The 288358-nt window shown below is 41.7% G+C and overlaps 13 protein-coding genes across 21 annotated transcripts in view; 9 read left to right on the plus strand and 4 right to left on the minus strand.

Annotated features, from left to right (window-relative positions):
* The first annotated feature begins 1936 nt into the window (after positions 1-1936).
* On the plus strand, positions 1937-19826 carry LOC115102160 (guanine nucleotide-binding protein G(s) subunit alpha-like). The gene is made up of 12 exons (XM_029621791.2): positions 1937-3280; positions 5330-5402; positions 8614-8668; positions 8852-8971; positions 14040-14137; positions 16887-16941; positions 17139-17212; positions 17396-17454; positions 17737-17857; positions 18074-18204; positions 18451-18518; positions 18733-19826. Exons 1-12 carry the CDS (start codon positions 3142-3144, stop codon positions 18877-18879), a joined length of 1140 nt encoding a protein of 379 aa, XP_029477651.2. The 5' UTR covers positions 1937-3141; the 3' UTR covers positions 18880-19826.
* A 15171-nt stretch (positions 19827-34997) lies between these two features.
* LOC115102161 (vesicle-associated membrane protein-associated protein B-like) lies at positions 34998-41659 on the minus strand. Of its 2 annotated transcripts, none has more exons than XM_029621793.2 (6): positions 41396-41659; positions 37040-37192; positions 36799-36902; positions 36427-36507; positions 35979-36110; positions 34998-35709 (listed from the first exon to the last, which is right to left on the minus strand). In XM_029621793.2, exons 1-6 carry the CDS (start codon positions 41451-41453, stop codon positions 35545-35547), a joined length of 693 nt encoding a protein of 230 aa, XP_029477653.1. In that variant the 5' UTR covers positions 41454-41659; the 3' UTR covers positions 34998-35544. The 2 variants fall into 2 exon arrangements, with proteins under 2 accessions (XP_029477653.1, XP_029477652.1); XM_029621792.2 differs by having other exon boundaries at positions 35979-36155; positions 41396-41658.
* A 6702-nt stretch (positions 41660-48361) lies between these two features.
* LOC115102162 (charged multivesicular body protein 4b-like) lies at positions 48362-51592 on the plus strand. The gene is made up of 5 exons (XM_029621794.2): positions 48362-48672; positions 49583-49760; positions 49862-49976; positions 50094-50220; positions 50414-51592. Exons 1-5 carry the CDS (start codon positions 48489-48491, stop codon positions 50479-50481), a joined length of 672 nt encoding a protein of 223 aa, XP_029477654.1. The 5' UTR covers positions 48362-48488; the 3' UTR covers positions 50482-51592.
* Positions 51593-66592: 15000 nt separating this feature from the next.
* Positions 66593-71252, plus strand: LOC115101639 (mRNA export factor). Of its 2 annotated transcripts, XM_029621098.2 has the most exons (13): positions 66593-66694; positions 67025-67143; positions 67280-67384; positions 67500-67592; positions 67678-67764; positions 67914-68000; positions 68338-68409; positions 69626-69754; positions 69979-70085; positions 70183-70258; positions 70378-70572; positions 70693-70778; positions 70957-71252. In XM_029621098.2, coding segments are annotated over exons 2-13 (1119 nt in total). In that variant the 5' UTR covers positions 66593-66694; positions 67025-67062; the 3' UTR covers positions 70958-71252. The 2 variants fall into 2 exon arrangements, with proteins under 2 accessions (XP_029476958.1, XP_029476959.1); XM_029621099.2 differs by lacking the exon at positions 70957-71252 and having other exon boundaries at positions 69626-69733; positions 70693-70782.
* A 1033-nt stretch (positions 71253-72285) lies between these two features.
* On the plus strand, positions 72286-78243 carry LOC115102163 (serine/arginine-rich splicing factor 6-like). The gene is made up of 6 exons (XM_029621795.2): positions 72286-72469; positions 74901-75061; positions 76272-76396; positions 76825-77027; positions 77136-77213; positions 77306-78243. Exons 1-6 carry the CDS (start codon positions 72363-72365, stop codon positions 77637-77639), a joined length of 1008 nt encoding a protein of 335 aa, XP_029477655.1. The 5' UTR covers positions 72286-72362; the 3' UTR covers positions 77640-78243.
* A 1176-nt stretch (positions 78244-79419) lies between these two features.
* Positions 79420-98039, plus strand: LOC115102164 (lethal(3)malignant brain tumor-like protein 1). The gene is made up of 21 exons (XM_029621797.2): positions 79420-79568; positions 79782-79963; positions 80826-80949; positions 85718-85883; positions 86147-86282; positions 86483-86519; positions 86629-86720; positions 86866-86970; positions 87202-87358; positions 87544-87635; positions 87744-87895; positions 88008-88084; positions 88202-88287; positions 88458-88568; positions 93316-93457; positions 93567-93666; positions 93798-93998; positions 94103-94152; positions 94355-94512; positions 96917-96979; positions 97156-98039. The coding sequence occupies exons 1-21, from the start codon at positions 79439-79441 to the stop codon at positions 97288-97290; spliced, it is 2496 nt and encodes an 831-aa protein (XP_029477657.1). The 5' UTR covers positions 79420-79438; the 3' UTR covers positions 97291-98039.
* Positions 98040-99866: 1827 nt separating this feature from the next.
* On the plus strand, positions 99867-111301 carry LOC115102166 (serine/threonine-protein kinase Sgk2-like). Its single transcript, XM_029621801.2, has 13 exons — positions 99867-100016; positions 100905-100975; positions 101093-101151; positions 101932-101989; positions 102358-102441; positions 103197-103328; positions 103735-103847; positions 103951-103987; positions 104425-104511; positions 107751-107846; positions 108006-108161; positions 109900-109989; positions 110162-111301. The coding sequence occupies exons 2-13, from the start codon at positions 100958-100960 to the stop codon at positions 110315-110317; spliced, it is 1086 nt and encodes a 361-aa protein (XP_029477661.1). The 5' UTR covers positions 99867-100016; positions 100905-100957; the 3' UTR covers positions 110318-111301.
* Positions 110994-127539, minus strand: LOC115102165 (cation channel sperm-associated auxiliary subunit delta-like). The gene is made up of 22 exons (XM_029621798.2): positions 127357-127539; positions 127077-127152; positions 126901-126977; positions 126723-126792; positions 126426-126540; positions 126208-126275; positions 125964-126083; positions 125716-125790; positions 125476-125632; positions 125239-125325; positions 124989-125071; positions 122731-122907; positions 121067-121180; positions 114824-114913; positions 114469-114527; positions 114230-114314; positions 114011-114063; positions 113817-113891; positions 113130-113264; positions 112668-112857; positions 112176-112330; positions 110994-111931 (listed from the first exon to the last, which is right to left on the minus strand). Exons 1-22 carry the CDS (start codon positions 127428-127430, stop codon positions 111775-111777), a joined length of 2292 nt encoding a protein of 763 aa, XP_029477658.1. The 5' UTR covers positions 127431-127539; the 3' UTR covers positions 110994-111774.
* Positions 127540-138100: 10561 nt separating this feature from the next.
* On the plus strand, positions 138101-141107 carry LOC115101874 (uncharacterized). Its single transcript, XM_065005342.1, has one exon. The coding sequence runs from the start codon at positions 138501-138503 to the stop codon at positions 139704-139706; it is 1206 nt and encodes a 401-aa protein (XP_064861414.1). The 5' UTR covers positions 138101-138500; the 3' UTR covers positions 139707-141107.
* Positions 141108-143344: 2237 nt separating this feature from the next.
* On the plus strand, positions 143345-148108 carry LOC115101640 (uncharacterized oxidoreductase YccK-like). The gene is made up of 8 exons (XM_029621100.2): positions 143345-143480; positions 143747-143859; positions 144542-144642; positions 145368-145454; positions 145868-146015; positions 146164-146243; positions 146431-146524; positions 147319-148108. Exons 2-8 carry the CDS (start codon positions 143748-143750, stop codon positions 147723-147725), a joined length of 1029 nt encoding a protein of 342 aa, XP_029476960.1. The 5' UTR covers positions 143345-143480; position 143747; the 3' UTR covers positions 147726-148108.
* An 8200-nt stretch (positions 148109-156308) lies between these two features.
* On the minus strand, positions 156309-182199 carry LOC115102167 (transketolase-like). The gene is made up of 14 exons (XM_029621802.2): positions 181858-182199; positions 180039-180156; positions 178631-178744; positions 176633-176730; positions 164333-164524; positions 164091-164209; positions 163116-163312; positions 162769-162933; positions 161516-161672; positions 160768-160898; positions 158785-158868; positions 158539-158632; positions 157995-158117; positions 156309-156933 (listed from the first exon to the last, which is right to left on the minus strand). The coding sequence occupies exons 1-14, from the start codon at positions 181962-181964 to the stop codon at positions 156746-156748; spliced, it is 1887 nt and encodes a 628-aa protein (XP_029477662.1). The 5' UTR covers positions 181965-182199; the 3' UTR covers positions 156309-156745.
* A 1657-nt stretch (positions 182200-183856) lies between these two features.
* LOC115102168 (mRNA-decapping enzyme 1A-like) lies at positions 183857-204635 on the minus strand. 5 transcript variants are annotated; one of them, XM_065005343.1, is made up of 10 exons: positions 204473-204635; positions 197782-197822; positions 197376-197503; positions 189451-189497; positions 189199-189305; positions 188881-189010; positions 188466-188582; positions 187741-188313; positions 187261-187497; positions 183857-186966 (listed from the first exon to the last, which is right to left on the minus strand). In XM_065005343.1, the coding sequence occupies exons 1-10, from the start codon at positions 204593-204595 to the stop codon at positions 186886-186888; spliced, it is 1584 nt and encodes a 527-aa protein (XP_064861415.1). In that variant the 5' UTR covers positions 204596-204635; the 3' UTR covers positions 183857-186885. The 5 variants fall into 5 exon arrangements, with proteins under 5 accessions (XP_064861415.1, XP_064861416.1, XP_029477663.1 ...); XM_065005344.1 differs by lacking the exon at positions 204473-204635 and adding an exon at positions 203218-203478; XM_029621803.2 differs by lacking the exon at positions 189451-189497 and having other exon boundaries at positions 189199-189265; positions 204473-204634.
* Positions 204636-209495: 4860 nt separating this feature from the next.
* LOC115124333 (voltage-dependent L-type calcium channel subunit alpha-1D-like) overlaps positions 209496-288358 on the plus strand; it is a 231158-nt gene continuing 152295 nt past the window's right edge. For 2 of the 3 annotated variants that reach the window (XM_065005347.1, XM_065005346.1), the window contains exons 1-3: positions 209496-209799; positions 212807-213161; positions 215219-215324. In XM_065005347.1, coding sequence (XP_064861419.1) covers positions 209766-209799; positions 212807-213161; positions 215219-215324 — 495 coding nt within the window. In that variant the 5' untranslated portion in view covers positions 209496-209765. The remainder of the gene's footprint in view (positions 209800-212806; positions 213162-215218; positions 215325-288358) is intronic. The other variant, XM_065005348.1, reaches the window with a different exon arrangement.

The raw sequence follows: 288358 nt of genomic DNA on the forward strand, positions 1-288358 counted from the left end.
CAAGGTCGTTTTTCCCCTGAACAGGCAGTTAACCTACTGTTCCTAGGCCGTCATTGAAAATAAGAATGTGTTCTTAACTGACTTGCCTAGTTAAATAAAGGTAAAATAAATCAATACAATTCTAAATGTAACGATCACTTTTGGGTGTTAGGGAAAATATATGGAGTAAAAAGTACGTTATTTTCATTAATAATGTAGTGAAGTAAAAGTTGTCAAAAATATAAATAGTAAAGTAAAGGTAACCCTGTAACGAGTGCGCTGGGAGTCGGGAAGCAAGTTTAGGGAGTGAATAATTTAATAAGTGAAAACATAACAGACATGAAACTGAAACAGAAACAACGACGCCTGGGGAACCAAAGGGAGTGACATATAGGGCAGGTAATCAAGGAGGTGATGGAGTCCAGGTGAGTGTCATTATGTGCTGATGCGCGTAACGATGGTGACAGGTGTGCGCCATAACGAGCAGCCTGGTGACCTAGAGGCCAGAGAGAGAGAGAGCACACGTGACAACCCCAAAAAACGACTTAAGTTGTACTTTAAAGTATTTTTACAGACAAACTGTTGACAACACAACACAATAACCACATAAGTAGGCCAAAATCTCTCTTACAAGTCATACGCTTTTGAGGGATAAAATTCCTTTACAAATACAGGTAAATGTGGTGAATTTACAATTTGAAGTCTACAATGTTCAGACATAAATTGAGTGTATAATGAGGTGTTTTACCATATGCTGAAACTGTATTTGTACAATAAAGCGTGAAAACTAGTAGTGTATGGTATTATACCTTGTTAATAGCCAAGTTATTACTGCCCTCTAGTGCCCAGAAGATGTGACAGCAACAAAGGCTAAAACCATCACAGATCTCTAGGCTACACATTATTACAATGTATGGTGACAATGACATGGAAGTCATGAGATGTTGATAAATGTGAACACCAATACATCTCTAGAGCATAGAACATACTAGATGATCTCATTTAAATACCTTTCAAACCACTGGGGATGATGAAAAACTATATATTGAGATTTTGAGTCAAAACTGAGAATATGAACAGGGACATTTTTGATGACATTCTATATACAGAGAACTGTCCAAATGGAATTCCAGTAAGATATTAAATAAAACAATCCGAACAATGACAGTGACACACACAAGAGTCCCATTGGATATCCAAATACAGCCCATGAAATGGATTCATAATAGAAATCATGATTCACATTCAGATTTGGAGATCTGACATGACAAAGTCTTACATTGTGGCAGAGGGTGTCAGTGAAAGGCTTTGTCGTGTGGGTAAGAATGTCACCCAAATTGGACAAATGTTCTATCCCAAATGTAGCCTACGCTGTATTCCATCAAAGCATACAGTTGGGATTAGAATAAAATTGGGATTATAATTCAGAATTATAATTCTATAGTTCCATTCTGAAGTGGCAGAACTCAGCCTATGTAACCCCTGGATATACAGATGTAGACTGTACGGGATTGATCAGTGCTCAGAGCATTCTATTTCATTTCCAGTCCAGTAATAAAGAATAAATTATAATTCACAATTGAAAAAACACCCCTGTCTACTCAGTACCAAAAATGACTACCAACCTCAACTAGGCTAGGCTAAAGTCCTATGTCTCTGGAGCATAAATTAACCTGTTTGCCCATGAGATGATTTAAAAAATATTAATAATAATAATAAACACTGGGAACATATATTCTAAAATCAATTGGGTAATATAGTGCCACTGCGCGTCAAAACATCGGGAAATGGAAAGGGCCCCAGTTATTCGAGTGGCCCGTGCTGAGGGTCCCAATCTACCCTTTCATTGAAGAGGGCGCCGTTTTCTCTGCAGAATTTCACCATGCTGACGTTCTGTACAATCATGTGATGAAGCTCTGGTCCTTCCCAGAGTTCAATGTTCGCTGTTTGCCCCTCCCCATCTATTCTGCTCTGTCTATCTCAATGTGCTATTCCCGGAGAAAAAGGGGAAAATAATACCTTCAATAATTGGTTATTCCCGTGTTTAATCTCCCACGACCAGCCCAGGAGGGAACTGCCGTCATAGTGGAATGTGTTATTACAATCCGCGTTATATTTATGAATGTATATGCACATGTAAACTCTACCAACCATTCGAATTCAAAAGAAATATGCAAGAAACTGGAAACATTCGAAGGATTTTTGTATTTTCTTCATGTTTAGAAGAATCAGAACCCATTTAAGAATGTGTTGGGGACTATCAAAGCGCTATTAGGAACCTTGCTGATGTGAGTAGGGGTACACATTTCAGCAACAAAAGAAAAGACAGAGAAGGCCCTTTGGATTGAGAAAAAAACAGCAAAGAACAGCCATCACAGAAACGGGGGAAAATCAGGAAAATTATATTATTTCGGGGATCTAAACTGAAAATCGGACTCACAGTTTAGATCGAGGATCATCTTATGGATATAAAAGGAGTTGAATGAAGACGGAAGCAATGGAAATATTACACATGTAGTTCGTTAAGTGTAGCCTTAATATAGTTGTATTTATCTAGTTTATCTATAGGCTATGCGTAGAGAAATGCCGTTTTAAGGAAATACACAGAAAATACGCCTTTCCCCAAAATATGTTTATTATAACTTTTGCCAAAAAGATCCATGTCATTGTACAGCCGAGTTTCTGTGTCATGCCGAGTTTGGGTCCCTGTCACAGGCAACAGTGAGACGTGAGACCCGGGCTGTTCGTGAGATGAAAATAAGCTATTTATCCCCTCCTCAATTGAATGTGAAAGAGGTAAAAGCCTCAATCAACCTTAACATCTGTGGATGGTCATCAATATCGGTATATAAAAACTATATGTGAAGAAGGAAAACCCTAACAGAATTGACCAAGTGAGAGGGCGGCCTGGGTGTCGTCATCAACAGTCTCCTACCCTCTGACAGCAAGATCTACTGAAAATACGCATTATGTACACATAATTACAAGCGCGGTAGGACAACGTTTTAAAACGGATTAGTTCGACGTAACACTAAACAACAAGACTGTATACATGTCGTTAATATTATTCTCAATTCCGTGGGCCAACAGAGGGATCTAGAATAGTTTGTTTATTTATTTTTTCACATTCCCCCTCCCCTGGACCCTATTTCTTGCGGGAAGATGGGTTGTTTGGGCAACAGCAAGACTGAAGATCAGCGAAATGAGGAGAAGTCACAAAGAGAAGCAAACAAAAAGATAGAGAAACAACTTCAGAAGGACAAACAGGTATATAGAGCAACTCACAGGCTACTACTTTTGGGTAAGTTTGTTGAAGGAAATCTGATGTGTTGTAGGCAAGGCCTCATTGGCAACATTGTTTCTATTCCTATATGGCACACTATTTGATGTTGTGATATAGGATATTGTTGTCTCTGTAGGCCTTCCTCGTACACTCCTAGTCTCATTTAACTTTTTCATATGTGACATGGTTGCTGGTATGCTGTTTAAGTTGGGTATCAGTTAGCCTTGATTCTCTAACATAATTGAAGTCTACTTATTGCTACATTGTTATTGTTTCTTCACATTTGATACATTTAGTCTTGAGCCTGTGTGATTGTAACAGCTCGTGCCTAATCTATATCAAACATGGGTGTTGAGGCTCTGCATGTGTGTTGTGGCTTTGTTTTCAGAACTACTAGCTGCTTGACAACTTTCAAATTCATAGGCCTGTATATTTAAAGGTGGGCCTATGTGTGAATTAATGAATGGTGAACATTTCTACCACTGACACTTCTGTACTCATGGTACTGTTATCATGTAAAAGCAGTCAAAATGTCCTCTCTTAATGATAATATTTTATTAGAATTTGCCTGATACCTAGTGTATTGAATGACATAGCGGTATTTCTGTTGGAGAGGAAGTTGTGGTAACTAAAGAAAGCGGAACAGAACTCCCATTTAACCATAACAAAAGCTTTACTACAATGCTGCTTTAGATATAGCACTGTGCTCTTTGCACTTTTCTATGATATGACACGTTTTGTTGTGTGTGCCATTGGCAAGTTGTCAGATGTTGGCCTATTTGTGAGTAAGAATTTTGTTGGACAGTGTTGATGGAGAAACATCCGACCATGAACCAACCATGATAAGCTCGTAACATTTGAGATCACTGCTATGGGAAAGAAGATTTTCACTTTCATCATTACAGTCATCTATTTGATTTGACAGTGACATGTGTGTATTGTTGACACCTTTATGCTTGATTCACACTAGGTTCAAACCAAGCTGTACTGAGCTAGCCTACTTATGCATCCACCACGAGAACTGTGCTGGAAAGAACAGTGTGAAAAGACAATACCAGAGCCAACACAGTCCAGTTTGGGTTGTCCCTATAGTGTGAATCAGGCATTCGAATGGATCTGTGATGAAGAACTTCCTTAGTTATTTTCACATGGGGATGTCCACACACCTAAACTAGCCAATTGAAAATAAATCAGACTTGATAGGTTTTACATGTTACTTTGTGTTACCATTACATCCCTGGTTATAAGTGAAGCTGGTAATACTATTGCATTAGTAGATTTCAACAGGTTAATATTGCACCCATTCATTTACATTTTACTGTATGTGTGGATTCACCAAACCTCCCACTATTGTAAGTTGTTTGACTCGGACAGAGGTGATCTTAAGCTCAAGGTAGAAGTTGCCCCTTACCACAACAGTTTATCAAACTTAAATCCTGACCTTAACCAACTGGAAGATAAAACTATATCTGACCCATAGAGAGAGAGGCCTCATCGTTGTATCCGTGCCATTATGGCGTCGTTGACGGCATGGGCAGTGCCATTGAAGCTATATCCATTTAGAAGTTGTCAATTTCTTCTCCCCTATTAACTGATGCCTCTTGATGACCTGGTTACACATAACAGGGACACCAGGAGGAATCAGCCAATGAAGTTGGAAGTTCCACCCAGCTGACCATATTAAAATGGTGGAAGCCCTCAATGGCGCTGCCCATGCTAAAATGGCCTTTTGGCCACTAGAGGCCTCTTAACATTCTCTATGATCTGACCCCAGATCAGAGGTTAAGGGCAACTTCCTCCAAATCCTGGCCTCTACTGGTGCTGAGTGAGACCTCGGTCAAGTGGCATAATAACCCATTTCAATTAGAATAATTCCTAATGTTTATTTCACAGGTTTGAAGTGCTGAACTATAACTTTGAACGTGTCTCTCTTTACAATTATTTTTTTTGTAGATGACTTCTGAGCATCACATTCCAAAAGGCCGTCTCTGTTGGCTGTCAGGGTAGGGCATTTCTCTATACTCTATGAAATAATTCTAACCATCTCTTCCCCCCCCCCACCCACAGGGGCTGGTGAGTCAGGGAAGAGCACCATAGTGAAACAGATGCGAATCCTCCATGTGAATGGCTTCAATGCAGAGTAAGTATGGTTTCCTTCTCCAGACTATGCTCTACAACTGTGAATATAGATCAGGGTTTGAGACTTTACAAGCAGAGTGATGGGGGGGTAATCTCAAAGGAACCAAAATGTATTGGTCTTGCCATACCTGAATTGTAGAAAACACATTAGATTCACCTGTGCACAGCACATGATGAGAGGCTAGTAACAATTGATGGTCTCCCTCAGTTCAATAGCCACTATAATATACTGTCTAGGTGTCTCGCCTAGTTTTTACTGTGAAGTCTTAGATTTCGATTTAAGAATTATTAGTCTGATTGTATGGACAGATGTAAAGATGAGGATTTAAACTTCCTTCAGAAACAAATACTGTGGGGTTCAAGGGGTTGGTTGGTGACGGGTGCTTCAAGGCCCTGGTGCGTTGGTTGGTGACGGGTGCTTCAAGGCCCTGGTGCATTGGTTGGTGACGGGTGCTTCAAGGCCCTGGTGCATTGGTTGGTGACGGGTGCTTCAAGGCCCTGGTGCGTTGGTTGGTGACGGGTGCTTCAAGGCCCTGGTGCGTTGGTTGGTGACGGGTGCTTCAAGGCCCTGGTGCGTTGGTTGGTGACGGGTGCTTCAAGGCCCTGGTGCGTTGGTTGGTGACGGGTGCTTCAAGGCCCTGGTGCGTTGGTTGGTGACGGGTGCTTCAAGGCCCTGGTGCGTTGGTTGGTGACGGGTGCTTCAAGGCCCTGGTGCGTTGGTTGGTGACGGGTGCTTCAAGGCCCTGGTGCGTTGGTTGGTGACTGGTGCTTCAAGGCCCTGGTGCATTGTTAGGAGATCGGAGCTTCAAGGCCCTGGTGCGTTGGTTGGTGACGGGTGCTTCAAGGCCCTGGTGCGTTGGTTGGTGACGGGCCCTGGTGCTTGGTTGGTGAAGGCCCTGGTGCATTGGTTGGTGACTGGTGCTTCAAGGCCCTGGTGCGTTGGTTGGTGACGGGTGCTTCAAGGCCCTGGTGCGTTGGTTGGTGACGGGTGCTTCAAGGCTCTGGTGCGTTGGTTGGTGACGGGTGCTTCAAGGCCCTGGTGCGTTGGTTGGTGACGGGTGCTTCAAGGCCCTGGTGCGTTGTTAGGAGATCGGAGCTTCAAGGCCCTGGTGCGTTGGTTGGTGACGGGTGCTTCAAGGCCCTGGTGCGTTGGTTGGAGACTGGTGCTTCAAGGCCCTGGTGCATTGTTTAGTGACTGGTGCTTCAAGGCCCTGGTGCGTTAGGAGATCGGAGCTTCAAGGCCCTGGTGCGTTGTTAGGAGATCGGAGCTTCAAGGCCCTGGTGCGTTGGTTGGTGACGGGTGCTTCAAGGCCCTGGTGTGTTGGTTGGAGACTGGTGCTTCAAGGCCCTGGTGCGTTGGTTGGTGACGGGTGCTTCAAGGCCCTGTGGCGTTGTTAGGAGATCGGTGCTTCAAGGCCCTTGTGCGTTGGTTGGTGACGGGTGCTTCAAGGCCCTGGTGTGTTGGTTGTTGGAGGTTTAGGCTCAGGCGACTAGGTTGGTTGGGGGGTTAGGCCTGAATCTGGTGTTGGTCCAGGAATCTGTGCATTGGTGGGTTATGGTTTAATCTCCAGTTTGTGAGGTTAGGTTTGGAGGTTCAGGCACTGGTTGGGTGTGAGTGGCTTGTGTTAGACGAGCACATCAGCATCTAAGGCCCCCAGCTCCGTGTGACCCATCTTGTGACTCCACAACACTTACAACTGCAGCGCTCTATCTTGTGTGTGTGAATATGCTCAGTTCATCACTTGGTCACATCCTAGACATTTCAGACATTCATTTATTAGTTGGTTGTGTCTGTGTGATAACTTAACTGTACTGTGTATCACTTAAACTTAAGGATTGCATTAGCAAATGGATACAGTGCAGGGCAGTGTGTCTGACTTCTCAATGTTTTTTAGTCAGTCCTGGAGGAACATATACTGTACAAGCAAAAGGAAGATAAGGAATTGCTGGAGGTTTTTGGTAGATTCCCTAAATCCTGAAGGATGTTGTTTTTGCATTCAGTAACTTCCATTGATAAGGTTCCAGGCCTTTCTGAAACACTGGACCAAGTATATTGTATCTTCTTAGATTAGGAAAGGATGTATATCACACATGCTTTCTCCATATACAGTGGGGCAAAAAAGTATTTAGTCAGCCACCAATTGTGCAAGTTCTCCCACTTAAAAAAGATGAGAGGCCTGTAATTTTCATCATATGTACACTTCAACTATGACAGACAAAATGAGAAGAAAAAAATCCAGAAAATCACATTGTAGGATTTTTAAAAAAATCCTACAATGTGATTTTCTGGATTTTTTTTCTCATTCTCATATATAGTTTTTGCGTATTCTCTCTCCACACACACACACATCATATATACACACACACAGTCACATACAAGTGTGCACACACACTACTTTGTAAGAATCATGTGATAAAAAAAGTGACTATCTTGTTGAAAATGTAAACAGGGCCTTCTCAATCTACCTCAAGCCAATAAACTAGAGGCTGTGTCTGTGTGGGATACAAGCCCTCCTGCTGGCTGTTTCCTATTCTGTCTTTATTTTTCATTCCATTTCTCTCTCTTTCTATTGATGTACCTCATTCTCTGACACACTCTTACTCTACTTAAATGCAGTTTGTGTTCTTGGGATAAACTAAACATCAGTGGCAGTGTTCAACTTAGTGAAATGTTTCCCGCTACAAAATACATCTCGCTTTGCATCATCTGAATCAGAAAAAAAGATTTGGAGACAGTTGGAGGACACTCACTGTTGCTTCCCGTAGCCTACAGTTTGGCGCACTCCACCTTTGCTTGTTAAACTCCATTGCATTTGACTTGATAGCTGATACTGTCGTCTACTGATGGGTTGTTGCAGCTCAGTTACCACTCTTTAAGGTGGGATGATGTTTGACGTCTGATTATTTGTAGTTATGGCAGGTAGAGCATTTTCATTAAAGTCCAATGTAGGCACTGGGAGACTGGGACCTGTTGAAGATATGAGTTTCACATAGTTGAAGATGTATGTGTCACAGTCATAAACATTGTCAGGTTCAGAAGGAATGATATTAGGAAATTGTGCATGTATGCCAGCTGTTGGACAATTATCTACATACATGTTTGTTTTTTGTTTGCTGTATCATCAGCATATATGTTGTGTATGACAATGATATTTTAAAAAACATATTTAAATAATTACAACATGGATGATTGGGTGTTTGTTTTTTTGCAGAGAGAAGAAGCAGAAAATTCATGATATCAAGAATAATATTAAAGAAGCTATTGAGGTGAGTATTCGGTTTGAATCTTTGTACTTCATGTCTCTGTAGGTAGGTACTATGTAGAATAAAACATTCTAAACAGCTAAGCATGAATCATGAATATTTTATCATAGAATATAATATATCCCAAGACAATCCTGTGTTGTCACTTGATTTGTATTGAATGTGTATGTTTGTGTCGCTCTTTAGACCGTAGTAGCAGCTATGAGTACACTGACGCCTCCCGTTCAGCTCGCCAATCAACACAACCAATACCGAATCCAATATGTCCTCAACCTAGTCAATCAGAAGGACTTTGAATTCACATCTGTGAGTATGACAATGTTTCTACCACACACACAAATCATTATAGATAGACATTGTCTTTGCATTAACGTATGTTAGAGCCAGATCAATATGATTTGAGGGGACAAAACTTACCGATAACTAGATATCTGCCAATATACTGTTTTACGCCGGGGAAATTAAAAAGTAAAATTTTTACACACAGAATTCTCAGAAATCTAAAACGGCAATTGGTCAAGAAAATATGCTTCAAATGTTCATTTCCTACATTGTAAAATTAATGATACATACTGAGAATGGCCGCAAGTGCTCAGGTAAGCATGAGAGTCCCTTTTTTCATCATATTTATTTAATATCGGTTGAATTATCGGCCGATACTCATATACCGTTAAAGGGCCAATATCGGCCGATTAATATTAGTGAACCAATATATCGGTTGAACTCTAATGTATGTACACACCTGTGTGAGTGAGCATTTGTACAGTACCAGGAAAAAGTTTGGACACACCTACTCATTCAAGAGTTTTTTTCTTTATTTTAACTATTTTCTACATTGTAGAATAATATTGAAGACATCAAAACATATGGAATCATGTAGTAACCAAAAAAGTGTTAAACAAATGAAAATACATTTTAGATTTTAGATTGTTCAAAGTATCCACCCTTTGCCTTGATGACAGCTTTGCAACTCTTGGCATTCTCTCCACCAGCTTCATGAGGAATGCATTTCAAACAGTCTTGAAGGAGTTCCCACATATGCTGAGCACTTGTTGGCTGCTTTTCCTTCACTCTGCGGTCTGACTCATCCCAAACCATCTCAATTTGGTTGAGGTCGGGTGATTGTGGAGGCCAGGTCATCTGATTGTAACGTAGATGCTGGGAGTCAAGAAGCAGGTGCAGGTGGTAAATTTAATTTAACAAGAAACATGGAACGATACAGCGTAGGAGTAGCGTCTAGACATGAACCACAGAAAACAATACTGCCTGGGGAAAGAACCTAAGGGAGTGCCAGATAAAGGGAAGGTAATGAGTGAAGTAATGGAGTCCAGGTGTGCCTAATGATGAAGTGCAGGTGTGCGTAATGATGGATACCAGGTGCGCGTGATGATGGTTCCCAGCACTGGTGGTTCGTAAACCAGCAACGTCGAACGCCGGAGGGGAGGAGCAGGAATAGACGTGACACTGATACAGCACTCCATCATTCTCCTTGGTCAAATAGCCATTACACAGCCTGGAGGTGTGTTGGGTCATTGTCCTGTTGAAAAACAAATGATAGTCCCACTAAGCGCAAACCAGATGGGAATGGTGTATCGCTGCAGAATGCTGTGCTAACCATGCTGGTTAAGTGTGCCTTGAATTCTAAATAAATCTCTGACCGTGTCACTAGCAAAGCACCATCACACCTCCTCCTCCATAATTCACGGTGGGAACCACACATGTGGAGATCATCCGTTCAACTACTTTCACAAAGACACAGTGGTTGGAACCACAAATCTCAAATTTGGACTCGGACCAAAGGACAGATTTCCACAGGTCTAATCGTCCATTTATCGTGTTTCTTGTCCCAAGCAAGTCTCTTCTTATTATTGGTGTCCTTTTAGTTGTGGTTTCTTTGCAGCAATTTGACCATGAAGGCCTGATTCACGCCGATAATTCAACCGATATCTCCTCTGAACAGTTGATGTTGAGATTTGTCTGTTACTTGAACTCAATATGACGCATTTATTTGAGCTGCAATCTGAGGTGCAGTTAACTCTAATGAACTTATCCTCTGCAGCAAGAGGTAACTCTGGGTCTTCCTTTCCTGTGGCAGTCCTCATGAGAGCCAGTTTCATCAAAGCACTTGATGGTTTTTGCAACTGCACTTTACTTTCAAAGCTCTTTAAATGTTCCAGATTGACTGACTACATGTCTTTAAGTAATGATGGACTGTTGTTTCTCTTTGCTTATTTGAGCTGTTCTTGCCAAATAGGGCTATCTTCTGTATACCACCCACCCCTACCTTGTCATAACACAACTGATTGGCTCAAACTCATTAAGAAGGAAAGAAATTCCACAAATTAACTTTTAATAAGGCACACCTGTTAACTGAAATGCATTCCAGGTGACTACCTCATGAAGCTGGTTGAGAGAATGCCAAGAGTGTGCAAAGCTGTCAAGGCGAAGGGTGGCTACGTTGAAGAATCTCTAATATAAAATATATTTTGATTGGTTTAGCACTTTTTTGGTTACTACATGATTCCATATGTGTTATTTCGTAGTATTGATGTCTTCACTATTGTTCTACAATGTAGAAAATAGTAAAAATAAAGGAAAACCCTGGAATAATTTAGGTGTGTCCAAACTTTTGACTGGTACTGTACATGTTCCCTTTGGAATGACCATCCAGTAGTCTCTGTTGCAGGTGCAAGCCTCATGGTGCAGGTATCTCTGTGGGTTGTGGTACAGTATAGTAATTGATGTGGCGGCAAATAGCCTAGTGGTTAGAGCGTTGGACTAGTAACCGGAAGGTTGCAGATCGAATCCCCGAGCTGACAAGGTACAAGGCCGTCAACCCACTGTTCCTAGGCCGTCATTGAAAATAGTTCTTAACTGACTTGCCTAGTTAAATAAAGGTAAAATAAAATACAAAATTAGGGGGTAGTGCCTCGATGCGATGCCTGTTAGCTAATTGACTGCCCTGAGGGAAGGCCTGGAGGTCTCTTAGTACCACTGGTTTATACTGATTGTGCCTGTAACACCACTAAATACCTTTCTCTGGTACCCACATGTTTCTGTGTCACACTGGGATGCTCATCTGAACAACAGGGTGATTGCTGGTAGTTGTCAGGCTGTTAGGACTTGGCTGGGAGGGACATAGGACTCTATTCAAGCTAAGCAGGTACCAGGTTTCTGGATAAACATAATCCATTGAATCTATAATGGATTTATAAGTGCATCCAATAACTTTGTTTTATATTGATCACAAAAACCTTGTTAACGTTTTTTTTATTGAATAGGGCCCATAGTGTCCTAGAGATAATTTTACTTATCTCTAGAACAGATGACGTGTTGTCACTCAACAAAATGAAAACATATTTTTAGCTGTTATTATGCTTTAATTTAGATACCCTTATGAGTCTTTGGCTGAAAGAATATGAACTATTACAGTTGAATAGTTGCTTCTCTACCATTGCGCCATAGACTGTCATTGAAGATTGCCTTGTCCTTTTTCTGGGCCTAGCACATCTCTCTCTCTGAGTTTGGGTGTGTAGGCCTACATGTGAAAGGGATGTGATTGACTGCTGTCTTGCTCTGTGGTGTTTGAATGGCTGCGATTTCGTTCCTAATGGAGGAGAGTTGAATGACTCGAAGGTCAGACAGTGTAATACTGTTGGCAAAGCCTCCCTCCCTCTCTCTCCCTGCTTCCTCTCTGGCACCCCCCAGGGCTGAGGGGGAACCGGTTCTACTGGTCACCTAATCTCAGAGTACAGATAGAAAAAACAGACGGTGAGGAAAAGGTGGGGGACGTTTGTATGGATATCTATGGTCTGGGCTGTTCATTTCATGTTTAAATGCGTTGTTGTGGTATGGGATTTGTTTTCAGACTGCTGATTAATCGACTGATTAGAATGGTTTCGGCCCGTTGCCGACCTCTGCTTTATAGGTTGTTATTCTTAACGCCACTAAAATGTAAATTTTCTCAAATTCAAAGCTACCAGGCTCTTCACTTCCTTATCCTGTCTCTGGCTACATGATGCTTTTGTAGTGGAGTTGACCATAGTTAGAATGCCAGAGGGGACATTCCCATTCAGATGCATTTTACATAGCACATGATCATGTGCAGAAAGTAATAGATGGTTGTTTATTAACCAGGAAAAGGCAACCAGTTGCTTTAAAAATAAACTTAAAGCGAGATCAAACTCCCTGTGATATGCTTAGCAAAACAACACAAGCCTTTGTGTATTTGAAAAAAGGCCATACCAAAGGATGAAATGGAAATGATTATGGAAAAAAACTAAGATCAGACAAGCCAGTGAGCAGAGAGAAACAATCTAGCATTGAGTTGTAGCCCCAAAGGATTCTGGGTCGGCTGCTGTAATGCAATGAGCAGTTCCTAGAGAGGAGTTTTTATTTTTCTTAAGCGCATGACTGATGATAAAGGAGGACTCTGTTACTAAGACACATGATGAGTGCTCTTTTATGGAGTGGATGAAGGGAACTCTTCAAGTAACCCAAGCCAGCCGAACGGTGGGACAAATATATCGGACAGCAAACCTAAATGTAATGCAAGTGTGTGCAGATGCATTGTTCCACAAAGGTCCAGTTGTCCAGAAGATGTTGTTTTATACATGACAGGGTTTCTTGTTCCATGGTCCAAATGGAAGACGATGGAGGGAGATGATGAGTATATCTGCCTTTCTATGTGCTTTTTAGCCCTTTGAATGTTGTCCATGGGGTGGTCACTCTGGTCCTTTAATAAGCTATGTGGATATTCCCACTTTATGCAACAGATCTCAAACAAGGAAGTAACTGATTGGCCTTTGGATATACCAGTTGACTGGAATCATTACACCCGCACAGCTTTTGTTTGCTAAATGAATGTAATGAAATATGATTCATTCAATGTTATGAGATTTTTACGTGATTATGAGTCAACTGACCCTCCCTAGCCTGTCGACCATATGTCATCTTTATTTCTCCTCATTAAAGGAAATGTTGAAAAGGCTGTAAAAACATGCCTTGTTTTTTTTTTTTTTTTTTCATATTTAAAGGCACATTCTTTAATTTCATCAGCCTGACCATGCCACTTTGTTTTTCTTATATTGAAACTCCCCTTGGTAGTTACCCTCACTGGCCACATAACCTGTTGTCCTGTCAATAAATGCTAGATCCCTAATATGTGTGCTGCCCCATTGGAATGTAAAAAAAGATGTGGCACATCAGTGCCCTCAATCATGACATGGATGATGGACAGTGTCCTCCTTTTCTACTTGCTTTAATTTAGTCGATGTATTGTTATTGTACCATGTGAATTAATTGTGTCCTCTTTCTCTCTTCCACTGCTCCTCTTCTTTCATTCACTCTCTCCTTATATCACTCTCTCTCTCAGGAGTTTTATGAAAATGCAAAGACTCTCTGGCAGGATGAGGGCGTGAGGGCGTGTTTTGAGAGATCCAATGAGTACCAGCTGATCGACTGTGCGCAGTAGTAAGTATGCACTGCACTGCACTGCACTGCACTGCACTGCACCGCCGAGAGGGGACCAACTGTCTTGAATAGCTACAGTGCCCTTGTACAGGCCTGTGTTGCTGAAAACAAACACTCTAAGCCAAAGATTAGGGGCACACATGGGACTGTAGTTCAAGGCTGGCATGCTCAGATTTAGCAGGCGGCTAAAATACCAGCTAAAGTTTGTAAACCCCAAATCTAAAATATATTTAATCTCATCAAAACTTTATTGTAAAAAGCAATTTCCTAGAGAGACCCGTTCTGATTTTCAATGGCAAGATAACAGGCTAGTATTCTGCCTCAAAATGCTGATTGGTAGCGGAGCTCTGTGTCATGGAAGTCATCTTGAGCTCATGCTCTTCCTCCGCAGCTCCTCATCGTGTCTGTGCACACACACAACAGTATGACATCACCAGAGCTTTCTGCATCAACACTGCCACCTCTGGCTATGTGTCTCTCTCTTTCACTCTCTCGCTCTCTCTCCTCACTTTCTTTCTCTTGCTCTCTTTCTATCTCTCTGGCACGCTGTCCCTCGTACTCTCTCGCACACGTTCTCTTCCTCTCCTTCTCTTCCTCTGCTTTCTTTTCCAACTGTTGTGTGGCTCCGCATCTGTGATGTAGGATATTTGCAGCAACGGGGACCAAAAATGGTAGGTCCTGAGTCATAAAAAGGGAGAGACCGAGATTTCACCAGTGGTTGGATGGGTGGAGGGGAACAGGGGAGGAGGGGGAAGTAAACCACAGTGACTGGAGCCTCAGAGTTAAGTCTGTTATAGTGGTATTTGATTGAGCTGATTGTATAAAAAATTCATATTGTGCTAATGTTTGAAGAGGGCTGTTTATTTGATTGTGTTACTTAACAGTCTAGGACAACCCCTTCAGGTGGTTCAGATGGTCCAGTCTTTTGTTCCCTCCCTCTCTCTCACTCTTTCCCACTCCCTCTCTCAATACCTCTCTCTTGCTCTCTCCCTCCCACTTCCTCTCTCCCAGTCCATCTTTCTCAATCTCTTGCTCCCTCATTTTTTCTCTGGTTCTCTCCCTCTTTTTCTTTCTCCCCTCTCAGGCCCTACTCCAGTCACACAAGATTTTGAGCTGATAGTCTATTTATAGAGCCTGTGGTTCTGTCTCCATGGTAACCATGCTGGAGGCCAGGGCACTAGGGAGCTATTTTTGAATCTGCTCTGTAATGTCAGACTACTCTTTCTCTCTCCCCCTCTCTCTCTCTCTCTCTCTTTCATGCACACACTTTCTGTCTTTCTCACCATTTCCTTCCTACCTATCACCCTCCCTCTCTTTCTTCCATCTCTCTCTACGCCTTTCCTACCTTAATCTCTATCACCCTCCCACTCTCTCTCTATCCTTCCCACTCACTCTAATACACTCATTCAATCTCCCAGTGCCAGAGACTAATTTAGAGATGTGTATATGTCTGTTTGGGTTCAGGCTGATGGGCTAGGTCAGGTTTGTGAGTGTGAACCCTTGTGAAAGGAGAGTTTACAGTTCTAACTTTTACAACATTCTTCAGTAACGTGTAGGAAAGGAAAGAGTAAGAGTTCATCTCCCCACCTGTGTTCTTCTGAAGTCTGCATAGTTATCTCTGGCCATCTTTGTTGCCATAACAAAGAATGGTAAATGCACATGAGCGCATACACTCACATAATCTCTGTGTGTTTCTCCTAGTCCCTTTGTCTCTCCCAGTGAGTGCCAACTCATTCCTGCCATGTCTTACCTGTACTTAGACCTGTCACATTTCACCCCTCTGTGTCACATTCCTGGTTATCCAGAGGCTCGGCATTCCTCTGTGTTCAGTATGCTTGGGAGACCGGCATTCAGCTGTCACACACTGTTGGTACAGTTTGTGGCGTTCAGTTGTATTAGACACTCTGTAGGTACTGTTTAAACCCAAGTAAAACAGCTGTAAACTACACTAAGATGGGAACACCTGCTCTTTCCATGACAGACTGACCAGGTGAATCCACATGAAAGCTATGATCCATTATTGATGTGACTTGTTAAATCCACTTCAATCAGTGTAGATGACGGGGAGGAGACCGGTTAAATAAGGATTTTTTTAAACCTTGAGACAATTGAGACTTGGATTCTGTATGTGTGTTGAGTTTTTCCACACTCAACAGTTTTCTGTGTGTATCAAGAATGGTCCACAACACAAAGGATATCCAGCCAAATGCTTCCCACTACTTTGGGAAATATTGGAGTCAGCATGGGTGCAACTCAATATTAGGAAAGGTGTTCCTAATGTTTGGTATACTCAGTGTATGTCATGGAATTGGACATTAGTCTCAAAGTCAGTATGACTCCAGAACGATTGCTATTCCTCTCCGCTCTAAGTGTCTCTACCAATGATGTCTATGTTGGTGTTTCTCTCAACCGCCTTGTTCCTGGACGGACACTGGTCCCTGGGATGTTACTTACTGGCTGCTCATTTAGTTAGCTGACACTGACTGAGTCACTTCTCAAGTCTTAGAAAGAAACTAAGTCGTCCTCCAAAGAGGAAGGAGCGATGGCTTACCACAGGTCAGTCCCTCCCTGCTACAAAACAGTTGGCGAAACACAGGGGTATATAATTCCATTGAGCTCAGTGGCCTCTACCTGTCCACAAACTAAGACAAGCTCACCATCATGCATTTTCACTGCCCCTGCTGACTGAATTCAGCCATTTTGTCCTGTCCTAGCCATCCTTCTAAATCTTTTTTTTCTCTCTCCTCAGCTTTCTAGACAAGATTGACATTGTGAAACGGAGTGACTACACTCCCACTGATCAGGTGACTTTCCATGGTCTCAATGCCACCATCATCAGAGGCCCAGGGATACATCTCAAATGGCACCCTATCCCCTCTATAGTGCACTACTTTTGGCCAACGTCCTCCATTTGATACACATCCCTACTGTCCTCCATCAACTTCCTTTCATAATATTGATGAAATATAACACAGATGAATGACTCCCGTCTTTCTCTCAGGACCTACTGAGATGCAGAGTGCTCACCTCTGGGATCTTTGAGACCAGATTTCAGGTGGACAAAGTCAATTTTCAGTGAGTATAACCCAGGATTATCTTCCGATTTGGTTATTAGTACTATACCTGAAGATCAACCTCCAACTCAGTCCTTTAGACGTGTATGAGTCCATACAGTGCAACTTCCATGTGATTCATTACTACGCCACAAGGTTGTATGTAGCGTGTGGTATATTTATCGCACTGACATCTCTTCCACAGCATGTTTGACGTTGGTGGTCAAAGGGATGAACGTCGGAAATGGATCCAGTGCTTTAACGGTAACATTTGTGTTGCCATTTTATCTGGCCAACCCAATAGAGAATCACTCACAAACACAATTCATTCTCATTGATACTTTTTGGGGGGTTCTAGACGGGTCCTCCATAGTCTGTAGCCCTGTTCCACTACAGGTTTCCTGTACTTTATCACCTTTTGCTTTTTCTGCCATTACTGTGTGTTTCGGCCTCAGCCTTAAAGCTAATTGCCTTTTGACTGTGCCATTGATTTCGCTTAACAAAACCAGGTTGTCTGAGTCCCTCCTCCCTCTGTCTTCCTCACAGATGTAACAGCCATTATTTTCGTGGTGGCCAGTAGCAGCTACAACATGGTGATCCGGGAGGACAATCAGACCAACCGTTTGCAGGAGGCTCTAAATCTATTCAAGAACATCTGGAACAACAGGTGATACAAGCACAACCCATGACACCCCCTCCCCACAAATATTTATGGAATCAATGGAGTTCTATTCTATTCCTCTGTTTTATTGAAATACTCTCATCATAATAATGTACAATTTGCTAGCCGTAAATGACCACTGACTGCTTGTTACCAGTGTATTTAGCCTGTTGTTACCAGTGTATTTAGCCAGCCTCTCTGTGTGTGGGTTTCTATTTTTAGGTGGCTGCGGACCATTTCTGTCATCCTATTCCTCAACAAACAGGACCTGCTAGCAGAGAAGGTGTTGGCTGGGAAATCAAAAATTGAAGAGTACTTCCCAGAGTTTGCACGCTACACCACACCGGATGATGGTGAGAAGTTGTCACACTTGACTGGATGTTTACTGTACACACACACACACGGTGCGCACACATACACATACACATGGCGACACACGCGCACACACAGTGCTTCTGCTTTTTACCACGGTAGATGGCTCTTGAATGTTCTTTGCTGTGGCTGATAAGTAATCATCATAGCGATTAGTGACACTGAAAATGTGTGATGGTGTACTAGAATCAAATCATAACACTCATCAATCACTTACTATTCTATAGCAACACCAGAACCAGGGGAGGATCCACGCGTCACGAGGGCAAAGTACTTCATACGAGATGAGTTCCTGGTAAGTGCAGAAATATAATGTTTCCCCTGCTGATGTTATATAGAATCTTATGGTATTGATTACAAAATAGGATCCAATCAAAACCAAAGATGCCAAATGAGATGACTTGCTTGTATTGGATATGTTAGCATTGTCTTCATGTTAGATTTGTTATTGAGTCAAGTGGATGATGTCCTGATGGTTGTAGTATTTGTGTTTCACTGTGTGATTTCAGAGGATCAGCACAGCCAGCGGAGACGGCAGGCACTATTGTTACCCCCATTTTACCTGTGCCGTCGACACGGAAAACATCCGCCGGGTCTTCAACGACTGTCGGGACATCATTCAGAGGATGCACCTTCGGCAGTACGAGCTCTTGTGATGGGAGGGGGCTACAACACAGACTCTGAACCTCCACCTCCGGTCTCTCCCTGACCCCCCTGAAACCCACCCCTGTCGACCTGCTCCTAACTCGGTGTACTCTTGGGGACTCCTGAAGTCAAACTAGATATGAGCTACGGAGTAACCTGGAAAGACTATTGAAATACTGCAAAACACAGAATACATCCAAGCCAGATCAGCTGAACTCCACTGCACTTTAGCACTGTGCTCAGGACTCGAACCCATTTCACCACACACACAAGCGTATACACGCTGACATAACACCGAACTCTCTCTTTTTCACACCATTAGTTTATATTTTGAGACACACACACTTAGACACACTTGCTCTCAAATTTACCCTCCGATAATTGCTTGCTGTTCTGAAAAAGAACACGCTTTTACTTGACCACATGGTCCTGGACTGGGTGAGCTCAGACTCTTAGCTGCTCACTGTCTGCAGCCACAGATTGACTGGCTCAGTGCTTTCAATGACTTCACAGCCAAGATACCTACTAGAAGCAACGTTGATGACTGACAATAAACCAGAGAAGCATCGTGGTGGGCAGGGCATGGGGGAAGGGGAATATCTATGTCAATTTGGTGGAGCTTGGACACCATGACGCTCACAGGATTGTCACATGACTTTGCCTTGTTTGTACAGCAGCGGGAGGGAAAAGGCCAACGTTCACAGAACTCAACGGAGTGCAAAAAACATATACAGTACCATATAAGTGAAGTCCGATCAGCCCTGTTTCTGTCTCCAGTTGTTTTGTCTGTGTAAACTTTTGTGCCATTGTGCCCCCCTCTCTCTTTCATCACCCATCCTCCCTGTCCACTCTCTTAACCTCACCTCATACCCTGCACTGTTACTTTACTGGCAATGCTCTTTGTTTTATTTTTAAAGAAAAAAGTAATCCTGAAATTAAAAAAAAAAAAAAAAAAAAAGAGGAAGAAGATAATGATATGGGATTCTATTCTTTACTCATGTGGTCAACCCCCCCTCCACCCCCTCCTTCCAATGCTATTTGTATGTCTGTCTTTACTCATGTGGTCAACCCCCTCCAACCCCCCCTCCACCCCTCCTTCCAAGGCTATTTGTATGTCTGTCTTTACTCATGTGGTCAACCCCCCCTCCACCCCCTCCTTCCAAGGCTATTTGTATGTCTGTCTTTACTCATGTGGTCAACCCCCCCTCCACCACCCCCTCCTTCCAAGGCTATTTGTATGTCTGTCTTTACTCATGTGGTCAACCCCCCTCCACCCCTCCTTCCAAGGCTATTTGTATGTCTGTCTTTACTCATGTGGTCAACCCCCTCCACCCCCTCCTTCCAAGGCTATTTGTATGTCTGTCTTTACTCATGTGGTCAACCCCCTCCACCCCCTCCTTCCAAGGCTATTTGTATGTCTGTCTTTACTCATGTGGTCAACCCCCTCCACCCCCTCCTTCCAAGGCTATTTGTATGTCTGTCTTTACTCATGTGGTCAACCCCCTCCACCCCCTCCTTCCAAGGCTATTTGTATGTCTGTCTTTACTCATGTGGTCAACCCCCTCCACCCCCTCCTTCCAAGGCTATTTGTATGTCTGTCTTTACTCATGTGGTCAACCCCCCCTCCACCCCCTCCTTCCAAGGCTATTTGTATGTCTGTCTTTACTCATGTGGTCAACCCCCCCTCCACCCCCTCCTTCCAAGGCTATTTGTATGTCTGTCTTTACTTTACTGCTGAACTATTATTCTTGTACAGACTGTAAAATGTATTATTTTGTACAACTTTATTGAAAAAATAGAAGATCCCTGTGCCTTGATCACGACTGTACGTGTATAATGAGCTAAAGTCGGTGTTATACTGCGCTGTATAGCTGGGCCAGTTTCCCCCATCTCTCCAAGGAAGGAGGACAACCATTCATAGATTTTTATTTTTATTTCTCTCCCCCAACTATCCTTTATGATTTAAATGCTTATTTTTGGATCCATATACCAAAAGAAAGATAAATATATGAAATGTTTATGGATTTTTAAAAGTATTTTATTAGAATCAAAGACACAAATTGTACACTTGATATAGTGTGCGTATTGCTAGAACTGAAATCCTTTTCAATTAGGTTTTGTTCAGGTTTTGTTTCATTAGTGACTTCTGCAAACAACATTTTGAAGGGTGAGTGTTTATTTACCATTGTTAGCTTTAAGGTAAAGGGTGATGGAAAAATATCCAAATGCAAAACATTATTTGTTTCGACATGAATATTTTATTTTGCTAAAGAAAACAACAATCAAAAAATGGTATTGTTTTGGGGTCCTTCCTAGTGTTCCACAACAGAGGCAGACTGTACAGTATTACATTTTCACTTCAGTGCCCTAGTTTTCATGTATTATGTACATCAAACATGGGTTTCTACTTTCAGAAGAGGAGCTCTGCAAAATAAAGTTGTTTTGGTGCAGACAGCAAGAGGCCTGTCCTTACACACAATCACAACGGCAAGGACAAACATACACCAGATAAAACCACATCTCATTCACCTGCCTTTAGCCCTGTCTTGAGTCATGTCCACTGTCCTTAGACAGTTCTTCATCTCCTCATACAGTGCCCTATACTGTTACTTCACTACTTTTAACCTTTTATCATCAGTTCTATTCTACTTTTGATTGAATCTATAACATGCATCATGACTGTATTCAATTCAGTCTGTTGTTTTCCAACCAAGGTGATGTATTTTCTCATTTAACCCAGACACAGGCATTCTACTTCACCACATAGCTTTTTTTGTACACGTACAAACAGTTGAGGTTTCTGTTATTAGAGCGTGGATCTTTAGGGTATTTGTCTTTGCATTTTGGTCTTGACCTACACCATGACAATTGTTGCTGAATGTCTTTCTCTTGTCAGGAGTGTAGCTCAGGGAAGTACAAGAGAATAAGAACTGCAGTATTTGAATGTGGATGGGAATGCAAAAGACTCAAGTATGAGTCAACGGGTCAAAGGAAGTAAGAGGAAAGGAGGCAGGATTGTGATGAAAAGGGCGGAGTGCTGTTGGAAACAGGGTTTCTTCAGCCCAACATGAATGTCCCTTGATATGATTACACTGTTCAGTGCCATGCTCCCTGAACGCGAGGAGAGAACTGCCAATGACACAACTGAGCAGAACATATGTGTCTTATTTAACTTGATGGAAAAGAGTCTTCTCATTGATATTGAGCCAGATCTACAGGTTGGTTGCCCTAGGAACTGTAATTGTGTTATCTATGGCCTGAATGATTGTCATTGCTTGCTATTCCTGGTGACTGTGATGCTCTGTGACATCAGAATAGCTTATGTGTCACTGTTGTGTGGGTATTGAACATGGAGGCTTCCATAATTTAAGGTTTGATTGATATGACGTAATTTTCCCCCCATGTTCTTGTTCCTCATATACAGCTGAATGCTCTACCACTTTTCACCACTAGGTGCTGATAACCCTATTTATGTCAGAATAATACAGTCCTGTCTCCATAAGAATGATCATTTAAAGTTGTTCTAGCAAACATTCATATTTGAACCAGATTACATCTGTTAAGTAATAAGGATTATTATCAGCATAATATTTTCTGTCTGAGTTATTCTGACTGGAAATCAACAGGTCATATGTTGAGGGAGGGTCCAACGTTTAGTCATGCAGGGATTTGGTAAAACTTTGGTCCTGTAGAACTCAGCTGTGTTAGCAGGCTTATGAGGTATTGCTCAAGGATTACACATTCAATCTTCATAAATAAACCCATAAAACTTTAGATAAACTAACTAAGACTAAATCTTGCATCCACAAAATACTGTTTGTGTGGCTACAGGCCCACAAACACATACTCATATACAAATTCCATCCCAGAAATAATGCAAAACACTGACTGGGGCCATTCTAAACACCCAAAGGCTGTACTTTGCTTAGTTCTCCTTACACAATAAATATAAGAGTAGGCAAATGCATTTAATTCATTATTATGATTATGATTATGCTATATGTGCTTTTTCCATCTATAATAATTGTGCTTTCTGCTATTTGAATGATTTACTTGTTTAAAACTGTATACAATGATTGTGGTTAGCCTTCATGTTGTAATGGTCTGAAGCGCCATTGCAGTTTTTATGTAGTGTTCACAGCTCAATTCTCCATCCAGCCGCCCACAATCCAAGCCCCTCAGGCTACACAAAGACATGGATTTTAAATACAGACAGTAGAAACCAAGTGGAGAGAAAACACTCCATCAACTAGTCCCGAGATGGTCCCTTTTGAAAAGACTCATATTTGCTGCTGCGTTTAAAACACAGGAGGGAAGGAGAAAACGATTCCGGGTTTTCCATGTAGAGTAGAGACACTACAGTGCATACGGAAATTATTCAGACCCCTTGACTTTTTACACATTTTGTTAGGTTACAGCCTTATTTTAAAATGGATTAAATGAACTTTTTACTCATCAATCCACACACAATAACCTATAAAGAAAAAAGTGAAAACACTTTTTTAGACATTTTTGCGAGAAAAACAAAAAAAAACTTATTTGCCTGAGGAATTATCCGTAGCGCTTTGAGACAGGATTGTGTTGAGGCACAGTTCTGGGGAAGGGTACCAAAACATTTCTGCTGCATTGAAGTTTCCCAAGAACAGGGTGCCCTCCATCATTCTTAAATGGAAGAAGTTTGGAACACCAAGACTCTTCATAGAGCTGGCCGCCCGGCCAAACTGAGAAATCGGGATTTTTTTTGTTTTTTTGTTCAAGGAGGTGACCAAGAACCAGATGGTCACTCTGACAGAGCTCCAGAGTTCCTCTGTGGAGATGGGAAACCCTTACAGAAGGACAACCATCTCTGCAGTACTCCACCAATCAGACCTTTATGGTAGAGTGGCCAGAGGGAAGCTACACATCATTAAAAGGCTGCCTGCTTGGAGTTTGCCAAAAGGCACCTAAAGACTCTCAGACCATGAGAAACAAGATTCGCTGTTCTGATGACTCAAAGATTGAACTCTTTGGCCTGAATGCCAAGCGTCATGTCTGGAGGAAACCTGGCACAATCCCTACGGTGAAGCATGGTGGTGGCAGCATCATGCTGTGGAGATGTTTTTCAGCAGCAGGGACTGGGAGACTAGTCAGGATCGAGGGAAAGATGAACGGAGATCAGCGAGATCCTTGATGAAAACCTGCTCCAGAGTACTTAGGACCTTAGACTGGGGCGAAGGTTCACCTTCCAACAGGACAACCCCCCTAAGCACACAGCCAGAGCAGGACTTCACCCCGATCGAACATCCCTGGCGAAACTTGAAAATAGATGTCCAGCGACACTCCACATCCAACCTGACTGAGCTTGAGAGGATCCGCAGAGAAGAATGGGAGAAACTCCCCAAATACAGGTGTGCCAAGCTTGTAGCATCATATCCAAGAAGAATCGAGACTGTAATCGCTGCCAAAGGTGCTTCAAGATAGTACTGAGTAAAGGGTCTAACACTACCTGTCAATTTTTATTTTATTTTTAATTTAAATTTACATTTTCTAGTAAATTGTAAAATAATAGTGAAGACATCAACACTATGACATAACATATATGGAATCATGTAGTAACCAAAAAAGTGTTAAACAAATAAAAATATATTTTATAATTGAGATTCTTCAAATATCCAGCCCTCCACACTCTTGGCATTCTCTCAACCAGCTTCACCTGGCATGCTTTTCCCAAATATGAGTTCCCAAATATGCTGAGCACTTGTTGGCTGCTTTTCCTTCACTCTGCGGTCCGACTCATCCCAAACCATCTCAATTTGGTTGAGGTCAGGGGATTGTGGAAGCCTTTGTCATGCAGCATTCCATCACTCTCCTTCTTGATAAAATAGCCCTTACACAGCCTGGAGGTGTGTTGGGTCATTGTCCTGTTGAAAAACAAATGATAGTCCCACTAACCCCAAACCAGAGGGGATGGCGTATCGCTGCAAAATGCTGTGGTAGCCATGCTTGTTAAGTGTGTCTTGAATTCTAAATAAATCACAGACAGTGTCACCAGCAAAGCACCCCTACACCATCACACCTCCTCCTCCATGCTTTACGGTGTGAAATACACATACGGAGATCATCTGTTCACCCACACCGCATTTCACCAAGACACAGCGGTTGGAACCAAAAATCTCCAATTTGGACATCAGACCAAAAGACAGATTTCCACCGGTCTAATAATTTTCATTGCTCGTGTTTCTTGGTCCAAGCAAGTCTCTTCTTATTATTGGTGTCCTTTAATAGTGGTTTCTTTGCAGCAATTTGACCATTAAGGCCTGTCTCCTCTGAACAGTTGATGTTGGAATGTCTGTTACTTGAACTCTGTGAAGCATTTATTTGGGCTGCAATTTCTGAGGCTGGTAAGTCTAATGAACTTATCCTCTGCAGCCGAGGTAACTCTGGGTCTTCCATTCCTGTGGTGGGCCTCATGAGAGCCAGTTTCATCAAGGCGCTTGATGGTTTTTGCGACTGCACTTGAAGACTTTCAAAGTTCTTGAAATATTCCAGATTGTCTGACCTTCATGTCTTAAAGTAATGATGGACGGTTGTTTCTCTTTGCTTATTTGAGCTGTTCTCGCCATAATATGGACTTTTATCAAATAGGGCTATCTTCTGTATACCACCCCTACCTTGTCACAACACAACTGATTGTCTCAAGTGCTTTACGAAGGAAATTCCACAAATGAACTTTTAACAAGGCACACCTGTTAATTGAAATGCATTCCAGGTGGTTGAGGCTGGTTGCTGGTTGAGAGAATGCCAAGAGTGTGCATCAAGGCAAAGGGTGGCTATTTGAAGAATCTCAAATATAAAATATATTTGGATTTGTGTAAAAAAAAATTGGTTACTACATGTGTGTTATTTCATAGTTTTGATGTCTTCACTATTATACGACAGTGTAAAAATAGTAAAAATAAAGAAAAGCCTTGAATGAGTAGATGTTCTAAAACTTTTGACCGGTAGTGTATGAAAATGTAATATTTCCTTTTTTTTCCTTTTTTTTTTCTAAAAATCTGTTTTTGCTTTGTCGTGATGGGGTATTGTGTCTAGATTAATGAGGGGAAATAAACAATTAATCAATTTTAGAATAAGGCTGTAACGTAACAACATGTGGAAAAAGTCAAGGGGTCTGAATACTTTCCGAATACACTGTATATGGGAGAATTTGATTTGAATACATCTTATCAAAACTTCAACAAGTATGCCCAGATGATACTCAAAACTAAAGCAAAGCACTAGGACACAAAGTAGCCAACTATCAATGCAACGTAATGAGTCCAAACCTATCCTTATATTGTCGTGTACTGTACATGAAAAATGTATGTTGCATATTTGTAAGGACCCCTTAAAATGAGGTGTTATCGCATATTTCTCTTAACTCCCCTGCAATCAGCCGATATGACTTAAATCACTTCCAGGATTCACTTGAGCTAACATAATTTGCTGTCATCCTGATAGAGAACCACAGTATGAGTCATAATACCCATAAAACCTAGCGGTCAAATGGAATGGTTCCAACCGTTTTTCCAGCATTCATTTTTCCTATAGGGGATTTTAGAAACACTTCAAATGAGGGTTTGTAGACTTTTTTGATAACCATGTAAATCTCTCTCGGACCAGTTGACTTGTATCAATATATTCGCATATATTTAACGCCAACAAATGAAACGTTAGTTAGCTGCTAATGTGGCTATCAAGAACTACAAATGCCATGATGATCTGGACGAGACTGCCGAATCGAGGCAAAGGTAAGAATCTCTGGATTAATTATCTAATGTTAGCTAAATGTAGTAATTCATCAATTGGATACATTTCTTTAAATGTACCTGCTAGCAAAGGTGTCAGTTAGAGATGACGAGCTAGAGATGACAAGCTTGGAGGGATATGTAGTCTACTAGGATGCCAATTAGCATTTTTGAATCTGTGAATCTGTGTAAATAAGCCTAATATATTGATGTCACCTTGTCCGAGAGACATTTACACGGTTATCAAAACATCACACCAGGGTAAGCCTACACAAAACACAGCCCTTATTTAAAGTTTCTAAAAACCCCTATGGGAAAAATGAATGATTCGAAACTACTGGAATTATTTCCCTGTTTGACCGCTAGGTTTTATGGGTATTATGACACCTCTAATGTGGGGCTCTATAGGCCAATGTTGTATCACTGTTTCTCTCTCCCATTTAATAAGTCGTTCCTTTCAGTCATTAGTCGTTCAACCAAATCGGTGCCTTTTGAGATGTGTATTTTTTTTAAACATTCTGTCATAATGAGCCAATGTTAAACTTAAATAAAAGTTAATTAAAAAAGTACTACTTACTATTACTATAGTAAGTGGCTATTAATTTCCAAATGTATGCCACATTTACGTACTAGTAGGAACTAGGAAACTTGGAAATGTCTGACTGAGCAAAATATGGGGTTGACAAAAAAGGCTCTGCATGGTCAAACCAACATCTGCAATGTCCTTACAGCATTTACTGCAATGGGGACTCCGCAGAAGTCAGGTGCATTCATAGGTCTTGCACTTTGTGGAGCAGAGCAGAGATGTTGTGAAGGAAGTTAACCCTCGCAAGGCTGCCGGCCCAGACGGCATCCCTAGCTGCGTCCTCAAAGCATGCGCAGACCAGCTGGCTTGAGTGTTTACGGACATATTCAATCTCTCACTATCCCAGTTTGCTGTCGCCACTTGTTTCAAGATGTCCACCATTGTTCCTGTACCCAAGAAAGCAAAGGTAACTGAACTAAATTACTATCGCTCCGTAGCACTCAATTCTGTCATCATGAAGTGCTTTGATAGGCTAGTTAAGGATCATATCACCTCCACCTTACCTGACATCCTAGACCCACTTCAATTTGCATACCGCCCCAATAGATCCGCAGACGATGCAAAAGCCATCGCACTGCACACTGCAGTGCACACCTCCACTACGCTAATCCTCAACACAGGGGCCCCACAAGGGTGCGTGCTCAGCCCCCTCCTGTACTCCCTGTTCACCCATGACTGCATGGCCACGCACGCCTCCAACACAACAGCAGTAGGCCTGATTACCAACAACGACGAGACAGCCTACAGGGAGGAGGTGAGGGCCCTGAAAATAACCTCTTCCTCAACATCAACAAAACGAAGGAGCTGATCGTGGACTTCAGGAGACAGCAGAGGGAGTACCACCCTATCCACATCGACAGGACCGCAGTGGAGAAGGTGAACAGCTTCAAGTTCCTCGGTGTACACATCACTAACAATCTGAAATGGTCCACCCACACAGACAGTGTGCTGAAGAGGGTGCAACAGCGCCTCTTCAACCTCTGGAGTCTGAAGAATTTAGTCTTGGTCCCTAAGACCCTCACAAACTTTTACAGATGTGCAATTGAAGGCATCTTGTCGGTTGTATCACTGCCTGTTACAGTAACTGCACAGCCCGCAACCCCTGGGCTCTCCAGAGGGTGGTGCGGTCTGCCCAATTCATCACCGTGGGGCACACTGCCTGCCCTACAGGACACCTACAGGCCCTGATGTCAAAAACAAACAAAAAAATCAAGGACATCCACCACTCGACCCACAGCCTGTTTACCCCGCTCTTATCCAGAAGGCGAGGTCAGTGCAGGTGCATCAAAGCTGGGACGGAGAGACTAAAAAACAGCATCTATCACAAGGCCATGCTACAGTAATATAAAGACTGAATGCATGTCTAATTTACCCATCTCCATCTGGCTTTCGGGGGTCACCTTATATTTTATTTGTAAATAGTTTTTTATTTGTATTGCAGCTGCACTCAAATATCATCAGGACATTCATACTTTTTGTGCTTTGCCAAGCAGCTTAGAGCTGTTGTGCAGGAAGTTGTCAAGGAAGTGATTTTGTGATTATACAGGACCTCCCGCCCTCACCTACTGTCAACCAATCATGTCAATGTGGAGCTATACAGAGCCCTCCACAATGTTACAAAATTTGAGATGCGCACGCAATGCCGTACAGAGCTCAATTTGGCTTCTGCATGCCTCCAGAGGGCACAGAATTGCATCACACCATCCATACAGTGCCTCTGACCACATTTTCAGATCAAGCATAAATTGGCTTTAAGCACACCCAACCTATTATTTTTTCTTGCCCAAAAGGAAACCTTTCTGGTTGGTCTCAGGGAATGTAAAACAGTTAGGAAGAGTGACTTTTAAAACGGGATTGAATGAAGTAGCAGCAAATAATAATATACATGAGCCACTAATGTGCATGGAGAGCTTCATACGTTTGGCGAAATCACCTAATATCTTTCAGTCTAATACTTCTATTTACTTACTTTTGTAGTCAGACCGAACTGTCCTCTCCGAGTTTATTTGGAATTTAGCCTGAAAGGGATTGGAAAAATATGATTGGTTGATGATAGGCATATGACGTTGGCCAACGTCTGGTCTTGCACTGCGCATAATATTAGATCTAAACAATGATTGGAGAAGTGTTTAACATCACCAGTACCACATCCTTTTAATAGGCTATATACATTACATTACCAAAAGTATGTGGACACCTGCTTGTCAAACATTGCATTCCAAAATCATAGCCATTGGAGTTGGTCCCCCCCTCTCTATGTGCTATAACAGCCTCCACTCTTCTGGGAAGGCTCTCCACTAGATGTTGGAACATTTGCTGCGGAGACTTGCTTCCATTCAGCCACAAGAGAATTAGTGAGGTTGGGCACTGATGTTGGACGAATAGACCTGACTCATCCCAAAATTGTTCGATGGGGCTGAGGTCAGGACTCTGTGCAGGCCAGTCAGGTTCTTCCACACTGATCTCGACAAACCATTTCTTTATGGACCTTGCTTTGTGCACGGGGGCATTGTCATGCTGAAACAGGAAAGGGCCTTCCCCAAACTGTTGCCACAAAGTTGGAAGCATCGAATCGTCTAGAATATCATTTTATGCTGTAGCTTTAAGATTTCCCTTCACTGGAACTACAGTGCCTTGCAAAAGTATTCGGCCCCCTTGAACTTTGCGACCTTTTGCCACATTTCAGGCTTCAAACATAAAGATATAAAACTGTATTTTTCTGTGAAGAATCAACAACAAGTGGGACACAATCATGAAGTGGAACGACATTTATTGGATATTTCAAACTTTTTTAACAAATCAAAAACTGAAAAATTGGGCGTGCAAAATTATTCAGCCCCTTTACTTTCAGTGCAGCAAACTCTCTCCAGAAGTTCAGTGAGGATCTCTGAATGATCCAATGTTGACCTAAATGACTAATGATGATAAATACAATCCATCTGTGTGTAATCAAGTCTCCGTATAAATGCACCTGCACTGTGATAGTCTCAGAGGTCCGTTAAAAGCGCAGAGAGCATCATGAAGAACAAGGAACACACCAGGCAGGTCCGAGATACTGTTGTGAAGAAGTTTTAAGCCGGATTTGGATACAAAAAGATTTCCCAAGCTTTAAACATCCCAAGGAGCACTGTGCAAGCGATAATATTGAAATGGAAGGAGTATCAGACCACTGCAAATCTACCAAGACCTGGCCGTCCCTCTAAACTTTCAGCTCATACAAGGAGAAGACTGATCAGAGATGCAGCCAAGAGGCCCATGATCACTCTGGATGAACTGCAGAGATCTACAGCTGAGGTGGGAGACTCTGTCCATAGGACAACAATCAGTCGTATATTGCACAAATCTGGCCTTTATGGAAGAGTGGCAAGAAGAAAGCCATTTCTTAAAGATATCCATAAAAAGTGTTGTTTAAAGTTTGCCACAAGCCACCTGGGAGACACACCAAACATGTGGAAGAAGGTGCTCTGGTCAGATGAATCCAAAATTGAACTTTTTGGCAACAATGCAAAACGTTATGTTTGGCGTAAAGCAACACAGCCCATCACCCTGAACACACCATCCCCACTGTCAAACATGGTGGTGGCAGCATCATGGTTTGGGCCTGCTTTTCTTCAGCAGGGACAGGGAAGATGGTTAAAATTGATGGGAAGATGGATGGAGCCAAATACAGGACCATTCTGGAAGAAAACCTGATGGAGTCTGCAAAAGACCTGAGACTGGGACGGAGATTTGTCTTCCAACAAGACAATGATCCAAAACATAAAGCAAAATCTACAATGGAATGGTTCAAAAATAAACATATCCAGGTGTTAGAATGGCCAAGTCAAAGTCCAGACCTGAATCCAATCGAGAATCTGTGGAAAGAACTGAAAACTGCTGTTCACAAATGCTCTCCATCCAACCTCACTGAGCTCGAGCTGTTTTGCAAGGAGGAATGGGAAAAAAATTCAGTCTCTCGATGTGCAAAACTGATAGAGACATACCCCAAGCGACTTACAGCTGTAATCGCAGCAAAAGGTGGCGCTACAAAGTATTAACTTAAGGGGGCTGAATAATTTTGCACGCCCAATTTTTCAGTTTTTGATTTGTTAAAAAAGTTTGAAATATCCAATAAATGTCGTTCCACTTCATGATTGTGTCCCACTTGTTGTTGATTCTTCACAAAAAAATACAGTTTTATATCTTTATGTTTGAAGCTTGAAATGTGGCAAAAGGTCGCAAAGTTCAAGGGGGCCGAATACTTTCGCAAGGCACTGTAAGTGGTCTAGCCCGAACCATGAAAAAAAGATTGCATGGCTGTGTGATCGATTTTATGCACATCAGCAAGGGGAATGGCTGAAATAGTCTAATCGACTAATTTGAAGGGGTGTCCACATTATTTGTATATATATTGTATATTTGAATTAGCGCAGCGTGACTGCAAGAGACAGGTTAGAATGTCTGACTGAAATACAGGACAAATCAACATTTTTTCAAGATTAGTGGTGTTTAGATTAGGGTGACCACATGTCCCAGATTGTGTGTGACATGATTGTTTCCTTGTTGGAGAAAGGGATAAAATGTGGGACTGTCCCGCACAATCCGGGACATGTGGTCACCCTAATCTATGTATGGATTAAAGCCAATTTATGCTTGATCTGAAAATGTGGTATGATGATTTGTATGGAGGTTAAGACGCAAGCCTCCGGAGGCATGCAGAGGCCAAATCAAGCTCCTTACCGCATCACCATGTGCCTCTCAAATGTTGTAACAATGCGGAGGGCTGCCCATTATTATTGGTTGATGGTAGGTTGGGGTGGGAGGTCCCATATAAACACAAACTTCCTTGACAACTTCCTTCACAATAGCTCTGCTACGAAAAAAAAAGAAATTTTAATTAAAAAAAATAAAAAAAATGAACAAAATGAAAAAAAGAAGTTGACTAACCAAAAAAAAATTGCTCTGCTACGCGAAGGACAAAAAGTATATTTGCTCTGTTTTCTGCAGAGGCTGTATCACAGTAAATGCTGTACAGCCACTGCAGAGCCAGAATGACCATACAAAGCCTTTAACAGGGTGAACATGTTATGCTCCACCCGCTCAGTTGTCCATAGTGCTGAGCAAGTGTTTTTTGAGGTCGGTTCAGTTACGGTTCGATCTAGTAAGAAAAAATATATAATTTTTTTCTATTTCAGTTTCTATAAAAAACATTTTTTACATTAAATGCATTATAAACAATTTACCACAAAACACCAGAAAATGACCAAAAAGAATAGAACCAGCTCACCTGATTTTACTCTAGGATTTGACTATTAGATGTTTAATGTTCCTTTAAAAAAATATATTTAAAAAAAAGTAATGGCTTCACCATATTAAAACAAGAGTTTAGTTCACATAACAGGGTTGACCTTGAATGAGGGACAGTCGTAAATAAACCACTAATCACATGAAATACATCATCTTCAGAAATGACTGTCAAAGCAACAAAATAACTAGCCTTTGCAATTATGGTGAAACTTGGAGACATTTTGGGATTAAGGGCTCAATTCAATCAGATCCGCTTTAGCCGATATCCGCATAGTGGTTGTTTTGGCATGTCGGAGGTGGAGCTGGATATTCCCTAAAACATGGCACTTCAATACATCTATGACCGGAAGTTACTTTTTCATAGCAGGTTAGAATTTACGCAACAAGTTAGGAGAATTAGCATAGCAGGTTAGGATAATTAGGTTAAGGTTAGGAAAAGGGTTAAGGTTGGCGAAATGCTCTCCTAACCTGCAACGAAAAGTTATTTCCTGTTGTAGATGTATCAAAATGGTGTGTTTTTAGGAAGTCTCATTAGAGCTGTCAAATCAACAAGCAGCTCCCGGCATTATCTAAAGTGGACATTGCCATTGGCTGCATAGAGTAGCATTAAGAGAAATCCTATCTAAAGTGGACATTGCCATTGGCTGCATAGAGTAGCATTAAGAGAAATCCATTGCAGCCTTGTTTACATGCTCAAACACTGGAATGTGAGATGTAATCTCACCTCCATTAGGCTGATCAAAATCCTCATTATTTAATTTTATAATTTTCAATTTGAGTGTCATTATTTCTATAGGGTGAATTCAAAAAGAGTAGGACGTTATATAAACTGGGACACCATAATCCTGACATTTATTTATTGGTTTGACAAGAGCAAATCAAAACTGTTACTAAGCCCTTGCAGAGAAACCACATGATCAAAATCACATCACTTCATTGATGTGATATCATAGAGGCGGGAAGAGCAAGCTTACCCTGCAAAGCACATGGTAAAATCAGCTACATGATGTCATCTGAGCCTCTCTTTCCCTATCTCTCTGTGGGAGAAACTCTCTCGGCCCACTTCCTCTGTTTTGATGTTAAGGCTTTAAAATTACCAGAAATAACGCAGTGCCAAATTCTGATGTAAATGTGCATACTATGTACTGATGCATCAAAATACATTTAAAAAATTGCCAATATTATGTTTCAATTTTGTAATTCAGTCATGTTTTTAGTTGTCCTGCTTTACCAACTATAGCTAACTAAAGTAGGACAGCATGGAGTAGCTAAAGTGGGACAGTCTTATAAGCTATTCCAATGGAAGAAAGTGATCCAGTTTACATTAGGGAACCCCTATACTTAGGTTAGGCAAGGTGCTGGTTCTGTAATATGTATTGTACTGTTATTTGAGTAATTTCAGAAAAAGTGGGACACTTTTTGCATTTACATCTTCTGTAACTGCTTCAGACATCTGTTCAACATATTAGCCCAACAGATGATGAATTTCTGAATTCCTCAGATGTTTCCTAATCACACAAAATGTACTTGAATTGTCATTGGGGTACAATTAGGACTATAATAATGGTGTCCCAGCTTATTTAACCTGCTGTCTCAGTCTACCAAATGCAAACTGAAAATATGGTTTTGACTCAAAGTGTACACAAATGTCATGCCTCCTGTGAATATTAATTATTATTTTTTATTTTTTGGGGTGATTAGGGAACATCTTGAGGATTTCAGGAATGTATCACGTGTTGAGATATGTTGGCTATTCACCCTATAGTCTACACTTTCTCGTTCTGAACTTCTAACACAAGTGTGTAATTGGCATGCTGACTGCAGGAATGTCCACCAGAGCTGTTGCCATATAATTGGTTAATTTCTCTACCATAAGCCGCCTCCAACGTCATTTTAGAGAATTTGGCAGTTGTGGCTTCTGAACGATCAGAAGAGCAGCTCCAACAGTTACACCTCAGTTACCGCCACAACATCAGATATGCGGGTGTCGGCTATTGCCTGTTAATGCTTGATCGAATTGAATCTAGGCCTAAGTGCAGTAAAATCTTCCTAGAAGTGTCATCGCTGACGGAGGGATGTCAAAATTCAGAATTTGGGCAATTTAGCAATCCTTAATTCATGCAAAAAACAACAGATTTATTGAATTAATGTGGTCTATGTTAAAGGGCACTTAATTTAATATAACAGACTTAAAATTCAATATTGGTGCAAAATTTCTACTTAAAATATCAGAGATGCAAAAGGCACCACCCACATACTGATCCTGAAGACATCCTTCACAGGCTGGGGCTTTGACCAAATTACAAGTCACCAATTCTGTGCCTTCACCTCAGAGACTGTCACTAAATTACACACTAAAATGTGTAGACCTAACTCACTGCAGCACTATGAGACAGTACATATTCTGTGATAGAAATGTGTTTTTAATCTAATTGATTATAAAAATAAAAAGCAACCTACTGCATTGGACAGGGGTCTGTCTTGGACAAAATGATGGTTAACATTTTATTTTTCAGTTACCCCCCCCAAAATCCATTTTATGTTTCATACAGGAATCAGTTGGATGACAGGATTTACATAATTACCCCCCTTCATGCTAAAATTCACCGGCAGCCTCTCGACTCACACACAATGCACGGTCTCCTTGCCTTAAAAAAGCAGTGATTAAAACATTCACACAATGTCATAGAACTCAGTCACATTAGTTCTGCTGTAGGAAAAGCATTGACCTTGCTGGAACACATTGCTATCATTGATGCTTATAGAACACAACGTTGCAATTTCCCCAATCCCCACACAATGATTTGTATTGTATCTGTGCAAGTAGGGATGGAAAATACAGTGATTAAAAGGCAAGACGACTCGTGACCGACCGGTTCTTTTCATTATTTCACTAGATTACCTTTGCTTTTTTATGGTAAATAATTTCACAACTCAAATAAACCCATGTGATATTGCATTATGCAAAAAAACAAGTACACATCCCATTGTTGTTGGGGGTTTTTTCGGTCCTCCGAGCATGCTGCCGCTGGCTACATCTACAGGGCCAATTTCCCGATGATGACACCGATGACGAAGAACAGCACGCAGAGCGCCAGCACGCGGGTACTCAGGCCCTCCTCCCTTATCATGGCCTGTGAGGAAGATGAGTGGGGAGAGGACGCCATGGACGTAACCTTCCTCTTCCGCAGACCATCCTCCTCCTGGTTAGAAGGAAGGAGTCACAGGCCAAATGTCAGTTATTTGCTCCATCTGAAACAATGCAGACTTACTTAATAGGCCTCATATTTGAGATGGGTAATTGACTGATTTGAGATCAGTAACTGCTTTTCACTGTTATTGCTCAAAAACAGCTGTTATATATCAAACAAGGCCTATTAAGTAAGTCTGCATTGTTACAGATGAGGAAAATAAAATGCATTGTGCCGAACAGATCTGATTGTTGTGGGTTCTAGGGACATTTGAGTCTCACCCTGATCTGTTTGTTCTCTTCCCGTAGCCTCTGGACCTCCATCTGCAGCCTCTTGCACTCCTCCATGATCTTCTTCACCTCGCCGTCATCCAGGGAGGAGCTGGCAGACTTAGGGAGTGAGGAGAGCTCTGACTTTATGGGGGTAGAGGACACATTTTTGTTGCTTTCACTGTCATGCTGTGGAAATGAGTGGAGACAGAAACATGCAGATGAATAACAGAATGGGGATGAGAAGCACAAAATAAAAAACAAAACATGGCAACGGCTGTTTCAGAGATGCAATGGAGTGGAGATGATCGAATCATTCAGAATCTATTTGTGAATGGAATGAAGGTGCTCTGAATTAATCTTACACTGTACGGTGTAATCTATGAGGGAAGGAATGTCAACAACAACAAAAAACATGCAATTGTATGTAGTAATATGATGAGATGTAGGAGATACTTACAGTTTTGTCATTCTCTAGTGGCAGCTCAAATGCACATCTCAACTTGGAGTCCATCAGCTCCTCTGGCTTTGCCTCTTTCCACTGTCGGCCAGAAGGAGGATAGAAAGAGAGAAAGAGAGAAAAAGAAGAAGAGGGCCGAAAGAAAACTGAATAATAAGGCAACACCAAGATGACCACACCCAAATGGGAACTCCATGACACTCATAAGAGAAGCATATCCTGACAGCACATTTGTCCCACTTGCAACGCATAAACAAGTTGATGCTTGAGACAGTAAGACAGAACTAGAAATGCAGATTGAATAAACTTACTGTGATCATCAGATCATAATTAGTGACATTCAGATTTATCACATTCCATTTGGACACTTACCACCCCTTCCATATCAGTCATGTCATATGGAGCAAGCATGGACTGCACCATGAATTTGTGTTTGCTCTTTTCATTGGGATCATAGTCGAAAGGCTGTAGCATAACTGCAAAACAAAGCAGACAAATGGCATCAAGCAAACTCTTAGCAACAAGTTACCTTCCGTTGACCAGCTCAACATACTATTCGTTCCTGAGATTATTCTGCTACGATCATCTATAAATCAAACTAAAAGATACCAACCAGATACATTGATGGAAGTGCCTGCGTCAATGATGCCACTGTTTGGACGGACACAGTATCGACGAGGCGCTGTCGTCTTCACTTTAAAACACACATTTCTGTCTGTTGGGTTGCCTAGCTTCAGGGTGGCCGTGACGACATCTGTAAATGGACCTGGAAAAGATGGAGAGAATAGACAACAGATACACTACATGACCAAAAGTATGTGAACACCTGCTCATTGAACATCAAAATCATGGGCATTAATATGGAGTTAGTCCCCCCTTTGCTGCTATAACAGTCTCCACTCTTCAGGGAATGCTTTCCACGAGATGTTGGGACATTACTGCGAGGACTTGCTTCCATTCAGCCACAAGAGCATTGGTGATGTCAAAACTGATGTTGAGCCTCCCGGGTGGCGCAGTGGTTAAGGGCGCTGTACTGCAGCGCCAGCTGTGCCATCAGAGTCCCTGGGTTCGCGCCCAGGCTCTGTCGTAACCGGCCGCGACCGGGAGGTCCGTGGGGCGACGCACAATTGACCTAGTGTCGTCCGGGTTAGGGAGGGCTTGGTCGGTAGGGATGTCCTTGTCTCACCAGCGACTCCTGTGTAGGCCAGTCAAGTTCTTCCACACTGATCTTGACAAACCATTTCTGTATAGACCTCGCTTTGTGCACGGGGGCATTGTCATGTAGAAACAGGAAAGGGCCTCTAGAAGGTCATTGTATGCTGTAGCGTTAAGATTTCCCTTCACTGGGGGAAAAAAAGTATCTGGACACCTCTTCAAATTAGTGGATTTGGCCATTTCAGCCACACTCATTGCTGACAGGTGTATAAGATTGAGCACACAGCCATGCAATGGCGACATAGACAAACATTGACAGAATGGCCTTACTGAAGAGCTCTAAGCTGCTGTAAGCTGCTCTGACAGCTGATGCTTAAAGTTAGTGAGGGAGATATGGGTCTCCGGCTTCAATGATTTTTGCAATTCGTTCCAGTCATTGGCAGCATAGAACTGGAAGGAAAGGCGGTCAACGGGGGAGTTGGCTTTGGGGGTGACCAACCGATCGCTGACCAGCGAGCATGCATTTAGTTTTACTTGCATTTAAGAGCAGTTGGAGGCCACGGAAGGAGAGTTGTATGGCATTGAAGCTCGTCTAGAGGTTTGTTAGCACAGCGTCCAAAGAAGGGCCAGAAGTATACAGAATGGTGTTGTCTGCGTAGAGGTACAACACTCACTACCAAGTTCCAAACTGCCTCTGGAAGCAACGTCAGCACAAGAACTGTTCATCGGGAGCTTCATGAAATGGGTTTGCATGGCCGAGCAGCCGCACACCAGCATAAGATCACCATGCTCAATGCCAAGCGTTGGCTGGACTGGTGTAAAGCCATTGGACTCTGGAGCAGTGGAAACGCATTCTCTAGAGTGATGAATCACACTTCACTTCTGGTAGTCCGACGGACAAATCTGGGTTTGGTGAATGCCAGGAGAACGCTACCTGCCCCAATGCATGGTGCCAACTGTAAAGTTTGGTGAAGGAGGAATAATGGTCTGGGGTTGTTTTTCATGGTTTTGGCTAGGCGACTTAGTTCTAGTGAAGGGAAATCTTAACGCTACAGCATACAATGATATTCTAGAAGATTCTGTGCTTCCAACTTTGTGGCAACAGTTTGGGGAAGGCCCTTTCATGTTTCAGTATGACAATGCCCCCGTGCACAAAGTGAGGTCCATATAGAAATGGTTTGTCGAGATCGGTGTGGAAGAACTTGACTGGCCTGCACAGAGCCCTGACCTCAACCCCATTGAACGCCTACTGCGAGTCAGGCCTAATCGCCCAACATCAGTGCCCAACCTCACTAACTCTCGTGGCTGAATGGAAGCAAGTCCTCGCAGCAATGTTCCAACATCTAGTGGAAAGCCTTCCCAGAAGAGTGGAGACTGTTATAGCAGCAAAGGGAGGACATATTAATGCCCATGATTTTGGAATGAGATGTTCAACGAGCAGGTGTCCACATACACTACATGACCAAAAGTATCTACAGAAATAAGATTGATCTCGCTTGTGTTCAGATCCTGCTTGTGTTGCATGTTTCTGTGTTTGTTTAATAGCCAACTGATTCCGTGAGCACCAAGCCTCACGCAACACATGTCAGATAAACAATTTCACAAATTCGTCTGTTTTTAATCTTCGTTTTGCTGTACTAAAGTTGTACACTTGTTTTCGTTAGAACATCCTCTCTGGTATTACTTGTAATGTATTTAGTGTTGTTTACACTGTTCCAAATTGTCAGAAAATGTATATTTAGAATAACTCAACTTTTTCTTGATCTCCTTATTGTTATTATCATCATCATTATAATAAGTAATGTCATTATCATTAGTAGGCTTAGTTGCCTTGTATAACAACCATCGAACTGTAGGCCTAAGAGCGCATCCTGTTTAGTCTTAACACCTTAACTTGCTTAGGCCTATATTTCAATACTTATATTGGCTACTATATCAATCAATTAATCGTTCATGTCATCACACAGCATACGAGTCATTCATATGCAATCAAGCATTTTAGGTTTAAAATAAAATCGACCTTGAATAATTAGCATAACAATAAACAAACCGTTTGGCAATTGCATTCATGAATGCATGCAACTGTTTTGAGTCTTTGCTGTAATAAAGGCTTTATTTTTTTTTAAAAGGTTACAGATTCTCTGGTACCCTTTACATTTATTTAGTGTTGTTTATATTGTTACAAATGGTCAGAAAATGTATATAGTAATATAAAAGCACCTGTTTGGTACATAATGTGAACGCAGAACTGGCTCCTTACCTTATTTTTCTTGATCTCCAGTATTTTCCACAACTAGTCAAATGTATTCCACACATCTGAATTCCCCTTTACCTCCTGTGCAACCAGTGAACATTCCGCAGTTTAGTTGATTTGTCATGTCCTCAGCATCCATTTTGCTGTCACGTGTTACGGTGTTCAGAGTTTGTTATAACCAATTTATTGATGTAATTATGATATGCTATAGGTCAGATTGGTCACATTTATGCGATGCATACGTGTCACGTAAAGAGAGCAAGGCCAAGGGTTGAGGGAATAGGGAATGTTTTTCCTAAACAAATTAGGGATTTCGGTAACAAAACTTTTCAGTGAGAAATGTCTGTAATCATGTTGCAGCTTCAACAACACGGACAGTGTGATAAATACTGTTGATGTTCTGTAGTCTTTGCTGCAGCAAGGAGGAGGGAGAGACAACCGGTGCTAGTCACACAGTCACTCGCTGTAAAAACAAAAATTATACAGTGCAGCAAGTCTGAGCCCGGCCAGGCACAATCAAATCAATTGCAGTCGGACTCCCTGGTTGGACTCCCTCTAATTATTTGTGTGTCTTAATATTTCAACAAACATAGCGCTTAAAGCATCAGACAAGCTCAGTGCATATAGTTGATTTGATTAAAACACATCAGATGTGTCTATATATGGAAAAAATACACATTTAAAAATGTCAACCAATCGATTGGTCGAAAGAACCTGATGACTCGGTCAACCAATTTTATTTTTAGTTGGGGACAGCTCTAATATAATTCTCAAATCTATTCATCAATTATAGCCTGTTCAATAACTCAATTACAAGCGGTAAGATGGTCCTACTCAGAACCTTACAATTCTGCTAAAACTCACTGATCCTGCGCCTGACAATTGTCAACAGTCACTTTTCTACTGCAGTATTTCTCAATCAATTCCTGGGGCTCCCCTAGGAGGTGCAGTTTCAGGCCAAGAATAACACCAATCAAGGGCTGATTCAACTAATCAAGGGCTTGTTCATGTGTGGTCAGGGCTAAATCAAATATGTGCCCCACGAATGGATTGAGAAACTTATATGTATCCATAAAGGTAATTGTGAAATGGGATTTTCATTAGTATCGCTCTGACCTCAGAAAGTACTATAAATGAATTACTTATACTTCATTTAGCTAGCTAGTAACGTTAGTAGCTATAGCAGAAATATCTTAATTTATGGTGGCAAAAACTGACTCGTAAGTAAGGGAGATCGTGATTATGATAGTAACTGAATAACATGCAACTAACATTGATTGAGGAAATTACCAGGGCCTGGCTTTTCATTGCAGGCTAAGATAGCTAGCTAGCCACTGAAGAAAATGACAGCTAGCCATTAGCCGGTTAGCATCGGTAGGTAGAAGACGTTGCTATGCAATGTCCCTTTGCTTGTCACCGCTCTAGAAACCAAATATGATACACCGTGTGCAGACCCATTGTTTAGTTATCAACAACACTACTGATAATGCGTTGACGTTAGCTAGCTTGGAACAATGGTCAAATACTTGCAGACCAAACTGCCCGGCCCTGCCCTCTTACCTCTAAATTTCAGTTCGTGTGGTGGCTCAAGCTGGAGGACTTGCTCTTGTCTGGCCATGTCCCAGAGGTTCGAAAGCCTTTCTGATATAAGTACCTGGTCTATATGTCGCAGCTTTTGTTACTATAACTATTGTAAAATCTCCTAAATACGACCCGATTTCGTTAAGGGATAGCTGGAGGATCACAAATGCACCACTTGGACAGCCAAGTGCCAACAGCTGAAGCTAAGCTAGCAAGCAAGCAGGAAGGAAAGGATCCGTGTGACGTCGTGGGAGGGGACAGGTCTGTGGAATGTCAGCAAAGAGATCTTTGTAAAGTTGTTATATTTTTTTCTGGCAACCCGAAAAAAACCTCTGATCTGGCAGCTATTTGAGAATGTAATTTTCATTTAGAGGCTGTTTCAAGCAGATATCCTTATTAATTGACAAACTATGTGATGCCCAGAAAGGCATTTAACGATGCTAAGGAATCAAATCAAACTTTATTTGTCACATGTGAAATGCTTACTTACTACAAGCCCTTTAACCAACAATGCAGTTCAAGAAAGAGTTTAGAAAATATTTAACAAATAAACTAAAGTAAAAAATTATAAAAAGCAACACAATAACATAACAATAACGAGGCTATATACAAGGAAGCGGTACCGAGGCAATGTGCGGGGGTACAGGTTAGTCGAGGTAATTTGTACATGTAGGTAGGGGTAAAGTCACTATGCATAGATAATAAACAGCGAGTAGCAGCAGTGTAAAAACAAATGGGGTTAAATAGTCTGGGTGGCCATTTGATTAATTGTTCAGCAGTCTTATGGCTTTGGGGTAGAAGCTGTTAAGGAGCCTTTTGGTCCTAGACTTCGCACTCTGGTACAGCTTGCCGTGCGGTAGCAGAGAGAACACTTACCTGTACCCCGACACATTGCCTCGGTACCGCTCCCTGGAGTCTTTGAAAAATTTGAAAATCTCGACCCGCTCCACTACGGCCCTGTCAATGTTAATGGGGGCCTGTTCGGCCTGCCTTTTCCTGTAGTCCACGATCAGCTCCTTTGTCTTGCTCACATCGAGGGAGAGGTTATTGTCCTTGCACCACACTGCCAGGTGTCTGACCTCCCCCCTATAAGCTGTCTCATCGTTGTCAGTAATCAGGCCTACCACTGTTGTGTCGTCAGCAAACTTAATGATGGTGTTGGAGTCGTGTTTGGCTACGCAGTCGTGGGTGAACAGTTAGTACAGGAGGGGACTAAGCACGCACCCCTGAGGGGCACCAGTGTTGAGGATCGGCTTTGCAGACATGTTGTTGCCTTCCCTTAGCACCTGGGGGCGGCCCGTCAGGAAGTCCAGGATCAAGCTGCAGAGGGAGGTGTTTAGTCCCAGGGTCCTTAGCTTAGTGATGAGCTTTCTGGGCACTATGGTGTTGAACGCTAAGCTGTAGTCAATGAACAGCATTCTCACATAGGTGTTCCTTTTGTCCAGGTGGGAAAGGGCAGTGTGGAGTGCAATTGAGATTGCGTCATCCGTGGATCTGTTGGGGCAGTATGCAAATTGGAGTGGGTCTAGAGTATCAGGGATGATTACATTTACATTTAAGTCATTTAGCAGACGCTCTTATCCAGAGCGACTTACAAATTGGTGCTTTCACCTTATGACATCCAGTGGAACAGCCACTTTACAATAGTGCATCTAGGTCTTTTAAGGGGGGGGGGGGGGGGAGGGGGAGAAGGATTACTTTATCCTATCCTAGGTATTCCTTAAAGAGGAATGATGCTGTTGATGTGAGCCATGACCAGCCTTTCAAAGCACTTCATGGCTACCGATGGTAATAATTTAGGCAGGTTACCTTCGCTTCCTTGGGCACAGGGACTATGGTGGTCTACTTGAAACATGTAGGTATTACAGACTCAGTCAGGGAGAGGTTGAAAATGTCAGTGAAGACACTTGCCAGTTGGTCCGCACATGCTTTGAGTACACATCCTGGTAATCCGTCTGGCCCACGGCTTTGTGAATGTTGACCTGTTTAAAGGTCTTGCTCACATCGGCTACCGAGAGCATTATCACACAGTCGTCCGGAACAGCTGGTGCTCTCATGCATGCTTCAGTGTTGCGTGCCTCGAAGTGAGCATAGAAGTTATTTAGCTCATCTGGTAGGCTCGCGTCACTGGGCAGCTCGCATCTGGGTTTCCTATTGAAGTCCGTAATCATTTCAAGCCCTGCCACATCTGACAAGTGTCAGAGCCAGTGTAGTAGGGTTAAATCTTAATCCTGTATTGACACTTTGCCTGTTTGATGGTTCATCTGAGGGCGTTGCAGAATTTCTTAGCGTCCGGATTAGTGTCCCGCTCTTTGAAAGCGGCAGCTCTAGCCTTTAGCTCGATGCGGATATTGCCTGTAATCCATAGCTTCTGGTTGGGATATGTATGTACGGTCACTGTGTCTTAATATTATAATATGATATATTGTAATATCTAAATACTACAATGATATGTATGTATTTTTTTTTTTTTTTAAGTGGGTGCTTATTGTTTATGGAGTATTTTCCCTGTTTTTGAATGTCAGTAAAAAGGTCTGCAGACCATGCTTTGGTGTTTTGCTGCCTCGTGCATCCTGAGGGTGGCAGTAAGATGGCACCAAGATGGCATAGCAGTCAGACGTCCTTTGTCCTCGTCTTGTTGTGTCCTGTGTCTATACATATTTACAGCTTTCTTCACATATCTTTTATATTTTCTTTTCCAAAAACTCAACTTAAAAACTCTCTCCTGCAAACCGCCTCACCAATTTAAAAAAAGTATTATGTACCTCAAATCTGAAATCCACAATAGAAGCTAGCCAGAAGCTAACCAGAAGCTAGCCAGTTTACTGACTAACGTTAGTATTCAGCTAACCACGGTTTGTGGACATCAGCTATCCTTTAGCTCAAAAAGCTATCACCAGTTTTGTACAACGCGACTCAGACCAGAACATACCGGACCTATTTTTCTTTCCATATCCCCAGATCTCAACCGCAAGCTCTGGACATTTAGACCTGGATCGCGCAGCTGGTTAGCTGCTATCCGTGTGACTATTGGCTTACGTCGATCCCGGAGCAAACATAAATTATTCCGGAGCTAGCCAGCTGAAGAGTTCCATCAGCCACTCCTGGACTACAATCCCCTATCCGAACCCGTTTTACTGCCGATGCTGAGCCCCACCGGGCCTTCACGACTGGACTGCCGACGTTATCTGCCCGAGGGAGTTATCCAACTGGCCCCTCCGTCGCGACGTTACCTGAATGCCCATCTGCGGCCCGCTAATCGTTAGCTGTTTTATCGGCTGCTATCTGAATAGGTCTATCGGACAATTTTTCTTGGGTCACTTTAACTATATCTATTTTGCCAATTGGATTGATCCCCTCCACCACACGGAACCCCACTAATCTACCAACAGAAACGCACGAGGTGGCTAAAAACAGACCTCCATCCTATGCTAGCTTGCTACCGATGGCCCAGCTAGCTGTCTGAATCGCCGTTACCCCAACCAATCTCACTTCTCACTGGACCCTTATGATCACTCGACTAAGCATGCTTCTCCTTAATGTCAATATGCCTTGTCCATTGCTGTTCTGGTTAGTGTTTATTGGCTTATTTCACTGTAGAGCCTCTAGCCCTGCTCATTATACCTTACCCAACCTTTCAGTTCCACCACCCACACATGCACCCACACCCTGCAGTGCCTAGCTCCACTCCTATTCCCCAGGCGCTCTCTTTTGATGACTTCTGTAACCGTAATAGCCTTGGTTTCATCCATGTTAACATTAGAAGCCTCCTCCCTAAGTCTGTTTTATTCACTGCTTTAGCACACTCTGCCAACCCGGATGTTCTAGCCGTGCCTGAATCCTGGCTTAGGAAGACCACCAAAAATTCGGAAATCTTCATCCCTAACTACAACATTTTCAGACAAGATAGAATGACCAAAGGGGGCGGTGTTGCAATCTACTGCAAAGAAAGCCTGCAGAGTTCTGTCCTACTATCCAGGTCTGTACCCAAACAATTTGAACTTCTACTTTTAAAAATCCACCTCTCTAAAAACAAGTCTCTCACCGTTGCCGCCCTGCTATAGACCACCCTCTGCCCCCAGCTGTGCTCTGGACAGCATATGTGAACTGATTGCCCGCCATCTACCGTCAGAGCTCGTGCTGCTAGGCGACCTAAACTGGGACATGCTTAACACCCCAGCCATCCTACAATCTAAGCTTGATACCCTCAATCTCACACAAAATATCAATGAACTTACTAGGTACCACCCCAAAGCCGTAAACACGGGCACCCTCATAGATATCATCCTAACCAACTTGCCCTCTAAATACACCTCTGCTGTTTTCAACCAAGATCTCAGCGATCACTGCCTCATTGCCTGCATCAGTAATGGGTCAGCGGTCAAACGACCTCCACTCATCACTGTCAAACGCTCCCTGAAACACTTCAGCGAGCAGGCCTTTCTTAAACGACCTGGCCGGGGTATCCTGGAAGGATATTGATCTCATCCCGTCAGTAGAGGATGCCTGGTTATTTTTTTTAAATGCCTTCCTCACCATCTTAAATAAGCATGCTCCATTCAAGAAATTTGGAACCAGAAACAGATATAGCCCTTGGTTCTCTCCAGACCTGACTGCCCTTAACCAACACAAAAACATCCTATGGCGTTCTGCATTAGCTTTGAACAGCCCCCGTGATATGCAACTTTTCAGTGAAGCTAGAAACCAATATACAATTGCAGTTAGAAAAGCCAAGGCTAAGCAGAAATTTGCTTCCTGCAACACAAACTCAAAAAAGTTCTGGGACACTGTAAAGTCCATGGAGAATAAGAACACCTCCTCCCAGCTGCCCACTGCACTGAGGATAGCAAACACTGTCACCACCGATAAATCCACTATAATTTAGATTTTCAATAAGCATTTTTCTACGGCTGGCCATGCTTTCCACCTAACTACCCCTACCCCGGTCAACAGCACTGCACCCCCCACAGCAACTCGCCCAAGCCTTCCCCATTTCTCCTTCTCCCAAATCCAGTCAGCTGATGTTCTGAAAGAGCTGCAAAATCTGGACCCCTTTCTTTCTAAAATGTCTGCCGAAATTGTTGCAACCCCTATTAATAGCCTGTTCAACCTCTCTTTCGTGTCGTCTGAGATTCACAAAGATTGGAAAGCAGCTGTGGTCATCCCCCTCTTCAAAGTGGGGGACACTCTTGACCCAAACTGCTCCAGCCCTATATCTATCCTACCCTGCCTTTCTAAGGTCTTCGAAAGCCAAGTAAACAAACAGATTACCGACCATTTTCGAATCCCACCATACCTTCTCCGTTATGCAATCTGGTTTCAGAGCTGGTCATAGGTGCACCTCAGCCACGCTCAAGGTCCTAAACGATATCTTAACCGCCATCGATAAGAAACAATACTGTGCAGCCGAATTCATGGACCTGGCCAAGGCTTTCGACTGTCAATCACCACATCCTCATCGGCAGACTCGATAGCCTTGGTTTCTCAAATGATTGCTTCGCCTGGTTCACCAACTACTTCTCTGATAGAGTTCAGTGTGTCAAATCGGAGGGCCTGTTGTCCGGGCCTCTGGCAGTCTCTATGGGGGTGCCACAGGGTTCAATTCTTGGACCGACTCTCTTCTCTGTATACATCAATTGTGTCGCTCTTGCTGCTGGTGAGTCTCTGATCCACCTCTACGCAGACGACACCATTCTGTATACTTCTGGCCCTTCTTTGGACACTGTGTTAACAACCCTCCAGGCAAGCTTCAATGCCATACAACTCTCCTTCCGTGGCCTCCAATTGCTCTTAAATACAAGTAAAACTAAATGCATGCTCTTCAACCGATCGCTGCCTGCGCCTGCCCGCCCGTCCAACATCACTACTCTGGACGGTTCTGATTTAGAATATGTGGACAACTACAAATACCTAGGTGTCTGGTTAGACTGTAAACTCTCCTTCCACACTCACATCAAACATCTCCAATCCAAAGTTAAATCTAGAATTGGCTTCCTATTTCACAACAAAGCTTCCTTCACTGATGTAAAACTGACTATCCTACCGATCCTCGGCTTCGGCGATGTCATTTTCAAAATAGCCTCCAATACCCTACTCAATTAATTGGATGCAGTCTATCACAGTGCCATCCGTTTTGTCACCAAAGCCCCATATACTACCCACCACTGCAACCTGTACGCTCTCGTTGGCTGGCCCTCGCCTCATACTCATCACCAAACCCACTGGCTCCAGGTCATCTACAAGACCCTGCTAGGTAAAGTCCCCCCTTATCTCAGCTCACTGGTCACCATAGCAGCACCCACCTGTAGCACGCGCTCCAGCAGGTATATCTCTCTGGTCACCCCCAAAACCAATTCTTCCTTTGGCCGCCTCTCCTTCCAGTTCTCTGCTGCCAATCACTGGAACGAACTACAAAAATCTCTGAAACTGGAAACACTTATATCCCTCACTAGCTTTAAGCACCAGCTGCCAGAGCAGCTCACAGATTACTGCACCTGTACATAGCCCATCTATAATTTAGCCCAAACAACTACCTCTCCCCCTACTGTATTTATTTATTTTGCTCCTTTGCACCCCATTATTTCTATCTCTACCTTGCACATTCTTCCACTGCAAATATACAATTCTAGTGTTTTACTTGCTATATTGTATTTACTTCGCCACCATGGCCTTTTCTTTCTTTTTTTTGCCTTTACCCCCCTTATCTCATTTGCTCATATTGTATATAGACTTATTTTTCTACTGTATTATTGCCTGAATGTTTGTTTTACTCCATGTGTAACTCTGTGTTGTTGTATGTGTCGAACTGCTTTGCTTTATCTTGGCCAGGTCGCAATTGTAAATGAGAACTTGTTCTCAACTTGCCTACCTGGTTAAATAAATGTGATATAATTTTTTTTTTTTTAAGTAGAGCACCATGGAACACCACCCACAATAATATTACGTCATACGGCCTAAACCAGGAAGTAAGAAATATCAACAATCAGGCCAGAGCGAAAAGAGTGACTCGATCGCCTGTTGGCGTTTAACATTTTAAAAGGACCTTTATTGCTATATAGTTTAGAATCGCAGAATGTCCGTGTTTGGGAAGCTGTTCGGCGGTGGGGGCAAAGGAGGTAAAGGGCCAAGTGCACAAGAGGCGATTCAGAAGCTCCGAGAGACCGAGGAAATGTTAACGAAGAAACAGGAATTTCTAGAGAAAAAGATTGACCAGGAACTCATTACTGCGAAGAAAAACGGAACTAAAAACAAACGGGGTGAGTCGCCAACTAACATCACATATGAATTTTCACGATTGTTGTCTAACTTGGCTAGCTAATTAAGCTAGCTAACTAACGTTAAAGTTCGCCTGATTTGTTAGCTAGCTGCCAGCTAGCCAAATTTCCGAAAAACCACACCTGTCACTGCATAGTCAGGTTGCCAATCTCGCCCTACCTCGTTGCACCAACTGTGCTAGAACAGCTAATATGCATTATACCCGTTTTTTTAAAGGACTGTTTTGTGTGACTGGTATCAAAAGTCAAAGGTCTGGCTACACCTACAGCTAGTGAATCAACATTTGTCAAATGGCATCGTGTGACTGGGGGATTTTGTGAGTCATGAATTTGCACTCAATGCCTGCTTGTCAAAAGAAGGGAAGGGGGCATCCATTCAGTCAGTATCAAGTTAGCAGTTTTAATTTCCTGACATTTAAATCATTGGGATTCCAACACACCCTGTTATAGGGCCTGTAGTGATGATTAGTTACCTAATAGCTGATAGAGGCTCCAAGTGACTTCTAGAATTCTTCACTGACAGTGGTGTTCATAACAGGCTTTTGATGTAATAGTGAGTGGTTACGCATTTACTCACAATAAAGTCCTGGGCATTCAGAAACTTCACATACTAACCAAGCCCCCCATGAATGTCGACTTTGCTCATGATCATGGTGTTCTCATGTAGTGTTTTGATGCTCTAAACCTATTTTACCTACACAGTGACTCAATTCTTGCTAGTGTTTATTTCCCATGTTCTTTACAACAAATGCTATGTTTCCATCACAAACATTAAATGACATTTAGCCAATGCTTTTATCCAAATGACTTAATCATGTGTGCATACATTTTATGTACCGGTAGTCCCAGGAATCAAACCCACTAACCTCTTTTTCATTTTCACTACGCAAAGCGGCCCTGCAGGCCTTGAAAAGGAAGAAGCGGTATGAGAAGCAGCTTACCCAGATTGATGGCACATTGTCCACCATCGAGTTCCAGAGAGAGGCACTGGAAAATGCTAACACCAACACTGAAGTGCTCAAGAACATGGGCTTTGCTGCCAAGGCAATGAAGGCTGCCCATGAAAACATGTAAGCGGTGGCACACTACTTGTTTATTAGCTTTGGTCAGGCACTCATACAGCTCTTGTATTAATTCAAATCTCTATGTTCCATCTATTGTTGTGTTTTAGGGACATAGACAAAGTAGATGACTTGATGCAAGACATCACTGAGCAGCAGGAGCTAGCGCAAGAGATCTCAGATGCCATCTCGAAACCTGTAGGCTTTGGAGAGGAGTTTGATGAGGTATGTGTCATGAACATGTCTGAACATTGTTCTTGATTTGGCTTTCATCGGTGCTGTTAGTTTAATAGTTGACCAGATATCACAGAGCCTGGATGTTCTGATTGTCTTGCATCATAGGATGAACTCCTAGCAGAGTTGGATGAGCTGGAACAAGAGGAATTGGACAAAAACTTGCTGGAGATTGGCGGGACAGAAAATGTCCCTCTACCCAATGTGCCTTCTACTTCATTACCCTCAAGACTTGGTGAGTCCTTTGTAATATGCAATAAAACATGTGATTTCTCCAATGGAACATTTTATTCCATGGTTACTATCCCAACAGTACATGAAATAACTACTTGATCTTTTGTCCTTAATTGCTATAAAACATCTATATTTGCAACTTTTACACAAGTAATTCACAATTTTTGCATGCCTATTTATTTTTTTATTTTTAGCCAAGAAGGAGGATGAAGATGAGCATGACATGGAGGACTTACAGCGCTGGGCGATGGAGGCTAACTAGTTGCATTACTGACACCACCTGTTGTAGAGGGGAAGAAAGGACTAATTGAATATGGTTGTTTTGTGTCCGAGAGCCAACCATCTTCTAAAAATAACACTAGAAAGGCCAATGCTGTAGGTTCTGTTTCCAGCCCAAAACCAGAGAAAGGTTACCATGGCCTTCCATTAAAAGAGGAAGTTCAGAAGCTGTATAAAAGCTATAAACAGGATGTTTGAATCAGAAAATGTCTTTGGAAATTTCTACCAAAAAGTTTGAGCATAATTGTTTGGCAGTGATTGTACTATCACTGAACTGTTCTATTGTCTTTGATGCTATGAACTTCACTGAAAGGCAAACATTTGTTTTTAATACATGGGCGTTGCAATGTCTCTCTTTCCGACTTAAACATATTTACCGTGTGGTGGGTGTGGGCTGGATATATTTATTCACCTTAACTATTTGTTTGTAGTTTCTCCCAAAATAAGATGGAAATATGAGCATGCTCTCATGGTAATGTTTAGAAGGGTCTATTTTCTGGATTGATTTTCTGAATTTGGTTTTACATATTTTTTTGGGTGATTCCCATCTACTAAGCATCTTCACCATGTGGCCCTTGCTATTTGATGTAAATATCTAAATCATTTATATTTTTGCTGTCACAGAAGGTTTTCTTCATGTTGTGCTAAGCATGCAATGAGGGAAAACTTAATACACTGCACAGCTTCAGAGAAATGATGAACCCCAACCAGTTATGTTCTCTGTGTCATTTCTGAAAGGGTTCATTTTGAATTATATACGTTTGGGGAAAAATCACCATCTTAACTGCAGGGGGGGAAAAATAGACTTCATGGTTTGTCATAATTAGACTAGTAGATACAGTATCAACATTTGGGGTTTGAGGATTACTTTTATTTTATTTTTTACACAATGTACATTTTTTTACATAGGAAAATAATATTCACAAGGATAAGCATGTTTGCATTTCAATGGGTTAATTGTCCAGATGAGAATATTATTTGGAAAATAATTAAAGTTGATTATTTTGTGGTGCAGGTTGTTTTTCTTGGTTAGGCATCAGTGTACAAAACAATGATAATCTGTGAATTCAAAACTCAATAAAGTAGGAAATCTTTATTTTGTTAGTTTGAAATATTGTTCAGGTGTTTGTTAAATGTTGGTTAATGTGTCTGATTTGCAATCATTGGCAGTTGGTGTCATTTTAAGATAAAACATTTTCATGAGCATGGTGTTATTTATACTACAGCATAATGGATGACTCATTCATATTCCATTCACCCAGCTCATTGAAACATTGATAGGTTTAGGCTACTACGTGATACATTTTTGGGTAGCTACAGCCTAGCCTATGAATGAAAGTTTACAACGTAGTTGCACAGGTCAAGATACATTTTAGTAATCAAGGTGAAAGATAATGACACATTCAATACCGCCTTGCACAATATTGCCAGCATCTAGCTGATCTATTGTGTGATCATTAGTCTAAAAGTTGCAAACGAGAGTTTTAACAGAATCTGCAGAATGAATACACCCCTGATCACATGCAAACACAGTTCACAAGTAAGTGAAGTGAAAAAAATGTGAAATATAGCACTTGCTTCGCCTTCATTTTTTAATAATTTTTGTCTCTGCTCTTTGAGTCAGCTACTCACCACATTGTATGCACTGCAGTGCTAGCTAGCTGTAGCTTATGCTTTCAGTACTAGATACATACTTTGATTGGGTGGATACCATTTCAGTTCATGCTGCAAGAGCTCTGATAGGTTGGAGGATGTCCTCCGGAAGTTGTCAAAATCACTTTGAAAGTATATGGAAGTGGGTGAGAACCACAAGCCTCCTAGGTTTTGAAATTAAGTCAATGTACCCAGAGGAGGACGGAAACTAGCTGTCCTCCGGTCGACACCATGGTGCAGAGTGCTGTTAGGACTACTGTAAAACTTCATTGCAAATCAGTGTTTTAATCAATGATTTGGTGATGTTAATATATTTAGTGTAGTTTTATCTAAAAAGGATAACTTTAATGTTCCACTATTTTTATATAGGAGATGTAAGACAGCTCAGGAATTATTTGTCCTTTTTTTTACACATTTAACCCAATTTTTGGGGACGAAATCTACATGCATACAGGTTACCTATAGATGAGTCCTGTGACACTTGTAGGGAGGGACTGTACCGGTAAAACATGAGCCTATCACAATTAATACCACATGCCTAAAAAAACTATAGGCCATTACACCTTTATTTAACATTACTGCATGTCAGCCGCATGAAAAATGTGCAAATTGACTGGAAACCGGTTGGTTTTCAGCTCCATCTTTCATTGAATCAGATGGCTCATTCATCATAAAACCATTTGATGTTGCCAATTATTTTTATGATTACTTCATTGGCAAAGTGGGAAAATTTAGGCAGGAAATGCCAACATCGAACAGTGAGTCATCGTTTTTATGCATAAAAAAACGAATAATGAAAGAAATGTATTGCAAGTTAGAATTTTGTTAAGTTAGTGTGGGAGAGGGTGAAACATTCTTAGAAATCAATATTGACAAACCTGGCATTGACAGCTTAAATAGAAAGCTACTGGGGATGGTAGCTGACTCTATAGCCACTCCTTTCTGTCATATCTTTAATCTGAGCCTAGAGGAAAGTCTGTCCTCAGGCCTGGAGGGAAGCCAAAGTAATTATGCTACCCAAGAGTGGTAAAGCAGCCTTTGCTGGTTCCAACAGCAGATCAATAAGCTTGCTGCCAGCTCTTAGCAAACTGTTGGGAAAAAATTGTGTTTGACCAAATACTATGCTATTTCTGTGTAAACAAATTAACACCAGACTTTCAGCATGCTTATAGAGAAGAGCACTCAACATGTACTGCACTGACACAAATTACTGATTGGTTGAAAGAAATTGATAATAAGAAGATTGTGGGAACTGTACTGTTAGATTTCAGTGCAGCCTTTGATATTGACCATATCTTGTTGAGAAAACGTATGTGTTATGGCTTTTCAACCTCTGCCATATCGTGGATTCAGAGCTATCTATCTAATAGAACTCAGAGGGTTGTTTTCTTTAATGGAAACTTCTCTAATGTCAACCATGTAACGTGTGGTGTACCGCAGGGCAGCTCTCTAGGCCCTCTGCTCTTTTATATTTTTACCAGTTACCTGCCACTGACATTAAACAAAGCATGTGTGTCCAAGTACAGTATGCTGAGGATTCAACCATATACGCAACAGCAACCACAGATAATGAAGTCACTGAAACCCTTAACAAAGGGTTGTAGTCTGTTTTGGAATGGGTGGCCAGTAATAAATTGTTCCTGAACATCTCTAAAACTAAGAGCATTGTATTTGGTACAAATCATTCCCTAAGTTCTAGACCTCAGCTGAATCTGGTAATGAATGGTGTGGCTGTTGAACTAGTTGAGAGGACTAAATTAATTGGCGTTACCTTAGATTGTAAACTGTCATGGTCAAAACATATAGATTCAATGGTTGTAAGGATGGGGAGAGATCTGTCCATAATAAAGAGATGGTCTGATTTTTTGACACCACACTCCAAAAAGTAATTTCTGCATGCTCTAGTTTTGCCTAATGTTGATGATTGTCCATTCGTGCAGTCCAGTGCTGCAAGGAAAGACCTAGTTAAGCTGCAGCAGGCCCAGAACAGAGCATCACGTGTTGCTCTTCATTGTAATCAGAGGGCGGATATAAACCTCTGCATTCCAGTCACCCTTGGCTAAGAGTTGAGGGAAGACTGACTGCATCATTTATTTTTATAAGAAACATTAATGTGTTGAAAATTCCAAATTGTTTGCATAGTCAACTTACACACAGCTCTGACACACACACCTACCCCACCAGACATGCGACCAGGGGTCTTTTCAAAGTCCCAAATCCAGAACAAATTCAAGAAAGTGTACAGTATTATATAGAGCCATTATTGCATGGAACTCTGTTCCATCTCATATTGTTCAAATAAACAGTGAACCTGGTTTAAAAAAACAGATAAAGCAACACTTCACGGCACAATGCCTCTTCCCTATTTGACCTAGATAGGTTGTGTGTATGCATTGATATGTAGGCTACATGTGCCTTTTTTTAATGTATGTAGTTCTGTCCTTGAGCTGTTCTTGTATATTAATGTTCTGTATTATATCATGTTTCATGTTTTGTGTGGACCCCAGGAAGAGTAGCTGCTGTTTTTGCAACAGCTAATGGAGACACTCCCGGACAAGGCGGAGATGAGTGGCCGAGACTAAGGCACACGTGGACAACCGTGGATTATAAAATCATTTTACCCGGAACAAAAAATGACATTTGAAAAAAACAAGTGAAAATTATCATGACAATCATTCAATCATCTGTAAACCAAATTGGACAGGTAAAAAAACATGTTAAAAAAAAATCACATTTGACACTTCAAAAAAGCAAGTTATAAATTATAATTACAAGTGTTAAGACGTGTTTGAACCTTTTGGCTTCCATAATGGATGAATAATTTCGGGCTACACGTGTAATCCTAATGACAATCCCAGAATGTCATTGCAATTCATGTAGGTGTTTTGTAAAAGTCTCTTTCCTTTCATCAAATTGCAGGTGCACGGTGCACTATTGGGCCTGAAATGATTTAGTCAGTGGAAGAATGTGCGAGGGTAGCCTACTGGAGCTCCTTTTTTAAGTGATTGTTTGACAATCAGATGAAAACATCATGGCTGGTTGTGTTTATGCCACATTAAAAGTCATAGACAGCGTGTCCATAAGGCTAGGGGAAGCTAAGCTTTCCCCAAAGTAAATGTAATTAAAATGACAAATTAATACGCCTATAACCTAATTAGCTTACTCTTGTCTATACAGAAATAAATAAAATCATTCAAAATAGGCTGCTACACCAGAATGCAGGATTTGGCCACTGAGGATCATTAGCTATAAACAATTTAAAACTCTTTTTTTTTTTAAAGCTGCTGATTGTTTTACATCGCACAGCCTGCAGTCAAAAGGGCCCACACTTTGGGGACCGAGCACTGCAAATACCAAATTGCTGACTGTTGAATTCAGACTGTCAGTGATAAGCAGAGAGACCCAGCCAGGCATATCGCAATACTTAAGAATACAATCGCACAAATACTGTTTGGAAAGCAAATGACTATTGCTGTAATGATATGACAATGAAAAGACTCAATCTGTCTCTTAGTTATCAAAATTCTTAACTTCATTGAGCAAACAGCAGCCTATCTTATTGGGCCTTATCCCCGCTGAGTGTGCATATTCACTATTTTTGTCATTGGGTCAGTGCCACTTCTGTCTGTTCTTGGACGATAATCTCCTCCTCCAGGTTAGATGGACGACACTGTGGCCAGGTGGCGCAGCGGTCTAAAGCACTGCATCGCAGTGCTAGAGGCGTCACTACAGACCTGGATTCGATCCAGGCCTGTATCACAACCGGCCGTGATCGGGAGTCTCATAGGGCTGTGCACAATTTGCCCAGCCGTCGTCTGGGTTAGCGGAGGGTTTGGCTGGGGGCTTTACAAGTAGGCCGGACTTTACAAGTAGGCCGTCATTGTGAAAATGATTTGTTCTTAACTGACTTGCCTAGTTAAATAAAGGTTAAATAAAAAATGAAAATCTTGTATTTGTGTCAGACATCGTTTGTCTGTGTCAGCAGAGTAGGCTACCGTGTCATTTTTGTAGTATAAAAAAAATGCATGCACGCACTTGGGTATCCCGTACCAGTAAGAAATTAACTACCTTAACCCCTGCTAGTGAGTCATTAGTTTGTAGGCCAACCCGTTCGGAAGCTACAGACGTGTTCGTGAGAAGACCAATTTTCTGGATGTCTCCTGGTCTGACAAACATCCCTGTAGCTCTGCCACTTTCCACCACAAATGAGTAAGGCCGACATCGGCGGATGCGGTAGATTGAAACAGAGCCCACGCAAAAAAACAGATGTCTCTAGTTAAACAGACAGATTTTTATCAACTCAATGCTTTCGCACAAATTCGGGATTTTAGCAATGTTGCTAATCTTTACGTCATTACATTAGTCCACACTTGAGCATTGTTAATCTGCCCCTAATCTGATAGGAGACATTTCTGCTTAGTGAGACCCTCAGTAAAGACCGATGGGGGATAAAAAATGTTCTAGATCGTTCTTGTTCTTTCCACAAACATGTCAGAAGACAAGGTAAATGTCACTTCTTATCGTTGTGTATATACTCTTCTCTATTGGAAGAATCTAAACCAGGGGTGAATTCATTCTGCAGATTCTGTTGCAAACTTTTTTTTAAACGGAAGCAAACTAAACAGGGACTTACCTGAATATGTCCAATAGAAACTCTTGTTTAAGTTGCAAACCTGAACTATTTGGACTAATGAATGTATTCAGGGGTGTATTCATTGTGCCGATTCTGTTGGAAAACTTTCACTCAAAACGGAAACGTTTTGCAACGAAAAACAGAGATTTTATTGGACAAATTCATTTAGGTCCCTCACTGTTTCATTCTGTTTTCTCTGTTTGGTTCTTAAACGGTAAACGATTTTCGTTGCAATACTTAATAAATACACCCCGGTGGTGATCTTTATTGTGGAAGGACTTTCGGCCTCAGCCGACAAGGCTTTCCCTACCATTTATATTTTAGTCATTTAGGTCTTATCCAGAGCGACTTTCAGGAGCAATTCAGGTTAAGTGCCTTGCTAAAGAGCACAAAGACAGATTTTCACCTAACCGGCTCGAGGATTTGAATCAGCTACCTTTCGGTTACTGGCCCAACACTCTTAAATCACTAGGCTACCTGCTGCCCAGTATCGAGAATATGGCTAGTGGGCTAGCTAATGAAAATATTAATAATGTTTTCAATACAGTGACCAAATGTCAGCTAAGCATTATGTAGAATTGTGAAACATATTTTAGCAGTGTGTATGTCAATGTTTTCTCTATGTAAACATTGTACCAGCAGTAACTAGTCTTAGAGGACTGGAAATATGTTTATCAATGAACATAGCTATTTGTCTTAAATCACACTGGGTATAAGTTAATCATCTTGATTTAATTCTCCCATCAGATGATATTCGACCCCAACATGACCAAGAAGAATAAGAAGCCTTTCATGCTGGAAGAAGACAGTAGAGACAGAGTGGGAGAGGACACACCGCAGGTGGAGGCCAAGGAAGTGGAACCTGATGGTGGGGAGGACAGATGCCGCGTTCAAAACAAATGGGAACTCTGAAAATGCGAGGTCAAATCATGACATCAGTGATCTTCAGGTCGGAAAGTCGGAGTTCTAGAAAGAGGCCAGAGTTCTCGAGTTGGATTTCCAAGTTGGATGAACGTTCAAATCGTTTGTTTTATTCCGAGTTCCTAGTTGATTTGAACGCACTGAAGTCAGAGGTCTGAGTTTTTCGAGTTCCCAGTTCCCAGTTGTTTTGAAGAAAGTTCAATCTGGACAATCTCGAAGGAAGGAAGAAAGGTAGGACGGCTCACACCTGACAAAGAACTATGGCTGAATCTCAATGGTCATTCCTCAAATTATTTTGTCCTCTCCTTCCATCCTTCACACACTTCCTACTCAAAATGTAACAGGGATGTGAGGAGAGGAAACGTGAAAACACGAGCCTTTTCTCATTTGGGCAAAAGTCTGTCCTCTGTCCTCTTTTCACTCTCCTCCGTGAACCCGAAACCGGTAAGTTTTGAAATCTGCAACACCCCCTTTGAATCAGCAATAGTTTTCTCGAAATAGAAAAAGCATGTAAATATTTAAAAACGATACATTACTTATCCTTTTACCTGTAAAATGTCTTGCACAACTAGCTACATTTAGTTTTTATCACTTTATATATTTATTTTGGGATTCCACCCTATAAACGTAATTTGCCTAATGACGTGTGATTGGGGAAGGAGTCTCATTTCATACAAGTGCATTTTCGGTCACTTTCTCTCTCCTTGTAGATTCTCCTAGATTACCTTTGACCTTTTTCAAAGGAAAGCCAGAGTGGATGGAGGAGAGAGGATGCAGGAGTTGAAAAGGCCAAGGAACAGAGTAAACAGGAAATGTTCCATTAGTGACTTCCCGCTCTTTTAGACCACTGATCTGTCATGATTGGAAAGGAGGGAATAACACAATAAGACCAATATCAGTAGTGTTCTGATAGGTGATACAGCAGACCATCTTGAATTGACAATATTGTAATTTTGTTCAAATCCTTAGAGCAAATATGACGATCTTGATGGCTTGAACTTTTACAACCAGAAGAAAAAGAAGCCCAATAAAGTGTTTGATAATGACATTGAGGAGTGGATAAAGGTATGTTATAGGACTTGATTTACATGAAAAAATAAGAGTATATACCTTGTATGTAAACCTGGATTGGAGCCATGTCTATGAGAACCATATCAACTCTATTAAAGTGAACAGCCTTGTGTTTCTTTCCAAGGCTTTGGGGCACCACGTTTCTTGGTGAATCTTTCCTTGAGTCTTGTCACATCTAATTTACCATTGTAACACGTTTTTCTGACAGGTTCTCTCAATCCGTTAAAAACAGGAGCTGAAAATGCAAGGAGAGCAGAGCAAGGCAGTAGAAGACGACAACCTGGAATCTTCAGTTGCCAGCAAAGAAAAATGAGTCCTAGAAGGTTGATTTCCAGGAGGAAGGAGAGATACCGGAGAAGGATGGCATTTGACCTCGTAGTAATTATTCACTTTAGTGATGGGCAGTGTCTTGAATGCTAGTGTCTGTCTTGTACATTCCTTTCAATGAGTACAATTGTGTTAAAATATGACCATGTGGTGTTTTTGCTTTAGCTATTGAGGATGAGAGGAAAAACAATGATGGCCTCTCATTCAGCTCCCAGTCTGGGTGTGGGTAAGTACAGACAGACACTACGAACATGACGAGGTAGGCGTACTTACTTCAATTCAGTTATGATTATTTTAAATAATATTGCAAAGGGCATTTGGTTAAATTGATTCAAGGCACGGCCTCGGGCTGTTGGTTCCTGCAATTCTAATTGCACTAGTTTGAGAGAGAGTCTGATGTTCATAATGTGATGTCAGCTGCTGTGTCTTCAACATTATGCGGGACAGCTTTGTATTCTGGACATAAAGTACATTTCTTTGCCAAATGTTTTGCAGTTTTACTTTACTTGTCACGCCCTGATCTGTTTCACCTGTCTTTGTGGTTGACTCCACCCACCTCCAGGTGTCTCCTGTTTTTCCCATTAGTCCCCGATGTATTTATCCCTGTGTTTCATGTCTCTCTGTGCCAGTTTGTCTTGTTTTGCCAAGTCAACCAGCATTTCTCCTAGCTCCTATTTTTCCCAGTCTCTGTTTTTTCCTAGCCCTCCTGGTTTTGACCCTTGCCTGTCCTGACGCCGAATCCGTCTGCCTAACCACTCTGCCTGTTCTGACCTCGAGCCTGCCTATCCCCTGGTACTGTTTGGACTCTGTGAACACTCTCTCTGGCGAGAGACCAGTAGCAGAACAGGGAAGTAGCAGAACAGGGAAGGGTATCGCGGGCATATTCCACCAACAGAAGTTGCTGGCTCCAGGTGGTGGGATTGGTGGAGACAAGGCAACGAAGAGTCATCTCCAGGCCCTGATTGCCTGACTGGCCTTTAGACTGGGGATGAAAACCAGAGGACAGGCTGGCCGACGACCCAATGAGGGTGCAGAACACCTTCCAGAACAGGGATGGGAACTGAGGACCACGATCAGAGACCCTGTCGACCAGAAGTCCATGGATCCGGAGGTCGTGCTGCACCATGAGCTGGGCCATCTCCTTAGCTGAGGGCAACTTAGGAAGGGGGATAAAATGGAAGGCTTTGGAAAACCGATCCACCACCGTAAGGATGGTGGTGTTACCATTTGACGGAGGGAGACCCGTGACGAAGTCCAAGGGTATATGGGAACGGGGCTTTGAGGAACAGGGAGTGGTTAAAGGAGGATAGCCAGAGCTTGTTGTTCTGCACACACAAAATACAGGCGGAGATGTCAGGAAACATGGTGGGCCACCAAAAACATTGTCTGATGAAAGCCAAGGTCCGACGGGAGCCAGGATGACAGGTGAGTCTCGAGGAATGCTGGGAACACTGCGCCTTGCGGACCAGACTCTCTATTCCCCAGATGATAGCAGCCACTAGACAGGAAGTAGGGAGGATGGTCTCGGGGTCCAATGGAGTAGTAGCGGGGCTGTACACACGTGAGAAGTGCTTCAGACTTCACATTCTTGGACCCCGTGCGGTAGGAAATAGTGAAATGGAAACGAGTGAATAACAGAGCCCATCTCGACTGCCTGGAGTTGAGGCGCTTGGCGGTGTGGAACTATTCCAGGTTCTTATGGTCCGTCCACACCAAGAATGGATGTTCCGACCCTTCTAACCAGTGCCTCCACTCCTCCGACAGCATCTTACCTGCGAGCAATTCTCAATTTCTCACGTCATAGTTCCTCTCAGTGGTGTTTAGTCGATGGGAAAGGAAAGTGCAGGGATGCAGCTTCTGGTCCTGGGCAGAATGCTGGGACAGGACTGCCCCCACTTCGACGTCCGAGGCATCAACCTCCACCATGAACTGACGGGACGGGACCGGATAGATTAAGATGGGAGCTGTAGTGAATCGCTGCTTGAGGTCTGAGAATGCCTGGCCAGCTGCTGGAGACCATATTAATGGAACCTTGGGAGAGGTGAGTGCAGAGAGGGGTGAAGCAAGGGTGCTGTAACGCCAGATGAAACAACGGTAGAAATTAGCAAACCCCAGGAAACGTTGCAGCTGCACTCTGGATGTGGGTTGAGGCCAATCTACCACCGCTCTATTCCCTGCAGCGATGACGTATCCTAGGAAGGAGATGGTGGATCGATGGAACTCGCATTTCTCCGCCATCACGAAAGCTGGTTCTCCAGGAGACGCTGGAGGACCTGTCGGAAATGGAGGACGTGCTCTTGAACTGACCAGGAATAAATGAGGATGTTGTCGAGGTAGACAAACATAAATCGGTTCAACATGTCACGGAGCACATCATTGACCAGGACCTAGAACACTGCGGGAGCGTTGGTCAGTCCGAACGGCATACCAGGTGCTCATAGTGCCCGGTATGATCATTGTTATGTTTGGAGGGAAAAGGGGGAGGTTTGCAAGCCGAAGAACACCATCCCAACCATGAAGCACGGGGTGGCAGTATCATGTTGTGGGGGTGCTTTGCTGCAGGAGGGACTGGTGCACTTCACAAAATAGATGGCACATGAGGAGAAAAAAGCAACATCTCAAGACATCAGTCAGGAAGTTAAAGCTTGGTCGCAAATGGGTCTTCCAAATGGACAATGACCCCAAGCATACTTCCAAAGTTGTGGCAAAATGGTTAAGGACAACAAAGTCAAGGTATTGGAGTGGCCAGCCCTGACCTCAATACCATCGAAAAACTGAGTTAGAATGTATTTGGCTGAGGTGTATGTACATTTCCGACTTCAACTGAATGTTATGTAGAAAAAAATCTAATCAAATGTATTTATAAAGCCCTTCTTACATCAGCTGATATATCAAAGTGCTGTACAGAAACCCAGCCTAAAACCCCAAACAGCAAGCAATGCAGGTGTAGAAGCACGGTGGCGAGGAAAAACTCCCTAGAAAGGTATAAACCTAGGAAGAAACCTAGAGAGGAACCAGGCTATGAGGGGTGGCCAGTCCTCTTCTGGCTGTGCCGGGTGGAGATTATAACAGAACATGGCCAAGATGTTCAAATGTTCATAGATGATCAGCAGGGTCAGATAATAATAAGCACAGTGGTTGTCGAGGGTGCAACAGGTCAGCACCTCAGGAGTAAATGGCAGTTGGATTTTCATAGCCGATCATTCAGAGTATCTCTACCGCTCCTGCTGTCTATAGGGAGTTGAAAACAGCAGGTCTGGGACAGGTAGCACGTCCGGTGAACAGGACAGGGCTAAATAGCCGCAGGCAGAACAGTTGAAACTGGAGCAGCAGCACGGCCAGGTGGACTGGGGACAGCAAGGAGTCATCAAGGCCAGGTAACATATTTAAAATCATCCACCCCTAAAGAAAAAAAGAAAAAGAAACAGTTGTGGGACACACACACACTCATACACACTCAACCCCTTTCCCTCACAACCATAGACTCAGATTCTCAACAGTTGCACCATCCCAGATGTTAACTCAAGAAAGGTCTTGATTAACGAATGCATATACAGTTGCAGCTTTTACAGGCTTATCTGAGATCTTTATACTTCATCATAGCAGACTGTCAGTAGGTGAAAATAGCCAGATGTCCTTTAATAAGAGCACATTATTCAAATTGAGACGACAGAAAATGTGGGAGAAATTAGGATGACATCTTTGTGGTGTGTGTGAGTGTGTGTGTAATATATAATAACATACACTGAGTATACAAACATTAACAACACCTTCTCTTTCCATGACATAGACTGATCCGTTGAATCCATGTGAAAGCTATGATCCCTTGTTGATGTCACCTGTTACATCCACTTCAAATAAGTGTAGATGAATGTGAAGAGACAGGTTAAATATGGATTTTTAAGCCTTGAGACAATAGAAACATGGATTGTGTTTGTGTGCCATTCAGAGGGTGAATAGGCAAGATATAATATTTAAATGCCTTTAAATGGGGTATGGTAGTAGGTGCCAGGTGCACCGGTTTGTGACAATAACTGCAAAGCTGCTGTGATTTTCAGGGTGAAAAGTTTCCTGTGTGTATCAAGAATGGTCCACCACCCAAAGGACACCCAGCCAACTTGACAACAGTGGGAAGCATTGGAGTCAACATGGGCCAGCATCCCTGTGGAATGCTTTCGACACCTTGTAGAGTCCATGCCCCAACAAATTGAGGCTGTTCTGAGGGCATGGGGTGCAACTCAATTTAAGAAAAACACACTGAACAGGCACCTTGGATATAAGAGGTTGTTGATTTCAAATAGTAAACAAGAATGTACAAGCTATCCACATGGTATCAAAGAAACTCCTGATTTGTTCAAAAAAGCAAATACAAAGTCTAGTTCAAATTATTTTAAACCTGATTTTTACAATAACAACACAAATATTCAACTTTATTGCATGACTTCCTTTTTTAAGAGAATATGTTGTTTGGTTTGCCTTGTTGATTATATTGAATAGAATAGGTAACTTCCGGCGCCGACAGAGATGGCCGCCTCGCTTCGCGTTCCTAGGAAACTATGCAGTTTTTTGTTTTTTTACGTGTTATTTCTTACATTAGTACCCCAGGTCATCTTAGGTTTCATTACATACAGTCGAGAAGAACTACTGAATATAAGATCAGCGTCAACTCACCATCAGTACGACCAAGAATATGTTTTTCGCGACGCGGATCCTGTGTTCTGCCTTTCAAACAGGACAACGGAATGGATCTCATGCAGCGACCCAAAAAAACAACTCCGAAAAAGAGGGAAACGAGGCGGTCTTCTGGTCAGACTCCGGAGACTGGCACACCGTGCACCACTCCCTAGCATTCTTCTCGCCAATGTCCAGTCCAGAGGGACATCAGAGACTGTAACGTTCTTTGCTTCACGGAAACATGGCTCACTGGAGAGACGCTATCCGAGGCGGTGCAGCCAGCGGGTTTCTCCACGCATCCAGCGGGTTTCCCCAAACATTCCCAAACCAGAAACCATGGATTGATGGCAGCATTCGCGTGAAACTGAAAGCGCGAACCACTGCTTTTAATCAGGGCAAGGTGACTGGTAACATGACCGAATACAAACAGTGCAGCTATTCCCTCCGCAAGGCTATCAAACAAGCTAAGCGTCAGTACAGAGACAAAGTAGAATCTCAATTCAACGCCTCAGACACAAGAGGCATGTGGCAGGGTCTACAGTCAATCACGGACTACAAGAAGAAATCCAGCCCAGTCACGGACCAGGATGTCTTGCTCCCAGGCAGACTAAATAACTTTTTTGCCCGCTTTGAGGACAATACAGTGCCACTGACACGGCCTGCAACGAAAACATGCGGTCTCTCCTTCACTGCAGCCGAGGTGAGTAAGACATTTAAACGTGTTAACCCTCGCAAGGTTGCAGGCCCAGACGGCATCCCCAGCCGCGCCCTCAGAGCATGCGCAGACCAGCTGGCCGGTGTGTTTACGGACATATTTAATCAATCCCTATACCAGTCTGCTGTTCCCACATGCTTCAAGAGGGCCACCATTGTTCCTGTTCCCAAGAAAGCTAAGGTAACTGAGCTAAACGACTACCGCCCCGTAGCACTCACTTCCGTCATCATGAAGTGCTTTGAGAGACTAGTTAAGGACCATATCACCTCCACCCTACCTGACACCCTAGACCCACTCCAATTTGCTTACCGCCCAAATAGGTCCACAGACGATGCAATCTCAACCACACTGCACACTGCCCTAACCCATCTGGACAAGAAGAATACCTATGTGAGAATGCTGTTCATCGACTACAGCTCGGCATTCAACACCATAGTACCCTCCAAGCTCGTCATCAAGCTCGAGACCCTGGGTCTCGACCCCGCCCTGTGCAACTGGGTACTGGACTTCCTGACGGGCCGCCCCCAGGTGGTGAGGGTAGGCAACAACATCTCCTCCCCGCTGATCCTCAACACTGGGGCCCCACAAGGGTGCGTTCTGAGCCCTCTCCTGTACTCCCTGTTCACCCACGACTGCGGGGCCACGCACGCCTCCAACTGAATCATCAAGTTTGCGGACGACACAACAGTGGTAGGCTTGATTACCAACAACGACGAGACGGCCTACAGGGAGGAGGTGAGGGCCCTCGGAGTGTGGTGTCAGGAAAATAACCTCACACTCAACGTCAACAAAACTAAGGAGATGATTGTGGACTTCAGGAAACAGCAGAGGGAACACCCCCCCTATCCACATCGATGGAACAGTAGTGGAGAGGGTAGCAAGTTTTAAGTTCCTCGGCATACACATCACAGACAAACTGAATTGGTCCACTCACACAGACAGCATCGTGAAGAAGGCGCAGCAGCGCCTCTTCAACCTCAGGAGGCTGAAGCAATTCGGCTTGTCACCAAAAGCACTCACAAACTTCTACAGATGCACAATCGAGAGCATCCTGGCGGGCTGTATCACCGCCTGGTACGGCAACTGCTCCGCCCTCAACCGTAAGGCTCTCCAGAGGGTAGTGAGGTCTGCACAACGCATCACCGGGGGCAAACTACCTGCCCTCCAGGACACCTACACCACCCGATGTTACAGGAAGGCCATAAAGATCATCAAGGACATCAACCACCCGAGCCACTGCCTGTTCACCCCGCTATCATCCAGAAGGCGAGGTCAGTACAGGTGCATCAAAGCTGGGACCGAGAGACTGAAAAAGAGCTTCTATCTCAAGGCCATCAGACTGTTAAACAGCCACCACTAACATTGAGTGGCTGCTGCCAACACACTGACACTGACACTGACTCAACTCCAGCCACTTTAATAATGGGAATTGATGGGAAATGATGTAAATATAAATATATCACTAGCCACTTTAAACAATGCTACCTTATATAATGTTACTTACCCTACATTATTCATCTCATATGCATACGTATATAGTGTACTCTATATCATCGACTGCATCCTTATGTAATACATGTATCACTAGCCACTTTAACTATGCCACTTTGTTTACATACTCATCTCATATGTATATACTGTACTCGATACCATCTACTGTATCTTGCCTATGCTGCTCTGTACCATCACTCATTCATATATCCTTATGTACATATTCTTTATCCCCTTACACTGTGTATAAGACAGTAGTTTTGGAATTGTTAGTTAGATTACTTGTTGGTTATTACTGCATTGTCGGAACTAGAAGCACAAGCATTTCGCTACACTCGCTTTAACATCTGCTAACCATGTGTATGTGACAAATAAAATTTGATTTGATTTGATTTAACACCCAAATAAATGTGTATCATGCAAAACTAATCCTTGAAAGTGTGTAAACCTCGTTTTATATCATGGGAGGAATTAGAACAACGTCAAGATATCCAGATAACCAGATATCACGAGCGATTCCGATTTAACTACTTTTTACATGTAAAACCCGTATTTCATTGTGAGACGAGATTATCTGTGCAGCGCGTCTGCAATGAATACTACCTGGATCCGGCCCAAAATTGCCGACGCATGTGCAATGAAAGCACTTCCTTTTCCGCTCATTGCGCTGCGTTTTCTTCTTCAACCAAGCTTCTCCTCAGCGTAAAAAAGGTAAACACAATTGATATGTACACATTTGAAACTACTGCATTTCACTGGGACAAAAGTAAGCTATTTAGTATCAATGCGTCGGTTGATATGATAATTTGGTGCAAATGTATTGCTTGCTAAGTGAACAACATGATAATGGTTTATGAGTAACCTCCATTCATTTAGCTAACGTTCTATCACTGAAGCCCAAAAATAACTAAATCTGTTGCCACAATTTGACAACCACTCGCTAGCGGTCCTCTTGCGTTATTGTACTTTATGTATACTATCATGGTAAGGTTAATTGAATAACCACGTTATTGTAATGCTGTCTATTCTGTACCATTTAAGATCACTAACCGCGTGTTGGCTCAAGTGAATCCGACGTCATGAGTTTGTTTGGGACCAGCACTGGCTTTGGCGCTGGGGGATTTGGAGCGGCAACCACGGACACCCACAACCCAATGAAGGTAAGTAGCTAGCACATAACATTCCCTATCTGTAACCTGCTTAATAATCAATATTTTTTACTAGTAGAACTTGTTCTGAGAGGTGTAATTCAAATGTATTTGATTTTGATTTTGAATTATATGTTATCTCCTACAGGATGTGGAAGTAACCTCACCCCCAGATGACAGCATCAGTTGCTTGGCGTTCAGTCCTCCTGCCATGCCAGGGAACTTCTTAATAGGGGGATCCTGGGCCAATGATGTGAGTCGTCATGTTCCACTTAAAGTGCCCACTTCATACTTATGTTTGTTGCTATGAGTCTAAAACCCATTCACTTTGTAACAACATATGAGACTGTTTTCTTACATTTTTCCAGGTGAGGTGTTGGGAAGTACAGGACAATGGGCAGACAGTTCCCAAAGCCCAGCAGATGCACACGGGTCCCGTCCTTGATGTCTGCTGGAGCGAAGTAGGCCCTCTCATATCACATATCTTTACCAACCATATGAGGTGTTTGAATGAAACTTGACTTATTCGTTCCCTTGCTCTTTTAGGACGGTAGCAAGGTTTTCACTGCGTCTTGTGACAAGACTGCCAAAATGTGGGACCTCAACAGCAACCAGGCAATACAGATCGCACAGGTAAATATTTCAGGCTATGAATACTGTTTTCAGTGTTATTTTTCAATTTGTAGTTTTATCACCTCTCTGTGCTTCCCTTGAATACATTGACAAGTTCTGTTGACACTAGATCATATTAGAAATGGTCTTTGATTTGTGTTTCCATTTAGCATGATGCTCCTATCAGAACAGTCCACTGGATCAAAGCCCCCAACTACAACTGCATCATGACAGGCAGCTGGGACAAAACTCTGAAGGTAAGAAACATGATTGGGATTGGGAACTATTTTATATAATAGTTATTATAGGTTATTAAAGGAATAGAGCCAAACAGTCCTTTATCCCAGTGGCAGTAAGGCTCCTGAATGACAGTCACTAGAATGTTCAGCGGGCTGGCTTACAGTTGACATTGTACTGATGTGAAGTGTATATTGTGTACAGTTAAATCATTATGAGTCACCCATGAATTTGTATGCTTTGATGATATTTTTTAATTTACAGTGTCAGAAACAACATTTCCCCATTGTGATCATAAAGTCATTCTTAGTTATACTTTTAATCATTAATTTATTTGTTTGATTTGCTCTGCTGTAGTTCTGGGACACCCGCTCGCCCAACCCAATGATGTCTCTGCAGTTGCCAGAGAGGTGCTACTGTGCAGATGTGGTGAGGACCTAGTGCTAAAGCTCCAGTGATTCATATTCTTTAAGTGGTTTTCTATAATAGCTCTAAATAGCGTTCAGCAGAGTTTGGCTTCAGCAGAGTTAAATGTTCCCCAAATAATTGCTTAAAGTGTGCTGTCCTGGGGCCTCATTTATAAACGGTGCATATGTACAAAATATACCCCAAAAATATGCATGTGCCAGTTTTACCACAAAAGTTGTCACAGTACTTGACGTGAGAATGTCCTTTCCTCCACACAAATGAAGACCATGTGTACGCACATCTTCTGGCGGTTTAAGTATTGCAATCAGGAACGTTGGCCTGTGCAAATGGGGTATATGGTGACACGCTTATTCATAAACGCATAATAACGAGATGCAGCCATTTGCTGTTAGTGAGAATAGCCAATATCAAGTGTGTTTTGTTTTTAGATTCTAAAATAATTACAGAATTGTTATTTTTGTAATTATTTCAGAATACATTTCTCAATTTTTATGGCTGTGATGGGTTCATATTCCTGAAATAGCCATTCAACAAATTACCATGCGCATCTCTCATTTAATTGGGTCAATGTAAATAGATAGGCAATGTATTTCAAGTTTTGCTATACGTGATCACATATGCAGCTTGGTTTCTAGCCGACAGACGAATGTAACAGGTGAACATCAACACAGTTGATCTTGTACTTTGAAGTATGTATGCTACTACTGTGTGCCAATTGTTTTCTCTTTCAGAAATGGCCAATACAGCATAAATTACTGCATTTTTTAAAAACCTTTCTGCCAACACAGTAAATAGACAAGTTACTGCAAAATAGCATAACTTTCTGCCCACACCTCTACAGAAATGTGATCAAATATACCATTGATCTTTTTTATAGAAACTGCCGTGGCCTAATTCCAATAGTGACAAATATACAGAAAATAAAGGGAGCGTTATTGTCACTGTAAAAAGTGAACGGAGGGCGTTTTCCGGGTGGAGATTTAATAGTTGTTCACGCATGCTCAGTTTTATGACCGGTCTGATTTATAACGGGAAACATGCGTATGTATGGTGTGCACCAAGTTTATAAATCTCTATTTTTAGACGTACGCATTCTTTTCAGAAATGGCGTACGCAGGTATTTGGTGTGAAATGTATGCAACGGTTATAAATGAGGCCGCTGGTTTTATAAGTCATGTGTTGTCAACTCGGCTGATTGGTTCCCTGTTGTTTTCAGGTGTACCCCATGGCAGTGGTAGCGTCTGCAGACCGAGGTTTGATTGTATATCAGCTTGAAAACCAGCCGTCTGAGTTTAGGAGGATAGACTCACCGCTCAAACACCAGGTGACTGGTCTCACATACCAGGTGACTTACAGGTCTCCCTAAAAGAGTTCTTTTGACCTCATTGGGACTTCCTGGATAAATAAAGGTTACATTAAAAAAAAGAACAATACATTTACAGGACTGTCTACTACTGTACATACACACACCTTTTCAGAGTGCAGTTTCCATTGATTATCAATTATTCATGAATAGTTCATGCCTGTGGTGTACACCCTAACACTACCTCTTCCATCTCCCTGTATCAGCACCGCTGCATAGCCATTTTTAAGGACAAACAGAACAAGCCTGCTGGATTTGCTCTCGGAAGCATTGAAGGGCGGGTTGCAATTCACTACATCAACCCTCCTAACCCGTGAGTGCCACAAACCAGGCTGTTCCTTAAACTGTGAGAAAGACCTTGGCTACCACCCACGGCACCCTACTCACCACACTGTGTTTTTGTGTTGTAGAGCCAAGGATAACTTCACCTTTAAGTGCCACAGGTCGAATGGAACCAACACAGCCACACCACAAGATATCTATGCTGTGAGTCCAGATTTTGCTCTCTACACCCTGCTTTCATATACATTTGGCTACAGTCAGTAGGTAGCATAATATATTGGGGTGTTTTTCATGCAAACACCTTGTTGTTTCTGATTAAACAGGTAAATGCCATCTCCTTCCACCCTGTCCACGGGACACTGGCGACTGTTGGGTCAGATGGTCGCTTCAGCTTCTGGGATAAAGACGCCCGCACCAAGCTGAAGACCTCGGAGCAGCTGGATCAGCCAATCACAGCATGCTCCTTCAACAACAACGGCAACATCTTTGCTTACGCCTCCAGCTATGATTGGTCAAAGGTAACATTTTCTCGTACCTCATGTTATGATAGGTTGATTTAAGACTCATTCTTTTCCTTCAAAATGGCCAGGCAATGTTTTAAATAAGCAAAATTGATACATCTTTGTGTTAAAACTCAGGGACATGAGTACTACAACCCTCAGAAAAAGAACTACATCTTCCTGCGTAATGCTACTGAGGAGCTGAAGCCACGGAACAAGAAATGGTGAGTCAGAATGCCATTGTCATTTCATCAGTCACGTTTGGTCACCTCTATGGTGACCGTCAAGACATGATTTTCTATGCTCTCATTAAGAAATGTAGAACCACATGTATATTGGTGGACAAGAAAAGACTTGAAAGCAACAGACTTAATGGCTTGTACATTTCTCTCATGTCTCTAGATTTGTCCAGTATCTCGCCTGTTGTTTGCAAAATGGAGGGTTGTCAAATGCACACGTCATGCCTGCACGACCCTGTTCCTTTCCTGTGCCAACACCAATGGTGGAGCTGGTGCTTGCAAAATAGGGGTTGGAGAGTGATAAGATATTGTTTTGAAATATCTGATATTTTATTTTATTTTGTCACGATACCATGGTTGCATTTAAAGTAATGTTTTTTTTCTGTTACGTTGTTGTACAATTTAACGATATTGGAGAATTACATAAATGAGTAGATAAAGACAAGTTACACAATCCAACTGTTTTTTGCAACACCTTTTTTCATTCTCTTGTACATATTTTTTTAATTTAACTCGGTGTGTCAGTTAAGAACCATTCTTATTTACAATGACGGCCTACCCCGGACCAGTTGTGCGCCGCCCTATCGGACTTCCAATCACGGCCGGATGTGATGCAGTGATGCCTTTTGGTCTGAGATGCAGTACTTTAGACTGCTGCTCCACTCGGGAGCCAACCCCTGCACATATTCACATATGTTTAGAACACTAAACAAACAATGCATAGAACATACATGGTATACTGGGCTTCTGTCACTGAACATTACCCTATTTCCCCCATTTAGATTTCTATAAGAGGGACACTGAATTTGGGAAAGGGGATACTTAGGGGGCTGCCTTAAGTGACATTAGCACCCGGAAAACAGTGGGTTAACTGCCTTGCTCAGAACAGATTTTTACCTTGTCGGCTCTGGGATTCAATCCAGCAACCTTTCGGTGACTGGCCCATCGCTCCTACCCGCCAGGCTACCTGCTGGCATCAATAGCTGCAGGTCCCAGTATCTCTAAATTCCCTTGTCTATAGTAGGCTACTATAATGTATAGCTAAACTACTCTGCACGATAAACTGAAAAATGCTGCAGGAAAACATGTTTAGTTCTATACGATAGTAGACTACAAGCAGAATTCAGACAGACAGGTTTAGATCAGTGTTTCCCAACGCTGGTCGATTACCCCACATTTTTATTGTAACCCTGGACAAGCACACGTTTTTTTGTGTTTTTTTTTACCTTTATTTAACCAGCCAAGTCAGTTAAGAACAAATTCTTATTTTCAATGACGGCCTAGGAACAGTGGGTTAACTGCCTGTTCAGGGGCAGAACGACAGATTTGTACCTTGTCAGGCCCACAATGATTTGAATTATGTACGTTTGTCAAGGGCTACAACGAAACTCTACTGTTGGAGGTACTCGAGGACCAGGGGTTGGGAAACACTGGTTCAGATGACCAGACACCGGAGCGGGAATTCGTGTATTCTCGCGATGGACTTTTACGTCACAGTCTACATAAAACATTCGAACTCCTCGGCTACTTCTCTTTTGATTACGATATTTTGTGCGAGGATCAATAATCATGCCTCGCATCTATGTTGGAAAACTTAATTATAATGCTCGAGAAAAAGACCTTCAAAGATTTTTCAATGGCTACGGAAAGCTTATGGAAATTGATCTGAAAAATGGGTAAGTTGATCATATAAGAGAATCAGTTGGAACAAAAAATAGCTGGCAAGCTAATGGTAACTTCATATCCAGTTGACGTTAGCTAGCTTACGTTACCTACTTGCTTTCGTCTAGCTTCCCCAAAACATACGCGAAATACATTCACATTTGCCTTTCATTTGTGTTATCTGTGCGTGTAATAGAAATTAGCTCAAGTCAGTGGTTATTAGATGCACACATTTTGATTTACTAAAGCATTTAACATGTTTGGTAAAGAAGGCCCCTAGCTAACGTATTTAGATGCTAGCTACTACACAGCGTGTTCAAAATGGCTGCTTGTTTGGCTGCAGGCAGTTTTCTTGGTCGTTACTAGTTATTACAGCCAAAGTCACGAACCCCAGAATTTCTCTTTATTAAAATGTGATTTTTAAACCTAACCTTAACCAATCACTCTTAACCTTAAACGAGGACCAAAAAAATAATTGTTTTCATGCATTTTTACAATATAGCCAATTTCGACTTTGTTGCTGTGCTATCTAGTGGGAACCTATTATTTTTTGTGCGGCCATGTGGCTACCAATGATGTATATAAACCCTGGATTTTGGATGCTAAGTATTGGCATATGAAGCTCTGAAGTCACCGGTCGGCCATATTGGCACTCCACGGAAGAAACAGTCCTCCATATTAATAAATGTCATTCCTACAGTATTTCAATATTACGTGTTTTTTCTTTTTGTGGGGGAGACTGACAATAGCACTTTCTAAATGTATACTTTTATAGGGTGTCCTCCCACAGGGTGTAACACAAATTTGCATGAGCTGAATTAAATGTAAACGGCTTTGAGAATAAAAAGCCTGGTATATGTTCAGTGCTCCGTTGACATTTCAGAGTTACACTTGTGAATTATTTGAAAAATAACAAGAATTGAGTGGGTATGGAAAGTGTGTACTAACATGTGATATACTACATGACTGCTCAAAATCAATATCCATCTTACCTCTTATGTTGGGGTAAGTAGCATATCACAATATTTTTTTCCCCAATTTATGACAGTATGTTATGTTTTGAAATAATAGTAGGGTGGCAACACATACATTCTAAGTTAATTAATTGTTTTTTTTCTCCATTCTGTTCCATTCAACCAAAAATAATTTTCATACATTTCTACATTTCTTGCCCTCAAATTATAGATAATTTCCACACTGCCACATGGGGCTGCACAATATGGGTTAAATAATCTAGGCCTTGTTTTTAACCAAATGTTGTGATTTAGATCCAAACACTTGGGTGAACTGTTGGAACCATTTACATTTAAGTCATTTAGCAGACGCATGGAATTAGGATGTTAATTATATTGTTATAATAGTGGGCACTTGATTACAGTGTTGGACATGACAATGAATGAAAATGCCATGTTGGACAGTGTTTCCCAGGGGACCCTACAATCTTTGGCTACATGTTTCTTCGTGTAGCCAACATATTCATCATTTGCCCATTCCTCTTTGATTTAGAAGATACTGTTGCGCAAACAACGTGCATATTGAGGCCTGCTAAAACTTGCTTAGAATAGACAAACGTACCTTTTTGTAGATGTAAGAAACAAACTAATTGTGTAATTATAGAACGCTTTTGAATTTAATATTAAGAAGCAAAGTGGAAACAAAATTGTTGTCATCAACATTGTTGCGTGTGCTACATTGACCATGCAGACTGAACAAGTTTCTTGTGGTCAAGCAACAACAAGTGCTCTCCTAGGGGGGCAGGGCTAGGTCTGTGTGGAAAGCGGCGAGGAGAGGGATGCCTTGAGTAGCGGTGTAAACTATAAAAATGGATGTTATACATGGCATATCACAATTATTATTTTTAACTTTCTAATACTCTTATAGAAGATAGCGTAAAAAACAAAACCAGTCCGTGCCTCAATACCGGTGTATATAGTAAAATACAGCCCTACTATTTTATGTCCCGCGGACTCAAAAAAGAAAGATGTGAGTTCAACAGTAAAGTGAGCCTGTCAGGTAGCCAGTAGCCTTAATTCTTGCAGAGTCCAGCCTAGCTGTTGCAATGCAATTATTATTATTTTGAACATGGCCTTTGAACAAATTGAGGTTTGGACAATTGTTTTTTTTACAAGGAAAATCTATACAATTAACTTATTTTACCCCTTGGTCAAAAAGCATTTTTTTATAGGACACCCTATACTGCAGCGGATGTGTTAGTTGAGAGATCTGTGTTTTCAAAACGCAGACCCTCAAACAAATGTGCTTTTTGAACCATTTCACCTGTTTTATGTTGCATCAAGACTGTTCAGGGGCGTACAACTATAGTTATCCTTCACAGAAAATGTGACTGGCTAGTTGGCTAATTAGCAGCTTGTAGTTTAAGTGCCTTAATTCATTGGTTTGGCATTTGTTTTTATTGCTAGCTGATTTAACTTTTTTATCTTTTAGATATGGCTTTGTAGAATTTGAGGATAATCGCGATGCGGACGACGCTGTGTATGAACTGAATGGCAAGGAGTTGTGCGGGGAGCGTGTGACCGTGGAACATGCCAGAGGACCGCGCCGTGACCGAGATGGATATGGTGGTGGCGGGGGTGGTGGTGGTCGCAGTAAGTGCAATGTATTTCAATGTTCCTGTCACCCTTTTCCCAATGGGTCAAGGAGATGTGAATGTGGGACCGTACACACACAGGCCTGTGATCCTGAAGTGGAGTTTGACATAACTCGCCAATACTCAATGATGTCACCGTTTCCATAGTGTCACCATTGAGTATGGTACAAGTTTGACCCAACTCAGAGCAGACCTCAGATTACTGCTACTGATTATTTAGGTGTAGTGAAACCATGTTTCTAGTGGTTTCTTCCTGGTGGAATTGTGAACACCAATAAACAACTGTATTTAGTTAAGAAGTCACAACTTTGTCACCATGTAGCCCAGCTGTACCGTGAAATACCATTACATGTGAATTGTCTTTGCGTTTTGATTTCAACATTAACAAAGTCCTTGATGTTTCAATTTGAAAGAGTCCAGCTGAGGGCTGAGGCTGAGTCCATTGAGGCTAAGATGACTGCCTGTCCCGTTTGGCCTTGGCTTTCACCTTTACAATGTGTGTGTGACCTATGCCTCTTGACCCTTGGCTGACCTAACCAGAAGCCTTGATGACATCATCCTTTTTCCAATAGACCAGGGGTGATGGTGAGGATTCCCATTGGTTTCTATGTTGAAAGAATAAGTGGGACGGCTTTAAGTCAACATGTTACCTTTCCCTGTAAAGCAGGCAAAGCAACTGCATTGTCCCCAGTTTGAAAACCGGTTAGGCTATGTCGTGGGGTAAAACCTTTGTAGAGATATGTCAGTTGGCACTCTTGCAAAATGTGCTACAAGTTTTTGACATTGATTTTGTGGAAGCCTCTGTTTGTCTTTCAGGATTCAAGAGTTTGTAAGAAGAACATCACTGTCCATTTGTTTATACTGCTAAAGATTTGCGGTTTTTAAACATTTGTCAGACTGGCTGTATGTTGCTGATAACAGATGCAGTGGTGTTCTTTGCACAGCAATGAACTACAGAGGCTGTACAGTGAGGAGAATAAAAATGTACAGCCACTAAGCCAACAAATGCCACAGCTTTAATACCTCAGTCACTTAATTAGGTTTGTCTTGAGACTGGGTCCAGATGGACATCTCACAGGACCTATATTAAACATTACCACACCTTTTATTCTGGTAGTTGCATTCTCTGTTCATGGTCTGATCCATTAAGTGAAATGCCTATATGCCACTCTGTTTTTCTGACAATTTGTCTGTCCTGTCATTTAAAGGTAGTAGTGGTTACAGCAGCAGCAGAAGCCGCACTGGCAGGGATAAGTACGGGCCACCCGTCCGTACTGAGTACCGACTGATCGTTGAGAATCTGTCCAGCCGCTGCAGCTGGCAGGATCTGAAGGTGAGTTGAGGGGACACTTATATTTAAGCAATAAGGCCTGAGGCAGTGTGGTATATTGCAAATATACCATACCTAAGAGCTGGTCTTAGGCACGATGCAAAGCATATTGCCTGGATACAGCCCTTAGCAGTGGTATATTATGTACCACAAACCCACAAGGTGCCCTATTGCTATTATAAACCGGTTACCAACATAAATATAACTGTAAACAAGTAGTTTGGCGCCATACCGTGGTATATTGTCTGATATACACAGAGCTGGAATGCTGTTTTAGCCAATCGGTGTCCACGACCCAAACTACCTGGTTTATAATTATAGGTGAGGGACAGGTACTGAAGATGAACTGTCAGTTGCTATCCATGGTAGGCCGTTTTGTTTCTGAAAAATTGGGGTAATGTTCGGCAGTGACTTTGCCTGGTCTCCTACAGGATTTCATGCGTCAGGCTGGAGAGGTCACGTATGCCGACGCCCACAAGGAGCGTACCAACGAGGGTGTCATCGAGTTTGGCTCACGCTCGGACATGAGGAGGGCCCTAGACAAGCTGGACGGCACGGACATCAACGGGAGGAAGATCCGCCTGGTGGAGGAAAAGTCTCGCCGCCGACGCTCCTACTCTGGCAGTCGCTCTAGGTGAGGGTCTACATACTACCCTGCTCTTTATGAGTAGTTGAATCCCATGTGTGGTCACACTTATGCAGCCATTTAATGTGACATTTGTATTCTTGTTCCCCCCTTCAGGTCTCGCAGCAGACGTCGCTCTCGTAGCAGGAGCCGCAGGAGCAGTCGCTCCAGGAGTAACTCCAGATCCCACTCCCGGTAAACTGGCCCTAATGTCTAGAGAAGTATGGTTTAGATTGTTGTACCCATATTGACCAAAGATTGTTAACCATTCTGTCAACACCCTGCAGATCCCATTCTCGAAGCAAGAGACGCCACTCCAAGTCTGGAAGGAAGTCTCGTTCCCGCTCTCGCACCCGCAAATCCAGATCCCGTTCCAACAAAAGCAAGTCCCGTTCCAAGAGCTGCTCCAAGGTGAAATCCGAGCGGGATTCCCGCAGCCGCTCCAAGGAGAAGTCGGCCAACAAGAAGTCCCGTAGCCGATCAGCATCTCCCGTGAAAAATGGGAAGGAGGAGCGTTCCTCTCGCTCCCCTTCCCCAGCAGCTGACCGTCGCTCCAAGTCTCCGGACAAGCGCTCAGTCTCCCGCTCCAAATCCAGGTCTAGATCAGCTTCCCGAGATTAAAGGCTTCATCCACGTGTTCCCCATTTGAGCAACTGGTGATATAGGACCAGCTCCTATTTGATTTGACAGATCAATCGCAGCACCAGGTGCATCAAGGCATGCTCAGTCTTAATCAGTGCTATCCTTGACACTTAAAAATCCGAACTACTATTTTGACGTATTATACATGGCATGAGAATGATTTAGTCATGTTTATTGTGGGGAAGTGCGCATCGTAGATTACAGCTATTGATCAGTTTTGTATTAATTGTACATAGAGGAGCTTGTCTGAAGGGCTTTGTATTTAAAACAAGCCAGGCCTTTTCTTTAATATCCTTTTTAGTTCTTGTTCGTATTCCTCTGTCTGCTTTTGCTTACCTCAGGGTGGTGTTTTGAGTTCATTTTTCATTTTCATGATAGGAGTCATTTCACCTATTGAGCCCCCCTCAAGATGTACTGTATGTGCGCATACAATTTGTAGATGAGCAGATTTTTGGCCTTGTATGAACAGGTTTACCAGGGATGGTGGTACAGATTACACCCTCTCCACATAAGAAGCCGTTCTGATTACATGTGACATGCCCATTTTTTTTATTGTACATTTAATAAAAAGTTCATATGAAAATTGCTGGTTTGTGATGTTATTCTCCCATGATAACACATGCTTTGCTGTGTTTTGACGTTTGGTCCAAAAACAGTCATTGAATATTATGATTGACAGTGAAATTGTTGAGTGTAAAATAATTGTTTCCTTGACGCGCGGCGGGGAGAGGTTGAAATTATAAATCATTTGGGAGGTTATTTAACTCGTGGAATTGGAGCGATGCAAGTCCGCTGTAGGGTGAGTTGCGCATGCGTGATTTTTAAGATTCTGACCCGCAAGAAGAAACCGCTGGTAAGCTAAATTTAGTCCCAAATTGATCAGCTAATATGCATGTATATTGCATTGACGTGCCTGCAATAAGCGCTACAGAATCCTGAAACTATAACGCTTGCAGATGGTAAGAGAATTTGTAATTTTCTTGCGGTTGACATCCAGCATGCATGAACATATTTAGTCATGAAGCTATTTGGTATCGCAAATCATTTAAGAATTCAATATATTCTGTCATTCGATAGCCTATTACATCAGGTTTCCAGAGAACTAACGGTCCGCAACATACTAGGGATTTTATTTTATTTTTCTCGCCTGAATGTCATGAAACGATATCATTCATTCGAAATCTTGCCAGGATTTTTTTATTAAAAAAAAAAACATTTTCACAAATTGTTTTTTTTTCTTCTCAAATAGCTTCAAGGGTTTCTGATCCTCCGCCATTTTACTGCTGAATTGCTGTGTTTTTGTTAAATTAATAATATAATTATTTTGCTTTGTGGCGCTACTTTCCCTTGTTATTCGAAGAGGAGCGTTGTCAAATAAAGCAGTTGACATTACAGAAAGGTCATAATAGCTCAATGAAATTGTTTATTTTAAAATAAATCATTCCTTGAATGTACTTTATCACCGATGCTGTCAAGTGAGTCTAAAATTCAATTTTTAAGGTTCCCTCACAACAATGCAGAGAAAAACAGCATTATTATTGATAAAAGGAGAAGAATGGTCCTATGTATTTAGCTGTTTAGTGGTAATAGAGAACAAGACTGGATGCAGGGGATGCATAATATGGGGAATACATCTGAATCCTGTAACCTTTCTGGCATTCAGGACCCATATTCCAATGTCACTTCAGCTGTCATTCTAATCCTAATAAATATGTGAAATTGTGATGGTTAAACTGACATTATGATCTTTTTTTCAGAGGCAGTAAGTGAAGTCTGCCATGAGTGCCAAAGAGGAGCTGGATGTTTCAGCCAAAGAAGCAGATCCCAATCCTTCCAGTGATGCCCTCTCCTCCAATGACAGCCTGTCAAAGAAGACACACCCACAGACCACAGCACTCATCCTGCCAGGTGAGATAAGGCCACCATGACTCCTGGATCTATTACACTCAATAGTGTTCCGTAATGTATTGCACCCTGAACTTTCTCCAACTCAGAGATATGCTGAACAATGTCCTAAGTTTTGACAAAACAGAGGGGGGTACATACTACCCTCCTACTAGTTTCACACAGCTACATATCACATTCGCTCAGAACTTAGAAGACTGGCCCCTCTCTCCCCAGCCCCTGTTCCCAGTACACAGAAGGTGGAGGTCTCTCCGGGTGCTGCTGAGGCAGGTAATGGAGCCACTGCTGGAGAGGTGGAAACCCCCACTCTAGCCCCCCAGGTTGGGGGAGCCTGTAGCATCGTCCATGTACTGGAGTGGAAAGAAGGGATGGCCATCTTACCCAGCAGCAACCTTAAGGTGAATGACATCTGATGGCCGTTGTATGTTATTATAAGCATAGGGTTCTCTAGTATTAAGCATTGTTGGAGTAAAGAGGCCAGCCAGCCTGGTCTCATAGAATAGATGTAACATAGTTTAAGTAAATCCGGAACACTCAAATTAGAATGATATGTTCAGTTCGGTATGGTTACATAAGACAAGACAGAAGGTTACTGAGGGAAAAAAACGTAAGTAGGGTGGGTTGGTTGGTTGGTTTGGCGCATAAAGCGAATGTTAAGCAACCCAAGGATTGCTTGTTCAAAACTCATCACGGACTACTTACTACTTTTTGCTACTTTGCAACTTCTTAGCATGTTAGCTAACCTTTTATCCTTAATCCCTAGCCAAACTAATGTTAGCCACCTAGCTAACGTTAGCCACAACAAATTGGAATTCATAACATCATACGTTTTGCAAATGTGTAACATATTGTATGAATTGCAATTTGTAACATATTCTACAAATTCAAATTCGTAACATTTCATTCAAATTGTAATTCGTAATATATCATACGGCAGGTAGCCTTGTGGTTAGAGCGTTGAGCTAGTAACCGAAAGGTTGCTAGATCGAATCCCCAAGTTGACAAGGTAAAAATCTGTCGTTCTGCCCCTGAACAAGGCAGTTAACACACTGTTCCTAGGCCGTCATTGTAAACAAGAATTTGTTCTTACCTGACTTGCCTAGTTAAATAAAGGTAAAATAAAAATAAATATGAAATGGACATCCACAAATGAATGCATACAAAACGTAACATGTCATAAGAATTTGGAGTGTCCTGGATTTACCCCTGAGTCCAGGTTGTGTATGCACATGGTTGAAATACAGTATGTGTATTTTTCAGTTCTGTGTGAGTGACTGTGGAACACTGGAGATGATCAGCCAAGAAAAAATCAGCAGTGCTGAACCAGCAGTAATGGTGTCTGGGAAAATACCTGACTCCAAAAACTGGCCAACTAACAAAACAGGTAGGATACTGGAAATTAGGAATTTTTGTGTGTTTTCTGCAGCTGAATAGTCCCTTAACTAAATCCTAATGGAAATTATCTAGCTAGTGAACTAGCAAGTTCACAACTCATATTTAATTCCAGAAATATCCTCAAAAACAATTTGCTATACTGTATGCAATCCTTTCCTAATCCCAACCTGATATAATGCCTCCGACTATGTGATCACTCTCTCCGTAGCCGATGTGAACAGGTTGACATTCACAAGGCCGCAGGCCCAGATGGATTACCGGACAGCTACTCAGAGCATGCGCTGACCAACTGTCAAGTGTCTTCACTGACATTTTCAACCTATCCCTGACCGAGTCTGTAAATACCTACATGTTTCAAGCAGACCACCATAGTCCATGTGCCCAAGAACGCCATGGTAACCTGCTGTTGTGTCTTTACTATCATTAACGTAAGACTTTTGTTTTTTTATCAAAGATTCTCTGTAATTAGCATTTCGTGATTAACTAATTAGGCAAATGTAATTAACTAGGAAGTCGGTGCACCAAGGAAAATATTAAGATTACAAAGTTATAATTTTCCTACTAGAACTTTTCAGATATTTTAATATCTGATCAATTAGTCTTCTTAATTAATTAAATATTTAGTTTACCTCACGTTAGTCTCATTCCAAACTTCGTAAATAGTTGGAAATCTGCACAAACCCAGTCTTCACTATGAGTCATCCATACATCAATTGTCTTAAATCATTTATTTACTAACTAAGTAATTCACAGAAATGCATAAACAAACAGTACCTAGTTGCAAGGAAATGATAACGGAGTTTCCCTAGTGGGATAAACCGGCATCGCGGCTTGGTGTACAACAGGGAAGTGGGGGTCGACTGAGATAAGACAACACACAGTTGATAATTATAACAATTGAAATGCTAATCCTTTGCACATGAACGCTCACTCATTCGGGAACAATTGCAATCAATCAATATATTTACACTCAGTGTGTCGTCGGGATCTCTGTTGAAAAGTTTGTTTCTGTTGGAGAGTTTGTCCGCCCTCTCTGTCGTGGTTAGAATGGATAGTTCAGAGTGACATTCATTCATGTCGTTATAGAATAGATGTTTCGGCGGTTGTCTTCGCCTTCAATGATACCGAATTCCTAGCTGCAGACTAGTAATTCATATCAAAGACATGTTCTTATTCTGTCGGTATCGATAGTCTTAGAGTTTAACCACGTGGGATGGTTAAAAGATTCAGCAGTCTTGTCTCATACCCTGGCCCTCTCGTTATCGAGGTAAGCTGGTCTGCAACCTTTGTCCTCTCGTAAATTGAGAGCAACATGGTCTGTTAAAAAAATTCTCAAGGTGGGTTTTTTATTTGGGACAGAAGAAAAAGTCTTTCTCATGACGCCAGGTCCTAACTGTGCTCATGGGCGGTCCTCTGATTTAGTTCAACTCAAAAGGGAATTGGAGTTTCCTTCATTAAACAGTCCAAAATCACATTACACAATTTTACAAACAGTATCATACTCACTCATTCATCTTACACTACAATTAGATGTAAACCTCATGTCTGAGGCTATTATATAAACAGCGTTATGGTAATATGGCCATATTGTCTCCCATGAGTTTCCAAAATTGTACCAAAAGGACCAGTTCGTAGCTAGCAGTATACCTTCTCCGAAACATAAATGTTGTTCGGACCTCAAGTTCTGTGAGGTGAAAGAAATTCCTTTGTTCTCTTCTATGAAAACTCGACTCTCTCTCTATACTGTGGCCATGAGGAGATAATGTCCTCCAGGAATTTACGACCTCTCTCTGACCACAGCAGCCTGGGTGTAGGAGACAGGGAGAGTGGGATGGGGCTTGCTGTACCCAAAAAGGGCAATGTCATGACACTGCCTAAATGACTACCAACCCATAGCACTCACGTCTGTAGCCATTAAGTACTTTGAAAGGCTGGTCATGGCCCCCATTAACACAATCATCCCAGAAACCCTATATCCACCCCAATTCGCATACCGCCTCAACAGATCCACGGATGACGCAATCTCCAATGTACTCCACACTGCCCTTTCCCACCTGGACAAAAGGAACACCTACGTGAGGATGCTATTCATTGACTACAGCTCAGTGTTCAACACCACAGTGCCCTCAAAACTATTACTAAGCTAAGGACCCTGGGACTAAACACCTCCCTCTGCAACTGGATCCTGGACTTCCTGACGGGCCTCCCCCAGGTGATAAGAGTAGGCAACAATGCATCTGCCACCCTGACCCTCGACACGGGGCCCCTCGGGTGCGTGCTTAGTCCCCTCCTGTACTCCCTGTTCACCCACGACTCCATTCACATCGACAGGGCTGTAGTGGAGTGGGTCGAGAGCTTCAAGTTCCTTGTCGTCCACATCACTAACAAACTATCATGGTCCAAACACATCAAGTCAGTCTTGAAGATGGCACGACAACACCTATTCCCCCTCAGGAAACTAAAGAGAGTTTGCATGGGTCCTCAGATCCTCAAAAAGTTATACAGCTGCACCATCGAGAGATTTCTGACTGGTTGCATCACCACTTGATATGGCAACTGCTCGGCAACCGACCGCAAGGCACTACAGAGGGTAGTGGTTACGGCCCAGTACATCACTGGGGCCAAGCTTCCTGCCATCCAGGACCTCTATACCAAGCAGTGTCAGAGGAAGGCCCTACAAATTGTCAGACTCCAGCCACTCTAGTCATAGACTGTTCTCTCTGCTACCGCACAGGAAGCGGTTCCGGAGCAGCAAGTCTAGGTCCAAAAGGCTCCTTAACAGATTCTACCCCCAAGCCATTAGACTGCTAAAGAGTCAATTGGGACTATTTGTATTGACCCCCTTTTTTCTGCTGCTATTCGCTGTTTATTATCTACGCATAGTCGCTTTACCTCTAACTACATATACATATTACCTCAAATAACCTGTGCCACCGCACATTCACTCTGTACCGATACCTGTATATAGTGCATTCGGAAAGTATTCAGACACCTTGACTTTTACCACATTTTGTTATGTAACAGCCTTATTCTAAAATCATTTTTTTTCTTCCCCTCCTCAATCTACACACAATACCCCATAATGACAAAACAAACAGGTTTTTAGATTTTTTTGCAAATGCATAAAAAAACAAAAACAGAAATCACTTATTTATACATAAGTATTCAGACACTTTGCTATGAGACTCGAAGTTGAGCTCAGGTGCATCTTGTTTCCATTGATCATCCTTGAGATGTTTCTACAACTTGATTGGAGTCCACCTGTGGTAAATTCAATTGATTGGACTTGATATGGAAAGGTGCACACCTTTCTATATAAGATACCACAGCTGACAGTGGATGTCAGAGCAAAAACCAAGCCATGAGGTCGTAGGAATTGTCCGTAGAGCTCTAAGACAGGATTGTGTTGAGGCACAGATCTGGGAAAGGGTACCAACAATGTCTGCAGCATTGAAGGTCCCCAAGACACAGTGGCCTCCATCATTCTAAAATGGAAGAAGTTTGGAACCACCAAGATTCTTCCTAGAGCTGGCCGCCTGGCTAAACTGAGCAATCGGTGGAGGTGAGAGGTGACCAAGAACCCAATGGTCAAACTGACAGAGCTCCAAAGTTCCTCTGTGGAGATGGGAAAACCGTCCAGAAGGACAACCACCTCTGCAGCACTCCACCAATCAGGCCTTTATGGTAGAGTGGCCTGACGGAAGCCACACCTCAGTAAAAGGCACATGACAGCCTGCTTGGAGTTTGCCAAAAGGCACCTAAAGGACTCTCAGACCATGAGAAACAAGATTCTCTGGTCTGATGAAACCAAGCTTGAAATCTATGGCCTGAATGCCAAGCGTCACATCTGGAGGAAACCTGCCACCATCCCTACGGTGAAGCATGGTGGTGGCAGCATCATGCTGTGGGGATGTTTTTCAGCGGCAGGGACTAAGAGACTAGTCAGGATCTAGGCAAAGATAAATGGAGCAAAGTACAGACAGATCCTTGATGAAAACCTGCTCCAGAATGCTCAGGACCTCAGACTGGGATGAAGGTTCACCTTCCAACAGGACAACCACCCTAAGCACACAGCCAAGATAACGCAGGAGTTGCTTTGGGACAAGTCTCTGAATGTGCTTGAGTGGCCGAGCCAGAGCCCAGACTTGAACACGATCAAACGTCTCTGGAGAGACCTGAAAATAGCTGTGCAGCGACACTCCCCATCCAACCTGACAGAGCTTGAGAGGACCTGCAGAGAATAATGGGAGAAACTTCCCAAATACAGGTGTGCCAAGCTTGTAGTGTCATACCCAAGAAGACTTGAGGCTGTAGTCACTGCCAAAGTACTGAGTAAAGGATCTGAATTCTTATAGAATTGTGATATTTCAGTTTATTTTTAATACATTTGCAAAAATGTCTAAAAACCTGATTTTGCTTTGTCATTATGAGGTATTGTGTGTAGATTGAGGGGGGGGGGGGGACTTTTTCATCCATTTTAGAAAAAGTTTGTAACAGAATGTGGAAAAGGTCCAGGTCTGAATTCTTCCCCAATGTACAGTATATCCTCGTTATTACTTTTTTTTTTTTCTTCTTTCTTTAGTTTAGTTTATTTTGTATATTTTTTTAGCAAATATTGTTTTACTTTAAAGCAAATTCAGCATTGTTGGTTAAGGGCTTGTAAGTAAGCATTTCAAGTTATGCTTACTTACAAGCGCCCGAATACCTGTTGTATTCGGAGCATGTGACAAATAAAATTTGATTTGATTCCATTGTAGATATGGTGTCTCCTCTCAGCTCTGTGGGTGGTGTGGCTGTGGAACAAGAGAGGCCCATCAAGATTGAGCCTAAGACCCAGGGCGGGCCAGGACAACAGGAGAGCTGTGATCCTATGGCACAGAGAACCTACCCAGAGCAGCTACGCAGGGAGCCTATGACTGACAAGTAAGTACTGAAGACTGAAGCCTTTCCACACTTTAAAAAGTGAATTTTTATGAAAACCTCCTTTTACCATAGAAAGTGCAATTCATGCTAAATTAAAATCAAGGAACCTTAAGAAACCATAAGCATACTGTGGATGCTCAGACACAAAACAAACTACAGGAAGATATTAACCACCATGCAGAAGATGTAACGTAACGTAGGTCATAGGTAGCCTAAGGCAAAGCTTTGTAGTGGACTCAACTATTCTCTTAAATGTTCTTTAGGAGGGGGGGAGGCACAGATAAGATTCCCGGGGGCAGGGTAGCATCTCTGGACCCTGAGCTGCTGAAACCCATGAAGAAGAGGAAGAGGAAGGACTACCTGAGTCCGTCAGAGGAAGAATCTGAGCTGGATGGAATGGTGGGAAAGGCTCGAGTGTCACTTCATCCCACATAAAGCGTGCACAATTTAGTAGTATATTTTGTTGTTGTAATAAGTAAATGATCTAACATGTGCGTGATGTTATGCATCAATACATTTTTTTGTTCAGTACGACCATTCATAGTGTAGGCACTATGTCTTTGTTGTCGTAAATCTGCGTGTTGTATTTGTGGTTCTAGGATTACTTGAAGACAGAAAGCAGACACAACAAAGCAGGTAAGAATCAGCTAAATTGTATATAAAAAATATATATATTCAAGTCATATTTCTGTTGTGTCAGAACTCCAATAAGCTTTAAGTTGTGTTTTCTGTCTGTGTACAACAGGTGCTGTTGAAGTCCATATGGATCTGTGGACATGGGGACAGTATCTGGAGGAGACCAAAGCAGTGGCAGCTCCGGCCAAACTCTTTCAAGAGGTGGGTTTTATTGTCTTTGGGTACATACTAAATGAGAGAACAAAAGTTGATATTCTTTGCAAATTAAAGTGGGTGTAAGTGGGCTTGTGGGCGTGCATTCATGTGTGTATAACTGCTTTTCTCACTATGCCCCCTGTATTTTCAGTCTCAGAGAGTCCCTCAGTGCAAAAGCAGCTTCCGCCAGGGCATGAAGTTAGAGGGCATCGACCCCCAGCACCCCTCCATGTACTTTGTTCTGACTGTGGCTGAGGTACCGTGTGCATTGCTGCTCAACCTACAGTCGCATGCTCTTTGAGGTTTGCTTCTACCTCTCTCCCTGTCCTGACTGCTTTGCTGCATACACACTACATACCCTGAAACACTTTGATGAATCACAGAGAGAGATATAAGGGAAGAGAGGAATCCACATAACTGGGGAAGGACACGGAGAGAGACTTGGGGAGACATGGTTTGACTCCTGTCTGTCTTCTCCTGTCTGTAGGTTTGTGGCTACAGGCTGCGTCTCCATTTTGACGGCTACTCAGACTGTCATGACTTCTGGGTAAATGCCAACTGCCCCGACATCCACCCGGCGGGATGGTGTGAGAGCACTGGACACAAACTCTACACCCCCAAAGATAAGAGTACACTGGGCTTTGGTTTGGGGTTGGGCTGCACTTTGGACACTGAATTAGTTTTATGTTCACATTTTGAATGTGGCGCAGATCATTCGCCCAAGCATCTAAAGTATGTCATTCATAAGGTAACTAATGAGAATGTCCTCATTGGAGTAGTGGTCCAGGAAAATCTCCACATTATATGTTTGTGTCTGTTTGTGCCACAGGCTGCAAAGAGGAGGAGTTCTCCTGGGCCAGCTACCTGAAAATGAGTAAAGCACAAGTTGCCCCTAAAGAGGTGTTTGCCAGCCCTGGAAGAGTAAGTATAAGCATGACTCTTATCCTCAATCAGTGGTATGCATCTGCCTGAAGTAAGTAACTGTAAGTGACTAATGTGGTGTGTTTGTGTTGGTGGTCCCCTGGTCAGACGGATACGGAGTGTGGTTTTGAGGTGGGCATGAAGCTGGAGGCGGTCGACCGCATGAACCCCTCTCTCATTTGCGTGGCGACCGTGACCGACGTGGTGGACGACCGCTTCCTGGTTCACTTTGATAACTGGGACGACACGTATGACTACTGGTGAGGACATTTTTCATGGATTCTCTAAATTATGAACTGTGCTGTTTTACTAGCCATGATGCCATGATTTAAATTCCAATCTAATTGGTTGATGTTGCATTACGCCATCCAGGTGTGATGCCAGCAGTCCATACATCCATCCTATTGGCTGGTGCCAAGAGAGGAGCCTCCCCCTCACGCCACCTCAAGGTGACTGACAAAGTTCTAAGATATTACTATAGGTCTAATAAGTGAACTATAGGGAATGCAGTGGAATTTCACACACACCTATGAGCTAGATCCCATGTGCCCCATCTGTCCTGTCAGATTACCCAGACCCAGGCAGGTTCTCCTGGCCAAGGTACCTCGACGAGACTGGCTCTACCGCCGTGTCTGCTGAGGCTTTTAAAGTGGTGAGTACTAACATGGGTGAATACATTTTATTTGACCTGAATCCTTTTTGGTGGGGTAAAGTGTAGTTGTGAACATAATTACTGTTATGAGTTGAAATTAGATTAACTATAGGGACTGATTTGAGGTTAAGTGGCGCTGTGTGATGATGATGTGACCCTCCCCTCTGCAGCGTCCTGCCCATTGCTTCCAGGCTCAGATGAAGCTGGAGGTGGTGGACAAAAGGAGCCCCGGCCTGATACGGGTGGCCACAGTGGAGGAGGTCGACATCCACCGCATTAAGGTCAACCAGTAGTGTGTGTGTGTTAGGGATGCACGGGTCAGCTGTTTGATCACCCACCCGCAATTGCAAATTACCCTTCCGCAACCGTCCGACTATACACTGAGTGTACAAAACATTAAGCTGCTATTTCCATGACATAAACTGACCAGGTGAATCCAGGTGAAGTATACAGTGCATTCGGAAAGTATTCAGACCCCTTGACTTTTTACATACTTTATTACGTTACAGCCTGATACAATTTCATTTAGAAAAATGTTTTTCCTTCATCGATCTACACACAATACGCCATAATGACAATGCAAAAACTTTTTTGCAAATGTCTAAAAAATATCACATTTTCATAGGTATTCAGACCCTTTACTCAGTACTTTGTTGAAGCACCTTTGGCAGCGTTTAGAGCCTTGAGTCTTCTTAGGTATGACGCTAGAAGCTTGGCACACCTGTATTTGGGAAGTTTATCCCATTCTTCTCTGTAGATCCTCTCAAGCTCTGTCAGGTTGGATGGAGAGGGTCACTGCACAGTTATTGTCAGGTCTCTCCAGAGATGTTTGATCGGATTCAAGTCCGGATTCTGGCTGGGCAACTCAAGGACATTGAGACTTGTCCCGAAGCCATTCCTGCGTTGTCTTGGCTGTGTGCTTAGGATCGTTGTCCTGTTGGAAAGTGAACCTTTGCCCCAGTCTGAGGTCCTGAGTGCTTTGGAGCAGGTTTTCATCAATGATCTCTCTGTACTTTGCTTCGTTCATCTTTACCTCGGTCCTGACTAGTCTCCCAGTCCCTAGCTCCGAACAAAATCCCCACAGCATGATGCTGACACTACTATGCTTCACCGTAGGGATGGTGCCAGGTTTCTTCCAGACGTGACGCTTGGCATTCAGGTCATAGAGTTCAAGCGTGGTTTCATCAGACCAGAGAATCTTGTTTCTCATGGTCAGAGTCCTTTAAGTGCCTTTTAGCAAACTCCAAGCAGGCTGTCACGTGCCTTTTACTGAGGAGTGGCTTCCGTCTGGCCACTCTACCATAAAGGCCTGATTGGTGAAGTGCTCCAAAGATGGTTGTCCTTCTGGAAGGTTCTCCCATCGCCACAGAGGAATTCTGTAGCTCTGTCAAGGCGACCATCGGGTTCTTGGTCACATCCCTGACCAAGGCCCTTCTACCCCGATTGCTCAGCTTTGGCCGTGTGGCCAGCTCTAGGAAATTACTTGGTGGTTCCAAACTTCTTCTATTCAAGAATAATGGCGGCACTGTGTTCTTGAGGACCTTCAATGCTGCAGACATTTTTTGGTACCCTTACCCAGATATGTGCCTTGACACAATCCTGTCTCTGAGTTCTACCGACAATTCCTTGGCTTGGTTTTCGCTCTGATATGCACTGTAAACTGTGGGACCTTCTATAGAAAGGTGTGTGCCTTTCCATATCAAGTCAAATCAATTGAATTTACCACAGGTAGACTCCAATCAAGTTGTAGAAACATCTCAAGGATGATCAATGGAAACAGGATGCACCTGAGTGCAATTTGGAGTCTCATAGCAAAGGGTCTGAATACTTATGTAAATAATCAATAAGATTCAATCAAATCTATTTTCAAAGCCCTTTTTACATCAGCCGATGTCACAAAGTGCTGTACAGAAAGCTAGCCTAAAACACCAAACAGCAAGCAAAGCAGATATAGAAGCACAGTGCCTAGGAAAAACTCCCTAGAAAGGCCAGAACCTAGGAAGACACCTAGAGAGGAAGCAGGCTCTGAGGGTTGGACAGTCCTCTTCTGGCTGTGCCGGGTGGCAGGTAGCCTAGTGGTTAGAGTGTTGGACTAGTAAAGGAAAGGTTGCAAGATTGAATACCCGAGCTGACAAGGTAAAAATCTGTCGTTCTGTCCCTGAACAAGGCAGTCAACCCACTGTTCCTAGGCCGTCATTGAAAATAAGAATTTGTTCTTAACTGACTTGCCTAGTTAAATAAAGATAAAATATATCTATTTTTTGAATTCAGTTTTTTTATAGACATTTGCAAAACTTTCTAAAAACCTGTTTTAGTTTTGTCATAATGGGGTATTTTGTGCAGATTGATGAGAACACTTTTTAATTAAATACATTTTAGAATAAGGCTGTAACGTATCAGAATCTGGAAAAAGTCAAGGGGTCTGAATACTTTCCGAATGCACTGTATGATCCCATATTGATGTCACTTGTTAAATCCACTTCAATCAGTGTAGATGAAGGGGAGGAGACCGGTTAAAGAAGGATTTTTAAGCCTTGAGACAATTGAGACATGGATTGTGTATGTTCAGAGGGTGAATGGGCAAGACAAAACGATTTAAGTGCCTTTGAATGGTGTATGGTAGTAGGTCCCTGGTGCACCGGTTTGTGTGAAGAACTGCAATTCTGCTGGGTTTTTCACGCTCAACAGTTTCCCGTGTGTATCAAGAATGCTCTACCATCCAAAGGACATCCAGCCAACTTGACACAACTGTGGGAAGTATTGGAGTAAACATGGGCCAGCATCCCTGTGGAATGCTTTCGGCACCTTGTTGGGTCCATGTACCGACGAATTGAGGCAGTTCTGAGGGGAGGAACTCAATATTAGGAAGGTGTTCCTCATTTTTGGTATACTCAGTGTATGTGATAAAGTGAAAATCTGAGGCCCGCACTCGACCCTAACCCATACAGTTTAAGTCAGAGGTTTATATACACTTTTTCAACCACTCCACACATTTCTTGTTAACAAACTATAGTTTTGGAATGTCGGTTAGGACATCTACTTTGTGCATGAAGTAATTTTTTGTTTACAGACAGATTATTTAACTTATAATTCACTGTATCATAATTCCAGTGGGTCAGAAGTTTACATAAACAGCTTGGAAAATTCCAGAATATGATGTCATGGCTTTAGAAGCTTCTGATAGGCTAATTGACATCATTTGAGTCAATTGGAGGTGTACCTGTGGATGTATTTCAAGGCCTACCTTCAAACTCAGTTCCTCTTTGCTTGACATCATGGGGAAATCAAAAGAAATCATCCAAGACCTCAGAAAATAAATTGTAGACCTCCACAAGTCTAGTTCATCCTTGGCAGCAATTTCCAAACGCCTGAAGGTACCACATTCATCTGTACAAACAAGTATAAACATCATGGGACCACGCAGTAGTCATACCGCTCAGGAAGGAGATGCGTTCTATTTCCTAGAGATTAACATGCTTTGGTGCGAAAAGTGCAAATCAATCCCAGAACAACAGCAAAGGACCCTGTGAAGATGCTGGAGGAAACAACTACAAAAGTATCTATATCCACAGTAAAACGAGTCCTATATCGACATAACCTGAAAGGCCACTGAGCAAGGAAGAAGCCACTGCTCCAAAACCGCGATTAAAAAAGCCAGACTATGGTTTGCAACTGCACATGGGGACAAAGATCGTACTTTTTGGAGAAATGTCCTCTGGTCTGGTGAAACATTTTTTTTACTGTTTGGCCATAATGATCATCGTTATGTTTGGAGGAAAAGGGGGAGGCTTGCAAGCCGAAGAACACCATCCTCGCCGTGAAGCACGGGGGTGGCAGCATCATGTTGTGGGGGTGCTTTGCTGCAGGAGGGACTGGTGCACTTCACAAAATAGATGGCATCATGAGGAGGGGAAATTATGAGGATATATTGAAGCAACATCTCAAGACATCAGTCAGGAAGTTAAAGCTTGGTCGCAAATGGGTCTTCCAAATGGACAATGACCCCTAGCATACTTCCAGAGTTGTGGCAAAATGGCTTAAGGACAACAACGTCAAGGTATTGGAGTGGCCATCACAAAGCCCTGACCTCAACCCTATAGAAAATGTGTGGGCAGAACTGAAAAAGCTTGTGTGAGCAAGGAGGCCTACAAACCTGACTCGGTTACACCAGCTCTGTCAGGAGGAATGGGCTGAAATTCACCCAACTTATTGTGAGAAGCCTGTGGAAGGCTACCTGAAACGTTTGACCCAAGTTAAACAATTTAACGGCAATGCTACCAAATACTAATTGAGTGGATGTAAACTTCTGATCCACTGGGAATGTGATGAAAGAAATAAAAGCTGAAATAAATCATTCTCTCTACTATTATTCTGACATTTCACATTATTCAAATAAAGTGGTGATCCTAACTGACCTAAAACAGGGAATTATTACTAGGATTAAATGTATTTGGCTAAGGTGTATGTAAACTTCCGACTTTAACAGTATATAGAAAATGTGCAGTACAGTTCCCTTTTTTTCTATTGAACATTTATTGAACAATGACGTTTCTCTTTAACATTTCTTAATTTATTTATTGAATATTTAGGTCTATGGAACAGTATCCTAATATTTTTCTTAAACAAAAAATGTCAAACAATTTCCTAAATTGACGCCTTGCTCGTGGTTTTTATGGCCAAGTTCCCAAAAGCATTTGGGGATGTATTTGGAGCTCGTTAGTCCCTAAAGCATAGACTTATGCACTAATGCCAGATTTTAAAAAAGAATGAAAGAAAAACCTCAAAGTAGCCTATAGATATGAATGATACATTTCTGGATTTGTTTTTATACAGTCTTTGTTTTGTTCCCAGCCCTTCATCCACACAATGTTTCATGACCCTAAACCCGTCCGCCTGTGGTTACAACGCGGGGACTACAGGTTATGAATCAATCCGCGCATCCCTGCTGTGCGTGCGTGTGTGTCTTGCGGTTGTATGTGCCAGTGCCACTACTGCACTCCCGTAACTATGTCGTATTATACCATACAGATCCATTTTGATGGCTGGAGTCATATGTATGATGAGTGGATGGACTCTGACCACCCTGACACCCACCCGGTCGGCTGGTGTGAGAGTACGGGTCACCCGCTAAAAATCCCACCCCCTGAGTCCAACAAAACCCAACAGCTTGGTAACAGATACCATACTTCTCTGACTCTACTTCACCTTGATATGAGTGCTTACATGTTCGGTTTGATGACGTTGAGCTCTGTGTTCGTTTGTGTGTGTGTTTTAATAAGACCCCAGGGAACCTGCAACCACAGGCCAGTCCAGTTTCTCCTCCATGCCTTGCAAAGTAATCAACCACTCCAGATCCACAAAGTACAGCTTCCATCACAGGTCAGTAGGCGCCAGAAACAGGTCTTTGAAATGCCTATGAAGCAGTCAATGTGAGTAGATGTGTTCCATACCAACCTTATGATTATGTTATCATGATGTTATAATGAAGTCAAACCTACTTTTTGAAACAGGAAGTGTCCAACGCCTGGATGTGATGGCTCGGGTCATGTGACTGGGCGGTTCACAGCGCATCACTGTCTGTCAGGCTGCCCATTGGCTGAGCGAAACCAAGGCAGACTCAAAACCGACCTATCAGATACAGAGGGGAGCGGAGCCAAGCGGAACATCTTAATCTTTGGCCAAAGGACCAAAAAGTCCCGGTACCATGGCAGGTAAGCCTCATGTTAACAGTGGCTAAGGCTGTAGTGGTATTTTGCTGTAACCTCTGCGACTGTAGCCTCCCTTCTCACCAGTTTCTCTCTTTCTCTCTTGTCAGGATTGGTCGTCCCCCCAAGTATAGAAAAAGCCAGCACAGAGGTTACCAGAGTGAGTATCACAGTTTTATGCTCTGCACACAGTACACATGCGTACTGTATCCATTTATGTCTATGGCCACACTCTGATTATATATAGCCTCAGTATGAGTTTACTGCATCCTATATACAGGATTCTGTGTGTATGTGTTACATGCGTTAATATGTGTGATTTTGTGTGTGCTGACGTATGTGTGTGCTTTCCTGTGTTGCAGCGATAGCCACAGAGGGTATGTGCCCGTCTCTGTTCATGTCTGCCCTGTCGGCCCACCCGGACCGAACCCTGTCTCTGTGCTGGGAGCAACACTGCAAACTGCTGCCAGGCGTCCAGGGCATCCATGCTACACAGGTGGCAGCATGGACCGTGGAGGAGGTGAGAGCTGTAAAACTCACCCAGAGGTTAAAGTTCTCCGTCACTGCAACGGATTCCCAGTTTGAGGGGGGGATTATGATTTTGGGTTAAGAATAAATAAAAACACTCCAGGCCACACCTGAACATCTAAAACTAGACAAAGCATATGTAGACAGGATAATGAACCTATAATGAACCTTTTCAAATAAAATGGATGCACTCACTAGTTACTGTAAGTCAGTCTGGATAACAGCGTCTGCTAAATGACTCAAATATAAATGTAAATAACTGACCCTTTTCTGGCCCGCAAATGGATTTTGACAAACACATCGGTTGTAAAAAAATCTGTGCTGCCCTCCGTGGAATTTTGAAATCCTGATGCAGCCCTCAAGCTGAGATCGTCTTGCTTTAACCCCTGTACTTGGCCCTCAAGCTGAGATCGTCTTGCTTTAACCCCTGTACTTGGCCCTCAAGCTGAGATCGTCTTGCTTTAACCCCTGTACTTGGCCCTCAAGCTGAGATCGTCTTGCTTTAACCCCTGTACTTGGCCCTCAAGCTGAGATCGTCTTCCTTTAACCCCTGTACTTGGCCCTCAAGCTGAGATCGTCTTGCTTTAACCCCTGTACTTGGCCCTCAAGCTGAGATCGTCTTGCTTTAACCCCTGTACTTGGCCCTCAAGCTGAGATCGTCTTGCTTTAACCCCTGTACTTGGCCCTCAAGCTGAGATCGTCTTGCTTTAACCCCTGTACTTGGCCCTCAAGCTGAGATCGTCTTGCTTTAACCCCTGTACTTGGCCCTCAAGCTGAGATCGTCATGCTTTAACCCCTGTACTTGGCCCTCAAGCTGAGATCGTCATGCTTTAACCCCTGTACTTGGCCCTCAAGCTGAGATCGTCATGCTTTAACCCCTGTACTTGGCCCTCAAGCTGAGATCGTCTTCCTTTAACCCCTGTACTTGGCCCTCAAGCTGAGATCGTCATGCTTTAACCCCTGTACTTGGCCCTCAAGCTGAGATCGTCTTGCTTTAACCCCTGTACTTGGCCCTCAAGCTGAGATCGTCATGCTTTAACCCCTGTACTTGGCCCTCAAGCTGAGATCGTCATGCTTTAACCCCTGTACTTGGCCCTCAAGCTGAGATCGTCATGCTTTAACCCCTGTACTTGGCCCTCAAGCTGAGATCGTCTTGCTTTAACCCCTGTACTTGGCCCTCAAGCTGAGATCGTCATGCTTTAACCCCTGTACTTGGCCCTCAAGCTGAGATCGTCATGCTTTAACCCCTGTACTTGGCCCTCAAGCTGAGATCGTCTTGCTTTAACCCCTGTACTTGGCCCTCAAGCTGAGATCGTCTTCCTTTAACCCCTGTACTTGGCCCTCAAGCTGAGATCATCTTGCTTTAACCCCTGTACTTGGCCCTCAAACTGAGATCGTCTTCCTTTAACCCCTGTACTTGGCCCTCAAACTGAGATCGTCTTGCTTTAACCCCTGTACTTGGCCCTCAAGCTGAGATCGTCTTGCTTTAACCCCTGTACTTGGCCCTCAAGCTGAGATCGTCTTGCTTTAACCCCTGTACTTGGCCCTCAAGCTGAGATCGTCATGCTTTAACCCCTGTACTTGGCCCTCAAGCTGAGATCGTCATGCTTTAACCCCTGTACTTGGCCCTCAAGCTGAGATCGTCATGCTTTAACCCCTGTACTTGGCCCTCAAGCTGAGATCGTCATGCTTTAACCCCTGTACTTGGCCCTCAAGCTGAGATCGTCATGCTTTAACCCCTGTACTTGGCCCTCAAGCTGAGATCGTCATGCTTTAACCCCTGTACTTGGCCCTCAAGCTGAGATCGTCATGCTTTAACCCCTGTACTTGGCCCTCAAGCTGAGATCGTCTTGCTTTAACCCCTGTACTTGGCCCTCAAGCTGAGATCGTCATGCTTTAACCCCTGTACTTGGCCCTCAAGCTGAGATCGTCATGCTTTAACCCCTGTACTTGGCCCTCAAGCTGAGATCGTCTTGCTTTAACCCCTGTACTTGGCCCTCAAGCTGAGATCGTCATGCTTTAACCCCTGTACTTGGCCCTCAAGCTGAGATCGTCTTCCTTTAACCCCTGTACTTGGCCCTCAAGCTGAGATCGTCTTGCTTTAACCCCTGTACTTGGCCCTCAAGCTGAGATTGTCTTGCTTTAACCCCTGTACTTGGCCCTCAAGCTGAGATCGTCTTCCTTTAACCCCTGTACTTGGCCCTCAAGCTGAGATCGTCTTGCTTTAACCCCTGTACTTGGCCCTCAAGCTGAGATCGTCATGCTTTAACCCCTGTACTTGGTCCTCAAGCTGAGATCGTCTTCCTTTAACCCCTGTACTTACCCCTATTTATATTTGGCTTCAACAAATGGGTGAATCAGAGTACATTGATAACTCTTTGTGTTCTGTGTAACAGGTCTTTGGATTTGTCCAGAAACTGACTGGTTGTGAAGAACAAGCCTGTGTCTTCAAAGAGGAAGTGAGTAGAATGTTAATTGATAATTAAGTATGAAGTAATGAAACAAACAAGAGCCCATTTAGAACAGCTAAGTTAAGTCATTTAAGTTACGTTTTGTTGTCCTTTATTGTTGTTTTGTTTGCATGATAAACTTTTTTATATTCCTGTGATTGAGTTTCTTGTATATTTCTTCTCAGATGATTGACGGGGAGGCCTTCCTATTACTGACACAACCAGACATCGTAAAAATCATGAACATCAAACTTGGTCCCGCCCTCAAGATCTCCAACGCCATTTTAATGTTCAAGAGTATTGACGAAGGCCTCAAGTGATCCTGTCCCCACTCGGCCAGAGACTCCGTGACTAATCATCATGTGCCAAAATCATCCAGAACCCTACCCCTGTTATGTGTTTGGTGTTCAGTACCCATCAGAGAGAGAACAGGAGAGGGGGCTGAGAGATGAAAGTGGGGTGAGAGTGGAAAAGAGATGGGGACAGAACTGAGAAAGAGAAAGAAAAAAACTGGGAAAAAGTGTAAGCAAATGTTTTTATAAGGTTGCTTCACTGCTCGTGCAATAAAATTTGTCAAATCTTAACTGAAAGTGTAAGGAGCGTTGAAAGATAAACTTTTGTAATTTATGCAAAATATATGGAATTATTTATGTGGGATGATGTTTTACTGCAATTTTTTTGTCACAGATTTGAAATCCGGCGGGATTTTATGCTGCTGTTTCTTTACTTGGTCACTAGATACAGCATATGGACAGTTTCTAAGACCAGAAAAGGTTTAACGTTTCTCAAGTATTGATCTTACGTGAGATAAATTCAAAATCATTGTTTGTTTCGAACATTTGAAAAGGTTTACATTTTCACTCAGAAATATCAAGATATCTGGGGGATTTATTGTTTTGAATCATTTTTATATTTTATGTAGGTTTATGCACTGTATTTAAATATAATCTTACAAGGGCTCCAGGATTCCTATAGCTATATTTCTCTCTGGTGGGCAAAACTGTATCACCATATTCTTGGATCAAAATCGTTCATTCCATATGTACAAATAAATGTCCAATTCAATCTCTTACTTGTCTTGACTTCAGTTGATTGGTGATGATGAAGTAAATTAAATTCAAAATACTTGATCTTTATTAAATTGTGTATGTCTGCGCAGAGGGTAGTGCATACGGCAAGCGCTACTTTTTTGACTCATCACATAAGCTGCTGCTACTGTTAATTATCAATCCTGTTTCATAGTCATATTATTCCTAGTTATATGTACGTACAGTGCCTTCAGAAAGTATCCATACCCCTTGACTTGTTCTACATTTCGTTGTGTTACATCCTGAATTCAAAATGGATTAAATAGATTTTAAACATGAAATACAGAAATATGTAATTGACATAAGTATTCACACCCCTGAGTCAATACTCTGTCAAATTGGTTGTTGATCATTGCTAAACAACCATTTTAAGTCTTGCCATAGATTTTCAAGCAGATTTAAGACAAAACTGTATCTCGGCCACTCAGGAACATTCACTGCTTTCTTGGTAAGCAACTCCAGTGTATATTTAGCCTTGTGTTTATTGTCCTGCTGAAAAGTGACTTCATCTCCCAGTGTCTGGTGGAAAACAGACTGAACAAGCTTTTGCTCTAGGATTTTGCCTGTGCTTAGCTTCATTATGTTTTTTTTAATCCTGAAATATTCCCCAGTCCTTAATGATTACAAGCATACCCATAACATGATGCAGCCACCGCCATGCTTGAAAATATGGAGAGTGGTACTCAGTAATGTGTTGTGTTGGATTTGCCCCAAACACAACACTTTGTACTCAGAACAAAAAGTTAAATGCTTTGCCACATGTTTTGCAGTATGACTTTAATCCCTTTGTCGCAAACAGGAGACATGTTTGGGAATATTATTTATTCTGTACAGGCTCCCTTCTTTTCAATCTGTCAATTAGGTTAGTATTGTGGCGTAACCATAATGTTGTTGATCCATCCTCAGTTACCTCCTATCACAGCCATTAAACTCTGTTTTAACCGTTTTAAAGTCACCATTGGGCTCATGGTGAAATCCCTGAGCGGTTTCCTTCCTCTCCGGCAACTGAGTTAGGAAGGATGCCTGTATCTTTGTAGTGATTCTGTGTATTGATACACCATCCAAAGTGTAATTAATAACTTCCCCATGCTCAAAGGGTTATTCAATGTCTGCTTTTTTTGTTTTGTTTTTACCAATAGGTGCCCTTCTTCGCGAGGCATTGGAAAACCTCCCTGGTCTTTGTAATTGAATCTGTGTTTGAAATTCACTGCTCAACTGAAGGACCTTGCAAATAATTGTATGTGTGAGGTACAGAGATGGGGTAAGTCATTCAAAAATTATTTTAAGCACTATTATTGCACACGGAGTGAGTCCCTGCAACTTATTATGCGACTTGCTAAGCACATTTTTACTCCTGAACTTGCCATAACAAAGGGGTTGCTTATTGACTCAAGACATTTCATATTTTTATTAGTAATTAATTTGTACAAATTCTGAAAAACACAATTCCACTTTTACATTATGGGGTAGGCCTATTGTGTGTTGGCCAGTGCCCCCCCCCCCCCCCCCCAAAAAAATTAAATGAATGCTGTAACACAACAAAATGTGAAAAGAGTAAAGGGGTTTGGATACTTTCTGAAGGTACTGTATCTACTAATGACATTAGTGACAATGTTATGCTTCTCTCGCTTTCTCACAATTCAATTCAAAGGGCTTTATTGGCATGGTAAACATGTTTACATTGCCAAAGCGCGCACACACACACACACACAGACAGACAGAAGTGTTCCCTGCCCCTCAATTTCTTTAATGATTCACTGGCACAGTGGAACCACCCATTCATGACGTGATCCCAACCAGTCACTGAAATCTGTAGTCTAATGCAGGACAACAGTGCTGTGCTCTGCGCTGGGACACTTGACTCGATCTGCGGGGCTTTCAGTCAGTCGACAAGACATCGCTCCGGCTGCACGCACCTGCAACAGGTGGCCTAAGCTTCGTTTTAACATTCACAAAAGGTAGGTTGAGAATGTACAGAATGGACTATATAATGTTACAGTAGCCTATAAATGCTTTTATGTCTTTACATTTACGGGGAATTGTTTGAAATACAGTTTTATCATGTTCTATAACACTTTGGAAAATGTCCTCGAATCCTTTTGAAATACTCGAAATAGCCTTTGTAAACACTCGAGGAATACAACGGTAAACATTAATAGGCAGGTAGTCGATATTAGACCCTCTTTGATATATGTATGCATGTTTTATGCTGTCATAAAAGGTCTGCTGAATTTTGAGTAGTTTGTTTGCACCCCATTTGCATGTATTTCACAACAATGGTGTAGTTTGAGAATATAATGCCTATAATAATTCCATACCTCTGATTAGATGGGTTATACACTTGACTGTAAATATTTATCAACCTTCAAATGAGTTTCTAACTAACTTTTCACACCTCTACTGTAGCAAAATACAATCTACTCTTGAGGACATATGACTGATCCACAAAATTGTATTTAGTTAAAGTAGAGGTTACTGTATTTATTCAGTAGACCTAAAGGTTAAACATTTCCCAAGATCAAGGAAAGAACATTTCAAAACATTCTCCATTCTTGGCAAGTGACTGTGTGGGGGAGGTTTGAATTGGTTTGAATCGTGACCTAAGCCATCCTCTGCACATTTGTGGACGTGGGAATGGCAAAATAATATTTACCATGTAAACGTGTCCACTGATATGAACTCTTCAAAACACCAAATGTCCTTCGTTGTGCCTGTGTTGGGTTTCAAACCAGAACGACCAGTTTCTCAGGGTCAGACTGGCATAGGGGAACCAGCAGTAGCGTCACACACAGATGGGGGTGCTATCATATCACGATGTTCCTACTGTGTCCTTTTGTCAATGACAGGTCTATGAAACACTGATGTAGGTTCCCCGGTGAGCACGGAATGGACCAAGACCATGGCAAATTCTAATCCAGTGAGTGTTTCTGTGGTGTGGTGTCCAACCACAGACAACCAGGCCGTTGTGCAAATGGTTACTGGTTGTTTACACCGCTTTGCTCCATCATTCATCTTTTTTCTGTGTGTCATCTAGCTTAGATCACCATCCTCCACCCTCAGTGAGGTCAACCTGGGACCTTCAGCAAACCCACAGTATGTACAGTATTAAGAGTCATGGGTTTCAATTATCCATAATGCCATGTAGAACTGACATCTGGCAACCCTTTACCAATGGAATTGTGGTCCTGATGTCATATTCATTCATTGCAACCACAACATACACTGAGTGTACAAAACATCCTCTCTCCATGATATAGACTGACCAGGTGAATCAAGGTGAAAGCAATGATCCCATATTGATGGCACTTGTTAAATCCACTTCAATCAGTGTAGATGAAGGGGAGGAGACAGGTTAAAGAAACGTTTTTAAGCCTTGAGATAATTACGACATGGATGGTATATGTGCCATTCAGAGGGTGAATGGGCAAGACAAAAGATTTAAGTGCCTTTGAACCGGGTATGGTAGTAGGTGCCGGGCGCACTAGGTTTGTGTCAAGAACTGAAACGCTGCTGGGTTTTTCACGCTCAACAGTTTCCCGTATAGATCATGAATGGTCCACCACCCAAAGGACATCCAGCCAACTTGACAACTGTGGGAAGCATTGGAGTCAACTTGGGCAAGCATCCCTGTGGAATGTTTTCAACACCTTGTAGAGAGGGGGGTGCTAAATATTAGGAAAGTGTTCTTAATGTTTTGTACACTCAGTGTACATTGCTGTACATGTGTTTTTGAGGCTTGATTAAACATGTTATTTCATGGATCATACCAGTCCATGTTGCGAGACGGTTGTCTCTGCCATAACCTGTTACGATAGGTGTTATGTCCATCCATATGACACAAATATCTGTATCATCATTCATGTCTTGTTTCAGTGCCAAGCCCACTGACTTTGACTTTTTGGCTGTTATTGGAAAAGGGACCTTTGGGAAGGTAAGTCTGCTGTTTGCCTGATAAAAGGCTGCATTCCTTCATCAATGATTAACTTAGTCTATGCAGGACTGTTAAGGTTACCTTGATGAAAAGGCCAAAACCAAACAATGAAACAATCAATGAGGATAGTTTTTCACGAATTGTACTCAGGATGAGCAGCCATTTTTAATTATTCCAGTTCAGTCACAGTCCTTTTTCATTGTCAATTACTTTTTTCTATATTTTGTGTGACAGATAATATAATATATTATGTGTGTACTCATTGCCCTTCTATTTTCAAGATAGGGTTATGATAAGAGAGTGTCATATTAGGAGTTGACGTTTTGAGGAAACAATCAGAAATGTACTGACAACCACCCTGCATCCAGGTCCTGCTCGCCAAGCTCAAAGCTGACAATAAATTCTATGCTGTGAAAGTTCTACAGAAGAAAGTAATCCTGAAGAAAAAGGAGGTTGGTCTATAAACTTTTAATTTGGTTATTCATTATCACAACAAACTCGCATATAGTTTATTTGTGTTCTGTTTTAAAGGTCAACTCAATTCCACTAGCAAAACCCTTCATGTCAGTATATATTTAATGTGTGTATGATTTTCACTGTGTAGCAGAACTGGTTTAGCCTAAATCTGTGTTGTGTTTCTAAGATAACATCTAATCTAATCTGAAGTGTGTTCTGTCCTTTGTACTCCGACAGACAGATTTTACAGCCCCCAGTCTCCGTTTTGTGTTTCATACTGTACATTACCATAATCAGTAATGTTATATTCCCTGGGTTTTGTATCACTTGATAGTTATAACAATCAGCAAATGAATCTTGGACTTTCTGAGCTACTTACAGGCACACGTTATAGCTGACTGACAGACTACTCAGTCCTGTAAAAAGAATGACTCCCTCAAGTGAAGTGTTACCTCAATGAAGCCAATTTACTTTATATACTGAGAGCCTGTTGCCTGCCTTGCAAACCAGGGCCATAGCTAAAGTGGAGAACACTAGTCAGAAGTGTGTAGGTGGCTGCACTTTCAGCAGCATAAATAACACTGAGGACCTTGTAGGAAAGAGGTGTTCTATGCCCCTCTCTCTCTCTCTCTGTATATCGTCTATTGTCATGTGCTTGGGGCCAAAGCAGTGGTGGTGACAGAGGCCTGTACTGCTGTGTCCTGCCCTCTGCCTCGTGTCCGCTGGTTCAATGCTGCCTTGTGTCCTCCAGCAAAAGAACATAATGGCAGAGAGGAACGTGCTGCTGAAGAGCCTGAAGCATCCTTTCCTGGTGGGCCTCCACTACTCCTTCCAGACCCCAGAGAAGCTCTACTTTGTCCTGGACTATGTCAACGGCGGAGAGGTAGCTAGTTAATGGCCCTGGGTCTTGTTTCTCAGGTTTCATATGACTGTTTGGATATGGCAAATGATAAAATGAGTGGACTGTAGCAATGTTCCCAATAAGTAATCCTTTATTTATATTAAAGCGATCAAGCTATTGACAGCACAGAAGCAGCAATGCAGTGTGGCATAGCCTCAAGCCCTTGGCTCAATCAGTGTAGTGACAACAAACACATTACTCCCCTTTAATCATTGGCTCAGTCCAAAGTCTCTGTGTCACGGCGTTATTATGAGTTAATAATGTAACAGTAGTAATATTACATGCTTTGTCAGAGTCAAGCGTACTGACAGTTAAAACAACATGTCATAACTGTTTTCTCTCTCTCCTTTCTCCCTCTATCTCTAACATGTCTTTCTCTCTCTCATAGCTCTTCTTCCACCTGCAGAGGGAGCGGTGCTTCTTGGAGCCGAGGGCTCGGTTCTATGCTGCTGAGGTAGCCAGTGCCATCGGCTACCTTCACTCCCTCAACATCGTTTACAGGTCAGACACAGTTTACAAGGACATATTCAGGTAGAAACAACACATTATTATGTACAGTATTGAGGTTAAGTGAAACCAAATATATATTTTTGTTCTTATTTAGAGATCTGAAGCCAGAGAATATTCTCTTAGACTCTCAGGTAAGTGTTGACTCATAAGTGGATATAATGTTCTTAGACTCTCAGGTAAGTGTTGACTCATATGTGGATATAATGTTCTTAGACTCTCAGGTAAGTGTTGACTCATAAGTGGATATAATGTTCTTAGACTCTCAGGTAAGTGTTGACTCATAAGTGGATATAATGTTCTTAGACTCTCAGGTAAGTGTTGACTCATAAGTGGATATAATGTTCTTAGACTCTCAGGTAAGTGTTGACTCATAAGTGGATATAATGTTCTTAGACTCTCAGGTAAGTGTTGACTCATAAGTGGATATAATGTTCTTCGATTGTTTTCAATATCTCAACTCACTTCCTTCTCATCTTAGAGAAGATAGTTCAAGAGTTCACAATACAGGATCATATGCAGTCTGTAAGTTCCTGTAATATTGGGATGGTGCTTAAAACGTGTGTTCCAGGGCCATGTGGTACTTACAGACTTTGGGCTGTGTAAAGAGGGAGTGGAGCCAGAGACCACCACGTCCACTTTCTGTGGAACCCCTGAGGTGAGTGATAGCCCTGAGATTGTGTCTGTGCTCAATGATATGTTAAAGATAACCCATGTCTAATAGTCACATGTAGTTCTATACAGTTGAAGTCGGAAGTTTACATACAGTTAGGCTGGAGTCATGAAAAATCGTTTTTCAACACCTCCACAAATTTCTTGTTAACAAACTATAGTTTTGGCAAGTCGGTTAGGACATCTACTTTGTGCATGACACAAGTAATTTTTCCAACAATTGTTTACAGACAGATTATTTCACTTATAATTCACTGTATCACAATTCCAGTGGGTCAGAAGTTTACATACACTAAGCTGACTGTGCCTTTAAACAGCTTGGAAAATTCCAGAATATGATGTCATGGCTTAAGAAGCTTCTGATAGGCTAATTTACATAATTGAGTCAATTGGAGGTGTACCTGTGGATGTATTTCAAGGCCTACCTTCAAACTCCGTGCCATCATGGGAAAATCAAAAGAAATCAGCCCAAAAATTGTAGACCTCCACAAGTCTGGTTCATCCTTGGGAGCAATTTCCAAATGCCTGAAGGTACCATGTTCATCTGTACAAACAATAGTACGCAAGTATAAACACCAGGGGACCACGCAGCCGTCATATCGCTCAGGAAGGAGACGCGTTCTGTCTCCTAGAGATGAATGTACTTTGGTGCGAAAAAAGTGCAAATCAATCCCAGAACAAAAGCAAAGGACCTTGTGAAGATGCTGGAGGAAACAAGTACTAAAGTATCTATATCCACAGTAAAACGAGTCCTATATCGACATAACCTGAAAGGCCGCTCAGCAAGGAAGAAGCCACTGCTCCAAAATCGCCATAAGAAATCCAGACTACGGCTTGCAACTGCACATGGGGACAAAGATCGTACTTTTTTTGAGAAATGTCCTCTGGTCTGATGAAACAAAAATATAACTGTTTTTCCATAATGACCATTGTTATGTTTGGAGGAAAAGGGGGAAGCTTTCAAGCCGAAGAACACCATCCTAACCGTGAAGCATGGGGGTGGCAGCATCATGTTGTGGGGGTGCTTTGCTGCAAGAGGGACTGGTGCACTTCACAAAATAGATGGCATCATGAGGGAGGAATACTATGTGGATACATTGAAGCAACATCTCAAGACATCAGTCAGGAAGTTAAAGCTTGGTCGCAAATGGGTCTTCCAAATGGACAATGACCCCAAGCATACTTCCAAAGTTGGAGTGGCCATCACAAAGCCCTGACCTCAATCCCATTTGTGGGCAGAACTGAATAAGCATGTGCGAGCAAGGAGGCCTACAAACCTGACTCGGTTACACCAGATCTGTCAGAAGGAATGGGCCACAATTCACCCAATTTATTTGTGGGAAGCTTGTGGAAGGCTACCCAAAATGTTTGACCCAAGTTAAACAATTTAAAGGCAATGCTACCACATACTAATTGAGTGTATGTAAACTTATGACCCCCTGGGAATGTGATGAAAGAAATTAAAGCTGAAATAACTCATTCTCTCCACTATTATTATGACATTTCACATTTAAAAAAAAAGTGGTGATCCTAACTGACCTAAGACAGGGAATTTTTACTAGGATTAAATGTCAGGAATTGTGAAAAACTGAGTTTAAATGTATTTGCCTAAGGTGTATGTAAACTTCCCACTTCGACTGTATACAGTGCCTTCAGAAAGTATTCACACCGCTTGACGTTTTCCACATTTTGTTGTGTTACAAAGTGAGATAAAAAAATGTATTTTTTTAAATCTACGCTCTAGAAAAGATACTCTGTAATGTCGAAGTGGAAAAAAAAATCTAACATTTGTTTTGAATTCATGGAAAATAAAATACTAATATATCTTGACTAGATAAGTATTCAACCCCTGAGTTTGCAAATGTTAGAATCACCTTTGGCAGCGATTACAGCTGTGAGTCTTTCTGGCTAAGTCTCTAAGAGCCTGGATTGTACAATATAAGCTCTGTCAAGTTTGTTATTGATCATTGCTAGACAGACATTTTCAAGACTTGCCATCGATTTTCAAGCCAATTTGTCAAAGCTGTAACAAGGCCACTCACAAACATCCGTATTGTTAAGCATCTCCAGTGTATATTTGGCCTTGTGTTTTAGGTAGATGTTCTGCTGAAAGGTGCATATGTAATCCAGTGACTGTTGGAAAGGACCAAGAACCAAGTTTTCCTCTAGGATTTCCCTGTGCTTAGATCTATTCCATTTATTTTTATCCTAAAAAAACTCCCTAGTCCTTGCCTATAGCAAGCATACCCATAACATGATGCAGCCACCACCGTGCTAAAATATGAAGAGTGGTACTCAGTGATATGTTGTGTTGGATTTGTACCAAACATAACAGTTTGAATTCAGGACAGAACGTATATTTCTTTGCCACGTTTTTGTCAGTATTACTTTAGAGGCTTATTGGGAATATTATTTATTCTGTACATGCTTCCTTCTTTTCACTCTGTTCTTTATGTTAGTATTGTGGAGTAACTACAATGTTGTTGATCCATCCTCAGTTACCTCCTATCACAGCCATTAAACTCTGTTTTAACTGTTTTAAAGTCACCATTGGCCTCACTGTGAAATTCCTGAGCGGTTTCCTTTCTCTCCGGCAACTGAGATAGGAAGGGCGCTTGTATCTTTGCAGTGACTGGGAGTGTTGATACACCATTCAAAGTGTAATTAATAACTGCACCATGCTCGAAGGGATATTCAATGTGTATATATATATTGTTTTTTACCCATCTACCAATAGGTGCCCTTCTTTGCGAATCATTGGAAAACCTCCCTGGTCTTTGTGGTTGAATCTGTTCTTGAAATTCATTGCTCGACTGAGGGACCTTACAGATAATTGTATGTGTGGGGTACAGAGATGAAGTAGTCATTCAAAAATCATGTTAAACACAATTATTGCACTGAGAGTGAGTCCATGCAACTTATTATGTGACTTGTTAAGCACATGTTTACTCCTGAACTTATTTAGGCCATAACAAAAGGGTTGAATACTTATTGACTGAACACATTTCAGCTTGTCATTTTTATTTCATTTGTAAACATTTCTAAAAACATTATTCCACTTTGACATTATGGAGTATTGTGTGTAGATCAATAAAACAAAATCTACATTTCATCAATTTTATATTCAGGCTGTCACACAACAACATGTGGAAAAAGTCAAGTGGTGTGAATACTTTCTGAAGGCCCAGTATATATCTGTTTATTTAACTCTCTCTGTCTCTGTAGTATTTGGCCCCTGAGGTTCTGCGTAAGGAGCCCTATGACCGCACAGTGGACTGGTGGTGTCTGGGAGCTGTGCTCTATGAGATGATCTATAGTCTTGTACGTTTTTCAATCTTATATGGCTACTGTACTTAGCGCAATCTACATAAATGTCCAAGACAATTATGTTACCAACTTCAGGAAATGCTTCTTGAGTAGCTGGCTGCTACAGTACTGTGTCTGTTCTCTGCTCTACTCACCCTGTTTCTGGTTTTCTAGCCCCCGTTCTACAGCCGGGACGTGTCAGAGATGTACGATGGCATCCTACACAAGCCTCTGCCGCTGCCCCCAGGGAAGTCAGGCGCTCTCTGTAGTCTGCTCCAGGGCCTCCTGCAGAAAGACCAACACCGCAGGTTGGGAGCCATTGCTGACTTTGTGAGTCACTGACTGGACCGTGTCCATGGACCATGGCACCTTATTCCCTTTCAAATAAAATATTTATTTATTTATTATTTGTCACATACACATGGTTAGCAGATGTTAATGCCGAGTGTAGTGAAATGCTTGTGCTTCTAGTTCCGACAATGCAGTAATAACCAACGAGTAATCTAACCTAAGAATTCCACAACTACTACCTTATACACACAAGTGTAAAGGGATAAAGAATATGTACATAAAAATATATGAATGAGTGATGGTACAGAACGGCATAGGCAAGATGCAGTAGATGGCATCGAGTACAGTATATACATATGAGATGAGTAATGTAGGGTATGTAAACATAAAAGTGGCATAGTTTAAAGTGGCTAACGATACATGTATTACATAAAGATGGCAAGATGCAGTAGATGATAAAGTACAGTATATACATATGAGATGAGTAATGTAGGGTATGTAAACATTATATTAAGTGGCATTGTTTAAAGTGGCTAGTGATACATTTTTTTACATCAATTTCCATTATTAAAGTGGCTGGAGTTGAGTCAGTATGTTGGCAGCAGCCACTCAATGTTAGTGGTGGCTGTTTAACAGTCTGATGACCTTGAGATAGAAGCTGTCCTTGATGATCTTTATGGCCTTCCTGTGACATCGGGTGGTGTAGGTGTCCTGGAGGGCAGGTAGGTTGCCCACGGTGATGCGTTGTGCAGACCTCACTACCCTCTGGAGAGCCTTACGGTTGTGGGCGGAGCAGTTGCCGTACCAGGCGGTGATACAGCCGGACAGGATGCTCTAGATTGTGCATCTGTAGAAGTTTGTGAGTGCTTTCGGTGACAAGCTGAATTTCTTCAGCCTCCTGAGGTTGAAGAGGCGCTGCTGCGCCTTCTTCACAACGCTGTCTGTGTGGGTGGACCAATTCAGTTTGTCCGTGATGTTTCCACCAAGGAACTTAAAACGTACTACCCTCTCCACTACTGTCCCGTCGATGTGGATAGGGGGGTGCTCCCCCTGTTTCTAGCCCTACGTGGGCTCTGATTATAAGTAGTCCACTGTACGCCATTTCTGCAGTGGTGTAAAGTACTTAAGGAAAACTACTTTAAGGCACTACATAAGTCATTTCTTGGGGTATCTGTACTTAACTATTTATATTTCTGACAACTTTTACTTCACTACATTCCCCCCCAAAATAATGAACTTTTTACTCCATACATTTTCGCTGACACCCAAAAAGTACTTGTTACATTTTGAATGCTTAGCAGGACAGGGAAACGGTCCAATTCACACACTTATTATCAAGAGAACACCCCTGGTCATCTTTACTGCCTCTGATCTGGTGGACTCACTAAACACACATGCGTCATTTGTAAATGTTTGAGTGTTGGTGTGTTCTCCTGGCTAGCCATAAATTTAAAATATAAGAAAACGGTGCCATCTGGTTTACTTAATATAATGAATGTGAAATGATTTATACTTTTGATATTGATACTTAAGTATATTTAAAACCAAATACTTATAGACTTTTACTCAAGTAGTATTTTACAAGGTGACTTTCACTTTTATTTGTCATTTTATTAAGGTATCTTTACTTTTACTCAAGTTTGACAATTGGGTACTTTCTCCACCACTGCATTTCTGAAGCACACTATGCCATCGTCGTTTACTGTTTCACACATTTTGAGTGAGTTATACACTGGTCATGTCTTATATCATCCTGAAATGTTTTTGTTTTTTACAGCTACAAATAAAGAACCATGTGTTCTTCTCCCCGATTAACTGGGATGATCTGTACCACAAGAGAATCACTCCTCCATACAACCCCAATGTGGTGAGTTGTTTGTGCTGCCAGCTGTTTCTTACCATCTTCTATAACTTCAAAATTCACTGCTTTTTTTCTAAAACTTTCTTTCACTACCTCATCTTTGTAACTTTCAATCTTACCTCTTTTCTCTAGCACTCCCCTCTATTTCCTAACAAGTCCCCTCTCTCTTCTCCTTTAGAAAGGGCCAGCGGACACACAGCACATAGACCCAGAGTTCACCAGAGAGATGGTGCCTAACTCAGTGGGCTGCACCCCTGAGCTCAACGCCGGCACCAGCAGCTCTAACGCTTTCAATGGCTTCTCCTACGTTTCTGGTGAAGACAGCTTCCTTTGAGACAGGAAGGTTCCTCACAGCACCACCACTGTCGAGGTCGAAGTTACCCGTAACCACATATCTACAATTCGATTCCTTAACTGCAAATCCTAACCTTTAAGTCAGGAGGATAAACATATATTTTTACCCTGGATTCAACTTCATTGGCCACGGTCATAGAAATGGAGCACATTGAATATCATGCATTTTTGCGTAGGTGAAGCAAGAAAGAGATGTAAGAAAACATTTAAATGCACCACCCAACTGTTGCTTTTTCTGTAGGTGACTGCCCTATGAATTATATTTATATGCCCTCGTCTCTGCTTGAATTCTCATTTCAGGACAAAGTCTTTTGGCACATCCAATCATGCTGGACTTTTTATTTGCTAGCAGACAGATGTTGATTTAATTATCCTTTCACTACAACGTAAAGTCAACCGCGTGACTACATAAAGGACATGTAAATACAGTACACACTCCTAGATGCTATGTGTAGAAGGTAAAGCTAGGTTCTGTGGTGTATGGATTAAGATGGTCTGATTATCACTAGAACAGGCAGACACAAATGTGTGTGAAACTCTAGTTGAACCCATTCCTCTGCTCTTTAAGTGCTGCTTTTAATACAAGCACTGTGGACTTTCCAAACATTTCTTATTCTTAAACTCGTTTGTTGAAAATATAAATTTTTGCACATTGATTTGTGAACATGCTGTTTCTATTATATCGCTGACTTTTAGTAGATTAGAGTACATAAAGGCTTGACTCAAATGTTGCGTCCAGGAATGCTTAACAGCAACATAAACCTATGCCAGATTATTCTCACAGCTGTAAAGGTGCATGCCATGGTGCTATTAACCTTGTTAAACAAAACATGTGATTGTGTCAGCACAATGGGTGACATTAAAGACTGTTGACATACCAACACCATCTTAAAGATGACTGACATTCAATGAAGCCCAGTTACAAGTATGTGTACATAACTTCACAATAAATTACTTCCCTACCCATATGTTTACCGTGTCTTGCATTGATAGATTTTCCATCGATTAAACGTCTAAATCAAAAACCTACACTATGATGAAATAATGACTAAAAACATTTTTCTTTATTTCTCAAAACGTTTCGTTTTCATCAAACAAAACAAGGAATACATAAAAATAAAGAAAATCAATTAAAAACATGACAAAAGGCAAGACAGGGATCAGTGACTGGCAGAGAACATCCTGAACAGCTCATCACATTCATTTCACGCTGCACAGAGGACATGCGTGTGTTTTCCCTAAGTGTCAACACACAGAGGTGTTCATCCATGAACAATGACAACAAGACTTTTGAGTGGGACCCTGGTGCCTGACAACAAACATCTAAACAGAGACAGGTGTTCAACCTTGTGATTTCATAGAACCAGGATCGCACTGTCAACCCATGCATTTCCTGTTTTGGGATGTATTGTGAGTGTATGTGTTTGTGTGTCCATCCTATTTTTTGTAATTCCGCTTGCTTAAGAAAAAGCCGATGAGCAGCAGGACCACAAAGATGGCCAGGAAGATGCCCAGGGCCACACAAGAGGGCAGAGGGTGAGGAGGGAACGCCCCATACACATACACACTGAACGTAGTGGTCAGCATGCAGTAGCTGCAGAAACACAGACAGTCAATATCATCAGAAATATTACAAGATCAATGACAATCCAGTTTTAATGTGTACTATAGAATATGTATGGCATACAAATAGTATACTGGCTATGTATTATGGGTCTTTCCCAAAATGATATGAAAGTATTCAACTACCGTGTTCAACCTTCAGTTGATGTGCTATACAGCCTGGTAACTAAACGCCCTCCTGAAAGAGGCTGTTTACCCTCCTAGTCCACACTGACCTGTAGCTAGGATCCACCACTATGACTCTGAACACGTACATCCCGTTGTAGTTGGGAAACAAGACTCTGTTTCTTGTGCCCATGTTGAGGACCTGATACTGGGCTTCTGGGTCAGTGAGGGGCGGACCATCAGAATCCTTGCAGCTCTTATAATTCTTAACCAGCAAGAGGAGAAAGATAAACCCCACTGAGAAATTATGCTCGGTAGCCAGGTACAAATCAAGCAGAGGGATGAATGTATGCAATCTTAATGAGAGGACAAGGATAATGTATCGACATTTGATACGTTTATGAATATGTTGGAGGAATATTCAATTACATTGTGGTAAATAGAGCTAGATAAGTTCCTCCCTCAGGATACATGCTATATGATTATGGTTACAGTGCAAGGAGCCTCTAGTCTACAGTGCTGTGTTAACAAATTCCTATCAACCATTATTGAGTGGTGATAAAGTATGAATTCAATTGAATTGTTATAGAATGTGTACATACATTCCTGGTCCAGGCAGTGTTTGGGTTAGGTTGATATTTCTGCTGGCTCAGCAGAGAGGTCCAGTTCTGGGGCTGGGAGACGCACTTGGCATCCTCGACCGACTGGAGGTACTGGTAGTTATACATGCCGTTCACTTCGAACATCACAAAGTCAGCGCTCACCTGCTCCACAAACTCATTACCGTTCCAGCTGCAAAGGGTCAGGGCGAGTTTGGAGGTACTGGTAGTTATGCTTTCCATGTTCACCTGCTCTAGAAAAGGCTGTGTGGTGGGTTGGCACTGGCATTGTTGCTCTGTGATGGAGTGCCATGATGTTCTATGGTCTTTGTGTGTGTGTCATGTAGTTATATCAAGGGTCTGTCTGAACTCCACTTCACAGAGACGACAGGTTTCTTACACTGAAGGTTCTACAGTAACAGCTGTTAAGGGGTTGCCCGTGTGTGTATTTTGTGGGTCACTCACAGCTCCAGGGAGGGTATCCAGGGGGTGTCGTGATAGACCAGTAAGGGGCAGAAGTAGTCTGTGATGCTGTAGGAGATGTGCAGGTCACTGGAGGCAGAGCCAGGCCGGAACAGGTGCTGAGGGTCATACACAGCTCTCAGAGAAGGAGATGAAGGAGGAAGAGGATAATGAGAGGAATACTAGTCGTTTTAACTGACATGACACAAATATATATCATATATAATAATATCCTTCTTAGAACTCTGTGATACCTTACTTGGGGCAAGGCTTAAAGGTAGACTCAGCGATATGACGTAGGTGCACCCAAGTAAACAGCATAGGGGGTCAATTTCCGCAACAACTAAGCGCAATGCTAAACTCCCCCACTGTTTTGGTCCCATACCTCCAACGCTCTAACAGCGTGACGCGAACGCATGCACATGCGCAGATACTGTGTGTGAACATGTGGGAGCAAAGTCTTGCATCGTGCTCATCGCAATATCTGCGCTGCTGCTCGTGGCAACGTTATTTAGCTGAATCTACCTTTTATGTTCCACGAATGATAAAGTACAATACTCTACTTTGGCATTACAAGCATATTTTTATAGAACAGATCATATGTTGATTAAACATTTCTATGAATCATGATAGTCTAAAATCTAGATCCATCAGTGCTCTGTGTGTCACAGCCCCGTCCGCAGAACCTACTTGGGGATGACGTAAGAGAAGTTGTCCTGAAGCTGCTCTTGAGTGAACGTGCCTTTAGTGCAAGTGGTTATGTCCCTGTGGCAAAAACAATAATAACATAAAGAACCAATGAGTTTGGACACTCAGATCTTACAGTAGAATATTTCAGAAATTTTTTGAAAATAGGGAATACGGCATGAGAATTTATCCCTCACTTAAGAACTCGGGTATGCTTTCCAGGAGGACATCCAATGAGAATGTGAGCTTTCTAAAACGGGGAAAAGAACAACAAACAATGTTAATATAATAGTAGGTACGTAATGCCACACTGGAGGGCCATAGCCTTTTCTGTAAACCGTGAGGACAAACTAACATGTCCCTTTGATGTTAACTCATACACATTGTTGTGACTGTTAGAGGGCTGTGTTTCTGACCAGGGGGTTGAAGTCTTTGCAGGACACGTTTCTTCCCATCAGGTCTACTGCCACTGTGGAGAGGCTGCCTTTACGTAGACTGGAACTGACCCAGAGAAAACACTACACGTCAGCAACAGGAACAAACAGCACCCTCTGCTGGAGAGACCACTGTCCTCTGCTGGAGAGACCACTGTCCTCACCAGCTAAAACTCCTTGCCAATTTGCCATCTACTGAACATTTGAGAATGCATTCTTACCTTGGCTTCAGGGTTCCATCTGCTGCCTCCATAAAGAACAACTGCTTCAATTCAATGTCCTGCCATTCAAAATACAGTATGTTAGAAATGGAAACACTCCCCCCCACCGCCCGTGCCACATTTTATACTGTGTCCAGCACCGTATAAAACTGTGTCCAGCACCGAATTGAAAGCTAGACAGTCAGGGAGCATAGGAAATTCCAAAAACGATTGATAGAGGACAATTTTTTGCCAATTTTGATAGCGAGGAAATATAACACATTTTCAGTGCAGCCCTCCAGACCTCTTTGAAGACAGAATGTGGCCCCCAGGGCAAAATGAGTGTGACACCCCTGGTCTAGTGATTCAGTAGTACCAGGCGGTATTTCTTGGTGCCCTCCGTAGTAATGCCGTCCTCTACACACTTCTCTTCTAAGGACAGAAGCTTAGACTCTGTAACTGTCACCTGGTCACACACAAGAGGAGAACAAGGACCAGTTCAGATTCATTCATTGTATCTGCATGACAACAGTAGCACAGATCTGGGACCAGAATACTGGGAAATCCACGGTGAAGTTAGATTTTTTAATTTAAAAAAATTAAATATCCAAAACATAACAATATAACAAAACAATATACTTGCAGTGAAGCCGCTCAACATCTACATCACACCAGTCATCCAACATCTACATCATACCAGTCATCCAACATCTACATCATACCAGTTATCCAACAACTACATCACACCAGTCATCCAACAACTCCATCACACCAGTCATCCAACATCTACATCATACCAGTTATCCAACAACTACATCACACCAGTCATCCAACAACTACATCACACCAGTCATCCAACATCTACATCACACCAGTCATCCAACATCTACATCATACCAGTCATCCAACATCTACATCATACCAGTCATCCAACATCTACATCATACCAGTCATCCAACATCTACATCATACCAGTCATCCAACAACTACATCACACCAGTCATCCAACATCTACATCATACCAGTTATCCAACAACTACATCATACCAGTCATCCAACATCTACATCACACCAGTCATCCAACATCTACATCATACCAGTTATCCAACAACTACATCATACCAGTTATCCAACAACTACATCATACCAGTCATCCAACAACTACATCACACCAGTTATCCAACAACTACATCACACCAGTCATCCAACAACTACATCACACCAGTTATCCAACAACTACATCACACCAGTTATCCAACATCTACATCATACCAGTCATCCAACAACTACATCACACCAGTTATCCAACAACTACATCACACCAGTTATCCAACAACTACATCACACCAGTCATCCAACATCTACATCACACCAGTTATCCAACAACTACATCACACCAGTCATCCAACAACTACATCACACCAGTCATCCAACAACTACATCACACCAATTATCCAACATCTACATCACACCAGTTATCCAACAACTACATCACACCAGTCATCCAACAACTACATCACACCAGTCATCCAACAACTACATCACACCAGTTATCCAACAACTACATCATACCAGTTATCCAACAACTACATCACACCAGTCATCCAACAACTACATCACACCAGTTATCCAACATCTACATCACACCAGTTATCCAACATCTACATCACACCAGTTATCCAACATCTACATCACACCAGTTATCCAACATCTACATCATACCAGTTATCCAACATCTACATCATACCAGTTATCCAACATCTACATCATACCAGTTATCCAACATCTACATCATACCAGTTATCCAACATCTACATCATACCAGTCATCCAACACTCCCATTCAGAGCGACACACAGAAGCATCCAGAGTGAATGCCCTGCTCAAGAGCACCTTGACAGAACTCCCACCAGGCCAAAAAACGTCAACCCGAACCCTGCAAGATCCCCCCACAGTTCCCCAATAGCAGTCTCTCAACCATTCAAGACCCATCCCACAGACCCCCCCCCCCCCTCAAGATTTTTATTTTTCTTCCCACCAGGCCAATTTTTTATTTATTCCATTCCCCATCCCCAAGAACCCCCAATGCACCAACAACCAAGAGAATGAACTAAATAGAAAAAAGAAAAAGACCGAAGAAAACAGCAAACAACAATGCAAAAAAATAAATAATAATAATTTAAAACAAATTTAAAACAAGGACAACTAAAATCAGAACAGCAATGCCAACTGTATATGTTTGTGTGCATGTCTGGCACTTTTAGAATGCAAATTAATTATTTAAAAATCATACAATGTGATTTTCCGGATTTTTGTTTTAGATTCCGTCTCTCACAGTTGAAGTGTACCTATGATAAAAATTACAGATCTCTACATGCTTTGTAAGTAGGAAAACCTGCAAAATTGGCAGTGTATCAAATACTTGTTCTCCCCACTGTATGTGTGTGTTCTTGTATGCGTTTATTTGAATGAGAGTGTGTGTATATGCACGTGTACAAACACCTGCACAGCATCAGCCTCAGGCAAATCCGGCATTAGCTGTAAAAACACTGCCCCTCAGTGTCATTCAGACTTTATTTGATATACTTTTATCTTTGATCATCATTCTATCTCCCGCACAGCAACTCCACTCCCACTTGTCTCCAATTCCACATCCCAACCCTCAGTTTCCCTCAGCCCATCCCATCTATCTCTGCTACGACCACATCGGGTTTCTACGCAACACATATCTTTCAACTATGCTGTGATGTTTAACGTACAATTTCAATCTATCCAATTGAATAGAATCCAGAGATTGCGAGTTGAAGATAAATACTTCTACTAAGAGTATCAGTATATTAGTAAATGACTGACCCGGGCTCTCCAGATCTCCTAACAGTACTATTTTTAGGGTCAATTTTTAGATCAATGCTATGCATTTTCAGCCATTCCTGAACCTGAGACCAGAAACAGGCTACCTGAGGGCAATACCAAAATTAATGGTCTATTGATTCTGTATCCTCACAACAAACTCTGCAGACCTTCGATGATTTTATGCCCCAAATATTCAACATTTTGTTGGTGGCAAGAATTCCGTATACTAATTTTAGCTGAAAAGCACAATGTCTTGAATCTTGCATTGTTTTATATATCAACTCACACACCCTGTACCATGGAATCGGTACATCAAAAATCTCTTCCCAACTATTATAAATGAAACGGGTATACTTTCCTATTTATGCTATTTTTATTCCTCCGCCCGTTTTGATCCTTTATATTGGGCAGACAGACCAGTTCCGTACCTCCTCCCGCTGCCACCTGCCTCCTTCATTTTGGGGGGAATGCTGTAAAAAATTGGTTGTAACTCTTGGATTGAGTAGACCTTTGCGTACAATTCTGATAACTCCATGAAGGACATAAATCTACCATTCCAATTTACAATATCATTTAAGAACAAAATACCCTTTCCAAACATCTCTCATAAATACAGGTATTCTATCAACCAGCACATTTGAATTCAGCCATAATATCTGTTGTAATATTTGTTTTATCTTTTCAGGGGGATGAAATTTAAACTGTAGCCAGCTTTGCAATGCTTGTTTGAAAAAGTGAGATACTTTGAAAAAAATATCATTTTCAATTAATCAAAAATGAGACATGGCAATCTGAACAAACACAAAAAAGCTATTTTTAAACAATGGATGAACTTTTCAAAGTAATCTACTTGAGAACCATTTAGGGTTCAAGTAAAACTTTTGAATAAGTGTAGCTTTTAGAGAGGTTTAGGGCTTTTATATTTAAAATCTCAACCCACTCAATTCATATTCATTATATAGATAGGCACGTTTTATTTGATCCGGTTTAGCGTCCCAGATAAAGCTAAATATTTTTGATCAAATTATTTGAAAAACGAATCATCAGGAGTAGGCAGCGCCATAAGTGAGTAAACTGAGATATGACTAAGGAGTCAATCAGGGCAATTTTTCCATAAATAGACAGGTATTTACCTCTCATGGTTGCAGGATCTTGTCAATGTTTACAAGATTTCTATTGAAATTCATTGTGGAGAGCTTATTTATATATTTTGTGATATGAATACCAAGTATGTCTACTTCACCATCAGCCCATTTTATAGGTAAACTGCAGGGTAATGTAAAAGTTGTATTTTTTAAAGATCCAATACGTAACATTGGACACAGAAAGGTTATCTAGATCTTCAATGAGATATTGCAGGGATCTAGCTTGCGGACATAATATAAAACTCGGCCCTTTTTCTCCCCAATTTCGTGGTATCCAATTGTTAGTAGCTACTATCTTGTCTCATCGCAACAACTCCCGTACGGGCTCAAGAGAGACGAAGGTTGATGAGACAAGGATATCCCTACCGGCCAAACCCTTCCTAACCCGGACGACGCTAGGCCAATTGTGCATCGCCCCGACATTTTTTATTTTTTTATTTCACCTTTATTTAAACCAGGTAGGCAAGTTGAGAACAAGTTCTCATTTACAATTGCGACCTGGCCAAGATAAAGCAAAGCAGTTCGACACATACAACGACACAGAGTTACACATGGAGTAAAACAAACATTCAGTCAATAATACAGTATAAACAAGTCTATATACGATGTGAGCAAATGAGGTGAGATAAGGGAGGTAAAGGCAAAAAAAGGCCATGGTGGCAAAGTAAATACAATATAGCAAGTAAAACACTGGAACGGTAGATTTGCAGTGGAAGAATGTGCAAAATAGAAATAAAAATAATGGGGTGCAAAGGAGCAAAAAGAAATAAATAAATTAAATACAGTAGGGAAAGAGGTAGTTGTTTGGGCTAAATTATAGGTGGGCTATGTACAGGTGCAGTAATCTGCTCTGACAGTTGGTGCTTAAAGCTAGTGAGGGAGATAAGTGTTTCCAGCTTCAGAGATTTTTGTAATTCATTCCATAGCCTGGGCACGAACCCAGAGTCTCTGGTGGCACAGCTGGCGCTGCAGTAGTGCCCTTAACCACTGCGCCACCCGGGAGGCCTCTATTAAAACTTTTTTAACCTTTGATGCAAGAGAGAAAGAGACAAGAAAGTAGTCAAGACGACTAGCTTGATCAAGTCTCCTCCATGTATATCTCACTAGGTAAGGGTTTTGTAGTCTCCCAATACCCACTATTTTTAATGTGTCCATAATATTTGTGATTTCCTTAAGGGCACGGTGATGATAGTTTGTAGAGTGATTACCTTTACAGTCCATTGAAGTATTTAACAGTGTGATATAGTCTCCTACCATAATGATTTGATCATTTGTTGCCTATAAGTTCAATAAATTGTTATAAATATTTTCAAAGAAGTGTGGATCATCCTGATTTGGACCATATAGATTAAAGAGCCAAATCTCTTTTCGTCCACTTTCATATTCAAAAGGATCCACCTTCCTTGCGCATCATTATTGACTATTTTCACATTCAGATTGAAATTTTTGTTAATTAATATCATCACACCTTTTGAGTTCCTTTGTCCATGACTGAAAAAAATTCACCACCCCATTCCTTTTTCCACGCAACTTCATCTAAGGATGTAGAGTGAGTTTCCTGTAAACAGTATATGTTATATTCCTTTTCTTTTAGCCATGTAAAGACTGATCTTTTTTTACAATCTGCTAAACCGTTATAATTATAACTGGCTATACTTATTTCACCCCTTACCATAACTAGATACTATTCTTAGTCTAAATTGACCATAATTAGTGCTTCTACTACCATCAGAGGTATTATGGCAGTCAAAACTAGAGCTTTCAAATGTCTGATATTTAGAATTCAAGAAATAGGTTCTAGCAATATTTGTTTTATTCCCTTGCTTGTTTGCCTGTGAGCCAATGCCACACATGTTAGAAAATTGAGACAAGATATTATGTGTGTAGAAAATCTGAGTAGGTTGATGTGTATGATATTGCATGTGATTTATTGAGTGTGTACAATGTCTGTATAAGAGTAAGACTATAATGTGTGATGTCCAAATAAATAATAACTCCGCCAATTTTCATGGTTGAGTGTCTATGTGTGTAACATGTAGTGCGTATAGCCTTAATATTCATGATGATAATTGTAATCCATATCATATCACCCTCATAGTGGCATCATAATTACCTTTAACATAATTGAGAGACACATCCCAGCATTTCCATAGCAATTGACGTTTCACATGATCATGAAAGAGACCTTGCATTACTCTAGAGACGGCTTCACTACAGTATAAATGTATTCCATACAATACGTTATTATTCCCCAATGCACCTATTCTGATATCTTCCCCTTGCTTGTTGTAAACATATATAAACTTTTAGACAAATACATAAAAAAGACAAGACAAACAATAAACACATTAAATTATAAAACAGTTCTTGACAATAGAGAGGGAGAGAAGAGAAAATAGAGAGATTGAGAGAAGAGAGCGAGATCAGGTGTGTGTGTGTGTGTATAAGTCTGTATGTGTAAGCGAGCATGTAAATGAGTACGTGTGTGTTCATATCCACTTCATAATGTTCAGATATTTTTACAGTTCCCATACTTTCTTTTTTTCCGTAACCTGAAGTCCCTGTAGAATTTAGTACAGCCTGGTGCGATGGAGCTGTCTCGGAAGTTTATGAACCTCTTACCAGGGGGAAGAATTTGCAAAGAGGTGATGGGATGTAGACAGCAGACAGGTGGACGGTGCTGCCCATGTCGATGTAGAAGAGCTCCCCTGCAAACGTGCTGTGGAACTGCTCCACCTGGAGTGAGAAGAGAATCATGCCTACGTCTCAGATGACACATTATTCTCTATGTACTCATGTTTTTTTTGGGATTAAAAAGGGGTTTAGGTGGTGGGCGTGGCTATGGGTGCGGTCGGCCCATCAATTTCCTGCAATTCTACCCGTTTATCCATGGAGCTGAGAAATGTTCTATATATTTTTTGGTACCCCTTTTTTCGTGATATCCAATTGGTAGTTACAGTCTTGTCCCATTGCTGCAACTCCTGTACGGACTCGGGAGAGGCAAAGATCGAGAGCCATGCGTCCTCAGAAACAAGAGCCTATGTGTGTAACATGTAGTGCGTATAGCCTTAATATTCATTGCTTCCTGACACACTGCTCGCTTAACCCGGAAACCAGCCGCACCAATGTGTCAGAGGAAACACCGTACAGCTGGCGACCGAAGTCAGCGTGCATGCACCAGGCCACCATAACCATAACGAGTCGCTAGAGCACAATGGGACAAGAATATCCCAGCCAGCCAAACCATCCCCCGGACGACGCTGGGCCAATTGTGTGCCGCCTCATGGGTCTCCCGGTCGCGCCGGCTGCGACACAGCCCGGGATCGAACCCGGCTCTATAGTGACACCTTGCAATTTTAAAACAAATTTCCTATGATGCTACATACTATGCCATGGAGCTGAGTGAAATATATATATTTTTTAACCTAATTTCCTGTAATTCTATGCACTTTGCTATGGCTAAGGCTGTCATAATTTATATATATCTCAAACATCCTTTCTTAATTGAAAAGTCATCTAAGAAGTAATCTAGTTTTTGTAAAGTATATTTAATCTGATTAAAATAGTTTGCTGGTAATGTAACCAGGTTTTTTTTCTGGATCGGAGGGGTGGCAGAGGGCGTGGCAATGGGCACGGTAGCTGCTGCCGAATTTTGGATAACATTTTTGAGATCCCCATTTTGGTGGGGTGGGGGGGTTTATAACAATTTTAGCTTTTCTACATGGATCTGAGATATAAAAAAATCTGTTTTAAAGTTAATTTCCTGCAATTGTACACATTTTGCCATGGAGCAAAGACAACATTTTGCAGTTTTAAAGCTAATATCCAGGTATTCTATGCATTTTGACATGGCTAATGCTGTGTTCTGTTATTCAAACTTAATAACAAAATCTTTACTGTTAAATTAATTGTTTTTGGAATTCTCAATTCCCCTGACTGTTTAGCTTTTATCGTGGTGATTATTAGTTCTCAAAGATCATATTATTAAAAAAATATATAGATCCATTATCTTTTCTACATACTTTATATTTGGTTTAAGTCGTTTAAGTTTACACTGAAGGTGTTTTTCCATCCCAAAAATGTATTTCAATTCATTTTTCCCAGTTTGGACTTAGGACTCCCCCCCAAAAAAGGCTTAGGAAGCCTGCCCAGGGGTATCTACGGCAGAAAGATCTCTGGTACTGTATGTTGGGGAATAGGGTGTAATTTGCAGATTTGACATTTGTTTTGTCTCTCTACATAGAGAATGTGATGCGTCATTTGTCATGTAGTTTGTCTTCACTCACTGGGCAGGACTGAACGGGTGGTGTGGTACGTGTTAGCTCCTGCTGGACAATGATAACCTTATGGTCAAAGTCCACCCCTATAAGCAGCAGGTCCTCACGGGCTTGGATCATCATCAGGTCCCCATAGTCACTGAACAGCATCAGGTTGTCCTTGGACAGGTCAATGACAGACGCAAACTGAAACAGGCAGGCAGACACAGGATAGTACAATAGATTATAATACAGGACAGCTCTCTGTTACTGACAGTGGACTTATCTATCCAGTCAGGACCATAGATATCATTTTGTACAATAATACATAAGGAGTTCACCCACGCTGCCCAGTGTGGGTGAAAATGCGCTTTGGTCATGAAATGTCACTTCCTTATGTTCTAAAATACATTTTTACAAAGACAAATATGATTATTCATGTTCTGACTCGTTAAGCGGGGTCTTTCTCTAACATATCATTAACATTATATCCAAAAAATCAGATTTCGTAACCTAATACACGTCTGCAAAGTTGTTTCCGTGGGTCGCAAAAAGAAAAATTAGCATAAAACAAGCTGAATTAAATGTAAAAGGCTTTAAAAATAAAGATCTTGCGGTACACTCAGTGCTCTGTTGACATTTCACAAAGATACGCTTGTTTTTTTACAGATTTATTTAAAAAAATAACAGACATTTTGCATTAATATGAAAAGCGTGTATTGCTTGTATTTATGACAATACTACACGTCATGTCTCAAAATCTATATATATCTTACCTCTATACTGTTTTATGTCCCCCGGATTTGAGAAGAAAGACGACGAGTTCAACTGTGAGCCTGTCAGTTAGCTGTAATTCTAGCACAGTATCCAGTCTAGCTGACACAATGGTATCTCCCTGATTTTTAGCCACTTTTTTTCTCTGGCCTCCATTGATTTAATCACTATACTTCTGGCCATCCTACAAGGCTAAAAACTGCAATAACTTTTGAACTTATAATGATAGAGACATAGGTTTGGAGCATTGGTTTTCTTAGAGGAGTATCTACACAATTAGCATATTTAGCATTATTTTACCCATTGATCAAAAGATGTGTTTTGGATTGGACACCCTATAATACATGTGTAATATACAGGCCTACAGTGTATACAGTATGTATGACAACACTGGTCAGGACTCAGAAGATCTCACTACCACTAAAGGGATTTCAGAACTTGAAGCAGTTGCAATTGAGTTGCACTAAATGAAAGCAGTTGCACAACATTGTGAGGGTGGCAGGTAGCCTGTGGGGGTGGTAGGTAGCCTAGCGGCCCAGCAACCGGGGAAATGCCCGTTTGAATCCCAGCTCTGTAAAATCTGGTGCGGAGTGAGCAAGCAACCGGAGGGTTGCCATTCTCTACTAATCTTAAAAAAGCTACATGTAGAATTTTAGAATTGTAATTTCAGAAAATGTCCATAACATATCAATTTATTTTATCTTTTTTTTTTTTTACCCCGTTGTCTCCCCAATTTCGTGGTATCCAAGTGGTAGTTACAGTCTTGTCTCATCGCTGCAACTCCCGTACAGACTCAGGAGAGGCGAAGGTCGAGAGCCATGCATCCTCCGAAACACAACCCAAACACGCTGCACTGCTTCTTGACACAATGCCCACTTAACCCGGAAGCCAGCCGCACCAATGTGTCGGAGGAAACACTGTGCACCTGGTGACCGTGCACTGCGCCCGGCCCACCACAGGAGTCGCTAGTGTGCAATGGGACAAGGACATCCCTGATGGCCAAACCCTGCCCTAACCCGGACGACGCTGGGCCAATTGTGCACCACCCCATGGGTCTCCCGGTCGCGGCCAGCTGCAACTGAGCCTGGACTCAAACCCAGAATCTCTAGTGGCACAGCTAGCACTGCGATACAGTGCCTTAGACCACTGTGCCACTCGGGGAGGAGTCCATAACATATCTGCAGTAATAGTGGAATTATAGTGTTTCAATTTTTTTTTTCACACAATAAAATTATTTTGGGCCAATACAAAATCGCATTCTAAAAGGCAGACTTTATATTTGACAACCGAATAGGGTAAGGAAACAATGTGCCATCAAAATTGCTGTGAAATATATTTTCAATGTGGATGAAAATTAAAGTAAAATAGCCCTGTTACAGGGAAATGGGATGCGGGGGAGTTGTTTGGAATGCAGTCTAGTTGTTGCAATTCATCTAGCTTCCACATGGGTGAGACATTCTATATGTTAATCACATACTGTATGTACGGTAAGTATATACATCCTGAATACTTACCCTTACTGTAGTTGCCTCCAGTCCAGCCCTGCCATAATACAGTACCCCGTCGCTGGTGAGAACAGCCATCGCACCGTTGTCGTCTAACCATACACAAGAGGGAGGATTCAGTGGTACCATATTGGTTTAGTATAATTTACAACACACACACATCTGAGTGATTTAGTGGTGACATTGTTTTAGTCTAATTTATGACACATGAAGAAGTGAGCACACACACTCACACACATAGATGTCAAGTAGATATTACCTGTTGCCACCTGTAAAATGGTGACTTTAGGAGGCGGGAGGGTGGCATTCTCTTCTCCCATAATGTACACTGGCACAATCACAATGCCTGAAAACCAAAATAGACATTAAGACATGTCAGAACAGTGAAACTAAATAATATTCTTTGGTCACCCACTGGTTTTCTTTAAATGGACTAATATCATAAGAAGAATCCAGCATCATGCAAGGGGACCCTTAGATGGTGATTTTGAAATACCATGGTTGGGTGAGTAGAGCAGCATGTGTGGAGACCAGATGATGAGGTGGCCTCTCATGCCTGCTGGCTGGATCACATGGATGCTGGACAGTGGGTCTCGCATGGGGTGATTGTCTGTCTGTACCGAACGATTTCCGGAAATGTGCCGGAAAGAAAACTACCACACATTTTACAGCTGGTACACTGATCATGTCTGTGATTATTTGGTGACTTCAGAAAGGGCTGTGGTCAATATCTCACCTTTCTTTGGTTGTCTGCTAACATAGCCACGATGCTTGACACAGTGGGCATGTTGAATACCCCTATGATAAATTCCTGTGAAATGAGAGTGATGAGAGTTGGCTTTTGGGGTGCTGCTGACTTTTTATGCTTAGACCTAAGGACTATGAACCTCAATGATTTTGCATAAGTTTGATTTCTACGGTTAACTTCAAATAAATGTAAAATAACTTTGAGATGACACTGACTGACAAGGTATCCAAGCTCACCGTTGCCTTGGGGGCCATAGGGAGGTTAAAAAAGGAATTGCCTCCATTCGAGGACATGTAGACCTGTTGGTCGTCAAGAGCACTCCCCAGATTGTACAGCAGAACACAAGAGCTCACATCCTGTTGACAAAAAAACCCAAGACACAACACATCACACAGCCATTCACAGCAGTCTAAAACAACTGTTGAACATACTACAGTGACACACGTTTGATGAGAGAAAATATTTAGCTGTGGAGTTTACCATGCAGGCCTTGTCTTTGCTGAAGCAGCACTGTAGTGCAGATACAGTAGACACCATGGATTTCACTCCTGAAACAAGAGATCTGTGATGATCACTGCAGAACAATGGTTTTAATGAGCAGAAAGTAAATTATAAGATGACATTAGGAAACCATTGCACATTATTTTCAATTCAAACTTGATATTTGAGGTGCATGGACATGGTTATATGCTCCAAACCTTGAGCAGGAGTCCATGTCCCTTTAGTTAGAGAGTATAAGTACAACTTTCCGTCGATCACAATTGCAAGGTTGTCCAACACAAAAGCTGCTGAACTCACCGACCCCTGAAGCTTCTACAAATATGAGAAGTTGTTATGAATTTCAATAAACATTAATGAGGCAAGACATCAGTAATAGCTAAATATAGTGTATCGAAAAGTAGGAGCACAATCTTGTTATATATTCATGACAATAACAAATTATAGAGATAAGTTACACATCGGTGGGTTTGAGGGGAATTTGTGCAGAGACTCACACCAGCCCCTTTATATTCGAGTGGAGTGGCTGATTCCTCAAATAATGCCCTGGTAATGAGGATCCACTTCCTGTTTTTAGAAATGATAAATGAGGCGGGAACATTTTCAAGAAAACCACTGTGCTAAACAAGGTTGGAAAAAGTTGCAAGCTATCCTAGTAATAGCAAAATGTTTCACCCCATGTACAAGGCCAGGCGATTGTCGCAGTGACTTCGAACCAGAACTGGTCGTTTCTTCGCAGAATATAAGAATGTCTGATGAGAAACATTGATGTGGTTAACTTTATGTTGGCTAGCTAGCTAGGGGTTAAACAACGGAAGACATTCCCTGTGCATAGAAACATCAAAATTCACCGCAGATGGCGCTTGAATCGATTGATCCTGCCTTTCGACATCTTGTTTGGGTGTGGAAGACCATGGAAAACCTGGACTTTGAATTACAAAATTATAAGGTACAACAAGAGCCTATGTAGTGCAAAACGAGAGAAATCAATTTTCATTTTGGCTATCAATAATAAAGACAGGTCATATTTAGCTAAAATACATTTACAAATAAACATTAGCCTAGCCTAGAGACGAGGCTTGAACTTGGCTGGCTAGCTAGCTATGTTAACTGTTGGGGGGTTAACGTTACCTGGCTTCTTCATTGGTACAAAATGGCAAAAAGGACATTATTATAAAAATGGTTTGGGCATGCGTCCGCCACATTGTTGAATAGTAGATGTTATGTATGTTATATTGCCAAGTATTGCTGTTTTGAGTGACTGAGAATGCTCTATACGGGTAACGATCAATCGTTAACTGCCTCGTGGGAGAGATAGAGGAGATGCTGCAACCTGGTCTCAGAGAATTTCGTATTATTATGTACGTAAATCAGTCACAATTTTGTACATTTTCCGAATTAAAATGAGAATGATATGTCCCGAATTGTAATTAGTACAATATGTTTTAAATGGCATTCACACAATATTTTACAAATTTGGTTAGGGGAAGGGTTAGCTGACATGCTAAGTAGTTGTAAAGTATACTTAACAAAAATATTAACGCAACATGAAACAATTTCATGTTCATATAAGGAAATCAGTCAATTGAAATACATTAATTGGGCCCTAATCTATGGATTTCACATGAATAGGCAGGGGCGCAGCCATGGGTGGGCCTGGGAGGGCATACGCCCACCCACTTAGGAGCCAGGGCCACCCAGTGTAGAGCCAGGCCCTGCCAACCAGAATATTTTTTTTCCCCCACAAAAGGGCTTTATTACAGATAAAAATACTCCTCAGTTTCATCAGCTGTCCGGGTGGCTGGTCTCAGACAATCGCGCAGGTGAAGAAGACGGATGTGGAGGTCCTGGGCTGGCGTGGTTACATGTGGTCTGCGGTTGTGAGACCGGTTGGACGTACTGCCAAATTCTCTAAAACGACGTTGGAGGCGGCTTATGGTAGAGAAATTAACATTAGATTACATTATCTGGCAACAGCTCCTACAGTCAGCATGCCAACTGTATGCTCCCTCAAAACATGAGACATCTGGGACGTTGTGTGAAAAAAACGGAACATTGTGACCTACCAGCGGCTCATATCGATCTTATGTAGCAAAATTATTTAAACATTTTTTTTCCCCGTGATATCCATTTGGTAGTTACTAATCGCTGCAACTCCCATACGGACTCAGGTGAGAGGTTGAGAGTCGTTGAGAGTCGTGCGTCCTCCGAAACATGACCCCGCCAAGCCGTCAGCGTGCATGCGCCTGGCCCGCCACAGGAGTTGCTAGAGCACGATGGAACGAGGACATCCCGGCTGGCCAAACCCTCCCCTAACCCCGACAACGCTGGGCCAATTGTGCGCCGCCTTATGGGTCTCCCGGTCACGGCCGGCTGCAGCACAGCCTGGAATCGAACCAGGATCTGTAGTGACACAGCTAGCACTGTGATGCAGTGCCTTAGACTGCTGTGCCACTCGGAGGTGAAATTGTGTTTTTTACATTGGATAAAAGTAGAGACTCAGAGCTACAAAATCGTATATCATACACTACAGTTGAGGAACAATGGGAAAGTAGATGCAGATGGACCCACCTTTGATCTGAGAGGCAGCGAGCCGAGTGGATACCACATCTCAAACTTAGTTTAAAAAACATTTTTAATAAAGAGGTGAGCGACACACAAAGTCAAGTTTTTAGTCGAGTGTGTATTCCTGTGTGTGGAGGCGTAAACAGGGCGGAGTCAGTGGAGGAAGATCTGCGAGTTCGTCGACTCAAAGACACCTATCATTGGTTGGTTGCGGGCGACCTCCTGACACTGAATTGATGACAGTAGGGATTGGTGCGGTCTGTAGGGGTGTGGGGCCAAGGTGACTGGGTTCTGTGTGATGCACGGTACCTGGTGAAACCCTATTGGAAGATGGACCTCATTCTAAAAAGTGTCTGTGAGACCGTCTAAGTGATCCTCAGAAGTGGTGAATTCCAAATATTTGAAATGTGCTAGCCAGGTATGCCCTGGGTTTGGTAATTTAGCGTTAAATATCTAGCATCTGTGTAAACTGGTTTTGGCCATTTAATGTTAAAACATCCAGAATCTGTGTGAAATAGTTAAGACCATTTATACAAGTATAAGATAGTAAGGTGCACCTGACTTGTTTTAAACCTGTAATTGTTTTAAACCTGTTCCCCATTTTAGAAGTATTGAAAGATGCAAATGTGTGAGTTGTATTATCCTAAGAACTAAACTTGAGATAGAAATGAGAAAATATTCCTGCAGGTTAAAATATTGTTGAAAAACAACTAATTGATTAGGTATGTTTGCCAATATAGCATTGTGTGACTGTGATATGAGAGTTGTGTGAATATGGAAATGAGTCTTAATCAGAAGTTTGGATAGTAACATATAGAAATATGCTTAATCAGATTATTGAAATTTGGATAATAAGCTTTGAAATAACGTTATCTTGGGGTTCCGTTCCTTCACCGCCCATCATAGAATATGACTGGGTGGTATTGCGAGCAGGATGATATTTTAGAAAGCAGCTGAAGGTCTATAGTTCCTGAGAGGTTTGATTTTGCCGTGGTTTCTGGGAGGTTAGAGAACCGTTGAGGATCCCATGGTCATTGTCCGGGAAACAAAAGTTATTTTTTTGGGGTATGCTGGGAGTATGTTTGGAGAGCTGCTTCGTAGCTATGGAGTCCTTGAAGAGGCAAATGGAATGGTTCTCGTGAGTACCTAAGAATTTCTTACGTTTTATATGGATTCTGTAAATATATTAAAATAAGATAAATTGTATGTGTGTATAATCAATTAGAGATTTGATAAAGTAATACAATTTAAACCACCCATACGTAGATGTATGTAGGTTTTGAGATGGTATCATTAATGGATAATTTGATAAAGATTAGGTTTAAGCATTATTAAACTGTCTACAAAGTCTGGGCAATTTTCTTAGAAACCGATTGGAGTGTGTCCTTACCTTAACGATGTAACTAAATAACACGTATTGGATTTTCTCCGTCTGGGTACTACTACATTTGAAATAAAATTTCCCTTAAGGCCTGAAAATGTGTTTTATTTTTTTTCTTCCCAGTATGAGAGGAGTTGCTGGATTTATTGAATAAACCTTTTTCCATAAAGTTGCAGCGAATTAAGATGGAATCTCGACGTAATTTATAATCTCGTACAAAGCCTAGGGTATCCATCAAACTAATTATCATTGTGTGATTAATGTGATGTAGTAAAGTAATTGGAATACGTTACATGAGAAAACATTATCTACTTTTATTAAAAAGCGAACGATATGTATAGTAGTCAATGAATGTCGATTTAACTCTTTGGCTGCTACTCTATTCCTTTGGCATGTGAGAATCTCGCCGGAGAAACGCTTGGACCTTTAAGGCTATTTCCTGGGAATTGTGTCGTTATTATGTTATTACAGCTGGCCATGCCTTCCACCTGGCTACCCCGACCAGCAGCAGCAACCTGCCCAAGCCCCGCCCCTTCTCCTTCACCCAAATCCAGATAGCTGATGTTCTGAAAGAGCTGCAAAATCTGGACCCCTATAAATCAGCTGAGCTAGACAATCTGGACCCTCTCTTTCTAAAATGATCCACCACAATTGTTGCATCCCCAATTACTAGCCTGTTCAACCTCTCTTTCGTATCGTCTGAGATCCCTGAAGATTGGAAAGCTGCCACGGTCATCCCCCTATTCAAGGGGGAGACACTCTAAACCCAAACTGTTACAGACCTATATCCATCCTGCCCTGCCTTTCTAAATTCTTCGAAAGCCAAGTTAACAAACAGATCACCGAACATTTCGAATCCCACCGTACCTTCTCCACTATGCAATCTGGTTTCAGAGCTGGTCATGGGTGCACCTCATCCACGCTCAAGGTCCTAAACTATATCATAACCTCCATCGATTAAAGACAGTACTGTGCAACTGTCTTCATCGACCTGGCCAAGGCTTTCGACTTTGTCAATCACCTCATTCTTATCGGCAGATTCAGTAGCCTTGGTTTCTCAAATGACTGCCTCGCCTTGTTCACCAACTACTTCTCTGATAGAGTTCTGTGTGTCAAATCGGAGGGCCTGTTGTCCGGACCGCTGTTGGTCTCTATGGAGATACCACAGGGTTCAATTCTCGGGCCTGACTCTTTTCTCTGTATTTATCAACAATGTCGCTCTTGCTGCGGTTGATTCTCTGATCCACGCAGATGACACCATTCTGTATACATCTGGCCCTTCTCTGGACACTGTGTTAAAACCTCCAAATGAGCTTCAATGCCATACAACACTCCTTCCGTGGCCTCCAACTGCTCTTAAATGCTAGTAAAACTAAATGCATGCTCTTCAACCGATCGCTGCCCGCACCCACCCGCCCGACTAGCATCACTACTCTGGACGGTTCTGATTTACAAATACCTAGCTGTCTGGTTAGACTGTAAACTCTCCTTCTAGACTCATATTAAGCATCTCCAATCCAAAATGAAATCTAGAATTGGCCTATTTCGCAACAAAGCCTCCTTCACTCATGCTGCCAAACATACCCTCGTAAAGCTGACTATCCTACCGATCCTTGACTTCGGCATTGTCATTTACAAAATAGCCTCCAACACTCTACTCAGCAAATTGGATGTAGTCTATCACAGTGCCATCCGATTTGTCACCAAAGCCCTGTATACTACCCACCACTGCGATCTCTATGCTCTCGTTGGCTGGCCCACACTACATATTCGTTGTCAAACCCACTGGCTCCAGGTCATATATAAGTCTTTGCTAGGTAAAGCCCTGCCTTATCTCAGCTCACTTAACACCCACCCATAGCACGTGCTCCAGCAGGTATATTTCACTGGTCATCACCAAAGCCAATACCCCCTTTGGCCGCCTTTCCTTCCAGTTCTCTGCTGCCAATGACTGGAACTAATTGCAAAACTCACTAAAGCTGGAGACTTATATCTCCCTCACTAATTATAAGCATTAGCTGTCTGAGCAGCTTACCCATCACAGCACCAGTGCACAGCCCATCTGTAAATACCCCACCCATCTAACTCATTCCCATATTGTTATTTTTGTTGTTGTTGCACTTTTGCACCCCAGTATCTCTACTTGCACATCATCATCTGCACATTTATCACTCCAGTGTTAATGCTAAATAGTAATTATTTCGCCACTATGGCCTATTTATTGCCTACCTCTCTAATCTTACTACATTTGCACACACTGTATATATATCTTTCTATTGTGTTATTGACTGTATGTTTGTCTATCCCATGTGTAACTCTGTGTTGTTGTTTTTGTCACACTGCTTTGTTTTATCTTGGCCAGGCCGCAGTTGTAAATGAGAACTTGTTCTCAATTGGCCTACCTGGTTAGATAAAGTTTAAATAAAATGAAATAAACAGTAGGTGGCCGCATGCACTTTAAACGTTTGTTTGTGGACCGCCGTGATATCATAGAAGAAGAATGCGAAAGGTTGATGGTCTGGAACGTACCCTTCTGCAAACCCCCTCTTGCCCGGGAAAATCTGCACACAAAAAAATGCGCTGGGCTCGAGACAGATATTGAAACGCATGAGTTGTGGAGTCGTTTTCTATAGTCTAGCTACATTACTTGCACATTCTTGTAACTTAAAATAGTTTGTTGCGGTTAGAGTTCAGTGTCGATTGAACAGACAGTTATGTGAGGCAAGGCCGCAACAGTTGGGTTTTGGAGGATTGCTGGACCCACGGAGAAGCGAGGGGAAATGTCCTGGTGGTCGTGCGGATAAGCCAATCGGCCATATTATTGCATACAGTTGTGAAATGGAGCCACGCACTTCAACTTATTCAAGGAACCTGGCACTGCATTCCAGAAAACATTAAGGCTTTTGTACACTCGTGTTATTTTCAGGGGACTTCGTGTGCATTATGGTTGTGAGCTGGGAGCTAGCTCGGTAACGTTAGCTAGCTAACTGTTCAGTAACAGTGAATTGCTCGTTTAGAAGCCGTTGTTATTGTGGCCAGCAAATCAAATTGTGTTTATCACATGCACCGAATACAACTGGTGTAGGCAATGAAATGCTTGCTTACGAACCTTTTCCAACGACGTAGAGTTAAACTAAACTAACACGAGCAATACAATACAAAATAATGGAGCTATACTATATACAGTGATTACCAGATCAATGTGCAGCTGAACTTGAGGTAGATATGTAACGTAAACTCGCCCCATTCCGTACAAATGTGCGTAACCGCGACATTCAAACGAGGCTACAAAGAAAACTAATGGGACTGTGTTGACGTCAAAATCGGGGGTGTGAACTAGGTTTCTATTCAAGCGTTGATCGACATAGTAATGGCTCTATAGTATTGGAGACAAGTTGAAAAAACGGACCCTCCATCTTGACGTGTCATGTCGTAACGTACAGCATGCATAAAGCTACTGTTTATGTCTCTTAATCTCTCTCCACCAGGTGTAGCACTTCTCTCATCGTTTAAAAACAAGAAATAGACAGTGACGGGGGTAAGGGGGATACCTAGTCATTTTTTTATCTTCATTGCATGCGATCATCATTCTCAAAGCTGCAGTTTACTTCTAAGATCACTTTAGCACCACCCTAAAAACCCGTTTCAAATTCGACACAAACCTTCAAATAGATATGTAATGACACGTCATATAAACACTTTATAGTGTTTTATTTACATTTTAGTGGCGATAAGTTGGACAGATCGAGTGGAAATAAAGCAATTTTCCCACACGACAGCTGTCCTCACTATCACGCATTAGTTTAGCTTCCCCACCCGCCATTTTTAAAAAGACCCAATGGGGCTCATTGCCTGCTTGAATTATGCAGAAACGGGCAGCGTGGGGGTCATGTAATTGATTTTGTTGGAAAGGGGAGAAATTGTGCTTTACAATGGTATTGACATTACAGTTGATCTGGAAGTTTTACATTTTTGGGGCGCTAAAATAAGGTCAATTGTATGGACCAAGGCGATATACGAGTTTACGTTAAGTGAAGGTAGGGTAAAGTGACTAGGCGTCCGCATTGCTAGATAAGAATAAGATTCAAATAAAGAGTAGAGTAGCAGCCGCCTAGTAGTTGTTTGCTAGATGGCCAAATCAGCAAACGTTACCGGCTTCTTCTTCACCACCAGTTGCAGTCAATTGGACATTTTCTGTCATGTTTGCAACAATGTACTAACAACAGTTTCACTTAGTTAGCATTGTGCATGTGTCATTGATTGGTGAAGACATTACTTTTAACTGATACGCCTAAATTGAAGATTGGCTTTATCGTTAATGGCAATAGTTAACTACATTGTTTGCAAGACTGATACAGTAGGTGGGCTTCAAATCAAAGCAAATTTGATTTAGTCACATGCGCCGAATACAACAGGTGTAGTAGACCTTACCGTTAAATGCTTACTTTACAAGCCCTTAACCAAAAATGCGTTTCAAGAAATGGACATTTGTCTGTGAAAACTAACGAAACTTATTACACAGTTTGAAGGACATGTGTGTTACAAAATTACAATACGAAGCTAGATGCACAAGGTAGCGCAGCTGCAGTATTTTATTCTTATTTAGTCCAAATAGCTTTTTAAAAGGTTAATAACATGCCTAGCCATTCTATTGTTAAAGGGTGCACTTTTTAAGGCGATGGTTACTTTTGGCCGATGGACCTGGAACTTTGTCAGAAGTGAGATAACTTTGTCAGAATCAGGTTAAGCGTTACAACAACCATGTGTAGTGATCGCTTTGTCCAGAACGACTGAGGGATACAGCAAGTGGCTGTCGTGATCAACTGGTCCAGACGTTTTTACTGGCATGTGGGTCATGGTTAATCATCATCATATCAAACCCTGCCACATGCAATGAAATGGGTCACATTCAAGATCCTATGTTGACCTAGCAGAATTTGTACATTTCTACCTTTGACAGGACTGACGATGCCATGAAAAACCACTGGAACTCAACCATTAAACGTAATGTAGAGATGGGAGCATATGTTATGGACAATGACGGGAGCCCACTACTACCCACTACTCTGGAGCAGGGCGAGGTCAGCCCTGTGAATTCTTCACATACTAACAAGCACCATGGTTCAACTAACCCATCACCCATTACTTTGGAGCAGGGAGAGGTTAGCCGTTTGTGTTTCTCACATTAAACAAAACAAAAAAACAGGTGCCTGTATATGCTTTTAGTGTACACAAGGTAAAGTGTTGCGTTTTGAATATAGTGGATGTTTGATAAACTAGGTTATTGTTGCTTGCAGGTGGATTTCCGTTGTGATGTTGTTTTAGACTCGGAGCCTGAACCTCCAGAGGTGGTAAGAATGCGATGTCCTGGACTGTTACTTTGTTTGCAAAACCTCACCAACACCCCCTATTTGCCCTCTGAACCGCCTCAATTCATCAGTGCAAGGACTCTATAAGGTGTCAAAATCGTTCCACAGGGAGGTTGGTCCATGTTGACTCCAATGCTTCCCACAGTTGTGTGAAGTTGGCTGGATGTCGTTTGGTTGGTGGACCATTTGTAGATGCATATGGGGAAACCCAGCAGCGTTGCAGTTCTTGAAACAAACCAGTGTGCCTAGCACCTATTGCCATACCTGGTTCAAAGGCACTTAAATATTTTTTTCTTGCCCATTCACCCTCTGAATGGCACACATACACAATCTGTGTCCCCTCCATCTACACTGATTTTGAAGTAAATTTAACAAGTGACATCAGTATGGGATCACAGCTTTCACATCAGTCTGTCATGGGAAGAGCAGGTGTCCTTCATGTTTTGTACACTCAGTGTATGTCTGTGGGAGACGAACAGAAGTGATATGTCCCGTGTTCTGTTATCCTCCTATCAGGTTTAATTTACAGTGCGTTCGGAAAGTATTCAGACCCCTTCCCTTTTTCCACATTTTGTTACGTTACAGCCTTGTTCTAAAATTGATTCAATTATTTTTTCCCCTCGTCATTCTACACACAATACCCCTCAATGTCAAAGCAAAAACAGGTTGTTAGAAATTTTGGCAAATGTATTAAAAATAAAAACATACCTCATTTACATAAATATTCAGACCCTTTGCTATGAGACTTGAAATTAAGCTCAGGTCCATCCTGTTTCCATTAATCACCCTTGATGTTTATATGACTTGATTGGAATCCACCTGTGGTAAATTCAATTGATTGGACATGATTTTGGAAAGGCACACACCTGTCTAAATAAGGTCCCACAGTTGACAGTGCATGTCAGAGCAAAAACCAAGCCATGAGGTCGAAGGAATTGTCCGTAGAGCTATGAGACCGGATTGTGTCAAGGCACAGATCTGGGGAAGGGTACAAAACATGTTTGCAGCATTGAAGGTCCCCAAGAACACAGTGGCCTCCATCATTCTTAAATGGAAAAAGTTTGGAACCACCAAGACTCTTCCTAGAGCTGGCCACCCAGCCAAACTGAGCAATCGAGAAAGAATGGCCTTGGTCAGGGAGGTGACCAAGAACCCAATGGTCACTGACAGAGCTCCAGAGTTCTTCTGTGGAGATGGGAGAACCTTCCAGAAGGACAACCATCTCTGCAGCCCTCCGCCAATTAGACCTTTATAGTAAAGTGGCCAGACGGAAGCCGCTACTCAGTAAAATACACATGACAGCCCGTATGAAGTTTGCCAAAATGCACCTAAAGGACTCTGACCATGAGAAACGAGATTCTCTGGTCTGATGAAACCAAGATTGAACTCTTTGGCCTGAATGCCAAGTGTTACGTCTGGAGGAAACCTGGCACCATCCCTACGGTGAAGCATGGTGGTGGCAGCATCATGCTGTGGGGATGTTTTTCAGTGGCAGGGACTGGGAGACTAGTCAGGATCGAGGGAAATATGAATGGAGAAAAGTACAGAGATCCTTGATGACAACTTGCTCCAGAGAGCTCAGGATTTCAGACGGGGGCAAAGATTCTCCTTCCAACAGGACAACGACATCTAAGCACACAGCCAAGACAACGCAGGAGTGGCTTCGGGACAAGTCTCAATGTCCTTGAGTGGCCCAGCGATAGCCCGGATTTGAACCCGATCAAACATCTCTGGAGAGACCTGAAGATTGCTGTGCAGCAACACTCTCCATCAAACCTGACAGAGCGTGAAAGGATATGCAGTGAAGAATGGGAGAAACTCCACAAATACAGGTGTGCCGAGCTTGTAGCGTCATACCCAAGAAGTCTTCTGAGGCTGTAATTGTTGCCAAAGGTGCCTCAACAAAGTACTGAGTAAAGGGTCTGAAGTAAATATGATATCTGTTTGTTTTTTTTACACATTTTTAAAACCCTGTTTTTGCTTTGTTATTATGTGTAGATGAGGTAAGCAACTATTTCATCCATTTTAGAATGAGACTAATGTAAAGAAATGGGTCTGAATTCCTTCCCAACACTCTGTATTATAACCTAGTGGAGACACTTTTTTTTCTTTGCAATTTTACCAGGTAAGTTGACTGAGAACAAGTTCTCATTTACAGCAATGACCTGGGGAATAGTTACAGGGGAGAGGGATGAATGAGCCAATTGTAATTATTAGGTGGGGATTATCAGGTGACCGTGATGGTTTGAGGGCCAGATTGGGAATTTAGCCAGTACACCGGGGTTAACACCCCTACTCTTATGATAAGTGCCATGGGATCTTTAATGACCTCAGAGAGTCAGGACACCTGTTTAACGTCCCATCCGAAAGACCGCACTCTACACAGGATAGTGTCCCCAATCACTGCCCTGTGGCATTGAGATATTTTTTTAGACCAGAGTGTCCCCACAACCCACAAGTCGAGTCAGAAAAGCATCACAGAAGCCGTACTGAGGATGATATTGGAGGACATGCTTCCCCTCAGCTTCGTCGAGGGCTCAGGCTTCAGGAGGTTCATGTCTGTGATCGGCCCCCAGTATCAGAGGCTGTCCCAGCGTTCCGTGGGCCTCAGGCTGTACGATGATGTGGAGAAGGCCATCAAGCCCCATCTGATCCGCAACCTGAAGTTCTGCCTGGCGGCCAGCTCAGGCAATGCTGTGATCCACCCCACAATGGACCACTGGGCCAACCCCTATGCCGACCCCATTGTCGCCGTGCAGCTGTACTTCTTGGATGACGACTGGCACATCCACTGGCCCACCGTGGCCTTCGGCCACAAGAGCTTGAACGTGGCCGTGGCTCGGGAGCTGGAGGCCGTACTGCTGAGTTAGGGCCTGTTCCCCAACAACCTGGGTTACATCATCACCAACGAGGCCAAGCACACCATCGCTGCCTATGACCTCTTCTGCGACTATAGGATCATGTGCTCGTCTCAGCGAGGTGACCCAAACGAAGAGGAGATGCTGGCCTTCCTGGACGACCAGATGCCCACAGAGGACTTCTCAGAGATTCAGTTTGGCACCCGTGTGGGCTGCATTGCCAACATGCTGCAGCTGGTGATCAAGGAGGCTCTGAAGAACTCTCGTGTTGTGGAGAACCTGCTGTCACAGGTACACAACGTGGTGGCCTTCTTCCACCGCAGCGCCTACTGGAACGAGGTGTTGCTGAAGGAGTGTGGCATGTCATTGACCCCCTCACCCGACAGTGGTCACTGGAATTCCACCTTTGTATCGATGCGGCGGATGGTGCTGGAGGCGGTGTGGGGCTTGGTCATGACCCTGCTTTCTCAGGCCCGCATTGAAGCCAAGGACTCGTCCAGCTCCCCGCCCATGGTGAGGGCCAAGCGAGAGCAGGTGGTGGACATCATCGGCCTGCTGGAGCCCTTCGAGGAGGCCATCCAGGTGCTGCAGAGCGACGCTGTCACCTTCTCCCTCATCATCCCCTCTCTGATCGGCCTGGACAGGACCTTGGAGACCCTCCCCACCAACTACAGCCACTTCTCCAAGGGGCTCCGATCTGGCCTGCACACACACTTCCAGCCCCTCATCCCGCAGAGGGACCTGATCCTTGTCACGGTGCTGGACCCCCACATTAAGCTCCAGCCCTTCGACAACGCCAGGCAGGAGGGGGACACCTCCACACTGGCCGCCCCCTCCAAGTTCCAGGTCCGAACGCTGGTTGAGGCGTCGGTGACCGACATGGATTCCTGGAACCCATTGGTGAAGCAGAAAGAGAGTGAAGACAGCCATGAGGCCTCCAGCTCTAACAGTTGCAGCGTCAAACTCAAGCGCAAGTCCATCTTTGGTTTCCTCCAGCCTGCGGCCAAGACCATGAAGCTGTCTGAGCTGGACCAGTACTTATCAGAGCCTGTGCTGAATGGGGACTGCTCCACCCAGGTTTTCTGGAGAGATGCCTCACGGTTTCCCCAGCTCCAGAGTACAGCCAGGAGGCTGCTGGCTGTGCCAGCCACATCAGGGGGCTTTGACCGGCTTTTCCCCATGGCGTCCTGCATTGTCAGGGCCAAGAGGAGCCGGCTGCCCCCTCACACCACCGAGAGGCTGCTGCTCTACAGGGAGTCACTGAAGGGTAAAGACGGGAAGACATCCAATTCCAATGGCTTTACTTAACAGTCATAGACATGCTGAACAAATCAAAGTTTATTTGTCACGTGCGCTGAATACAACAGGTGTCGACCTTACAGTGAAATGCTTACTTACAGGCTCTAACCAAAAGTGCAAAAAAGGTATTAGGTGAACAACAATGCCTTTTACTTCTCATTATCAGTCCTGTTTGTGCAGGGTCTCTTACCGTAATGTTTTTTATATGTAACTTTACTTAACTCTGCAGTCAGGTACATTTATTTATTTTACAAACATGGCCTACTTGTTTTTTTAACCTTTTTATTTAACTTGGCAAGTCAGTTAAGAACACATTCTTATTTACAATGACAGCCTAGGAACAGTGGGTTAACTGCCTTGTTCAGGGGCAGAACGACAGATTTATTTTACCTTGTCAGCTCGGGGATTCAATCTAGCAACCTTTTGGTTACAGGGCCAATGCTCTAACCACTAGGCTACCTGCTGCCCCGTTAGGCGATTGTCATCCAAGTTGACATGATTGAACAATGAGCCGGAACAGAAACCTGCACACCAAGGGTTGAGCTTTGAGGGCAGAGTCATGTCATGAAATGTAATACAACAGAAATAATACCTCTAATTCTTGAATAATATGTTATTTTTGTAATTAAGAAGTTAATTAATATTGGTTATCATGGAACATTTTGGAAAGAACATGTTTGGTACACCTTGTAATGGACAATATGGCAAGATGGACAAATATCTTTGAGTGTATTATGGCAACTATTCTTAAATGTTTTCTGTTTGGGGTTTGAAGCATTTTTTTTGCCATTATCTACGGTACTGTAGTTACTACTGTGTATTTGCAATTTTTCTTCAAGGATCAACTAGCGAGCAGGGAACCTGTGTTATAAAGTGATAAATAAGTTCATATTGAATGGTGTTTTAAAAATAATTTTCTGGTTTGTTTGGTCAAACAACTTTTAATTAAAATGGACATTGTTTGCATATTACTGTAAGTAGGTCTTATGCAGGTTGACATTTCACCGATGGAAATATGCACTTTTCTATACCTCTTTTATATCTCCAATACTGTAAGGTTTCAGTTGCTTGTCGCTGTGAACTCTTACTTGGGGACCAATCTCATAGCAAGTAGTGTTGGAGGAGTAGATAAACTGCTTTTCTATGGAAGTTGCACAAATAGGTTAATTTGGATCACCTTGGAATGAGAGAATTTCTGTCAGTTGTAAGTGTACTGAAATAAATAGCCTAGGAATTGAATTTGATGTACAGATAACCTATGGGGAGAGTTCATGTTAACTAGTGATGAACAATGAAACGGTAAGATACCTATACTGTATTCAACTGGGTCGAGCAGTTAGTGTTTTTGTTGCCCTAGCCTATATCTGGTATGTTCTTTTCCTGACATTATACCTGTTTTTCAACAGGACAATGACCCAAAACACACCTCCAGGCTGTGTAAGGGCTATTTCACCAAGAAGGAGAGTAATGGAGTGCTGCATCAGATGACCTGGCCTCCACAACCACCCGACCTTAACCCAATTGAGATGGTTTGGGATGAGTTGGACCACAGAGTGAAGGAAAAGCAGCAAACAAGTGCTCAGACGATGTGGGAACTCCTTCAAGACTGAAAAGCATTCCTCATGAAGCTGGTTGAGAGAATGCCAGGAGTGTGCAAGGCTGTCATCAAGGCAAAGGGTGGCTACTTTGAAGAATCTCAAATATAAAATATATTTTTGTTTAACACTATTTTGGTTACTACATGATTCCATATGTGTTATTTCATAGATTTGATGTCTTCACTATTATTCTACAATGTAGAAAATTGTTATAATAAAGAAAAGCCCTTCAATGATTAGGTGTCCAAACTTTTGACTGGTACTGTATGTTTCAGTAAGATTGAATTTTTGGCATTTATAGCAATGGTTATCAACTATACTGCAGGGATGGAACGTAAAGTCACAGAAAATAGAGGTTGTGGTGGCAGCTGCAGAGTGATTTTTAGGTGTGTGAAACTTGACATCGGAAGAGTTACAGGGTGTGTTAAGTGGCGGTGTCCCATCCATTCTGGTTGTTGGCCTGAAGTAGGACTAAATAGATTTAAATAGTGGAGAATGGTAATTATTATAATTTTTTATGAGTCTAGTGTTAAATGGAAGGGTATTTGTAGTATATACACTGCTCAAAAAAATAAAGGGAACACTAAAATAACATCCTAGATCTGAATGAATGAAATAATCTCATTAAATACTTTTTTCTTTACATAGTTGAATGTGCTGACGACAAAATCACACAGAAATGATCAAAGGAAATCAAATTTATCAACCCATGGAGGTCTGGATTTGGAGTCACACTCAAAATTAAAGTGGAAAACCACACTACAGGCTGATCCAACTTTGATGTAATGTCCTTTAAAACAAGTCAAAATGAGGCTCAGTAGTGTGTGTGGCCTCCACGTGCCTGTATGACCTCCCTACAACACCTGGGCATGCTCCTGATGAGGTGGCGGATGGTCTCCTGAAGGATCTCTTCCCAGACCTGGACTAAAGCATCTGCCAACTCCTGGACAGTCTGTGGTGCATGGAGCGAGACATGATGTCCCAGATGTGCTCAATTGGATTCAGATCTGGGGAACGGGCGGGCCAGTCCATAGCATCAATGCCTTCCTCTTGCAGGAACTGCTGACACACTCCAGCCACATGAGGTCTAGCATTGTCTTGCATTAGGAGGAACCCAGGGCCAACCGCACCAGCATATGGTCTCACAAGGGGTCTGAGGATCTCATCTCGGTACCTAATGGCAGTCAGGCTACCTCTGGCGAGACCATGGAGGACTGTGCGGCCCCCCCAAAGAAATGCCACCCCACACCATGACTGACCCACCGCCAAACTTGTCATGCTGGAGGATGTTGCAGGCAGCAGAACGTTCTCCGCAGCGTCTCCAGACTCTGTCACGTCTGTCACATGTGCTCAGTGTGAACCTGCTTTCATCTGTGAAGAGCACAGGGCACCAGTGGCGAATTTGCCAATCTTGGTGTTCTCTGGCAAATGCCAAACGTCCTGCACGGTGTTGGGCTATAAGCACAACCCCCACCTGTGGACGTCGGGCCCTCATACCACCCTCATGGAGTCTGTTTCTGACCGTTTGAGCAGATACATGCACATTTGTGGCCTGCTGGAGGTCATTTTGCAGGGCTCTGGCAGTGCTCCTCCTGCTCCTCCTTGCACAAAGGCGGAGGTAGCGGTCCTGCTGCTGGGTTGTTGCCCTCCTACGGCCTCCACGTCTCCAGGAAGCATAGGAACTGAGAAGTGGTCTGTGGTCACCACCTGCAGAACCACTCCTTTATTGGGGGTGTCTTGCTAATTGCCTATAATTTCCACCTGTTGTCTATTCCATTTGCAAAACAGCATGTGAAATTTATTGTCAATCAGTGTTGCTTCCTAAGTGGACAGTTTGATTTCACAGAAGTGTGATTGACTTGGAGTTACATTGTGTTGTTTAAGTGTTCCCTTTATTTTTTTGAGCAGTGTATATATATATATATATATATATATATTTTTTTTTAAGCAAAGGTTAATAAGGGAGTTATACTCCAGTCTAGTAGGTGGCGGTAATGCAACATTTATTGGATGCCAACCGCGGTTAAACCTCATCGAAGAACAAGCAGAAGAAGAACGACATGCATAAACTGCATAACATGTTTTGTAATGTTTTTTATTTATTACAGTTAGCCGTAGTTAGCTCAACACACCCCGAGGCTGTCTTGTGTAAACTATCTACACAGTAACTACATCGCAAAGAAAGGTAAATAATATTTTAGTAAATCATTTTGCATACCCCAGTTATGTATTTCGTCGAAGGAGTTAACTTTGATAACAGCTAAGCTGCTGGAAGTATCAACAACCGTACGATGAATGTCGAGTTTAAATGAACCAGCTACTTTCTGTATTAGTTATGATGTCAGTTCAACAGATAAGTACACAACCCGAAATGTTGAAAGCATTTGATCTAGATGGTGGTTTAATTTAGAATGGAATGCAGTCTGTTTTACTATCCTGCATTTTTTTTAGGATGGCTCAAGTGCCCAAAGTTAGGCTGGCAGGGGGCTTGGAGATCTGCCGCATCCTGAACGGCATGTGGCAGGTATCAGGTGCTCATGGTCCGGTGGATCATCCCAAAGCAGGTAAACTGAAAGTAGGGTAAATGTTTCTTCAAAATCAAATTTATTCACATGTTTTTAGACCTTAAGTGTCTAGCTAATGTCTTTTATGAGTGAGTGCCCCACACAATATTTTGTCCAGTTTATTTAACTGAGAACTAATTCTAATTTACAGCAACAACCTTGGGAACAGTCACAGAATGAATGAGCCAATTGTAAACTGGGGATGATTAGGTGACTGTATGAGGGCCAGATTGGGAATTTAGCCAGGACACTAGGGTTAACAATAAGTGCCATGGGATCTTTAATGACCACAGAGAGTCAGGACACCTGTTTAACGTCCCATCCAAAAGACAGCACCCTACTCAGGGCAGGGTCCCCAATCACTGCCCTGAGGCATTGGGATGTTTGTTTTTTTAGACAAGAGGAAAGGGTGCCTCCTACTGGCCCTCCACTTCCAGCAGCATCTGGTCTCCCATCCAGGGTTTGACCAGGACCAACCCTGCTTAGCTTCTGAAGTAAGCCAGCAGTGAGATGCAGGGTAGTATGCTGCTGGCTATAGCTTATCAGTTCCATACAGTTTCAATGGAAAAATGGGTACTATGTAATTACATTTTTTTTAGATGATGCTGCCTATTATAGCATTTTTTACCCACAATTTTTATTTCCCTAACAGTTATTTTCAAACCCCCTTTTCCTATTCCAGTGCAGGCAATGCAAGCCTATATTGATGCTGGCCTAACAACTTTTGACATGGCAGATATCTATGGACCAGCGGAGGAGATTTTTGGACGCTTCAACAGCCAGGTATGAATTGTTGTTGTAGCCTACACCACACAAACTCCAGATTATGAACCTGTTGGATTGAAAGTGTATGTACATATTGTAGATTGTATGAACATTGATCTCAGATCTGTGTGTGCAAGTGGAGCAGTACCCCTGAATTGGCACAGGAGGGAGCTAATGTAGCACAGTTGCTATTCGGCGGTTGGGCTGCTCAGTCTCGCTCTCAAGAATCAGGGGAGAGATTGCGTATGGAAGATCAGTAAATTAGTAAATCAGTAAGCTCTCACTTATATACACACATTGTCAGATGCACTCTTACACCCACACTCTTTTTTTTCACCATTAACAATGGTTTTAATATGCAGATTTGATTTGCATCTTCATTTATTGATTCCTATGGGTTTCAGACCTTGTCGGTGCCCAGGCACGCTGCATCTCACACGATTATGACTTGTATGTGTTTTGACACCTGGAATAATGTCCTCTGAGATGCTTCCCAACACCAACCTCTCTGAGGGTTGAATCACCTGTCTGTAACTAGATACATCTGCTCTCACGTGTGAAACGGAGAGATTTATATGGTCTCTCACATCTGACTGAAAAGTGTCTGAGATCTTTGAGGAGATTATGTGGACTGAGTGTGTTATTATATGAAGTGTGGTACACAACTGAGTACATTTTATGAATACATTTCAGTGTCTTTTCACCGATGGCACGGAATGTAATTGTAGCATTCTGTTTTCTAGCTGAAATGGAAACCCAGCTGTGATGCTGCAGCACCCCTGCAAGGTTTGACCAAATGGGTGCCACGACCTGGACCAATGGACCGCAAGGTGAGTCTTTAATACAGACTAGTGTGTGAAAAATCATCCTGCAAGTTGTCCACCATCCATTAAAATCTGAAATCTAAATACTGTGTATCACATCCACCAATTAACAATTAGAACTGCTTGAGGGCAGTGTCTCAGGACAACTTTCAGCTATGTAAGAGACTCCCTTATTTGATTCTATTCTGAGGGTTCTGTTCTGGTTCAGCTCTGTGAGAGACTCCCCTTATCTGATTCTATTTTGAGGTGTCTGTTCTGGTTCAGCTCTGAGAGACTCCCTTATCTGATTCTATTTTGAGGTGTCTGTTCTGGTTCACCTATGTCACTTGGCTGCAACAAAAGCCTGCACCCTCACCAGCCATAACAGGGTAAGATAACTCACGCCTGGTGTAGACATCTTTAATATGTCTCGTCACTAGGTTGTGGAGAAGGCGTTGCAGCGTTCCATGGCCCGTATGCAGGTGGATTCTCTGGACTGTGTGCAGTTCCACTGGTGGGACTACAGCGATAATAGATACCTGCATGCCCTGGGGCACCTGTCTGACCTGCAGCAGGATGGACTTATACGTAGGTCATCTTATATAACCATTTACTAATCCCATGCACACAAGCTCTTTGTTAAGATTCACAGTTCAGCCATGTACCTTGTGTACTTGTTGATGAGCTGTGCCTGTTTGTCAAGTTTAGATGTACTCCTTATTTTCTTACTCTTCAGGAGAGCTGGCCCTTACCAACTTTGACACACAGAGGCTTGAGGAGATCACAAACAAAGGGATCAGAATCTCCAGTAACCAGGTACAGTGCCTGCTCCCTCATTCCCTCATCTGTTTGCTCCGTCTTTCTCTCGCTTTCTCACAAGCTTAATGGGAGGCAATTTCCTTGTGCCTTATAGAGTATTGTGAAATCTGTGCATGTTCAGTACATTAGTCTGCGTCAGCGTTCAGTATGTCCAGTATTAATGTCCAGGGATGTTTCCTCCCAGGTGCAGTACTCTCTGATTGACCAGCGGCCTGCTGCTAAGATGGAGGCAGTCTGCCTGTCTCACGGCATCCAGCTCCTCACCTATGGAACTCTGGGTGAGGACCGGTCTGAGGTCATATGGGATTAAGTCATCACGGCCACGGCTCTACTCCTACTGCTGCTTTTTGGCTGCTCTAGATCATCAGGCGTTTGCCATTTAAGAGGATGAAGAAGCACAAGCATTCATGTCACTGCACTGAGTCAGTGGTGAAGGGTTGGATTAGGTCCCAGTTAGCCTGGCCCAGGTCTGTATGGGGTTTAGCCTACCCATCTGACCCATAGATCTAGACCAGGCTAGCTCACAGTTACTGTTGCAACCTTAGTGACCGGCTATGGTCTGTTTTTTTTTTTCAAGTTATGTGATTTACGATATTATATCGTAAATCACATCGTAAATTACAACTTTAGACAGACCCATAAGCGCTCCTTCTAGTCATGGTATTCTTGATATTCTGATCTGATAATGACTGACTCTCACATAAGTCCGTAATGAAAAACACAACGTACTCTCGCCAGATATATTGGGGAAGAAATCTGAGATACTGCATGCTTTGCTTTGATGCATTATGGTTATTAGTATCACTGAAATTAGCAAGTTGTTTAATATCGTTAGAGATTGTAGAAATCCTTTCCGTATTGACTCTTGCAATGTGGGGTGTAGTGATATAAAATGGTGGCAATCTAAGATGGAGTCCAAACTGACGATGCGTCTGTGCTGTTTCTCTGCTTCCCTCTTCACCCTATCTCCTCTCTTCCTCATCTTTACCCTGTCTCTGTCTCTCTTTCTCTATCCAACCCCTCCCTCCATCTTTTTAAACCTCCATCGCTCGGTCCCCCCTCTATTTCTCAGCCGGTGGTCTACTCTCAGAGCGCTATCTGGGGAAGGCGGAGCCTACAAGCAGGGTGGAGCTCAACACTGCCTCCCTCAGTAAATACAAGAAGGTGATTGATGGCTGGGGAGGATGGGGGCTGTTCCAGGAGCTGCTGGTTGTCTTGGACAGTGTTGCCCAGGGCCACAGCTGCTCCATTGCCAACGTGGCTACCCGCTACATTCTGGACCGGCCAGCAGTGGCTGGAGTCATCGTGGGCTGTCGTCTCGGTGTTGCTGGGGCGGAACACATCAAGGACAGCCTGCACAGCTGCAGCCCAGAGTTGGAGCTCACGGCGCAAGACCTGCGCACCATCGACGGCGTGCTGCAGCGCTCGTGTGACCTCATGAGCCTCATCGGAGATTGTGGAGACGAGTACAGGAACTAGAGGAAAATAGAGAAGATGGACCAGAGCATATGGGTTGGAGGGAAGTAGAGATGGGGTACTGGAGGAAGAACATGTAAATGTGTGAATAAATGTGTGTATAGATGATGGTGGGAAGTTAGAGGATGGCAGGAGTAGAAGGAAATGTGGTGGGAAGAGAAGGCATGGGGGGCTGAAACTGAAAATGACAGATGGGAGGGGGAATGACAGCATGAACTATGACAGGGCACACAGATATACAGCATTTTACTTTTATTTTTTAAAATAGTGTCAACGTGTAATAAATGTTACCCTGTACCCATATAATTAAGAATGTAATGTATATAGCATCATTATGTCTCTGTGTATGGAAAGGGCTATTAAGTAAAATAAGATCTTGACCTAAAGCAGCTTGTTTAATTTACAATACGCACAATAGTTATTGATATTTTTGTAAAAATCCTCTTCCTGTACTCTTTCATGACATCTCTTCAGACAAGGAGAAAATAGTTATTTCTGTTGCATTACTCAAAAGATGGAAATGTCTCTGTGTTTGAGGTAGTCTGTGGTGGTCTCTGTGTTTGAGGTGGTCTGTGGTGGACATTTGTTTGCAGTATGCTGGTGTCGTGTTTGTTTGAGGATTACTAGGGTGGAAGATGTGGACAGGCCTGTCTGGGGAACAGTTTCACTAGGGAAGTAGATCATGGTGGAGTCCTCTGATGTTCCTTAACAGAGCTAGCTGACCGGCTGTTCACTCAAGGGTGGATATACGCAAACAGGAGGGGTCAGAGGCAGATTTGGGGAGGGGGTAGCACTTAGGGGCAATCAGATGACAGTCTAGAAGATTGGGGGTGGGTGCCAGCTGGGGGGCAGGGGTATTTCCGGGGGGGGGGGGGGTCTCCATCTCTTGTAACTGTGGTAACGAGGTAGTGATACTGTACAAGAGACAGATGCTCTAATGACCATGAGGATTCCCCCAGACTGCCACTATTGCAGCTGCTGCAACTCACAGGGAGGGTACCCACAGCCTAGGGTTAAAGGTCAGATACAAGATCACATGTACTCTCCTGTGGGGAAACCCACATTAGCGTAGAGTACAGTGAGTACCATGGACTATAACATCCAGTAAAACTACAGTCTCTCACCAAGGGACTGAGTTTCGCCTGCTTCAGTGTGCCTCAGACTCTCACCAAGGGACTGAGTTTCGCCTGCTTCAGTGTGCCTCAGACTCTCACCAAGGGACTGAGTTTCGCCTGCTTCAGTGTGCCTCAGACTCTCACCAAGGGACTGAGTTTCGCCTGCTTCAGTGTGCCTCAGACTAAGGGCTCAATTCAATCAGATCCGCTTTAACCAATATCCGCATAGTAGTTGTTTTGGCATGTCGGAGGTGGAACTGCATTAGAGCTGTCAAATCCACAAGTGGCCCCTGGAATTACACCTACAGTAAAGCAGACATTGCCTGCATAAAGTCACATTAACAGAAATCCCATGCAGCCTTGTTTACAAGTTCAAACAGTGGAATGTGAGATGTAATCTACACGTCCATTAGGCTGATAGAAATCCTCATTATTTAGTTGAATGATCTTTCAATTTGAGTGTAATTATCTCGTTCTGAACTTCTAATGTGAGTGGGGCGGGTGGGTGTGGCTTAGTGACAATGATTTGACGTCTTCAACGCAGTTCCACCTCCTAAACCGCCAAAACATCCGCATCGCTATTGTCAGTTAACACTTGATCTGATTGAATCTAGGCCCTAAACACCTTGTTTACCCCAACACAGTGGTCTTCAGGTTAGTGCGACAGCAGCCATGTGTTTCTACTTCCGGGTTGGAGCGAGCGGTCGCATCCGAGCGCTTCGGTCTGCAGGTAGTATAACTTTTCATTACATTTCATTATAGTACAACGGTTTGATTTGTCTAATCTTAGCAATTTCTTCTTAGCTAGCTACATAGCCGTCTTTTTATCAAAGATAATTGCGTAATTATCGTATTTCGTCGTCCTAACGTAGTCTACACTGCTATCTGCCCAGCAGCTAGCCAGCTAGCCAGCTAGCAAACGTCCACCGTCTTCCGAATACCAGCACTGTAAAAAACTATTACACTCAACTGAACGACTTGATTAGTGTAGTGTTAGCTAGCTACATAGTTGTCTTTCCTGTCTTCGTATCCAAGATAATTGTGTAGTTTAGAGTGTGTAGTCTTAGAGTGATTATCTTAATTTACCGAGGTTAGCTAGCCAGCTATTTGTCGTCCTTAACGTAGGAGACACTGCTAGCTAGCCAACAGCTAGCCAACGTCTACCGAATAGAACTTCCTCACTCAACAACCCGGTCGCATTCGCTCCACAGGTAGTATCACATTTTCATTTCATTTCATTGCAGTACAACGGTTTGATTTGTTTGATCGTAGCTAGCTACATAGCTAGCTACATAGCCGTCTTTGTATCAAAGATAATTGTGTAGTCTAGAGCGATTTTCTAGGTTAGCTAGCCAGCTATTGTCGTTCTTTTAACGCAACGTAACGTAATCAACACTGCTAGCTAGCCAGCTAGCCCCCGAATAGCAGCACTGTTGAAACTATCACACTCAACGGAACGACTTGATTAGTGTAGTGCCAACAACGCAGCCACTGCCAGCTAGCCTACTTCAGCAGTACTGTATCATTTTAATCACTTTAGTCAATAAGATTCTTGCTACGTAAGCTTAACTTTCTGAACATTCGAGACGTGTAGTCCACTTGTCATTCCAATCTCCTTTGCATTAGCGTAGCCTCTTCTGTAGCCTGTCAACTATGTGTCTGTCTATCCCTGTTCTCTCCTCTCTGCACAGACCATACAAACGCTCCACACCGCGTGGCCGCGGCCACCCTAATCTGGTGGTCCCAGCGCGCACGACCCACGTGGAGTTCCAGGTCTCCGGTAGCCTCTGGAACTGCCGATCTGCGGCCAACAAGGCAGAGTTCATCTGACGGAAACATGGATCACCACAGATAACACTGCTACTCCTACTGCTCTCTCTTCGTCCGCCCACGTGTTCTCGCACACCCCGAGAGCTTCTGGTCAGCGGGGTGGTGGCACCGGGATCCTCATCTCTCCCAAGTGGTCATTCTCTCTTTCTCCCCTTACCCATCTGTCTATCGCCTCCTTTGAATTCCATGCTGTCACAGTTACCAGCCCTTTCAAGCTTAACATCCTTATCATTTATCGCCCTCCAGGTTCCCTCGGAGAGTTCATCAATGAGCTTGATGCCTTGATAAGCTCCTTTCCTGAGGACGGCTCACCTCTCACAGTTCTGGGCGACTTTAACCTCCCCACGTCTACCTTTGACTCATTCCTCTCTGCCTCCTTCTTTCCTCTCCTCTTTTGACCTCACCCTCTCACCTTCCCCCCCTACTCACAAGGCAGGCAATACACTCAACCTCATCTTTACTAGATGCTGTTCTTCCACTAACCTCACTGCAACTCCCCTCCAAGTCTCCGACCACTACCTTGTATCCTTTTCCCTCTCGCTCTCATCCAACACTTCCCACACTGCCCCTACTCGGATGGTATCGCGCCATCCCAACCTTCGCTCTCTCTCCCCCGCTACTCTCTCCTCCTCCATCCTATCATCTCTTCCCTCTGCTCAAACCTTCTCCAACCTATCTCCTGATTCTGCCTCCTCAACCCTCCTCTCCTCCCTTTCTGCATCCTTTGACTCTCTATGTCCCCTATCCTCCAGGCCGGCTCGGTCCTCCCCTCCCGCTCCGTGGCTCGACGACTCATTGCGAGCTCACAGAACAGGGCTCCGGGCAGCCGAGCGGAAATGGAGGAAAACTCGCCTCCTGCGGACCTGGCATCCTTTCACTCCCTCCTCTCTACATTTTCCTCTTCTGTCTCTGCTGCTAAAGCCACTTTCTACCACTCTAAATTCCAAGCATCTGCCTCTAACCCTAGGAAGCTCTTTGCCACCTTCTCCTCCCTCCTGAATCCTCCTCCCCCCCCCCCCCCTCCTCCCTCTCTGCAGATGACTTCGTCAACCATTTTGAAAAGAAGGTCGACGACATCCGATCCTCGTTTGCTAAGTCAAACGACACCGCTGGTTCTGCTCACACTGCCCTACCCTGTGCTCTGACCTCTTTCTCCCCTCTCTCTCCAGATGAAATCTCGCGTCTTGTGACGGCCGGCCGCCCAACAACCTGCCCGCTTGACCCTATCCCCTCCTCTCTTCTCCAGACCATTTCCGGAGACCTTCTCCCTTACCTCACCTCGCTCATCAACTCATCCCTGACCGCTGGCTACGTCCCTTCCGTCTTCAAGAGAGCGAGAGTTGCACCCCTTCTGAAAAAACCTACACTCGATCCCTCCGATGTCAACAACTACAGACCAGTATCCCTTCTTTCTTTTCTCTCCAAAACTCTTGAACGTGCCGTCCTTGGCCAGCTCTCCCGCTATCTCTCTCAGAATGACCTTCTTGATCCAAATCAGTCAGGTTTCAAGACTAGTCATTCAACTGAGACTGCTCTTCTCTGTATCACGGAGGCGCTCCGCACTGCTAAAGCTAACTCTCTCTCCTCTGCTCTCATCCTTCTAGACCTATCGGCTGCCTTCGATACTGTGAACCATCAGATCCTCCTCTCCACCCTCTCCGAGTTGGGCATCTCCGGCGCGGCCCACGCTTGGATTGCGTCCTACCTGACAGGTCGCTCCTACCAGGTGGCGTGGCGAGAATCTGTCTCCTCACCACTGGCGTCCCCCAGGGCTCTGTTCTAGGCCCTCTCCTATTCTCGCTATACACCAAGTCACTTGGCTCTGTCATAACCTCACATGGTCTCTCCTATCATTGCTATGCAGACGACACACAATTAATCTTCTCCTTTCCCCCTTCTGATGACCAGGTGGCGAATCGCATCTCTGCATGTCTGGCAGACATATCAGTGTGGATGACGGATCACCACCTCAAGCTGAACCTCGGCAAGACGGAGCTGCTCTTTCTCCCGGGGGAAGGACTGCCCGTTCCATGATCTCGCCATCACGGTTGACAACTCCATTGTGTCCTCCTCCCAGAGCGCTAAGAACCTTGGCGTGATCCTGGACAACACCCTGTCGTTCTCAACTAACATCAAGGCGGTGGCCCGTTCCTGTAGGTTCATGCTCTACAACATCCGCAGAGTACGACCCTGCCTCACACAGGAAGTGGCGCAGGTCCTAATCCAGGCACTTGTCATCTCCCGTCTGGATTACTGCAACTTGCTGTTGGCTGGGCTCCCTGCCTGTGCCATTAAACCCCTACAACTCATCCAGAACGCCGCAGCCCGTCTGGTGTTCAACCTTCCCAAGTTCTCTCACGTCACCCCGCTCCTCCGCTCTCTCCACTGGCTTCCAGTTGAAGCTCGCATCCGCTACAAGACCATGGTGCTTGCCTACGGAGCTGTGAGGGGAACGGCACCTCAGTACCTCCAGGCTCTGATCAGGCCCTACACCCAAACAAGGGCACTGCGTTCATCCACCTCTGGCCTGCTTGCCTCCCTACCACTGAGGAAGTACAGTTCCCGCGCAGCCCAGTCAAAACTGTTCGCTGCTCTGGCCCCCCAATGGTGGAACAAACTCCCTCACGACGCCAGGACAGCGGAGTCAATCACCACCTTCCGGAGACACCTGAAACCCCACCTCTTTCAGGAATACCTAGGATAGGATAAAGTAATCCTTCTCACCCCCCCCCCTAAAAGATTTAGATGCACTATTGTAAAGTGGCTGTTCCACTGGATGTCTTAAGGTGAACGCACCAATTTGTAAGTCGCTCTGGATAAGAGCATCTGCTAAATGACTTAAATGTAATGTAAATAGTTGGTATTATATTTCTGTGGTGGGCTACTGTGTTTCTAATCAGCTGTCCTCTCTCATCTTGTTGGATGACCCTATGTTTAAAGAGTATCTCTATCTGCAGTTTCATGCACACATACATGCTGATGTGCCCTTGAATCTTTCAATAGGCTTTTTAATTATTAAAACAAATTAAATATGCACAGCATGAGGTGGGTGGTGGTTATGTCCTTATATGTTCAGCTCTCTATGCAGCATGCATACAGGGCCCGTAGTCCAGACTATCAGCAGACACACTGCACCAGATTTGATCAGGTATGGCTCAAGTCAATGTGTGTCTCGTGTTTTATTTGGTATTTTTATTGAATATTAAAACGTTCAATATACCTGCAGTGAAGCCAATCAACATTTACATTCAGTCATCAAGCAGACTCCCATGCAGAGCGATCCACAGGGGCAACCAGAGTCAAGTGTCCTGCCCAAGGGCACGTCGACAGATCTCCCACCAAGTCAAATCGGGGTCCCGAATCAGCGACCTATCGGCCACCGGCCCATCTCCCAACCGCCAGGCCACCAACCATCCAAGATCCCCCCACAGTTCCCCGAGAGATTCCCCTTGACCGTCCAAGACCCCTCCCAAAAAACACCCCTCCACTCCCCACCCCCAAAGAATTCTGTACAATCATTTTTGCTGAAAAGCAGTCTTGAATCTTAAATCTTGCATCATTTTATATATCAACTCATACACCATGTGCCATGGAATCGGTACATCAAACACCTATTCTCAGCTATTTTGCAGTCTGTATGGCACAGCTGTCAACATCCTGGTCCTCAAATTAAACTGGTATACTTTCCTATTTATGCTACTTTCCTATTTATGCTATTTTTATTTCTCTATCAGTTTTAATCCTTTATATTGGGCAGGCAGACCAGTTCCCTACCTACTCCCGCTGCCACCTGCCTCCTCCATTTTCAGGGTAATATTGTAATCAATTGGTTGTAATCTTGGATTGAGTAGGCCTTCCCATACAAATCCGATAACTTCATGAAAGACATACCAGTCAAAAGTTTGGATGTCTTCACTATTATTCTACAATGTAGAAAATATTAAAAATAAAGAAAAACCCTTGAATGAGTATGTGTCCAAACTTTAGACTGCTACTGTAACTCTACCACTCCAATTTACAATATCATTTAAAAACAAAATACCCTTTTCAAACATATTTTCCATAAATACAGGTCTTTTATCAACCACCACATTTGAGTTAAACCATAATATTTGTTGTAATATTTGTTCTAATTAATAGAAAATGAGACATGGCAAGCTACACAGAGGCAAAAAGGCCATGTTTAAACAATGGATGAGCTTTTCTTAGTAATCTACTTGAGAACCATTTTGGGTTCAAGTAAAACTTTTATATAAGTGAAGCTTTTAAAGAGAGGTTTAGTGCTTTTATATTTAATATCAAACCATCCAGTTCATATTCACTATATAGATAGGCACGCTTGATGTTTTCTGGCTTAGCATTCCAGATAAAGCTAAATATTTTTTGCTCATATGATTTGAAAAACGAATCATCAGGAGTAGGCAGAGCCATAAGTGAGTAAACTGAGATATGACTAAGTAGTTAATCAGTGTCATTTTTCCATAAATAGACAGGTATTTACCTCTCATGGTTGCAGGATCTTGTCTATGTTTACAAGTTTTCTATTGAAATTCATTGTGAAGAGCTCATTTATATATTTTGCTATATGAATACTAATTATGTCTACTTCACCATCAGCCCATTTTATAGGTAAACTGCAGGGTAATGTAAAAGTTGTATTTTCTAAAGATCCAATACATAATGTGGCACACATAATTAGGTTAAAATTGAGAGAGGCCAGAAAAGTAAACTAGATCTTCAATGAGATTGCAGGGATCTCGCTTGCGGACTAAATACATGGATTCCTTTGTTTTTATGCCTTGGATTTCTAATCACCCAATGTTGTTATTTGATCTGATTTTAATACCACTTTAGGATCCGACCCTTTTTTAAAATTTTCACCTAAAATTACATACTCAAATTTAACTGCCCATAGCTCAGTACCTGAAGCAAGAATATGCATATTCTTGATAACATTTTAATGGAAACACTTAAGTTTATGGAAATGCGAAATTAGTATAGGAGAATATAACACATTAGATCTGATAAAAGATAATACAAAGAAAAAACGTTTTTTGTACCATCATTTTGAAACACAAGAGAAAGGCCATAATGCATTATTTCAGCCCAGGTGCAATTTACATTTTGGCCACTAGATGGCAGCAGTGTATGTGCACAGTTTTAGACTGATCCAATGAACCATATCTGTTCAAAATGTTGTGTCAAGACTGCCCAAATGTTCCTAATTGGTTTATCAATACATTTTCAAGTTCATAATTGTGCATAAATCTGCATGGTATTATTTCACTGTAACAGATACTTATTTTCCACCATAATTTGCAAATAAATTCATAAAAAATCCTACAATGTGATTTTCTGGATTTTTTTTCTCATTTTGTCTGTCATAGTTGAAGTGTACCTATGATGAAAATTACAGGCCTCTCTCATCTTTTTAAGTGGGAGAACTTGCACAATTGGTGGCTGACTAAGTACTTTTTTGCCCTACTGTAGATGATGGTCCGATCGCATTCTGTCTCCTTTCTGTGTCTGTGTGTTGCCATGTAGGCTATGCTGTGTAGGTGTGTTTATGATGTTATTTCATTATGGACATGAAATCATGAAATAACAAGTCAATACGTATGAAACAACTATCAGACTGGAGGGGTGTGAAGAAACCATTCCTTTATTGGTGTGAAGTCCCAGTCAGGATGAGGGGCTAAAAACAGTGCTCTACACCAGACCCATGTCCACTCACACACTCGCTCACGTGGGGTACAGGGTGTGTCGCATCAAAATGTGAGAGAATCAGACCAATTTTTATTTTATTTTAACGTTCACCTCACTCAGACTACAGCAGTACTCATGACTTTCTCTAGGATGGGGTCGATTGTGGGGGAGTGGAGTACTGAACTTACAAGGGGCCAACTCAATGGATCAAGGGTCAAAACCACATCAATGACAGTTATCAGAAGTAGCATATTTGCTTTTTTCGAATCCTTTGATTCATACTTCGTATTCTCGGAGAGCGGGGGTTGCCAGAAGTGTTTTCGGGTTGACGTTTCCATGACAATGGCATGTTGCAGTGGCGCTGGTAGTGGTCTACTTGGCGTTGGCGGAACTGCTGAGCATCTTGCGGACAGCCTGCGCAATGGTGTCACGGTCGATGCCGAAGATCTTGAGGAGCTCAGTGGGTTTGCCGCTGCGGGGGACGTGGGCCACGGCCATACGGTGCACGTTGAAGCCGGTCTCATTCACCACAGCAGAACACACCGCCTCCCCCAGGCCACCTAAATAATTACAACCACATGTCAAGTCAATCACATTTATATAGCCTTTTTACAACTAAATAAAACCTAAAAATGCAAGAGTGCAGAGTTCTATTTTCTGGGTCTTAGTATTTGTGCAGAGGTTTGTCTTAAGACTCCATATGTCACATCCGCTCTCCTCCTCTAACTCCTTTGAGCCTGTCTTGCTGAGCTGTCTTTGTTTGTGCAGTTTAGTCAGTCTGATCTATACATCAGCTTTGTCTTCCACCTCACTGACACTGTAACACTGTCACCTCCACAGCCCCCTGAGTCTTTCTTGATCCTCCCTGACAGGCCTCCCACCACCTTCTCATTGACTGACCATCAGGCCGGCGGTGGCGAAGGGGGGCCGGGTGCGAGAGAGGGTGTTCCTCCACTCTACTTTAGTAGCCATCTGCACAATGGGGGTCCTTGAAGCCTGGGCCTCTCCATATAGCCCCCTCTAAGCCCCCTATCACAGCCTCCCCCCTTCCTCTCCCTCACACACCATCTTCCCACTCCCTATGGCTTTGAGTGGACGCCCAGCCCCCCCACGTCGCCCGTGCATGCACACCTGTCATAATGCACTATTCATGCTCATGTGTAGACAGGGAATGGGGGTGGGGGTTGGAGGTTGTCAGGGCATGGCTTCTGCTGGTTGGGGGTTAGTTAATGTTAAGATGCGGACTGTGGCACGGCTGTGCTTATTCTTTTCTTTGTTTAGTTCCTTCAACAGACAGTATAAATACCAAGGGACAAATAAGGCAACTGTGCCAAAATAAACACCCACACATTTTTGGACTTTTATCTAGGTCAGTGAAAGCCCAATGGCCAGAGCAGAAATGTAATGAAATGTAAAAAACATTGAGGGTTGATAGTCTCTTCTCCTCCTCCTGCACATGCTCAGGCTTAGAGATTTAAGAACTGATACAAATCACATGAATGTCTCGCAACTGCATAACTATCTAAAACTGCACACCTCAGTGCCCAGTGCTATATATTGTATTCCACTGGAATAAGATAACCTGAGTCCAGAAAGCAGCCTGTGTGTGCAGAGTACCCACCCTCGTAGTAGTGGTCCTCTACTGTGACTATGCGGCCCCTGGTGGCCTTGGCGTGCTCGATGATGGTCTTGGAGTCCAGAGGCTTGATGGTGAAAGGATCAATCACTCGAATGTTGATCCTCTCTGAGAGAGAAACAGAGCATGTTACACAATACTCGCAGCACAAATTTCAAACTATGGTGTTTCATCTATTCACGCAACACCAGATAAACACTAGAGATGAATCGACAGACTTCTACAGTGCTAGAGACAGATGCTAGAAGTACTCTGACTCTGTTGTTGGGGTGCACATGCTTATTAATAGAGTACCACCATCAGCCACTACTGTTGGCATTTAACCCCAGATCACAATGAATGGTCCAATGCCTTAGTGGGACAAGTCTCACAACAAAGTCTCAGTATGCGTGTGTGTGTGTGTGCATTACTCGGATGACGTTGATGTCCATCAGTCCCTGGGTGACGACCACATTTCCTGACAGCCAATGTAGAATATTGAGTTCCAGTGAAGGATCTATGTAACTTTCCCGAAAGGACTGTTCTGTACCTTTCTTCAGCATTTCAGCAGCTGCCAGTGCCTCGTGTAGGGTCACGCCAGCTCCGATCACTGTCACGTGATCATCGTTGGTCTTGTACACAACCTGACGGACACGGGATGGAGGTTTCTATTATCTAGGCATATTTCTATTTAAAATCATTTAGCAAGCATGTTAGTACTATAAGAAAGTGATCTACTGTAAGACTTTCATTAGTCATTGTGTATAGTACATCTCATATATCATTGTCTCCATACCTTTGCCTGTCCCACTTGGAAGTCTTCGTTGCTGTTGTAAAGAACACTGTTCTCTGGGCGACTGGTTCTGATGAAACACACACCCTAAAATAGAGATGAAACATGTCAATCAGCCTCTGGACTTTCATTACCTTGTCATTTATCAGACAGGTTACTCAGCAGCTGTGTGAACCAAAGATATTGTAAAGTGAGCACATAGCATGAGGCAGATGTGATAGAGAGGGTTCTAGGTGCAGGTTAGTATTTTTTGTCATAAATATTGTTCTGGAGGCAGCTCTGCAGAGTGGTTACTAGCTGGCACAGCCACAAAGTCACAGCTACAGGACTGTTTTGCTAGTACAGACTGGAATATATTCCGGGATTCATGCGATAGTGTTGAGGAGTATACAACATTAGTCACCGGCTTCATTAATAAGTGCATCGACGACGTCGTCCCCACAGTGACCTACGTACAGTACAAATCCCAACCAGAAGCCATGGATTACAGGAAAGATTGCACTGAGCTAAAAGCTAGAGCTGCCGCTTTCAAGGAGCGGGACACTAATCCGGACGCTTATAAGAAATTCTGATAAACCCTCCGACAAATCATCAAATAGGCAAAGCATCAATACAGGACTAAGATTGAATCCTACTACACCAGCTCTGATGCTCGTAGGATGGGGAAGGGCTTGCAAACTTCACAAATTATAAATGGAAACCCAGGCAAGCTAAATGTCTTCTCTGCTAGCTTCCGTGCAAGCAACACAAAACCATGCATGAGAGCACCAGCTGTTCTGGAAGACTGTGTGATCATAACTGCATGTAGCGGATGTGAGTAAGACCATTAAGCAGGTTCGGAGGGCCAGACAGATTACTAGGATGTGTACTCAGCGCATGCGCTGACCAGCTGTGTTCTTAGTCCCCTTCTGCACTCCCTGTTCACCCATGACTGAGTGGCCACGCACGTCTCCGACACCATCATTAAGTTTGACAACGACAAAACGGTGGTAGGCCTGATCACCGACGACGATGAGACAGCCTATAGGGATGAGGTCAGAGACTTGGCAGTGTGGTGCCAAGACAACAACAACCTCTCTTTCAACATGAGCAAGACAAATGAGCTGATCGTGAACTATAGGAAAAGGAGGGCTGAGCACACCCACAGTCACAGGGCTGTAGTGGAGCGGGTAGAGAGCTTCAAGTTCCTTGGTGTCCACATCATTAAATAACTATCATGGTCCAAACACACCAACACAGTTATGAAGAGGGCACGACAACACCTATTCCCCCTCAAAAAGCTATATAGCTGCACCATCGAGAGCATCCTGACTGGTTGCGTCACCGCTTGGTATGGCAACTGCTTGGCATCCGACTGCAAGATGCTATAGAGGGTAGTGTGTACGGCCCAGTACATCACTAGGGCCAAGCTTCCTGCCATCCAGGACCCCTATACCAGGCCCTAACAATTTTCACACACACACACTCTCGCTGCTGCTAATCTCTGCTTATTATCTATGCATAGTCACTTTACCCCTATCTACATGTACATATTACCTCAATGACCTCGACTAATCCGTACCCCTGCACATTGACTCGGTACCGGTACTCCTGGTATATAGCCTCATTATTGTTATTTTAATGTGTTACTATATTTCCTTGAGGTTTTTTTGCAAATTTTTCTTACTTTTTCAAAAACTCTGCATTGTTGGTTTAGGGCTCATAATTAAGTATTTGTATTCAACACGTGACAAATAAAATTGTAATTGATCAAATCAGATTTTAAATCAAACCATAACCACACTGCTAACTCTAATGTCTAACCCTAACCTTAAATTAAGACCAAAAAGCACATATTTGTTTTCATAAATTTTTACAATATAGTAATTTACAATATAACTCCAATATGGTTTAGGTTTTGCTGCCTGCCTATCTAAGGGGAAATCACTCAGTTCTGCCTCCAGGTCAAAACTCATGACAATAAATGTAAACCTGTGTGCTGGGTACCTTTGTGTTAGCAGCCAGCTCCACAGCTTTCTCAGTGGAGACACCGTCGCTAGGGTAGAAAACAGTTGCCGTGGGAATGGCTCTGAACATGGCAATGTCTTCAAGGCCCATCTGAGAAGGTCCATCCTCTCCTAGAACACACACACATGCACACATACACACACAAACACGCATGCAAGTCACACACAATAGCATTTGGGGTGTATGGGGCGGCTTAAAGTGAAAGCTACAGGGCAGGCATGCGTTCAGTGGGGCGAGTCGGCGTGGGCATGCAATGTACCTGAGGAACCAAAAGGAAACCTGGCCGCCCCGCCACCACCACTTCCATGACACAGAGAGAGAGAGGGGGAGGGAGGAAACGAGTGCTGGCCGGAGCCACACTGATACAGTAGTAGATGGACGGAAGAGACGGAAAATCAAAATTCAGGATTCAGGAAATAATACAGGATCACAAGGCGTGAGGCCAACTACAAGGAAACGATTCAACCCACTGCAAGAGTGTTACAAACATTTTCAATGGAAACCAACTGAAGACAAAGACCTTCCTGGACTAAACAGTGTCAGGGGAAGCACTGTGTTAACACTGTGTGACAGTGAGATAGGTCTTCTGCAGTGGACTGAATCGGTCCAAGAGGAACCAGCGCTGAGAGCTACGTCAGGTTAGGATCACAGTGAGGAAGTCACGGGTCATTACACAGACAGGTCACCGGGGGTGGGGGGGTGGTCAAAGGTCAGTGGGCGGACTGACCGATGGACACGCCGCAGTGGGAGCCACACAGATTGATGTTGCTCTCAGAGATGGCAGCCATGCGGAGCTGGTCGTAGGCACGTGTGAAGAAGGTGGCGAAGGTGCTGGCGAACACCACGTTACGATCCCGCGTGGCGCAGCCCACTGCAATGCTCACCTGACAGAAGAGGAGAGAGAGGATAGGTAAAGGAGAGTAAAAGCCTGAGTAACTTGTGTTCTCAAATTCTGGCCAAAGTGTCTCACATTCTTAAAAAATCATATGGGAGAAATGTGATGTTTGAGCGATTTCATTTCCTGTTAGCCCTGAGAAAGCCCTTTCCCCTGTTCCCCATGAGGCCCTGCTAAGGGGATGGGGCCTGTGTGAGCAGTTAAAAACGATCATTGTCAGTGAGAGTTTTTACTCAATACAATACACATGTTTAAACAATACCATCTACATTAAGTATAGCAAAGCACAGTGTGTCGTTTGCGAGCATAGAGCATCATTGTTGTCACTGACCAACAAGATACCTGAAAGCCAACAGAGCATTAAATGCCCCAATCCCTTAACAATATTCATATATGTGACAGCATGACTTGGGTAATTAATTAATCTAAATAACATCAGAACTATATTTGACTCCTCTATTGTCTGTGTGGGAGTCACAATGAGACACAGGCCACAATACGGCTTCATTAAACCTGCTAATGATGCCTCAAAGAACATCTACTGGAATCCTGCAGAGACATTACTAATGATGAGGAGGTCAGGGCCCATATCCACAAAGCCTCTCAGAGTAGATGCTGATCTAGGATCTGTCCAATCTTATTCATTATGATCTAAAAGGCCAAAATGATCCTAAATCAGCACTCCTACTCTGAGACACTTCGTGGATACGGGACCTGGTCTCTTAGGCAACCAGGCAGGAGGAGTAGAAGGATTCATGCCCTAGAAGTGAGGGGGTAACACTGTGTGTGTCAGAGGGGAATCATTTAGATATGAGGGTGGAAAGAAGCAGAAGAAGCCGCTTTAGACTATAGTAATGGATAAAGTGGAATTGCGTGCTTGTCATTCTACAGTCGTTCAAATACAAAAACGTAGGCCTACAGTATGAATGGTTTGGATGGAACTTTTATGGTCATTTTGGGTTGACGTCACATAGTGCTATCAACAACAGCTTATCATTGTTATTTTGTGATCAGTACACTTTAGTTCACCCTACTAGACCTAGACTCAGGTCAGATATGTGGCACTGGGTGTCAGCTGAGCTTACCATGTTCTGCTCAGCGATGTAGCACTCAACGTAGCGTTCGGGGTGCTCATTCTTAAAGAGCTCAGAGAAGGTTGAGTTCTTGGTGTCTCCATCCAGAGCCACAACATGCTCGTTGTAGCGGCCCAACTTAGCAAGAGCCATGCCATAGGCCTTCCGCGTGGCAATCTGCAGCCAAACACAACCAATGTGTTAGTTCATTTAAAACACAGTTCAATATAACAGCCCACCACCATTCATACCATCTCTCTGGGTCATGAGCAAGTCAATATACATTTTCCATGTCTTGTTCCAGGACTTAAAGCATCTCTCTCAAACGCTCTTGTTCTTTCTGTAAAGTACACACACACCTTCTCTCCGAGTTTGTAGTTGGGTGCATTGGGCATGCGGACGTTGCGCAGGCTGACTGGCAGTGAGTCCTCGGTGGGCGTAGCGGGGTACAGGCGCTTGGTGGTGTTCATGATGCGCGCCTGGATGTCCTTCATTACCCCCTCAGCCATCTCCTTGGGCAGGGGCTTCCCATGCCAGCCCATCTTGTCCTCTGCAGCTACAACACACACAAAGAACATGATGAAATACATACACAGACAGAGACACACACAGATAGACATTTATCAGAGATGGCACACTAGCTCACGCATAGCAAATACACCTTTAGTATATCAGCAATGACAAAATTGGAGAAATCTGCTTTTGTTTTATATCTAGATGACATGATATCAGTATCGAAATGTCATAAGTTACATATTGCTCAACACTCCTCTCTCTCATCACAAAGCCTTACACGTGTGGCCATCAAAGACCATTCTATAGGTCAAGGTTCCACTTCAAAAGCCATATGCTTATGACAATAGGCAGACAAAGGCCAGTGATCTGAGTATATACTACACATCCTGAGGGATTACTAGGCTGCTGCAGCAGAAGCTCTAAAGCACTGCCTAGATTACCACAGGTTTAGGTGCCCTTCATAGAAAAGACAAGAGGGCTGAGTTGGGTCTATTCGACTTGACCCATTTTAAGGGACAGGCACAGACTAAACCTTTGTGATTTCAGGATTAGTGTGGTCTGGTAGTAGGTATTCATGACAAAGCAGCTCCCGAGCACCACAGATATGTTTGAACATGAAGGGTAGAGGGGAGTCTGTCAGTATCACAATGAAGCTGTGCTGGTACATTTGTGTATGCATGAAAGGCGCTGCTGCTGGCATAGTATTAGGGCTTGGTTAGTCTCTGGGTGTACCTGTCTGTACTAGTGTATCAGTACATGTACCTATAGAGGAGCATGGGATTGGGTACCTGTAGAAATGTGTGTGTTTCTGTAGGTACCTGAGATTCCCTTGCCCTTGATGGTTTTGGCAATGATGGCGGTGGGCTGGTGCCGGGGTTGGCTCAGAACCTTGGTCAGCTCCTCCACACTGTGCCCGTCCACAATGATGGCATTCCACCTACACACACACACACACACACACACACAGACAGACTTAATTTACTGGTGTCAATACCTGGTGGGAGTCATTTACATGCTCAGGCCCATAATCATGGTCTCTAGGCTTTCTCCCAGTACCCACCCAAAGGCCTCGCAGCGTTTCTGGTACTTCTCCACATGGTGCTGCAGGGGAGCCGGGTCACTCTGTCCCAGACGGTTGATGTCCAGGATGGCCACTAGGTTGTCCAGCTGGTAGTAAGAGGCGAAGGACATGGCCTCCCACACAGAGCCCTCAGACATCTCCCCATCACCCAGCAGGCAGTACACACTGTAGCTACAGAGGGAAAAACAGACAGACAGACACAGACAGATAGACAGACAGATAGGGGCAATTAGAGGCTTGCAACATCACAGCAGCCAAGCTTTCATAAAAAGTAATAAACAAGTAAAGTTATGACTAATATAAATGACTAATCCACAACTTTCAATTCATTGCCACTTGATTGCCACCTAATGGCTAATGGGATGAAACGCAACACAACAGAGCAGAACAGTAATAATAATAATAATCTCTTCCTCACAATTGCCTCCCCTCGCAGAATAACATTTTACACACAACCCCCTCCCTTCATCTTCAAAATGAGCCTCCCTCCCCGCACAGAGTGAACAGGAACAGTTGACCCCACCCTTGGCTCGGAGCTCCTATCATCCTGCATGGTAACAGGGTCTGACAGCTTTCCACTCAAATAGACATTGTCATTAAAGCGAGAAGATAGACTGAGACATGGCACGCATTCCGAGCCAGACCGCCTGGGGAAAAAACATTCCAGAGCCCAGAGAGGGATCCACAAAACACCTGGTCCAGATCCCGCTTAACATCCCCTCTCCCGGTTATCTCGCCACAGCACCTCTCACTACACAAAGACAGACTTCCCTGCACCAACACACTGTTTAAACCTCTGAGCTGCAATTCAATTTGAATCAAATTAACACAATCTAATAGGCTCCATGATGTTATATGATACAATATCAGTGTGTTGACTGACTGCTTGCTATAACATGAGTTGATGATAATGGTGATTATACAACTCATTAATTAGATGGTAATGAAGGGCAAAAGTAGAAATCTAAATATGAATGAATAAATGACTGTTCTATTGCTGTGGAGGAATGACACTGTTTAAAGAGCTATTAAGTCAAAAGCTGTGATGGAGTAGGGGATCTGAGGTAACCCTTCAAATGTGCATACTGGTGAGTGTGTGTGGTTTAAAACAACACACACTGGGGAACGTATCCTACACATTCTGAGGGATTACTGGGCTGCTGCAGGTCTAAAGCACTGGCCGGATGAGGCCGGGGTTTGGGTGCCTCTCGTGACATATGCCAGGATAACCATGCAGTTTAACCTATAATTTAAGCTTCTATTTAAAACAGGTACACAATTGAGATGAACCAATATTTATTCATTCACTCTCTCCTCTCACCAGGTGATAATATTATAGAGGTGAGAAGAGAACACATCATACTGACACCTCACATGGAGCCCTCAGGCTCATCTGGCTTACATAGAACCAATGAACGGGAAATGTCTTAAAACCACCCTCCTGAACCTGCGCCAAATTGTTTTTCGTTCTGCTTCGATTTGGTTTAGCTAAAGCATGAATAATCATATTCAAACTCACCATTTACTAAATCAAATAAACACAGTGAATTAAACAGGGTACTGTAAGCGTGAGGCTTTATTAAAGCTGTAATGTGGCATTTTCACTTGCTAATCCTCCTGCTAAGTGTATCTGACACATTCACTCATTTGATTCATAGAACACTATTTATCTGGGACCCTGGCCTATGCATGTAGGGCTGTGGATGTTGGGGTCACTGACTAATAGGAAGATAGCTTTAATTAAAACAGTCATACATACAGACAAGTCACGGTTGGGGCTGGATGCTACAGTAGCTCACTTAGACAAGCTGTTCTGAGCACTGGAGCACACTCACTCACTAATTACTCATTCCCAGAGAGACACACTCAATTCAATTCAAGGAGCTTTATTGGCATGGGAAACATATGTTAACATTGCCAAAGCAAGTGAAGTAGATAACATACAAAAGTGAAATAAACAATAACAATGACCAGTAACACATTACACTCACAGAAGTTCCAAAAGAATAAAGACATTACAAATGTCATATTATGTATATATACAGTGTTGTAACGATGTGCAAATGGTTAAAGTACAAAAGTGAAAATAAAAAAACAAATATGAGTTGTATTTACAATGGTGTTTGTTATTCACTGGTTGCCTTTTTCTTGTGGCAACAGTCACAAAATCGGGTTTGTTTTCAAATTCGTTGTGGATCTGTGTAATCTCTAATATGGTCATACATTTGGCAGGAGGTTAGGAAGTGCAGCTCAGTTTTCACCTCATTTTGTGGGCAGTATGCACATAGCCTGTCTTCTCTTGAGAGCCAGGTCTGTCCACGGTGGCCTTTCTCAATAGCAAGGCTATGCACACTGAGTCTGTACATAGTCAAAGCTTTCCTTAAGTGTGGGTCAGTGACAGTTGTCAGGTATTCTGCCTCTATGTACTCTCTGTTTAGGGCCAAATAGCATTCTAGTTTGCTCTGTTTTTTTGTTAATTCTTTCCAATGTGTCAAGTAATTATATTTTTGTTTTCTCATGGTTTGGTATAATTGTGTTGCTGTCCTGGGGCTCTGTGGGGTCTGTTTGTGAACAGAGCCCCAGGACCAGCTTGCTTAGGAGACTCTTCTCCAGGTTTATCTCTCTGTAGGTGATGGCTTTGTTATGGAATGTTTGGGAATCACTTCCTTTTAGCAGGTTGTAAAATGGTAATGTCTCTTTTCTGGATTTTGAGACCTGCAAGACCCCCCTCCTGAAGGACCAGTGCTGAGAGAACCCACGCCAAGAGGACCTACACCCAGACCACAGCATCACCAGCCAGACACCAACCAGCTAAGACCACCCCAAGCAAACCCTGGCCACACCTTATATAGGCGCCTTCATATCAGACCTATGCCCCTTCTGCACACCCCATGCCCCCCGCACCTGCGGCAAGGAACTCAACAAAACAGGAGGACATACACCCTGGCAGTGAGTAGAGCAACAGGCCCAACCCCCAGTATTACACCCGCCCAAGTCCCATCCTGCAACCTAAGAGGTATGTATCAGATGCTCAACATGCTACTACCTACTGTGATGGCCAGGGCCTAAACCACACAAAAACAACACTAGACACTATGGAACACAAAGATTTTACTATTTCATCCTGGAATATACAATGTCTGAGGTCATCTGCCTTTCGCCTAAATAGCAGGAACCTAGACTTCATCAAAGAAAATGGAAATACAGACATTGTTATCGTACAAGAAACATGGTATAAAGGAGATGGACCCACTGGTTGCCCTCTAGGTTACAGAGAGGTGGTAGTCCCATCCACCAAACTACCAGGTGTGAAACAGGGGGTATGCTAATTTGGTATAGAAAAGTCCTAACCCATTCTATTAAATTAGTCAAAACAGGAACATTTTACATCTGGTTAGAAATTAATAAGGAAATGAACAACAGAAAATTGTGTGCTACCTATATCCCCCCAATAGAATCCCCATACTTTAACTAGGACAGCTTCTCCATCCTAGAGGGGGAGATCAACCATTTCCAGGCCCAGGGACATGTACTTGTCTGTGGTGACCTAAATGCCATAACTGGACAAGAACCTGACACCCTCAGCACACAGAGGGATAAACACCTACAGTGCCTTGCAAAAGTATTCACCCTCCTTGGCGTTTTTATTTGGATTTCATGTAATGGACATACACAAAATAGTCCAAATTGGTGAAGTTAAATGAGATTTTAAAAAAAAACTTGTTTTAAAAAAAGTAATAAATTATAAACGGAAATGTATTCACCCACTTTGCTATGAAGCCCCTAAATCAGATATGGTGCAACCAATTACCTTCAGAAGTCACATAATTAATTAAATAAAGTCCACCTGTGTGCATGATCTGTCACATGATCTCAGTATACAGTTGAAGTAGGAAGTTTACATACACCTTAACCAAATGCATTTAAACTGTTTTTCCCAATTATTGACATTTAATCCTAGTAAAAATTCCCTGTCTTAGGTCAGTTAGGATCACCACCATCTTTAAAAATGCGAAATGTCAGAATCATAGTACAGAGAATGATTTATTTCAGCTTTTATTTCTTTCATCCCATTCCCAGTGGGTAGGAAGTTTACATACTAATTGAGTGTATTTGGTAGCATTGCCTTTAAATTGTTTAACTTGGGTCAAACATTTTGGGTAGCCTTCCACAAGCTTCCCACATGTGGGTGAATTTTGGCCCATTCCTCCTGACAGAGCGGATGTAACGGAGTCAGGTTTGTGCTCGCACACATTTTTTCAGTTCTGCCCACAACATTTCTATAGGCTTGAGGTCAGGGCTTTGTGAGGGCCACTCCAATACCTTCACTTTGTTGTCCTTGAGCCATTTTTCCACAACTTTGGAAGAATGCTTGGGGTCATTGAAGACCAATTGCAACCAAGCTTTAACTTTGTGACTGATGTCTTGAGATGTTGCTTCAATATCTCCACATAATTTTCCATCCTCATGATGCCATCTATTTTGTGAAGTGCACCAGTCCCTCCTGCAGCAAAGCACCCCCACAACATGATGCTGCCACCCTGTGCTTCACGGTTGCGATGGTGTTCTTTGGCTTGCAAGCCTCCCCCTTTTTCCTCCAAACATAACAATGGTCATTATGGCCAAACAGTTCTATTTTGTTTCATCAGACCAGAGTACATTTGTCCAAAAAGTACGATCTTTGTCCCCATGTGCATTTGCAAACTGTTGTCTGGATTTTTTATGGCGGTTTTGGAACAGTGGCTTCTTCCTTGCTGAGCGCCCTTTCAGGTTATGTCGATATAGGACTTGTTTTACTCTGGATATTATAGATACTTTTGTACCGGTTTCCTCTGGCATCTTCACAAGATCCTTTGCTTTTGTTCTGGGATTGATTTGCACTTCTCGCACCAAAGTACATTAATCTCTAGGACACAGAACGTGTCTTCTTCCTGAGCAGTATGACGGCTGCGTGGTCCCATGGTGTTTATACTTGCGTACTATTGTTTGTACAGATGAACGTGGTACCTACCTTCAGGCGTTTGGAAATTGCTCCCAAGGATGAATCAGACTTGTGGAGGTCCACACATTTTTTGCTGAGGTCTTGGTTGATTTCTTTTGATTTTCCCATGATGTCAAGCAAAGAGGCACAAGGTAGGCCTGGAAATACATCCACAGGTACACCCCCAATTGACTCAAATTATGTCAATTAGCCTATCAGAAGCTTCTAAAGCCATGACATAATTTTCTTGAATTTTCCAAGCTGTTTAAAGGCACAGTCGACTTAGTGTATAAACTTCTGACTCACTGGAATTGTGATACAGTGAATGATAAGTGAAATAATCTGTCTGTAAACAATTGTTGGAAAAATGACTTGTGTCATGCACAAAGTAGATGTCCTAACCAACTTGCCAAAACTATAGTTTGTCAACAAGAAATTTGTGGAGTGGTTGAAAAAACTAGTTTTAATGACTCCAACCTAAGTGTATGTAAACTTCCGACTTCAAATGTATGTTTGAACCTGTTCTGAAAGGCCCCAGAGTCTGCAACACCACTAAGCAACGGGAACCACCAAGCAAATGGCACCATGAAGACCAATGAGCTCCAGGTCGATCATCCTATTTTTCTAACTTAATTAAGGAAAATAAGAACAATCCGAAATTCCTTTTTGATACTGTCGCAAAGCTAACTAAAAAGCAGCATTCCCCAAGAGAGGATGACTTTCACTTTAGCAGTGATAAATTCATGAACTTCTTTGAGGAAAAGATTATGATTATTAGAAAGCAAATTACAGACTCCTCTTTAAATCTGCATATTCCTTCAAAGCTCAGTTGTCCTGAGTCTGCACAACTCTGCCAGGACCTAGGATCAAGAGAGACGCTCAAGTGTTTTAGTACTATATCTCTTGACACAATGATGAAAATAATCATGGCCTCTAAACCTTCAAGCTGCATACTGGACCCTATTCCAACTAAACTACTGAAAGAGCTGCTTCCTGTGCTTGGCCCTCCTATGTTGAACATAATAAACAGCTCTCTATCCACCGGATGTGTACCAAACTCACTAAAAGTGGCAGTAATAAAGCCTCTCTTGAAAAAGCCAAACCTTGATCCAGAAAATATAAAAAAACTATTGGCCTATATCGAATCTTCCATTCCTTTTTTAGAAAAGGCTGTTGCGCAGCAACTCACTGCCTTCCTGAAGACAAACAATGTATACGAAATGCTTCAGTCTGGTTTTAGACCCCATCATAGCACTGAGACTGCACTTGTGAAGATGGTAAATTACATTTTAATGGCATCGAACCGAGGCTCTGCATCTCGTCCTCCTAGACCTTAGTGCTGCTTTTGATACCATCGATCACCACATTCTTTTGGAGAGATTGGAAACCCAAATTGGTCTACACAGACAAGTTCTGGCCTGGTTTAGATCTTATCTGTCAGAAAGATATCAGTTTGTCTCTGTGAATGGTTTGTCCTCTGACAAATCAACTGTAAATTTCGGTGTTCCTCAAGGTTCCGTTTTAGGACCACTATTGTTTTCACTATATATTTTACCTCTTGGGGATGTTATTCGAAAACATAATGTTAACTTTCACTGCTATGCGGATGACACACAGTTGTACATTTCAATGACACATGGTGAAGCCCCAAAATTGCCCTTGCTAGAAGCATGTGTTTCAGACATAAGGAAGTGGATGGCTGCAAACTTTCTACTTTTAAATTCGGACAAAACAGAGATGCTTGTTCTAGGTCCCAAGAAACAAAGAGATCTTCTGTTGAATCTGACAATTAATCTTAATGGTTGTACAGTCCTCGGCGTTACTCTGGACCCTGATCTCTCTTTTGAAGAACATATCAAGACCATTTCAAGGACAGCTTTTTTCCATCTACGTAACATTGCAAAAATCAGAAAATTTCTGTCCAAAAATGATGCAGAAAAATTAATCCATGCTTTTGTCACTTCTAGGTTAGACTACTGCAATGCTCTACTTTCCGGCTACCCGGATAAAGCACTAAATAAACTTCAGTTAGTGCTAAATACGGCTGCTAGAATCCTGACTAGAACCAAAAAATGTGATCATATTACTCCAGTGCTAGCCTCCCTACACTGGCTTCCTGTCAAAGCAAGGGCTGATTTCAAGGTTTTACTGCTAACCTACAAAGCATTACATGGGCTTGCTCCTACCTATCTCTCTGATTTGGTCCTGCCGTACATACCTACACGTACGCTACGGTCACAAGACGCAGGCCTCCTAATTGTCCCTAGAATTTCTAAGCAAACAGCTGGAGGCAGGGCTTTCTCCTATAGAGCTCCATTTTTATGGAACGGTGTGCCTACCCATGTCAGAGACGCAAACTCGGTCTCAACCTTTAAGTCTTTACTGAAGACTCATCTCTTCAGTGGGTCATATGATTGAGTGTAGCCTGGCCCAGGAGTGGGAGGGTGAACGGAAAGGCTCTGGAGCAACGAACCGCCCTTGCTGTCTCTGCCTGGCCGGTTCCCCTCTTTCCACTGGGATTCTCTGCCTCTAACCCTATTACAGGGGCTGAGTCACTGGCTTACTGGGGCTCTCTCATACCGTCCCTGGAAGGGGTGCGTCACCTGAGTGGGTTGATTCACTGATGTGGTCATCCTGTCTGGGTTGGCGCCCCCCCTTGGGTTGTGCCATGGCGGAGATCTTTGTGGGCTATACTCAGCCTTGTCGGTGGTTGAAGATATCCCTTTAGTGGTGTGGGGGCTGTGCTTTGGCAAAGTGGTGGCCTGTTTGGCCCTGTCCGGGGGTGTCCTCGGATGGGGCCACAGTGTCTCCTGACCCCTCCTGTCTCAGCCTCCAGTATTTATGCTGCAGTAGTTTGTGTCGGGGGCTAGGGTCAGTTTGTTATATCTGGAGTACTTCTCCTGTCCTATTCGGTGTCCTGTGTGAATCTAAGTGTGCGTTCTCTAATTCTCTCCTTCTCTCTCTCTCTCTCTCGGAGGACCTGAGCCCTAGGACCATGCCCCAGGACTACCTGACATGATTACTCCTTGCTGTCCCCAGTCCACCTGGCCGTGCTGCTGCTCCAGTTTCAACTGTTCTGCCTTATTATTATTCGACCATGCTGGTCATTTATGAACATTTGAACATCTTGGCCATGTTCTGTTATAATCTCCACCCGGCACAGCCAGAAGAGGACTGGCCACCCCACATAGCCTGGTTCCTCTCTAGGTTTCTTCCTAGGTTTTGGCCTTTCTAGGGAGTTTTTCCTAGCCACCGTGCTTCTACATCTGCATTGCTTGCTGTTTGGGGTTTTAGGCTGGGTTTCTGTACAGCACTTTGAGATATCAGCTGATGTACGAAGGGCTATATAAATACATTTGATTTTATGTCAGGGACAAAGACCAGGTCAGGGACAAAGTTGTGGAGAAGTACAGATCAGGGTTGGGTCACAAAACAATATCCGAAACTTTGAACATCCCATGGAACACCATTAAATCCATTATAAAAAATGGAAAGAATATGGTACCACAATAAAACCTGCCAAGAGAGGGCCGCCAACCAAAACTCACAGACCAGGCAAGGAGGTTGTTAATCAGAGAGGCAACAAAGAGACCAAAGATAACCCTGAAGGAGCTGCAAAACTCACAGTGTAGATTGGAGTATCTGTTCAAGGGACCACTTTAAGCCGTACACTCCACAGAGTTGGGCTTTACGGAAGAGTGGCCACAAAAAAGCAATTTCTTAAGAAAAAAATAAAGGCATGTGGGAGACTCCCCAAACATACGGAAGAAGGTACTCTGGTCAGACTAAAATTGAGCTTTTTGTCCATCAAGGAAAACACTATGTCTGGCACAAACCCAATACCCCTCATTACTCCAAGAACACCATCTCCACAGTGAATCATGGTTGTGGCAGCATCATGCTGTGGTGATGTTTTTCATCGGCAGGGACCGGGAAACTGGTCAGAACTGAAGGAATGATGGATGGCACTAAATACAGGGAAATCCTTGAGGGAAACCTGTTTCAGTCTTCTAGAGATTTGAGACTGGGACGGATATTCACCTTCCAGCAGGACAATGACCCTAAGCATACTGCTAAAGAAACACTTGAGTGGTTTAAGGGGAAACATTTAAATGCCTTGGAATGGCCTAGTCAAAGCCAGACCACAATCTAATTGAGGATCTGTAGTATGACTTAAAGATTACTGTACACCAGCAGGAACCCATCTAACTTGAAGGAGCTGGAGCAGTTTTGCCTTGAAGAATGGGCAAAAAACCCAGTGGCTCTACAAAGTATTGACTTTGGGGAGGTGAATAGTTATGCACGCTCAAGTTGTTTTTTTGTCTTATTTCTTGTTTGTTTCACAATAAAAAATACTTTGCATCTTCAAAGTGGTAGGCATGTTGTGTAAATCAAATGATACAAACACCCCCAAAATCTATTTTTATTTCAGTTTGTAATGCAACAAAATAGGAAAAATGCCAAGGGGGGTGAATACTTTCGCAAGGCACTGTACCTGGAGGAGACAGCAAAAGGGCTAGAAGGTAAGTAATAATATGGGGATGAGGTAGTTCGGTGTGCTATTTACAGATTGGCTGTGTACCAGGTACAGTGATCGGTAAGCTGCTCAGACAGCTGATGCTTAAAGTTAGAGAGGGAGATATTCCGAGATTTTTGCAATTCGTTCCAGTCATTGGCAGCAGAGAACTGGAAGGAAAGGCGGCCAAAGGAAGTGTTGGCTTTGGGAGATGACCAGTGCAATATACTGTATATGCTGGAGAGCGTGCTACGGGTGGGTGTTGCTATGGTGACCAGTGAGAGCTGAGACAAGGCGGGGCTTTATCTAGCAAAGACTTATAGATGACCTGGAGCCAGTGGGTTTGGCGACAGATATGTGGTGAGGGCCAGCCAACGAGAGCATACAGGTCGCAGTGGCGGGTAGTATATGGGACTTTGGTGATAAAACGGATGGCACTGTGATAGACTACATCCAGTTTGCTGAGTAGAGTGTTGGGGGCTATTTTGTAAATTACATCGCCGAAGTCAAGGATCGGTAGGATAGTCAGTTTTACGAGGGTGTTTGGCAGCATGACGGAAGGAGGCTTTGTTGTGAAATAGGAAGCCAATTATAGATTTAATTTTGGATTGGAGATGCTTAATGGGAGTCTGGAAGGAGAGTTTACAGTCTAACCAGACACCTAGGTATTTGTAGTTGTCCACATATTCTAGGTCAGAACCGTCCAGACTAGTGATGCTAGTCGGGCGGGAGGGTGTGGGCAGCAATCGGTTGAAGAGCATGCACTTAGTTTTACTAGCATTTAAAAGAAGTTGGAGGCCACGGAAGGAGTGTTGTATGGCATTCAAGCTCATTTGGAGGTTTGTTAGCACAGTGTCCAAAGAAGGGCCAGATGTATACAGAATGGTGTCGTCTGAGTAGAGGTTGATCAGAGAATCACGAGCAGCAAGAGCGGGGTGCAGGGGGTGCTGAGATGTTGGACAGGGTAGGGGTAGCCAGGAGGAGAGCATGGCCAGCCGTGGAAAAATGATTAGCGTGGATTTATCGGTGGTGACAGTGTTTCCTATCCTCAGTGCAGTGGGCAGCTATGAAGAGGTGCTCTTATTCTCCATGGACTTTACAGTGCCCCAAACTTTTTGGAATGAGTGCTACAGGAAGCAAATTTCTGTTTGAAAAAGCTAGCCTTAGCTTTCCTAACTGACTGAGTATTACGCTCTCAGAGAGTTCTGTCAGTCCACTGACACCCCTATCAGATCACAGCAAAAGCACACTCTACTAAACAGTACATTTGACCTCTCAGCTTCCTTATCAAATAAAAAAATTGCAAGCAGACAACCTAAGAAAATGAACAACAATGACAAATGGTTTGATAAAGCAAACACCATTGTATATACAACCGATATTTATGTTTATTTATTTTCCCTTTTGTACTTTAACTATTTGCACATCGTTACAACACTGTATTTAAACCTAATAGGACATTTGAAATGTCTTTATTATTTTGAAACTTCTGTGAGTGTAATGTTTACTGTTAATTTTGATTGCCAACGCAAGTGAAATAAACAATATAAACGTATTTCCCATGCCAATAAAGCCCCTTAAATTGAATTGATATTTAATTGAGCGCGAGAGAGAGAGAGCGGGAGAGAGTGAGCGTGAGAGAGAGAGCGGGAGAGAGTGAGCGGGCGCGAGAGAGAGAGTGGGAGAGAGTGAGCAAGAGGGAGAGAGAGAGCGGGAGCGAGTGAGCATGAGGGAGAGAGTGAGCGGGAGAGAGGGCGAGCGAGCGGGAGAGAGAGCAAGTGGGCAAGAGCAGGCGAGAGTAGGCGAGAGCGTGCGAGTGCAAGGAAGAGAGAGAGAGCAAAAGAGAGAGGAGAGCGCAAGGGGAAGTAGTGAGAGAAAAGAAGAGAGGTGAGGTTAAGAGCAAGAGAGGGAGAAGATGGCGGCTCTCTCGCAGCCCTGATTATTAGAGCAGAAGAATTGACTGAACACAAAATGCAGAGAAGGCGCAACCAACCCATCACACGTATACATTATATGTCAGACTGCTCTGTTATACGGACCAAAAATGAAACCAGAGAATAGCAACAACAAAATCACAGTATCTCTAATAAACCATTTTAAAGTACTTCCCTAACACCAAAGTACAGCCCAGCTATCCTACTGTTATATATTTGTATATGGATTCAGATATGAAGGTGAATCTGCTTGTCATATGCAGATTGCCATAGACAGTATTCCAGGCTCCATTGTTTGCCAGTGTTGCCACGTGGCCATTCTTGAACAGACCTCGTTTCTCACAACAAAGACGCTGGCTTCCATACCATATTCAATGATGAAACAGCCAGCCAGCCTGTCTCCACGACACCACATACAAGATCAGCTATGGCTGTCAGCCTGCGTCTACTCTCCTGACAGGAGGTGAAACATCAGATCTTCTTACTGTTTGCAGTGTGCACCATGAGTATAGATGTGTGTATTGTGTACATGCAAGCTTTGTCTATGAATGGGTCTCTTTATGCCTATGTGTTGGAAAGTATCACTGTGTATGTTCATAGTAGGTGTGTCTGATTTATCTAATTGCACATATTTCCTTGTGCATACTCCCCTTTGTATATTCCCAATGCATGTAATTATTTGTGTTTGTGTGTTGGTCGATCTGTCTGTGTTCTGGTTTAGCCAGACAGCGTACGATCACACAACTAAAGCATGAACTTAGAAGGGTGTTAAGCATCTAATGGAGTCATGTGCTAAACTCCATATGATGTGCTTGCGTGCGTGTGCGTGTGTGTGAATGGTATTTCACCTGGCCTTGTCAAAGTATTTCCCAGTGTAGGCCATCCCACAGGCAGCACCCAGACCCTGTCCAAGAGAGCCGGTGGCCACATCCACAAACTGCTGCTTCTGTTAACACACATAAACATACACAAATGTTAAGACACTACACAAACACGTCACAGCACACACACAACATGCATAAACACACATTACACAAACTCATCAAACATTATGCAAATGATGCAGTTAAACATTGCACAGACATCTATTTGCGAACAAAGACGAACTACTCAGTCATAACACACCCACATTCAGTCTCTGGCATGCACATGACCATCACAATCATATACAAATCAAATGTTATTTGTCACATGCACCGAATACAGCTGGTGTAGACTTTACTGTGAAATGCTTAATACAATACAATTAAATCCACAAGAATGGAGCTACAGTATATACAGGGAGTAGCAGTACCTGATCAATGTGGAGCTATATACAGGGAGTACCAGTACCAGATCAATGTGGAGCTATATACAGGGAGTAGCAGTACCAGATCAATGTGGAGCTATATACAGGGAGTACCAGTACCAGATCAATGTGGAGCTATATACAGGGAGTACCAGTACCAAATCAATGTGGAGCTATATACAGGGAGTAGCAGTACCAGATCAATGTGGAGCTATATACAGGGAGTACCAGTACCAGATCAATGTGGAGCTATATACAGGGAGTACCAGTACCAGATCAATGTGGAGCTATATACAGGGAGTAGCAGTACCAGATCAATCAATGTGGAGCTATATAAAGGGAGTACCAGATCAATGTGGAGCTATATACAGGGAGTACCAGCCAGATCAATGTGGAGCTATATACAGGGAGTACCAGATCAGATCAATGTGGAGCTATATACAGGGAGTAGCAGTACCAGATCAATGTGGAGCTATATACAGGGTAGTACCAGTACCAGATCAATCAATGTGGAGCTATATACAGGGAGTACCAGTACCAGATCAGATCAATGTACCAGATCAATGTGGAGCTATATACTATATACAGGTGGAGCTATATACAGCAGTACCAGATCAATGTGGAGCTATATACAGGGAGTACCAGTACCAGATCAATGTGGAGCTATATACAGGGAGTACCAGTACCAGATCAATGTGGAGCTATATACAGGGAGTAGCAGTACCAGATCAATGTGGAGCTATATACAGGGAGTAGCAGTACCAGATCAATGTGGAGCTATATACAGGGAGCACCAGTACCAGATCAATGTGGAGCTATATACAGGGAGCACCAGTACCAGATCAATGTGGAGCTATATACAGGGAGTAGCAGAACCAGATCAATGTGGAGCTATATACAGGGAGTACCAGTACCAGATCAATGTGGAGCTATATACAGGGAGTACCAGTACCAGACCAATGTGTAGAAGTATAAGGTATTTGAGGTAGATACTTTTCACAAAACACACACACACTTCCTCTCAAACACACTTCCTAAACATACACATTCATTCAGTGCTCATGGTAACTGATCAACAGGGCAAATCAATGTGTAAGTATTAGGTAAATAGGCACTGAATCTTAGTTGAGGGAATCAGTGGGCTACTCACGTGTGTGTGAACAGAGCATGGCATTACTGTGTATTCAGACACAGGGCCTGGGGCCACCTGTCTCTGTCACACAAACACATCTTTGTGACATACAGTCTACACCACAGTACATAGTGGGTCTTGTGTGCTCAGACTTCCTCTCTCCAACAAGGGAATACCAGTGCCCTGAAAAAGGACATGTCTGGCTTTGGAAATGAGGACAAATTTGACCCTGTTAGTTGTAGTTCATAAGAGACCACAGGTAACAAGCGGTAGTGGATGAACGGGTTTGTGAGGAACAAAGGGCTAAATATAAACCAGGCTTGTGGAAGAGTGACACTCTGGGTTAATGGAGTTAAGAGGTTATTTGTGGACCAAACAGGGTTGTGTCTTGTGGATTGATGGGTCACTTCCTATTCCTGTTCTTACCGGCACAGGATGTCCCTCCAGGATGGAGTCGACCTTACGGAGGTTGAGCAGCTCGCTGTCCTTCAGGTAGCCTGCCTCAGCCCACACTGCATACAGCACCGGTGCCGCATGACCCTGGAGGAGAGAGAAAGAGCGAGAGGGACACAGAGAGAGAGAACGGTCTCACAGATACAAGTCACTCTTAGACTTCATTGAGTAATAGAAAGAGACTTTATTACCATCACACACAGACATGACCACATTCAGACAGAACATACACAACGGGGCCTTAGCTAATGCAAGCACACTTCAATAATTTACGACAACCACCTTTCATAGCAGAGCTGTTATTCCCTATGTTACACTCTCACATACAGTATCACACTTTGTGCCTGGACTAATTTCAGTTCTGGGATTGGGAACATTATCCCAAACCTTCTTCGTTCCCTCCAAATGAATTAAGCTCCAGTAGTCCCAATAGGATTACGTCCACACCTCCCGGTCTGTCTCCTAAAGCAGTGGTTCCCAAACTGTGGAACTCAGTCAGGCTTTGAATTTACTCTTGAAAGTTGTAATAATAGAATGCACAAGGTGCCAAAAGGTTTGGGAACCGTGGCCCTAAAGAATCCCAGGTCCCAGATTACAGGTTTACTCTACATTGGGCCTTTAAGAACTCTAATCATATGGCTGGTTCTTCCCAGCACAGACTGGCCAAAGCAATCTGACTGGTTAAAATCCTATGAATATACAACTGTCCATCCCATTCATCAGGTTGTTTTTTGAAAATGGTATTAGTTTGATACAATGCCCTAGTGCTTGCTAAGGGCCCTAACCACTCTCTCAATCTACTGAACAATCTGGCCTTAATGGCCATGTACTCTTATAATCTCCAGCCGACACAGCCAGAAGAGTACAGGCCACCCCTCAGAGCCTGATTCCTCTAGGTTTCTTCCTAAGTTCCAGCCTTTCTAGGGAGTTTTTCCTAGCCACTGCTTCTGTTGCTCTCTGGGTTTTAGGCTGGGTTTCTGTATAATCACTTTGTGACAACTGCTGACGTAAAAAGGGCTTTTGATTGATTGACAGACAAACTTGATTAAACTGTATCTGAGGCTGATGAGGCCATTAAGGAAGATGCAGGGCTGCTACAGTAGGTCTGACCTTAGAGGTGAACATGGATTTGGCTGACAGGACTGATTAAGGCAGGGGAATGAGACTGGTACGGCATTTTTTTTTGTTCCCCTCTAAATCAGGGACTGATTTAGACGTGGGACACCAGGTGTGTACAATTCATTATCAGGTAGAACAGAAAAACAGCAGGCTCCGGATCCCGTAGAGTAAGAGTTGAATACCTCTGGTCTCTAGACCATAGAAATATAATCCCCATTCAAGTCAATAATAATGATATTTCTAGACAGGGTTAGAGTGGTACCTTGGAGAGGACGAAGCGGTCATTGTTGATGTTGCGGGGGTCCTCAGGGCGGTACTTCATGGTGTTGAAGAAGAGCACAGACATGATCTCTGCCACACTGCAGCATGATGTGGGGTGTCTGGAGGGCAGAGGACAGGACAGGGAGTCAGACCAGGGCTCTGACTGACACATACACACACCTCCATGCGCTCAGGACACTGCAGTGTAGAGCAAGAAAGTATAAACACACACACTCGCCATAAATGATCTACAATCAGTTTACTATAGACTATTTCATTGCACTCCCATATATTCAGTAGACACACACACAAAGTACTGAACAGACACTGTCCTGTCATTATAGGAAACAAATCCATCTTTAATGAAACTTGATCATTCAGACCTGAACGCTGATATTCATTCTTCATTTAGTGCAGGGGCTGGCCTATATTAGTCTGTCTGCCAACTGTAAACTTCATGTTGTGATAAAGCTTTAACACTCAATGCATGTGAAACGTGTTATTTTCGCTCTTTTGCCTTTGACTTCACATTAGTGAATTCATTCACAACAAGCAATCTGCTGTCTGTTAGATAAGGCAGACCTTCTTCCATACATTCAGTCTGGGTTAGACAGTTCATCAAGCAATGAGCTGGAGGACAGCATTGTGATCATTCCATTGCACTTTAACGTTGTATTATAGCAGACCACAAATACACTCCTTTCTCCTTCATTGCCAAAACTCCATGCTTGAGGTTAAATGCAAAAGAAATCAATATTTAAACAGTTTTTTTAAAGAATCTATAACATATGAGATTCCAAACAGAGCATGCCTGTTGTAATATGTCACAATAACACGGGTGCCTGGTACCCACCAGAAACGGAAACGTTTTAAATCAACCTGAAACGGAAAGGTGGTCAAAAAAGACTAAATTCAATTAAATGTTGATTGGATGAAATAAACAATGAACAGATGAAAGAATGAACACATAAAAAGGTATAGTTTAATTGTGCCTTGGACTTATTTGTTGAGGTGGAAGTATACACATTTATTAAAAGGTTGTATCCTCAGACATTGTGGTTATTATGTGTCAATAGCATATTTTATTTGAGCTGTTAACTATACTGTAATAAAAAAGGAAATAAGAAAAAGGAATGAATTAATCTCTCAAAATATAAAGAATATTTATTCTACCCCTATACCAAGGACAAGCCTGAAAAATATGAATAGAAAGGGGGGTGATTGTCCTGGTCGCGGTGGTATCATCAGCCAGTCGCAAATCGTTCCGCTCTGCGAAGATGATGGCCACTGGAGGCTGAATTTACTCAGGAGCACCAGGAACGAGCGCGGTCTCTTTAGTTGCGGCGAAAGCGGGTCCATTCCATATAGTCAAAAGCCCACGTCGCCACCACGCGTAAAGACCCATTCTTTACGGAATCATAATGAATGGATTTGCTCTCAAAAAATGCATTCAAAAATAAATGGGCATTAAGATACTGTACAATCGAAAATAATGCACCTGCTTCGAATAGCCTAGTCTATTAGAACGTACGAGGCTACGACATTATTAACAAAAGTTCACAATGTTATCTCTGCATGGTTTACATCCCACATTTAAGACATGTCGATGATTAATGCCAAATGGATGGCATTGAAAGGGTAGAATTAAGAATAGTAGTAGCCTGTTCTGGAACAATGCGTAATATGCGAATAAAATGGGCATACAATGTCCGAGCCATGGCTATTACGCATGTAAACCCATCACATAGCCTGCACGGATGGACACCTCATATTACAAATGTATTTTTCTTTTGAATTGAAAGCATTGAAGCAGCGCTTACCCGCTGCCTGCAGCAGTTGTAGCCTTTATAGAGTTGATCCTGAGCCGGTTGGCTACGTTTCGAAGTGCCTGCAGAGTCTGTTGGTCGGGTTTGTGATAGTCCTCCATCTGTGCGCAATTCTGTCAAAAATACACTTCAAAAATAAAATACTGTACGAACAATGTCAGGGTCAAGACTATGAAATATGTGCGGGGGACAGAGGCAGGGAGAATGACAGAGAGAGGGGCGTGTTAGTAAACCTATGATTGAATATGGCTAATCTAGAGCAAAAAGGAGACGGACTCAACAAACACAGAGGTAAGGGTGCGTATGTAGCAGCGCAAAGTATGCTACATCCCAAACAGTTACGCATGGACGAAATGGGGGAGGCGGAGTTGCCAAGGCCAAGTGGATTGGACTTTAACTGCCACGCCCCCGTCGCCACTACGCGTCACAGGCCTCCCCACACTGTCGCTCCTACGGAAGGGCCAGGGGACAGCAGGGGACCGGCCATGTTGAGATGTAGAAGGCTACTCTCTGCTAGTGCTGTCAAAGACCAGGGGAAAGTGGATGATTGCATACAGGTCTACTGTATGTTCTCCATTGGTACAGTAGTAGTCAGAAATATTTTGTTGTTGGGGAAACAGCCAACTTCCAGAACTCTACACATTTTGACAAGGGGCAAAGAGAAACATTTTATAATCTCATGCTATTCTAAACATTTTGCCATGAGGCTGAGGGAAAATGTTCCTGATTTAAAGCAAATTTCCTGCAATTGTAAACATATTGTTATGCGGCAGAGAGAAAATGGTGCAATTTTATAGCTAACCTCGTGCTATTCTAGCAGTTGTAATGCTAACCTCGTGCTATTCTAGCAGTTTTAATGCTAACCTCGTGCTATTCTAGCAGTTTTAATGCTAATTTCCTGCTATTCTTCACGTTGCCATTCTTGTCATTCTATTTTTATGACATGTTCGATACTATCTGGGGGGAGAAGGTTTTTTTTTTTTTAAATGGCATATTTTAGTAATTTTTTTTAGGACTGTGGTATATAAAGTTAATTAGGTCTATTCTATCATGGGATTGTAGTTAAATAATTAAAGAACTCCAGTGCTAGGGTTGTTAAGGATGGATAGGGGAGGGTTCACAAATTACACTGTACTAATCTAAAATAATTATAATCTATACTCCCACAGCATTGACCTGACTCATTCAAATGCACTACACAACTGCACCAGCCATAACCAAAATCTGCCAACTGGCACCCCGGATGTCCATGCTCACTCTCTTCAGTCTTTTTGCGATGCGAAATGGGGAAGAACCTGTGAACAAAAGTGGCACCATGTGCTGATTGAAAATGTGGCCACTACTATACAGTATAAAACAAAGGCTGGAAGAATGGGGCGTATTGGGAATAGCGCAGTAAAGAACACTGGCATCTGGCGACTGGGACAGACATTGAGGTAGAAAAGTAATTTTCTGAAGAAAAACAAAATAAAGTAACCTTGCTGCCCTCTATTGGCTTATTCAAGATATGCCTTGAACTGCATCTCAATCATCCAAAATGGCCACCTCTCCTTGTCTCCACCTCCAAATGCTATGACACCAGGGGTGCATCTCAATAGTCCAAGGTGGTTTCTTCTCATTTCCTTTCCTTCATTCTCACTGACATGAAAAACTGGTTAGATTACAGCGGATGGAGAGGGAACGAGGAGAAGAAACCACCTTGGAATACTGAAATGCACCCCTGGTGTAATAGCGTTTGCCTTTCAGTTTGACATTGCTGGGTGTAATGACTGCAATAGCCAAAACAGAAAATAATTTAAGAAAAGTAACTCATTTCAGCAAGAAATTGAAATTGTTTGAGAGAAAACTTCACTTAATCTTTAATATCACAAAATATTTATAATAAACAAAAGCACAGTGACAGAAAAAACCCGTAAAAAAATGACATGGTTCATTAGACAAGTTAACTCATTAAACTGACACGGACAAATAAGAGGCATACTTTAACACAGTGTAAAATAATCTTAGACATTTTTTATTTATTTTTTTATCTCTGGGCCTCATCTATTCTCTCCTCCAGTATTGAGCCTGTGACTAAATAATATGTACACAGGGGATTAAACTTTGATATCGGGTCTGAAAACACACCTATCAAACAACATGCATCATTGAGCCAATAAAACGGTGTTATAGAAGAAGAAAAATATATTATTGAGGAACCAAATTGAGTCACAAACTACTCATGAACTGCTTTTTACTGACTGGGGTGTTACATGAAAACAATGTGCATGAAGTAAGAGGTTCTCTTCTTACACTACGAAGAAACTTACATATACTTTCTGACTGAAAGAAATCAAGAGACGAGGTCAAAAACTAAAATTCCTTTGACAACAATGTGTTGATCAGTTATTTGTTTAGATGAGGTTCTCAATTTCCTCCGTTGTCTATAGCTAAACACCACCATTCTTTACGTCTGTCAATCGAAATGAAATGTGTGATTGAGTGCAGCCAAACTGAAATACATACTGTGCGTGATCAAATCATGTGAACATGCACCGAGTGCACAAAATATTGACACCTGCTCTTCCATCAGTGGTGTAAAGTACTTAAGTAAAAATACTTTAAAGTACTTTTTTTGGTATCTGTACCTTACCATATATATTTTTTGACAATTTCTACTTTTACTTTACTAAATTCCTAAAGATAATAATGTACTTTTTACTCCATACACTTTACCTGAATGGGCAAGACAAAAGATTTAAGAGCCGGGAATGGTAGTAGGTGCCAGTCACACCGGTTTCTGTCAAGAACTGCAACGCTGCTGTGTTTTTCACACACAACAATTTCCCATCTGTATCCAGAATGGTCCACCACCCAAAGGGGATCCAGCCAACTTGACATAGTACTGAGGAAGTACTGGAGTCAACATGGGCTAGCATCCCTGTGGAACGCTTTCCATGCCCCGACTAATTTATGCTGTTCTGAGGGCAAAAGGGAGGGGTGGGGGGGTGCAACTCAATATTAGGAAGCTGTCCTTAGTGTTATGTACACTCAGTGTAGATTGGCAGTGTGGCACATGGTCAGATATGTGTAAGAGGGGAGGATGGCGTTATCAAAAACATTCAAAACTGACTGACTGACCTACAAGATCAAAGATATACACATTGACTCAACCTGTCATGACATACTAGTCCCTTTCAGCCGTTGGTTGCAGAGTGGAGAACAGAGAAAGTGAGAGAATATACCGTGTCTAATAAACAGGTCGCTAAGCTGGGGGAGGGGGATCTACTAAGTTATATGGAATTGTTTTAAGAAGGTCATACCAATAATAATTTAGCCATTTTATTTAGAATTTTAAGACCCCTTGAAGTATCAAACATGATGAACATTTTTGGGGGTCTTACTGCTATTAGCCCATACAAACACATTGAATAACAGATTCACGACACAGAACAGATAGGCCCCAAAAATATCAAAAGGAAGTTATTTCTTACATCTCTCAGATATAAACAATCTTATTTAACCCCATATATTTGGTCTCCATATATATTTCCATTCACACTAATATGACCAGGTGAAGCTGGTAAAGAGAATGCCAAGAGTGTGCAAAGCTGTCATCAAGGAAAAGGGTGGCTACTTTGAAGAAACTCAAATATAAAATATATTTTGATTTGTTTAACACTTTTGGTTACTACATGATTCCATATGTGTTATTTCATAGTTTTGATGTCTTTACTATTATTCTACAATGCAGAAAATAGTCAAAATAAAGAAAAACCCTTGAATGAGTAGGTGTGTCAATATTTGATTGGTACTGTACATGTTCGTGACAGTCTCACCTTTCCACAGAGGGGTCATATTAGTGTGTAGCCAAACAGTTGAGACGCTACAGACAGAAGTTGGCAGATCGTCTGTACCGACTTCAGACAAGTCTCCTGACGTGTGGCAGGTGTAGGGCAAAACGGAGAACACTATGGTGTTGGTGAGAGTATCAATCCTTCCATAGAGGGGTCACTGTTCAGACACTGCAGACCATTTTGTGAGAAGACCGATTTTCGGGATGTTCATGATCTGACAAACACCGCTCTAGCTCTGTCACCATTCACCAGTGGTGGAAGCGTGATATAGGCCAATGCAGTGGCTCTCTAGCTTAAGCTGACTGATTTTTATGTTTAAAAAAAATTCATTATGCCAATTGGATTTCCACGGGGGCGTGGACATCAACCTTATTAAACAAGATTATCCTTTTGATGATTGCTGTTAGCTCAGGTACAGTCTTGCAGTAGCTTTTACTGCCTTACCCCATGTAATAGGGCCTAAATGAATACAACAATTCTCTGTCTAAACCCTTGGGAAAAAACACACTTAAGCCTAGTTATATAAAAAAAAAACTATAATCTCCCAAAAGGCATTGCAATCTATTGCACACATCCCTTAACAGGCATAGCGACAGAGGCTGGTGGTCATGAATGGGGTGAGGGAATGACAGAAAGAAGGATCACGAGAGATTGAGAAAGAGAGAGAGGGGGTACGAGAGGGAGCATGTGTGTAGAATCCCAGCTGTACTGAGGAAGAACAAGGAAGTGGACCTGGAGTTGAATGAATTTTGGCTTGCACAGCAAGTCCCTAAGCACTGACCTCACCATAGAGGGCCGGAGGCTCTTTCCCAAGACATATGAGGGTTTACGGTTTACCCTTATTATCATCCTCCTTCCCCAGGGGTTTATTTCTCATCAACAATATGTCTTACTAGAGTGCGTACTTGATTTGACACTACTGTGACTGTAACATGTCCCCATTCACCTTCTCCTCCACACAGGGTAGGAGAACAATGATATGAGCCTCCTACATTCGAGTCCCGTCCTCCTCCTGCAGTCACATAGCTGCTCCAGAGGTACAGAGCCAGTTTGTGCCTCAAGTTAGGAGTGTTTGTGCCTCTGCACATGGCCAGCAGTAGCCCCCAGTGGTCCAGTACCTGTAGGTTAGGTTGGCTGGTGCCCCTGTCCAGGCGTGTCCAGGCCCAGCCTCAGGTTTAGAATGAGGCTATAGCTTGACGTGGCTCAGGTCCTTAGAGAGACTGTGGAGGTAGGCCTCGTGGATGGCACTGAGAAACACTGGGTCATTCTACACAGACACAGGAGAGAGAGGAGTTATCTTCCAGTAATCTTGCATAACAGTAGCAAACAAGTTTCCAGACTTCACACAACTTCTTCAGTTCATTGCAGATCTCTTAAGTAATATGTTTGGGTAACATTTAATTTGAAGGGTACATACAGAAGGACTTCATAACCTGGTCATGAGCATTTTATAAATGCCAACAACAGCAAGTTGAAGTCTGCAGTATAAACCCTGAACTTGACGAAGACTTCAAACACAAGGCTAGAGTCTGGGGTGAAAAGGCTTCAGCTCTCTCGCTACCTTGATGAGGTGGATGAGTGTGTCTTGTAACTGGATCCTGTTGTAGGAGGGTTGGGGGAGCTCCACCACCCCTGTGGCTGCGGGCGGAGTCGAGGGAGGGGCAGCTTTCCTCTGCATTTCCGTTGTCTTGGCAACAGAATGCTGAAAGGCGCTTGGTGAGAGCAGAATGGAGTGCTTTGCCCCCGTAAGTGAAGTGCCCGCCCCCGGTACCACAAGACCCGCCTTCACAGGGACAGCCTTGGATGGTCGAGAGAAAGAGAGGGCAGGAAGATGACATAGTAAGATTTCATTTTAACTATCAAAGCCATCTATATCGTGATAACAAAATCATACTAACTGGCTGGGTTTTTGACAGTTTCTGAGATTGAGCGAACACATCAATTTCTTTACTCTGCAGCTGAGAAAGAAGGGAGTCCTTCAGACATGACAGATTACACATCCCACAAAAAAAAATAACACAAAAAAAGAACAGCTGGTTACCTGCACACGGCCTGTGGGCATGTTGCCGAGGGCAGCGGGCTTGGTGATTGGCTCTCTGAAGCTCTGGGGTGTGGCCAGCGGGCTGGGCAAGACGCTAGGTGTGAGGGCGGGTTTGTGGAGATCAGAGCGGCTGGGTTTCAGGTAGGCCGGTTCCTTCCCCAGGTAGGCCGACAGAGGGCCAGGTGGAGGACCGCAAGCCTCAACCCCAGATGGCGTCACCAACAGTGGGGACACAGAGTGCTGGGGTTGGGGGTCCCCTGAAGGTCCACCGGGGAACACAGGGTAGAGGGTGTAGCCTGGGCCAGGGCTCCCTCTGGCCTCCATCAGGGAGATCAGACCAGGGGTGAGGTGCCGGTTGTTTCCCCCTGGGTCTGCTGTGAGGCGAGGTGTCAGTAAGGGCTGGAAAGGGATGGGCGGAGCATAGCTCTGGGCCTGGAGGAAGCTGACGGGGGCCGTGGCAGCAGGGTCTGTGGAACTCTGGGTGGGCATGGCTGGCAGCAGGCTGGCCTCCTTCGGTAGAGAACTGCCAAACAGCTCCTCCACAGTGATCTGCCTCTGGCCAGAGTGGGAGCTCTGCAAATACAGTTACCACAGTCAATATGAAACATACTTATACAGTAAACATTCAATGACATGTAACAGTCATTTCAGTCATGTGAGAGAACACTTGTTACAGGCAGCGTGTTATCAGATAGTGCAGTCATTTCAACTAGAGTGGTACGTACCTGTTCTGGCTGTGAGGCGCTGTGAGCGTGCGCTGTAGTGTCACCGGCTGATTTCAGCGTCTCGGTGTTCACCCTCTGCTCAGCAGTAACGGACATCTCTGTTTCCCCCGCCTGAGTCTAGTTAACACACAGACATATTTATTACTTTGACATTCCTACTAGTGTGTTCAGACGAATGGAAACTGGGAGGAGTGTGTGCAATCTCAGCAATAAAAACAAAGTAAAAACACTGTGCAGCAGAACTAAGATCTAAGGAAAGAGAGTGACACCAAGAGAGAGTAACTAAGACAGAGGTTAACTGAGTAAGAGAAACACTCTTGTCCCTTATGTGTGTGTGTTTTTTTTGGGACTGTGGTCACGTGTCCGTGTGTGGCCAGATTTCCTGGGCGATGTGAAGACTGCTCCCGTCTCTCACCCTGTGGAACTCATCCTTGGCCTTGCTGAGGAGCTCCAGGATGTCATTGGAGCAGCCATTGGTCCTCCCAGGGACGTCAGCCCTCTCTGGGGAGCCCCGGTGGCCCTGCAAGGTTTCCTGCTTCACAATCCTGGAGGACAGAGACACACCAAAAGAAACACATAGTGAAGATAAACACACTAGCAAATCAGTGGGAAAACACAAATACACAACACAATCTCATGTCTGTAAAGTGATAAATGGCTCCCCCAGTGGTGTGGGTGATAATGGTTTTCTTATCTGGGTTAGTGGTTGTGTGTTTCACCGGGACATACTCACTTCACCATGAGCTGAGCGATGCGCTGGCAGTCCTTCTTATCGTAAAACCAGATGCTGTATATGCCCACTGTAGGAGGGACACCAAGACGAGAGGGATATATGACTGACTAGAAGAGATAATGGGAGATAGAAGGGATCACTGGAGCCGCATCCCTTAGGAAGAGGGATATTTTAGTTGAAGAAAGAGTTCAGCAACTATTTTTTATTTATTATGTTGTCATTTAGCAGACACTCTTATCCAGAGCGACTTACAGTCGTGAATGCAGACATTTTCATACTTTTTTCCCCGAACTGGTCCGCTGTGGGAATTGAAATCAAATCAAATCAAATTTTATTTGTCACATACACATGGTTAGCAGATGTTAATGCGAGTGTAGCGAAATGCTTGTGCTTCTAGTTCCGACAATGCAGTGATAACCAACAAGTAATCTAACTAACAATTCCAAAACTACTGTCTTATACACAGTGTAAGGGGATAAGGAATATGTACATAAGGATATATGAATGAGTGATGGTACAGAGCAGCATACAGTAGATGGTATCGAGTACAGTATATACATATGAGATGAGTATGTAGACAAAGTAAACAAAGTGGCATAGTTAAAGTGGCTAGTGACATAAGAATGCAGTCGATGATCTAGAGTACAGTATATACATATGCATATGAGATGAATAATGTAGGGTAAGTAACATTATATAAGGTAGCATTGTTTAAAGTGGCTAGTGATATATTTACATCATTTCCCATTATTAAAGTGGCTGGAGTTGGGTCAGTGTCAATGACAGTGTGTTGGCAGCAGCCACTCAATGTTAGTGGTGGCTGTTTAACAGTCTGATGGCCTTGAGATAGAAGCTGTTTTTCAGTCTCTCGGTCCCAGCTTTGATGCACCTGTACTGACCTCGCCTTCTGGATGATAGCGGGGTGAACAGGCAGTGGTTCGGGTGGTTGATGTCCTTGATGATCTTTATGGCCTTCCTGTAACATCGGGTGGTGTAGGTGTCCTGGAGGGCAGGTAGTTTACCCCGGTGATGCGTTGTGCAGACCTCACTACCCTCTGGAGAGCCTTACGGTTGAGGGCGGAGCAGTTGCCGTACCAGGCGGTGATACAGCCCGCCAGGATGCTCTCGATTGTGCATCTGTAGAAGTTTGTGAGTGCTTTTGGTGACAAGCCGAATTTCTTCAGCCTCCTGAGGTTGAAGAGGCGCTGCTGCGCCTTCTTCACGACGCTGTCAGTGTGAGTGGACCAATTCAGTTTGTCTGTGATGTGTATGCCGAGGAACTTAAAACTTGCTACCCTCTCCACTACTGATCCATCGATGTGGATAGGGGGTGTTCCCTCTGCTGTTTCCTGAAGTCCACAATCATCTCCTTAGTTTTGTTGACGTTGAGTGTGAGGTTATTTTCCTGACACCACACTCCGAGGGCCCTCACCTCCTCCCTGTAGGCCGTCTCGTCGTTGTTGGTAATCAAGCCTACCACTGTTGTGTCGTCCGCAAACTTGATGATTGAGTTGGAGCGTGCATGGCCACGCAGTCGTGGGTGAACAGGGAGTACAGGAGAGGGCTCAGAACGCACCCTTGTGGGGCCCCCGTGTTGAGGATCAGCGGGGAGGAGATGTTGTTGCCTACCCTCACCACCTGGGGGCGGCCCGTCAGGAAGTCAGAACCCAGTTGCACAGGGCGGGGTCGAGACCCAGGGTCTCGAGCTTGATGACGAGCTTGGAGGGTACTATGGTGTTGAATGCCGAGCTGTAGTCGATGAACAGCATTCTCACATAGGTATTCCTCTTGTCCAGGTGGGTTAGGGCAGTGTGCAGTGTGGTTGAGATTGCATCGTCTGTGGACCTATTTGGGCGGTAAGCAAATTGGAGTGGGTCTAGGGTGTCAGGTAGGGTGGAGGTGATATGGTCCTTGACTAGTCTCTCAAAGCACTTCATGATGACGGAAGTGAGTGCTACGGGGCGGTAGTCGTTTAGCTCAGTTACCTTAGCTTTCTTGGGAACAGGAACAATGGTGGCCCTCTTGAAGCATGTGGGAACAGCAGACTGGTATAGGGATTGATTGAATATGTCCGTAAACACACCGGCCAGCTGGTCTGCGCATGCTCTGAGGGCGCGGCTGGGGATGCCGTCTGGGCCTGCAGCCTTGCGAGGGTTAACACGTTTAAATGTCTTACTCACCTCGGCTGCAGTGAAGGAGAGACCGCATGTTTTCGTTGCAGGCCGTGTCAGTGGCAATGTATTGTCCTCAAAGCGGGCAAAAAGTTATTTAGTCTGCCTGGGAGCAAGACATCCTGGTCCGTGACTGGGCTGGGTTTCTTCTTGTAGTCCGTGATTGACTGTAGACCCTGCCACATGCCTCTTGTGTCTGAGCCATTGAATTGAGATTCCACTTTGTCTCTGTCCTGACGCTTAGCTTGTTTAATAGCCTTGCGGAGGGAATAGCTGCATTGTTTATATTCGGACATATTACCAGACACCTTGCCCTGATTAAAAGCAGTGGTTCGCGCTTTCAGTTTCACGCGAATGCTGCCATCAATCCACGGTTTCTGGTTTGGGAATGTTTTTATCGTTGCTATGGGAACGACATCTTCGACGCACGTTCTAATGAACTCGCACACCGAATCAGCGTATTCGTCAATATTTCCATCTGACGCAATACGAAACATGTCCCAGTCCACGTGATGGAAGCAGTCTTGGAGTGTGGAGTCAGCTTGGTCTGACCAGCGTTGGACAGACCTCAGCGTGGGAGCCTCTTGTTTTAGTTTCTGCCTGTAGGCAGGGATCAGCAAAATGGAGTCGTGGTCAGCTTTTCCGAAAGGGGGGCGGGGCAGGGCCTTATATGCGTCGCGGAAGTTAGAGTAACAATGATCCACCACCCTGGTGTTGCAATGCTTTACCAACTGAGCCAGACAGGACTTTCTGAAGAAACAGTGTGTGACAGGAGTGTTTCCCTCAGAGGCTGGTAACCTAGCAACAGTAGTGTTTCGTGCTCTACCTGGGGATCCCTGGGACGTATAAACAGGTATCTCTCTCTAAACAGGCCACATTCACTAACCTGTTGAAGCACTGATACAACCCTCCACTAAGGGAAGGCAGGACACAAACCTTGGAATCATGGTAAACAGAATAAGTCATCATCCCTTCACAAGTCTCAAAGACAGCCAAGAACGCCACTTTCCAGGATAGTCTTGCATTCCCCCCCAGGGGCCTGCAGGCACTAGAGGACTGAGGAGGAGTCACAGGGTTCCAGATAATGCTGCTCCTCTGGGTGACTGGATCAGACGCCTACAGAACTACCGCGGAGAGCAGACGTGCTATATCCATCCCATCCATGAGGTGGTTTCCAGGCAGCTCCAGGCCATAGAGGCCCTTGGGCCTGAGAGATATATTTTCCCTCAGACTGAGCTCCTATGCTGGGTAGAACCGTGTTAGCGTGAGGCCATGGGCGGAGGAGACCTAACAGAGGAGATGTTCCTGCTCACTGCGCACCATCAGTCTCAGAATGACCTCCGGCACAAGGGGAAGGCCATCTTCCAGAGAACCCTGGGATGTTGTCTGCTGAGTGCATTCAGAGGCAAGTCTGACTGGAGGGGTAGTGTGTGTCAATGTCTGTCTGGTAAATTTGTATGCATATATATCTTTGCAGGGGTCAGCCTGGAAGGGGATTGAAGTGGTGGAATTATGTTATAGGGGGCATGTGTAAATGTATGTTATTTTCCTGTATGTCTGCATGCGTTTAATGTGTGTGTGTCTGCTGCACAGACAGGGTAGTGTTCTTTTCCATAGGACTAAACAGAAAAATTAAATAGTAGATAGTATGGTGGGATTGCAGTAAAATACATAACCCAATGGTCAAAGGGTCTGAAAGCTTTCAAGTACTCTTGAATTCCACACAGCTTTTGTTTTTGTGGAGTTTTTTGTGGGGGAGGGTTCTTTATACCCCCTTTATTCCCAATTTCGTGATAGCCAATTGGTGGTTACAGTCTTTTCCCATCGCTGCAACTCCGTACGGACTCAGGAGAGGCGAAGGTAGAGACCCATGCGTCCTCCCGAAACACGACCCTGCCAAGCTGCACTACTTCTTGACACACTGCTCACTTAACCCGGATGGCAGCTGCACGAACGTTTTGGAGGAAACACCGTACAACTGGCGACCATGTCAGCGTGCATGCGCCCGGCCCGCCACAGGAGTCGATAGAGCGTGATGGGACAAGGACATCCCGGCCGGGCAAACCCTCCCCTAACCCGGATGACACTGTGCCGCCTCATGGGTCTCGAACCCGGATCTGTATTGACGCCTCTAGCACTGCGATGCAGAGCTCCTGTGCTGGGTAGAACCGCATTAGCGTGAGGCCATGGGCGGAGGAGACCTATCAGAGGAGATGTGCCACTCGGGAGGCCTGACAGATTTTTAATGCTTGTGTGCAAGCTGTGCTTTGCAACTTAATTCCAAAAATGTGTTTAGAAAACTTTGACAACCTTCCTTATTTATCTGGGGGAAAGTTACATAGATAGCACATTCAATGCTAAATGTAGCCTAGTAATACATAAGATGTACACCCGCAGCTCTTTTAATGGAAATATAGTTATGGGCAGTTCCACAAAAACAGAATCTCTGAATATTGCGCATCTGGAATAACATAGCATTTCTTGCAGTCAATGTATTTACTAAATGTAGACTAAATGTGGATTTGGGAACAGGAGTGGAGAAATATGATTGATTTATTTCTGTATCTTGAGAGAATGCAACGATCAGCTAGATACCATCTAGCCGATCATAGTGTTTCAACCACATCAAATATGCATTGAAGCCGAACTGAAATCTTATCAGAAACACGTTTGGTCGTTTTCACAGCTTTCTTTTGGACATTTTGAACTATTTTTGTTTGTTTGTCGTTGTTGCTTTATTGTATTTTTCCCCCAGTCCGATGTCAACTGTATTGAATCATTCATTCTATCGCTCTATTACAGTAAGGGTTTATTTAGTCTTCTTGGGTGACATATAATGACAAAAGAGAAGCTACATGTAGATCTCATTATAGACAAGTTGACTAACAAATGGATTACCAAAATGTCAGAAATAATAAGACGAAATATATCTAAATCGGGCAACAACAAAAAATCCATGACCACCTGTCCAAAAATTGGGCACAGGCCTCAGATGTTCACTTTATCAAATACACTACCTGGTCAAAAGTTTTAGAACACCTACTCATTCAAAGGTCTTTATTTTTACTATTTTCTACATTGTAGAATAATAGTGAAGACCTCAAAACTATGAAATAACACATATGGAATCATGTAGTACCCCAAAGAGGGTTAAACATATCGAAATATATTTTAAATTTGAGATTCTTCAAAGTAGCCACCCTTTGCCTTGACGACAGCTTTGGACACTCTTAGCATTCTCTCAATCAGCTTCACCTGGAATTATTTTACAACAGTCTTGAAGGAGTTCCCACATATGCTGAGCACTGGCTGCTTTTCCTTCACTTGCGGTCTGACTCATCCCAAACCATCTCAATTTGGTTGAGGTCGGGTGATTGTGGAGGCCAGGTTATCTGATGCAGGACTCCATCACTCTCCTTGGTAAAATAGCCCTTACACAGCCTGGAGGTGTGTTGGGTCATTGTCCTATTGAAAAACAAATGATAGTCCCACTAAGCCCAAACCAGATGGGATGGGGTATCGCTGCGGAATGCCTTGAATTCTAAATAAATCACAGTGTCACCAGCAAAGCACCCCCACACCATAACACCTCCTCCTCCATGATTTACAGTTGGAAATACACATGTGGAGATCATCCGTTCACCCACAACGCGTCTCACAAAGACACAGCGGTTGGAACCAAAAATGTCCAATTTGGACTCCAGACCAAAGGTCAAATTTCCACCAGTCTATTGTCCATTGCTCGTGTTTCTTGGCCCAAGCATGTCTCTTCTTATTATTGGTGTCCTTTAGTAGTGGTTTCTTGCCGGCATTTCAATTTGATTTGACCCTGATTCACACAGTCTCCTCTGAACAGTTGATGTTGAGATGTGTCTGTTACTTGAACTCTGTGAAGCATTTATTTGGGCTGCAATTTCTGAGGCTGGTAACTCTAATGAACTTTTCCTCTGCAGCAGAGGTAACTCTGGGTCTTCCTTTCCTGTGGCGGTCCTCATGAGAGCCAGTTTCATCATAACTTTTAAGAAGGCACACCTGTTCATTTAAATGCATTCCAGATGTTAACCTCATGAAGTTGGTTGAGAAAATGCCAAGAGTATGCAAAGCTGTCATTAAGGCAAAGGATGGCTATTTGAAGAATATCAAATAATAAAAATATTTTGTTTTGTTTAACACTTTTTTGGTTACTTCATGTGTGTAATTTCATAGTTTTGATGTCTTCGCTATTACACTACAATGTAGTAAATAGCCAAACTGAGCAATCGAGGGAGAAGGGCCTTGGTCAGGGAGGTGACCAAGAACCTGATGGTCACTCTGACAGAACTCCAGAGTTCCTCAGTGGAGATGGGAGAACCTTCCAGAAGGACAACAATCTCCGCAGCACTCCACCAATCAGACCTTTATGGTAGAGTGGCCAGAGGGAAGCCACTCCTCAGTAAAAGGCACATGACAGCCCGCTTGGAGTTTGCCAAAAGGCACCTAAAGACTCTCAGACCATGAGAAACAAGATTCTCTGGTCTGATGAAACCAAGACTGAAATCTTTGGCCTGAATATCAAGTGACACGTCTAGAGGAAACCTGGAACCATCCCCACGGAAAAAGCATGGTGGTGGCAGCAACATGCTTTGGGGATGTTTTTCAGCGGCAGGGACTGGGAGACCAGTCAGGATCGAGGGAAATATGAACGGAGAAAAGTACAGAGAGATCCTTGATGAAAACCTGCTCCAGAGCACTCAGGTCCTCAGACTGGGGTGAAGGTTCACCTTCCAACAGGAAAACAACCCTAAGCACACAGCCAAGACAACACTGGACTGGCTTCGAGACAAGTCTCTGGAATGTCCTTGAGTGGCCCAGCCAGAGCACAGACTTGAATCCGATCGAACATCTCTGGCGAGATCTGAAAATAGCTGTGCATTAACGCTACCCAACCAACCTGACAGAGCTTGAGAGGATCTGCAGAGAAGAATGGGAGAAAATTCCCAAATACAGGTGTGCCAAAATTCTAAAATCCTGGTTTAGCCTTGTCATTATGGGGTATTGTGTGTAGATTAATGAGGGGGGGGGAAATTTTATCAATTGTAGAATAAGTCTGTATTGTAACAAAGTGTGGAAAGAGTCAAGGGGTCTGAATACTTTCCGAATGCACTGTAAACTATGCGCAGAACTTCGTTCAATTTATCGAATCAGTTATTTGTTTTTATTGCTCAAGCTGTGAGCAACACCTGTGAAACTCAGACATTTCTCTCAAAACACAGGGATGTAGATTCGCAAGGGACTAGTATTAACAGAGGACTGCCAAAAAACAGTAGGTTATTCTGGTTAGTCAATGTCCAGACTTCAGTTTCCCTTTAACTCATCTAAACAGTAGGCTACAGTTCCCTTGACATGCCATAGGCCTATTTGAAGTCCCGTCTTGTCACTGTTGTATTTGTATAGCGCCTCACAATCATCACACATAACATAGCCTGCTAACATCCTCTTTTACTACTTCACCTAATCTTTCCCAAACATGACTTTTCTGGCCCTCCCTTGTCTTTATTTTCAACTCTCCATTCACAGATTTTGTCTTAATGAATTCAAGTTCGACAATATCCTTTTTGCGTACATTTTTTCTGCCCTTCCCAAAAGCATTATTTGGCAATTGGCTTTGCAGGCTATTTGGCACATGTATAGTTAAACCCTAAAGTTGAGGTTTTTACAGTAATACCAGATAGCCTAAAATCTTTACAATAAATAAACGCAATGTAGCCTATATAAATTGCACAATAATTATAAATGTACGGATTTAAGGTATTGTTTCTCTTTATTCAACCCGCCTGTCACCCACCCGCCCTCCAGCCACACTATATAACCACGTGGACTGCGGATTATGAGTCAACCTGCACATCACTAGTGCAGGCTACATGGTATGAACAGTAACAAGAAAAGTTACTTTAAGTTATTGCAAAGCAGCCAATGGGGTGGAAATCTCAGACTGACTAGTGGACTATTATGGTATAGCCTACTCACAGTTAGCATTCCTGTACAGCAGGAAGGGGTCTTGGAGCTGAAACTCAAGGTCTTTGTTGATGGGCTCCACCAGATTCTCTGTGCTCAGGCGATTCATGATGGTGAAGCCATGATGAGGGGATGCACACCTGTGGACAGGTTATTGGAGAGCAATGGAGAAAGACTATTAGGCTAAATGTGTTTGTCACAAAAAAAAATAAAATAAAAGCAAAGAATGGTAACGTTGAAAAGAGCAACAGGGAGGGTGGAGGTGAGAGAGGAAGAGCTCAATTAGGGAAGCGTAGACATGAGGACAGGTGGTGAGACAACCACCACAGGTTAAGAAGGGGGTTAGGCTCTAGTTAGCTAGCTAAGTATCGTTGCAACAGTGTCCCCTTCAAAAAAGGTCACCATAAAAATAAATTACCTGGCATAAACAAATAAGGTGCCTTCAATTTCGGTCTTTTCCTGAAATGGAAATAATGCAGAAAAATTACAACTTGAACTTGCTGAACACGAATCGATCATCAGGTAGAAGAAGAATAATCACAACATGCAAAAGTTAGTTGATATTTGGTCTGGGTGCTTTCAGTTCATTAAACGTTCTATGAGCTGAAAGGGTGCAAACTGCCACCAGGAAGGTGATGTTTGAACAGGTATAAAGAAAAGGTTGGCGATTTCCTGCCACATGCAATTATGGAATGTTTGCTCAGGAGTATATTGCTTTGGCTGATCCCTCCAGATGACCTGGATGGAATTATGTGATCCTTCCTTAACCAATAAGAAGTCCCACCCAGTTGATTACTTCAATAAGGTGAAAGTCCTCATTGGCGCTGCCCATGCTAAAACAGGCTTTTGGGCACTATCATTGATCGTGTCCCCCTGCTCAGACGTTACATGCATCAACCAATGGTTGCGCGCCACGTCATTGACTGACAGATTGCTATAACATACGTGGTTAGCTGATGCGTTAAATACCTATCCAGGCGTTGTAAGATCCGGCAGGCGTCAGCAACGCCTGGGCAGAGGAACGCGCCCCTGCTCTTGGGTTGTGACCGTTTGTAATTCAGACCACACAAACTGGTTGTTCAGAACAGCAGTTTCCGTGGAATCAAACTTTGCACACCGTTGTGGCCTTCTGAACATGGCCCTGATGTCTAGCTGGCTAGTTTACAGCGTTAGTACTAGTGGTACCCAAGGCTCTAAAAGATGTTGCTGTGCAACTAGGATAACAACCTCTGAGATAATAATTGTTGTCATGTTGATAAGGCTCTGCTGTACCGTTGTTTCAGAGTGCCCTAGAGAAAAAAGCGAGTGCAGATTCCATAGTGTCATGGTTGCACCATTACTACAGCGAAAACGGCTTGATTGTTGCTCAACCAGCTTAAGAAAAACTGTTCCTTTCAAATCAAATCAAATTTGATTTGTCACATACACATTTACATTTACATTTAAGTCATTTAGCAGACGCTCTTATCCAGAGCGACTTACAAATTGGTGCGTTCACCTTAAGACATCCAGTGGAACAGCCACTTTACAATAGTGCATCTAAATCTTTTAAGGGGGTGAGAAGGATTACTTTATCCTATCCTAGTTAGCAGATGTTAATGCGAGTGTAGCGAAATGCTTGTGCTTCTAGTTCCGACAATGCAGTAATAACCAACAAGTAATCTAGCTAACAATTCCAAAACTACTACCTTATAGACACAAGTGTGAGGGGATAAGAATATGTACATAAAGATATATGAGTGATGGTACAGAGCGGCATAGGCAAGATACAGTAGATGGTATTGAGTGCAGTATATACATATGAGATGAGTATGTAAACAAAGTGGCATAGTTAAAGTGGCTAGTGATACATGTATTACATAAAGATGCAGTAGATGATATAGAGTACAGTATATACATATACATACGAGATTAATAATGTAGGGTATGTAAACATTATATTAGGTAGCATTGTTTAAAGTGGCTAGTGATATATTTTACATCATTTCCCATCAATTCCCATTATTAAAGTGGCTGGAGTTGAGTCAGTGTGTTGGCAGCAGCCACTCAATGTTAGTGGTGGCTGTTTAACAGTCTGATGGCCTTGAGATAGAAGCTGTTTTTCAGTCTCTCGGTCCCAGCTTTAATGCACCTGTACTGACCTCGCCTTCTGGATGATAGCGGGGTGAACAGGCAGTGGCTCGGGTGGTTGTTGTCCTTGATGATCTTTATGGCCTTCCTGTGACATCGGGTGGTGTAGATGTCCTGGAGGGCAGGTAGTTTGCCCCCGGTGATGCGTTGTGCAGACCTCACTACCCTCTGGAGAGCCTTACGGTTGTGGGCGGAGCAGTTGCCGTACCAGGCGGTGATACAGCCCGACAGGATGCTCTCGATTGTGCATCTGTAGAAGTTTGTGAGTGCTTTTGGTGACAAGCCGAATTTCTTCAGCATCCTGAGGTTGAAGAGGCGCTGCTGCGCATTCTTCACAATGTTGTCTGTGTGGGTGGACCAATTCAGTTTGTCTGTGATGTGTACGCCGAGGAACTTAAAACTTACTACCCTCTCCACTACTGTCCCATCAATGTGGATAGGGGGGTGTTCCCTCTGCTGTTTCCTGAAGTCCACAATCATCTCTTTAGTTTTGTTGACGTTGAGTGTGAGGTTATTTTCCTGACACCACACTCCGAGGGCCCTCACCTCCTCCCTGTGGGCCGTCTCGTCGTTGTTGGTAATCAAGCCTACCACTGTCGTCCGCAAACTTGATGATTGAGTTGGAGGCGTGCGTGGCTACGCAGTTGTGGGTGAACAGGGAGTACAGGAGAGGGCTCAGAACGCACCCTTGTGGGGCCCCAGTGTTGAGGATCAGCGGGGTGGAAATGTTGTTGCCTACCCTCACCACCTGGGGGCGGCCCGTCAGGAAGTCCAGTACCCAGTTGCACAGGTGAGGGTCGAGACCCAGGGTCTCGAGCTTGATGACGAGCTTGGAGGGTACTATGGTGTTGAATGCCGAGCTGTAGTCGATGAACAGCATTCTCACATAGGTATTCCTCTTGTCCAGATGGGTTAGGGCAGTGTGCAGTGTGGTTGAGATTGCATCGTCTGTGGACCTATTTGGGCGGTAAGCAAATTGGAGTGGGTCTAGGGTGTCAGGTAGGGTGGAGGTGATATGGTCCTTGACTAGTCTCTCAAAGCACTTCATGATGACGGAAGTGAGTGCTACGGGGCGGTAGTCGTTTAGCTCAATTACCTTAGCTTTCTTGGGAACAGGAACAATGGTGGCCCTCTTGAAGCATGTGGGAACAACAGACTGGGATAGGGATTGATTGAATATGTCCGTAAACACACCAGCCAGCTGGTCTGCGCATGATCTGAGGGCGCGGCTGGGGATGCCGTCTGGGCCTGCAGCCTTGCGAGGGTTGACACGTTTAAATGTTTTCCTCACGTCGGCTGCAGTGAAGGAGAGTCTGCATGTTTTAGTTGCGGGCCGTGTCAGTGGCACTGTATTGTCCTCAAAGCGGGCAAAAAAGTTATTTAGTCTGCCTGGGAGCAAGACATCCTGGTCCGTGACTGGGCTGGTTTTCTTTTTGTAATCCGTGATTGACTGTAGACCCTGCCACATACCTCTTGTGTCTGAGCCGTTGAATTGAGATTCTACTTTGTCTCTATACTGACGCTTAGCTTGTTTGATTGCCTTGCAGAGGGGAATAGTTACACTGTTTGTATTCGGTCATGTTTCCGGTCACCTTGCCCTGATGAAAAGCAGTGGTTCGGGCTTTCAGTTTCATGCGAATGCTGCCATCACAATCCACGGTTTCTGGTTTGGGAATGTTTTAATCGTTGCTATGGGAACGACATCTTCAACGCACGTTCTAATGAACTCGCTCACCGAATCAGCGTATTCGTCAATGTTGTTGTCTGACGCCCTTGTCGAAACATATCCCATATTTCAATTGGACTGGCTTTCAGACCTATCAATCACTCATTCATTCCAACCAATCAGGGCACTTGGACACGCTCCAACCCTGCACACCTTATGTTAAAGCGTGTTTTGCCGTCTTTAGAAAGAAGACCTGTTTGATGCTGACAGAATTCACATGCTGCCTTTCTACTGAAGTGCTGTTCGTCCATTGGCAATTGAGTGTTGGGAATGTTATTGTGCTAATAGGGGGTGCAATAGTAGTGAGTTATGGTTACCTTATTGTGCAGCGTAACTGTGTAGATACGTTTGCAAGTAAGAAGTTAGTATTGTTTGCTAGTGCTCGGCTAATGTTAACTCTACTGTTTATAGAGTTCTCCTTCTCTGGCTGTATATTCTTCATGTAGATGCTATACTATTGTACTCATTGATATGTTTATATTATGACCGTTTTCTTATCTGCTTATTGTTGTATTGCATGTATATTTATTTAGTGTACTCTAACTGAATCTTAATGATTGGCGACAGGCAGCCTAGTGGTTAGAGCGTTGGGCCAGTAACCGAAAGGTTGCTAGATCAAATCCCTGAGCTGACAAGTTGGTGACGAAGTGTATATTAATGGGCCTCAACATGAAGTTCTGATAGGACAACACTATAGTGGGCAGATCTTAGTGAATCAGCATTCGGTACTAGCGGGTGAGGGCATTCAAAGCTGACAACTCAGACGAGTTCAGAATAGACATTTTTACATGGTCCTTCATATCTCCCGGATTCTGGCCTGCTATAGCTGAGATGTTGAGGTACCCCACCTCAGCCCACAACTACACACAAAGCCGCCACGCACCCGAGAATGAGCTTACACCCCTCTCTCGTCCAAGATATTTCAAGCCCTGCTCCAGGCTTCCTCAGTGGCCATGGAGTGACCACACCCTCTCCAGTTGGGAGCTGCAGAGGGACTACAAGGAGCTGCTCTATGAAAGGGAAGAGATCAGGAGGGTGTACTCTAGGCCCTCCCGGCAATAGGCACAGGAGCGCCAGGTCCGCTTCTGCTCTCCAGAGGCCCAGCTCCCCATCAGATGAAGACAACTCCAGAGAGGCCCAGCTCCCCATCAGATGAAGACAACTCCAGAGAGGCCCAGCTCCCCATCAGATGAAGACAACTCCAGAGAGCACAGACCAGCACACCAAGGTCTGCACCCCCTCAGCAAGAGCTTTGACTAGCCATTGTTAAGGAGACCCCCACTCCAATCGTGGAGTCACAGCCAGCCGCTGCCATGGGGCCCGTTCTGGTGGCGGGGTCGCCCTGTCCTCCCAATGGGGATCCCCGACTGTCCAAGGCAGCAGTTGATTCTTTGACCACTCCTAGGATGGAGCATCAGCCTGCAGATACGCAGATGTCAAGTGCAGCCAGTATCTCTGATACTATGCATGCATACATGGACCAGACATTTTTCATTAAGTCCTTAATGGAAACATGCAACAATAGCAGTCCTATCATCTTACAGTCAAAAGGCTATAGCCTATTATTGAACATGCAACTCCTGTAACAAAGCAGCTAAAAAAATAAAAAAAATTCAAACATCTGCCAAAATACAATTTGTGGAAAACTGTTCTAAACAGCACACCTAATACAAGCAGTTCCATATGTGACAGAGATGAACACTCTGTTAGAAACTCAGAAAGAGGGGGAGTCTAATAGCAACAACTATGTTGGGTTGCTAATATGACTAGAATTGTGCCTTTGGATTCTGGACAACGAGAGTAAGTTGATATGAAAACCAATAGAACAGGGGAGAAATGATGGTTAATTGCATGAGGAAGTCTTTTTAAAAGAATTGCCTCCAAGTTTCTGTGGTTGGATTTTCACAAGGTTAATTTGAAGCAAGGTAAGACATGCCTCATTATTTGAAGTAAAGTAAAACGTTCAGGTTTCAAACTATTCTACTGCCTCAAACTCACATTGCAAAGTGGTCAAGTGGTGGGTGACGTGCTGATAGTTAACGGTAGGCAGGCTAAGGGTGCAACCCTATGCAGCCGAATGGGAGGCGAGCCTTAATTTACCAGTCGAGATTAATAAATAAAAATGGCTCCTTTTAAATCGTTGCCACCAACGTTTGTAACACTATAGCGAGCAGATCCTAGTACTAGCGGGTGAGGGCATTCACAGCCGGCCTCTCAGACGAGCTCCAGCTAGCCATTTTTACACAGATCTGAACCATATTACCGGAGCACTTTTTTTTCTTCCGGATCACCGCGACTGCATTTTATATTCATACATTTTATTTTTAATTTTTAAGTATTATTAAACTTTTTTTTAACTAGACTTGCCTAGTTAAAAAAAGGTTAAATACATAAAAATAAAAGGTTAATAAGAAATTATTATATACAATGACGGGCAACCCGGACGACGCTGGGTCAATTGTGCTCCGCTCTGTCTGGGGCGGTTCTAAAACTAGTCAGTCACATTACATAACAACCTGGCAACTTTACCAGTATATCCAAACATCTGGGAGCACAGAAAGAAAGGAAAAAGGATAGCTTCTTCAGGAGATCAATGATCACATGGTGCTTTCAAGACAACTGGTAACTCGGAAAAGTATGAGGTCAAATCATGACGTCAGTTATCTTCTGGTAGGAGCTCCATGTGTAATGATCAAGCTGTTTAATCAGCTCGTTGATATCTCAACCCTGTCAGGTGGATGGATTATCTTGGCAAAAGAGAAATGCTCACTAACAGGGATGCAAACAAATTTTGAGATAAATAAGCTTTTTGTGCGTATGGAACTGTTCGGTTATCTTTTATTTCAGCTCATGAAACCAACTCTTTACCTGTTGCGTTTATATTATTGGTCAGTGTTGCTAGTACAACATGACTAGCTGAAGTGGCATGCTACGACGTAACGAACTAGCCCAGATAGCTAGTTAAGTTTCTAAGTGTTAGCTAGTTAAGTAGCGAAGTTAGTAACCCAACTAACGTTACAACAAAAGACTCGCATACTAATTTATATTTTATGACTCGCAAACGATTGTTACACAATCCCACAGGGACACGCTTGATATAGCTCGCTAACTAGTATGCTACTTTACTAGATTGCTAATGATAAACTAAATCCGATATGGTAAAGTTAGCGCTCTAGTTAACGTTACGTAGCTGCTATCGCGCTAACTACCTTCAATAAACAGAAGAAACCAGCGACTCCTTTGGCGAGCTTACCCATTCATTTGCTTTGGAATTAAAGGTGTACAATGCTACCTGTCCGGTAACGTCGAGAAGTTTGTTGATATACGGATCTTGTTGTTGTAGAGCTGCTAGGCTCATTTTACTGGCGGTCTCCATCTTGAATACAATGCTTACCACACGGACCAATTTCTATGAACACTCCATTTCCAGTGTCCGCGGGTGGTGCACGTCGGTAGTCATGGTCCGAATGCCTCATAGTTCCGCCTCACTTTTTGTTTCATAATTAATTTGGAGTGAATAATTATTGCTTGTTCACGAGAAGGTTACAATGAATTTTAGAAGTTGCTATTTTGCTATGCTATGGCCTGTCTATCCATGTAGGCCAGGGATGGGAAACTGGCGGCACGTGGCCCCCCTTCAGTCGAGGTCTCAATTTACTGTTGAGTTGGAATAATAGAATGAATACACAAGGTGTAATTTCGAAATTTGGTTGTGCATCAGCTCATGTCAGCTCAATTTTTGGGGGATTGCAAAATGAGTCTAGCAGCCAGCTATCTAAACTTGTAGTAAGCATGGTCGAATTACCAACCAGGGTGGGGTCCATTGGTCATTAGTTATATTAAACATTATATTAACATTTGCCTCCACCATATGGAAAAATGTGTTATACAATTGCAAAATATATTCTCTCAGCCCCATGGCAAACAACGTAATGAATAATATATAGCCCCATCTGGTGGATATTAAGGCTGAGCCTAGCTCTATAAACACAATTTATATATTTTTGTGATCAAATGTGTTTTAATTAGTGGTGTAAAGTACAAAAAAATACTTGAAAGTACTACTAAAGTAGTTTTTTGGGGGTATCTTTTCTTTAAATCCAACTTTTACTTCACTACATTCCTAAAGAAAATTATGTAGTTTTTACTCCATACATTTTCCTTGACACCCAAAAGTACTTGTTACATTTTGAATGCAAACCGTGCTATTTTTATTTATTTTTTTGCATTGTTTGTAACTTATTTTGTACATAAAGTTGCTGCTACTGTTTCGTGTGACCGAAAAAATCTTCTGGACATCAGAACAGCAATTACTCACTTTGAAGTGAATGAATAATTTTTCTTTAATGATTCGAACGAGAGGAATTTACTCCAGACACCCATATGCAAGAGAAAGAGACGGAAGAGGTATCGCGGAAGGAGATCGGGGTACCTTGTGAGGATCTGACGACTAGTGGCTAATCTGCCTTTGCCATTGGTCCTATTGGCCAACGTACAATCTCTGGATAATAAATTGGAAGAACTAAAACCACGTATGTCTTACCAACGGGACATTAAAAATTGTAATATCTTATGTTTCACCGAGTAGTGGCTGAACGACGACATGTATAACACACAGCTGGCGGGTTGTACACTGTATCGCCAGGATAGAACAGCAGCCTCTGGTAAGATAAGGGGTGAGGGTCTATGTATATTTGTAAACAATAGCTGGTGCATGATATTTAAGGAAGTCTCAAGGTTTTGCTCGCCTGAGGTAGAGTATCTCATGATAAGCTGTAGACCACACTATCTACCTAGAGTTTTCATCTGTAGTTTTCGTAGCTTTCTACATACCACCACAGACCGATGCTGGCACTAAGACCGCACTCAATGAGCTGTATACCGCCATAAGCAAACAGGAAAACTCTCATCCAGAGGCGGCACTCCTAGTGGCTAGGGACTTTAATACAGGGAAACTTAAATCCATTTTACCTCATTTCTACCTGCATGTTAAATGTGCAACCAGAAGGAAGAAACTCTAGACCACTTTTACTCCACACACAGAGAAGCGTACAAAGCTCTCCCTCGCCCTCCATTTGACAAATCTGGTCATAATTCTATCTTCCTCATTCCTGCTAACAAGCAAAACGTAAAGCAGGAAGCACCAGTGACTTGGTCAATAAAGTGGTCAGATGATGCAGATGCTAAGCTACAGGACTGTTTTGCTAGCACAGACTGGAATATGTTCCAGGATTCTTCCGATGGCTTTGAGGAGTACACCACATCAGTCACTGGCTTCATCAATAAGTGCATTGATGACGTTATACCCACAGTGACGTACGTACATACCCCAACTAGAAGGCATGGATTACAGGCAACTGAGCTAAAGGGTAGAGCTGTCGATTTCAAGGAGCGGGACTCTATTCTGGAATCTTATAAGAAATCCTGCTATGCCGAACCATCAAACAGGCAAAGCATCAATACAGGACTAAGATCAAATCGTACTCCACTGGCTCCGATGCTCGTCGGACGTGGCAGGGCTTGCAAACTATTACACACTATAAAGAGAAGCACAGCCGAGAGCTGCCCAGTAACACGAGCCTACCAGAGGAACTAAATTACTTCTATGCTCGCTTCGAGGCAAGTGACACTGAAACATGCATGAGAGCATCAGCTGTTCCGGATGACTGTGATCACGCTCTCTGCAGCCGATGTGAATAACTTTCACAAGGCCAGGATGTGTAATCTGAGCATGCGCTGACCAACTGGCAAGTGTCTTCACTGACATTTTCAACCTGTCCCGGTCTGAGTCTGTAATACCAACATGTTTCAAGCAGACCACCATAGTCTCTGTGCCCAAGAACACTAAGGTAACCTGCCTAAATGACTACAGCCCCATGGCACTCACATCTGTAGCCATGTAGCTCACGTCTGTAGCTTTGAAAGGCTGTTCATGGCTCACATCAACACCATTATCCCAGAAACCCTAGACCCATTGCAATTTTCATACCGCACCTACAGATCCAAAGATGATGCAATCTCTATTGCACTCCACACTCCCCTTTCACACCTAGACAAAAGGAACACCTACATGTGAATACTAGTTATTGACTACAGCTCAGTGTTCAACACCATAATTCCCTCAAAGCTCAACACTAAGCTAAGGACCCTGGGACTAAACACCCCCCCCCCCCCCCCCCCTGCAACTGGATCCTGGACTTTCTGACGGGCCGCCCCAGGTGGTAAGGGTAGGTAACAACACATCCGCCACACTGATCCTCAATACGGGGGACCCTCAGGGGTGTGTTCTCAGTCCCCTACTGTAGTCGCTGTTCACTCATGACTGCACCATCATTAAGTTTGCAGATGGCACAACAGTGGTAGGCCTGATCACCGACAACGATGAGACAGCCTACAGGGAGGTCAGATACCTGACCATGTGATGCAAGGACAACAACCTCTCCCTCAACGTGATCAAGACAAAGGAGATTATTGTGGGCTACAGGAAAAGGAGGACAGAGCACGCCCCAATTCTCATCGACGGGGTTGTAGTGGAGCAGGTTGAGAGCTTCAAGTTCCTTGGCGTCCACATCACCAACAAACTAACATGGTCCAAGCACACCAAGACAGTCGTGAAGAGGGCATGATAAAACCTGAAAGGATTTGGCATGGGTCCTTAGATCCTCAAAAGGTTCTACAGCTGCAACATCGAGAGCATCCTGACGGGTTACATAACTGCCTGGTATGGAAACTGCTCGGCCTCCGACAACAAGGCACTACAGAGGGTAGTGCGTATGGCCCAGTACATCACTGGGGCCAAGCTTCCTACCATCCAGGACCTCTATACCAGGCGGTGTCAGAGGAAGGCCCTAAAAATTGTCAGACTCCAGCCACCCTAGTCATAGACTGTTCTCTCTGCTACCGCACGGCAAGTGGTACCTGAGCGCCAAGTCTAGGTCCAAGAGGCTTCTAAACAGCTTCTACCCCCAAAACATAAGACTCCTGAACATCTAATCAAATGGCTACCCAGACTATTTGCACTTTTAGCAATTACATTTACATTTGATACTTCTGTATATTTAAAACCACATACTTTTAGACTAGTAGTAGTATTTTACTGGGTTAATTTCAATTTTACTTGAGTCATTTTCTAATAAGATATCTTTACTTTTACTCAAGTATAAAAATTAGGTGGTTTTAATTAGAAATAATAATTGTCAGCAGGGTAGCCTAGTGGCTAGTAACCGGAAGGTTGCAAGTTCAAATCCCCGAGCTGACAAGGTACAACTCTGTCGTTCTGTCCCTGAACAGCCAGTTAACCCACTGTTCCTAGGCTGTCATTGAAAATAAGAATTTGTTCTTAACTGACTTGCCTAGTTAAATAAAGGTAAAATAAAAAACATACATACATACAAAATGAAGTTACACCCCCCTCCCCAATCCCACCCCACCCGAGGACCTAAGGGATCAAATTAAATAAACATAATTCAAAATAATAAAATAAATGACTTAAATGTAAATGTAAATAAATAACCAAAATAACAAAACAAAGAAACATTGACGGATAGTGAGTGTTCATTTTTCACAAACAATGACTAAAAAACACCACCTATCCTGCTGTCTTATTAAAATAATGACTACAGCAACCAAATTCATACATTTCTTTCAGATCTAGGAAAAGTGTTAGGGTCGAAGTGTTTATTTCGGCTGAATTCCCCAGCTGACAAGGTAAGAATCTGTCACTGCCACTGTTCCAAAGAAGAATTTGTTCTTAAAATTAAAAGTATAAATGTTATTTTTCCTCAGGACCAAGTCCTATGAAGACTGTATTATTTACTAATCACCACATGGTGGCATTGCTGCAAAATATTTCAACGACTCCCATAATCCGTGTGGCGACATTTTTGTAATTTGGAGCTACATGTAACACTCAACCATGTGAAATCTAACGCCTCTTTTAGCATAGGGGAAGACAGTTTAAAAAACAAACTAAACACCTCAATGCGAGGTTGGGCAAAGGCCTAAGCTACTCGCAGTAAAATAATAAAATAGATAGGCCTACCTGATCTGTAAATAGGTATACCGTTATTTGTGATAAATGAGTGACATGGGCGTCCAAAACCATAGGCCACAGGCTAGGCCAGCATATGAAATTGATATTGAAACTATTTAATTAGTTTGCTGAAGTAGTCTATAATGTCAGTTAGGCCAACAACATAATTTGCTTCAGTGAGGAACATAGGGATTATAATTGAGGGATTATAGCTGCTGTGAAACAGTTATCCGGCTGCAGGTAGATGTAGGCTAATCCAATAACAGGTAACCTTCCAACACATTCTAACAAAGGCCCTGCGAAAGGCTAGCGTCCTGTCCAAGGGGTGTACCTATTCATCAAACTGCCTCACGCTACATACATTGAAACGGGAGATATGCTCTTGCTCCTATGAGCAATTCCGGCTCACACTTTCTTACTGTCGTACTTTCAATACACATACATTTCCTGTTGATTCGTTGTAGAATGTGGACACTAAACGGCGTCGAGTGGCCTCAAAGACGAGGGAGATGATATGGCGTTCACTGTCGGGGTTCGAAGACACCGGGGTAAGTCATGGGGAAGGGAAACAATCTTTTCACGCCACTTCGATAACGAAGTGACTTTTTAGTAGCAGGTTAGGAGAATTTACGCAGCAGGTTAGGATAATTAGCGTATCAGGTTAGGAGGTTAAGGTTAGGAATGGGTTTAGGGTTAGCGAAAATGACTTCGTATCGAAGTGGCGTGAAAAGAGTGTGTCCCTCATGTGGATAATGTGTCCGGCACCGTTAGAGAAAACAGCCAAAAATGCATGAGTAAAGTGTACGTATAACCTACGAGCTAGTTTATAGTCATATAGGGCTACTGGGTATGTGCATAAAGCTGATGTCCTCCCCGCGAGCGTGCGTTACTATATTAACGTTATTTGAGAATGGAATAGATGTGACAGATTTATGTCGCCCCAGGACTATTTGTAGGGGGACTATTATTTTAAGCGCCAGCTGTGTATAATAATACTTTTGAGTTTTTTTAGACTGAAAAGTATTGAGTTTATATTACTTTTAAGTTTTACAATGCTATATATAGCCTCTTGAAAGACAACTCTTGAAAACCAAGTGACAGAACGAGAGTGACAGAATGGTGAAATGTAACCTGTTACATGTGAACTTTGAAAGGTGTGTATGCAGGTCTTCATGTCTGACATATCCATGTAGGGAATTGAATTATGTGAGAGGGAGAAATAATAATGACATTTTAGAGCGTTATAGAGTTGCATTAAGCTATAGCCTAAACACGAGCAAAATGTGATTCGTTTTTGGGTTATAGAAATACATTTGTTTTAAGCTCATAACACATTTATTGTCAGTTAGTGACTCTTATTAATCCTAAATCATCCATGTTTCATAATCGTGTGTGTGCGTGTGGGTGTACGTGTGTGTGCGTGTGGGTGTACGTGTGCGTGTGTGTGGTGCGACGACCTGTGTGTGTGGCGTCATTTACGTTACCACAGGCACATTTGCCTCTGTGATTGCCCTGGGAAGTTATTGAGCAACAAATTGATTAACCTTATTACATCGTTGTCACAGTAATATTAGTGCCATAATTTATTAGTTAGATTTATTAGGGTTAATTGTATATGTTATTAGGCTATGGATGGCCTATATTGGATTGTTCGTCTCGAAACAGTCGCCCTAGTTGGAAAGGAAAGTCAGGTCGGTCAATGGTGACTATGTCATTTTAATTCATTGGCATTGGCCCAACTCCGAATCCGATGGATTTACAGCACACATCCCTGGCAGAGTAGAAGGCTATTCTATAGTAGAAATGCCGTCTTTAAACGGATTAGAATGGGATGCCAATCGTGCCCATGAGAGAGTGAACAGTGCCACTTTGCACACCTTGGACACAGTGTCTAAAATCACATATTCGCTTCGTTCTTGAGAGGATGGTCACAGCTGTTGCCATGTTGCTTCGGCAGGCTAAACAAAAAACTTGAACAATGAAATGGACTTGTATGGGACCACTGATCCAGGAAATAATGTATGGGTCTGTATTTTAGCCAGCTACGATCCATCATGTGAAACACCCGGATGTTGCATTTCAAGGATGTTTGTGGTAGGCTAAATCTCTGAGGTTCTGTGTACTTTATTAAATGTAGTAAAATAATTTTGATTGAACGTTTAGCCTATTATTCCACTTATATTGTGTTGGGTTTAGAAATGAGTTTCAATGTGGATAAGAGAATGCAAAAAGCAGAGCAACAGCCCGAAGGTAAATACATCCCTATGATGCTTTTGACTAATTCGTCTCTGGAGCGCTGCGCTGTTGGGAAGAAACTCGTGCGCTCTTATATAGTCTTGTGTCGGTGTTATCGCATGTGTCTCGTGGGACCTGGAGTCCAATGCTTTCCATTTGTTTTGTCCTGAGAACGTCTCAAATCTTCTTCTTGTTTTTTATTAGCAGTATACTTCACTGATGTCTCGGTAATATATTTGAAAAATCAGCTGTATCTTAAACTTAGTCGCAAGAAAGGTAGGTTTATTTGTGGATTAATTTGATGGAAATTTGGACTATGAATTTTGGTCTAGTTGAGAGGAAGCGGTGGAATTCTGTAGATAGAAGTAATTAAGTTGTATTTGTCAGTACATTTGATATTTTGTTATTTTAATCTTTATCTTTACTCTTCATTGTTGGAAAGGGACCCGTATTTAAGAATTTTACTGTTAGTCTACAGCAGTTGTCTACAATTGAATTTGATTTAAAATAACTGACTCAGTTTTGCATGAACAGTTTGTGCACATGCATCAGCGACAGATGTTGGATCAATTAATTTGTTGTTAGGATTATGTAAAACATTTCGCAGTATGTGACAACAGAAATAATTGTTTTTCCCCCACATTATTTTCATTTTTTTCTATCATTTTCTCTTTTATGTAGCATCCATATGGTGTACTGAGCACTGACCAGCCTTCCCTTCTACCCTTTGTGTTTTCCTTAGTTGTCAAGGGAATGCTCCCTGTTCAGCCCCCCCCCCCCAATCAAACAATAACAACATCACTATCCTGTTCAATGATTTCATTGCTTTGATTACAGCTTGTCATTCTGATTAGCTCACCTCAAAATTGATGTTTGCCGATATAAATAACATTTAGTGGTTTTCTGAGATTTACATGTTTTTTAATGAAGAATTAGATAACTAGGCGTACATACTAAATTAAGCACAATCGCTACACTTGTGGGCATTGTAATGTCTCCCTGTGATCTGCATGAAAATAAATGGCGTTAAATGGTTCATTTGGATATTTGTCACATGGCGACTTGTTTGTTAAAAGCATGGCTAGAGGAGGGTTCTGCAGGTTTGGAGCTCTGAAATTCACTGTATAGACAGATCGACTGGTGAGGTCACTGTCACTGAATCTCACACAGTTTGTATTGATGCCTCTCTCCCTTCCTCTCTCTTTCCCCTGGTTCTCTCACCATTCTCTCACCTTCACCTTCCCCTTACTCTCTGGCTGACACCTTTCTCTGCTCCCCCCCCCCCCTATCTCCCCCCCCCCCTTATCATTCTCTCCTCAGGGGCACAATATGCCAGCAGCACCAGAGCCCCTCCCCCTGGTGATTTGCCGGCCCTCTGGTCAGAAAACCCCTCCCAGCCCGAGTCCTGCCCCCAGACCGGCACTATCTCCTGGCAGGCCGAGATCCATGCTGCTCGTAACTCCCAGGGCGACGTCTCCCAGAGCATGAGCGCCCGCAACTCTGTCCCTGGGGCCTCGCCTGCACCGGTCGGCTCGTTGTCACAGAGGAAGAGGCAACAGTACGCCAAGAGCAAGAAGCAGGGCGGCTCCACCAACAGCAGGCCGCCCAGGGCCCTGTTCTGCCTCACCCTCAACAATCCCATCCGCAGAGCCTGCATCAGCCTCGTGGAGTGGAAGTATCCTTTCTGGGGCTCTCAATTGAGATATACAGGGACTCTCTGTGTCCACACATGGAAAACACCTGTTGATGTTGGTCTATTAGTTTACAGGCGAAAGCAGTTCATAATAGTAATTATGGCAAGTTTCATCTCCCAATAGTTAGCATCAGGCCCCCTTCCAAGCAACAAACACAATCATTTATGTTGCAGTCTCCATAGTAAATGTTTTCAGCTGAAGAAGAGAAAAGACTCTATCAGACCAGACCCCAACTGAAAACACTCTACCAGACCAGACCCCAGGTGAAAACACTCTATCAGACCGGACCCCAGGTGGAAACACTCTGTCAGACCAGACCCCAGGTGAAAACACTCTATCAGACCAGACCCCAGGTGGAAACACTCTATCAGACCAGACCCCAGGTGGAAACACTCTATCAGACCAGACACCAGGTGGAAACACTCTATCAGACCAGACCCCAGGTGAAAACACTATCAGACCAGACCCCAGGTGGAAACACTCTATCAGATCAGACCCCAGGTGAAAACACTCTATCAGACCAGACCCCAGGTGAAAACACTATCAGACCAGACCCCAGGTGGAAACACTCTATCAGACCAGACCCCAGGTGGAAACACTCTATCAGACCAGACCCCAGGTGGAAACACTCTATCAGATCAGACCCCAGGTGGAAACACTCTGTCAGACCAGACCCCAGGTGAAAACACTATCAGACCAGACCCCAGGTGAAAACACTATCAGACCAGACCCCAGGTGGAAACACACTATCAGACCAGACCCCAGGTGGAAACACTCTATCAGACCAGACCCCAGGTGGAAACACTCTATCAGACCAGACCCCAGGTGGAAACACTCTATCAGACCAGACCCCAGGTGAAAACACTCTATCAGACCAGACCCCAGGTGAAAACACTCTATCAGACCAGACCCCAGGTGGAAACACTCTATCAGACCAGACCCCAGGTGGAAACACTCTATCAGACCAGACCCCAGGTGGAAACACTCTATCAGATCAGACCCCAGGTGGAAACACTCTATCAGACCAGACCCCAGGTGAAAACACTATCAGACCAGACCCCAGGTGGAAACACTCTATCAGACCAGACCCCAGGTGGAAACACTCTATCAGACCAGACCCCAGGTGGAAACACTCTATCAGATCAGACCCCAGGTGGAAACACTCTGTCAGACCAGACCCCAGGTGAAAACACTATCAGACCAGACCCCAGGTGAAAACACTATCAGACCAGACCCCAGGTGGAAACACACTATCAGACCAGACCCCAGGTGGAAACACTCTATCAGACCAGACCCCAGGTGGAAACACTCTATCAGACCAGACCCCAGGTGGAAACACTCTATCAGATCAGACCCCAGGTGGAAACACTCTGTCAGACCAGACCCCAGGTGAAAACACTATCAGACCAGACCCCAGGTGAAAACACTATCAGACCAGACCCCAGGTGGAAACACTCTATCAGACCAGACCCCAGGTGAAAACACTATCAGACCAGACCCCAGGTGGAAACACACTATCAGACCAGACCCCAGGTGGAAACACTCTGTCAGACCAGACCCCAGGTGAAAACACTATCAGACCAGACCCCAGGTGAAAACACTATCAGACCAGACCCCAGGTGGAAACACACTATCAGACCAGACCCCAGGTGGAAACACACTATCAGACCAGACCCCAGGTGGAAACACTCTATCAGACCAGACCCCAGGTGAAAACACTCTATCAGACCAGACCCCAGGTGGAAACAGTCTAAAGAGTTCTGAATGCAGCCACCACAGAAAGTATCCAGTGTGTTTTCTAAAGATGATGCATTAAGACAATCCCATTATAAGGAGTCATTTCTCTACCATATATCAAAATGATGATGTTGCTGTATTTAAACATGTTTGCTTTGATCATTGTTTTTTTAACTTCATAAGATCCAAGATCATTTCTGGATTTCCCCCCTGCCTTTCCATGACTGCAATGTGCTCTATCTATTTATTCTCACGTATTGACTGTGTACTTTGAACATTGTTCCTTGACCGTGTGCCTCAGACCCTTTGATATCTTTATACTGCTCTCTATTTTTGCCAACTGTGTGGCCTTAGCTGTTTACATCCCCTTCCCAGAGGACGACTCCAACTCCACCAACCACGACCTGGTGAGTAGTCTATTCAACCCTACAGTATAGCTGGTCTTCAGGAAGTGAAAATGGTCTATTGTATTTCTGTGATTATTTTCTTCTTCTATTGAATACTGAAATGACCATGGCACGGATGGACCATGTTACACCTTCATCAGAGTACGTCTGCTGAATCACGGTACATTCAGGAATTGCACTGTTTTATGTCTGAAACGCGTTGGTTCTACTTTTTAATAATAAAGAAGTAATTTAATTCCATTGTCCTCCAAGAGTTTCCGAATCTCTTCTCTACTTCTGTACCCTGTGTGGTGTCAGGGGTTTCCTGACACCATATGGTAATGTATCATGCTTCTTTTGTTGACATAAACGGTATGCTACGCTAGTCTGTTCTGGAGGTCATCAGTCCTGTGTGTCACACCCAGTCTCTTCCACATACAGTAGTGAGGGCTTGGAGAGAAACCCTGTTAGTTTGTTTATGGTGCTGATATAATCAAACACGCAGACTGTGTGTGCAGTGCAGCATAACAGCAACAAGTCATTTAAAATTATGAAATAGAATAATTTACAATGAGCAGTTATAATTAGAATTAAAATGATAGTTCTATGACCAGTTATATGTCAATGGACAGTCTTTAACAGTGATCAGAAAACAGATGATAATTAACTAGATGTAACAGGTGCCTGTCAAATGTCTTATTCAATTCCATTTTGACACCCAGCTGTATACTTGTGTGATAGATTGACCATCTATGTCAGTTCTATTCCATCTCCCAGCATGCACTGTATATCCAATGGCTTGCCAGTCTCTAGAAATAAACTACAAGTCAATTTGATCGTCAGGCCTCTAACTGTTAGAATGTGAAAAGATGGCTGTCCCCTTTAGATGATTTATACTGGAAGACACATGCCCAGACACATGCCCATGATCCCTAAACAGATGGAGGAAACGGAGTATTAACGCTCCCCAAGTCTCTAGTCAGCAGCATCTCATGTCCAACCTTTATTTGATGGTTTTCACTATTATGAGTTCTTGTCTGAATAAACAATAGCAGGAAGGAAATCATATCATTTATTGATGTTGGACATTTCTTGTGGTATAAGTCTGTTTTGAACACATTTTGAGAGAGAAATGTACAGCGTCACCGCCTCTTGTTTCTTGTGTAGAAGCAGTAGGCAGTATTGCGTCGACAGGGGAAGACGCTGATTCCGCCATCATGGTTATTATTGAAGTGAAAGCTAGAGTGAACTGAGTCACTGATTGGTTTTCCCTTAGGACAGTAGTTAGGTCAAATATGTCTAAAATTATACTATCAACATCTGAGGATTTCTACTGTGAAACCGTAGAGATTCAGGTGATTGGGACATGTTATCTTCCTGTCTTCGTTAAAGCAGATAGTTTATGGTATCTAAAGTCTTTCTGGGAAATGTGGTTTTAGATTTCTTTGAACCTGTTATGTGAGTTGGCATAAGTTAGCTACTTTCCAGTGTCTTTGCACAACAGACAGACAGACAGAGAGACAGACAGACAGACAGACCGTTGCATCAAGACAGAGGAGCCTGCGTCATATGGCCTTTCCTTGTCTGCTCTCACAATAACATTACTGAACAGGGGGGGGGGGTGTCTGTGTGATTGATATGCATGAATTAAACCTAAACCAACAGGTGTGTGTGTGTGTGTCTGTGAAAGGTCCTAATCTGTCAAAACCTTGAATCCACTCTCTCTTAGGGGGTAATAGACATTCAAACACTGTAATGGATCAGTAGAAGTTCCGATCGGGAGCATGAATGAGTGTTTCTGGAGGAGGATTGAGTGTCCTGCTGTGTGACGGTCTCTTAGGGGCTTGAGACCTTCTCCCTCTCAGTGTGTATCATTGAGCATGACTACTCACGCCAGTGTGGCTCTTGATCTGTGGGAATATGTGCTAGGAATATCCTAGTGCGTGTGTGTGTGTGTGTGTGTGTGTGCATGCTCACACGTGTGTCTCTGTGATTGTGTGTGTGGCCAGGTTTGGAGGATTAAGCTGTGCTGTGGATTAGTGGGTAGTAGATGAGGTTGTGCAGAGGGAGAGGAGAGGGGGATAGAAGGAGAGAGAGGGAGAGGGAGAGGGGAGGGGAGGGAGAGGGCAGGGTGTAGGCCGGGAGATGGAGGGTGGGCAGGGTGTAGGCTGGGGCTCGGTGTGGGCCAGGAGCGGGGTGTAGGCTGGTGCGTGGGAGGTGGGTCTGTGGAACGAAGGAGGGTTTAACAGTGGATAATGTGACTGTCTCTGTTTGGGTCTGACCCCTGCTGTGGCTCTGGCTGTGCCTGAATGATGATTAGGATCATATTGAGCTTGGCTATGATTTGGTGGGTACTTATACTTATGACATCTCCTTTGACCACTAGCATACTGCATGGCCAATTCATATAATTCATAATCCAATGAGCGAGCCAGGACCCAACAGTTACAGCATAAACAAACAGTATATGTATGTGTATATGTATGTACTGTATGTATGTGTATATGTATGTATATTTTTTACTGCTCTAGGGATATAATTATTGTTTGGATAACCTTATTTATTATTATGTATTGATTTTTATCACTGCGCACTGCAGAGAACACCGGAAGAAGAATTATCACTGAATTATCGCAGTGAATACTTGTAATGTTTGGTTATTTGTCAATTAATCCCGTAAGGGATGTTTTGCCAACTGGCGATTTGACACAAAAATAAAATGTCATTCATTTTTAAATAATCATTTAATTCAACAGTTCAATAACACTGGAAAGCCAATCCAAATAAAAACACCAAGGACTGATGTTTACTGTCCTTTGTGTTACTCTGTTTGGGGATTTTATTCCCCAGAGATACTTTCATGTAGAGAACAATTGTTTATGGGTGGTTTATTTGATTATGTGTTGTCAAGGTCTCAGTTTAGATGGAATAGGATGGCTGAATCCGTCCGATCACCAAATATTTAGACCGTATGTTAGTTGGGATCTGAGATAAAGCTTTTTTTAATGTTACTGTTACTCAATGAGTTGTAAGGGAGAGTGGCGCAGCAGTCTAAGGCATGGCTTCACTACAGTCCCTGGTTGGAATCCAGGCTGTATCACATCCGGCCGTGATTGGGAGTCCCACAGGGTGGCGCACAATTGGCCCAGTGTCGTCCGGGGTAGGCCGTAAATAAGAATTTGTTCTTATCTGAATTTGTTCTTATCTGAATTTGTTCTTATCTGAATTTGTTCTTACCTGAATTTGTTCTTATCTGAATTTGTTCTTATCTGAATTTGTTCTTATCTGAATTTGTTCTTACCTGAATTTGTTCTTACCTGAATTTGTTCTTACCTGAATTTGTTCTTATCTGAATTTGTTCTTATCTGAATTTGTTCTTACCTGAATTTGTTCTTATCTGAATTTGTTCTTACCTGAATTTGTTCTTACCTGAATTTGTTCTTACCTGAGGTAAATAAATCAAAAGTAAGGGGTTTTGGGCTGCATTCCCATTCTGAGCCTAACAGACATTGTCTTGGAGAAAAAGGCATAAAGCCATGTTAGTGATTTAAAAGGTCTTCCTGTCTTAGTGGGTGAATTTGCCCTCACTGCATTTAGAACCAATTGTGCATATATGTGTGTGTGTGTGTATATGTGTGTGTGTGTTTCCATATAATATGTGTGTGTTATCCATGACATATTCAACAAACAGCATTCTGTGCAGACAAAATGTATTGTGTGTGTGTGTGTCTTATTCCCAAAGAAAATGTCAGGTTGCGTCTTACTCTCTGTTAGGGATTAAAGGTTTTGCCAGAAAGGAGAGGAAATGAGACCATGTGCGTGCGTGTGTGTGTGCGTGTGTGTGAGAGCGAGAGCGAGATAGAAAGATAGAGGCAGACTTTTGCTGAATGTGTTAAGAGGATTTCTTTATTCCGTTGTAAGACTCTCTGTCTCCCAGTCTCACTGTTTATTTATTTCTCTTGAAGTCTGATAGATTGACTACCTACTAAAAACTTTAGTAATGGGTTGTAAAATCGATCTAATTTGAAAAATGGAAATGTTGGCTGAGATACAGTGGCCAGCTTGTGTACAAACATTACTTCCCCAGGATGGTGAGTTCTATTATTTTGGTGGCGTTCCCACTTTCCACTGTTTGGGTTGTGTTACTCAAATCAAATCAAAGTTTATTTGTCAAACTCACAGGTTACAGAATAGTATACTCAGTACAATGAAATGCTTACTTGTCAGCTCTCCTCTCATTAGAGCAACAGTTACAAAAGAAGTACAGTATAGTCGAGTTATAATGCTTCTCTAAGAACACAGGTGTTCCTATGAAAGGTCTTATCCCCATTTGATACCACGTACACGGAGTGTACAAAACATTAGGAACACCTGCTCTTTCCATGACATAGACTGACCAGGTGTATCCAGGTGAACACTATGATCCCTTATTGATGTCACTTGTTAAATCCACTTCAATCAGTGTAGAAGAAGGGGAGGAGACAGGTTAGAAAAGGATGTTTAAGCCTTGAGATATTTGAAACATGGATTGTGTATATGTGCCATTCAGAGGGTGAATGGGCAAGACAAAAGATTGAAGTGCCTTTGAACCGGGTATGGTAGTAGGTGCTAGGCGCACTGGTTTGAGTGTGTCAAGAACTGCAACGCTGCTGGGCTTTTCACACTCAACAGTTTCCCGTCTGTATCAAGAATGGTCCACCACCCAAAGGACATCCAGCCAACTTGACACAACTGAGGGAAGTATTGGAGTCAACATGGGCCAGCATCCCTGTGGAATGATTTGGACACCTTGTAGAGTCCATGTCCTAATGAAGTGAGGCTCTTCTGAGAGCAAAAAGGGGTGCAACTCAATATTAGGAAGCTTGATGTTCATTATTGTTCACTATAACAGCACAGTACAGTTTAAACTGGGGCTTGGGAGGGTGGCAGTGCTGAGAGCAGATATCCATTGATCGTGTCATGCTCCCAGAGCTGTGTGGTGCGTGACAGGGTATGAGGCTGGGCGAGGCGCTGCACCCCAGGCAGCATTATTACAGCCTCATTTCAGCTTGCGCCTCATTACAAACAGGAAGTGCTGTGCTGTCCTCAGGGGGAGCCGGCCGCTTCGAGACCAACACACTGAGCCTGGATGCTGGGCTTTAAAATTAGACACACACACACGTAGTACACGTGCATCATGATGACACACACGTGTAGTACATGTGCACCATGCGGACACACACACATACGTAGTACACGTGCACCATGTGGACACACACACACACGTAGTACATGTGCACCATGCGAACACACACACACGTAGTACACGTGCACCATGTGGACACACACACGTAGCACACGTGCACCATGTGGACACACACACATAGTACACGTGCACCATGTGGACACACACACACACGTAGTACATGTGCACCATGCGAACACACACACACGTAGCACACGTGCACCATGTGGACACACACACGTAGTACACGTGCACCATGTGGACACACACACACGTAGTACACGTGCACCATGTGGACACACACACGTAGTACACGTGCACCATGTGGACACACACACGTAGTACACGTACACCATGTAGACACACACACGTAGTACACGTGCACCATGTGGACACACACACACGTAGTACACGTGCACCATGCGGACACACACACACGTAGTACACGTGCACCATGAGGACACACACACACGTAGTACACGTGCACCATGCGGACACACACACACGTAGTACACGTGCACCATGGTGACACACACACGCAGTACACGTGCACCATGATGACACACACACGTAGTACACGTGCACCATGATGACACACACACGTAGTACACGTGCACCATGATGACACACACACGTAGTACACGTGCACCATGATGACACACACACGTAGTACACGTGCACCATGATGACACACACACGTAGTACACGTGCACCATGATGACACATACACATAGTACACGTGCACCATGATGACACACACACGTAGTACACGTGCACCATGATGACACACACACACGTAGTACACGTGCACCATGATGACACACACACACGTAGTACACGTGCACCATGATGACACACACACACATACACAAATCCTAAATCTTAGGCTTTGACACTATATTAATAGTTTAGGGAATGCTATTAATTCACCCTCACGCCAGAGGAAAACACTGTTCTCAGTCCCCTCACTAGATAACCTAAATGTTACCACAGCAGAGTGTGTGGGCAGGTGTCTTACAGCCGACTGGTCAGGGCTCAGAGCCAGCAGTCAGCAGTCAGAGCCTCTCTCTTTCCAGGGACTGTGGAGAACAGAAACAAATGTTTGCATGCAGAACTTGTCTACATTATCGCTCATTTCAACTTAATGGTGTGAGAATGTTCTCCTTTTTCCAGTGTGGCTTTTGACGCTCTAAATAATTACAAGGTCAACACATATCCTTGTGTGTATCTGGATGAAATCTAGAGGAGTGAGGAGGACCAGCACTTACTGTTCCATTCCCTCCTGTTTTCTACAGTATTACCCTCACACTGTGATCACGCATGCAGTGTATGTGTGTGTGTGTGTGTGTGTGTGTGTGTGTGTGTGTGTGTGGAATGTCAACAGAATTTTGTCCCGCAAAGTGGTCCTTGAGTCTGAGTGAGGTGTCAACAATTTTTCGTCACTGGTGCTTTTAGGTCTTGTGAAATGTCAACAGCAGTTGGCTTCACGCGTGTTAGTCTCATGTAACTTATTTTGTTTTGTGAAATGTCAACGGAGGATCTGTAGCAGTCACTGTATGTCCAGGCCCTAAAGTGGTTTGTGTTTTAGATGTTTTATTGTCACACACGTGTGTGTGTATATTCTATCCTATTGTTGCCTAAGAGTTAAAAAATACTAATACTAATACTAATACTAATACTAAAAAATACTTGCCCTCATGGCTTTAGTTCCTCTGACAATAGTCATGTAGTGAACCAGGGATGTAGTGGCCCTGGTTCGGTCATTTTATCTTTCTGGTGGATGTAGTGGCCCTGGTTCGGACATTTTATCTCTTTGTGAGATGGGGATGTAGTGGCCCTGGTTCGGTCATTTTATCTCTTTATGAGATGGGGATGTAGTGGCCCTGGTTCGGTCATTGTATCTCTTTGTGAGATGGGGATGGGGGATAATGATAGGGATGATGATGAAGACAGAGATGTTGGGTGATGATGATGATGTGGATGAGAATTCTGCTGCTGCTGCTGATGGTGACGAGGATGATGATGATTATGATGGAATGGAAGGATTGTAAACAGTGTGCTAGCTGTGAGAGAGCTCGTTTGTTTTAATCATGCCTTCTAAAGCCCAGTGAAAGCGGATTACTGCAGCCATGCCTGTGCAGCTGGAACGTGCCTGGCTGCCTGCAGCCTGATGCCTGTTACACCATTTTGTCATCAAATGTCCCCTGTCATCAATATCTCTCTGTTGTCAGAGAGTCATCCTCTCATTTCCTTTCTCAGCTGTTTCCTCACTCACTCACTCACTCACTCACTCACTCACTCACTCACTCACTCACTCACTCACTCACTCACTCACTCACTCACTCACTCACTCACTCACTCACTCACTCACTCACTCACTCACTCATTCAGTCACTGTTCTGGACCCATGGTGATGGGTTATGGGGATAGAGAGATGGAGGGATGGAGGGAGCTGTGATTAGGTTGGAATGGGTTTGACTTGAGGGATTTGATTTGATTTATTAGGATCCCCATTAGCCGATGCCAATGGAGACAGCTAGTCTTACTGGGGTCCGATATATAATGAAAAATACATTACAGACAAAATACTTTACAATTTACATACATACTACATGTTCATGTTTTTAAATGTATCTATTAGTTCCACATACATGTCAGTACATATACACAACACGTGGGTCACGTGGGGGAGAGGCGTGAGGTGTTGCTTTCTTTGTTTTCTGAAACCAGGTTTTCTGTTCACTTGCGCTATATAAGATGGAAGGTTCCATTCAAACATGGCTCTGTATAATACTGTATGTTTCCTTTCATTTGTTCTGGACCTGGGGACTGGGAAAAGACCCCTGGTGGCATGTCTGGTGGGGTAAGTGTGTGTCAGTGTTGTGTGTAAGTTGGCTATGCAAACCATTTGGAAGTAACGTAGTCAGTCTTACCTCAACTCTTAGCCAAGAGAGACTGACATGCATAGTATTAATATTAGCCATCTGATTATAATGTAGAGCAAGATGTTCTGGACCAGCTGCTGCTTAACTATGTCTTTCTTTGCAGTACTTGACCATGTGATGACAATAATCAAGATAAGATAAAACTAGAACCTGCAGGACTTGCTTTGTGGAGTTTGGTGTCAAAAAAGATGATATCTCTTCATTACAGACAGACCTCTCCCCATCTCCCCAACCATTGAATCAATATGTTTTGACCATGACAGTTTACAATCTAAGGCAATGGCAAGTAATTTAATCTCCTCAACTTGTTCATTACCAGATACAGCTGAGGTTTAGAACTTAGGGAATGATTTGTACCAAATACAATGCTCTTAGTTTTAGAGATGTTCAGGACCAGTTTTTTTTACTGGCGCCCCATTGCAAAACAGACTGCAACTCTTTGTTAAGGGTTTCCGTGACATCATTAGCTGTGGTTGCTGATGCATATATGGTTGAATCATCAGCATACATGGACACACATGCTTTGTTTAATGCCAGTGGCAGGTAATTGGTAAAAATAGAAAAGAGTAGAGGGCCTAGAGAGCTGCCGTGCGGTATACCACACTTTACATGTTTGACATTAGAGAAGCTTCCATTAAAGAACACTCTCTGAGTTGTATTAGATAGATAGCTCTGAATCCACGATGTGGCAGAGGTTGAAAAGCCATAACACATACGTTTTCTCAACAACAGGTTATAGTCAATTATATCAAAGGCGGCGCTGAAATCTAACAGTACAGCTCCCACAATATTATTATTATGAATTTCTTTCAACCAATCATCAGTCATTTGTGTCAGTGCAGTACATGTTGAGTGCCCTTCTCTATAATCATGCCACAAGTCTGTTATTTTGTTTACAGAGATAGCATTGTATTTGGTCAAACACATTTTTTTTACAAGTTTGCTAAGAGCTTGCAGCAAGCTGGTCTACAGTTAGAACCAGTAAAGGCCGCTTTACCACTCTTGGGTTCCTGAGGCCTGAGGACAAAGACTTTCCTCTAGGCTCAGATTAAAGATATGACAGATAGGAGTGGCTATAGAGTCAGCTACCATCCTCAGTAGATTTCCATCTAAGTTGTCAATGCAAGAAGGTGTGTCATTATTGATCGATAACTATTATTTTCCCAGCTCTCCTACACTAACTTTACAAAAATTCAAACTTGCATTGCTTTTTTTCATTATTAGTTTTAAAAATTTTTTTTATACATGAGTGACGATGGCTCACTCTTCATTGATGGCATTTCCTGCTTAACTTTGCCCACTTTGCCAATGAAGTAATCATTAAGATAATTGGCAACATCAAATGGTTTTGTGATGAATAAGCCGTCTGATTCAATGAAAGATGGAGTTGAATTTGTCTTTCTGAAGATAGCTTTTGTTTTTCCTCCTCTCTGGTCGTTAACCACATAAGGCCATCCACACAGGGTCAGTCACATGCTCCTCTCCTTCAGTCTTAAACCAGCTCCCCAATTCCCTGTGTTACTGATCCCATCACCAAATGTACCCAGTGACCAGCCAAACTGATGTAATGTTGTGACATTAGATGGCCTTGGGTCTGGGACTAAAACACCAGAATGTGACTTTAATAAGAGCAGGGCTTAACCCCTGTCCTCGCAGGCCGGCCAGGAAGCAGATGCCACGACCAGGTTGTCCAGCCTGTCCCTGTTGTCACGCCCGAGCAACAGAGGTTTAGGGTTAAACTGCAACAGCAAGTCGGTGGGCATTCTTTGGGACCTGGCTGGCACATTTCCCATTCTTTGGGAACAGGCTGGCACATTTTATTTAACCTGTATTTTCCCGTAACGTCATCAATTGAAAATAGTACATAAATGTTATTTAGACGAGGGAATTACATGTCAAAAGACCATTTACTTTTGTCAAAAAGTTTTTACATTTACTGATCATTTCAATCGTTTCAGGTCTATGTTAAACAATTTAAAGAGGGTTATGAATCAATTATTTTCAGAGAAAAAAAATAATTAACAATTAAATCATGGTCCATATCAGTTGGGTCAAAATAAAACAGAATATCAGTCTTCCAAATAAATATGAACACTAATAACATTAAAAGGAAATATTTTTAAAATAAATTGTTTATAAATAAAACATATCAGTCTTCCAAATCAACATTAACACTAATAACATTAACATTAACGTCCGTATTTATGGCAATGTGATTTAAGTAAATGCAGTGGTTTAGTTACTGTGGTTAAGGATCAGAATGGAGTTTTGTAGCGGGTGCTTGTATTGGTTGATATCTGCCCTTGTTTGTAGTATTTTATCTCTGTGATGAAGGGCTCAATGTCATAGGATCATACTGTAAAATGAGAAGGAGCTACAGATGAATAAACACACAGTACACACACTTACATAAACACAGACGCGCATACACACAAACACACCACACCGACACAGTGCTTATTCCTCAATGTACATGTATTGGTTTTGAGCTTCTGTGTGTGTCTGTGTCTGTGTGGTGTGTGTTTGTGTGTATGCGCATCTGTGTTTATGTAAGTGTGTGTACTGTGTGTTTATTCATCTGTTGCTCCTTCTCATTTTACATAAAGTGTCCTGCTACCATGACAACTGTGTCCATGGAGACTTGAGGGTGTCTGGAAGGAAGTGCTTGCCTCTGAGACTCTCTCTAACCAGGAAGAGCGATGAAGTGAAACTGCTCTATCTGCTGCTTGCCTGCCTGCACACTCCCTCCACTCTGTCTTCTCCACAACATAACCTGGCTGTGCCGGTGCATAAATATATCAATCAATCAAATGTCACCAAGTGCTTTACAGAAACTCAGCCTAAAACCCCAAAGAGCAAGCAATGCAGATGCAGAAGCACAGTGGCTAGGAAAAACTCCCTAGAAGGAAGGAACCTAGGAAAAAACTAGAGAGGAACCAGGCTCCGAGGGGTGGCCGGTCCTCTTCTGTTCTTCTGACTATATCGGATAGAGATTTAAAACCCATTCACGTCCTTGTACTGTATTTAGTACAATATCAAAATGCGCCACTGAACAAATTATGTTTTGTGTAAATGCATGAAATTTGGTGTCAGAGGACAGGCCACATTGACATTTTAACATTGTTATTATCTATCATACTTTCAGTACCAATCAAAATTGGGATTTTGAGAATATTTGAAAAATTCTTGAAATTTACATCATCATATGAATTTTGAAATATATTACATAATTAAATTGTTTAAAAACAACATGTTCGATTCTTAATAATTGTTTGGACCAATATACAGTACCAGTCAAAGGTTTGGACACACTTACTCATGACAGGGGTTTTCTTAATTTGTACTATTTTCTACATTGTAAAATAATAGTGAAGACATCAAAACTATGAAATAACACAAATGGAATCATGTAGTAACCAAAAACTTGCTAAGCAAATCAAAATATATTTTTATTTTATTCAAAGTAGCCACCCTTTGCCTTGATGACAGCTTTGCACACTCTTGGCATTCTCTCAACCAGCTTCACGAGGTAGTCATTTGGAATGCATTTCAATTAACAGGTGTGCCTTGTTAAAAGTTCATTTGTGGAATTTCTTTCCTTCTTAATTTAGCCAATCACTTGTGTTGTGACACGCTAGGGGTGGTATACAGAAGATATCCCTATTTGGTAAAGACCAAGTCCATATTATGGCAAGAACAGCTCAAATAAGCTAAGCGAAACGACAGTCCATCATTACTTTAAAACATGAAGGTCAGTCAATCCAGAAAATTTCAATAACTTTGAAAGTCTCTTCAAGTGCAGTTGCAAAAACCATCAAGCGCTATGATGAAACTGGCTCTTGTGAGGACCTCCACAGGAAAGGAAGACCCAGAGTTACCTCTGCTGCAGAGGATGCGTTCATTAGAGTTAACCTCACCTCAGATTGCACCTCAAATAAATGCTTCACAGAGTTCAAGTAACAGACGCATCTTTAACATTAACAGTTCAGAGACTGCGTGAATCAGGCCTTCATGGCCAAATTGCTGAAAAGAAATCACTACTAAAGGACACCAATAAGAAGAAGAGACTTGCTTGGGTCAAGAAACATGAGCAATGGACATTCGACTGGTGGAAATCTGTCCTTTGGTCTGATGAGTCCAAATTTGAGATTTTTGGTTCCAACCGCGTCTTTGTGAGATGCAGAGTAGGTGAACGGATGATCTCCACATGTATGGTTCCCACCGTGAAGCATGGAGGAGGAGGTGTGATGGTGTCGTGGTGATTTGCTGGTGACACTGTCTGTGATTTATTTTGAATTTAAGGCACACTCAACCGGTATGGCTACCACAGCATTCTGCAGCAATACGCCATCCCATCTGGTTTGCTCTTAGTGGGACTATCATTTGTTTTTCAACAGGACAATGACCCAACACACCTCCAGGCTGTTTAAGGACTACTTGACCAAGAAGAAGAGTGATGGAATGCTGCATCAGATGACCTGGCCATCACAATCACCCAACCTCAACTCAATTGAGATGGTTTGGGATGAGTTGGACCGCAGAGTGAAGGAAAAGCAGCCAACAAATGCTCAGCATATGTGGGAACTCCTTCAAGACTGTTGGAAAAGCATTCCTCATGAAGTTGGTTGAGAGAATGCCAAGAGTGCGCAAAGCTGTGACTGAAAAATCTCAAATCTCAAATATATATTCTGATATGTTTAGCACTTTTTGGTTATTACAGGATTTCATATGTGTTATTTAATCGTTTTGATGTCTTCACTATTATTCTACAATGTAGAAAATAGTCAAAAATAAAGAAAACCCTTGAATGAGCAGGTGTGTCCAAATTATGGACTGGTACTGTATATAAAAACAATATCTAAAGAAATCCACACACACTCACACTAGTTTACGTTTAGTGAGTATGACAACATCCAACTTCAGATGCAGCTCATGCAAGTTAACAAACACGTTCAGATGTCACCGGATGATAGATTCCCTAGAAGCTAGAAAGCCGGCGAGGCAAGGTGAAATACCACAAATAGAGCCAGAAGAATAATATAGCTGTTGGACATAGCTATAGCCATCAGTCATGCATGTTTTCATGATAATCACTCACTCACTGTTAAGTTTGTCAATGTCCCGACATCAGCGTTAGCTATTCTGCTACAGAACCTTTTGATGCGAGGATGCGTGTGCGTCACTTGAACGTGACATTTGCTTGTGAACATAAAATGGCTCTATATATGATGTTCGTCTGTGACTCTATTCATGCCGTTATTAATGGCTTGGCTTATGGTACTTGACCAAGATCAAACATGTTTTTAGTTAATTTTATTAATGTACTCTGTTGACATTGTGCGGATTATGAATCCAGCACTAAAAATACACAGAGAAAAATATAAACACAACATGCAACAAATTCAAAGATTTTTATTGAGTTACTGGAAATCAGTCAATTTAAATACATGTATTAGCCCCTAATCTATGGATATCACATGACTGGGGTTATAGTGTGCATCTGTTGTTCACAGTTACTTCAATTAAAGGTAGGGGCGTGGATCAGAAAACCAGTCAGTGTCTAGTGTGACCACCATTTGCCTCATGCAGCGACACATCCCCTTCACATGAAGTTGATCAGGCTGTTGATTGTGTCCTGTGGAATGTTGTCCCCTCCTCTATAATGGCTGTGCGAAGTTGCTGGATATTGGTGGGAATGTCGATCCAGAGCATCCCAAACAGGCACATGTCTGGTAAGTATGCATGCCATGGAAGAACTGGGACATTTTCAGCTTCCAGGAATTGTGTACAGATCCTTGAGACATGGGGCTGTGCATTATCATGCTGAAACATGAGGTGATGGAGGCGGATGAATGGTGTGACAACGGGCCTCAGGATCTCGTCACGGTATCTATGTGCATTCAAATTGCCATCAATAAAATGCAATTGTGTTCGTTGTCCGTAGCTTATGTCTGCCCATACCATAACTTCACCGCCACCATGGGGCACTGTGTTCACAACGTTGACATCAACAAACTGCTTGCCTGCCCATACCATAACTTCACCGCCACCATGGGGCACTCTGTTCACAACGTTGACATCAACAAACTGCTTGCCTGCACGATGCCATACACGGTAACTGCCATCAGTTGAAACTGGGATTCATCTGTGAAGAGCGCACTTTTCCAGTGTGCCAGTGGTCATCAAAGGGGAGCATTTGTCCATTGAAGTCGGTTACGACGTTCAACTGAAGTCGGTTACAACGCCCAACTGAAGTCGGTTACGACGCCCAACTGAAGTCGGTTACGACGCCCAACTGAAGTCGGTTACGACGCCCAACTGAAGTCGGTTACTACGCCCAACTGAAGTCGGTTACGACGCCCAACTGAAGTCGGTTACTACGCCCAACTGAAGTCGGTTACTACGCCCAACTGAAGTCGGTTACGACGCCCTACACAATTCTTATGGATTGATTGAGGAGATTCAGCTATACTGTTTCTGTTATTTTTTTAAATTTAAAGTGAATTTTTTGGGGTCATTTGAATTGGGTCAACCTCCCTCCCTCCCTCTTCCCATTTTTCTCACACACACACACACACACACACACACACACACACACACACACACACACACACACACACACACACACACACACACACACACACGTGACAATAGATGTATCTTCAGTTCTGCCTCATGATTGGTTAACCCTCAGTGACTGTACTTCACAGCACATCACCATAACTCTGACCCACTCATCTCTCTCTGTTCTCTTTCATTATATGATATAATCAAACTATCTGTTATTAGTAATCATAATATAACCAAGCCTGTTATTCACTGTAAAGGACGTTCACAATCACGGCAAGCGTTTGCTTTAATATTGCATTTTAATATCGTATTTATCTTTTGTCACTGTGCTTAATAATTCAGATTCATCCAAGTTAACACATTATTGCATTATTAGTCTTGATCCATTTGGATGAATGGATCAAATAGCCCAGTTCATTAATACAATCACACAGATCTGAGCTGGATGATGTTCAGTCATAATACTGGTTCTTCTCCTCATCTCAGGGCTCTGCTAGAACCCCTCTCAGCTGATATCACTAGTCAGCTCACTGCACACCTGGGTTCAAATACTATGTGAAATAATTTGTAATACTTTGTGCTTGATTGAGCTTGGCTGGTTTAATCGATCAATTGAATAGTCCCAAATCTTGCACTCCAGGGAGGCTAGAGCGAACGCTCAAAGTATTGGAAAGATTTCAAATATTATTTGAACCCTGGTGTGGCTCATTGTAGCTGAACCACAGAAAAGAGACTCAAACCAAACCATATCCTTTCATCACTTCTGGGTGTAACAGTCCCAGTTTCACTTTGTGGTTAAAAACATAGTAAGATGCTGAGATGATCCCACCCTGCTTTCTGTTGTGTTGTTCTGAGTTGTTGTTGTTGATCGTGATGGTAGTCTCTTTAAACAGCTGCTGTGTGAGCCTATGAGTCAGGACAGGCCTGGGGAACTTATCATGATGGTGACCCTGGCAGGTCTGTGTGGAACCTAGGGTCAAATTCATATTTTGTTGATCTTATACGATCGATAGTAGGGCCGGGGCGATAAAAGTATCGTAATATTTTTTCCGTGGCAAAAATCAAAACGATATAAACCGTTACATGCTGTATGTAAAATATTGTGTGCTATAGCTTGGAAAATAAATACATGTGACCTTGGATGACAACATGATGATGTTTGTTTCCAACATCAGGGCTGTTTGCCTAAAGAAGTTAAATCCGCTTCGTTTTGTTTCTTTGCCACAAGTAGATAGTAAATCCTGTTTGGTTTATCTCTGGTTGTAGGGGATGGAACGGCTGGCAGGATGGAGTCTTAGGGCGTATTTCTCCTGTTGGGCAGGGCAGTCAATGACTGATGCTGTGGAAAACATCTGGTCTCACAGAAAGGACTACTTACATGTAGGAGTGTCGGGTGTGTTTTCTATGGGGTGGTAGTGTGTTTGACTGTATGCATGCGCGCGTGTGTGTGTGCGTGACTGACCGATTGCCTGTCAAAATGTATTTTGTGGGTACAGTGTGTGTGTGTGTGTGTGTGTGTGTGCGTGCGTGCGTGCGTGCGTGCGTGCGTGCGTGCGTGCGTGCGTGCGTGCGTGCTCAAAGGGCGAGCTCATTTAGACATTGGATGCTGACTTTGTACTCATTTTGTTTTCTTTGCTTTGAGGGTTGGGTATAACAATATGTCTGGGTAAGTGAGCTTATTCACACCTGACACTTGTGAAGATGTCGGTCTGCCTTTAGGTTGGACTTGATGAAGTCTGTTTTCAGTGCTGGTGCTGCTAGTTGAAGATGTGCCCATAGATCAACAGCATTGACCTCAGCTTTGCTCTCCTCAGTGTGAGCTGTACTGTACCCTACTGTACTCTACTGTACTCCCAACAGAGGAACACAACATCCCATCAACCCTGCCTCTTATGATAGATTTTATAGATAAGACCCTATTTAGTCCCACAGCATGATCTCTCTCTCTCTCTCTCTCTCTCTCTCTCTCTTTCTTGGTCTCTCACTTTCTCTCTCTCTCTTTCTTGGTCTCTCACTTTCTCTCTCTCTCTCTCTCTCTCTCTTTCTTGGTCTCTCACTTTCTCTCTCTCTCTCTCTCTCTCTCTCTCTCTCTCTCTCTCTTTCCCTCTCTCTCTCTCTTTCCCTCTCTCTTTCCCTCTCTTTCTCTTTCCCTCTCTCTCTCTCTCTCCCTCCCTCTCTCTCTTTCCCTCTCTCCCTCTCTGTCTCTATTATTTATCATCCTCAGACCAAATGTCCACAATGACCCATAAACGAGATGCTATCACTATAAGCCTACTGACTACTTGATCTAGCAGTGAGTGTCTCCCCAGCAAAACAACATTGATTCGTTAGGTTGCGGCAAATGTTCTCATAACACAAAAACTGTCCTGTCATGTGGATGATTATACAATGTTTGTATAAAACATTCAACTGATGTTGCAAGAATATTCTCAGAACACATGTTGTCTGTTCTTTAAAGGTTCCCAGCAGCTGAAAATCTTTGCCAGTGTGTGTGCGATGTGCCTGTGTAGGCTACCTGCCTGCTCCTCTGTAGGTGGTGTATAATTCTGTTCGCCTAATTCAAATGTCCAGCGCTTCAAGCCAAGCCTCCTCCTCCAACCTCTCTCACTCTTTCCCCACCCGTAAAATTTCAGTCGCATCTCGCGTCCTACATTTATCTGTCAAATGCATGTAACCAACTATAGCTTGCACACTACTTGGCAAGCTGCTCTACCCGCACTGATTGTGCGTGATTTGTGGTGAAGCAAAGTAATCAACTATCAACCACTGAGGTATATAGCTTGCTATGTATCAACGCTACTGTGATTGCCATGGTAGTACAATTTCACCAAATGAATCTGTTAAATTGATGTGATGAATTATCTCTATTGGCGTAATGTGGAACTGAAGACTCAACTTAGTTTCTTCCAGGTTTTTATAGATAATGCCATGAGAAAACAAGACCTTCCTTGGTGTCCTTTGTCAGTTAATGGCCATATGCTTAATTCGTAGGTTGATAACAAAATAGTGAAATATTTGGGTTAACAGAGATTTCAGGTTATGTGGAAGAGACATTACAGGCTATCTGAAAGAAAACTATTAATTCTCCCCCTGGCAGGTATCAGACCAAAAGCTACAATTAACATAATAAATTCCCATGCCTCATAATGATCTGTACACCCAGTCACTACAAAGATACAGGTGTCCTTCCTAACTCAGTTGACAGAGTAAGGAAGCTGCTCAGGGATTTCACCATGGCTCTAATAGGAGAAAACAGGATGGATGAACAACATTGTAGTTACTCCACAATACTAACCTAAATGTACAGAATACAAATATTCCAAATCATACATCCTGTTTGCAACAAGGCACTAAAGTAATGTAACGGCTGTCTTTGGTGGAAGTAGGTGAGGACCAAGGTGCAGCGTGTAAGTGTTCATGATGTTTAATAAAATAAACAGAACACTAAATGACCAAAAACAACAAAGCACGTGAACGACACGAAACCGTTCTGTATGGTAAACACAGAAAACAACTACCCACAAAACATAGGTAGCCTGTTTTCCCACTAAGTATGGTTCTCAATCAGAGACAACGATCGGCAGCTGCTTCTGATTGGGGACAATACCAGACCAAACATAGAATTACAAAACCTAGAACAAAAAACATAGAATGCCCACCCCAACTCACGCCCCGACCACACTAAAACAGAGACATAAAAAAGGAACTAAGGTCAGGACGTGACAAGTAATACTGCAATACAAAGCATTATGTTTGCGGCAAATCCAACACAACACATCCACTGGCGATTTTAGCATGTCATCAAGTCTGGCATTCTCTGGATTTATCACTTCATTGAGTAGCAGGCTAATGTTGGTGGTTTCTTTGCAATGCTTGCAGTTAACCACGGATTCCTTACTAACCACTCATTGTTGAATTTGCGATTTCCAACTTGTTGTGTAATCTTCATGGCCGATGAGCACCGATACATTTTTATCTATAATTTCTCTTCATTATTTCTCTTCATATGACAAGGATTAAAAATTATTGGCTTGATTCATGATGATGACTGCTAGCTAAGACTTTGAAAGTAAGATGTTGACATGATCAGTCCAATCAAAGCTACTGAACATATAATGTGATTTGACTTCATTTTATCTGTGGCCAATGACATTGAGCCTTCTTGGAAGGGCACTTGTAATATAAATCTATGGCAGGACTACCCTTAGTCTACCCTTACTAAGGACTTAAACTTGGCAATGACACAGTGTCCCCATGAGTGACAGAACACTGAGCCAATCACGGCGCCATGCTCCGATTTTCTGCTGGCTCGCCCCACCACCACAGAAAGCACTGAGCTAGGCTGAAACACCTGCATTTTAGAGCTGCCTCACTCAAAGAAAAAGGGACCATGTTTGTTGCGGCTTTATTAACTCAATGATATATATATTTCTTTACGTTGTTTGCAAACTGATATGTGACACGTATTAATGCCAAAATAACATGCAAAACAGGCAAGCCCAAAAACATTTATATATATATATATATATATATATATATATATATATATATATATATATATATATATATATATATAATTTATTTATTTATTTTGCTAAAAATGTGGGGCGTGAAACAGGTGGGGCCTGAATGATGGGTCGCCACTGAACACATCACCGTGCCACTCTTCATATTTTCAAGCATGGTGGTTGCATCATGTTTTTGGGTATGCTTGTCATCGGCAAGGACTAGGGAGTTTTTTTATAAAAGGAAAAGAATAGAGCTATGCACAGCTTAGAATGAAGGGCCAAATATACAATTTAGACAATTAGGCTATTTCAGCCACACCAGTTGCTGAAGTGTATAAAATCGAGCACACAGCTATGCAATCTCCATAGACAAACATTGGCAGTAGAGTGACCTTACTGAAGAGCTCAGGGACTTTCAATGTGGCACCGTCATAGGATGCTACCTTTCCTACAAGTCAGTTCATACAATTTCTGCCCTGCTAGAGCTGCCCTGGTTAACTGTAAGTGCTATTATTGTGAAGTGGAAACATCTAAGAGCCACATCAGCTCAGCCACGAAGTGGTAGGTCACAAAAGCTCTCAGAATGGGATCATCAAGTGCTGAAGCGCGTAGCGTGTAAAAATCGTCTGTCCTCGGTTGCAACACTCACCACCGAGTTCCAAACTGCCTCTGAAACCAACGTCAGCACAAGAACTGTTCGCGGGAGCTTCATGAAATGGGTTACCATGGCCGAGCAGCCACACACAAGCCTAAGATCACCATGCGCAATGCCAAGCGTCGGCTGGAGTGGTGTAAAGCTCGCCGCCATTGGACTCTGGAGCAGTGGAAACGTGTTCTCTGTCCGACGGACAAATCTGGGTTTGGCGGATGCCAGGAAACACTACCTGTCCCAATGCATAGTGCCAACTGTAAAGTTTGGTGGAGGATGAATAATGTTCTGGGCTGTTTTTCATGGTTCGAGCTAGGCCCCTTAGTTCCAGTAAAGGGAAATCTTAATGCTGAAGTATACAATGACATTCTAGGGGATGATTCTGTGCTTCCAACTTTGCGGCAACAGTTTGGGGAAGTCTCTTTCCTGTTTCAGTATGGCAGTGATTAATTGGAACGCTGACTGCGAGCCAGACCTAATTGCCCAACATCAGTGCCCAAACTCACTAATGCTCTTGTGGATGAATGGAAGCAAGTCCCCGCAGGAAGGTTGCAACATCTAGTGGAAAGCCTTCCCAGAAGAGTTGAGGCCACAGGTGTCCACATACCTTTGGTCATGTAGTGTACTTATCAAGACATTGAATGTTCCTGAGTGGCCTAGATACAGTTTTGACTTAAATTGGCTTAAACATCGATGGCAAGACTTGAAAATTGCTGATCAACATCCAACTTGACAGAGCTTGAATATTCTTTTAAGAATAATAGGAAGATATTGTACTATCCAGGTTTGCAAAGCTCTTAGAGATTTACCAAGAATGACTCTCAGCTGTTATCGCTGCCAAAGGCGATTCTAACATGTATTGACTCATAAGGTTGAATAACTATCTAATCAAAATATATTAGTGATTTATTTTCCATTCAAAAAAAAGTTACATTATCTTTCCACTTTGACATTACAGCTACTTTTGTGTATGTGGAAAAAGGAGTGTGAATACTTTCTGAAGGCACTGCATCTCTTGTAATGTACCCACACTGTTTCCACAACTGAATGAAATGTTCTGACAACCTTTAATGAACTCTTATGCTTTAAGGAACTAGACATTTGCATGCTGAGAAAGTTCTTGAAATGTTCTGAGGACCTCCAAGACAAGGTCAAATGTATATTATGTGAATATCAATGGAAAATGATGTTACACCTAAAATAAATATGTGACAGATGTAGGATCTTAATTTGAGTCAGTTTGCCTTTTTAAACCTCGATTACACAACAAGTTTGCATTTCCTACTGTGCAGGAAAGTTCTCAGCAACAAAATAGTGATCAAATTAATACGATCGTACATCTGGATGAATGTTCATATAAACTGACTTATTTGGAAATTGTGGAACATTGTACAACATTGTGGGAATGTTCTCCGCAACCTCTTAAGTACAATATGTGAATATCACAAGAATACGCTTGCAACATCCCAGACAACTCCCATAACTTAATTCAATATTCTGTGAACCTTTAAAGAACATAGACTAGGTGTTCTGCCAACATTCTTACAACATTAAGGGAATGTCCTGTGCAACCTAACTTAAACATTGTATGAATGTCATCACAACTGAGCATATGTTGTGCTTTGACAACCTATCTCTGTTCCCAGAACAGAAATGACATGATCTGGGGATTTTTAAATAACTCAGGGTGTTTACTGCACCCTGATACAAACATCTGAATGTCAACACAACTGGACTGTTTTTGTGTTTTGGGAACCTATCTCTTGTCATATCTCCACAATGTTCTCAAAACCTAAAGAAATATTTTAGGAACATTTAAAGAACAAAAAAACTTGTTCTGCGAACGTTCTTGTAACAAAAAAAAAGAAAATGTATAATAATCTGCACAACTGGACAGTTCACCACCAGACTGTTCCCACAACCCAGTGAAGCATTCGGATAACCTTTAAATAACAGACTAAAAGTATTATGGGAATGTTTTTGCGACATCAGGCAAATGTTTTATACAAACATTGTGTAATTATCAGCATGACTGGACAGTTTTTGTGTTATGAGACAATTTGCTGCAACTTAACGAACGTTCTGGGAACTTTCACAGAACCAATTTTGGTTTGCTGGGAACATTTGAGTAAATGTTGGATGAACATTATCCCATTTTGCTGGGTCTGCTACTAACGTCATGTTGTCATCATGTGACACCGTCTCTCTGCCATTGTGACAACACCTAGCCCTGGTCACACAGAGTGCATGCTGGGAAGATAGGAACTCGGGAGGTAGGGTCCATGTGACCCAAGGTGGGGGTTGTGGTTTGTGTTCATCCAAACGGCATTGAGTCTGTCCACTCTGATCAGCGTCAGCTGCTCGTGTGGCATGTCATGAACCCTCTCTAGTACACCAACCACTCCACTGCTGTTCCCAGCTGATCCATCTAGCAGGACCTGCGTGAGGCTGCCCACCCAACCCTGCCAACCGATCGATCCGAAACACACAGAAAAGTAGCGAGAGAGGGAGGGAAAGAGAGAGACCGACTGAGTAGAAAGCACAGTGACCTGTCCCCCCCAGCGATAGGTGCCATGTAGGCTGCACAGCAGACGTAGCAGCACAGCACATACAACTGATTATACTGTACACAGTATCTCTCTATGTCCGATTAACATGAATCAATTTGACTGGCACACCCCTGTGTAGTTGGTGTACACAGTGTGATCTCCCCCATGCTCTCTCTCGCTCTGTCTGCTCCGTCCTCTCTATTCCACTTTCTCTCTTCTACCGCTTTCTCTATGGCTCCTATCGCTCTGTGAGAATACAACATGAATGACAGAACTGGGTTAGATCTGTACATTTGCAGTGGTTGTTTGGGCCAGTGAGCAGCAGCAGTGGTGTGCTGTATGGAGTCAGGCCTAATCCAGCAGTAATGTCCTCACTCCTTTTTCATGCTATCTCACGAAGCACCATGCCCCTACAGAGCATGCACACTCGTGTGTGTGTGTGGATGTGTCTTACATGTAAGTGTGTGTGTATGCATTTGTGGGCATGCGTATGTGGTCCTTCTAAGCCTGTGAAGCCGTGGCTAAGCCTTGCTGACTCATGGTCTATACCTCAGGCTAATGCTAATACGAGCGTAGCTAGCTAGCGTCTCAGCCCAAACACAGAGGAGAGAAGAAGGCCAGTGGCGGGAGACAGCAGACGTCTGAAATAAAGACTGTCTAATTGATTGGCTTCATCCCATGTGAATGCCTTGATAAACAGATTTGCCTCTATTCACAGCCATCACAGCTTCTTAAAATGAACATAGACTAATGGGAGTTACTTCATCCCTTCAGGCTAGATATGGCTGAAACAACAAAGAAATTAATAAAAGATTGCACAGACATTTGCCTCCCTCTAGCCCACACACCCACAGTTTAACAGAGGATACCTCAGGATTTGGGTCAATTCAGTTTTCAATTCAATCCATTCTTAGGTTGAATTTCAATTCACTTTCTGGATTGATTCCTGGGATCGAAGGGGGCTCCACCTCTGTCCACCTGAGTAGACAGACAGGGTAGCAGGTAGCCTAGCAGTTAGAGCGTTGGGCAAGTAACCCGGAGGTTTGTTAGTTCTAATTCCTGAGCCGACAAGGTGAAACATCTGTCTGTGCCCTTAGGAGCAATTTGACGCTTAGACCTAATTTCTCCAGGGTCAAAGTTGATAATGGGAGACCCTGGCCATGACCCAACTCTCCGAGGTTGGATTTGGGATATGCAAAAAACACATTTTTAATTCACTCGTGTACATGCGTGAAATTGGACAAATATACGCACCCACCACATTATCATTATTATTATTACGAAGCATCAATCTGTCAACTTCATGTTGCCATGTTGAGTTATTGGTTTATTTGGTGGGATGATAGATTGTTCTGTGTACATGGCTAGATTATGATGAGTGATCTGAGCAGCTCAGGCCTTGGGGGCCAGGGGAAGTGGGTGGCAGAGAGGATTACAGTGAAGAGAGGAGCACACTCTCTGTCTCACACAGCTGCTCTCTCCTCCAGTGTCTCTCCTCCAGTCTTTCTCCTCCATCTCTTATTCACTTTCGTTTTTTTCTATCTCTTCTCTCTTTATCTCTATTTCTCACACAAATATTTATTTCGCACTTTCTCCCTCAGTCTCTCACTTGCTCTTGAACAATGACACTTGTGACAGCCATTTATTGATGGAGAGATACCTTCTTCTGTATTGGTCACTGGGTATTGGCTGTACATTAGGAGAGTGACGTTCTCCTGTAGTGGTCACTGGGCTATGGACTGTACATTAGGAGAGCTCCCTCTCCTTCCCTGTGAAAAGACAAACGCTACACTGATAACAAACAAGACTAAAGAGATAAAGAACACTGTCCTGGCGGTGTAAATAAATCGGTTACAGCATCAATCATTCATTTGTTGTAGCAAGGACTAGGTGTTTTATTTGAGTCCTCAATTCAATTTAGATTGGTTCATTTAGATGCCTCAGAAAAGTAGGGTTTGGGTTCAGAAAGAGTTCACTGAGAGAGTCATGCTCTATGTTCCTCTTCCATGTCCCATGAGAACAACCCCCAGGACTCAGATCAAGACTATAGACACTATTTAATCTAACTCAATCTAACTCAAACACCAGATTTCATGAACAAGTTAAAAAAAAAATATATACATTACCAGTCAAGACACACCTACTCATTAAAGGGTTTTTCTTTATTTTCACTATTATCTACATTGTAGAATAATAGTAAAGACATCAAAACTATGAAATAACACATATGGAGGCGTGATGGTGTGCATTCTACAGTGATACGCCATCCCATCTGGTTTGGGCTTAGTGTGACTATCATTTGTTTTTCAACTGGACAGTGACCCAAAACACACCTCCAAGCTGTGTAAGGGCTATTTGACCAAGGAGAGTGATGGAGTGCTGCATCAGATGACCTGGCCTCCACAATCACCCAACCTCAACCAAATTGAGATGGTTTGGGATGAGTTGGACCACAGAGTGAAGGAAAAACAGCCAACAAAAGCATTCCAGGTGACTACCTCATGAAGCTGGTTGAGAGAATGCCAAGAGTGTGCAAAGCTGTGATCAAGGCAAATTGTGGCTACTTTGAAGAATCTCAAATATAAAATATATATTTTTTAAACACTTTTTTGGTTACAACATGATTCCATGTGTTATTTCATAGTTTTGATGTCTTCACTATTATTCTACAATGTAAAACATAGTAAAAATAAAGAAAAACCCTTGAATGAGTAGGTGTGTCCAAACATTTGACTGGTACTGTATATATGTGTGTGCTGCATGTTAACTTGTACAGTTGAAGTTGGAAGTTTACATACACTTAGGTTGGAGTCATTAAAACTCATTTTTCAACCACTCCACAAATTTCTTGTGAACAAACTATAGTTTTGGCAAGTCGGTTAGGACATCTACTTTGTGCATAACACAAGTAATTTTTCCAACAATTGTTTACAAACAGATTATTTCACTTATAATTCATTGTATCACAATTCCAGTAGGTCAGAAGTTTACATACACTAAGTTGACTGTGCCTTTAAACAGCTTGGAAAATTCCAGAAAATGATGTCATGGCTTTAGAAGCTTCTGATAGGCTAATTGACATAATTTGCATCAATTGGAGGTGTACCTGTGGATGTATTTCAAGGACTATCTTCAAACTCAGTGTCTCTTTGCTTGACATCATGGGAAAATCAAAAGAAATCAGCCAAGACTGATACATCCTTGGGAGCAATTTCCAAACACCTGAAGGTACCACATTCATCTGTACAAACAATAGTACGCAAGTATAAGCACCATGGGACCATGAAGCCGTCATACTGCTCAAGAAGGAGATGCGTTCTGTCTCCTAGAGATGAACATACTTTAGTGTGAAAAGTGCAAATCAATCCCAGAACAACAGCAAAGGACCTTGTGAAAATGCTGGAGGAAACAGGTACAAAAGTATTTATATCCACAGTAAAACGAGTCCTATATCGACATAACCTGAAAGGCCGCTCAGCAAGGAAGAAGCCACTGCTCCAAAACCGCCGTAAAAAAAGCCAGACTACGGTTTGCAACTGCACATGGGGACAAAGATCGTACTTTTTGAGAAATGTCCTCTGGTCTAATGAAACAAAAATAGAACTGTTTGGCCATAATGACCATCGTTATGTTTGGAAGAAAAAGGGGGAGGCTTGCAAGCCGAAGAACACCACCCCAACTGTGAAGCACGGGGGTGGCAGCATCATGTTGTGGGGGTGCTCTGCTGCAGGAGGGACTGGTGCACTTGATAAAATAGATGGCATCATGAGGGAGGAATACTATGTGGATACATTGAAGCAACATCTCAAGACATCAGTCAGGAAGTTAAAGCTTGGTCGCAAATGGGTCTTCCAAATGGACAATGACCCCAGGCATACTTCCAGTTGTGGCAAAGTGGCTTAAGGACAACAAAGTCAAGGTATTGGAGTAGCCATCACAAAGCTCTGACCTCAATCCTATAGAACATTTGTGGGCAGAACTGAACAAGTGTGTGCGATCAAGGAGGCCTACAAACCTGACTCAGTTACACCAGCTCTGTCAGGAGGAATGGGCCAAAATTCACCCAACTTATTGTGGGAAGCTTGTGGAAGGCTACCCGAAACGTTTGACCCAAGTTAAACAATTTAAAGTCAATGCTACCAAATACTAATTGAGTGGATGTAAACTTCCGACTTCAACTGTATGTGCTCAGTAAAATAATGTTTACGTTGTGGGACAAAACTGAAACATAAGTCCATTTAGAGTCTTCTCTATGCAAACCCATAATGCCAACCCTCAGTGAGTTGAGTATATTCCTTAATAAGGAGAACATAGTCTACCATGTATTAAGACAGATGACGACCAGACCATTCAAAAGATGTTGATTAGTGGACTGGATCCAAAAACGTCACTTTAGGGTTGGAACCAAATGTGGGGATTTAAACTTATGGTCTAGTAGTCCAAAGTCAATGGGGCGGCAGGTATCCTAGTGGTTAGAGCGTTGGGCCAGTAACTGAAAGGTTGCTAGAACGAATCCCCGAGCTGACAAGGTAAAATAAATATGTTGTTCTGCCCCTGAACAAGGCAGTTAACCCACTGTTCCTAGGCTGTCATTGTAAATAAGAATTTGTTCTTAACTGACCTGCCTCGGTAAATAACGGTTAAATAAAAATGTAATAAAATGAAGCAATCCTTTGACAGTGGTTTGGGTCATGCCTCACTCTCATTCTGTGATTTGGCCAATCACAGTGGCTACCATGAACATGTTTCGGAAGTATTTTAGGATACTATTCCACTCTACTGAATGATGTGCTTAAAGTGCTTTACATTAGGGGAAACACCTCATCCTCTACCAACGGATGAAGAGTTCAACCTCTTGGCACCCCCTCATCATCACTTGGCTCTCTCACACTGGAGCTGTTCTCACCCTGGAGCTGTTCTCACCCTGGATCTGTTCTCACCCTGGAGCTGTTCTCACCCTGTAGCTGTTCTCACACTGGAGCTGTTCTCACCCTGGAACTGTTCTCACACTGGAGCTGTTCTCACCCTGGAACTGTTCTCACACTGGAGCTGTTCTCAGACTGGAACTGTTCTCACCCTGGAGCTGTTCTCACACTGGAGCTGTTCTCACACTGGAGCTGTTCTCAGTCTGGAGCTGTTCTCACACTGGAGCTGTTCTCACCCTGGAGATGTCCTCACCCTGGAACTGTTCTCACACTGGAGCTGTTCTCACACTGGAGCTGTTCTCACCCTGGAACTGTTCTCACACTGGAGCTGTTCTCACACTGGAGCTGTTCTCACCCTGGAGCTGTTCTCACACTGGAGCTGTTTTCACACTGGAGCTGTTCTCACACTGGAGCTGTTCTCACACTCGAGCTGTTTTCACAATGGAGCTGTTCTCACACTGGAGCTGTTCTCACACTGGAGCTGTTTTCACACTGGAGCTGTTCTCACACTGGAGCTGTTTTCACACTGGAGCTGTTCTCACTTCTCTTCTCAGTACTATTAACTGATGTTCTATAAGTCTCAGCGGTACTATTAACTGATGTTTCATAGATCTCAGCCGTACTATTAACTGATGTTTCATAGATCTCAGTGGTACTATTAACTGATGTTCTATAGATCTCAGCGGTACTATTAACTGATATTAACTGATGTTCTTCTATAGATGTTCTATCTCAGCACACTGGTACTATTAACTGATGTTCTATAGTCTCAGCGGTACTATTAACTGATGTTATGTTCTGTTCTCATAAGCGGTACTATTAACTGATGTTCTATAGATCTCAGCGGTACTATTAACTGATGTTCTATTAACTGATGTTCTATAATCTCATTAAAACTGATGTTCTATAGATCTCATCGGTACTATTAACTGATGTTCTATTAACTGATGTTTCATAGTCTCAGCGGTACTATTAACTGATGTTCTATAGATCTCAGCTATGATGTTCTCATAGATCTCAAGTACTATTAACTGATGTTCTATAGATCTCAGCGGTACTATTAACTGATGTTTCAAGTCTCAGCGTACTATTAACTGATGTTTCATAGATCTCAGCGGTACTATTAACTGATGTTTCTAGATCTCAGTACTATTAACTGATGTTTCATAGATGTTATTAACTATAGATCTCATAGATCTCAGTACTATTAACTGATGTTAAATCTATAAGTCTCAGCGGTACTATTAACTGATGTTCTATAGATCTTAACTGATGTTTCATAGATCTCAGCTACTATTAACTGATGTTTCTAAGCTCTGGTAGTCTCAGCGTATTAACTGATGTTTCAAGATCTCAGCAGCTTGTGTTGTCTCATACTATTAACTGATGTTTCATAGACTCTCAGCGGTACTATTAACTGATGTTCTATAGATCTCAGCGGTACTATTAACTGATGTTTATAGATCTAGCCGGTACTATTAACTGATGTTTCATAGATCTCAGCGTACTATTAACTGTGTTCTATAAATCCAGCGTGATGTTCTATAGATCTCAGGGTACTATTAACTGATGTTTCATAGTAGTACTATTAACTGATGTTCTATAGATCTTAGCTGTACTAGATGGTTCTATTAACATAGATCTCAGCGGTATTAACTGATGTTTCATAGATTTCTATTAACTGATGTTCTATTTTGTTCTCAGCTAAACTATAAATCTATAAAACTGATGTTCTATAGATCTCAGATGTTCTATAAGTCTCAGATCTTAGCTGTTATTAATTGATGTTCTATAGATCTATTAACAGCGGTACTATTAACTGATGTTCTATAAGTCTCATACTATTAACTGATGTTAACTGATGTTTCATAGATCTCAGCATAAGAATGAGGATCTCAGCTATGCTATTAACTGATGTTTATGTAATATTCTTAGATCTCAGCGGTACTATTAACTGATGTACTAGTCTCAGTTCTACTAGTACTATTAACTGATGTTTCATAGATCTCAGTTTTTAACTATAAGTCTCAGGACTATTAACTGATGTTCTCCATAGATCTCAGTGGTACTATTAACTGATGTTCTATAAATAGATCTCATCAGCTGGTACTATTAACTGATGTTTCATAGATCTCATAAAACTGATGTTCTATAGTTCTACTATTAACTGATGTTCTGATCTCAAATGTTCATCTCAGGTACTATTAACTGATGTTTATAGATACTATTAACTGATGTTCTATAGATGTACTATTAGACTATTAACTGATGTTTCATAGATCTCACTGATGTTTCTATAAGACTCTCAGCGGTACTATTAACTGATGTACTATAAGTCTTAGCTGTACTATTAACTGATGTTCTATGTTCTAAGATCTCAGCGTACTATTAACTGATGTTCTATAGATCTCAGCGGTACTATTAACTGATGTTCTATAGATCTTAGCTGTACTTAACTGATGTTTCATAGATCTCAGCCGTACTATTAACTGCTCTACTATTAACTGATGTTTAGTTCTCTCTGTACTATTAACTTGATCTTGTGTACTATTAACTGATGTTCTATAGATCTCAGCTTTACCTATGAGCGGTACTATTAACTGTACTATTAACTGATGTTCTATAGATCTTAGCTGTACTATGATGTTCTATAAGTCTAACTTTAACTGATGTTCATAATCTCAGCGGTACTATTAACTGATGTTCTATAGTAGCTGTACTATTAACTGATGTTCTATAAATCTCAGCACTATTAACTGATGTTCTATAGATCTCAGCGGTACTATTAACTGATGTTCTATAAGTCTCAGCGTACTATTAACTGATGTTTCATAGATCTCAGCCGTACTATGTGTTCGATCTCAGTGGTACTATTAACTGATGTTCTATAAGTCTCAGCTGGTCTGCCTTATCCAGACGGCCCCCATTTTGATTAACTGATGTTTCTATAGATCTTACCTATTAATATGATGTTCTATAGATCTCATGGACGTCTCGCTTGTACTATTAACTGATGTTCCTGCATCTCTATCTCATTCCGGTACTATTAACTTCCTGTTCATAGATCTCAGCCCCTGTCTGCTTAACAGATGCTGGAGATCTCAGCTGTACTATTAACTGTTGTTCCCTTGCCGAGACTCAGCATGGTGACCCTGTTCTATAGATCTTTTAACTGATGTTCTTTGATCTCAGTGGTGGACTATTAACTGATGTTCCTGGATAAATCTCAGTCTTCATCTCACGTAACTGATGTTTCATAGATCTCAAACCTGTACTATTAACTGAATATATCTCAGCGGTACTATTAACTGACATCTATAGATCTCAGCCGCATAGGTAACTGATGTTTTATAGAGTCTCAAAGCGTACTATTAACTGATGTTCTATAAGATCTTAGCTGTACTATTAACTGATGTTTCATAGATTGTTGATTAACTGAGGTTCGCATAAGATCTCAGCGGTATTAACTGATGTAGTGGGGGGAAGAGGGATCTCAGCAAAGAAGGGAGTTGTAAACAACTGTGTTCTATAGATCTCAGCTCTATTAATTCCCATGATGTCACCAGGAAGGTATACATTTCACTAATTGTGGTTGTCACCCATTTAGCTGATGTTTCCCTCAGGCTCTCTCTTCTCCTGTAGCTCTAAGGCATATTAACTGGTCTCTCAACTATCTCTCCCACCAGCTCCTCTGTGAGAAACAACTGAAGCACTCTGCCTATTAACTGATGTTCACTCAGACTGGGACTAAAACTGCAGACAGCAGGGCCAGGTGGGGTGAAATGACTGATGTTCTATAGATCCAGCTACCACAGAACTCCTGTACTTCATCCACTGTCGGCTATTAACTGATCCATCAGCATCTTCAAAGGGACCTGGTACTTCCTCAGTTGACAAGGGAAATTTAGATTCAGGGTTCTCAATGGCTACAAGGTTGAGGGGCAGCTCCTCACTGTCACTGTCAGAATCTGATTCCTGACTTTCATACTCAGACTCATTGTCAGAATTTTAAAAAATCTCCAGAATTTCCACATTAACTGATGTTGTCTCCTTTAAAAGACATTGTTAAATGATACAGTTTAGCTCACTAGCTACATACATAAACAACAACACTGAATGGCTGATGGGAGGTTACTATGGTTGATGCCGGCACGCGCCACTTGTATCAATAAATCACTATCAGAAAATGTTTTGTGTGGTAATTATTTGTGTATTTACGATTTTATTCACGTGTTTTCAATTCTAGGTGACAACTCATGCATTCCGATTCTTGCACAGATTGTAATGGGCACATATTGTGTGTAAAATACTTTTTTGAAGGTTGTACTGATTATGATGAGCTAAGCTAATTCCAGCTGTGTAGCCATGTTTGTTGACATACAATGCATTCTGGGATTCACGTCTGTTTGACCAAAGATGTTACAACAAAATGAGGTGAGTAAGAGTTCACAAATTTTTTGAGGACTTCTATTAATGGTGGGATGTTAACTGATGACACACCCCTTCAACATGCATACTACAAACAGACCAAACTCATCTCGTCTTCTCTTATTATCTTCGGTTTCTGTGAGGAAAAAATGCATGGCTGCACGCTGAAACTAATTATTACTTTCGATTTCTATGAAGTGTTTTACCTAGTTATTTCGATCAATGGTGAGCTCACCCGTGATGTGATTAATTATATATAGTAATTGCTATTAGCTCATTCATATTGTAGTTTACGCCAGCCGAGAGTTAGAAAATATGACTGCTTGTGTTGGGTCAATCTTTCAGCGCTAGGACAAATGTAGCCTACATTTTTCCGGTTAATGATTGTTTTATGCTATATTTACTTCTGTGAATATTAACAATGCATCCAAAAATAAACTCTGACATTCTGGACATAACTTTGTAAGGACTGTGTTTGTGTAAATAGTTTCTGAAAAAGTGTGGCCAGCTCAAACGCTGATTGTTCGTCATTCGAAACTGCCGTTCTAAAGGAACATTCTAAACGAGTGTTCTAAACACACGGGTGTGATCTATTAGGGACCACTGTAGAACTATCACACCTGTGAGCGTACTAAAGGGTTAATTGATGTTCTATAGATCTCAGCGGTACTATTAACTGATGTTTCATAGATCTCAGCAGTGCTATTAACTGATGTTTCATAGATCTCAGCGGTACAATTAACTGATGTTCTATAGATCTCAGCGGTACTATTAACTGATGTTCTATAAGTCTCAGCGGTACTATTAACTGATGTTTCATAGATCTCAGCCGTACTATTAACTGATGTTTCATAGATCTCAGTGGTACTATTAACTGATGTTCTATCGATCTCAGCGGTACTATTAACTGATGTTCTATAAATCTCAGCGGTACTATTAACTGATGTACTATAGATCTTAGCTGTACTATTAACTGATGTTCTATAAGTCTCAGCGGTACTATTAACTGATGTTCTATAGATCTCAGCGGTACTATTAACTGATGTTCTATAAATCTCAGCGGTACTATTAACTGATGTTCTATAAGTCTCAGCGGAACTATTAACTGCTGTTTCATAGATCTCAGCGGTACTATTAACTGATGTTTCATAGATCTCAGCGGTACTATTAACTGATGTTCTATAGATCTCAGCGGTACTATTAACTGATGTTCTATAGATCTCAGCGGTACTATTAACTGATGTTCTATAAATCTCAGCGGTACTATTAACTGATGTTTCATAGATCTTAGCTGTACTATTAACTGATCTTCTATAAATCTCAGAGGTACTATAAAACTGATGTTTCATAGATCTCAGCGGTACTATTAACTGATGTTCTATAGATCTTAGCTGTACTATTAACTGATGTTCTATAAGTCTCAGCGGTACTATTAACTGATGTTCTATAGATCTCAGCGGTACTATTAACTGATGTTCTATAAGTCTCAGCGGTACTATTAACTGATGTTTCATAGATCTCAGCCGTACTATTAACTGATGTTTCATAGATCTGAGCGGTACTATTAACTGATGTACTATAGATCTTAGCTGTACTATTAACTGATGTTCTATAAGTCTCAGCGGTACTATTAACTGATGTTCTATAGATCTTAGCTGTACTATTAACTGATGTTCTATAAATCTCAGCGATACTATAAAACTGATGTTCTATAGATCTCATCGGTACTATTAACTGATGTTCTATAAGTCTCAGCGGTACTATTAACTGATGTTTCATAGATCTCAGCGGTACTATTAACTGATGTTCTATAGATCTTAGCTGTACTATTAATTGATGTTCTATAGATCTCAGCGGTACTATTAACTGATGTTTCATAGATCTCAGCAGTGCTATTAACTGATGTTTCATAGATCTCAGCGGTACAATTAACTGATGTTCTATAGATCTCAGCGGTACTATTAACTGATGTTATATAAGTCTCAGCGGTACTATTAACTGATGTTTCATAGATCTCAGCCGTACTATTAACTGATGTTTCATAGATCTCAGTGGTACTATTAACTGATGTTCTATCGATCTCAGCGGTACTATTAACTGATGTTCTATAAATCTCAGCGGTACTATTAACTGATGTTCTATAGATCTTAGCTGTACTATTAACTGATGTTCTATAAGTCTCAGCGGTATTATTAACTGATGTTTCATAGATCTCAGCGGTACTATTAACTGATGTTTCATAGATCTCAGTGGTACTATTAACTGATGTTCTATAGATCTCAGCGGTACTATTAACTGATGTTCTATAAATCTCAGCGGTACTATTAACTGATGTTCTATAGATCTTAGCTGTACTATTAACTGATGTTCTATAAGTCTCAGCGGTACTATTAACTGATGTTTCATAGATCTCAGCGGTACTATTAACTGATGTTTCATAGATCTCAGCGGTACTATTAACTGATGTTCTATAAGTCTCAGCGGTACTATTAACTGATGTTTCATAGATCTCAGCGGTACTATTAACTGATGTTCTATAAATCTCAGCGGTACTATTAACTGATGTTCTATAAGTCTCAGCGGAACTATTAACTGCTGTTTCATAGATCTCAGCGGTACTATTAACTGATGTTTCATAGATCTCAGCGGTACTATTAACTGATGTTCTATAGATCTGATGTTTAACTGATGTTCTATAAATCTCAGCGGTACTATTAACTGATGTTTCATAGATCTTAGCTGTACTATTAACTGATGTTCTATAAATCTCAGAGGTACTATTAAACTGATGTTTCATAGATCTCAGCGGTACTATTAACTGATGTTCTATAGATCTTAGCTGTACTATTAACTGATGTTCTATAAGTCTCAGCGGTACTATTAACTGATGTTCTATAGATCTCAGCGGTACTATTAACTGATGTTCTATAAGTCTCAGCGGTACTATTAACTGATGTTTCATAGATCTCAGCGGTACTATTAACTGATGTTTCATAGATCTCAGCGGTACTATTAACTGATGTTCTATAGATCTCAGCGGTACTATTAACTGATGTTCTATAAGTCTCAGCGGTACTATTAACTGATGTTCTATAGATCTTAGCTGTACTATTAACTGATGTTCTATAAATCTCAGCGATACTATAAAACTGATGTTCTATAGATCTCATCGGTACTATTAACTGATGTTCTATAAGTCTCAGCGGTACTATTAACTGATGTTCATAGATCTCAGCGGTACTATTAACTGATGTTCTATAGATCTTAGCTGTACTATTAACTGATGTTCTATAGATCTCAGCGGTACTATTAACTGATGTTTCATAGATCTCAGCAGTGCTATTAACTGATGTTTCATAGATCTCAGCGGTACAATTAACTGATGTTCTATAGATCTCAGCGGTACTATTAACTGATGTTCTATAAGTCTCAGCGGTACTATTAACTGATGTTTCATAGATCTCAGCGGTACTATTAACTGATGTTTCATAGATCTCAGTGGTACTATTAACTGATGTTCTCATAGATCTCAGCTATTAACTGATGTTCTATAAATCTCAGCGGTACTATTAACTGATGTTCTATAGATCTTAGCTGTACTATTAACTGATGTTCTATAAGTCTCAGCGGTACTATTAACTGATGTTTCATAGATCTCAGCCGTACTATTAACTGATGTTTCATAGATCTCAGTGGTACTATTAACTGATGTTCTATAGATCTCAGCGGTACTATTAACTGATGTTCTATAAATCTCAGCGGTACTATTAACTGATGTTCTATAGATCTTAGCTGTACTATTAACTGATGTTCTATAAGTCTCAGCGGTACTATTAACTGATGTTTCATAGATCTCAGCGGTACTATTAACTGATGTTTCATAGATCTCAGCGGTACTATTAACTGATGTTCTATAAGTCTCAGCGGTACTATTAACTGATGTTCTATAAGTCTCAGCGGTACTATTAACTGATGTTTCATAGATCTCAGCCGTACTATTAACTGATGTTTCATAGATCTCAGCCGTACTATTAACTGATGTTTCATAGATCTCAGCGGTACTATTAACTGATGTTCTATAGATCTCAGCGGTACTATTAACTGATGTTCTATAAATCTCAGCGGTACTATTAACTGATGTTCTATAGATCTTAGCTGTACTATTAACTGATGTTCTATAAATCTCAGATCTCTATAGATCTCATCGGTACTATTAACTGATGTTTTATAAGTCTCAGCGGTACTATTAACTGATGTTTCATAGATCTCAGCGGTACTATTAACTGATGTTCTATAGATCTTAGCTGTACTATTAATTGATGTTCTATAGATCTCAGCGGTACTATTAACTGATGTTCTATAGATCTCAGCGGTACTATTAACTGATGTTCTACAAGTCTCAGCGGTACTATTAACTGATGTTTCATAGATCTCAGCCGTACTATTAACTGATGTTTCATAGATCTCAGTGGTACTATTAACTGATGTTCTATAAGTCTCAGCGGTACTATTAACTGATGTTTCATAGATCTCAGCGGTACTAGTGACTGATGTTTCCTAGATCTCAGCGGTACTATTAACTGATGTTCTATAAATCTTAGCGGTACTATTAACTGATGTTCTATAGATCTCAGCCGTACTATTAACTGATGTTTCATAGATCTCAGCGGTACTATTAACTGATGTTTCATAGATCTCAGCGGTACTATTAACTGATGTTCTATAGATCTCAGCTGTACTATTAACTGATGTTCTATAAATCTCAGCGATACTATAAAACTGATGTTCTATAGATCTCATCGGTACTATTAACTGATGTTCTATAAGTCTCAGCGGTACTATTAACTGATGTTTCATAGATCTCAGCGGTACTATTAACTGATGTTCTATAGATCTTAGCTGTACTATTAATTGATGTTCTATAGATCTCAGCGGTACTATTAACTGATGTTTCTATAGATCTCAGCGGTACTATTAACTGATGTTTCATAGATCTCAGCGGTACTATTAACTGATGTTCTATAGATCTCAGCGGTACTATTAACTGATGTTCTATAAGTCTCAGCGGTACTATTAACTGATGTTTCATAGATCTCAGCCGTACTATTAACTGATGTTTCATAGATCTCAGTGGTACTATTAACTGATGTTCTATCGATCTCAGCGGTACTATTAACTGATGTTCTATAAATCTCAGCGGTACTATTAACTGATGTTCTATAGATCTTAGCTGTACTATTAACTGATGTTCTATAAGTCTCAGCGGTACTATTAACTGATGTTCTATAAGTCTCAGCGGTACTATTAACTGATGTTCTATAAATCTCAGCGGTACTATTAACTGATGTTCTATAAGTCTCAAACTATTAACTGCTGTTTCATAGATCTCAGCGGTACTATTAACTGATGTTTCATAGATCTCAGCGGTACTATTAACTGATGTTCTATAGATCTCAGCGGTACTATTAACTGATGTTCTATAGATCTCAGCGGTACTATTAACTGATGTTCTATAAATCTCAGCGGTACTATTAACTGATGTTTCATAGATCTTAGCTGTACTATTAACTGATCTTCTATAAATCTCAGAGGTACTATAAAACTGATGTTTCATAGATCTCAGCGGTACTATTAACTGATGTTCTATAGATCTTAGCTGTACTATTAACTGATGTTCTATAAGTCTCAGCGGTACTATTAACTGATGTTCTATAGATCTCAGCGGTACTATTAACTGATGTTCTATAAGTCTCAGCGGTACTATTAACTGATGTTTCATAGATCTCAGCCGTACTATTAACTGATGTTTCATAGATCTGAGCGGTACTATTAACTGATGTACTATAGATCTTAGCTGTACTATTAACTGATGTTCTATAAGTCTCAGCGGTACTATTAACTGATGTTCTATAGATCTTAGCTGTACTATTAACTGATGTTCTATAAATCTCAGCGATACTATAAAACTGATGTTCTATAGATCTCATCGGTACTATTAACTGATGTTCTATAAGTCTCAGCGGTACTATTAACTGATGTTTCATAGATCTCAGCGGTACTATTAACTGATGTTCTATAGATCTTAGCTGTACTATTAATTGATGTTCTATAGATCTCAGCGGTACTATTAACTGATGTTTCATAGATCTCAGCAGTGCTATTAACTGATGTTTCATAGATCTCAGCGGTACAATTAACTGATGTTCTATAGATCTCAGCGGTACTATTAACTGATGTTATATAAGTCTCAGCGGTACTATTAACTGATGTTTCATAGATCTCAGCCGCATACTATTAACTGATGTTTCATAGATCTCAGTGGTACTATTAACTGATGTTCTATCGATCTCAGCGGTACTATTAACTGATGTTCTATAAATCTCAGCGGTACTATTAACTGATGTTCTATAGATCTTAGCTGTACTATTAACTGATGTTCTATAAGTCTCAGCGGTATTATTAACTGATGTTTCATAGATCTCAGCGGTACTATTAACTGATGTTTCATAGATCTCAGTGGTACTATTAACTGATGTTCTATAGATCTCAGCGGTACTATTAACTGATGTTCTATAAATCTCAGCGGTACTATTAACTGATGTTCTATAGATCTTAGCTGTACTATTAACTGATGTTCTATAAGTCTCAGCGGTACTATTAACTGATGTTTCATAGATCTCAGCGGTACTATTAACTGATTTTTCATAGATCTCAGCGGTACTATTAACTGATGTTCTATAAGTCTCAGCGGTACTATTAACTGATGTTCTATAAGTCTCAGCGGAACTATTAACTGATGTTTCATAGATCTCAGCGGTACTATTAACTGATGTTTCATAGATCTCAGCGGTACTATTAACTGATGTTCTATAGATCTCAGCGGTACTATTAACTGATGTTCTATAGATCTCAGCGGTACTATTAACTGATGTTCTATAAATCTCAGCGGTACTATTAACTGATGTTTCATAGATCTCAGCGGTACTATTAACTGATGTTTCATAGATCTTAGCTGTACTATTAACTGATCTTCTATAAATCTCAGAGGTACTATAAAACTGATGTTTCATAGATCTCAGCGGTACTATTAACTGATGTTCTATAGATCTTAGCTGTACTATTAACTGATGTTCTATAAGTCTCAGCGGTACTATTAACTGATGTTCTATAGATCTCAGCGGTACTATTAACTGATGTTCTATAAATCTCAGCGGTACTATTAACTGATGTTCTATAGATCTTAGCTGTACTATTAACTGATGTTCTATAAGTCTCAGCGGTACTATTAACTGATGTTTCATAGATCTCAGCGGTACTATTAACTGATGTTTCATAGATCTTAGCGGTACTATTAACTGATGTTTCCTAGATCTCAGCGATACTATTAACTGATGTTCTATAAATCTCAGCGGTACTATTAACTGATGTTTCATAGATCTCAGCGGTGCTATTAACTGATGTTTCATAGATCTCAGCGGTACTATTAACTGATGTTCTATAGATCTCAGCGGTACTATTAACTGATGTTCTATAGATCTCAGCGGTACTATTAACTGATGTTTCATAGATCTCAGCGGTACTATTAACTGATGTTCTTTAAATCTCAGCGTTACTATTAACTTATGTTTCATAGATCTCAGCGGTACTATTAACTGATGTTCTATAAATCTCAGCGGTACTATAAAACTGATGTTTCATAGATCTCAGTGGTACTATTAACTGATGTTCTAAAAATCTCAGCAGTACTATTAACTGATGTTTCATAGATCTCAGTGGTACTATTAACTGATGTTCTAAAATTCTCAGCAGTACTATTAACTGATGTTTCATAGATCTCAGCGGTACTATTAACTGATGTTTCATAGATCTCAGCGGTACTATTAACTGATGTTCTTTAAATCTCAGCGTTACTATTAACTTATGTTTCATAGATCTCAGCGGTACTATTAACTGATGTTCTATAAATCTCAGCGGTACTATAAAACTGATGTTTCATAGATCTCAGTGGTACTATTAACTGATGTTCTAAAAATCTCAGCAGTACTATTAACTGATGTTTCATAGATCTCAGCGGTACTATTAACTGATGTTCTATAAATCTCAGCGGTACAATAAAACTGATGTTTCATAGATCTCAGTGGTACTATTAACTGATGTTCTAAAAATCTCAGCAGTACTATTAACTGATGTTTCATAGATCTCAGCGGTACTATTAACTGATGTTTCATAGATCTCAGCGGTACTATTAACTGATGTTCTATAAGTCTCAGCGGTACTATTAACTGATGTTCTATAAGTCTCAGCGGTACTGTTAACTGATGTTTAATAGATCTCAGCGGTACTATTAACTGATGTTTCATAGATCTTAGCGGTACTATTAACTGATGTTTCATAGATCTCAGCGGTACTATTAACTGATGTTTCATAGATCTCAGCGGTACTATTAACTGATTTTCTATAAATCTCAGCGGTAGTATTAACTGATGTTCTATAAATCTCAGCGGTACGATTAACTGATGTTTCGTAGATCTCAGCGGTACTATTAACTGATGTTCTATAAATCTCAGCGGTACTATTAACTGATATTCTATAGATCTCAGCGGTACTATTAACTGATATTTCATAAATCTCAGCGGTACTATTAACTGATGTTCTATAGATCTCAGCGGTACTATTAACTGATGTTTCATAGATCTCAGCGGTACTATTAACTGATGTTCTATAAATCTCAGCGGTACGATTAACTTATGTTTCGTAGATCTCAGCGGTACTAATAACTGATGTTCTATAAATCTCAGCGGTACTATTAACTGATGTTTCGTAGATCTTAGCGGTACTATTAACTGATGTTTCATAGATCTCAGCGGTACTATTAACTGATGTTCTATAAGTCTCAGCGGTACTATTAACTGATGTTCTATAAGTCTCAGCGGTACTGTTAACTGATGTTTAATAGATCTCAGCGGTACTATTAACTGATGTTTCATAGATCTTAGCGGTACTATTAACTGATGTTTCATAGATCTCAGCGGTACTATTAACTGATGTTCTAAAAATCTCAGCAGTACTATTAACTGATGTTTCATAGATCTCAGCGGTACTATTAACTGATGTTCTATAAATCTCAGCGGTACGATTAACTGATGTTTCGTAGATCTTAGCGGTACTATTAACTGATGTTTCATAGATCTCAGCGGTACTATTAACTGATGTTTCATAGATCTCAGCGGTACTATTAACTGATGTTTCATAGATCTCAGCGGTACTATTAACTGATGTTCTATAAGTCTCAGCGGTACTATTAACTGATGTTCTATAAGTCTCAGCGGTACTGTTAACTGATGTTTAATAGATCTCAGCGGTACTATTAACTGATGTTTCATAGATCTCAGCGGTACTATTAACTGATGTTTCATAGATCTCAGCGATACTATTAACTGATTTTCTATAAATCTCAGCGGTACTATTAACTGATGTTCTATAGATCTCAGCGGTACAATTAACTGATGTTCTATAAATCTCAGCGGTACTATTAACCGATGTTTCATAGATCTCAGCGGTACTATTAACTGATGTTCTATAAATCTCAGCGGTACTATAAAACTGATGTTTCATAGATCTCAGTGGTACTATTAACTGATGTTCTATAAATCTCAGCAGTACTATTAACTGATGTTTCATAGATCTCAGCGGTACTATTAACTGATGTTCTATAAATCTCAGCGGTACTATTAACTGATGTTCTATAGATCTCAGCGGTACTATTAACTGATGTTCTATAAATCTCAGCGGTACTATTAACTGATGTTTCATAGATCTCAGCGGTACTATTAACTGATGTTTCATAGATCTCAGCGGTACTATTAACTGATGTTTCATAGATCTCAGCGGTACTATTAACTGATGTTCTATAGATCTCAGCGGTACTATTAACTGATGTTCTATAAATCTCAGTGGTACTATTAACTGATGTTTCATAGATCTCAGCGGTGCTATTAACTGATGTTTCATAGATCTCAGTGGTACTATTAACTGATGTTTCATAGATCTTAGCGGTACTATTAACTGATGTTTCATAGATCTCAGCGGTACTATTAACTGATGTTCTATAAGTCTCAGCGGTACTATTAACTGATGTTTCATAGATCTCAGCGGTGCTATTAACTGATGTTTCATAGATCTCAGCGGTACTATTAACTGATGTTCTATAGATCTCAGCGGTACTATTAACTGATGTTCTATAGATCTCAGCGGTACTATTAACTGATATTTCATAAATCTCAGCGGTACTATTAACTGATGTTCTATAGATCTCAGCGGTACTATTAACTGATGTTTCTATAGATCTCAGCGTACTATTAACTGATGTTCTATAAATCTCAGCGGTACAATAAAACTGATGTTTCATAGATCTCAGTGGTACTATTAACTGATGTTCTAAAAATCTCAGCAGTACTATTAACTGATGTTTCATAGATCTCAGCGGTACTATTAACTGATGTTTCATAGATCTCAGCGGTACTATTAACTGATGTTCTATAAGTCTCAGCGGTACTATTAACTGATGTTTTATAAGTCTCAGCGGTACTGTTAACTGATGTTTAATAGATCTCAGCGGTACTGTTAACTGATGTTTCATAGATCTCAGCGGTACTATTAACTGATGTTTCATAGATCTTAGCGGTACTATTAACTGATGTTTCATAGATCTCAGCGGTACTATTAACTGATGTTCTAAAAATCTCAGCGGTACTATTAACTGATGTTTCATAGATCTCAGCGGTACTATTAACTGATGTTCTATAAATCTCAGCAGTACTATTAACTGATGTTTCTTAGATCTCAGCGGTACTATTAACTGATGTTCTATAAATCTCAGCGGTACTATTAACTGATGTTTCATAGATCTTAGCGGTACTATTAACTGATGTTTCATAGATCTCAGCGGTACTATTAACTGATGTTTCATAGATCTCAGCGGTACTATTAACTGATGTTTCCTAGATCTCAGCGGTACTATTAACTGATGTTCTATAAATCTCAGCGGTACTATTAACTGATGTTTCATAGATCTCAGCGGTACTATTAACTGATGTTTCATAGATCTCAGCGGTACTATTAACTGATGTTCTATAGATCTCAGCGGTACTATTAACTGATGTTCTATAGATCTCAGCGGTACTATTAACTGATGTTCTATAAATCTCAGCGGTACTATTAACTGATGTTCTATAGATCTCAGCGGTACTATTAACTGATGTTTCATAGATCTCAGCGGTACTATTAACTGATGTTCTAAAAATCTCAGAGTACTATTAACTGATGTTTCATAGATCTCAGCGGTACTATTAACTGATGTTTCATAGATCTCAGCGTACTATTAACTGATGTTCTATAAGTCTCAGCGGTACTATTAACTGATGTTCTATAAGTCTCAGCGGTACTATTAACTGATGTTTAATAGATCTCAGCGTTACTATTAACTGATGTTTCATAGATCTTAGCGGTACTATTAACTGATGTTTCATAGATTTCAGCGGTACTATTAACTGATGTTTCATAGATCTCAGCGGTACTATTAACTGATTTTCTATAAATCTCAGCGGTAGTATTAACTGATGTTCTATAAATCTCAGCGGTACTATTAACTGATGTTTCATAGATCTCAGCGTACTATTAACTGATTTTCTATAAATCTCAGCGGTACTATTAACTGATGTTCTATAAATCTCAGCGGTACTATTAACTGATGTTCTATAGATCTCAGCGGTACTATTAACTGATGTTTCATAGATCTCAGCGGTACTATTAACTGATGTTCTATAGATCTCAGCGGTACTATTAACTGATGTTCTATAAATCTCAGCGGTACGATTAACTTATGTTTCGTAGATCTCAGCGGTACTATTAACTGATGTTCTATAAATCTCAGCGGTACTATTAACTGATGTTCTATAAGTCTCAGCGGTACTGTTAACTGATGTTTAATAGATCTCAGCGGTACTATTAACTGATGTTTCATAGATCTTAGCGGTACTATTAACTGATGTTTCATAGATCTCAGCGGTACTATTAACTGATGTTTCATAGATCTCAGCGGTACTATTAACCGATGTTACATAGATCTCAGCGGTACTATTAACTGATGTTCTATAAATCTCAGCAGTACTATTAACTGATGTTTCTTAGATCTCAGCGGTACTATTAACTGATGTTCTATAAATCTCAGCGGTACTATTAACTGATGTTTCATAGATCTTAGCGGTACTATTAACTGATGTTTCATAGATCTTAGCGGTACTATTAACTGATGTTTCATAGATCTCAGCGGTACTATTAACTGATGTTTCATAGATCTCAGCGGTACTATTAACTGATGTTTCCTAGATCTCAGCGGTACTATTAACTGATGTTCTATAAATCTCAGCGGTACTATTAACTGATGTTTCATAGATCTCAGCGGTGCTATTAACTGATGTTTCATAGATCTCAGCGGTACTATTAACTGATGTTCTATAAATCTCAGCGGTACTATTAACTGATGTTCTATAGATCTCAGCGGTACTATTAACTGATATTTCATAAATCTCAGCGGTACTATTAACTGATGTTCTATAGATCTCAGCGGTACTATTAACTGATGTTTCATAGATCTCAGTGGTACTATTAACTGATGTTCTAAAATCTCAGCAGTACTATTAACTGATGTTTCATAGATCTCAGCGGTACTATTAACTGATGTTTCATAGATCTCAGCGGTACTATTAACTGATGTTCTATAAGTCTCAGCGGTACTATTAACTGATGTTCTATAAGTCTCAGCGGTACTGTTAACTGATGTTTAATAGATCTCAGCGGTACTATTAACTGATGTTTCATAGATCTTAGACTATTAACTGATGTTTCATAGATCTCAGCGGTACTATTAACTGATGTTTCATAGATCTCAGCGGTACTATTAACTGATTTTCTATAAATCTCAGCGGTACTATTAACTGATGTTCTATAAATCTCAGCGGTACTATTAACTGATGTTTCATAGATCTCAGCGGTACTATTAACTGATGTTCTATAAATCTCAGCGTACTATTAACTGATGTTCTATAGATCTCAGCGGTACTATTAACTGATGTTTCATAAATCTCAGCGGTACTATTAACTGATGTTCTATAGATCTCAGCGGTACTATTAACTGATGTTTCATAGATCTCAGCGGTACTATTAACTGATGTTCTATAAATCTCAGCGGTACTATTAACTGATGTTTCATAGATCTCAGCGGTACTATTAACTGATGTTTCATAGATCTCAGCGGTACTATTAACTGATGTTTCATAGATCTCAGCGGTACTATTAACTGATGTTCTATAAATCTCAGCGGTACTATTAACTGATGTTTCATAGATCTCAGCGGTACTATTAACTGATGTTCTATAAATCTCAGCGGTACTATTAAACTGATGTTCTATAGATCTCAGCGGTACTATTAACTGATGTTCTATAGATCTCAGCGGTACTATTGACTGATGTTTCATAAATCTCAGCGGTACTATTAACTGATGTTCTATAGATCTCAGCGTACTATTAACTGATGTTTCATAGATCTCAGCGGTACTATTAACTGATGTTCTATAAATCTCAGCGGTACTATAAAACTGATGTTTCATAGATCTCAGTGGTACTATTAACTGATGTTCTAAAATCTCAGCAGTACTATTAACTGATGTTTCATAGATCTCAGCGGTACTATTAACTGATGTTTCATAGATCTCAGCGGTACTATTAACTGATGTTCTATAAGTCTCAGCGGTACTATTAACTGATGTTCTATAAGTCTCAGCGGTACTGTTAACTGATGTTTAATAGATCTCAGCGGTACTATTAACTGATGTTTCATAGATCTTAGCGGTACTATTAACTGATGTTTCATAGATCTCAGCGGTACTATTAACTGATGTTTCATAGATCTCAGCGGTACTATTAACTGATTTTCTATAAATCTCAGCGGTAGTATTAACTGATGTTCTATAATCTCAGCGGTACTATTAACTGATGTTTCATAGATCTCAGCGGTACTATTAACTGATGTTCTATAAATCTCAGCTATTAACTGATATTTCATAAATCTCAGTGGTACTATTAACTGATGTTCTATAGATCTCAGCGGTACTATTAACTGATATTTCATAAATCTCAGCGGTACTATTAACTGATGTTTCATAGATCTCAGCGGTACTATTAACTGATGTTCTATAAATCTCAGCGGTACTATAAAACTGATGTTTCATAGATCTCAGTGGTACTATTAACTGATGTTCTAAAAATCTCAGCAGTACTATTAACTGATGTTTCATAGATCTCAGCGGTACTATTAACTGATGTTTCATAGATCTCAGCGGTACTATTAACTGATGTTCTATAAGTCTCAGCGGTACTATTAACTGATGTTCTATAAGTCTCAGCGGTACTGTTAACTGATGTTTAATAGATCTCAGCGGTACTATTAACCGATGTTACATAGATCTCAGCGGTACTATTAACTGATGTTTCATAGATCTCAGCGGTACTATTAACTGATGTTTCCTAGATCTCAGCGGTACTATTAACTGATGTTCTATAAATCTCAGCGGTACTATTAACTGATGTTTCATAGATCTCAGCGGTGCTATTAACTGATGTTTCATAGATCTCAGCGGTACTATTAACTGATGTTCTATAGATCTCAGCGGTACTATTAACTGATGTTCTATAAGTCTCAGCGGTACTGTTAACTGATGTTTCATAGATCTCAGCGGTACTATTAACCGATGTTACATAGATCTCAGCGGTACTATTAACTGATGTTCTATAAATCTCAGCAGTACTATTAACTGATGTTCTATAAATCTCAGCAGTACTATTAACTGATGTTCTAAAAATCTCAGCGGTACTATTAACTGATGTTCTATAAATCTCAGCGGTACTATTAACTGATGTTTCTATAGATCTTAGCGGTACTATTAACTGATGTTTCATAGATCTCAGCGGTACTATTAACTGATGTTTCATAGATCTTAGCGGTACTATTAACTGATGTTTCATAGATCTCAGCGGTACTATTAACTGATGTTTCATAGATCTCAGCGGTACTATTAACTGATGTTTCCTAGATCTCAGCGGTACTATTAACTGATGTTCTATAAATCTCAGCGGTACTATTAACTGATGTTTCATAGATCTCAGCGGTGCTATTAACTGATGTTTCATAGATCTCAGCGGTACTATTAACTGATGTTCTATAGATCTCAGCGGTACTATTAACTGATGTTCTATAGATCTCAGCGGTACTATTGACTGATATTTCATAAATCTCAGCGGTACTATTAACTGATGTTCTATAGATCTCAGCGGTACTATTAACTGATGTTTCATAGATCTCAGTGGTACTATTAACTGATGTTCTAAAAATCTCAGCAGTACTATTAACTGATGTTTCATAGATCTCAGCGGTACTATTAACTGATGTTTCATAGATCTCAGCGGTACTATTAACTGATGTTCTATAAGTCTCAGCGGTACTATTAACTGATGTTCTATAAGTCTCAGCGGTACTGTTAACTGATGTTTAATAGATCTCAGCGGTACTATTAACTGATGTTTCATAGATCTTAGCGGTACTATTAACTGATGTTTCATAGATCTCAGCGGTACTATTAACTGATGTTTCATAGATCTCAGCGGTACTATTAACTGATTTTCTATAAATCTCAGCGGTAGTATTAACTGATGTTCTATAAATCTCAGCGGTACGATTAACTGATGTTTCATAGATCTCAGCGGTACTATTAACTGATTTTCTATAAATCTCAGCGGTACTATTAACTGATGTTCTATAAATCTCAGCGGTACTATTAACTGATGTTTCATAGATCTCAGCGGTGCTATTAACTGATGTTTCATAGATCTCAGCGGTACTATTAACTGATGTTCTATAGATCTCAGCGGTACTATTAACTGATGTTCTATAAATCTCAGCGGTACTATTAACTGATGTTCTATAAATCTCAGCGGTACTATTAACTGATGTTCTATAAGTCTCAGCGGTACTATTAACTGATGTTCTATAAGTCTCAGCGGTACTATTAACTGATGTTTCATAGATCTCAGCGGTACTATTAACTGATGTTTCATAGATCTTAGCGGTACTATTAACTGATGTTTCATAGATCTCAGCGGTACTATTAACTGATGTTTCATAGATCTCAGCGGTACTATTAACCGATGTTACATAGATCTCAGCGGTACTATTAACTGATGTTCTATAAATCTCAGCAGTACTATTAACTGATGTTTCTTAGATCTCAGCGGTCCTATTAACTGATGTTCTATAAATCTCAGCGGTACTATTAACTGATGTTCTATAAATCTCAGCGGTACTATTAACTGATGTTTCATAGATCTTAGCGGTACTATTAACTGATGTTTCATAGATCTCAGCGGTACTATTAACTGATGTTTCATAGATCTCAGCGGTACTATTAACTGATGTTTCCTAGATCTCAGCGGTACTATTAACTGATGTTCTATAAATCTCAGCGGTACTATTAACTGATGTTTCATAGATCTCAGCGGTACTATTAACTGATGTTTCATAGATCTCAGCGGTACTATTAACTGATGTTCTATAGATCTCAGCGGTACTATTAACTGATGTTCTATAGATCTCAGCGGTACTATTGACTGATATTTCATAAATCTCAGCGGTACTATTAACTGATGTTCTATAGATCTCAGCGGTACTATTAACTGATGTTTCATAGATCTCAGTGGTACTATTAACTGATGTTCTAAAAATCTCAGCAGTACTATTAACTGATGTTTCATAGATCTCAGCGGTACTATTAACTGATGTTTCATAGATCTCAGCGGTACTATTAACTGATGTTCTATAAGTCTCAGCGGTACTATTAACTGATGTTCTATAAGTCTCAGCGGTACTGTTAACTGATGTTTAATAGATCTCAGCGGTACTATTAACTGATGTTTCATAGATCTTAGCGGTACTATTAACTGATGTTTCATAGATCTCAGCGGTACTATTAACTGATGTTTCATAGATCTCAGCGGTACTATTAACTGATTTTCTATAAATCTCAGCGGTAGTATTAACTGATGTTCTATAAATCTCAGCGGTACGATTAACTGATGTTTCGTAGATCTCAGCGGTACTATTAACTGATGTTCTATAAATCTCAGCGGTACTATTAACTGATGTTCTATAGATCTCAGCGGTACTATTGACTGATATTTCATAAATCTCAGCGGTACTATTAACTGATGTTCTATAGATCTCAGCGGTACTATTAACTGATGTTTCATAGATCTCAGCGGTACTATTAACTGATGTTCTATAAATCTCAGCGGTACTATAAAACTGATGTTTCATAGATCTCAGCGGTACTATTAACTGATGTTTCATAGATCTCAGCGGTACTATTAACGGATGTTTCATAGATCTCAGCGGTACTATTAACTGATGTTCTATAAATCTCAGCGGTACTATAAAACTGATGTTTCATAGATCTCAGCGGTACTATTAACTGATGTTCTATAAATCTCAGCGGTACTATAAAACTGATGTTTCATAGATCTCAGCGGTACTATTAACTGATGTTCTATAGATCTCAGCGGTACTATTGACTGATATTTCATAAATCTCAGCGGTACTATTAACTGATGTTCTATAGATCTCAGCGGTACTATTAACTGATGTTTCATAGATCTCAGCGGTACTATTAACTGATGTTCTATAAATCTCAGCGGTACTATAAAACTGATGTTTCATAGATCTCAGTGGTACTATTAACTGATGTTCTAAAAATCTCAGCAGTACTATTAACTGATGTTTCATAGATCTCAGCGGTACTATTAACTGATGTTTCATAGATCTTCTATTAACTGATGTTCTATAAGTCTCAGCGGTACTATTAACTGATGTTCTATAAGTCTCAGCGGTACTGTTAACTGATGTTTAATAGATCTCAGCGGTACTATTAACTGATGTTTCATAGATCTTAGCGGTACTATTAACTGATGTTTCATAGATCTCAGCGGTACTATTAACTGATGTTTCATAGATCTCAGCGGTACTATTAACTGATGTTTCTATAAATCTCAGCGGTAGTATTAACTGATGTTCTATAATCTCAGCGGTACTATTAACTGATGTTTCATAGATCTCAGCGGTACTATTAACTGATGTTCTATAAATCTCAGCGGTACTATTAACTGATGTTTCATAAATCTCAGTGGTACTATTAACTGATGTTCTATAGATCTCAGCGGTACTATTAACTGATGTTTCATAAATCTCAGCGGTACTATTAACTGATGTTTCATAGATCTCAGCGGTACTATTAACTGATGTTCTATAAATCTCAGCGGTACTATTAACTGATGTTTCATAGATCTCAGCGGTACTATTAACTGATGTTCTATAAATCTCAGCAGTACTATTAACTGATGTTTCATAGATCTGATGTGATGTTTCATAGATCTCAGCGGTACTATTAACTGATGTTCTATAAGTCTCAGCGGTACTATTAACTGATGTTCTATAAGTCTCAGCGGTACTATTAACTGATGTTTAATAGATCTCAGCGGTACTATTAACCGATGTTACATAGATCTCATTAAACTGATGTTTCATAGATCTCAGCGGTACTATTAACTGATGTTTCTAGATCTCAGTACTATTAACTGATGTTCTATAAATCTCAGCGGTACTATTAACTGATGTTTCATAGATCTCAGCGGTACTATTAACTGATGTTTCATAGATCTCAGCGGTACTATTAACTGATGTTCTATAGATCTCAGCGGTACTATTAACTGATGTTCTATAAGTCTCATTACTGTTAACTGATGTTTCATAGATCTCAGCGGTACTATTAACTGATGTTACATAGATCTCAGCGGTACTATTAACTGATGTTCTATAAATCTCAGCAGTACTATTAACTGATGTTTCTTAGATCTCAGCGGTACTATTAACTGATGTTCTATAAATCTCAGCTATTAACTGATGTTCTATAAATCTATTAAACTGATGTTTCATAGATCTCAGCGGTACTATTAACTGATGTTTCATAGATCTCAGCGGTACTATTAACTGATGTTTCATAGATCTCAGCGGTACTATTAACTGATGTTTCATAGATCTCAGCGGTACTATTAACTGATGTTCTATAAATCTCAGCGGTACTATTAACTGATGTTTCATAGATCTCAGCGGTGCTATTAACTGATGTTTCATAGATCTCAGCGGTACTATTAACTGATGTTCTATAGATCTCAGCGGTACTATTAACTGATGTTCTATAGATCTCAGCGGTACTATTAACTGATATTTCATAAATCTCAGCGGTACTATTAACTGATGTTCTATAGATCTCAGCGGTACTATTAACTGATGTTTCATAGATCTCAGTGGTACTATTAACTGATGTTCTAAAAATCTCAGCAGTACTATTAACTGATGTTTCATAGATCTCAGCGGTACTATTAACTGATGTTTCATAGATCTCAGCGGTACTATTAACTGATGTTCTATAAGTCTCAGCGGTACTATTAACTGATGTTCTATAAGTCTCAGCGGTACTGTTAACTGATGTTTAATAGATCTCAGCGGTACTATTAACTGATGTTTCATAGATCTTAGCGGTACTATTAACTGATGTTTCATAGATCTCTGATGTTTCATAGATCTCAGCGGTACTATTAACTGATTTTCTATAAATCTCAGCGGTACTATTAACTGATGTTCTATAAATCTCAGCGGTACGATTAACTGATGTTTCGTAGATCTCAGCGGTACTATTAACTGATGTTCTATAAATCTCAGCGGTACTATTAACTGATGTTCTATAGATCTCAGCGGTACTATTGAACTGATATTTCATAAATCTCAGCGGTACTATTAACTGATGTTTCTATAGATCTCAGCGGTACTATTAACTGATGTTTCATAGATCTCAGCGGTACTATTAACTGATGTTCTATAAATCTCAGCGGTACTATAAAACTGATGTTTCATAGATCTATACTAAACTGATGTTTCATAGATCTCAGCGGTACTATTAACTGATGTTTCATAGATCTCAGCGGTACTATTAACTGATGTTCTATAAATCTCAGCGGTACTATTAAACTGATGTTTCATAGATCTCAGCGGTACTATTAACTGATGTTCTATAAATCTCAGCGGTACTATAAAACTGATGTTTCATAGATCTCAGCGGTACTATTAACTGATGTTCTATAGATCTCAGCGGTACTATTAACTGATGTTTCATAAATCTCAGCGGTACTATTAACTGATAACTGATGTTCTCGGTACTATTAACTGATTCTATAAATCTCAGCTATAAAACTGATGGTACTATTAACTGATGTTCTATAAAATCTCAGCAGTACTATTAACTGATGTTTCGATCTCACTATTAACTGATGTTTCATAGATCTCAGCGGTACTATTAACTGATGTTCTATAAGATCTCAGCGGTACTATTAACTGATGTTCTATAAGTCTCAGCGGTACTGTTAACTGATGTTTAATAGATCTCAGCGGTACTATTAACTGATGTTTCATAGATCTCAGCGGTACTATTAACTGATGTTTCATAGATCTCAGCGGTACTATTAACTGATGTTTCATAGATCTCAGCGGTACTATTAACTGATTTTCTATAAATCTCAGCGGTAGTATTAACTGATGTTCTATAAATCTCAGCGGTACGATTAACTGATGTTTCGTAGATCTCAGCGGTACTATTAACTGATGTTCTATAAATCTCAGCGGTACTATTAACTGATATTTCATAAATCTCAGTGGTACTATTAACTGATGTTCTATAGATCTCAGCGGTACTATTAACTGATATTTCATAAATCTCAGCGGTACTATTAACTGATGTTTCATAGATCTCAGCGGTACTATTAACTGATGTTCTATAAATCTCAGCGGTACTATAAAACTGATGTTTCATAGATCTCAGTGGTACTATTAACTGATGTTCTAAAAATCTCAGCAGTACTATTAACTGATGTTTCATAGATCTCAGCGGTACTATTAACTGATGTTTCATAGATCTCAGCGGTACTATTAACTGATGTTCTATAAGTCTCAGCGGTACTATTAACTGATGTTCTATAAGTCTCAGCGGTACTGTTAACTGATGTTTAATAGATCTCAGCGGTACTATTAACTGATGTTTCATAGATCTTAGCGGTACTATTAACTGATGTTTCATAGATCTCAGCGGTACTATTAACTGATGTTCTATAAATCTCAGCAGTACTATTAACTGATGTTTCATAGATCTTAGCGGTACTATTAACTGATGTTTCATAGATCTCAGCGGTACTATTAACTGATGTTTCATAGATCTCAGCGGTGCTATTAACTGATGTTTCATAGATCTCAGCGGTACTATTAACTGATGTTCTATAGATCTCAGCGGTACTATTAACTGATGTTCTATAGATCTCAGCGGTACTATTAACTGATATTTCATAAATCTCAGCGGTACTATTAACTGATGTTCTATAGATCTCAGCGGTACTATTAACTGATGTTTCATAGATCTCAGCGGTACTATTAACTGATGTTCTATAAATCTCAGCGGTACGATTAACTTATGTTTCGTAGATCTCAGCGGTACTATTAACTGATGTTCTATAAATCTCAGCGGTACTATTAACTGATGTTTCATAGATCTCAGCGGTACTATTAACTGATTTTCTATAAATCTCAGCGGTAGTATTAACTGATGTTCTATAAATCTCAGCGGTACGATTAACTGATGTTTCATAGATCTCAGCGGTACTATTAACTGATTTTCTATAAATCTCAGCGGTACTATTAACTGATGTTCTATAAATCTCAGCGGTACTATTAACTGATGTTTCATAGATCTCAGCGGTGCTATTAACTGATGTTTCATAGATCTCAGCGGTACTATTAACTGATGTTCTATAGATCTCAGCGGTACTATTAACTGATGTTCTATAAATCTCAGCGGTACGATTAACTTATGTTTCGTAGATCTCAGCGGTACTATTAACTGATGTTCTATAAATCTCAGCGGTACTATTAACTGATGTTCTATAAGTCTCAGCGGTACTGTTAACTGATGTTTAATAGATCTCAGCGGTACTATTAACTGATGTTTCATAGATCTTAGCGGTACTATTAACTGATGTTTCATAGATCTCAGCGGTACTATTAACTGATGTTCTAAAAATCTCAGCGGTACTATTAACCGATGTTACATAGATCTCAGCGGTACTATTAACTGATGTTCTATAAATCTCAGCAGTACTATTAACTGATGTTTCTTAGATCTCAGCGGTACTATTAACTGATGTTCTATAAATCTCAGCGGTACTATTAACTGATGTTCTATAAATCTCAGCGGTACTATTAACTGATGTTTCATAGATCTTAGCGGTACTATTAACTGATGTTTCATAGATCTCAGCGGTACTATTAACTGATGTTTCATAGATCTCAGCGGTACTATTAACTGATGTTTCCTAGATCTCAGCGGTACTATTAACTGATGTTCTATAAATCTCAGCGGTACTATTAACTGATGTTTCATAGATCTCAGCGGTGCTATTAACTGATGTTTCATAGATCTCAGCGGTACTATTAACTGATGTTCTATAGATCTCAGCGGTACTATTAACTGATGTTCTATAGATCTCAGCGGTACTATTGACTGATATTTCATAAATCTCAGCGGTACTATTAACTGATGTTCTATAGATCTCAGCGGTACTATTAACTGATGTTTCATAGATCTCAGTGGTACTATTAACTGATGTTCTAAAAATCTCAGCAGTACTATTAACTGATGTTTCATAGATCTCAGCGGTACTATTAACTGATGTTTCATAGATCTCAGCGGTACTATTAACTGATGTTCTATGTTCAGCGGTACTATTAACTGATCTCAGCGGTACTATTAACTGATGTTTAATAGATCTCAGCGGTACTATTAACTGATGTTTCATAGATCTCAGCGGTACTATTAACTGATGTTTCATAGATCTCAGCGGTACTATTAACTGATGTTTCATAGATCTCAGCGGTACTATTAACTGATTTTCTATAAATCTCAGCGGTACTATTAACTGATGTTCTATAAATCTCAGCGGTACTATTAACTGATGTTTCTATAGATCTCAGCGGTACTATTAACTGATGTTCTATAAATCTCAGCGGTACTATTAACTGATGTTCTATAGATCTCAGCGGTACTATTAACTGATGTTTCATAGATCTCAGCGGTACTATTAACTGATGTTCTATAAATCTCAGCGGTACTATAAAACTGATGTTTCATAGATCTCAGCGGTACTATTAACTGATGTTTCATAGATCTCAGCGGTACTATTAACTGATGTTTCATAGATCTCAGCGGTACTATTAACTGATGTTCTATAAATCTCAGCGGTACTATTAACTGATGTTTCATAGATCTCAGCGGTACTATTAACTGATGTTCTATAAATCTCAGCGGTACTATTAACTGATGTTCTATAGATCTCAGCGGTACTATTAACTGATGTTCTATAGATCTCAGCGGTACTATTAACTGATATTTCATAAATCTCAGCGGTACTATTAACTGATGTTCTATAGATCTCAGCGGTACTATTAACTGATGTTTCATAGATCTCAGCGGTACTATTAACTGATGTTCTATAAATCTCAGCGGTACTATAAAACTGATGTTTCATAGATCTCAGTGGTACTATTAACTGATGTTCTAAAAATCTCAGCAGTACTATTAACTGATGTTTCATAGATCTCAGCGGTACTATTAACTGATGTTTCATAGATCTCAGCGGTACTATTAACTGATGTTCTATAAGTCTCAGCGGTACTATTAACTGATGTTCTATAAGTCTCAGCGGTACTGTTAACTGATGTTTAATAGATCTCAGCGGTACTATTAACTAATGTTTCATAGATCTTAGCGGTACTATTAACTGATGTTTCATAGATCTCAGCGGTACTATTAACTGATGTTTCATAGATCTCAGCGGTACTATTAACTGATTTTCTATAAATCTCAGCGGTAGTATTAACTGATGTTCTATAATTCTCAGCGGTACGATTAACTGATGTTTCGTAGATCTCAGCGGTACTATTAACTGATGTTCTATAAATCTCAGCGGTACTATTAACTGATATTTCATAAATCTCAGTGGTACTATTAACTGATGTTTCATAGATCTCAGCGGTACTATTAACTGATGTTTCATAGATCTCAGCGGTACTATTAACTGATGTTTCATAGATCTCAGCGGTACTATTAACTGATGTTCTATAAATCTCAGCGGTACTATAAAACTGATGTTTCATAGATCTCAGTGGTACTATTAACTGATGTTCTAAAAATCTCAGCAGTACTATTAACTGATGTTTCATAGATCTCAGCGGTACTATTAACTGATGTTTCATAGATCTCAGCGGTACTATTAACTGATGTTCTATAAGTCTCAGCGGTACTATTAACTGATGTTCTATAAGTCTCAGCGGTACTGTTAACTGATGTTTAATAGATCTCAGCGGTACTATTAACTGATGTTTCATAGATCTTAGCGGTACTATTAACTGATGTTTCATAGATCTCAGCGGTACTATTAACTGATGTTCTATAAATCTCAGCAGTACTATTAACTGATGTTTCATAGATCTTAGCGGTACTATTAACTGATGTTTCATAGATCTCAGCGGTACTATTAACTGATGTTTCATAGATCTCAGCGGTGCTATTAACTGATGTTTCATAGATCTCAGCGGTACTATTAACTGATGTTCTATAGATCTCAGTGGTACTATTAACTGATGTTCTATAGATCTCAGCGGTACTATTAACTGATATTTCATAAATCTCAGCGGTACTATTAACTGATGTTCTATAGATCTCAGCGGTACTATTAACTGATGTTTCATAGATCTCAGCGGTACTATTAACTGATGTTCTATAAATCTCAGCGGTACTATTAACTGATGTTTCATAGATCTCAGCGGTACTATTAACTGATGTTCTATAAATCTCAGCGGTACTATTAACTGATGTTCTATAATCAAATCAAATCAAATCAAATCAAATTTTATTAACTGATGTTAATGCAAGTAGAAATGCTTGTGCTTCTAGTTCCGTACTGATAACTGATGTTCTAACTAACATCTAAAACTACTGTCTTATACACAGTGTAAGGGGATAAAGAATATGTACATAAGGATTAACTGATGATGGTACAGAGCAGATCTAGATGGTACTATTAACTGAGATGTTCTAAATCTCAGCGTACTATTAACTGATGTTTCATAGATCTCAGTATACTATTAACTGATGTTCAGATGAATAATGTCAGCGGTACTATTAACTGATGTTTCATAGATCTCATTTCCCATACTATTAACTGGATGTCAGTCAATGATGTGTTTCATAAATCTCAGTTTAACGGTAGCCTTGAGATAACTGTTTTTCAGTTCTCAGTAGATGCACCTCAGCGGATGATACTATTAACTGATGTTTGATGATCTTTATGGCCTTCCTGTAACATCGGGTGGTGTAGGTGTCCTGGAGGGCAGGTAGTTTGCTGATGTTCTATACTGATTACGGTTGAGGGCGGAGCGGTACTGTTAACTGATGTTTAATAGATCTCAGCGGTACTATTAACTGATGTTTCATAGATCTTAGCGGTACTATTAACTGATGTTTCATAGATCTCAGCGGTACTATTAACTGATGTTCTAAAAATCTCAGCAGTACTATTAACTGATGTTTCATAGATCTCAGCGGTACAATTAACTGATGTTCTATAAATCTCAGCGGTACTATTAACCGATGTTACATAGATCTCAGCGGTACTATGAACTGATGTTCTATAAATCTCAGCGGTACTATAAAAAACTGATGTTTCATAGATCTCAGCGGTACTATTAACTGATGTTCTATAAATCTCAGCGGTACTATTAACTGATGTTTCATAGATCTTAGCGGTACTATTAACTGATGTTTCATAGATCTCAGCGGTACTATTAACTGATGTTTCCTAGATCTCAGCGGTACTATTAACTGATGTTCTATAAATCTCAGCGGTACTATTAACTGATGTTTCATAGATCTCAGCGGTGCTATTAACTGATGTTTCATAGATCTCAGCGGTACTATTAACTGATGTTCTATAGATCTCAGCGGTACTATTAACTGATGTTCTATAAATCTCAGCGGTACTATTAACTGATGTTTCATAGATCTCAGCGGTGCTATTAACTGATGTTTCATAGATCTCAGCGGTACTATTAACTGATGTTCTATAGATCTCAGCGGTACTATTAACTGATGTTTCATAGATCTCAGCGGTACTATTAACTGATGTTCTATAAGTCTCAGCGGTACTATTAACTGATGTTTCATAGATCTTAGCGGTACTATTAACTGATGTTTCATAGATCTCAGCGGTACTATTAACTGATGTTTCATAGATCTCAGCGGTACTATTAACTGATTTTCTATAAATCTCAGCGGTAGTATTAACTGATGTTCTATAAATCTCAGCGGTACGATTAACTGATGTTTCGTAGATCTCAGCGGTACTATTAACTGATGTTCTATAAATCTCAGCGGTACTATTAACTGATATTCTATAGATCTCAGCGGTACTATTGACTGATATTTCATAAATCTCAGCGGTACTATTAACTGATGTTCTATAGATCTCAGCGGTACTATTAACTGATGTTTCATAGATCTCAGCGGTACTATTAACTGATGTTCTATAAATCTCAGCGGTACGATTAACTTATGTTTCGTAGATCTCAGCGGTACTAATAACTGATGTTCTATAAATCTCAGCGGTACTATTAACTGATGTTTCGTAGATCTTAGCGGTACTATTAACTGATGTTTCATAGATCTCAGCGGTACTATTAACTGATGTTCTATAAGTCTCAGCGGTACTATTAACTGATGTTCTATAAGTCTCAGCGGTACTATTAACTGATGTTTCATAGATCTTAGCGGTACTATTAACTGATGTTTCATAGATCTCAGCGGTACTATTAACTGATGTTCTAAAAATCTCAGCAGTACTATTAACTGATGTTTCATAGATCTCAGCGGTACTATTAACTGATGTTCTATAAATCTCAGCGGTACTATTAACTGATGTTTCATAGATCTCAGCGGTACTATTAACTGATGTTTCATAGATCTCAGCGGTACTATTAACTGATGTTTCATAGATCTCAGCGGTACTATTAACTGATGTTTCATAGATCTCAGCGGTACTATTAACTGATGTTTCATAGATCTCAGCGATACTATTAACTGATTTTCTATAAATCTCAGCGGTACTATTAACTGATGTTCTATAGATCTCAGCGGTACAATTAACTGATGTTCTATAAATCTCAGCGGTACTATTAACCGATGTTTCATAGATCTCAGCGGTACAATTAACTGATGTTCTATAAATCTCAGCGGTACTATTAACCGATGTTTCATAGATCTCAGTGGTACTATTAACTGATGTTCTATAAATCTCAGCAGTACTATTAACTGATGTTTCATAGATCTCAGCGGTACTATTAACTGATGTTCTATAAATCTCAGCGGTACGATTAACTGATGTCTCGTAGATCTCAGCGGTACTATTAACTGATGTTCTATAAATCTCAGCGGTACTATTAACTGATGTTTCATAGATCTTTACTATTAACTGATGTTTCATAGATCTCAGCGGTACTATTAACTGATGTTTCATAGATCTCAGCGGTACTATTAACTGATGTTTCCTAGATCTCAGCGGTACTATTAACTGATGTTCTATAAATCTCAGTGGTACTATTAACTGATGTTTCATAGATCTCAGCGGTGCTATTAACTGATGTTTCATAGATCTCAGTGGTACTATTAACTGATGTTTCATAGATCTTAGCGGTACTATTAACTGATGTTTCATAGATCTCAGCGGTGCTATTAACTGATGTTTCATAGATCTCAGCGGTACTATTAACTGATGTTCTATAGATCTCAGCGGTACTATTAACTGATGTTTCATAGATCTCAGCGGTACTATTAACTGATGTTCTATAAATCTCAGCGGTACAATAAAACTGATGTTTCATAGATCTCAGTGGTACTATTAACTGATGTTCTAAAAATCTCAGCAGTACTATTAACTGATGTTTCATAGATCTCAGCGGTACTATTAACTGATGTTTCATAGATCTCAGCGGTACTATTAACTGATGTTCTATAAGTCTCAGCAGTACTATTAACTGATGTTTTATAAGTCTCAGCGGTACTGTTAACTGATGTTTAATAGATCTCAGCGGTACTATTAACTGATGTTTCATAGATCTTAGCGGTACTATTAACTGATGTTTCATAGATCTCAGCGGTACTATTAACTGATGTTTCATAGATCTCAGCGGTACTATTAACTGATTTTCTATAAATCTCAGTGGTACTATTAACTGATGTTCTATAAATCTCAGCGGTACTATTAACTGATGTTTCATAGATCTCAGCGGTACTATTAACTGATGTTCTATAAATCTCAGCGGTACTATTAACTGATGTTTCATAGATCTTAGCGGTACTATTAACTGATGTTTCATAGATCTCAGCGGTACTATTAACTGATGTTTCATAGATCTCAGCGGTTATTAACTGATGTTTCTATAGATCTCAGCGGTACTATTAACTGATGTTCTATAAATCTCAGCGGTACTATTAACTGATGTTCTATAGATCTCAGCGGTACTATTAACTGATATTTCATAGATCTCAGCGGTACTATTAACTGATGTTCTATAGATCTCAGCGGTACTATTAACTGATGTTTCATAGATCTCAGCGGTACTATTAACTGATGTTCTATAAATCTCAGCGGTACTATTAACTGATGTTTCATAGATCTTAGCGGTACTATTAACTGATGTTTCTATAATCTCAGCGGTACTATTAACTGATGTTACATAAATCTCAGCGGTACTATTAACTGATGTTCTATAAATCTCAGCAGTACTATTAACTGATGTTTCTTAGATCTCAGCGGTACTATTAACTGATGTTCTATAAATCTCAGCGGTACTATTAACTGATGTTTCATAGATCTTAGCGGTACTATTAACTGATGTTTCATAGATCTCAGCGGTACTATTAACTGATGTTTCATAGATCTCAGCGGTACTATTAACTGATGTTCTATAAATCTCAGCGGTACTATTAACTGATGTTTCATAGATCTCAGCGGTGCTATTAACTGATGTTTCATAGATCTCAGCGGTACTATTAACTGATGTTCTATAGATCTCAGCGGTACTATTAACTGATGTTCTATAATCTCAGCGGTACTATTAACTGATATTTCATAAATCTCAGCTATATTAACTGATGTTCTATAGATCTCAGCGGTACTATTAACTGATGTTTCATAGATCTCAGTGGTACTATTAACTGATGTTCTAAAAATCTCAGCAGTACTATTAACTGATGTTTCATAGATCTCAGCGGTACTATTAACTGATGTTTCATAGATCTCAGCGGTACTATTAACTGATGTTCTATAAGTCTCAGCGGTACTATTAACTGATGTTCTATAAGTCTCAGCGGTACTGTTAACTGATGTTTAATAGATCTCAGCGGTACTATTAACTGATGTTTCATAGATCTTAGCGGTACTATTAACTGATGTTTCATAGATCTCAGCGGTACTATTAACTGATGTTTCATAGATCTCAGCGGTACTATTAACTGATGTTCTATAAATCTCAGCGGTACTATTAACTGATGTTCTATAAATCTCAGCGGTACTTAACTGATTAACTGATGTTTATTAACTGATGTTCTATAAATCTCAGCGGTACTATTAACTGATGTTCTATAGATCTCAGCGGTACTATTGACTGATATTTCATAAATCTCAGCGGTACTATTAACTGATGTTCTATAGATCTCAGCGGTACTATTAACTGATGTTTCATAGATCTCAGCGGTACTATTAACTGATGTTCTATAAATCTCAGCGGTACTATAAAACTGATGTTTCATAGATCTCAGCGGTACTATTAACTGATGTTTCATAGATCTCAGCGGTACTATTAACTGATGTTCTATAGATCTCAGCGGTACTCTGATATTTCATAAATCTCAGCGGTACTATTAACTGATGTTTCATAGATCTCAGCGGTACTATTAACTGATGTTCTATAGATCTCAGCGGTACTATTAACTGATGTTTCATAGATCTCAGCGGTACTATTAACTGATGTTCTATAATCTCAGCGGTACTATTAACTGATGTTTCATAAATCTCAGCGGTACTATTAACTGATGTTCTATAGATCTCAGCGGTACTATTAACTGATGTTTCATAGATCTCAGCGGTACTATTAACTGATGTTCTATAAATCTCAGCGGTACTATAAAACTGATGTTTCATAGATCTCAGTGGTACTATTAACTGATGTTTCTTAGATCTCAGCGGTACTATTAACTGATGTTCTATAAATCTCAGCGGTACTATTAACTGATGTTTCTATAGATCTCAGCTACTATTAACTGATGTTTCATAGATAACTATTAACTGATGTTCTATAAATCTCAGCGGTACTATTAACTGATGTTTCATAGATCTCAGCGGTACTATTAACTGATGTTTCATAGATCTCAGCGGTACTATTAACTGATGTTTCATAGATCTCAGCGGTACTATTAACTGATGTTTCTAGATCTCAGCGGTACTATTAACTGATGTTCTATAAATCTCAGCGGTACTATTAACTGATGTTTCATAGATCTCAGCGGTACTATTAACTGATGTTCTATAATCTCAGCGGTACTATTAACTGATGTTTATAGATCTCAGCGGTACTATTAACTGATGTTCTATAGATCTCAGCGGTACTATTAACTGATATTTCATAAATCTCAGCGGTACTATTAACTGATGTTCTATAGATCTCAGCGGTACTATTAACTGATGTTTCATAGATCTCAGCGGTACTATTAACTGATGTTCTATAAATCTCAGCGGTACTATTAACTGATGTTTCATAGATCTCAGCGGTACTATTAACTGATGTTTCATAGATCTCAGTGGTACTATTAACTGATGTTCTATAAGTCTCAGCGGTACTATTAACTGATGTTCTATAAGTCTCAGCGGTACTGTTAACTGATGTTTAATAGATCTCAGCGGTACTATTAACTGATGTTTCATAGATCTTAGCGGTACTATTAACTGATGTTTCATAGATCTCAGCGGTACTATTAACTGATGTTTCATAGATCTCAGCGGTACTATTAACTGATTTTCTATAAATCTCAGCGGTAGTATTAACTGATGTTCTATAAATCTCAGCGGTACGATTAACTGATGTTTCGTAGATCTCAGCGGTACTATTAACTGATGTTCTATAAATCTCAGCGGTACTATTAACTGATGTTCTATAGATCTCAGCGGTACTATTAACTGATATTTCATAAATCTCAGTGGTACTATTAACTGATGTTCTATAGATCTCAGCGGTACTATTAACTGATGTTTCATAGATCTCAGCGGTACTATTAACTGATGTTCTATAAATCTCAGCGGTACTATAAAACTGATGTTTCATAGATCTCAGCGGTACTATTAACTGATGTTTCATAGATCTCAGCGGTACTATTAACTGATGTTTCATAGATCTCAGCGGTACTATTAACTGATGTTCTATAAATCTCAGCGGTACTATAAAACTGATGTTTCATAGATCTCAGCGGTACTATTAACTGATGTTCTATAAATCTCAGCGGTACTATAAAACTGATGTTTCATAGATCTCAGCGGTACTATTAACTGATGTTCTATAGATCTCAGCGGTACTATTAACTGATGTTTCATAAATCTCAGCGGTACTATTAACTGATGTTCTATAGATCTCAGCGGTACTATTAACTGATGTTTCATAGATCTCAGCGGTACTATTAACTGATGTTCTATAAATCTCAGCGGTACTATAAAACTGATGTTTCATAGATCTCAGTGGTACTATTAACTGATGTTCTAAAAATCTCAGCAGTACTATTAACTGATGTTTCATATAGATTCTATATTAACTGATGTTTCTCAGCGGTACTATTAACTGATGTTCTATAAGTCTCAGCGGTACTGTTAACTGATGTTTAATAGATCTCAGCGGTACTATTAACTGATGTTTCATAGATCTTAGCGGTACTATTAACTGATGTTTCATAGATCTCAGCGGTACTATTAACTGATGTTTCATAGATCTCAGCGGTACTATTAACTGATGTTTCTATAAATCTCAGCGGTACTATTAACTGATGTTCTATAAATCTCAGCGGTACTATTAACTGATGTTTCTATAGATCTCAGCGGTACTATTAACTGATGTTCTATCAATCTCAGCATACTATTAACTGATGTTTCATAGATCTCAGCGGTACTATTAACTGTGTGTTTCATAGATCTCAGCGGTACTATTAACTGATGTTCTATAAGATCTCAGCGGTACTATTAACTGATGTTCTATAAATCTCAGCGGTACTATTAACTGATGTTTAATAGATCTCAGCGGTACTATTAACTGATGTTTCATAGATCTCAGCGGTACTATTAACTGATGTTTCATAGATCTCAGCGGTACTATTAACTGATGTTTCACTATTAACTGATGTTCTATAAATCTCAGCGGTACTATTAACTGATGTTTATAAATCTCAGCGGTACTATTAACTGATGTTTCAAGATCTCAGTGGTACTATTAACTGATGTTCTATAAATCTCAGCGGTACTATTAACTGATGTTCTATAGATCTCAGCGGTACTATTAACTGATATTTCATAAATCTCAGTGGTACTATTAACTGATGTTCTATAGATCTCAGCGGTACTATTAACTGATGTTTCATAGATCTCAGCGGTACTATTAACTGATGTTTCATAGATCTCAGCGGTACTATTAACTGATGTTCTATAAATCTCAGCGGTACTATTAACTGATGTTCTATAAGTTTCAGCGGTTCTATAACTGATGTCTCAGCGGTACTATTAACTGATGTTTAATAGATCTCAGCGGTACTATTAACTGATGTTTCATAGATCTCAGCGGTACTATTAACTGATGTTCTATAAATCTCAGCGGTACTATTAACTGATGTTTCATAGATCTTAGCGGTACTATTAACTGATGTTTCTATAAATCTCAGCGGTACTATTAACTGATGTTTCATAGATCTCAGCGGTACTATTAACTGATGTTTCATAGATCTCAGCGGTACTATTAACTGATGTTCTATAGATCTCAGCGGTACTATTAACTGATGTTCTATAGATCTCAGCGGTACTATTAACTGATATTTCTATAAATCTCAGCGGTACTATTAACTGATGTTCTATAAATCTCAGCGGTACTATTAACTGATGTTTCATAGATCTCAGCGGTACTATTAACTGATGTTCTATAAATCTCAGCGGTACTATTAACTGATGTTTCATAGATCTCAGCGGTACTATTAACTGATGTTCTATAAATCTCAGCGGTACTATTAACTGATGTTTAATAGATCTCAGCGGTACTATTAACTGATGTTTCATAGATCTCAGCGGTACTATTAACTGATGTTACTATAGATCTCAGCGGTACTATTAACTGATGTTCTATAAATCTCAGCGGTACTATTAACTGATGTTTCATAGATCTCAGCGGTACTATTAACTGATGTTTCTAGATCTCAGCGGTACTATTAACTGATGTTTCATAGATCTCAGCGGTACTATTAACTGATGTTCTATAAATCTCAGCGGTACTATTAACTGATGTTTCATAGATCTCAGCGGTCTATTAACTGATGTTCTATAAATTATACTAAAAACTGATGTTTCATAGATCTCAGCGGTACTATTAACTGATGTTCTATAGATCTCAGCGGTACTATTAACTGATGTTTCATAAATCTCAGCGGTACTATTAACTGATGTTCTATAAATCTCAGCAGTACTATTAACTGATGTTTCATAGATCTCAGCGGTACTATTAACTGATGTTCTATAAATCTCAGCGGTACTATAAATGATGTTTCATAGATCTCAGCGGTACTATTAACTGATGTTTAAAAATCTCAGCGGTACTATTAACTGATGTTTCATAGATCTCAGCGGTACTATTAACTGATGTTCTATAAATCTCAGCGTACTATTAACTGATGTTTCTTAGATCTCAGCGGTACTATTAACTGATGTTTATAAATCTCAGCGGTACTATTAACTGATGTTTCATAGATCTCAGCGGTACTATTAACTGATGTTTCATAGATCTCAGCGGTACTATTAACTGATGTTCTATAAATCTCAGCGGTACTATTAACTGATGTTTCATAGATCTTAGCGGTACTATTAACTGATGTTTCATAGATCTCAGCGGTACTATTAACTGATGTTTCATAGATCTCAGCGGTACTATTAACTGATGTTTCTCTCAGCGGTACTATTAACTGATGTTCTATAAATCTCAGCGGTACTATTAACTGATGTTTCATAGATCTCAGCGGTGCTATTAACTGATGTTTCATAGATCTCAGCGGTACTATTAACTGATGTTCTATAGATCTCAGCGGTACTATTAACTGATGTTCTATAGATCTCAGCGGTACTATTGACTGATATTTCATAAATCTCAGCGGTACTATTAACTGATGTTCTATAGATCTCAGCGGTACTATTAACTGATGTTTCATAGATCTCAGTGGTACTATTAACTGATGTTCTAAAAATCTCAGCAGTACTATTAACTGATGTTTCATAGATCTCAGCGGTACTATTAACTGATGTTTCATAGATCTCAGTGGTACTATTAACTGATGTTCTATAAGTCTCAGCGGTACTGTTAACTGATGTTTAATAGATCTCAGCGGTACTATTAACTGATGTTTCATAGATCTTAGCGGTACTATTAACTGATGTTTCATAGATCTCAGCGGTACTATTAACTGATTTTCTATAAATCTCAGCGGTAGTATTAACTGATGTTCTATAAATCTCAGCAGTACTATTAACTGATGTTTCATAGATCTCAGCGGTACTATTAACTGATGTTTATAAATCTCATACTATTAACTGATGTTCTATAGATCTCAGGTACTATTAACTGATGTTTCATAAATCTCAGCGGTACTATTAACTGATGTTCTATAGATCTCAGCGTACTATTAACTGATGTTTCATAGATCTCAGCGGTACTATTAACTGATGTTCTATAAATCTCAGCGGTACTATTAAACTGATGTTTCATAGATCTCAGCGGTACTATTAACTGATGTTCTATAGATCTCAGCGGTACTATTAACTGATGTTTCATAGATCTCAGCGGTACTATTAACTGATGTTCTATAAATCTCAGCGGTACTATAAAACTGATGTTTCATAGATCTCAGCGGTACTATTAACTGATGTTTATAAATCTCAGCGGTACTATTAACTGATGTTTCATGTTCTATAAATCTCAGCGGTACTATTAACTGATGTTTCATAGATCTCAGCGGTACTATTAACTGATGTTCTATAAATCTCAGCGGTACTATAAACTGATGTTTCATAGATCTCAGCTACTATTAACTGATGTTCTATAGATCTCAGCGGTACTATTAACTGATATTTCATAAATCTCAGCGGTACTATTAACTGATGTTCTATAGATCTCAGCGGTACTATTAACTGATGTTTCATAGATCTCAGCGGTACTATTAACTGATGTTCTATAAATCTCAGCGGTACAATAAAACTGATGTTTCATAGATCTCAGTGGTACTATTAACTGATGTTCTAAAAATCTCAGCAGTACTATTAACTGATGTTTCATAGATCTCAGCGGTACTATTAACTGATGTTTCATAGATCTCAGCGGTACTATTAACTGATGTTCTATAAGTCTCAGCGGTACTATTAACTGATGTTTTATAAGTCTCAGCGGTACTGTTAACTGATGTTTAATAGATCTCAGCGGTACTATTAACTGATGTTTCATAGATCTTAGCGGTACTATTAACTGATGTTTCATAGATCTCAGCGGTACTATTAACTGATGTTTCATAGATCTCAGCGGTACTATTAACTGATGTTCTATAAATCTCAGCGGTACTATTAACTGATGTTCTATAGATCTCAGCGGTACTATTAACTGATGTTTCTAAATAGATCTCAGCGGTACTATTAACTGATGTTCTATAAATCTCAGCGGTACTATTAACTGATGTTTCATAGATCTCAGTGGTACTATTAACTGATGTTTCTATAGATCTCAGCGGTACTATTAACTGATGTTCTATAAGATCTCAGCGGTACTATTAACTGATGTTCTATAAATCTCAGCGGTACTATTAACTGATGTTTAATAGATCTCAGCGGTACTATTAACTGATGTTTCATAGATCTCAGCGGTACTATTAACTGATGTTTCATAGATCTCAGCGGTACTATTAACTGATGTTTCTATAGATCTCAGCGGTACTATTAACTGATTTTCTATAAATCTATTAACTGATGTTCTATAAATCTCAGCGGTACTATTAACTGATGTTTCGTAGATCTCAGCGGTACTATTAACTGATGTTCTATAAATCTCAGCGGTACTATTAACTGATGTTCTATAGATCTCAGCGGTACTATTAACTGATATTTCATAAATCTCAGCGGTACTATTAACTGATGTTCTATAGATCTCAGCGGTACTATTAACTGATGTTTCATAGATCTCAGCGGTACTATTAACTGATGTTCTATAAATCTCAGCGGTACTATAAAACTGATGTTTCATAGATCTCAGTGGTACTATTAACTGATGTTCTAAAATCTCAGCGGTACTATTAACTGATGTTTCATAGATCTCAGCGGTACTATTAACTGATGTTTCATAGATCTCAGCGGTACTATTAACTGATGTTTCTATAATCTCAGCGGTACTATTAACTGATGTTCTATAAGTCTCAGCGGTACTATTAACTGATGTTTAATAGATCTCAGCGGTACTATTAACTGATGTTTCATAGATCTTAGCGGTACTATTAACTGATGTTTCATATAGATCTGATGTTCATAAATCTCAGCGTACTATTAACTGATGTTTCATAGATCTCATACTATTAACTGATGTTTCATAGATCTCAGCTATTAACTGATGTTTCATAGATCTCAGCGGTACTATTAACTGATGTTCTATAGATCTCAGCGGTACTATTAACTGATGTTTCATAGATCTCAGCGGTACTATTAACTGATGTTCTATAAATCTCAGCGGTACTATAAAACTGATGTTTCATAGATCTCAGGTACTATTAACTGATGTTCTATAAATCTCAGCGGTACTATTAACTGATGTTTCATAGATCTCAGCGGTACTATTAACTGATGTTCTATAGATCTCAGCGGTACTATTAACTGATGTTTCATAGATCTCAGCGGTACTATTAACTGATGTTCTATAAATCTCAGCGGTACTATTAACTGATGTTCAGTGGTACTATAACTGATCTCTCAGCGGTACTATTAACTGATGTTTCATAGATCTCAGCGGTACTATTAACTGATGTTCTATAAATCTCAGCGGTACTATTAACTGATGTTTCTATAGATCTCAGCGGTACTATTAACTGATGTTCTATAAATCTCAGCGGTACTATTAACTGATGTTTCATAGATCTTAGCGGTACTATTAACTGATGTTTCATAGATCTCAGCGGTACTATTAACTGATGTTCTATAAATCTCAGCGGTACTATTAACTGATGTTTCTCTCAGCGGTACTATTAACTGATGTTTCTATAGATCTCAGCGGTACTATTAACTGATGTTTCTATAGATCTCAGCGGTACTATTAACTGATGTTTCATAGATCTCAGCGGTACTATTAACTGATGTTCTATAAATCTCAGCGGTACTATTAACTGATGTTTCATAGATCTCATACTATTAACTGATGTTTCATAGATCTCAGCGGTACTATTAACTGATGTTCTATAGATCTCAGCGGTACTATTAACTGATGTTTCATAGATCTCAGCGGTACTATTAACTGATGTTCTAAGATCTCAGTACTATTAACTGATGTTTCATAGATCTCAGCGGTACTATTAACTGATGTTTCATAGATCTCAGCGGTACTATTAACTGATGTTCTATAAATCTCAGCGGTACTATTAACTGATGTTCTATAGATCTCAGCGGTCTATTAACTGATGTTTCATAAATCTCAGCGGTACTATTAACTGATGTTCTATAGATCTCAGCGGTACTATTAACTGATGTTTCATAGATCTCAGTGGTACTATTAACTGATGTTCTATAAATCTCAGCAGTACTATTAACTGATGTTTCATAGATCTCAGCGGTACTATTAACTGATGTTTCTATAGATCTCAGCGGTACTATTAACTGATGTTCTATAAGTCTCAGCGGTACTATTAACTGATGTTTCATAGATCTCAGCGGTACTATTAACTGATGTTTCATAGATCTCAGCGGTACTATTAACTGATGTTTCATAGATCTCAGCGGTACTATTAACTGATGTTTCATAGATCTCAGCGGTCTATTAACTGATCTATAGATCTCAGCGGTACTATTAACTGATGTTCTATAAATCTCAGCGGTACTATTAACTGATGTTCTAGATCTCAGATCTGATGTTCATAAATCTCAGCGGTACTATTAACTGATGTTCTATAAATCTCAGCGGTACTATTTTCAACTCAGATGTTATTAACTGATGTTCTATAGATCTCAGCGGTACTATTAACTGATGTTTCATAGATCTCAGCGGTACTATTAACTGATGTTCTATAAATCTCAGCGGTACTATTAACTGATGTTTCATAGATCTTAGCGGTACTATTAACTGATGTTTCATAGATCTCAGCGGTACTATTAACTGATGTTTCATAGATCTCAGCGGTACTATTAACTGATGTTCTATAAATCTCAGCGGTACTATTAACTGATGTTTCATAGATCTCAGCGGTACTATTAACTGATGTTCTATAGATCTCAGCGGTACTATTAACTGATGTTTCATAATCTCAGCGGTACTATTAACTGATGTTCTATAGATCTCAGCGGTACTATTAACTGATGTTTCATAGATCTCAGCGGTACTATTAACTGATGTTCTATAGATCTCAGCGGTACTATAAAACTGATGTTTCATAGATCTCAGCGGTACTATTAACTGATGTTCTATAGATCTCAGCGGTACTATTAACTGATGTTTCATAAATCTCAGCGGTACTATTAACTGATGTTCTATAGATCTCAGCGTACTATTAACTGATGTTTCATAGATCTCAGCGGTACTATTAACTGATGTTCTATAAATCTCAGCGGTACTATTAACTGATGTTTCATAGATCTCAGTGGTACTATTAACTGATGTTCTAAAATCTCAGCAGTACTATTAACTGATGTTTCATAGATCTCAGCGGTACTATTAACTGATGTTTCATAGATCTCAGCGGTACTATTAACTGATGTTCTATAAGTCTCAGCGGTACTATTAACTGATGTTCTATAAGTCTCAGCTACTGTTAACTGATGTTTAATAGATCTCAGCGGTACTATTAACTGATGTTTCTATAGATCTTAGCGGTACTATTAACTGATGTTTCATAGATCTCAGCGGTACTATTAACTGATGTTTCATAGATCTCAGCGGTACTATTAACTGATTTTCTATAAATCTCAGCGGTACTATTAACTGATGTTCTATAAATCTCAGCGGTACTTAACTGATGTTTCATAGATCTCAGTGGTACTATTAACTGATGTTCTATAAATCTCAGCGGTACTATTAACTGATGTTTCATAGATCTCAGCGGTACTATTAACTGATGTTTCATAGATCTCAGCGGTACTATTAACTGATGTTCTTAACTCTCAGATACTATTAACTGATGTTCTATAAGTCTCAGCGGTACTATTAACTGATGTTTCATAGATCTCAGCGGTACTATTAACTGATGTTTCATAGATCTCAGCGGTACTATTAACTGATGTTTCATAGATCTCAGCGGTACTATTAACTGATGTTTCATAGATCTCAGCGGTACTATTAACTGATGTTCTATAAATCTCAGCGGTACTATTAACTGATGTTCTATAGATCTCAGCGGTACTATTAACTGATGTTTCATAGATCTCAGGGTACTATTAACTGATGTTCTATAGATCTCAGCGGTACTATTAACTGATGTTTCATAGATCTCAGCGGTACTATTAACTGATGTTCTATAAATCTCAGCGGTACTATTAACTGATGTTTCATAGATCTCAGCGGTACTATTAACTGATGTTCTATAAATCTCAGCGGTACTATTAACTGATGTTTCATAGATCTCAGCTACTATTAACTGATGTTTCATATCTAACTATTAACTGATGTTCTATAAATCTCAGCGGTACTATTAACTGATGTTCTATAAGTCTCAGCGGTACTGTTAACTGATGTTTAATAGATCTCAGCGGTACTATTAACTGATGTTTCATAGATCTCAGCGGTACTATTAACTGATGTTTCATAGATCTCAGCGGTACTATTAACTGATGTTTCTAGATCTCAGCGGTACTATTAACTGATGTTTCATAGATCTCAGCGGTACTATTAACTGATGTTTCATAGATCTCAGCGGTACTATTAACTGATGTTTAGATCTCATAACTGATCTAGATCTCAGCGGTACTATTAACTGATGTTCTATAAATCTCAGCGGTACTATTAACTGATGTTCTATAGATCTCAGCGGTACTATTAACTGATGTTTCATAAATCTCAGCGGTACTATTAACTGATGTTCTATAGATCTCAGCGGTACTATTAACTGATGTTTCATAGATCTCAGCGGTACTATTAACTGATGTTCTATAAATCTCAGCGGTACTATTAACTGATGTTTCATAGATCTCAGCGGTGATGTTCTATAAGTCTCAGCGGTACTGTTAACTGATGTTTAATAGATCTCAGCGGTACTATTAACTGATGTTTCTATAATCTCAGCGGTACTATTAACTGATGTTCATAATCTCAGCAGTACTATTAACTGATGTTCTATAAATCTCAGCGGTACTATTAACTGATGTTTCATAGATCTCAGCGGTACTATTAACTGATGTTTCATAGATCTCAGCGGTACTATTA

Source organism: Oncorhynchus nerka, linkage group LG20, assembly GCF_034236695.1.
Source record: "Oncorhynchus nerka isolate Pitt River linkage group LG20, Oner_Uvic_2.0, whole genome shotgun sequence".
Lineage (NCBI taxonomy): Eukaryota > Metazoa > Chordata > Actinopteri > Salmoniformes > Salmonidae > Oncorhynchus > Oncorhynchus nerka.

Bases quoted from the DNA above. Each gene is read 5' to 3' on its own strand.
- LOC115102160 (XM_029621791.2), top strand. From the start codon at position 3,142: ATGGGTTGTTTGGGCAACAGCAAGACTGAAGATCAGCGAAATGAGGAG. The intron at 17,213-17,395 runs GTGAGTATAACC...TCTCTTCCACAG, and splicing joins GTGGACAAAGTCAATTTTCA to CATGTTTGACGTTGGTGGTC. The intron at 17,455-17,736 runs GTAACATTTGTG...TCTTCCTCACAG, and splicing joins ATGGATCCAGTGCTTTAACG to ATGTAACAGCCATTATTTTC.
- LOC115102161 (XM_029621792.2), bottom strand. From the start codon at position 41,453: ATGGCCAGACAAGAGCAAGTCCTCCAGCTTGAGCCACCACACGAACTG. The intron at 36,903-37,039 runs GTTGGTATCTTT...TTTGTTTTGCAG, and splicing joins CACTTCCATCAATGTATCTG to TTATGCTACAGCCTTTCGAC. The intron at 36,508-36,798 runs GTAAGTGTCCAA...TCTGGCCGACAG, and splicing joins TGACTGATATGGAAGGGGTG to TGGAAAGAGGCAAAGCCAGA.
- LOC115102162 (XM_029621794.2), top strand. From the start codon at position 48,489: ATGTCCGTGTTTGGGAAGCTGTTCGGCGGTGGGGGCAAAGGAGGTAAA. The intron at 49,977-50,093 runs GTATGTGTCATG...CTTGCATCATAG, and splicing joins TTGGAGAGGAGTTTGATGAG to GATGAACTCCTAGCAGAGTT. The intron at 50,221-50,413 runs GTGAGTCCTTTG...TTTTATTTTTAG, and splicing joins TTCATTACCCTCAAGACTTG to CCAAGAAGGAGGATGAAGAT.
- LOC115101639 (XM_029621098.2), top strand. From the start codon at position 67,063: ATGAGTTTGTTTGGGACCAGCACTGGCTTTGGCGCTGGGGGATTTGGA. The intron at 68,410-69,625 runs GTGAGGACCTAG...TGTTGTTTTCAG, and splicing joins GGTGCTACTGTGCAGATGTG to GTGTACCCCATGGCAGTGGT. The intron at 70,259-70,377 runs GTGAGTCCAGAT...CTGATTAAACAG, and splicing joins CACCACAAGATATCTATGCT to GTAAATGCCATCTCCTTCCA.
- LOC115102163 (XM_029621795.2), top strand. From the start codon at position 72,363: ATGCCTCGCATCTATGTTGGAAAACTTAATTATAATGCTCGAGAAAAA. The intron at 75,062-76,271 runs GTAAGTGCAATG...TGTCATTTAAAG, and splicing joins CGGGGGTGGTGGTGGTCGCA to GTAGTAGTGGTTACAGCAGC. The intron at 77,028-77,135 runs GTGAGGGTCTAC...TCCCCCCTTCAG, and splicing joins TACTCTGGCAGTCGCTCTAG to GTCTCGCAGCAGACGTCGCT.
- LOC115102164 (XM_029621797.2), top strand. From the start codon at position 79,439: ATGAGTGCCAAAGAGGAGCTGGATGTTTCAGCCAAAGAAGCAGATCCC. The intron at 86,971-87,201 runs GTACCGTGTGCA...TCCTGTCTGTAG, and splicing joins TTGTTCTGACTGTGGCTGAG to GTTTGTGGCTACAGGCTGCG. The intron at 93,458-93,566 runs GTAACAGATACC...TGTTTTAATAAG, and splicing joins CAACAAAACCCAACAGCTTG to ACCCCAGGGAACCTGCAACC.
- LOC115102166 (XM_029621801.2), top strand. The intron at 101,990-102,357 runs GTAAGTCTGCTG...CCCTGCATCCAG, and splicing joins GAAAAGGGACCTTTGGGAAG to GTCCTGCTCGCCAAGCTCAA. The intron at 104,512-107,750 runs GTGAGTGATAGC...CTGTCTCTGTAG, and splicing joins CTTTCTGTGGAACCCCTGAG to TATTTGGCCCCTGAGGTTCT.
- LOC115102165 (XM_029621798.2), bottom strand. From the start codon at position 127,430: ATGTGGCGGACGCATGCCCAAACCATTTTTATAATAATGTCCTTTTTG. The intron at 126,084-126,207 runs GTAAACTCCACA...TTTTGTCAACAG, and splicing joins GCAAAGACAAGGCCTGCATG to GATGTGAGCTCTTGTGTTCT. The intron at 125,072-125,238 runs GTAATATCTACT...GTGTATGGTTAG, and splicing joins CATTTTACAGGTGGCAACAG to ACGACAACGGTGCGATGGCT.
- LOC115101874 (XM_065005342.1), top strand. From the start codon at position 138,501: ATGTGCTCGTCTCAGCGAGGTGACCCAAACGAAGAGGAGATGCTGGCC.
- LOC115101640 (XM_029621100.2), top strand. From the start codon at position 143,748: ATGGCTCAAGTGCCCAAAGTTAGGCTGGCAGGGGGCTTGGAGATCTGC. The intron at 145,455-145,867 runs GTGAGTCTTTAA...TCTCGTCACTAG, and splicing joins CTGGACCAATGGACCGCAAG to GTTGTGGAGAAGGCGTTGCA. The intron at 146,525-147,318 runs GTGAGGACCGGT...TCTATTTCTCAG, and splicing joins CCTCACCTATGGAACTCTGG to CCGGTGGTCTACTCTCAGAG.
- LOC115102167 (XM_029621802.2), bottom strand. From the start codon at position 181,964: ATGGAGGACTATCACAAACCCGACCAACAGACTCTGCAGGCACTTCGA. The intron at 176,731-178,630 runs GTAAGAACAGGA...GTGTGTTAACAG, and splicing joins TGGAGGGACATCCTGTGCCG to AAGCAGCAGTTTGTGGATGT. The intron at 158,869-160,767 runs GTACCCAGCACA...TCTCTATTTTAG, and splicing joins AGCTGGCTGCTAACACAAAG to GGTGTGTGTTTCATCAGAAC.
- LOC115102168 (XM_065005343.1), bottom strand. From the start codon at position 204,595: ATGGAGACCGCCAGTAAAATGAGCCTAGCAGCTCTACAACAACAAGAT. The intron at 197,504-197,781 runs GTAATTTATTTT...ACCTGTCCACAG, and splicing joins ACCTTATTTGTTTATGCCAG to GTGTGCATCCCCTCATCATG. The intron at 186,967-187,260 runs GTAGCGAGAGAG...GTGTCTGTGTAG, and splicing joins CACTCATCCACCTCATCAAG to AATGACCCAGTGTTTCTCAG.